Source organism: Mesoplodon bidens, assembly GCF_964165515.1.
Source record: "Mesoplodon bidens genome assembly, chromosome: 5".
Taxonomy (NCBI): domain Eukaryota; kingdom Metazoa; phylum Chordata; class Mammalia; order Artiodactyla; family Ziphiidae; genus Mesoplodon; species Mesoplodon bidens.
Window position 1 is genome coordinate 3,384,292 of NC_138161.1, and position 282,775 is coordinate 3,667,066.

At 51.1% G+C, this 282,775-nt stretch overlaps 6 protein-coding genes and 1 long non-coding RNA gene across 15 annotated transcripts; 4 read left to right on the forward strand and 3 right to left on the reverse strand.

Annotated features, from left to right (window-relative positions):
- Window positions 1–9,678: 9,678 nt before the first annotated feature.
- Window positions 9,679–12,283, reverse strand: CRYAA (crystallin alpha A; the record flags this gene model as incomplete). 2 transcript variants are annotated; one of them, XM_081235155.1, is made up of 3 exons in its annotated part: window positions 9,679–9,888; window positions 10,780–10,902; window positions 12,080–12,283. In XM_081235155.1, 3 exons carry the CDS (start codon window positions 12,266–12,268, stop codon window positions 9,679–9,681), a joined length of 522 nt encoding a protein of 173 aa, XP_081091281.1. The 2 variants fall into 2 exon arrangements, with proteins under 2 accessions (XP_081091281.1, XP_081091282.1); XM_081235156.1 differs by having other exon boundaries at window positions 10,780–10,968; window positions 12,080–12,268.
- Window positions 12,284–44,038: 31,755 nt separating this feature from the next.
- On the forward strand, window positions 44,039–56,909 carry U2AF1 (U2 small nuclear RNA auxiliary factor 1). Of its 3 annotated transcripts, none has more exons than XM_081234245.1 (8): window positions 44,039–44,153; window positions 47,604–47,691; window positions 50,131–50,197; window positions 54,446–54,495; window positions 54,648–54,746; window positions 55,292–55,425; window positions 55,503–55,595; window positions 56,628–56,909. In XM_081234245.1, exons 1-8 carry the CDS (start codon window positions 44,110–44,112, stop codon window positions 56,764–56,766), a joined length of 714 nt encoding a protein of 237 aa, XP_081090371.1. In that variant the 5' UTR covers window positions 44,039–44,109; the 3' UTR covers window positions 56,767–56,909. The 3 variants fall into 3 exon arrangements, with proteins under 3 accessions (XP_081090371.1, XP_081090370.1, XP_081090372.1); XM_081234244.1 differs by lacking the exon at window positions 50,131–50,197 and adding an exon at window positions 51,014–51,080; XM_081234246.1 differs by lacking the exons at window positions 50,131–50,197; window positions 56,628–56,909 and adding exons at window positions 51,014–51,080; window positions 55,737–56,612.
- Window positions 56,910–76,129: 19,220 nt separating this feature from the next.
- On the forward strand, window positions 76,130–107,530 carry CBS (cystathionine beta-synthase). The gene is made up of 16 exons (XM_081234752.1): window positions 76,130–76,246; window positions 79,918–80,125; window positions 83,337–83,443; window positions 85,384–85,518; window positions 86,890–86,969; window positions 87,050–87,184; window positions 87,724–87,793; window positions 89,057–89,148; window positions 89,910–90,035; window positions 90,662–90,746; window positions 91,044–91,149; window positions 99,399–99,476; window positions 99,655–99,789; window positions 100,498–100,606; window positions 104,862–104,946; window positions 106,665–107,530. The coding sequence occupies exons 2-16, from the start codon at window positions 79,926–79,928 to the stop codon at window positions 106,808–106,810; spliced, it is 1,689 nt and encodes a 562-aa protein (XP_081090878.1). The 5' UTR covers window positions 76,130–76,246; window positions 79,918–79,925; the 3' UTR covers window positions 106,811–107,530.
- A 15,059-nt stretch (window positions 107,531–122,589) lies between these two features.
- On the reverse strand, window positions 122,590–168,536 carry PKNOX1 (PBX/knotted 1 homeobox 1). Of its 3 annotated transcripts, XM_081234918.1 has the most exons (12): window positions 168,422–168,536; window positions 151,627–151,695; window positions 150,566–150,672; window positions 147,045–147,172; window positions 144,855–145,026; window positions 142,873–143,043; window positions 138,462–138,561; window positions 137,472–137,569; window positions 131,814–131,942; window positions 128,028–128,104; window positions 125,682–125,854; window positions 122,590–123,344 (listed from the first exon to the last, which is right to left on the reverse strand). In XM_081234918.1, exons 3-12 carry the CDS (start codon window positions 150,614–150,616, stop codon window positions 123,133–123,135), a joined length of 1,311 nt encoding a protein of 436 aa, XP_081091044.1. In that variant the 5' UTR covers window positions 150,617–150,672; window positions 151,627–151,695; window positions 168,422–168,536; the 3' UTR covers window positions 122,590–123,132. The 3 variants fall into 3 exon arrangements, with proteins under 3 accessions (XP_081091044.1, XP_081091045.1, XP_081091043.1); XM_081234919.1 differs by lacking the exon at window positions 151,627–151,695 and having other exon boundaries at window positions 138,462–138,558; XM_081234917.1 differs by lacking the exon at window positions 151,627–151,695.
- Window positions 168,537–183,977: 15,441 nt separating this feature from the next.
- Window positions 183,978–187,076, forward strand: LOC308618081. Its single transcript, XR_014015965.1, has 3 exons — window positions 183,978–184,062; window positions 184,273–184,401; window positions 186,248–187,076. It is a non-coding gene; the product is annotated as an uncharacterized lncRNA (long non-coding RNA).
- Window positions 187,077–198,016: 10,940 nt separating this feature from the next.
- Window positions 198,017–209,741, reverse strand: NDUFV3 (NADH:ubiquinone oxidoreductase subunit V3). 3 transcript variants are annotated; one of them, XM_081234247.1, is made up of 4 exons: window positions 209,606–209,741; window positions 208,251–208,371; window positions 201,285–202,382; window positions 198,017–198,996 (listed from the first exon to the last, which is right to left on the reverse strand). In XM_081234247.1, exons 1-4 carry the CDS (start codon window positions 209,657–209,659, stop codon window positions 198,833–198,835), a joined length of 1,437 nt encoding a protein of 478 aa, XP_081090373.1. In that variant the 5' UTR covers window positions 209,660–209,741; the 3' UTR covers window positions 198,017–198,832. The 3 variants fall into 3 exon arrangements, with proteins under 3 accessions (XP_081090373.1, XP_081090374.1, XP_081090375.1); XM_081234248.1 differs by lacking the exon at window positions 209,606–209,741 and adding an exon at window positions 206,218–206,318 and having other exon boundaries at window positions 208,251–208,274; XM_081234249.1 differs by lacking the exon at window positions 201,285–202,382.
- A 9,089-nt stretch (window positions 209,742–218,830) lies between these two features.
- Window positions 218,831–242,905, forward strand: WDR4 (WDR4 tRNA N7-guanosine methyltransferase non-catalytic subunit). 2 transcript variants are annotated; one of them, XM_081234148.1, is made up of 11 exons: window positions 218,831–218,983; window positions 220,601–220,666; window positions 221,882–222,025; window positions 228,722–228,878; window positions 229,453–229,565; window positions 231,933–231,993; window positions 237,644–237,742; window positions 239,166–239,230; window positions 239,988–240,171; window positions 240,867–240,936; window positions 241,815–242,903. In XM_081234148.1, exons 1-11 carry the CDS (start codon window positions 218,895–218,897, stop codon window positions 242,009–242,011), a joined length of 1,245 nt encoding a protein of 414 aa, XP_081090274.1. In that variant the 5' UTR covers window positions 218,831–218,894; the 3' UTR covers window positions 242,012–242,903. The 2 variants fall into 2 exon arrangements, with proteins under 2 accessions (XP_081090274.1, XP_081090275.1); XM_081234149.1 differs by lacking the exon at window positions 221,882–222,025 and having other exon boundaries at window positions 241,815–242,905.
- Window positions 242,906–282,775: the final 39,870 nt, after the last annotated feature.

A 282,775-nucleotide genomic window follows, 5' to 3' on the forward strand; every position in this document is an offset into this window, starting at 1 on the left:
TGAGGCAGGAGAAGCCGCGAGGCCACGGGCGCAGCGCCCTCAGCAGCCGTCACCCCCGGGCACGTGGGCTCTGCACGAGGGCTTCCACGGGACTGGCCCCCAGGCGGGGAGGCCCAGATGCACCATCTCCTGTCATGGCTTGCCCTGTGGAGCCTTGGCCCCAGCACTCGCTGTCCTGTGGGCCTCTCGGGATGGCAGAGCCCCTCCTGTGTGGCCTCTGGTCCAAGCCGAGCTCAAGGAATGTGACACCAAGACAGGCACAGGAAGCAGCCACGGGGTCGTGGGGACACAGTGGACGTGAGGCTGCCTCAGCCATTCACAGCCAGCAATCCTGCCCGCAGGTGGTGGGCGGGGCTCAGGACAGGTGAGCGGCTCCTGCAGGCCACCTGGGCCCCAGCTGTTCTCTCACACCACCTCGGCGCCTGGCTCTCCCATGCCCTCCCTGCGGGACCCCCAGGAGGAGGGGCCCATGTCCCTGCTCCACCCTGGTGGGGGCAGCCCCAGGGGCAGGGCAGCTGCACCCCTGGTCGGGGGGCTCCCCATCTCTCACTCCCACTGTTGTGCAGGCAAGTTCCCGCCAGACCCAAGGGACTGATGCTCACCTTCCCCGCCGCCCACCTGCCTGGGAATGGGCTGCGGAGAAGGCCGGCTTTGGGTGAGGATTTGCATCTCCTTGTTTTCCAAAACGGAAATCCTCCGGCGCACTGCGTCCAGGGGGCCTGAGTTTATCCGTTAGCCCTGAGTTGCGTTAATTAGCCAGAGGAGAGGGAGTTGTGGAAGGCGCCCAGCGTGGGCAGAGGAAGGGGGCCTGGCCTGGAGCTCAGGGAGTCCGGTGGGTGTCCAGGTGACCTGGGGAAGAAGACCCGCAATGCCCGGGGTGGGCAGGGGCTCTCATGAGAAGGTCTGGTGCGGTGGGGGGCTGGGACCTGGTGCCCCCAGCTCCCCCAGGTTCAGCGCAGGAGAGAAGTCACCAGCCACACGGGGACTCGCCTGGGGGCTCCCACAGCTCCCCTCCCCCAACCCCACCCCGACTCCATCACCCACTAAACCCCGGGCTCAGGGGTGGCGACAGGTGCAGCCAGGGGCAGGAAGTGCTGAGGTGGGCTGAGCCGGGGGGCCTTGGAGCAGAGGGAGAGCCGCCCAGCAGGACCGGGGGAGAGCAGGGGGTAGCCCCAACCCCTCCCCAAAAGGGGGGCTCTGGGTGCCCCACTTCCCATCCTTTTCACCCCAACTGCAGGGCTGCCTCTGCTGTCCTCCAGGACCTCCCTAGTCACGGCCCGGCCAACACACCATAGGGTCCCCGTGGCCGTCAGGCAGGGTGCGGGCTCCTGGGACTGGCTGATGTGGCCCAGGCCAAAGGCCCGGACGGCGCTTCCCCACCTGCGTGAGGCGCGCTATGGAATGTTCTCTGCCACCCTGCAGCAGGTCTCGGCCCGTTTCCGGAGACCCACATTCCCCCCGCCAGGCACATCCAGCCCTGAAACACCCAAGTCCTCAGGACACTGGAGGAAGCGGTGTCTGAGGGGCACTGAGTTTATCACGTGGGCCCTTCCCCATCTCCCCTTGACGTCAGGCCCCATATACGCACACAGACACACACAGAAGCCACACGCCACTGCCTCTCCTCCGTTCTCACCAGAAGTGGGGGGCAGGGCTCGAGCCCCCATCACCCAAGGCCTGGTTCTCCTCTCTGGGCAGACAGGCCGAGGGTGGAGGTGCGTCAGGAAGCCCCCTGGGAGTGCCCGCCCCAGGGTTAGTGGCGACCCGGAGTCCCCTGGGCCTATCCCGGCCACCTGGGCCCCAGGCCTTCCCTCACCCTGCCCCCTCCCCGGTGCCCAGGGCCCAGCCAGGCCTCCTTTGCACTTGGCCTTGGGGGCAACATCCCTGGGCAAGGTTCCAGACCAGGTCCAGGACCGTCTTGCTGGCAGGACGGGGATGTTCCCTGAGTGGCGCCCGCCGGTCACCTGGTTCCGGGCAGGAATGTTTGGGGCCCCGTGGGCGGCTGCCCCACAGGTCTGTTAATAGGTGAATCATTGACAGACACAGGACATTGGGTCATCCATGGCTGGGCAACAGAGGGTTGCCATAGCAATGCCTAAAACAGAACCCCAGGCCGCTGAGTGTTAGGATGCAGGCTGGGCTCTGGGGTAGCCAGGGTGGGGGGCACCTCAGACGTACGCATCCAAACCCAGCTCTTAAAGCAGAGGCGCGGCTGCTGAGATAGAGGCCACGGGGCAGCCTGGCCTGCAGGGGGCTGGGGAGGGGTCACCAAGTGCATCGCAGACCCCTCACTTTCCTTTATTAAGAAATCAAGGCATCACAGCATTTCCTCACAAAGGGACCTCAGGAGACTGCTCTTCACTTCACAGCTACATCAACTGAGGTTAACCGGGCCAGTGGCCACGCCGGGGCTCCCCCGACCCCCAGGCCTCCTGCTCCCTGGCTCTACGTTTCTGAGCCTCAGTCTCTTCTTCTTTAAAATGGGCTGGTGTCAGTCCTGCCAACCTCAGAGACTCCCTTCCTGGACCAAGAGGAATGGTGCACCTGAAGAGTCCCAGCAGGTGAGGGCTGTGTGACTTGGGGCGGGGGGGGGGGTCAGTCCTGGCCGTGGGCAGAACAGTGACCCCTAAAGAGCTGTCTCAGTTCTAAACCCCAGAACCCGCAAACGCAGCCTTATTTGGAAAAAGAGTCTTTACAGATGTAATTAAGGTAAAGATCGAGATGAGATCATTCTGCATTACCCGAGTAGACCTTACACTCAATGACTGGTGTCCTTAAAAGGAGAACAGAGACACAGACGCAGGAAGAAGGCCACATGACCTTGAAGGAGACAGAGACGGGAGGGATGAGGCCACAAGCCGAGGATGCTGGCAGCACCGGGAGCTGGAGGAGGCCCAAGGACCCCGCCCGCGAGCCCCCTGCGGCAGCCATGACCTGCCCACACCTCGATTTCACACTCTGGCCTCCAAATAAATTTCTGTAGCTTGAAGCCGCCCAGTCTGTGGTGATCTGTTACGGCAGCCCCAGGAAACCAGCACAGCCCTGCGGCACGTGAGCTGCCCACCAGGGGAAGCAAGCTCTACACTGGCTGCAAGACAGGCAGTGGAGAGAGTCAGGACCGGGCTCAGGAAGAGACAGCTGGGGTTCACCTCCCTGCACCCCCTCGGAGGCCAGGTGTCCTCAGACCCTTCCTTTAACTCGGTTTTTCACAGGAAACCAGAAGCAGCAGCAACAGCCCCTGGTAAGTCCCCACAAGTGACCCAGGGGTGAGCTCTCAGCACAGACCAGCACAAGAAAACCCCAAACAGTGCTGTTAGCAGCCGTCGGGAGGAAATTGGCCCCCAGCCCCGCCAGGAACCGTTCCCTTCCGTCATCAGCCAAACGCTACCAGGCCAGCATGGGGCCTCCCAGCTCCCACCTCCCACCTCGGTCCCCCAGGTCTGATCAGTGTCCTTGGCCGGTGCCCAGTGTCCCACCCCCCAACTTAGCAAAACTCTGCAAACCCACCCTTGCGTGCAGTGAGGCTCCGTCTGAAAAGTCTTCGGAAAGCTGCGTCTTGGAGCCAGATCTTTTTGTTTTCATTTTGTTTTCATTCCGGCTCCCGGCAGGTGGGGTGGGAGTGGGAGTGGGGGGAGTGCAGGAACGTGCTCACGGGGCCCCGAGTAACTGATGGCTCCAGGGAAGGAGCAGCCGCCCCACCCTTCACGCAGCTTCCCTGTGACCTTGGGGTGTCCTTGAGCACACCACCCCACCTTCTCTCTTGCTAACCTCTAGCAGCAGAAGGTCATCAGGTATCTCAAGCCACACAAAGAATGTCGGCTCTCCCTAAAAGCACCTGGATGTGAATGATCTGCTGACCAGAGCACACAGGAGGTTTCTCCTCGAGGTGGAAAAACAAGCAGGAAATGTCTTTGTGTGATTGTGTCTTCAAGTACAAATCAGACACAGAGGGAAGCCAGTGAGATGTAGGAAGTAGAGCCTAGAGCCTGCTCGTGTCTGTTGCAGGCACGTGGGGGTGGGGGTGGGTGTCCTCTGTGTGCACATGTGTGTACATGTATGTGCAGGTGTTGTGCGTGTGTGTGTGCGTGCCTGTGTGTGCATGTGCATGTGACTTGCTGTGTGTATTTGTGTGTGTGTACGTGTGACTTGCTCTGTATGTATTTGTGTGTGTGTGCAGGTGCGTGTGCGTGTGACTTGCTCTGTGTGTATTTGTGTGTGTGTGTGCATGTGCGTGTGACTTGCCCTGTGTGTATTTGTGTGTGTGTGCGCATGTGCGTGTGACTTGCTCTGTGTATATTTGTGTGTGTGTGTGCACGTGACTTGCCCTGTGTGTATTTGTGTGTGTGCGCGTGTGCATGTGACTTGCTCTGTGTGTGTGTGTGCACGCGTGTGTGTGTCCTCTATTCGGGTCTGTCTTCCTGACAGCAGCCTCTGCACACACAGGGGTAGGGCCGGCTCCCCTCCCCTGACCCTGCAAACTCAACCCTCCACCCGGGATCGTGGGGTAACCCCGCAGCCTGGCAAGCCCAGCATCAGAGAGCTGACCCCGATGTGGGCCACGTAGGGATTGCAGCCTTCTCCAGGCCACCCTCATCTGGCCCTGGCCTGAGTGGGAATCCACTTCCCGCACCTCCACTCCCGTCCTGAAGGCCGAGGCAGGTACTGGAAGCAGCCACCGGCCCCTGAAAACAGGTGCAGGCCTCCTCCTTCAGGTCCCATCCTTCGGGCCCCCTTTCAAACTGAGGTCTGACACGTATGCACAAGCCTCTGGGTCTCAGCCTGCCTCCAGGCAGCCACATGCAGAATCTGGCTAGCAGGACCTCTGACCCCATGATCTGGCCGCCTGTGTCAGGCTCTGGGGCTGCCTGCCAAGCCAAGTCCCTTCCTGGGACGTGGCAGGACCAAGGCTGCTCTGAGAGTCTTCCCAGCAGAGGCCGCGGGGGCCCGGGAGGCCAGTGGCCTGGGAGGGCTGACATACCATGTCATTCTGTGTGGGAAGAGATCCCGCCAGAGCCGCAGGGACCCCCCAGCACAGTGCTGGCCTGCCAGGCAGAGATTGCCTCTTTTTCAGATGATTTTGCAAACGAGAAAATGAAACCAAAACTGCTTATTATAAAGAAATACCACGGGCTCCCTTCGGGGTTTTTTGTGTCTGTTTCAGTGTCCTCTGCTGGACACTGGCTTCCTGGGTCACGATGGGGTCTCCCAGAGCTCTGCGTGGCCAGCCCAGCCCACTCGAGCGAGGCCCTCTGCGGATGTGTGCTGCGGCTGCTTCCCGAAGGCTGGACCCTTGAAGGTGACCTTTGAGACTAGATCCGCGCCTCCTTCCGGCGAGGTCTTGGCGGCCAAGGCAAAGCCTCTGCTGCCATCTGGTGGTGAGTTTTGGAATCACAGGTGGTCATCTGGGAACTGGACACCCCTGGGAGACTCTGTTTCACCGCCCTCGCGAACCGGTAAGGACAGGAATCTGATACTCAGAAGGCTTGATAAATCTGCCTGTGTTCACGCAGCGAGTCGCCTGCAGAACAACCAGCCTGGCTTCCTCAGTGCCTCCTGACTTACTGGTTAGGGGTGAGGCTGTATAATACCCATCAGGTAGGGGTTCCGAGTCCCGCCCTTGAGGTCAGACAAAGGCGTGGGTCCTGGCCAGGCCCTCACCGATGGGGAACGCCCAGTAAGGGACTCAACCTCCAAGCCTGGGTTTCCTCCCTAACAGTGGAGCCTGTTACAGGCGGCTGGGCTGCTTGAGGGCTGCCAGCTGCCAGGGCGGTTGGCACAGTGCCTGGCACACAGTAGGTGCTCAGTAAATGCTCTTGCTGCTGATGATGAGGAGGAGGAGGAGGACATTATGACGATGGTGCCGATCTTGCTGCTCAGGATGAAAATGAGGCCCCAGGAGGGGACAAGGATCGTTCCGGCTCCAGAAGCACGTAGCCACATCCAAGCATCCTGTTGGCTGGGATGAGCAGCTGCCCCCTCCCCCTCCCAGAGATCTGCAATGCGACCTGAGCCCTGGGATGGGGGAGGCGACCTCCAGCGAGACTGCTCTGCCCGCACTCGCCCCACCCACGGAGGCAACCGCTCTGGCATGTCCCGGATTAGCCTGGTCATAGGTGTCTCTTGGAGAATTATGGGACACACAGACTCCTGGACTCCAGCCCCGCACGGTCCGATTTGCTGGGTCTGGGACAGGGGCAGGAGTCTGTATTTGTGCAGCACTCTGGGTGGGTCCCAAAGGCCGACAGGTTTGGGGGATGCTGACCCATCCCGCCTTCATGGTTCTGGTAGAGGGGACAGACACGTGTCCTAGAGCGGGCAGGGCCAGGCTCTGGTGGCCCAGGACTGTCTGGGCAGTGCCCCCCGCCCCGAGGAGAGATGTGACCAGAGGTAGACCCTTGCCACCTAACCTGGGTGAGGAAGGGCCGGCAGGCAGAGGCACAGCAGCAGGCGGTGGGGGCCTGGCACCTGCACAGGTGATGAGCTCCAGGCCCTGCATCAGTAGCCGGACACGAGCTTGGGAGGAGCTTGAAGGGAGGGGGAGCAGACGGTCCTCTGGGTTCAGAAGTTTCTCCTGCAACAGCCTGAGGGACTGATACCAGTGGGAGCACCACAGTCAGGGATCTGGTGGCCGTCAGATCCCAGAGCGCGGCCGGGCAGCCACAGCCCAAGCTGTGCTCCCTGCTTGCATCAGGGAGGCCTCCGGTCCGGCAAGCGTCAGGCAGACTCGCCCTCAGCTCTGCAGAAGACGGTGGTCAGCTGAGTGCCTGCGCAGAGTCCATGTAACTTAGCTGACAGCAACCATGGTGGGTGGGCCGTGCGGAGAGACTGTTCCAGAACAGACCCTAAGACAAGGAAGCTCAGACGCCAGCTGACATGGCAGCACCAGACGGGCGAAGGCCACCGGGATGCAGGCTGGGCCTCCTGGGCCCAGGAGGGGCCGACCCTGGCCCTCTGTCAGTGGCCTCAGGAGCTGGTCGTGCCCCAGAGTCCCGGGCATCTCCGAACGTGCAGAGCAGCTGTGGGCCAGCCCTTGGGCCCCTTCGCTTGAGAAACACCCAGGCAGGGAGGAGAGCAGAGAAGGGGCGTGTACCGCCCGGGGGCCCTGGCAGGACAGCGGGCGAGGCTTTGCCTCAGGAGTCCAGGCAAGGTGGGGTCTCCCAGCGTGCTGCCATCAGGGGAAGTCCTCTCAGCTCCCTGCCTGGGCTGGCCCCAGTGCTCCCTGCAAATCCCCAAGGAGCTCCATCCCGGATTCCCTGAGCCTGCTGCGTGACCTCACACCCCTCCCCAGAGGGCCAAAGTCTGCATACTCAGGCCTGTATTAGTCAGCTTGAGCTGCCATGAGGAATGCCATAGACAGGGAGGCTTAAACGACAGAAGTTCATTTTCTCACGGTCCTGGAGGCTGGAAATCTGAGATCAAGGTGTCACAGGCGTGTTTCCTCTGGGCTGTCCCCTCCCTGTGTCCCGGCATGGTCATCCCTCCGTGTGTGTCTGGGTCCTAACCTCCTCTCCTTGTAAGGACACCAGCCCTATGGGATTAGGAGCCACCCTCATGACCTCATTTTAACGTATTCACCCCTTTAGAGACCTTCATCTTCAAAATAGTCACATTCTGAAATGCTGGGGGTGAGGACTTACATATGGATTTGGGGATCACAGCTCAGGCTGTTACCAGGCCTGGGCGAGAGCCACAGTGAACTCAAGACCGGTGGCATCTAATGACAGCTCAGTTCTGGCTGCGGCCAGACCGACAGGACCCCTCAGGCCCCCAGACCCGGTGCAGTGATAGGCCAGGCTGTACAAAATGGAATGTGCCCTCTGGGGGGACCCGGGAGGAACAGGAGCCTCAGAGACTCTGAGTTTCCAAACTACCTGCCCAGCCCCCAAGTGCAGTGGCCATTTATGCCGCCCGCCCAGGGTATGCCCTTCTCCACGGGTGTGGATGAAAAGGCAGGGCGGCGGCAGGGGGGCTTCCAGTCGGAAGGAGCCTCGGGGGGCGGGTGGAAAGGAGTCTGGAGAAGCTCCCACGGGGTGAGGACCCTTCCCTAGATGGGGCCAAACCCAGAGTGACCCCAAGCTACAAGGGCGCAAGTGTGTATGTGTGTGTGTGTGTGTGTGTGTGTGTGTGTGTTCTCACGAATGTCCTGCTTTCCACTTAACTCCACGTGACAGCAACGGTTTCCCTGTGTGTTAAGCAGGGCTCACTTTTGGAAATTCTCCCATGCGCCCTCCCCGCTTGCTGTCCAGTTTCTCCCAGGAGGAGAAGCCTGAGCACCAGCACAAGGAACATCCCGCTGGGCCCCATCAGGGCGCCCAGGGCCCCTGGGCTCCGCTCCCCGGGAGAGGGCCCTCCACATGGCCTGGCAACACCAGCAGTGCCCAGCACTTGCTTCCCACTCCCGGAAGCCACATCCGGCTGCCCACTGCCCTCTGCGTGGTCACCGTGCAGCTGGCAGCCCCTGGCTGATCCGCCCACCCCCTGCCGGCTCCCCCAGGAGGCTGCTATAGCCTCCTTGTCTCCTCCCGTAGCCGGGGAGTCTGGGCAGACAGCATGAAGGCCGCCCCTCTGGGTGGGGGACACTCAGACCTGGTCGCCAGAAACCCCCGAGGACCCCGTGCCTGTCCCAGGAAGGGGGAGCCAGAGTGAGGGGGGCCCCCAGGGCGAGGTACCTAACAGGGACGGACACTTCTGACTTCCAGGGAGCAAAACCCCAAGGGAGCTGGGACAGAAGTCCCCAGGGGGAGGCCAGCGGTCAGGAAATCCCCACCTGGCTCCCCAGTTCCCACACAGGGTTACAGAAGGGAGCCCAGATCCTCTCCCTCCCAAGTCCCCCGCGCCCTCCCCTCCTCCCTCCATCCCTCAGGGCTCTTGGAGGAACCCCCTCCTTCCTGCACAGCTGCCCTCGAGGAAGCACCGGGTCTGGGATCCAGGAGGCGACCCGGTCACTTAGAGGCAGCCAGGGCTGAACAGGGACAGGCGGACCAGGCTCCCCCGCCCCTCCGTCCCTCGCATCCCCACTACGGGTCCCCTCGCGCCTTCTCCATTGCTCTCCAAGCCCTGCCCCCCGAAAACAGCACGGCCAGCACACGGCAAGTTGCTTGTGTCACCTGCTCTTTATTCACTGCCACGGGCTGCCTTCTCATGGGTGACCAGATGCCCCAAGAGCGCCATTACATACAGGAGGGTTGGAGGGGAGGGGGTGTGAGAAGGGCAGCCTGCAGAGAGCCCAGGCGCACGGGAGCCCTGCCAGATGGACCTCACGGCACCCGGCTCAGCCCCGGTGCTGGCGCCTGCCACCGAGGGCTGAGACGCACCTGGCTGGCCCTGGAGACCAGAGGCCACCCAGAGATTGCTCAGCGAGGGGTGTTCTCTGACCTCCTGGCCAGCCTGGACGGCCCGCAAGCCCGGGAGGACGCGGGTGCCGTCTGAGAAGCTGGGATGGCGGTCACTTCCGCCAACTGGCTGGTGTTGGAATCCGGGTCACTCTGAGGTCTCAGCACCTCAGGCCAAGACCCCGAGCTCTGCAGGCTACTCTCTCAAACCCTCATGCCCTCGGAGAAGAGGAAAAGGAAACGGAAAAGGGGGAGGCGGGGGAGACAGACGCCCCACTTTCTAGGGCTCCCCCGGAGGGATGGGGGCGGGGGCCGCAGCGGGTGGCAGCCAAGGCCGAGGCCGAGCTTAGGAGGAGGGGGCGGAGCTGGGCTTCTCCTCCCGCGACACGGGGATGGCCCGCTCGCTGTGGCCGGCATCCATGCCAGATGGGACCTTGGGGCCAGAGAAGGTCAGCATGCCATCCGCGGACAGCGAGCAGGAGAGTGCCGACTGGTCCACGTTGGAAGGCAGGCGGTAGCGGCGGTGGAACTCGCGGGAGATGTAGCCGTGGTCATCCTGGGGGGCCGGGGGAGGGCACGGTCAGAGACGCCACCGCGGCGGGTGGCGGCTGCCCCGCACAGAGGAGGCCCTCTTGGACCGCATGAGGGTCAAACCCACGATACCCTCACAGGGCGGGGGCTGGACCGTGTCCAGGGCCCTAGGACCGCCCTGCATCCCTGCATACGGTCTGGGCCTGCCTGGGGCCCCTGGCTCTTCACAATAATGTCACCCCAACGTCGTGTGAGTGGTCCTGCCCCTGGCCCTGCCCTTGGGTTCAGCTATCCCTGCACCTCTGGCCTCACAGACCGCTTGGGCTCAGGTCCCTGCCATCCAGCTAGCTGGGTCAGAAAGCCACGCCTCGATGTTCCCTTCCCCTGACGCCCTGGACCCAGCTTAGCCCCTGGCCCGACTCCTTCCCCTCCAGGTGGAAAGACCCAGAGCCTCAGCGTAGTGTCCGGGCATCTCCAGGGGCCCAGGAGTGCAGAGCAGCAGATGCAGTGGGGTCTCTCCCCCGCCTCCAGCTTCCCCACTACTGGACAAAGCCCTGATCTCCGAGCTGTCCTGGCTGGGCCCCTGCCCCCTCGAGATGACGGGCTCCGGGCACTCGGGCTCTGACACGAGTCAGCTGTGCCGTCCTCCCGAGAGAAGCTGGTGTGAAAACCTACGTGGCTTGGAGCTCGCTCCCTTGGCGCTGGTGTCTCCTGGGGTCTTTCCTAATCCCACCCCATCACCCAGGGGATTTGGACAGAGCCCGGGATGCCGAGTAGCTCCTGAGTGGGGTTCCCCACAGGCCCCCGCTGGCCATTCACCCGCCGCCCAGGCCTGCTGCGGGCCCGGGGCGGCCTCCTGTCACCAAGACGGGGCCTTGCTCGGGGGTGCAGCCCCTCCCTGCGGGCCCGGGCTCACCTGCCGCTCGTTGTGCTTCCCGTGGATTTCCACGAAGTCCTCCTGCACCTTCACCGTCAGGTCCTCGGGAGAGAAGTGCTTCACATCCAGGAAGATGACAAACTTGTCCCGGTCGGATCGGACCTGAAACGAAGTGTCCGTGTGGGTCTCCACAGGGCTGCGGCTCAGGGAGGGGGCTGGCCGGAGCAGCTGGGGTGGGGTGGCCGGGGCTCAGTCCCCAGTTATCAGAACAGAACCTGCGGTCAAGACTCTAAGCTCTCCCTCCACGTGTCCGGGGCACAGAGGGACCTGGGACTCAGGACACTGTGGCCGCTCGGCTGGCAGCCAGAGCCCCGGGGCTCTGTGGCCGCCTGGCGGGTGAGGGGCTGCCTGGCTGAGTGGTGTGGGCTGCGGGGCCGTTACAGACTGGTCGGCTGGCTGCTTATGCGTTGTTTGGCTGGTCGGTGGGACTGAGCACTTGGAACGAGGTCGCCGCCCTGGGCCTCCGCCCGCCTCTCCGTGAACCGCCTGGGGCCTCGTCTCTGCACACGGACGTGCATGTGACGTGCCGGCAGAGCCTACGCAGGCTGCCCAGCTACTCGCACAGAAACTGCTTTCAGCCGCCTCCCCTCCCTCTCCCCTCGCTGGGGACGCTCCTTTGGGCTCTGTCGGCCCCGGAATGGTCGGCGTTTCACCAGCCCCGAGCAGGCCTCTGTGTTTTAGGCAGTGGTGACCCCTGGCACCCCCAGAACACTGGACCCTGGGAGGGAAGGCCGGTGGGCCGCCTTGCCTGCCCTCGGGGCCTGGCCTTGGACGCCCGGGCAAACTCGGGAAGAGCCCACACACTGCAGCTCCGTGGCCGCAGAGGGCTTCAGACAGCAGGCCTCCTGCCAGACCTCGCTGCTGGAGGGAAAGTGCAGCCCCAGGCTGCACAGAGCTCCGTCCACCAGCGCCCGTGCCCTGGGCTGTTCTGGGGGCTCCCAGCACATGGAGGAACAGCACCAACCACATACGGGCCATGAGCTGATGACAGGAGGAACAGGCAGCAGGCGGGCTCTTCCTCCCGGCACCCCGGAGGCACGGGAGGCTCTGCTGCGGGGTGGTGTGCCTGGCCTCTGTGCGTCCAGGACGGACGAGGTGGGCTGAGGCGGGAAAGCGGCCCTGCGGCGGTCACCAGCCGCTCCACGAAGCGGGGCGGGAGCACGCAGCGCAGGGGTGCCGCGTGTGCCCCAGGGCCGGCCTCACCAAGCCCCGCTTCTCGCCCGGCCACAGCCCGGCCCCCTTGCCGCCGCAGGAGGAAGCAGCGCGCAGCGGGTCTTACCTCGGAGATGCCGGAGTCCAGCACGCTGCGGAAGAGGGACTGGCGGTAGTAGGGGCTGATGGTGGAGGACAGGAAAGGCAGCAAGTCGTACTCGAAGAGCCCCTCGCCGAAGAACTGGTCGAACAGCCGGCTGGGGTAGAAGGGGCCCAGGGCACGTTTGAACCAGGGGTGCTGGATGGCGATGTCCATGGTGGGCGCTGACTCTGCAGGGACCGGGGCTGGCGGGGAGTCAGGGCAGGGGCCTCTGGGCAGCGCACTGAGGACCCGGGGCGCACGCCCTCCCTATATACGGCCAGACAGAATGGAGGCATCAGGGGGATTTGTCTGGAAGGCGTGAGCTCAGGAGGGAGGCCGCCCAGTCAGCAGAAACGTGGGCTGGGCTGAGCGCGCACCTCTCCCAGCCCCGGGCTGCAGCGCTGACCAGCCCAGAGCTCTGGGCGCCAGGGGAACGGCGTCCCCAGGGAGCTTCTCTGTACGTGGCTCTGTGCCCCCCACACTCAGCCGGTGCTGCAGCGAAGGCTCGCGTCTCCCCTTTCCTGGGTGGGGGTGCTGTGTGCCAGGTAGCATGCCCGTGTCTGTGTATGTGGTCCCCTGTGACCTCACGGCCACCTTACAAGAGGGAGCTCGTACCCCTGGTTCACAGAGGAAGAGAGTGAGGCCCAGAGGCTAGACAGGGGGTCCCCGAGTCCCAGCGCTACGAGGCAAGGCTGCATTGTGTTTTACAACAGAATGACCTGTATTACTTCTTCCTGATTACAAACATCATACATACTTGTAAAACATCTCAACAAAGACAGAAAATGCAGAGAAGAAACTAAAAAGCGCCCATAATTCCAGCACCGGGGAGCCCTGCTGTGGGGTCTGTGTGCATCCAGAGGGGAGGCAGGTTTGGTTTTACAAACATGGAAACCCTGCATCCTGGGGTCTCCTCTGGACACCATCCCTGAGAACCTCGAGGCCTGGGAACAGACAGAGCCAGTGTCCTTAGAGCAGGTGCCCTGTCCCCGTTACTGGCCTGGTGACTGGTTTGCTCCTGTCTCTGTGGCCCACCCAGCTATGGCCCAGGATGCGTTCCGGGGGGACCTGCCACAGTTGGGGCACTCCTGGCTTTAAGGCTTTCATACTTTTCAGTAGCTTGGCCTCTGGGAGCCTTATACTAACTCACCACCCGCTCCACACCCACAGCACAGGAGCGTGCCGGACCCACGCCCTACCCGAGCCAGCTTTTTCATGCACAGTCCAGACGGTGAGACGCTTCTAATTCACCCTGCACCTCCCCAGGTCCTCGTGCAGCTTCTGACCAGCGTCCACCTCCTGTTTGTGGGGTCAGTGCATCTTCAAAGCACTCAGGATCTTTGCAAATTTACCTCCAAGCCCTGGGCTTACTGGGTCAGGAAAGAGCACTCCCCCTGTACCTAAGTAGGATGTTGTCTCACACACCTAAGAAGCAACTGGTGTCAAAAGTGGGAATTTCGGCGCCTCCCTAACTAGCGGTGCACTGTATCAAAGCCCACCTCCCTGCCTTTCTGAGCGCCTGTGATGTGCATCCAGCCAGTGGTAAAGGGCCCAGAAAAAACTGGAAATGCCAACCTTTGCCCTGCAAGTCTACAATTTCGTCAGGTAATTCCCTTAGGGTGTCAGACAACAAGGGCCAAATTAGGGGCCAGATAATCAATACTCTGAGGGGTGGAGGGCACTCTCCCTGCCCCAGGCCTGCCTGAGCCCACACTGATGGTGACCCCATGGTTCCTTGCAGCCACCCTAAATGGCATGTAGGTCCCAAATCTCCCCACTTCATAGACAGGGACAGTGTCTATGAAGTGTTTAACCTTGCAGCCACAAGGTCAAAACAAAAGAAAGGTTAAACAGGTCACTTAGCATGGAGGAAGGGGAGGGGGCTTTGGTGCAGGCTGCCCACCCAGGCTGGGAGTCACCGGGGAATGGGCAGGGCTGTGGGCGACCCCACACAGCATGGACTGCCTCCCCCTGGGCATGGGACAGGGGGAGGAAGGGGCACAGGCATCCAGCTGGCTGCTGAGGGGAGGGTCCAGCTGGGCCAGGCACATGGTCAGTGCGGGCCAGAGCCACACTGAAGCTGAAGACAGAAAGCAAAGTCAGCAGTAAGGATCCTGTCTTTATGTACAATTTGATATTTTGTTCATCATGGATTTTTTGCACCCATTTTTATTTGTTTAAACATCACATTAAGATGTGATATATCCTGATGACTGCGTTTGGTCCCCCTGACTCTTGGTACGTTCTCACCCTGTACCTGGCTGTCCATGTGGTCCTTCAGACAGGCTGGGTCTGCAGGCAGGGACGGGGTGCAAGCTCGGCCCATGGGATGCACAGCCCAGTGTAGCTGAGGGTCCTCCAAGGTCCTTCAGACACATAGGGATGCCCAGGCACTCACCCATGCCCCTGACCCATGGGCTGCAGCCAGCGGGAGCCCAGAGCTGGCCTTCAGAGTAAGCCAGCACCAAGGTGGCAAACCCAACCATGCAGGCCCCAGACAGGGGGCCCAGGATGGCCGCAGAGTCCTTGGGGACCTTTCCAACCCAAGATGACGGTGCTGTATCAGTTTCCTGCAGCTGCTGTAACAAAAGACCACAAACTTGGTGGCTGAAAACAGCACAAATGTATTATCTTGTAGTTTGGAAGTCAGAAGTCCCAATGGGTCTCACTGGGCTCAAATCAAGGTGTCGGCAGGGCTGGTCCCTCCCGCAGGCTCCAGGGGAGACTCCATTTCTTGCCTTTTCCAGCTTCCAGCGGCTGCCCATCCCTTGACCCACATTCCTTTCCTCTGTCTTCCAAGGCAGCCGGCACATCACATCCCTCTGGCTGTCCCCCTCTGCCTCCCTCTAGTAAGGACCCTGTGATTATGGAGCCCACCCGGGGAATCCAGGGTCACCCCCCAGTCCTACAGTCTGCTCTTTAAAGAACCTTATTCCCCACCCCCTTGCCATGTAAGGTGACACCTTCACTGGTTCTGGAATCAGGGTGGGGAGGCCATTAACCACCTGCTGCAGGGAGGGAAGCTCTGTGATGACAGGCGCCCTCCCTCTGGGCAGCTGGAGGGACCCTCAGCTCAGGAAATGCCCCCCAGTAACGGCCAATACGAACTCACATCACTCAGAGCCACCACCTCGTTCAGGTCAACTTACATCTCCGTCAGGTGTCTGAGCCCTTCCAACTTCCTCTCCGGTTTGCTGACCTCGCCTATCGGCCCAACCTGTGGCTCACATGTGCCATGGCAGGCAGTCCAGAGCTCCGCAAAGTGGCCACAGGGATGGGAGGTGATGCGGGATGGAGTGATGGGCGACCAGCTGTTTCCAGCTCACCTGAGCGAACTCACACTGCGTCACACCTGACCTCACACAGCCCAGACCCTCCCACCCTGGATTCTTGGAAAACAAGACCCTTTTTCTCTGGGCCTGGGTTCCTCCTTGAATTCACGGCCATGTGCTAAGGGGTGCGCTGTCTGCATCTGCGGAGACTTAAAACAATAACAAACCACCCAAAAGTCCGTTCTAATCATGCAGGTGTAAAATACGCCTCCGCTTCTGTTAGTCTGAGGTCTGAGCAATCTATACATAATAATACAGTCCGTTTTCCTTATTGGAGGGAGTGAAGTCCTATAAAGTTGCCGTGAACAGTGAACTGGTAACTACTGAGCCACTTCTCCCAGGGAAACACAGGGTCAGGTCCTACCAGCCTCTGGTCACAACATTTTCACCAGTCACTACGTGGGCAACATCTTCACTGGTCAATACGTGAGCTTCTTTGGTGTGTGTTTCTGTACAAACACAGCTAATTTCATACGTGTTGTTGATTCATTGACACTGAACCCATGCCAGCAGCCCCATAACTCACTCCTGTAGCGAAGCTCACCTGACACATGTGTTTTCTCCGGGGTGGCACGTCCCAGCCCTCCTGCACTTGGGACACTAAACAGCCCTTCCCACTGTGCTTGGGACCATGTAAACAGTGGAGCCACAAAACGCAGGAAAATGTGGGAAACGGGATACTAAACAAACCCTGGAAAGGACTCTGGTTTGCAGCACGAGCTGAAACAAGCAGGCGGAGTCACCCTGTCACCCTCGGCTGGGGACGTGCACGTCCGGCCACGCAGATTTTTCACCTCTGCCGCTCTGCTCAGTGAATGACTGTGAAAAGGGCCATGAGCATGGATTTGAGGTCACATTTCAGAGAGCAGATATTATGGACTGAATTGTGTCCCCCCAAATTCTTATGTTGAGGTCCCAACCCTCAGTACTTAGAATGTGAACTTACCTGCAGAGGGGTCTTTTAAAGAGGTGATCAAGCTAAAATCAAGCTGCTAGGGTGGGTCCTGGTCGAATGTGCTGGTGTCCTTATGAAAAGAGGACATGAGGACACAGCCACACACGGGGGAGGACCTTATACAGGAGGGCTGGTGTCCTTACAAGGGGGAGAGACACCAGGGGTCCCCAAACACATGAAACACCATGTGAGGACACAGGAGAAGACAGCTTCTACATGCCAATGGGGAGAGGCCTCAGGGGTTCCAGCCCTGCCCACACCTGGATCATGGCTTCCAGAGTCCAGACTGAGAAGTAATTTCTGTTGTTTAAGCCCCTCGTGTGTGGTTCTGTGGTGTGGCGGCCTGGGCACCTAACACAGGAGACATCCTCAAACCCAGGATCCACAAACACAAGGAGGGCCTGCATGTGTGTAATCTTCAAATAAGCAGGGTTTTCTTTCTTCTCCTTCTCTAGACATGTGCTAAGTGGAGATCACCCGGAGAACTCACGGCGACACGGCCAGCCCGAGGCTGGCCCACCCGGCTCCATGCGTTTGCTCTGGAGCCCGTTTCCAAGGTCGGGAACTGCTCAGGCTCCCAGGCCCCTTCTCACCTCCAGCCTCTGACTTCTGTGCTTAAACATGGGGCTTCAGATTGGCAAGTGGCAGCCCACGTGAAGACTCAGCACCAGAGTTATCCCAGTTCTGTCATGCTGTGTGACTTCTTGGCACTTTTATCGCGTGTTTAAAATATAAAACTGTGAAACAGAGGACAGGCTGTGAGGTGTGATGTTTCCGTGCAAACGATTGTTCTCAATGGAATATTTCACTGATTTGGGGGAATATCTTTAAGATTGAAATATATTCTATTCTATTGTTAATTGTTTGTTTTAAAGAACAAATCAGGAAACTCATGATTCTTCATGATTATTCCCTGATTACACTGGAAATAACTGTCTCGTGTGGAGGAGGAGGGTCCCAGAGTGACCTGCTCTGGGTGTCACATGCACCAGGCACACCAGTTCACATGCACCAGGCACACCAGTGGCCTCGAGCTCTCTGCTGGCATCCCAGGAGCATCTTGCAGATCTGCAACAGTGACGTGGGCCCCGCAGCTCTCCAGGGCAGACCTGAAGCCCACCGTACTCGCCCCGCTGCCTGCAGCTCTCAAAAAGGTCTTGGGTGGACACACACACGGAGCCCTTCGGCCAGGACCTCAGCTCTGCCCCTGTGAGCCCCAGGCTGCAACCCGCTTGGTCACCAGCAGCCTTGGGACCCCCCGGGCGGAGAGGATGCACGAGGAGCTCACACCAGCATGTCACAAGAGTGAGGTGCCACCCTTCCCTTGCCTCTCGGTGGGAGGACCACCTGGTAAACCAACCTGGGGCAACAGCTCCGGGGCCACAGCCCTTAATGGTCAGACTTGAGCTCTGAGGACCACACAGCCCCATGGATGTCCCCGGGTGCCCGAGGCCCCTCTGCACTGTCCTTTCTATCATTCCTGTACACAAAAGCAGACTGTTGACCAGGAGATGCTTTCTCGAGAAGGTCTTTGTGTACTAAGTTTTTAGAAGAGGATCGATGAGCCCTGTGAAGTTCATTCTATTTCAAATAACATTGCTATTATAAAAGTGATCCATTGTCATTCAGAATTTGGATAAATCCAATAAACCTAAAAGTGGGGGGAATACCCATAAGCCTACCAAACCCTGAGTATTTATTACAGGCTGTCTCAGAGGAGGTGGCGGGTCTTCCCCATTTTGGTTGTTGGGCTATTTATCAGGGTCTTGGGAGCCGACCAAAAAGTTGTGCCCGAGGGAAGCCGGAGCCACAAAATCCCAACAACGTGCTCCTGAGACGTGGAGGGGCCAGCGGCTGAGGACGCCCTAAGGGGAGGGGTTCTAGGGGCCTGACCACCCATCCTCTCTGTGACAAAGACGCTCCCCTCGTGTCTGTGCAGGGTCCCCCACTGCCCTCGCGCTGACCCCTGAGCCAGGGTCCCCCGGGCGGCACCCTGCCTTGTGCAAATCCCTAGTGACCAGGACAGCTGTGCTCCAGTGCTCCCATCCCTCCAGCCTGTCCTGGAGACGCCAACAGAGGGCTTCCCACCCGGCCCCGCCATGGCATCTGGAAGGCCACAGAGCTGACCCCAAGGCCACCTGCAGTGCAGGCGACGGAGCAGAGGGAGTGCACAGGTGTGTGTCTGACCTGGGCCAGGTCTGTGCAGGGACGGCCCCGGAGCTCCGGCCTGGAGAGGGAGGACCAGGTCCACGGGGGCCACAGCGGGGGGCGGGGGCCGGGACCCTCAGCTCCCGAGTGCGTGGCTCTGTGTGTGTGTGTCTGTGTGTATAGAAGGGGTGCACTGTGTGCCTGTATGTGTATGTATGTCTGTGTGTGTGTTTCTGTATGGGGGGTGCATGTGTGGTATGCCTGTGTATCTATGTGTGTGTTTGTATGTACGTCTGTGTGTGTGTGTGTCTATATGGGGGGTGCGTGTGTGTGACTGTATGAGTATTACGTCTCTGTGTGTGTGTGTCTGTAAGGGGGGGATGCACATGTGGTATGTGTGTGTGTGTGTCTGTATGGGGGGTACGCATGTGTGTCTGTGTGTCCGTGGGTGCTTGTGTGTGTGTCTGTGTGTGTGTCTATATATCGGGGTGCACATGTGGTGTGTGTGTGTGTCTGTGCAGTGTGTGCACTTGGGGGAGCGAGAGCCCCAGTCCCCGAGACCATCTTTCTCTAACATCTAAACGGATCGGGACCTGTCGGGAGTTTGGTGCAGGACGCTCGCAAAGCCCTGTGCCGGCAGGAAGTGAGGCCTGGAGGGTGACCGCCGGAGACGCGCCGGCCCCTCTCGCATTGTTTCCGTGGCGGGTTAAGCCTGCTCTCAGCAGTTTTGCATCCCACTGCACACCAGCTGAATGCCAGCCCTTCTCACACAAAGGCTGGTATTTGCTTTATCTACAGGATTCCCGGACGTCAGCAGTCTGCAGGCGCAGTCACAAAGCCCCGGCACCCCGATTTTCCACTCCAGGGCCCAGCAGGGCTCACCCACAAATCTGCCCAACGCAGGCCAACAGGCATTGTTGTGGGTCAGCGGGCTGAGCCCTCGCTCGCCCCCGACCCTCCATGAGGCCGGCAGGCTGGACAGACAGTCCCCTGCCCACACCCACTGCGGCCCCAGGGAGGGACGGGAGGGGCAGCCATCCTCCTCCAGCCCCTGGCAGACCCCCCAGAGGCCCCCCAAACACCCCCTGAAGGGGAAACGAGCAAAGCTGGGGAATTGAGACAGTTCTGTTTCAAACACACCAGGTCGTGTTTGACCCAGTGGGTCACCCACTTCTGCCCACGACACTTGGCATTTTCAATAATTTTTGTCATGAGAGTAAAGTACTATTTCATTGAGGTTTTTTTTGTTACAAAATTTTTCATACATCTAAAAAGTAGAAAAAGTGGTACAATGAGCCCCCATATACTCATTAGCCAGATTCAACAATTGCGAGGATTTTGCCCCATTTGCTTCATCTTCTTTTTCTTTCCTAAAATATTTTATTTTATTTCTTTAATTTTTATTTTATATTGGAATGTAGTTGATTTACAATGTCATATTAGTTTCAGGTGTACAGCAAAGTGACTTAGTTATGCATATACATGTATCTATTATTTTTCAGATTCTTTTCCCATATAGGTTATTACAAAATATCGAGTAGAGTTCCCTGTGCTGTAAAACAGGTCCCTGTTGATTATTTTATATATATATTAGTGTGTGTATGTTAATCCCAAACTCCTAATTTAAAGCAAAGCCCAGACTTCCTGTCATTTCACCCCTACATACTTCAGCAACTTCTCTTAAAAGATGAACATTTCCTTGTATCAGCACACATTCCATTTCATATTTGATAGTCATCATTTCTTGGTATCATCTAACACCTGGTCCCTAATCAAACATCCTGATCATCTCAAACATGCTATTTTACAATTGATTTCTTTAAATCAAGACCCAAACCAAATCCACTCCCTTCTTTGGTTGTTAGGGAGGTATCTTTTTTCCAAAGCTTTTTCTGCATTATGGAGAAGGTCTCATGTGTTTTCCTCTTTTGATCTGTTAAATGGTGAACCATATGGATTCATTGTCTACTGTTAACCAATCTTCCAAGGCTGGAATCAACCCAGTTGAGTTGTCTTAACCCAGGCTTCCCAGAAAACCAAGCAGGGGCAAAGCATGAGTATTAATACTTCACTGGGAGGTGCAATCCCAGGGAAGCAAAAGTGGGGAAAAGGAAAGTGGGGAATGAAGGGATGCAAAGAGAGTGTGATATGGTACATGGTATAGAATAGAATAGAATAGAACAGAACAGAACACAGTACACGGTGGTGCTCTCTGGGGCTGGCAGCAGCCCTCACAAGAGCACAGCTGGTAGAGCCTCAGAACAGAATTTAACTGCCGGTCGCTTCCCATGCCATCGCTCTCATGGGCCAAATCTGCTCCAAAGGGCACTAACTCCCTGAATTTCTGACCTGTCTTCCCTGGGCCCCTCTGGGCAGCCTCTGGAGAGCCCAGCCCCTGATCAGGGAAGTCGGCCTGAGGGCCAGAGCTCCCGCAGCCCCACTGTGTGGAGATGGGGGCGCAGGCCCAGCCTTGCCCCCAGGGCTCTTAGGAGACGGCCAGTGGGTTTATAAGTTTGCTTAGTATGTTTATGATTTTGCATCTATGCTCCGAATGCAATTGGCCCATAATCTTTCTCTTACTCTCCTTATCTGGTTTTGATAAAAAGGTTATGATTCATAATAAAATGGGGGGCAGGGTCATGTTTTCTATTTTTCTTTTCTCTGGAAGAGTTTCCTTAAATGTTGGCAAACTCACCTGTAAACATCTGGGCCTGATGTTTTCTATTTTGGGGACATTTTTTCTACCTATTCAATTTTTGTAATGGTTACAGTGGACTTCTGGTTTTCTTTTTTTTTTTTTTCCTGAGTCAGTTATTGCAACTCGTGGTTTCCCTTCTCTTTACACACAGTTTTGTGCAGGTTCCAGAATCACCGGCATGAGGAGCTCCTGCTGGGCTCTGACTGCCCCTCCTCTGGGCCCCATGAGCACGACGCGGGGCCAGTTCCCCTTTTCATTCCTACTGCTGTTTACTTAGGTCCGCTTGCTTTTTTCCCTTGTTCATCTGGAGAGGTCTGTCAATTTTGTTTGATTTTTTCAAGAAGCAGTTTTTGGCTTTGTGGTTTTCTGTTGCATCCATTCCTGCCCCTATTATCATATTCTTCCTTCTGTGTTTTCCGGATTTATGTTGCTATTAATTTCCTTAAGGTTACACGGTTACTTAGGTATTTGGTTCTTCCCTTTTCTTCGTCTCTCATGTGGGATCTCAGCGTCCCCATCCCCTCAGCTGCATCTCACAGGAGTCGGCAGGAGAGTCAGGCCGCATGTGGCGGCAGCCTCCCTACCCGGGAGCCCAGCACACCGCCCAGCTCATGACACTTCAAACGAAGCACGGAGCAGGCCAACCAGAGGAGTCTGCATGAGACCCCTTGGCTTGACTGGATGCCCACTTGCATGTTTACCTTGATTCCACGCTGACCCCAAAATGCTTAGAGGCAGGTAATGAGGACTCAAGTCCTGGCATCTGCTCTGTTCAGAGGAACTAGGAATTCTGGGGGAAATGCTGAGATGAAGGGAGAGGCCTTAGGAAAAGCCCCCGTGACAGTGAACTTAGCCACCCTTCCATCGGGGTAAGTTTCGTATTTGAAGAGCATGTGTGCACGTGTGAATAGCAAACGTTTCTGAGCGTTGTCCCCATGCCTGGGGTGGACTCAGTGCTGGCATGAATGACACTGCAGTCCCCATCCACAGGGCGGGGGCCGAGGCACGTGGATACCAGGAGGCCCATGGGACCCACAAGCTGGCTGTGTCTCGTGGTCCCAGCGTAAAACACTCTGGATCAGTTACGCCTCTCTGACAGTCATCACAGTCGGATAGCCAGAGCCCACGCCGCCCAAACCTTCACTTGACCTGCCCAGACTTTTCAGTGGACAATCTCATCGTTACCTCCACCTGGATGGGAGCGATCGGGCGGCCAGCAAGAAGCGACGTGAGTGGCTATCAGCCTGGCCGTGACCAAGGGGCTGCGCGCGGCTGTGGACACACGTGGGTGCTGGTGCTCAGGGATGAGAGGAAGTGGGCACAGGGACTGGGCAGCAGTGTCCCAGGGTCAGCATCCGGGGAGGGAGGACAAGGCCGGGCGGTCAGCCTTTGTTTCCTGAGCCACAGACACAACTTCCCTAACCAGAGACTCTACCCCGCTGACTTCACACGGCAGCCAGATGCAAAACGGGAGAGGAGTGTCTGCAGCTCTGTGTCTGCTTAGAAAAAGGAGGTGGTCAGCCGTACACAGCATCTCCCAGCCTGGACGCTGCACCCAGAGAGCGGCCCTGACCTCTCCGTCTCCATTGACGCTGTCACGGAGAAGCAGTGACACAGGAGGGGGTCTCTGCCTGGCCCCCCAAGAGCAGACCCTGAGGGAAGGTGCAGGTGCTGGTCCCTTAGCTAGGGGTGTCGGGGTGGGGGTGGGGGACCCAGGAAGCAGAAGTGACGCAGGGCAGTGAGACAGGAAAGGAGGGAAGCCAGTAAAGTGGCCCCTGATGAGAGGGTCGCTAAGGTGGGGGGCTGGGGCTCAGGCCCCAGGGAATCATGTAGGATACACATCAGGATCTCCCCCCGACTGACGGACAGAGCTGGGACATTTATCCTGACACAGCCCCTCCTGGTTGAAGGTTGCTCCTGAGGACGTTGACTCTGGGAGTTTCAAATGGGCTGAGCAGATGCGGGGGCCCTGAGAACAGAGAATCAGGGGGACCACGCCCCCCCAAAATGGTCCCTTAGCTGCGGTGGGTTCACAGGCTGCCCGGGGCTCTGGGCAGGGCAGCAACAGGATCTACCAATGGTGTGAACGGTCAAGGAGTTAAAGACCATGAAAGAAACCAAACCAGGTGTGTGAGTCAGGGCTTTCCAGGGAAACAGAACCAATAGGATAGATGGATGATGGATGGATAGATGGATAGATTAGGAAACTAATACACCTCCCATACCTGACTTTTCAACAAATCTTGTCACTTCCCCCTGCAAAGAATATCGAGAATTCACCTACGACTCACCAGCCCACAGCCCCCCATCTGAGACACTACCACCTCTTGCCTGCTTTTTCGCCGTCACATCCTCCCTGGGCTCCCCAGTTCTGTGCTTGTCCCCCCAGAAGCTATTCACCCCGCGGCCAGGGTGGTCCCTTAAAGTCACATAGGCCACTCCTGTGCTCCAAACCTTGCTGACTTCCCGTCTCCCCCGAGCAAAAGCCCAGGTCGGTACCATGACGGGCGATGACTCCCAGGTCTGGCCTCGCCTTCCCCTCGTTCCTGGGGCTCCAGCCACTCTGGCCCCTCGTCGCTCAGATGTGCCGCTGCCTCAGGGCCTTTGCACCTCCTGCCCCCTCTGCACAGAAAGCACTTCCTTCAGTTACTGCATGGCTGGTTTACACACTTCCTGGAGGTCTTTACCCAAAAGCCACCTTGTCAGGGACAGCTTCCTCTGTGACGTTGTCATGGTCCACTGCAGGCAGAGCTCACTTCCCCACTCCTCTGACTTGCTGCTTGGCATTGTGACTCTCTCTGGGTAATGAAGTGTGAGTAGACATAACGTTGGCCACATCCACCTGGAGGCTTTTCATGTGCTTGTGTGGTTTGACCCTGCATCATGAGAAGAGGATGTCCAGTGGCCACTGCTCCCTCAGCCTGAACCCCAGCAGAGAAACACCTGGAGCAGACCTAAACCCAACCTGAGGCCTGAAGCAGAACCCAGCTAAACCACAGGCTCACAAGCAAGAAATAAATGTCTGTGGTTGTAAGTTTGGGGTGTTTGTTACGCTGCATCACCACAGCAGTAGCTGATGGGTACACACGGGCTTCCCCCTCCCAGTTCAATTGTTTCTCAACACGCATTATTCTCTAATGTGCCTTATATGCACCTTACTTATCTTCATTGTCTGCCTTCCCGACGAGAACGTAAGCTCCATGAGAACAGGAATTTTCACCTGTTTCATTCACCACTGGATCCCCAGCACTCAACAGGAGGCACTGGGCAAATATCACTGAATGAGTGAATGAATATGATGGGTCTAACACTAGAGCTAAGTCCTGGGAGCATATAAGGGGACCTGTAACCCAGCCCTGGAGATCAGGGCAGTCCTCACAGAGGAAGCAACAGAAACCCTAGGTGGCCAGGTTGACCTACCAGATGAAGAGTTCCTGGAGATTACTCCTGTCCCCAAAGTGAATAAAACCACTGGGAATAGGTAGGGGAGGGTGACATTAACAAGGAGAGAGGGAAAACCTAAGATTCTGTGTGCATTATCAAAGGGCACTCATCGGGCCATCCATGCAGCCAGGAGCAGCTCTCTCCCATGTGTCTACTTCTTTGTGAACACTGTGAAGTCAGAAGGTAACTACACTTTAATGAAGCACCTACTATGTGCCACACCAGTTGAACACAACTATGAAAAGGACAGTCCCTGCCCTCAGAGAGTTTAGAGTCCCATGGGAGAGACAGACATGCAGATGGACTATCAGTCCTGGAGAAACAGAACCAACGGGAGAGAGAGGTGGGTGGCAAGTCCAAAGTCTGCAGGGCAGGCTGGTCAGCTAGAAACCCGGGCAGGAGCTGATGTTGCAGGCTTGAGGCAGAATTTTTTCTTCCCCAGGAAAACCTCCATTTTGTTCCTAAGGCCACTCAGCTGATCGAATGAGGCCCATGCAGATTCTCTGGAATAATCCCCTTTACTCAAAGTCCACTGCGGGTAGATGTTACCCACATCTACAGAATACCTTCCCGGCACCACCTGGGTTACTGATGACTGAATCTCTGGGGTCTACAGTTCTGGCCAAGCTGACGCACAAAACTGACTGTCACGTGCTGGTGACAGTCACACTACAAGGTGAATGTACTTAATGCCACAGACCTATACACTTAAAAAAATTCTTTTAATCACTAAATTGTTTTTATCTATCTTTAAATTTAAATTTTTAAAAATTATTTTTAAACGACTAAATATTATTATATATTTCATTAAAAAAAAAAAAAAACCTGACCATCACAGGCTCTGATCAGGGTGAATGCTGACGCCTGGAGGCCACCCAGGAGGTGTGACAAACTTCACCGGGAGCCCCAGAAGATGCCCCCGAGCCCTGCCAGTGATGGCTATGGCCAAAGGAAGCTTCAATCAGCAAACAGCAGCGGCTGAGCTGTTCATTGGGCTGAGCCTCGGCCCTGTGTGCACAGTGACCTGTGCCGCGTCGCTCCTGCTCGGCCCCCAGCGTGTCCCTGCCTCTCCCTCACCAGCCAAGCAGCAGGTGCCACTTGGCTGCAGAAGCTGAAAGAATCGTACTGAGCTCATGGCTATCTCTCCTTCCCAGTTGTTTTTGCTTAGCCATTGTGGTCGGCAAAATAACACCTCCTCCAAGATGTTGGGTCTTAATCCCCAGAACCTGTAACTGCGCTGTCCTGTCTGGCAAAGCAGGTGTGATCACATTAAGTGGCTTGAGCTGGGGAGGTCACCCTGGGCGATCCGGAGGGGCCCAGTGTCAGCACAGGGGAAGGGGGAGGAGGTGTGACGAGGGAAACAGGTAGGAGTGACGCCGGGGCCGTGAGATAAGGCATGTGGGTGGCCCTCAGGCGCGGGAGAACATGAGGACTCTCCCGGAGAGCCTTGAAAGGAAGGCAGCCCTGTAAACACCTTGATTTCAGTCCAGCGACACCCATTTTGGCCACCTCACCACTCCTGTAAGACACCACAGTCGTGCTGTTTTAAGCCACTAAGTTCGTGGTCATTTGCCGCAGCCGTCACGGGACCCAGGTGTCGCTGTGCATGAGACACACTCCGGCTCCGTCTGCGAAGACTTGCAAAACATAACAAGCACATTCAAGGTGTAGATCCTGATTCCAGTAAACTCGCTGTAAAAAGACAGTTGTGAGGCAATTGGGGAGATTTGGACACAGGCTATCGCGTGTCATTGAGAAGTTATTGCTGATTTTGTTCAGTCTGTCGGTGGTATCACGGCTCCGCACGTGGGGGAATATTCCACAGCAGGGAAGGAGCAGGATGGCATGATGTCTGGACTTAGTTTGAAATACTTGAGGGGCGGGAGGAGTCAGAAAATGGGGTAGATGAAGGGAATATAGGCATTGTGATGACTACGGAATTGCGTGATGTCCCAGGGGCTTTTCCAAACCCTTCTGAGAGCCTACAAATGTGTCTCAGAGAAACAGCGGCCTGAAATTTCCACAAAATTACCGTTTCTATATCCCCAAGTGTAGCAGCTGGCTCTTTGGAGCCAATGACTGTCTACACCGACAGCTCACTCATGCCTGACACCTGACAGTTCGCGAGCCCCTGTACGGAGTTGAATCATGTCCTCCCAAAGTCTATGTTCACATCCCAACCTCCAGAGTCTGTGAATGGGCCCTTATTTGGAAATACGGTCTTTGTATTGCAATGTGGTCAAGTTAAGATGAGGTCAGACTGGGCTCGAGTGGACCCTAAATCCAATGACCGGTGTCCCAGTAAAAAAAGAGAAATCACACACAGAGACACACACAGAGGGAAGAAGCCATGTGAGGACAGGGGCAGAGATTGGGGTGAGGATGTTGCCACAAGCCAGGGGATTCCGGGGTTTGTTGCCACCACCAGAAGCTGGAAGAGGCACGGAGGGTGTTCCCCTGGACTCTTTAGAGGCACCAGCCCTGCCCACACCTCGAATTCGGACTTCAGCCTCTAGACTGGGAGAGAGTGAACGTCTTGTTTTAAGCCACCCCATTGTGGTACTTTGTTATGGCGGCCCCAGGACCCTCACACACGCCCCTTTCACTTTCCCCTGCAGGGTGTCATCGACCCCGTCCTCCCCGAGGCCCTAAGAGCTGGATCTAGCACGGTGAAGGGAGAGCTCTGCCAGGATGGCCAAGTCCACACCCCGGGGGCTCCCGCTCACAGCTGGCTGGCCTGGGCAGGCTCCATCTCCGTTTCTGGGTCTCCGTTTCCTCTCCATAAAGCAGGGGGCTGGACCACCGCCGGGAGGTCCCTTCCATTCCAGCGACCCCAGTTCTGAGTGGGTCCTACACCTCTGTGCGCTCCAAACGCAGCATCCGTCCCCCCACTTCCCGATGAGGAGCAAGGATGCGTGTCCTGCCCAGAGACGCCTGCAGGGAGGCACAGCTTAGACAGAGAGCCCGGCGCCAGGGCTGCCCCAGCACCTCGGGTGGCTTCCAGATGGGGCGAGGTGGGAGCCGCAGGCAGGGTGGCAGGGTGGGTGGGGTGACGCCGCAGCCAGGGTGGGTTGGCTGCGTTCCCCTGGGGCAGAGCTGCTGTGCAGTATGGGGCGCACAGCACGGCAGTCGGGCCAGTGCCCAACACAGGGTGACGGGGACCGGGGGCCATCAGGCAGGCAGGCCTATTTGACAGAGTGACCTTGCTGCAGCGGGTGGGGGCAGGCGGAGCCGCGGCATCGCCACCAAGTGCAAACCTGCTGAAAGACAGATGGTTCCGGCCACAGGGGCTGGGGCTCTGGTTCACATGGACCGTCAAGACCTCGTCCTGGGAAGGAGGAGAGAAGCCCGCTCTAGCTAGAGGGAGAGGGTCGTCAGAGGGGCAGGTTTCCAGCCGGGATGCTGACGGCCTGAGACCCACACGCGCAGCGGTACGGCGGGTGGGGGAACTGGCCGGTGAGGCCTGGGCCAGGGCACTGAGGAAGGCCTCCCTCTGAGCACAGCCCGGGGGCCCTGCCAGCCTCCACGCAACCCCCAGCCAGCCTTTCCCTACCCCACGCCCCACCCTGGAGACAGCACAGCTCTGTACCAGCCTCTCTCCCACTGGCAGCTCCCCAGTCCCTCTTGGCTCCTTCAGACACCCTGAAACCTAGGATCCCTGGACACCTGGCATGGGACGGTGGCCCCTGCATGTGTGTTGGCAGGCGGCGGAGGGGAAGCTGCACAGGCAGTGAATCCCCCGCCACTGACCCCCACTAACATCCAGGAGGGAAGGACCTGGTGCCGCCCCTCCTGTAGCCCCCATCCCCACCCCCAAAGGCTGTGGCCCACAGCAGGCACCCCACCGGGAGTTCTGACCCAGAAGCCACCTGCCTGCGGTGAGGCGGGGCCATATGGCCCATCCTGGTCAACAGCCAAAAGGAGGTGAGCTGTGCCCTGCCACTGAAGGCCAGGCCACTGGATAAATTAGACAATAAAGAAATACACCATTATCTGTTTAAAAGGATTGCTTGTAGCAACCTTGGGCCCTGTTTCCGACGGGGCCTAGGGCACGATGCCCAGGGAGAGGCAATGGCTGGAGAGCCCACGCTGGGCTGCGGCTGGGACAGAATCACAGGAATCTTTCTGTCCCCCAAGTCGGTTTCCACCTTCAATACTTCTCCTCTACCCAAAACCCGAACAACCAGTCCTGTGCAGCATCTCTTTAGGAAACACCGTGATTTTTTCCCACTCGAGTCCTAAATAATCACCTGCACAGCTACAGAAGCAGAGATTGGGCTGAGCCTTCTCGCTGCCTAAACGCAGGAGAATAGCACCCCCTTGTGTCCATTGCCGCAGCAAGTGGACAGTTTCCGCTTCCTGGTGTCAAAGGTGCAGCGCCCACTGAGGCAAAAGTCTGAATTTTGTATGAAAAAGTCTGTCCATGACTGCTGCCTGGTAAATACTCCCACGACCGTCACGCCATCACCCATGAGATTTGGTGCATCTGAAACCAGCTTCCAACAGCTGCCAAATGGAAAAAGTTCAAAGGCACAGGTTTACAGAATTACAGAACTCCCACATGATGCAGCAATTTCACCTGCAGGAATGCATCCTACAGCATAGAGTCGCACAGGTTCGCAGCAGCCCGTGCACGAGGTCACTTGATGCAGCTGTGTTTGTGACAGCAAAAGCGGACAGTAGCTAAAGGCACATCAGTAGAGGGTAGGTGCACTAAATTCCACTGCAAGGAATATTCTGCCACCATCTAAAAAACCAAGGAAATCTGCACACCCATGCCCACAGCAGCATATTCACAAAGAAAAAAGGTGGAAACAACCCAAACATCCATCAGCAGACGAATGGATAAACAGGATGTGGTCTGTTTATATTTCTCAGCCTCAAAAAAGAAGGGCATTCCGACACCTACTACAACATGGATGAACCTTGAGGACATTAGGCTCAGTGACATAAGCCAGTCACAAAAGGATAAATACTGCATGATCCACTTACTTGAGGTCCCTGAAGGAGTCAGATTCATAGAGACAGAAAGTGGAATGATGGGTGCCAGGGACAGGGGTTGGGGATGGGGAGAGTGTTTAAGGGGGACGGAGTTTCTGTTGGGAAGGATGGAAAATTCTGGAGATGGATAGTTGCACAACAGTGTAAATGAGCCTAATGCTGTAACCAAGCAGGAACCTATGGGGTCTTCCTGGGGCTGACCACCCCCCATGTCCTCCGCCTGCCTCTTGTCTGTAGAAAAACTTTAGCCTCCTAGTCCTTCCCCTGAGTTCCGAAGAATGTATTTAATCAGAGAAGTGAGAAAATGTAGAAAATTCAGTCAAGCAAGACAAAGTAATAATAGTTTAGCCGTTAAACAAAGTCAAGGACCTTTAGTTCCTCCTCAAGGGCTATAGATAATATTCTGAGTCATGTCCTTTGAGCTGTTTTGCAGACACGGAAACCCCCACAAAGTGGAAGAAGTTCACTGCGTGCTGCCCACCAGCACGGAGACCCCAGACCGGCTGGAACCAGAAGGTTGATGATGCCGACTCCCGATGACCTCACCACCAACCAATCAGAAGAACGTCCACGAGCTGATCACACAGCCCACGTCCCCCCTCCCTCACCCTGTCTTTAAAAACCTTTCCCTGAAAGCCATCAGGGAGTTTGGGCCTTTTGAGGCCTTTTGCCTGGACTCCTCACTTGGCGTCTGCTACAAATGCTGCACTTTCCTTCACCACAACCTGGTGTCAGTAGATTGGCTTTACTGTGCACAGGTGAGCAGACCAAAGTTTAGGTCGATAACAAGGCCTCTGAACTGTGCACTTAAACATGGTTAAGGTGGTAAATTTTATGTTACGTATATTTTACCACAATAAAAAAGTGAGACAATTCTTTTACGTTGTGATATGGAAATATTTCCAAGTTATTACCCAGAAAATACGGTCGAGAACAATGTGTATTGTGCGCTAACATTTACGTCAAGGAAACACACGTGCAGCCACTGCATAGACTATCTCTAGGACCCACTGGAGTGGGTGATGGGGCTGCCCTCGGTGAGGGGGATGCAGGGGGTCTCACTTCTGAATTTTCTACCATGACAACAGCACCCACACATAAAGTCATTAACTAAGTACAAATGCAAAGAATGGAGATGTAGGGCACACCACAGAAAACCATGGGGGTGGGGGGAGGCTGTGTGTGTGACGGGGGAGTGGTGGGCGTGTGTGGTGTGGTGTGTATGTGTTGACCATCTTTACTCTGCCAGAAATACTGGTGTCCCAGAGGCCCAGGTGCAGACCTGAAGACTTCTTTTTTTTCTGTTTTTTCCCTTAAAAATTTTTTTTTATTGAGGTATAGTTGATATACAATATTATAAGATTTCAGATGTACAACACCCGAAAGCCTTCTTAAGGGTCCAACTACACGGTCTGGTCTATTACACATGCTTATAAAAGAAAACACAAACGTGCTTCTTTTGCTGAGACCAGGTGAACTGATTCCCCCGGAGGGACTTGGAGTAACCCGTGTCACCCGTTCAGGAGCTGGTGGAAATGAAGTTCTCGCCATCCCACGCCCCGCTCTCAGAGGCCCTGCTTTGCTTCAGGGCCTCCAGGGAGATGGACTCTACCCCCTTAAACATGACTGGGGGCTGAGGTTTCATGGCTTTCCTCGGACCAGGGAGGACAGCTATGTTCCATGTCACAAAAGCACTGAAGGAGGCTTTGAGAGGAGACCTCAAAAATCCAGCCCCATTAGACAGACCAACAAACCAAGGCCCAGGGGAAGGAAGCAACTTTTCAGAGCCTCCCAGCTGGAAATGCCCCGCCCCACCCCCACCCCCCGCCCTCCGCTCTCACCAGGCCTGTGCTCAGCCTCCACCCGCCTTTTTGCATCTAACCTAACCACAGCCTCGGAGGAGGAAACGTCATCCCCATCTTACACGTGGGGAAACTCACCTGAGAAATGGACTCCTTCCACAGCGGAGCCAGGATTCAGTCTGGTCTGAGGCTGGGGGCTGTGCAGACACAAGGCCCCAGGACATTGTCAGGCCTGATTCTTCGCACAGGTGCCCACCCGCCTGCCTGCGTGAGACGCGCAGGCCAAAAACCTCTTCCTTTCACACCCTCACCCTCCACGTCCAACCCATTAGCCGAGCCCAGCACCCCAGCCCCGACATGCTTCCTGACGCCATCTGCTTCACCCCCCCTCCCTGCCCCCACCCTGGGCCAAACCTGGTCACCCTCTTGGGATCAGCGCCTTAACCAGTCTCCCCGCTGCCCTACCCCCAACACTCCAAGCTCTACTTTTTAAAGAAACAGTTTTCCTAAGATATAATTCACATATCACAAAGTTCACGCTTCTACAGTGTACAATTAAGTGATGTTTAGAGTATTCACAGAACTGCACATCATCACCACTGGCAAATTCCAGAACATTTGCTTTACCCCAAAAAGAAATCCCATGCCCATTAGCAGTCACTCCCTATTCTCCCCTCCTCCACCCCAGCCCTAGGGAACCACTAATCTACTTCCTGTCTCTACAGATTTGCCTACTTTGGACCTTTCACATAAATGGAATCTTACAATATGTGGTCCTTTTGTCTGGCTGGCTTATTTTACTTAAAGCCATGTTTTCAATATTCATCCATGTGGTGGCATGTATCAGAATTCCTTTCCTCTTCATGGCTGAATACTATTCCACTGTGTGGACAGAGCTCATTGTGTTTATCCATCATCTGCTGATGGACATTGGGTTGTTCTCACTGTCAACTAAAAACAGAACAAAACAACAACAACAAAAAACGCACAACCGGGGCTTCCCTGGTGGCACAGTGGTTGAGAGTCCGCCTGCTGATGCAGGGGACACGGGTTCATGCCCCGGTCTGGGAAGATCCCACATGCCGCGGAGCGGCTGGGCCCGTGAGCCATGGCCGCTGAGCCTGTGCGTCCGGAGCCTGTGCTCCACAACGGGAGAGGCCACAACAGTGAGAGGCCCGCGTACCGCAAAAAACAAAAAAACCCCGCACAACCTAAAAGCTGAGAATTACGTTTTATTCAGGGACTTTACTGAGCACTACAGTCTGGGAAGGCAGCCTCTCAGCTCTGAGGAACTGCTCCAAAGAGGTAGGGGATGAACCACGATGTGCAGGAGTTATTGCTGAAATAAAAGCCGTGTATTTGAACATGAAAAGATTACTGCAAATCACAAAAACCAGACATCTCAAGTTAATGATCTTAGTGCTTTTCTCTGTATGGGAAGACGCCGGAGTCCGGGCTCACTGAAATCATTCCTTTGATGTGCACCTCAGCTCTCTGGGGCCAGCGTCCTGTGCCTTCTCATCCTGAGTCTCCGCAAGGTGCATTGCTGTGGGGATGGGCGGTGAGCTGCTGCGGCCAACGGCTTGACGGCAGGCACCTGCCTCCACCCCGACTTCTGGCTGCTACATCCTTTGTTTACTGATATGGCAGGCAATATTTTTCATTCGCAGCAGGCAATGTTTTTCTGTGCACATCACCTACGGCTACTGTGAATAACGCTGCTGTGCACATTCAGGTACAAGTTTGTGTGAGACTAGATGCCATTCTAAAATCAATAGGTGCCACTGGGGAGTTTGAATGATGTACTCCACCCTTGAGGCTTTTAAAAACATGAATCGGGTCTCAGTTCTCCTCCTTCACCCTCCCCAGTGACACCTATCGATTTCACAACGACATCCAGTCTCGGGGTTCCGGCCACCTGGCCTGGCCCGAGCACCTCTCCAAACTCAGCCAGCCTCGCCTTTCCCTCCGCTCCCTCCCCAGGTCTAGGGACACTGGTTGTCCGCTGAGCACCCCCCTCACCAAGCTCCCTCCCTCCCCGGGTCTCTGCGGTCATGGTTTCCTCTGATGCTCATTTCCAACTCTCCACACCTGTCAGGTCTCAGCTAAAATATCAGGACCTCAGAGGCCGCCCTGGCCCGCTCAGCTGCCGGGGTCCTCCTCCCAGGCTGGGGCCTCCAACTGCTCACTCACTGTGAACTCCCTTCACAGCTCTTGGCGTGGTCTAAAGTTAGCTCGTGCTTTTTCTTGCTTGTCTTCTCTCTTCCCCTGAATGAGGGCTCCCTGACATTTTTTTTGAAAAGCAGCAACAGGCCCCAAATGGAGCCATTGGCACACCCCCGACGCCCCACCCCACCCCCAGAGAAAGGAACCAAGACTTAATTGCAGTTTCAACCCTTCCCAGGAAAGTGACCATTAAACAGGTAATCTGAAATTTCCGGATCAGCAAGAGTGAGGCAGTCCTCAGGGTACAGACCCTGCTGTTCCCTCCCCCAAAGAAGGTGGGGGGCTTTTCTCCTGCTAATACCTTCTTGCCCCGCCCTTCCTCTGTGTATCAAAACCCCCCATTTCCTACAACCCTCTCGGGCCCTTCTGTTTACTAGATGGGATATTGCTGGACCAGGAGTAGTTGAATAAAGCCAATTAGCCCTTCAAATCTGCTCAAGTGAACTTTGTTTTTTAACCCTGAGGACAGGACCTGCTCTCATATGTCCTGGTGTCCCCAGTGCCTCCAGCAATGAATGTGTGGTCCTAGAGGTGCCAGAAAAACATGGGACTTTGATGAAGAAATGAAAAATAGAAGGACTGGAAGCTCCTGCAGTCCTAGCCCCGCGGAGCTGCTTTGACCTTTACCAAAGCCCGCTGTCCACTTCCTACCCCGCCTGGTGTGTTTGTATGTGGTTTTGCTTGCTGGTTCGTTGGTGATTTTGATTTGGGGGCTTTCTCCTGTGTCATGAGAGCACATCCGTCCTTCCCTGCAGAAAAATAAACTCTCCTCCGTCAGGCCTGTGTGACTTGTAATGCAGTAGGATACGGGTGCTACCAGCATGTGCACGCAGAGTTTTCTTCTCCGTTAAACATAAAATGAGAAAGATCAGGCACACGGCTTTGGGATGGAAATGACTGCCCAGCAGAAACTGCAAAGGCACAAAGCAGCCTGTCGGTTCTGCCAGGAGGTCATTCCCACCCAGGGGAGAGAAAGTTTGGCTGATGTGTTCAAACCCCATCCCCCTGGCAGCTGTGGACGGCAGCGTCCGGTCAACCTCTGCTGCATCAGCTCCTGATGTGTCTGCCATCACGGCCAACACACACTGTGTTATTGTTTCCTCAACAGTCACAGAGATGGGTGTCAGTGGTCAGGTCAAGCGGACACCAGTCCCTGGGTAGACCTATCATTACCATGATGGAACTAGGGTCTAATTCCATTTGAAAGGCCACATGTGGCCAAGAGCCTGTATCAGCTATCTTCTGCCACAATCAACGCTGTGTAACAAACCACCCCAAACCAACAGTGCTTTTATTAGCTCATGATTCTGGGGATCAACTACTGAAGCTGGTCCACCAGGGCTGTCCACTGGCAGCTGGGCACCCTCGCACATCTGCCATTGGTGCAAGTGGGCATGGCTGGCCTGGACTCCGGGCTCCAATAGGGTGGCCCCCATGCTGGCAGTCCCTAGAGCGTACGTGTGAAGTCCTCCAGAGGACTTGCCAGGCTGGGAACCACACCGCACCCCTTCCACCACGTTCTACCGCATAGAGCAATTCTCCTGGACGTGCCTCACTCGCGGAGAGGGGACACAAGACGCCACGGCTTGATATGAGGAGTCGTGGAGTCACATCTCTAAGCGACAGAGTCTGCACACAGTCTTGCCACGGCAGAGCACAGAACCAGCCTGAGATAAAACCCTCCTAAGGAAGAAAGAGGCCTGAGGATCTCGTTTCCTCGTCTAAAATGACCCAAGGCCTTCGGTTTACTGTCCCAGCCCCACTGCGGCCATCTGGTGGGGCTGCCGGGGTGTCCTCGGTTGGGCCAGACGGAATCCACGTGGGTGGAGCCGACATGAAAGAGGCGTCGTCTGTCCACGCTGCAGTGAGAATCACGTGACTTCTCCAGCCCCCCCCCCCTTAGGAACTGAGTGGGGTGTCTGAGTCTCTAAAAGAAAACTCTGTGTCACCAGATTGTGACCTGTAACCTGAGTAGGACATCCCTAGTAAAATCGGAAAACAAACCTTCTGGGGAGTTTTTGCAACAAGTGTGGGCTTGAAATGCTCCCGTTAATCCAGACCCTGGAGGGGTCAACTCAAAGGCCAACACACCGGGCAGCTCCAAGGAGAGGCTGCTCAAAACATAGATTCAGAGGCCCCAGCATGGAGATATCAACTGAAGCTGAAGGACACCAGGGGCTCTCCCAGGGTCTCTATGGGCCCTGCTATTCCCCCAACTCTGCCTTACTGGAATGAGACCAGAACCTGGGTCTCAGGGCCCCCTCCCAGCCACAGTGAGAGGCAGGGACCTCCCCAGAGAAAGGCCAGGAGAGCCCAGAGGGGTTGAGGACCATCCCTGAGGATAGCCCACGAGGCCCTGGAGCCCCCAGACTCCTCCACTGACCAGATCAGGCCTCCTTCCAAGACCTTCTGGCTGACGAGGGACCCAGGCAGTGGCTGCCCTTAATCCACTGGTCCCGGTCTCCTGCTAGAGATCTGTAGGGTGTCAGCACCGACTGGTGACAGGTTTTAAGGTTGTCAAAAGAAGAAAGTCCCTCAGAGGCCCCCTGTCCCCTAGTCTAGTCACACCAATCTGGATTTGTTTTTTCTCCTGCTTGAAATTGTTGGGGAGGAAAAATTTCCCCCGTTACCCCTCTTGGGTTCTTATGGATGGACTGATAGTAAAATTGACACAGACAGATTAGCAGGAGAGAAAGAAACTAATTTTAATTCATGCACATGGAGGTCTCTTAGAAATGGAACTTAAGAAGTGGGCAAAGCAAGCAGCTTTTGTATTTTTTAGACAAAGAAATGGTAAATTTGTGAGGAATTGAAAGGACAAAGAAACTTGCGTTTGGGTGCCCAATTAGTGAAGAATCTAAACAGTTTGGGCTTGGGGCAGCCAATGAAAGAAGGCACGGGGTTTTTTATACAGGCTTCTCAGCCCCTAGTTCCCTTTCTCTGGTGATAAGGTGTCCTTCGACCTCCAGGTGCAGGGGCGCACCCTTCACATGGGAGATTTCTTTCCTGCTCTCAGGGACACAGAAAGGTCAGAGCGTCCCTCTTGCACTGGTCATTTCTTAAGCAACTTTAATTCAAAACAATATGCCATCGAGGCACATTTGGGGGTGGCCTGCTGTGGGCCCCATGATCCTGAACCACTGGAGTCTGCACAGGAGCTGCCTCCTCTGATGCGCTGGGACACGGTGTGCGCCTGTAGGCTCCCATTACGGTAACCCAAAGTTCCCAAGCCCGCCTCCTGGGGAAAAATCTCGCATCACGTTCTCTGTATCTCTTTACCGCCAGCCCCAGGCCAGCCCAGCTTCCCGCCCTAAACCCAGGAGAACTGGCTCCCCCGTTTTCCTTCAGCCAGGGGGCTGGTCGGTGGTAGCGAGGCTGTCCCATGAACACCACTTCTCAGGAGGTAGACAGTGGCCTAAGGAGCCCTGGGGAGGCCTTTGGGTGGCATTGGGTGTTGGCAGCCCTATTCCCATCAGAAAGAATCAGGCCAACAATCAAAACAGAGTCCCCTCCTGAAACACAGAGGCAGCCTGGGTTCAGAGTGGAAACAGAAGTCTAAAGAGGCTTCACACCTGGCCAGCAGGGTCCAATCAGGAGACAGAAACCATAGGGTGATTTGAAAGGGAAAGTTTATTACAAAGAATTATGACAAGGGCATTGGAGTAACAGAGAATTGGCAGCAACAGGTACAGAGAACACTGAAGAGTACAGGAAGAGCAAAACACAGGGAGCAGCCCTCAGGCTGACATGGGCACCCAAGGGACACCCCACCCCAGGCCTCGCTGGAGCAGGCACGGCGTGGCCCAGTGTGGCCAGCAGCGTGGGGCAGGCACGGGGCTCGCTGGCTGGTGCAGAAGTCATGTGGGGACTCACCAGCGGGGTTGCTGAAGGCTTGTCCTCTGGGATGCCAGGGGGTGCCGTGCCCCAGAGCTCTTTACCAAGCCACCCCAGGCGATGCAGGGGAGGCTGCTCTTGGGACCTGCCTTGCCAGGTCACTCCAGTGCAGAGACCCTGGGAGAAGGGCCAGGGGAGGTGCTGGCCACTGTGCACTGCAGAGCCTGAACACTGGAACAGCAAGAGAGACCCCCCCTCTGGTGTCCCCCCACGGTTCTGTACTGACGAGGCTCCTCACGGCTCTGGCCCCAAAGCAGAACCATTTACAAAGCCCAGAGCAGGCAAAGAAGGGAGGATCTGAAGCTGAGAGGGAACAGACCGAGAGCTGACACAAGCCCACGCGCCGGCGAAGTCCACCCCTACAGTCAGCCATTCCCCCCATGTCCACCGCGTGCATCTCGAGGCAGCCCTGAGCTAGGGGACTGTCTACAAAGGTGACTGAGGCCCTCGCGAGGGCGCCCGATTTAGTACATAAAAGTGCGGGACAAAGCTCAGATAAATGAGATAATTTGTTAGTATAGATCCCATGCAATATTTGGGACATACTTATACTAAAAAATTATTCATCCTTTATCTGAAATTCAGATTTAGCTGGGCATCCTGTGTTTGTTTCTAATTGAAGTAGTTGATTTACAATGTTGTAATAGCTTCAGGTGTACAGCAAAGTGATTCAGTTTTATTTTTTTCTCAGATTCTTTTACACTAGAGGTTATTACAAGATACTGAATATAGTTCCCTGTGCTATACAGTAAACCCTTATTGTTTATCTATTTTACGTATAGTAGTTTATATCTGTTCATCCCAAACTCCTAATTTATCCCTCCCTTCCCTTTCACCTTTGGTAAACATAAGTTTGTTTTCTGTCTGTGAGTCTGTTTCTCTTTTGTAAATAAGTTCATTTGTACTATTTTTTAGATTCTGTCTATAAGTGGTATCATATATTTGTCTTTCCCTGTCTATTTCACTTAGTATGATAATCTCTAGGTCCATCCATGTTGCTGCAAATGACAGTATTTCATTCTTTTTTATGGCTGAGTAATATTCTATTTTTTTATATACACACACACGTATACCACATCTTCTTAAACTAATTGAATGTTAGATACTTAGGATGCTTCCATGTCCTGGCTATCATAAATAGTGCTGCTATGAACATTGGGTTGCATGCCTCATTTTGAATTAGAGTTTTCATCTTTTTTCCGGGTATTTGGGCATCCTGTGTTTTACCTGACACTCTGACCCCGGCACTGCCCTCAGGGACAGAGTCTGATAGACACGGTAAGTCCCATCAAGGCCTTTACTTCGGCATCTTCTGTTCACAAGAGCATCGGTCAAGTACAGAGACTGGCTGAACTGGCTTATTCCCTATGCCCCTACCTGCTCCTCCCCAGGGGCTGGTCTGGGCCATGGCTCCTTCCATGAGAGTGTCTGTCACACCCCACAGTGATCCCCCCCTCACTACGCTTCATTCGCTCACAAATATTTCCTGGGATGCTTTTCCCAAGCTCCAGGTCTGAGTCTTCCAGCTGGGCTTTGGAGTTCAAAGCATTCAGAGCCAAAATAATAATAATAAGAAGAGGACATACAACATATTACATAACCTCTATCAGGGCTGGGGCAGGACCGCCAACATGAAATACACTAACACTTCTGCAGCCAAATCTGTCCCACTAAATGGGATAAATACCCTATAAACAGTATTACACCTTGCTTCCTGCTGATTTATATAGTAATAAAGTGGCTCGTGAGATGCTGAGATAACTACAGACAATTCTCTAGTACTTCTTACTCCCAAGGAAAATGTTCTAAAGCGTCAAGCTTACGCCAGTTCAAGCTGGCTGCCCCAGCTCTGCGAGGAGGCCCAGCAGCGCTGCACAGCCTCAGTCACCAGGCTGGAGGTGGGCATTGGAGAATGGGCTGGAGAATGGTCATCTCGAGCCACGATGCAGCCCCAGAAAGACGGTGCCTCCCAGCACGTCTCTGCGTGTCACCAGCTCAGAACTAAGCCATCTCTTTGGCTCGGTGATTGCCTGCTTGCTGATAAATGTCTTCGAAGCCAGTGATTGGCAGGTCACACATCATGACTGCACAGTCCCCGGGGGCCTCCTCAGCATTCACAGCGCCTCACCATCTTCTCCCCTCCTTGTCCTCATCTGTATTTAACCCAGTCCAGCGATGTCTCCATCCCTGAAAGGAGGCAGGAGACCTGCTCCATTTCCATGCCCAGCATCTCTTCCATGTCCCTTTCCCCTGACTTAAGCCCTGGTTTATGTCAACTGCAGGAAGCATTCACTTACCCACCCCCTACTGCACCTCAAAAAAAAGTTTTTACATTCACTCTTCATGGGGTGTAAAACTCCTGTCACAAATCGGGGGAAAGTGAATGTCAGAAATCTTACTTTTCAAAAAACATTCAGGAAGGCACCGTGTACAGGAATAATAAAATATCCGTTTTCTCCCAGTCTGGGGTTCTCTCAGTGAATTCATGCTGCTGATTGAAAGGGATTATCAAGCCAGGCAGAAAACACTTCTTGGGTTACCAGTACACGTTCGTTCGCATAAGAGGGCACACACAGGGACGCATTCGCCCGCCACCTGTGGCTTTTTCCAATCACAGCCAGCTTCATCCTGAGTCGGCCTGTGCTTTTCATCCTGCAACCTTGCCTGCACCCTCCTCAACCATCCTAATGCTTTTCTAGAAATGGAGCACAGGACCCAGCTGCTTCCTCAGCTCTGAAAACTAGTGCAGACTGAGGTTTTTTGCTTTTTTTTTTTGCGGTACGCGGGCCTTTCACTGTTGTGGCCTCTCCCGCTGCGGAGCACAGGCTCCGGACGTGCAGGCTTAGCGGCCATGGCTCACGGGCCCAGCCGCTCCGCGGCATGTGGGATCCTCCCGGACCGGGGCACGAACCCGTGTCCCCTGCATCGGCAGGCGGACTCTCAACCACTGTGCCACCAGGGAAGCCCCCAGACTGAGGTTTTAACCCGAAGCAATCTTAGCAAATCCACCACGATGATTTTCAGATGGTTCCTGAAGAGAAGTTTTTCTACCACAGACGTTCGGATTGTTTTACATCACTGCCTAAATTTCCACAGCCAACCTTCTGAATATTCATGCTCACCTTTAAAAATCAGTTCTTCCTGTGCTACCCAAGCTGTTCCATGAGCAGCAAATGCCGTTGGGCATACGCTGGCGTCCTCCTTGCCAGCCCCACCATCCTCTTTGTCAGCACCCCTGGCCCCCCGTGCAGTGGTTTCCGTGTCTCACTGGGTCTCGGTCATCACCCATCCTGCAGAACTTCAACTGCCCACCCTTTGATTTCCAAAGTCATATGTCATGGTGGGTCCCAACATCACTGGCTTCCTGATATCACCAAGGACAGTGTTATCTGTGTCCCCAGCAAGCAGTGGGGTATCTTTAACGCTTTTTTCATGCATGAATAGTTACAACTGAACACAAAGTCACAAAAGGAAAAATAAATGTTAAAATTTAAAACACACACAGCATCAGCAACTGATAGAGGCGCCTGCACCCCTGGGAGCATTGGAGTGCTAGAGTCAGGTCAGGTCAGATTTTGCAGCAAAGCGAATCTTGGCACCAAACTTATGGGAAAAAAACTTCTGTGTCCAGAGCTTTCTGCATTTTGGAATTGCAGATAAGGGACTGTAGGTCTGTTCTACCGGGGATTCAAGGAAAAGACAGAAACAGCGTCTTCGAGGAGCTCCCAGTCCAACAAGGGAGAGCTGTCTGCAAACAGAGCACAGTTCAGTGGTGAAAGCTGCTGTTCGGCGATGTCGGGGAGGAAGACCTTACCTTCTACCCTTCTAGGGTTTTCCAGCTGCTCTAAGAATTAAATTGACCTGAGACGGATTAATAGGAGAACATCAAACACAAGTTTAGTAAGACGTATACATGGGAGAGGCAGTGGAGAAATGAGTACCTCACCAAAATGGCTGAAGCCCTCACCTTAAACACCATCTTCAGCTGAAGACAAGAGAGCACGCTGAGGGTAGTGGTTTGGGACTTCAAAGGGGTGGAAGGCAATCCACAGAGATGGAAAAGCAGATGTGTGGTAAGCAAACGTTCGTAAGCCTTGCAGAGACAGTGGGACACAGAGTGGACTCTGACCTCTAGGCTTTCCCACCACATTGGGCCACGTTCTTGGTAGACAGCTGTGGCGACGGCTCTATTCCAGGAATAGGCCCTTTATCTAAATGCTTTAGGCAGCTAAGGGGGAGGTAAAAAGAAACACTTTCTGAGTCTTCTTTCTTAAAAACAATCAGCCTAAATTAATCCTCATGCCAGAGACACATTTTGGGGTGGCACACTTTGCTCACCTAGAGTGAGCACCTACGAAGTTCTCCCTCCAAGGCAAGCATTGCTGATCCCATTAACAAATGGAAACTGAGTCCAGAGAAGTTCATAACCAAGTGCTATAAAGACTTACATCTCCCCACCTCAACACATTTAAATTCTAACCTCCAATGGGGTGAGGGCCTTCGGATCACAATCAGGCCATGAGGGCAGAGCTCTCACATATAGAATTAATGCCCCTATAAAAGGACCCCAGAGAGCTCTCCCTCCCCCCACGCGAGGACCGTTGGGGCCCAGGACAGGCCATCTCAAAATGTGCCTTAATGGCATATTGATTATTTTGAATTAAAGTACTTAAGAAACGGCCAATGCAAAGGGACACTCTGACCCTCCTTTCTGTCTCCCTGAAAGCAGGACATAAATCTTTTCTGTGAAAGGTTCATCCCCTGCATCTAGAGGCAAGACACCCTTATCCCCAAAGATGGGGAATTGGGGGCCGAGAAGCACAAACAAACCTCATTCTTTCACTGGCACCCCAAACCTAAGTTTCTTTGTCCTGTCGAGTCCTCACAAATTTATTGTCTGTCTAAAAAGTATAAAAGTTTCCTGCTTTGGCCACTTCTTAGGTCCCATTTCTATGGGGCCTCCATGCACACGAATTAGAATTAGTTTCTTTTTCTCCTGTTAATCTGTCTTGTGCCAACTGTACTATCAGTCCAGCCACAAGACCCCAAGAGGGGTTGAGGGGAAGTTTCCCGCTCCCCAAGAGCACAGATAGGATCATAGCCCCGGCTATGACACTCACCAACCAAAAAAGTGGTTCTCAGACTGTGTACAAAGGAAACCAAGAGGCCTCAGATCTGCTGTGAGAGCTACACAAGGACCTGAGTATCTTTTTTTTACCCTTCACCTGCAACCCATTCTCAAATGCGTTCTATACCAAATTTTAACACACTAGAGACGGCCAAAATATTAAACATTTCTGCCAGGATAACTCACTTCTGTATAGGCCTCCCCCGAGGATAAAACTTTGTTGCATTCTCTTGTTTAGTTATGAACACCCGAGACTGCAGAGCTTGGTTGGCAAACACACCAGGTGTGCATTTGCCCCAAGTACAAAAAGATGCCTGCGGGAGGCCACCTGTTGCAGGACTGCTAGTGGAGACGAGACTGGATCAGCCCATGGGCCCATCAACAGGGGACGGGTTGACCACACAGTGGAGCTCTGCACAGCTACAAAAGCTGTCAGGACCTTGACCACGGATCCCAATGGAGCCTCCTCAAAGATGGACGGTTACATGAAAAAAGGCGAGGAGGAGGAAACAGTGGATAGAAAGGAGGGTCCTCCAAAAAACGGAATAAACTAAGAAAACCGGAGGTCGGTAGCTCTGGGGGAAGGACCTGGCGTCCCCGTAGGTCTGTAACCTCTGCTCGGCTCCCGACCGGCCCCCTTCCCGCAGCGGCCCCCGCGCTCCAGCTTTTCCGCGGTCTTTAGGGTTTACGCGCTGGGCGCTGCGGACCAGTCAGCCCGGCCCGAAGACGTGCGGCCGGCCTTCTGGGCAGCGGAGGCTCTCCGAACCCGCCGGGCTTTCCCGGGACCGGGCCCAGGCGGCGCACCTCCCGGACCGGGAGCGGCTGGGCGCCCAGATTTTGCTCCCCGCCTACGAGGGTGCTGGAGGAGGGATCTTCCCGGAGGAAGGGTTCGAAAGGCGGTGGGGGTCCCACAGGGAAAGTGCGGGGAGAGGGCGCCTGCCCCGCTGAGAACCCGCGGAACCCGCCCGCGCGGGACAGGCGCGCCCCGGGCCCAGCCCCAGGGACAGCGTGGAGAAGCTGTCCGCCGCCTCCTCCTCCTTGACCGCCGTTTGCGCGCTCGGCTTCTCTGGGCACCGGGGGACGCCGACGGGGGTCGCGGGGCCTCGGCCGTGGCGCGAGGAGCGCGGGAGAAGGACCGGAGAGCACAGGGAGCGCCGGGAGAGGGCGCAGGGCGGGGAGGCGCGCGGGCTCCTGGGCCGCGAGGGCGGTGCCTCCCGCGCGCGTCAAGCCCCTCCCACGCGCAGGCAGCGTCTCTTCCGATTGGGCAGCGTCGCCAGGCCGCCGGGGTGGGGCGAGAGTCGTCGCGTCCGGGTGACGTCTCCCGAGGGCGTCGGGAGGGGTCGTCGGCGTCCGCAGCACTGTCGGCGGCCGCGGCGGCGGGTGGGAAATGGCGGAGTATTTGGCCTCCATCTTCGGCACCGAGAAAGACAAGTGAGTGAGAGCCGGCCGCCGGGGTCCCGGGCCAGAGGGGCGGGCGGCGTGCGGCGGGGCTCGGCGGCGGGGCCCGGGAGTCGGCGGGAGGCCCGGCGGGCCGGCGGGGGGAGGGGCGGGCGGCTCTTCCGGCCTCGGGAGTCGAGCGCCGCCGCCTCGTGCGCCCGGGCGGGCGGGCGATGGGCCGGGCGGGTGGCGGGCTTCCGCTCAGGCGGCGCGGCCTCTCCCGCCGGGGTCTCCTCGGCGGCCCACCTACAGGCGACCCTGGCCCCCGCGCCCCCGGCACTCGGAAGCCGCCTCGAGTTGTGCTGAAGTTGTCAACATTAACGATTCCCCCAACTTTCATCTTTTAATGTCGAGTCGGGCAAGCGGTAGTACAAGCTTCGCCCGCGTTAAATCGTTAGATAACTTAGGGTCCTAACTGTTAGGGTTTTATCCGCTTCACGAGCCTCTTGTGTGAGTTAAGTGGTGATCGGGCTGATCATAAGGACAGTTGATGTGAAAAAGTATTTTGGAGATTACGGGTTTAACTAACCATAAAAGACATAATTTGATTTTAAAATACTTTAAGATGTAATTCCAATATAAGAGTAAGATGGGTGTTTTTTCTTTTATTAGGTTGTATATCTTTCGTAATCAATTGTTAGATTAAAAGTAAAACATATAATTTTGACTTTGCCACGTATTAATTTCCAGTTTATTCACTGAAGTTTAGACTAAAGGGAATGTTTCCAGACATTTTGGAGGATAATTCTTATTTGAAAACCCCAAGACTAAGCTTAATCTATTCTTTGAATAAATGGTTAACATCTTGGGTTTCTTTAGGGCTGTACAGGGCTTACGTGAATATGTTTTTAATGATAAACTCCTAAGTGTACTATAGATAATGTTTTAATACCACTTGATCAAACACTTTAAATTGTTTCTGTTTTCCAGGATGCAGTCTATCTTGTAAAATGTCTTCTTTTACACATTCTAGAATTTCCTGTGTTGTTTGGAAGAGGGGGTTATATTTTTTCCTAGCAAAACTCACAAGACAAAAGCATCAGTCATACTCACTCCAGAAACATTAATTGAGTGTCAACTCCAGGCCAATCTCTGGGGACTCAAAGATGGGTAAAATTTGGATCTTGTTCTCAAGGAACTCAAGGAGTGAGGGGGTACTTACCACGTAAAGGATAACTAAAGTAAAACGCATTAAAATGTATTAAGTGCTATGGAAGAGGTGTGTGCTCCGAAGGCTGTGGCTCCAGAGGCGGCAGCTTGGGGAACATGATCTTGAATGGATTGGCCAGCTCTGCTGGAAAAAGAGGCTTCTCGGAGTTTGCTGAAGAGCGTGCAGTGTTAATTTCACTCTTGAGCTTACGTTAGTGTGGGCCATGACTTATGTCCCATGCAGTTTTTTTCCATTGTTCTGGTAAAAAGCTGCATAAGGTGATGTCTTCGCTCTTGCTCTATGAAACTCTTAGTTCAGAGGTTCATTTCAATGTTTTTTATATTCGTTCTATAAATAACCACATTTCAGTCTGTTGGTGCTGTATTGTAAAAATCATGGCTATAATTCAGGAAACTTGATTATTTAATCTAGGTTTCTCATTTCAGGGAGACTTGTGGGGTTTTAGTTTCCAGGAAACATCTCGACTCCTAAAAAATGAAAATGATGATTCCCGCTAACCTTTTTTCTTTTCTTTTCTTTTTCTTTTTTTTTCAATTTAAGCTGGAAGTAAAATGTAGGTCTATACCAATTAAAAACATTAAGCTAATTACACGTGAGGTTATGGACATTTTCTAAATCTAAGCATAGGTTAGCCTTTCTAATATCTTCTCTGTGATAGTAAATCACGTGTTTTACATCTTTTCATTTTATTTCAGTAGTTTAATGAGCACACTAGAAAAGTTTTGACTGATAGACTAAATTCAGTAATTAACTGGGCATCATGAAAAGAGAGTCATCTCTGGAAGTACAGGACCAAGGATTGTTTTAATTATATGGTATAGTTGGGTATTAATTGTTGAGATGGGTTTTGTCTATTCTGGGATATTCTTAAAATAAGCTCTTTATTTTCGAGTGACTTCCTGAAGATGTAATGTTATATACTCAAGTGAAATAATCTGAAGCAAGACCTATAAGTTTGCAAGTACATGTAGTAATCATTTTCCTCTCCTGATAAATTTAGACTTTTCCACTTTTATTGCTATCTAATAATAAATCAATGGCTAGTTGACCTTCATGGTCCATCAGATTTCACTGAGGCCCTTTGACCTTAACTCTGGATGGCCCTTGCTAAAACCTTGAATCTACAGGGTAACTTTCCCACCTCTGCAAGTCTAAATTTGAATGGGGCCCACTAGTAAGAGTTCATAATTCGTCATAGATGGATTATGCTGAGCCACCTCGCATTGCTGTCAATGCTGGCTGGAGTGCTAGTTTTGATCTTATCCGGATGGCCCAAGTATTGGAGCATTTTAAGGGAGGGCTTTGCGATATGGGAACAGAAGGTGGCCTTGTGTAGTTCCTGCAGACGGGGGGCGGGGGGAATTCCCCAATAGCTTGTTTTCAGTGTATTGAAACCAGGAGGAATGGTTTACTTCAGGCCTCTTTTTGGAAATTTCCTATTGGTCTGGTGTCTTGGGTGAGGGAACCTGGACTTTGTGATTATTTAGATAATAGCAACTACATGTAATGAGCACACAGACGGTACATCTGATTCTGGTTCTCGGTCCGGTGCCATGTTGGCATTTTCCTCAGTTTACAGATGGCTCCTGAGACCCGGACAGGGGCGGGCTACTGGCCCAAGTCCAGGCAGCTAGTAGCCGACTCAGGATCTTGACCCCTCGCTACACCGTGTTGATGTCCTCAAGAGAGAATTTCATCGTGGAAGACTAGAGAACAGATAGGTTTTAAGTTAAATACAGTTTTAGATTAACTTAACGTACAGTCTCAGAGGAACCGATGCAGCAGTACAGTTGGCCTTTGAACCACGTGGAGGTTGGCGTGCTGACCCTCTGCACAGTCCGTAATCCAGTCTGAGGTTAACTTACAGTCAGCCCATGTCTGCTGTTCCGAATCCTACGATCCACCCAACCATGGGTCGTGTAGTACCGTAGGATTTAATGACTAAAAAACCTGAATATAAGTGGACCTGCATAGCTCAAGCCCGTGCTGTTCAAGGGTTAACTGTAGTTGAAAGTGGAGGGGATTCCAATGCAGAGGAACCAGGTTGGAATTAGACTGTTCTTCATTGAAAGAGTACCATGTTTTTAGAGGGGCAGATTGAAGCTGAGTAGTTCTAAAACATGGGAAGGTACCTATTACCAGTAGAAACAATGTGCCTATGCTTCTGTGAAGTAAAAGAAACGTAGTTTGATAGCATTTATCATGTTGATGACATATTTCCATCTATTTGTTATCTTCCCAGCAAAATAATCAGTTCTTATTTTCCCTTACAGAGTCAACTGTTCATTTTATTTCAAAATTGGAGCATGTCGTCATGGAGACAGATGCTCTCGGTTGCACAATAAACCGACCTTTAGCCAGGTTTGTTTGTTTTTCCTTTTTTTTTTTCCGTTTTCATGTAAATGATCAAAACTTCATGTACTTTACAGAGGCAGTTAATTTCCATGTGTTCATAAGCAGGGGGGGTTTTTCTATAGTTTTATTTTCCATTTGTGTTCATCAGTGTGTTTGTTTAAATGAGAATGAGGCAGGTGAACCACCCCTAGCGGAAGGTCTGAGAGCACCATTCCCTGTTTTTATCCTTAGAAAAACGTGTTGGCCGTGCCTGGCTTTCACTGCCTTACCACCCTCCCTGCCTCTCACAGGCGTGGGCTGGGAGGGGCAGCCGGGCCTGCGCTGCCTTCCCCTCTGCTCGCTGGTAGATGCAGAGCTGGCTTCCTGCTTGTTACTCTCCAGGCAGTAGAGGTGGGTGGAGCCACCTTAGAGGAGATGCGGGCGCGGTTGTCAGCAGAGCCGTCACACTGTGCACGCAGGGGCTCTCCAGTACCCCTGGGTGTGTCCCCTCTGAGACCCCAGCCAAGGACCCAGCAAGTTGTACCATGTCATTAGAAACATGAACAATGAAAGGTAACGTTAGAAGACAGGCATTTACTTTCAGTTATTCATGGCCAGTCTGTTCAGTTCATTGAGAGATGCCTGTTTCCTTGGGCTTGGCTATGTTGTGAGTTCAGATCAGTCAAAAATGGTGATTTTTGATAGTTTATTTTTGGCTAATTGAAGAAAAGGCAAGGGTTTACACCCTGCAACAGATCCAGTGAATTAAAGGGAGAAAGCACCTCTGCGAGGAACAGAAAACTTCATTCCGTGTTTACCTGAATGTTTGGATTTGAAAAGAATCTATACTTCAGTCTTTCCAGACTGAGGGCTCTTGAGCTCCTTCAAGCCGCCCGTGCAGCCTCAGAACCACTGTGTATAAGTATTTAGGAAAGTCAATCAGTTGTTGTAAGAAAGAGACGGTATTTTCTAATTTAATAGCTTTGAACATGTCCCTTTTGAAATTCAGAATATTGGAGAATTCGCTTTACGTTTTCTGTTTGTTGTAATTTTTTTTTAAGTGCTTCCATTTATGAACTCAATCTCCCTCACTAGGCCAGTGGCCATGATCCCGTTAAAGTTTGATGGGGTCAGGTGTATGTGTTAACTTGCACATCTTGTCTTGATTCGTTTGGTTGGCTTTAGGTAGTCCTGACCACCTGTGATTTTAATGGAACTGAATTACTCCCTTCAAGTGAAGTTTCTTTTATTATTAAACAGCTACTGCCAAATGACCTGAGTGAGAGCTAAAAGGAATTCCCTGTTGGATCACTGAGCTCAGTATAGCTTTCCATCAGAGCTGTCACACACTGGTGATTGCAGTTAAAAAAACCAAGTGCGGTTGGCTTTGGGAACATCGGAGTCCTGAAGTGGTTGACTCGGGGTGGTATCAGTGGCTTGCAGAGAGGCCAGGCCCCGGGGGTGGGTCTGTGTGGTGACCGCTGTGCTGTGTGGCTGGCGGGCATCCTCCCAGGTGGGTTTCCCAGAGCAGACGTGCGGCTGAGGGACCCGCACGACCATTCCCCTTGACCACGCAGCTAGAAGCGGAGCCTGCCGGTTCTGTGAAACCACTTACAAAACTGCTTTGGATACACGTTGAGACTGAATATTTATTTTCTTAAATCACGCGGTTTATTGGTTCAGCTTGTAAATCTCTAGCATAATTCAGTGTGGGTTTCTTTTTAAGCTTCTTACAGTGATGTGGACATTAAGATTCATGTGATGCTAGCCTACTAACTTAAACATGGTTTGTTTTTTCAGACAACTTGAGTTTAAGAAGAACGGTACAATGTAAGGTTTCAAGTCTGCCTGATCCAGTTTAAAGCACAAGGGCTAAAAGGATTTTTTTCCCTTAAAAGAAGGATTGGAAAAGAGCAAATGTTTTAAGCTATTGTATTATGTAAACAGAGATCCCACCAAGAAAATGTAAATATGATAGTTGTCCATGAGAGTTAGGAAACCCATTCGGTGTGCCTGTTTCCTACGAGATCAAGAGAGCTTGATGGACTACATATACTTGGGTTGTGCATTTGGTTTAAAAATTTTTTTTTCATATGGGGAATATGATTATAATGTGAATTTTTCAACATCATAGTGTCTGCTAGCTTGAAGTATGAGGAAATGTTAGTGTTCTGTTATTTACCTTGTCTTAAAACACTTCAGTGACGTGGGACTACTCAAAATAACAATTACAGTTTCTTCTTGGTTGCTGGCTGACTTGACCTAAGTCACTTGACCTAAGTCACCGCTCAAACTCTGTTTTCATAATATGATGGTTTGGGTGTACTCTTCAGAAGACAAGTGTCTGACTTGCAGGAAACAAACAGCAGGCGTTGAGCCATTTGCAAACAAGTTGTCTCTTTGCAATTGTCTGATATATGCACAGCAGCCAGTAGAATTCCCCTTTTTATTTTTTTTTCCCCGCAGACCATCTTGATTCAAAACATCTATCGTAATCCCCAAAACAGTGCACAGACGGCTGACGGCTCACACTGTAAGTCCCACAGTTGGAGAAATTTTTTTAAAACAATGGTGTTAAAGAGCCCACTCTTAATTGAGACAAATAGTGTTGGCTTCTGCGCTGCTGACATAGAGCTGTTGCAAACAGGACACGGTGCCGGAGGTCCTTGGCGCACACAGCAAGAACTTGATACTTGGCCGCGTTCAGCAGGCTGGCCGGGAGGTCACTGGCCGGACCTCTTCCCACAGTGGACGTTTGTTAACGAGAGGGGTCCGGCCCTGTGACACCCAGGCGTCACCAGCCAGTCACTGGTCTTCACAGTGACTGAACCCCTGGCAATTATTAAGTTCTTTCTGTGAAATCAAAAACCTTAGGAATATTTAGGATTTAATAAGGTAAGTTGCCCAATAAGTGTGGGTTTTATTTCACCATTATAATTTTTCCTCTAGGAAGTAGAGATTTCATGATACGTAATTATTGTATTTCTCTAATCCGTTTATACAGGCACTCTTTCTCATTTGTTCATTAAAAGTTTCCTGTAACAGGAATATTTTGGTAGTAGCCTGCCAAGTTGTTTGCATTCTTAACTGGATTGGAACTTTGAAATGGAGAATTTTTACAGTCTGTGACAGAAATACAATATGAGCATGTCATGGGATCTCTGTTGCATTGCAGTGTCAGGGTGCTCCAAGACAGCCATCAACTAAGAGAAAACATCTCTGCTTCGAAAGAAAATAACTTGCTCTTTTTTCAGCACTGAGTCTTGACTGAAGTGATCGCCACAGGAAACCGGTTAAGTGTTTACATTTAATTTTCCATGATATAAAGTTGTTGCGTTTTGTATTTCAGACCATTGCCCTCTTGAACATTTACCGTAACCCTCAAAACTCTTCCCAGTCTGCTGACGGTTTGCGCTGTAAGTTCATACAAGTTCCTTCCCTGGTTCCCTGGGCTTGCGTGTCAGAGCTCAGCGTCAACTCCATCTGGTCTGCCGCTGTAGTGTCAAGGACCACCTTTCACTAGAGGTGTCGAGAGCTTGTGTCCCACTGACCCCGTGGAAACCTCTGTTTGAGACTGGAACTCGTGCCCACTTATTTAGGAAGGAAAAAGTGACTGGAGAGGGTGCCCTTGACAAGAGCGCGGAGCTGCTGCTCTCCCCTCCGGCCCCTTGGCCGCCATCCGGGGGGGGGTGTGTGTGTTCACGCTCTTCCCGCTAACAGGGAAAGTTTCTCTGACTTAAAAAAAAAAATTGTTCTGAAATTGTTTTTCAGATTTTATTTCTTATTAGACTTTTTTCCCCTTAAACTCCATTTTGGAGATCATGCTTTTAACTGTGAGAGCCCTGTTCCGAGAATGTTTCCCAAGTAGGGTCCTCCAAATTGCCCTGACCCCGAGTGCAACACCAGTCCTGTGTGGACTCCTGTCTTCATCAGATACTTTATGTAGGTATTTCCAACTTCAGGAGTTAGTTTATTACATTTGGGAAATAAAGGATACTTGGTAGGGAATAGCTCTAGACTGGGCATTCAGTAGACATTACTGGTTTCTTCAGGTAATGGGAAATGCTGAATTTAAGTTATGGATGTGGTATTTACTGAGGGGTATCTTTTAGGGAACAGGAGAAATACTATCTGGAAAGTTAAACTACAGTTTAAGTTTTAACAGCTGTTGAACCGTAGAGTGAATTTAGTCATCTGAGGATAAACTGAAACGAACATCCTGGACTCGTATTAAAATCAAGGGGTCCAGACCAAAGGGTAGATGCTTCTCATTCACCAGTTTGTTTTGAAGCTGTAAAAAATAGATCACAGAATAATACCACGAGGTACCTTTGGATAGCCACAAACCTGGATCAAATACACCCTTGGCCCAGAGCCCCTCAGTTTATAGGGTGACCTACAGTGGGTGAAATGGTCCCAGCAGCCACCACCTCCTCAAGCTGGCCCCAGACTGGGAGGCCTTCCAGTTCCGTGTGTGTGCGTGCACGGCGCCTGTGTCTGCAGGGGAGGGACTGGTACATTTTTCCTGCCGAGACACTAAATGTTTTTCGACGCTAATGCTGACCTGATAGAGAATTAATTTCTTTCCCTGAATCTGATGGTAGCAGGATTTACTTGGTAGCCCTTGATTTAAAATACCTGGTTTTCTGTTTTTTAAAGAAATAAGATCAATGGGTGGAAGAAACTGTTTCTCTATGGACTGATTAAATAATTTTGTAACAGCCCTACCCTGGGGTAGAAATGAATGAGAAGTAGATGACTGAGTTATGACAGTTAATCACTCTTTGCCCTGCTTGTTTTTTCGGGGATGCGTATGCTTTATTGACAGAAGAATGTTGGATTAGTTCTCTGTGTCTATATTTGCGATTCACAGGACTCTTGTTTTGCATATGCTACAAAATAAAAGTTTAGCTGTACTAAAGACTACAATTCTGGGGTCCAGATTGTACAAATTAAACACAATTCTGATTCTGCAATTTAGCTAGGTTCATCAGTTTCCTAAAATTACTGGCTTTTTTTAACGTACCCTTTTATCTGTAGAAAAATAAGCTGTCTCTGCTCTGATTAAGCTTAAAAATGAACCCCAGTTGAAGAGCGTTTCTCTAAGAAAACTGGATACTTACTTAAAATAATATTGAGTCGTGTAAATACGTTTTTAATTGAACAGTTTTTTAATCACTCATCTCTGCCTTTTAGGTCATTTTGATTGACTCAAAAATTTTAACCAGAGTATAGGAGATAAGATATGCCCGCTATCAAGCATTTTAAAATATGAACTTTACATACATTTTTAAAATACGATATTCTGTTATATAGTAACAGAATAGAAATTCTAAGAATATAGCCAGTATTTTAACAGCCACCAAAATTTGATTCTCAGTATTGCTAAAACTTTTTGAGTGTGTAAATATTTTCTGTCTTCTCATTTTTTCTAATGTGGAGAAGGAAATTTTAAACATTAAACTCTGCCCTTGGAGTGGGCTTCCCTTGACTAGCTTTTCTGTTGTTTAGAACCTGATTTCTGGTCAGGGAAGAAGGCACGTTCACGGTAGCTTTTAACTCGACACGAGCTGTCGAGTAGCCATTGTTGCCTAACGCACTCAGTAAGTTCTGTGTTCTAACGCGAGCTGGATTCCTAGAAATCCAAAAGTAACTAAAATGCAGGGACACCCCCTCGCCCAGCTCCAGTGGCAAGAAAGTGAACTTAAATCATTGTCAGAATCAAACACTGAAGTTAGTTCTTATCCTTGAGGTAAAAAGTTTTCCAGAGAGCTCGGGAACTGCTCGCAGGCAGCGCAGTGTGGCTAGAGCCCATGGCCACAGCCCAGCGCCCTTAGCGGGTGCCCAGAGGGGGCCGCCAGTCCAGGAGGTGGCCTCTGGAAGGTGACAGTTAAAGACAGGCTGTCCCAGCCTCAAAGCCACTCCCTGGTCTGGCTGTTTGGAACGTCAGTTTACTGACACACCAGCTTTGTGCTTTCTCAGATCTAGGTTCAGAGGACGTTAGAGTTTGATGGTGAGATTTGGTAGGAGGATGATGAGGATAGAAGGTAAATTTGCACAATCTATCCACACAGCTGACTTGATTTCACTTAGTGCATGTGACTTATGAAGGATAAACTGGATGAAAATAGTTTGAAATATAAAATAATGCTTTCTTCAACGAAGCATTGTAACTTTCCCTTTATGCGAAAGAGGGCGTTCAAAATACTGTAATTGAACTTGGTAATTATCCTACTGAGTCTTTATTTTCGGTCAATTGGGTTTTAATCGCATCAGAAAGAATTTTAATAACATTCTGTGTGGCTGCTAATTGGTGAAAGAAGCTAGTCAGGAACATAAGCTTTTAATCATTTACCCTGATTTCAGCTTTCATTTTAACCTAATAAAGGAAAGGAAAAAAAATCAGTGTGATTACTTGGCCTGTATCTTAAATCTAAAAAGGAAGAAAATTTTCACTTAAAAGTTTCTTAATTTGAGAGTCAACCTTTTCCTCACACTTTGTGAAAATGTTGGCCCTTTGATGCTGATTAAAACTTGTTGTGATTTTAACATTTGAATAGCCAGAATTGAGATTGTCATAAGGGGCATTTAAAACTCTCACCACACTTTAAAATTTTAACAAGTGGCTGTGTAATGCAGTGTCTTCAGTCTCCAGTAGAACGCAGCTCTCGTTTTCTCTCTAGACAATCTGATGTGTGTTATGTAGCAGTTTGAGTTTAAGCACAGAGCTGTCTCAGTCACGGTTCCCCGCTCTAACCAGCAAGATGTCTGTTGTTCTCAGGTGCTGTGAGCGATGTCGAGATGCAGGAACACTATGATGAGTTCTTTGAGGTGAGCTGTTGGCTGAAACCCACTGACCTGTTGTTCACCCTCTGTATCTGGAATTAGGACTTGTCTCCATTAATAAAAATGCCTAAACGTGAGTTATGTTCAGTTGCTCTTTTATTTCTGTTGTGATCCTCAAACCACTGTCCTTCCTTCAGGAGGTTTTCACGGAAATGGAGGAGAAGTACGGGGAGGTGGAGGAGATGAACGTCTGCGACAACCTTGGAGACCACCTTGTTGGGAACGTGTATGTCAAGGTAGGAGTGAGACGGCAGGTGGGGCTGAGGAAGGGTTAGTGCTCTTAGCCGCTAACCTCGAAGTTCCACGTGCTCGGCCCTGTCCATGTCCATGAATTCGATGCGCTGACCGGCCCTCGTTGGCTGCGGCTTGGGTCCGGTGGCCGGCCTGCGGGTGCTGGGAAGACGCAGGGAGGGCCCCGGTCGGCGGGTGTCTTCGGCTGTTGGTTAGCGGCTGTTGGACTGGGGAGAAGAAGCTGGTTTATATGTTTGGTTTCTTCTCCCCCCGCCCCTTTTTTTAATAAAACTTCAATTGCCTGCATAAATCATGACGTGTTCTTTTAACCAGCTGAATTTGAAAACCATGGCAACATACATGGCATGAGCTTGGACCGTAGCAAAGTTCACTCATTGTAAAAAAAGGGTGGCCTGGTTCTTAAATTGCTCTCCGACATTATCCCACCCGAATTACTTTACCTGTGAGCGGGTGACGCATAGTTGAGTCAGTAGTTGAAGACATTTGTCATTGAAGTGTGCGCGGCAACGCTTTTGCCTTGCCTTTTCAGTTTCGCCGTGAAGAAGATGCGGAAAAGGCCGTGATTGACCTGAACAACCGCTGGTTTAATGGCCAGCCGATCCACGCCGAGCTCTCCCCTGTGACCGACTTCAGAGAAGCCTGCTGCCGCCAGTACGAGATGGGGTAGGTGTGTGCAGGCCCCGGGGCGCCCTGGGCGGGTGGGGGGCACGCACCGCATGACCCCGTCTGTTCTCCCGCAGGGAGTGCACGCGGGGAGGCTTCTGCAACTTCATGCACCTGAAGCCCATCTCTCGGGAGCTGCGACGGGAGTTGTACGGGCGCCGCCGTAAGAAGTGAGTACTCGAGTGAACCGTGACTGTTGCTTAACCAAAATACTGTTTTCAAGTAAAGCTTGGCTTTCATGTCATTTCTCTTTAAAAGGCACTGCTTAGAATGTAGTGCATATTTTAAAATGTAACATGTACTCTTTGAAGGACATTTTCCACGGCACGCACGGCTTCCTCCTCGTCAGGTCGAGATCAAACCTTAGTAACTGAGGAAACCGTTAAGCTGGTGACCACTAAAATTAGGTTTGTTTACACGGTGCTTATTCTCTGATATCTGGACTTCCTTTACGTGCTGCCTATTTCCACTGGGGTTTCTTGGTTTTTATTGGCTTGGGCAGGTTTCTTTGGCTGGGGGCGGGGGCACCGCCCTGTGGACCACCAACAGTTGGGCACCGTTACGTGTCTGGTCCTGTTGCTTAAGTGCAGGTGGTCGTGTCACCAAGCAGAGAAAAGGCCAAGGTGTCAGTGTGACGAGTCTCCTCTCCTACTCAGATCACTGAGTTCTGACCCCAGAGGGGTTCTCGTCCCTCTCCTGTCAAACAGATATTTGGAAATGCAGACCTTATTGGTGATTGTTTCATTGTCAACAAAAAGAAGTGTAGGAGAAAAAGAACCCTGGCCTCCCCTCACCCACGGTGGGCCCGACGGACACCGTCGCTGAGCTGCGTACATGGCGGGGCGGCGGCTTGGCTGGGGCGGGACCTGAAATGGGTCAGATGTGGGGTGAGGGGTGTGTACGTCCCGTTCACTCTGGAGTAGGGTTCCCCTGGCCGTTTGAGCTGGCGCCACAGGAGGATGTAATAGAGAAGGTGTCGCAGCTCTTCAGTCTGCAGGTGCCCCTTTTTATCCCTGACACTTTAACGTCTGAGACGAGGGCACATCTTACAGCTCCAGTTGTGGCTTAATTGGCAGCGTTTTTCTCCTTTGTTGGCCTCATCGGCGCGATGAGCTGCAGTGTTCAGACGTGTCAGTCCCCGTCCTGTGTGTTGCGTGCTGCGGTGTGGGTGCCACGGTGTCCTTTCCTGTCCTTGATTGCAGGCATAGATCGCGGTCCCGCTCTCGGGAGCGTCGCTCTCGGTCTAGAGACCGTGGCCGCGGCGGCGGCGGTGGTGGCGGCGGGGGACGGGAACGCGACAGGAGGCGGTCGAGGGACCGAGAGAGGTCTGGGCGATTCTGAGCCGTGCTGTTCTTGCCGCGTGTCTGCTGGGAAGTGTCGTCCGTCGTTGGTTGACCGAGCCAGTTCATAATGGGAGTTTTTTTAAAAAAAACAACAAAAAAAACAAAGATGGGTTTCTGAATAAAATTTGTAGTGATACAGAATTCCTGTGTGACTGATTTCTTGTGCCAAGTCTTTGTTTCCAGTCTCTTCCTTTACAGACCTGCACATACATCATCAGCCCTCGAGGTGAAGGTAGTACATCAGTCACTTCGCGTATAAATGACACGCCTACCGGTTAAGGGAAAATTCATATGCGAAAAAGGCCTGTTTCCTGTGATCCGCATGTTAACAGGTAATCCAGTGTTTCTCTTCTGAAGCTGTTAGTGGACTGGAGTGGAAGCCCCGCAGACTGCACTGGCGTCTGCAGGAAAGTTGATCTCTCGACCAAGCGCAGTCCGTGGAGCCTGCAGTGTTGGGTTCTTGTCCGTGAGCTTCTGGTTTTGCTCCAAGGGCTGCCTTGTGTCCTGAGACACGGGTGGCACGTAACACGGGGATGCGCTCAGGCCCTCGCGTTTCTGTTTCACCGACTCAGGGCTGCGTCGTAAACCACTGAGGGACAGGAGCACAAGCCCTGTGATCACATCTGCCTCGGCAGAACCTTCCTGTCTGGTGTTACCTTCCCAAACCATCTTCGTCATGGCACCGCAGGGCAGTGTGACTCGGGGCAGCCGTGGAGTTGTGTTCCGGTTCCTGCCGTGGAGTTGTGTCCCAGTTCCTGCCGTGGCTGCGCCTCGGCTGAGACCACAGAGATTCTCTTAAGAGAAAGTCTTACCCAAAGGCAAACCGAAACACGGTTCCAGGTGACCAGCACACGGCACTGCGTGGCATCCCCGTCTTTCCTCACGACAGCCCCAAGCACAGTCGCCCGCAGGCGTCCGACCCTCTTACCCATTCCTGGGAGGTGTGCCTGCTGAGTGGGGGGAGACACACTACTTCCCTGACCAGTTTGTTTCCTGGAAGTCAGCTTTTATCTGATAAATTATAAAAAATGATTTAGTGGTTACGTTAGTTTTGTTCAGGTTTGCTGTCTTGAAATTTTGGGTTTTTTTTTTTTTTTTTTTTTTGCAGTAGTAGGCAGATGATTTTGGATAGAGTGGCACTTTGAGTCGGTGGTCTAGGAAGTTATCTTTAAACCAGTTTTCATACTCCCAAAAGAGTACCAGTACTTCAGATTTGCAATCTAAGTTTCGTCAGAGTTGTGGAAATTACTGAGTCATTTCCACTGCATCTGAAGGACACAACGTGACAGAATTTTTAATTTGTATTTCTTAACTTTGATTAGAGTCACCTTTTCCTGTGAAAGTCTCTAGTTTCAAAAGTAAATGAAGATCCCTGGTGGTCCAGTGGTTAAGAATCCGCCTTCCAACGCAGGGGACTCAGGTTCGAGCCCTGCTCGGGGAACTAAGATCCCACATGCCACGGGGCAACTAAGCCCGTGCGCCACAACTACTGAGCTCACGTGCCTCAACGAGAGAGCCCGTGTGCCACAACTACAGAACCCACATTGCTGCAGTGAAAGATCCCGCGTGTGGCAACTAAGACCTGTTGCAGCCAAAAATAAGTAGACTTTTTTTTTTTTTTGAAGTGTCATGAAAACTTTGTCACTGAAGTCAGAAAGAGGAACTTACAAAGTAAAGGGAGAGGAACGCTGCCGCCCCGCCCTCCACACCCTAATGCAGGTCTGGAGTGAAAGGCCGTTGAGGGCAGTTTGGTCCTGAAGCTGCCCCGTGTTGCCACTGGTTTGGGCATGCTTGGACCTACGCACGTCAGCAAGGAGCGGAGCGGCTCAGTAGAGAAGCCCAAGTAAAGGCGGCAGCACCCAGGTCCAAGGGGGGTTTAGTTTAGAAAGGCGGGGGGAGCTTCCCTGGTGGCGCAGTGGTTCAGACTCTGCCTGCCAATGCAGGGGACACGGGTTCGAGCCCTGGTCCGGGAAGATTCCACATGCCGTGGAGCAGCTAAGCCCGTGCGCCACGGCTACTGAGCCTGCGCTCTGGAGCCCATGAGCCACAACTGCTGAAGCCCACACTCCTAGAACCTGTGCTCTGCAACAAGAGAAGCCACCGCAATCGGAAGCCCGCGCACCACAACGAAGCGTAGCCCCCACTCGCCACAACTAGAGAAAGCCTGCGCGCAGCAACAAAGACCCAACGCGGCCAAAAATAAGTAAATCAATAAATAATTTTTTTTAAAAAAGCCACTTGAAATAATTGATTTGTAATGAGGACGGGCCCAAATATTACTGCAAACGTTTCTTGTCCTGAATATTAACACGATGTATATTAAGACTGAAACCAAATAGAGAATAGCTGCTGAAACAAACTCTTAAATACAGTATCAACACATTTAATTCAACGGTTGTGTTGAATTACTTCAATTAACTTCTACAGCCTTTGTTTTTTTTTTTTTTTTTTTTTTGCTTGCTGTTTTGACACAGGTATAGCAAGCTTACCCTATGCATGTGTGTATATATAATAGTTGAAAATCTTTTTCTTTTTTTTTTTTTTTTTTTTTTTTGTGGTACGCGGGCCTCTCACTGTTGTGGCCTCTCCCGTTGCGGAGCACAGGCTCTGGACGCGCAGGCTCAGTGGCCATGGCTCACGGGCCCAGCCGCTCCGCGGCATGTGCGATCTTCCCGGACCGGGACACGAACCCGTGTCCCCTGCATCGGCAGGCAGACTCTCAACCACTGCGCCACCAGGGAAGCCCACACCACCACTATTGATTGGAGAAAATTCACTTCCTTTGAACAAGATAGTATTGGAGAAAGGGTTGCTGGTGTAGTCACTGCAGTATCACTTTTTCTCTTCTCAGTTCAGGAGTCCTTATTTACCAAAAGGGGATGAAACAGCAAATGATTTCCTTTTTTAAAAAAAAAAGTATTCAAAACACAGAAAACACTGGTATTAGAAATGTACTTCTAGAGCCTTTGTAATGGAAAGTCACGCTGGGGTCTTGGCAGTCAGAGTGTCACATGGGACTCAGCGTGGCTGACCCTAGTGAGGTTGGCTTTGTTTAGTCCAGTGGTTCCCAGTCTTGGGGGTTTTCAGACCATTTAGAATTTCCCAAAGAAACAACATAGGATTGTGGTCAATATAAGATTCTCAACTTCTGGTTTGCAAGTGAGACTTTTTAAATTGCTCTCATCAAATTTCACCCATCATTTCCTGCAAGAGCATTTCAGTTTTTTATAATGAAGGTTTTTTAAACATACTCAAAACTAGAGAAATTGTGGTGAAGCCCCAGATACTTAAACCTTGTGAACGTAAAATGTTTGACGTTTCCATGCTGCCACCTCAGGAAAGCACAGCCCGGCATAAGCTTGGCTCCACCCACCATGGTACCTTGCCTTGCCTTTTGTACCTCCTAGGGTTGGGGTGTAGCAGCACCGCCCATCAGGGTGTTGTGGCCTCTGTGTGTGTGTGTGTGTGTGAGCACGCACGCTTGTGCACCAGCCAAAAGTGAGCAAGATGGAATAAATGCCTTGTTGGCACTTGGCATTTTTGGCTGGCATTTCAGGGCAAAAATTAGGCAAAGCTCTACACTTGAGAAAAGGATGCTCAACCAAAAGAGGCGCTTCAGAAGACCAGGTGCTCCGAGAACTCTTGGGTCCAGCCCAGCAACTTGAGAAGAGGGCTGGGGTCTGTCTAGGGGTGCGGGGATTAGGTTCTCTGAGGGCTTTGGAAGTGGCAACAGGAACTAGCCCTGGAGGTTCAATTCCTGTCCCTGTCAATCCAGACACAGGCAGCATGGAACAAAGCAGGAAGAGAAGGCACCTTGTTGGATCAGGCTTTTTATTCCAGTTGATCTACATAACCTTTTGAGAGAGAGGAGGGAACAGCTCTAGAAATCAGGTAAATTGAGCAGGTTGTCCCAGTGCAAGTAACAGCAGATACAGTGAGCTAGTTCCATCAACAAAAATAAAGGATGTATTGGCTGTGTTGACCCAAAACACATAGACTGCCAGTTATTTCTCCAGCAAAGATGGGCTTTTTCAGGATAAGCAGAGAATCCAACTGGGGTCTGTAGCCGTGAGGAGCCGTGTGCAAGTCCCGGCACCGCTCCAGCTGTAGTTCTCTGCCTGCCCCACCCCGTAGGGGTTTGCATCGCCTCAGTTTCTCCAGGCTTCACGTTCCAGAGCAAGGACACCTTCCCCCAGGACACCCAGCACCTGGCGTCTCATGGACCCAAATTGGTGCTGCTTATAGCTTCCAAATTCTTCATATGAAATGAGTACGGTACTGATAAAATCTCCAAAAAATGGGACACACACACACAGAAAACTGCAGGAGAGTCTCAGTTCTGAATATGGATGCAAAAGTCCTAAATACGGGCAAACGCAATCTAGCAGCATATTAAATATGCCACAGTTAAGTGGGATTTATTCTAGGAATTAAGGATGAATGATAAATATTTAATTTGTTCTATTTAAGTTTTCTTACGAGACTCCCAGTCACATTTGTCTTGTATCTCTTAGCCGGCTCCATAATTGTCATTTTTTTTTTTTTTTTTTTTTTTTATAGTGTTTACTTTTTTTTTTTTTTTTTTTTTTTCTTTTTTTTTCTTTTTGCGGTATGTGGGCCTCTCACTGTTGCGGCCTCTCCCGTTGCGGAGCACAGGCTCCGGATGCGCAGGCCCAGCGGCCATGGCTCACGGGCCCAGCCGCTCCGCGGCATATGGGATCCTCCCAGACCGGGGCACGAACCCGTATCCCCTGCATCGGCAGGCGGACTCTGAACAACTGCGCCACCAGGGAAGCCCTATAGTGTTTACTTTTACTTGTTGACAGTTTGCTTTATTTATTTATTTATTTTTGGCTGTGGTGGGTCTTCGTTTCCGTGCGAGGGCTTTCTCTCATTGTGGCAAGCGGGGGCCGCTCTTCATCGCGGTGCGCGGGCCTCTCACTGTCGCGGCCTCTCTTGTTGCGGAGCACAGGCTCCGGACGCACAGGCTCAGTAATTGTGGCTCACGGGCCCAGTTGCTCCGCGGCATGTGGGATCTTCCCAGACCAGGGCTCGAACCCGTGTCCCCTGCATCGGCAGGCAGATTCTCAACCACTGCGCCACCAGGGAAGCCCCAATTGTCATATTTTTAATGTGCTGTGTGATGCCTACCGCACAATACTTAGAGAACTGTTATGAGGTGAACCCCCTAGTAGGTCCTGCCCAGTCAAGAAGCCGCTGCACCAGCCAACGCCCAGACCAGCCTCCCAGCCACAAAGCACCTCCCTCCTCAAGAAAACGACCATCTCAACATGTGTGGCCATCGTCTTGTTTCGTTTTGGTTTTATTATCTTAAACACTCTACATAGATAGACCTAGAGATCATACAAAGTGAAGTTAAGTCAGACAGAGAAAGACAGATACCATAGGATATCACCTATGTGTGGAGCCTAAGAAACCGACACAAATGAACTTATTTACAAAACAGAAACAGACTCACAGACACAGAAAACACACTATGGTTACCAAAGAGGAAAAGGGTGGGGAGTGGATACGTTGGGAGTTTGGGATTAGCAGATACAAAATACTGTATATAAAATAGATAATCAGTCAGACTTCCTGGTGGCGCAGTGGGGAAGAATCCTCCTGCCAATGCAGGGGACATGGGTTTGAGCCCTGGTCCAGGAAGATCCCACATGCCACGGAGCAGCTAAGTCTGTGCGCCACAACTGCTGAGCCTGCGCTCTAGAGCCCGTGAGCCACAACTGCTGAGCCCTTGTGCCACAACTACTGAAGCCTACGTACCTAGAGCCCGTGCTCCGAAACAAGAGAAGCCACTGCAATGAGAAGCCCACACACCACAATGAAGAGTAGCCCCTGCTTGCTGCAACTAGAGAAAGCCCGCATACAGCAGTGAAGACCCAACGCAGGCAAAAATAAAAATTTTTTTAAATCAAAAAAATAAAGTAGATAACCAACAGAGACTTACTGTATAGCACAGGGAACTGTATTCGATATAATAACCTATGATGGAAAAGAATCTGAAAAAATACATACATGTATAACTGAATCACTTTGCTGTATACCTGAAACATTGCAAATCAACTATACTTCAATAAAAACAAAACTAAAAATCTAGGGGTTGGGAGGATTTGGGAGATTGGGATTGACATATATACGATATTGATTCTATGTATAAAATAAATAACTAATGAGAACATACTGCATAGCACAGGGAACTCTACTTAATGCACTGTGGTGACCTGAATGAGAAGGAAATCCAAAAGAGAGGGGATATATGTATGCGTATAGCTGATTCAATTTGCTGTGCAGTAGAAACTAACACAATATTGTAAAGCAACTATACTCCAATAATAATAAAAACAAATCTACATAGGCTTCACCAAACATTACAGTTTTGCCTGTTTCTGAATTTTATATAAATGGAATCCTTGCGTATCGCCTTGCCTTGCTTTGACTCAGCTTGTCTGCAACGTTCAGTATGTTTTTGGACGCCGCTGACTTGAAGTTGCAGCTCGAGGCATATGAATCGAGTAGTTAATACCTGTTACTGGCACAGCTGACCAGCTGGAGGAACAGAAGGAGGAAGAGGAGCGGGGGGCCAGTGGGGACGCGTCCCCTGAGGCAGGAGTGAGCTTGGACGTGCCTGGATCAGGAAAGACTGGCGCTAGGCTGTGCTGTGGAAGCACGGGGCCCTCATCCCCCCTCACCCCATGTGTCGGCCGAGGGCCAGCTGCTCTGACTCCCAGCACCGTCATCTTCCCTGGGGTGGCTGGTGGGGCAGCCCCACCTGGATGGAGCGTGGCCAGCCTGCGGGCGCAGAAAGGGAGGAAAACCCCTTGCCAGTTCTTCACCTCTGATCAGAGAGACGCATGAACTTCCTTCCACACTTGATGGGTCAAAGCAAGTCACAAGGCCACTCAGCACTGCAGTGGGCGGGGCGCCAGAGGGAGGGGTCCTGGGATGCTGGGTGGACAGCAGGACCTCCAAAGTGCATTCAAGGCACAGCACACGGGAAAGAGAGGGCGACGTTGTACAGGGCGTCGCGAGCTTGGGAAGGACCTGGAGCTCGTTCTGAGTGGTGGGAAGGGTTCGAGCAGGAGGATGATACATTCTGATTCATGTTTCTGAAGTAGTGTCTCACCGCAGGGTGTTGGAAGGGGACCAGAGTGGAAGCTACTGCTGTGGTCCAGGCAGGCGGGGAGCGCAGCTCGGACGGTGGCAGGTGTTGGGGGCCATTGAGTCCGGGACAGACGGTCTCCGTCCCCTTTGTCTTCTGGCTCTTCCAGTGGCTGCAGTGGCAGGTTGGCAGGTCCCTGGCTTCACCTGGCACGTCCCCAATGGACGGATGAGGTTGGTGCCTTTTTGTGCCATTGGCCATTTGCATGTCTCTCTGAAGCACCGGCTCAAGTCTCTGCCCATTTTACAATCAAGTCGTTTGTCTTTTTCCTGTGTATTTCTAGGAGTTCTTTACACAGTCTGAGTCCTTTGTTGAAGGTTGCAAATATCTATCCCGGTCTAGGGCTTCCTTTTCCCTCTCAGTGGTGGGATGAACGCATGTCTTCCCATGTAACTAGTCCAGTTCAGCAATATTTCTTCTGTGGACAGTGCTTTCTGGGTCCTGTTTAACACATCTTCGCTCGCGAGTTCCTGCTGATACTCTGCCTTCGCCATAAGCTTACTGTCTCAGCGTGCATGCTTAGGGTACACGCAGGATTGCTCTCTGATCGTTTTGTGTGTATGGTGTAGGGGTGCTTGTTTTTCTACAGGGTTAGCCCAACGCTCCAGCAACTTTTATTGTGGAAAGAGCCACAACCTTCCCTGCAGAGCTGAGGGGGCCTCTGTTGAATCAGGTGACCACACGCGTAGATGGGTCCGTTTCCAGCTTCTCCAGTCCCGTGTACCTCCTGTGCCTCACATATAGTCAGAATGAAGGGGAGCCCATAGGACCTGCTGGTGGTCAGATGTGGTCAGAGAGAAGGTTCCAGGTTGCCTCCATGGGCTTTAACCTCAGCAGATTTTTTTTTTCTTTATCAATTTCATGACTGATAAAGCTGATGGGAGAACATGAATGTGGGTTTTAAGGCCCGTAGAACTCGTACTACCATCTCCATCCATGGTTTGACCTTGCGACAGCCCACCTGAGGGACAGCCTGTGTCTGCAGGACATGCACAGTCTGCAGGATGCTGCCAATGCCAACCTGGGGCGGGGACAGGAGAGTTGGTCCCCAGGGTTCGCACCTTTTAAACTGATCAGTGTCCTGCAGTCGGGAGAGAATGGATGAGTCAAGGGCCTCCGCCGAGCAGACCGCTAGTCTCCTCTCCTGGGAAGGAGGGGGCATGGGAGGAGAGGGGAGGAGGCGGCACTGTGATGGCTGCTGCTCCCTTCTGGAAACACAGTCCTGAGCTAAAGGGGCGTCACTCCCCACCCCAGGATTCCTCAGTGCTCTCTCCCAGCTCCCTGGGCGGAGGCGGGTGGGGTCCAGAGTGGTCTGGAGAGGACTCATCCCTCAAGGCTGCCCTCCGTCACGCACAGGCCACGTCCCCAGTACCCCTACCCGTCCTGTTCCACGGATGGGCGGTTGGCTTCATCCCAAGAAAGTTTCAAACAGGTGAGAACCGTGCAGTAATCAACTCAAGGGCCACCCTGAGGTGAAGGCTGAAACTTCACTCCCTGAGCATCTGTCTCCCCTGAGCCTCCAACCCACTGTCCAAAGAGGCTCCCTAGCACCTGTGCAGGAGACCAAGTGAGAACAAAGCCAGCAATCTGAAACTTCCGGAATTGAGAAAGTGTAACCCTCCTCCCACATCAAATCCCTAAGCGAGGGTAGTCCAAAGCCGAAATCACCTTCCGCCATAAAGTTCAAAGACATTGAAGCCCAAGGTCTCTTCCTCCTATGGCATCTTATGTAATGGAAGCTTCTCAACCAAACAGTCCTGAGGCCACCAGGTGGCTGCCTTCCCTTGCACCTGTTCCAGGAGCAGCAGGACGGGCCTGAAAACACAGCCCTGCAAGTCCACGTGGCCCATCAGGAGAACTCCCTGCCCGGCACGTAAGAGCTGCACCCGTCCCTGGTGGCGGCTTCCTGGTGGCCGGATGACTCACGTGGATGGCACAGTATGGGTCTCGGGGAGACCTACCATGCCTCCCACCCCCGCTTGGGACTTACTGTTAGAGTGAGCTCAGGAGCTCTCACCTCCGAAATGGGGCCCCCATCTCAGGACAGACTGTGGTCTTTTGCTCAGAAGATGCCAGGTGCATCCAGGTGAACTTGGCTCACTCCCAGCTGGAGCTTCCTTGGTGAGCGTGTTCAAACCTTACACAGCAGAGCCTTAAACTCAGAAAATCCCCACCTGAATCTGGTGAACAAACATTCAGGCACCTGCTTCAAATCCCAGGTCTTTTTTTTTCTTTTTTAACAAGTTGAATCAAATGAAATTGCCATTTTTTTGTAGGTTAAAAATGGTCAAACATCAGCAGTTTCATGTAGGTCAACCTAACATATCCCAAAGTTGGGTTGATTGCCATTGCAAGACGGGCAAGAGAAGCAGAGATGCAGGCTTCCGACTGCCTGGGTCGAATCCTGGTTCTGCTCCCCTTTAGCTGCAGACCTTGGGCAAGTCACCCAACCTCTCCTCCTAGGATAGTTACGAAAATTCCGTTAGTTAAAATTAGGTAAAGTTCCTCGAACAGTGAGTGGCACATACATAGTAAGTGCTCAAGCAGGGTTAGTTGTTTTTATTGGTAACACTATTAGTAGCTGAAGGTAGGACATGGTGGTATGGAGAAGGACAAGCAGAGGAATCACCAGGAACCCTAATAGGCTTGTTTGACAAGCTGAGGACTTGACAGGTGGTGTAAGAAGTTACTGAGCACAGGCCTATATGGGAAAAGAATCTAAAAGAGAGTGGACATATGTATATGTATAACTGATTCACTTTGCTGTACATATGAAACTAACACAACAATGTAAATCAACTGTACTCCAATAAAATTTTTTAAAAAATAAAAATTTTCAAAAAGCAGTTACTAAGTACAAAACACTCTGAAATTGACAAAACATTGTTGGGAAAACTAGAGTAAAGCTAAATAAATAGACCTCCCATGTTCATTCATGGGCTAGAAAATTTATTCCCCAAATCAAAAAGAATAAAATACTGAGGAATAAATTTAATCAAGGAAGCGCCAGATTTGCACACCCTAAATTACCAAAAAATTGCAAAGAAATGAAAGAAAAACGAAATAAGTGGAAAGTTATCCTTTGTTCACAGATCGGAAGGTTTAACGTGGTTAAGATGGCAGTACTCCCCCAAAACAATCTACAGATTCAGTTCAGTCCCTCTCACAATCCTAACAGCCTCTTTGTGCAAATGGAAAAGCTGATCCTAAAATTTTATGGAACTGCAAGGAAATCCAAATAGCCAAGGCAATCTTGAAAAAGAAGAACAAAGTTAGAAGACTTGCACTTCCTGATCTTAGTACAAAGTTACGGTAATGAAAATGGTGTGGTACTGGCCTAAGGATTGATGTATAAGATCAACGAAGTATTTAGAATTGAGGGTCCATGAGGAAACCCTAACATCTGTGGTCAATCGCTTTTGACAAGAGTGTCAAGACCAGTCAATGGGGAAAGAATGATCTCTTTAACAAATGGTGCTGGGACAACCAGTTATCCACATGCAAAAGAATGAAGTTGGATTCTTACCTCACACCATATGCAAACAATTAACTCAAAGTAGATCAGAACTCTAAATATAAACCCATAAAACTCAACATGGTAAATCTTCACGAGCTTGGATTAGGCAGTGGTTTCTTAGGTATGACAGCAAAAGTGCAAGTCACAAAAGAAGAAAAAATAGATAAACTAGAGTTCATCAAAGCTGAACACTTTTGTGCATTGAAAGGCACTATCAAGAAAGTGAAAAATATGCCTCACAGAATGAGAGAAAATATCTGCAAATCCTATATCTGATAAAAAGTCCAGTATCCAGAATATAAAAAGAGTTCTCACAACTCAACAACAATAAGACAACCCAAATAAGAATGGGCAAAGGATCTGAATAGACATTTTTCCAAAGAAGATATACAAATGACCCACAAGCACATGAAAAATGCTCAATGTCACTTGTTCTTAGGGAAATGCAAATCAAAACCACCATCAGATAGCACTTCACACCCCCTAGGATGGCTAGGATCAAAACAAGGAATGATGGGAAGTGTTGGTGAGTGGGTGAACAAATTGGAACCCTCCTACATTGCAGGTGGGAGTGTAACATGGTGCAGCTGTGTGGAAAACAGTTGGGCAATTTCTCAACAGGTTAAACATAGAATTATCATATGACTGAGCAACTCTGTTTTTAGGTATATATCCAAGAGAAATGAAAACATATATCCATACAAAAAGTTGTACACGAGTATTCATAGAAACATTAATCATAATAACTAAAAGGTGGAAACAATATAAATGTCCATCAACTGATGAATAGATAAATAAAACATTGTATAGCCATACAACAGCATTTTACTGGACAATAAAAAGAAAAGTACTGTTACATGTGACAACATGGATGAACCTTGAAAAGCATGCTACGTGAAGGAAGCCAGTCACAAGTGACCACAAGCTATATGATTTCATGTATATGAAATGTCCAGAGTAGGCAAATCTAGAGAGAGAGAAAGTAGATTAGTAGTGGCCAGGGACAAACGCTGTGTGGGGGGCTATGGAAGGATTGGTGTGGGGGTGATGGCTAAGGGGTTGGGGTTTCTCTCTATGGTGATGAGAATGCTCTAAAATTGAGTGTGTGGTGATGGCTGCACACCTCTGTGAATACACGAAAAGCCACTGAATTGTACACTTTAAATGGGTGAATTGTATGGTATGCAAATTGTATCAATAAAACTGTTGCAAATATAAAAACTTATTGGCATAAGAAAGAGCATTTATTTTTATTGTTAAAATAGATATGGCCTAAAGTTCATAAATCAAGAAAAAGAAATACAGGATATCGTCTACATTATGGTGATGAATAATACCATTTTAAAAATGGCCAGGGCTTCCCTGGTGGCATAGTGGTTAAGAATCTGCCTACCAATGCAGGGGACTTGGGTTCATGCCCTGATCCAGGAAGATCCCACATGCCGTGGAGCAACTAAGCCTGCGCCTGTGCTCTAGAGCCCATGAGCTACAACAGCTGAGCCCGTGTGCCACAACTACTGAAGCCCACGCACCTAGAGCCCGTGCTCCACAACAAGAGAAGCCACTGCAATGAGAAGCCCGCGCGCCGCAACGAAGAGTAGCCCCCGCTCGCCACAACTAGAGAAAGCCCACACACAGCAACAAAGATGCCATGCAGCCAAAAATAAATAAATAAATAAATAAAATGAAAATGGCCAAATAAATTGTCTCTGAGACCTGGAACTGGGGGTGGAAAGAGACTCCAGTTTTATTGGAGTATAGTTGATTTACATTGTTGTGTAATGCTTCTACGATTAGCTCTTCTCCTGCGTTTGCTTTGTCACCCGGTGGATGAGAACCGTTTCCTCCTGCTGCCCTGTAACTGGAGGGGCCAGCCAGCCATCTGCCACCCAGACACGCCTCCCCAGGAGAGTTCACACGCCCCTCCCTCATCTGCCTCAATCTCCTGCCTCTTCCTGAGCTGCAAGCCCTTTTGCTGGCCCCTAGGGACCTTGGGTGCAGGGACAGCAAACTCCTCCACAGCAGACATTTATTTTTTCACAGTTCTGGAAGTCCAAGATCAGGTTGTCACAGGATTGGTTTCTCTCTCCTTGGTTTGTAGATGACCGCTTTCTCCCCGTGTCCTCACGTGGTCTCCCCTCTGTGTGGGTGCATCCCTGGTACCTATTCCCCATCTTAAAAGGACACCAGTCAGATTGGGCTCCAGCCTGCTGTGGACTGAATATTTGTGCCTCCGTCCCCCAACCAACAAAACCCCAAGGTGACGGTATTTGGAGGTGGGGCCTTTGGGAGGTGATGAGGTCGTGAAGGTGGATCCCTTGTGATGGAGTTAGTGCCCTTCTAAGAAGAGACACGAGTGAGCTTGTCCCCTGCTCCTTCCCCCAACGTCTACAAGCCAGGAAGAGAGGCCTCACCAAGCTGGTGCCTTGAACTTGGCTTCTAGCCTCCAGACGATGAGAAATAAGTGTTTGTTGTTTAAGCCAAGCCACTACTCTTATTAAAGAAAATTATTCTGACACTTGTTATTAAAAGGGTAAAGAAGATGTTATTTGAGACTATTGCAATAGGAGAGAGAGATGGGGCTCAACTCCAAGTACAAGGAGGAAGCTGGGAATTTGCAGCCGAGCAGCAGAGTGAGGGCTCAGTGGATGGAAAACTACTAGGAGACACCAAGGCAGGGAGATTCTTCTTTTTTTTTTAATTTATTTTTGGCTGTGTTGGGTCTTCATTGCTGCGCACAGCCTTTCTCTAGTTGCGGCGAGCGGGGGTTACTCTTCATTGCAGTGTGCGGGCTTCTTATTGCAGTAGCTTCTCTTGTTGCAGAGCATGGGCTCTAGGCACACAGGCTTCAGTAGTTGCAGCACGCAGCCTCAGTAGTTGTGGCACGTGGGCTTAGTTGCTCCGCGGCATGTGGGATCTTCCAGGACCAGGGATTGAACCCGTGTTCCCTGCACTGGCAGGCGGATTCTTAACCACTGCGCCACCAGGGAAGCCCCTAAGGCGGGGAGATTCTTGATAAACAGACCTTGTAGAGTTCTTGCTAAAGGCAGGCCAGGGACTTCTACATCAAAGGAGGGGGGACCTTGATCGGATGTCAAGGGTGATCAGATAGGGGGTGGGGCAGTCTCTCTAAACTGACTTAGTAGGATTCCTGCTAAAACCGGCCTAGGTGGGTCCAAGACAAGGTGTGTTTTGGGGGGATGCTAGTGGAGAAGGGGGCTCGGGAGCCTGACCAAGGTTTGGTCAAGGAGTCTTAGTTACCCTAAAGGCCTCTTTTTCACTTAATCACCTCTTCAAAGACTTTATCCACAAATATAGTTACATTCTTAAGTGTGTGTTGGGGGGTGGCACTTGACATATGAATTTGGGGAGGTCACAGTTCAGCCCATAACAAGGACCCATTATGCAAGCAGATAGGGTAGGGGGTCCCCGGAGAAAGAGAACCAGGCATGGCCTTCTCAACACAAGAGAAGCCATTTTTGGCCTAAGCCACTTTGTTTTTTTCTGTTTCTTTGTTTTTGTTTTAAACTTATATTTTATTTATTTATTTTTTGGCTGCGTTGGGTCTTCATTGCTGCGCATGGGCTTTCTCTAGTTGTGGCGAGCGGGGGCTACTCTTCATTGCGGTGCGCAGGCTTCTCATTGTGGTGGCTTCTCTTGTTGTGGAATGCGGGCTCTAGGTGCTCGGGCTTCAGTAGTTGCGGCACATGGGCTCGGTAGTTGCAGCATGCAGGCTCTACGGCACACGGGCTTCAGTAGTTGTGGCATACAGGCTCAGTAGTTGTGGCTCGCAGGCTCTAGAGTGCAGATTCAGTAGTTGTGGCTCACAGGCTCTAGAGTGCAGGCTCAGTAGTTGTGGAGCACAGGCTTAGTTGCTCCATGGCACATGGAATCTTCCTGGACCAGGGATCGAACCCGTGTCCCCTGCATTAGCAGGCAGATTCTCAACCACTGTGCCACCCGGGAAGTCCCCTAAGCCACTTTGTGATCTAAGCTTGGCCACAGTGCTTGCCCTTAAACAGGTCTCAGTAATTAATGATCTTTGGGGAAGTGAGGGAATGCAGGAACACAGGAAAAGCAGTAAAGAAACAGTAGTTCAGGACTTCCCTGGTGGCACGGTGTTTAAGAATCCACCTGCCAGTGCAGGGGATGTGGGTTCGAGCCCTGGTCTGGGAAGATCCCACATGCTGCAGAGCAGCTAAGCCCGTGCGCCACAACTACTGACACTGCGCTCTAGAGCCTGCAAGCCGCAACTACTGAAGCCTGTGTGCCTAGAGCCCATGCTCCGCAACAAGAGAAGCCACCGCGATGAGAAGCTCACGCACCGCAGCGAAGAGTAGCCCCTGCTCACTGCAACTAGAGAAAGCCCACGCGAAGCAACGAAGACCCAATGCAGCCAAAAATAGATTGATTAATTAATTAATTATTTTTTTTAAAAAAGAAAGAAACAGTAGTTCATTGGTAAAATTGAATCCTAGTTCCTCCTCAAGGAATGTACATCACAATCTGATACAGTCTTTGAGTTCTGCAGGAACTGAGACCCCCACCAGGTACAGGATGGGATAATGATGTTGACCCTCCTGGCTTCAATCAACTAAAGATTGGATTCTGTCGACCTTGGCCCCAATTCTATGCTGAATTCTCCTCTGCCCAGGCCCCCTCATGAACATGCATACACCACCCAAGCCCCTCATGAATATGCATGTACCCTTAGCTTAAAACTTCCCCAGTTTTGCTGCTCGGGGATACAGTGCTTTGGAAAGGATCCCAGGTGTTCTCCTTACTTGCTGCAAATAATACATCCTTCCTTCTCCCACTCTTTGGCTTGGTTGTGTCTTTTGGCTTGACACCCACCAAGAGGCGAACCCTATTTTCAGGTAACAACAGGACAGCTTGATTCTTGATCTGGGACTATTTTCCATCAAAAAATGCTAGCGAAAGATTATAACCTATATAGTATGGCTAGAATCCATGAATTTACCTTATATAAATAAAAACATAAAGTAGTGATTTACCTATGGCTGCTGCATTGATGGGGGTATGGCTGCTAATGGGTGCAGGGTTTCTTTTTTTTTTTTTTTTTTCAGGGTTTCTTTTTGGAGTGACACAAATGTTAAAATTGTGTGATGGTTGCACAACTCTGTGAATACTAAATATTAGTGCTTGTGTGCAAAAACCCATTGGTCTGTTCACTTTCAATGGTAAAACGTATGGTTTTTTTTTTTTTTTTTTTGCGGTACGCAGGCCTCTCACTGCTGTGGCCTCTCCCGTTGCAGAGCACAGGCTCCAGACGCGCAGGCCCAGAGGCCATAGCTCACGGGACCAGCCGCTCCGTGGCATGTGGGATCTTCCCGGACCGGGGCACGAACCCGTGTCCCCTGCATCAGCAGGCGGACTCTCAACCACTGCGCCACCAGGGAAGCCCAGCCGTATGGTTTTTTAAAAACAGGAATCTATGAATCCACACTGGTGTAAATAAACGAATGAATGCATGAGTGGGGGAGAAGAAAAACTCTTATAGTGGAATGCCAAATAATAAATGTAGAAGGACTGATAGAATTAGAAAACCACCCCTGGGCAACCATTTTAATCGAAATTGACTCAGACAGAAATCATCAATGGAAGCTATAATTAGAGGATGAGATTTGACAAGTCACAGGGTACTTACATAGTTTCAAAGCCTCTCCCCATAAGATGCTTACGAATTACAAGAGTGAAAATGGTAACTTTACAGTGGAGCAAGCAAGTGGGCAAGGTTAACCTTGCCAGTGATGGGACACGCAGACAGCAGGTGCCCTTGTCAGATCACAGACTCTGACTCAGCACCACTCCTGTGGTCTCCATCCAGAGTGCATCCCCTGGGTGGAATTAGACCAAACTAAGGACATTCTACAATATCCCTGGTTGGTACACTTCAAAAATGTCAGTGTCCTGGGGATTCCCTGGCAGTCCAGTAGTTAGGACTCCACGCTTTCACTGTGCAATCCCTGGTCAGGGAACTAAGATCCCACAAGCCGCACAGCGCAGCCAAAAAAAAAAAAAAAAAAAAGGAGGGAGGAAGGAAGGAAGGAAAGAAGAAAGAAAAAATGTCCATGTCTTAATACAAAGAATAGCTAAAGAGACTCAGCCACTGAATGTGGCATATGGTCAGGGACTGGCTATGCAGGACACTGTTGGAATGACTGACAAACTGAGTGAGGTCTGTTGGTTAGATCATAGTTTTGTATCAACGTTAACTTTTTGTTTGTTTTTTAAAGTCTTTATTTATTTTTTTAAAAGCAGTTTTAGCTTCTTGATTTTGACCGTTGAATTATGGTTATAGGAAACAATTCTTTGTTTCTGGGAAATACACACTGAAGTCGCTGGGGGGTAAAGGGACATTGTATCTCCAACTTACTCTCAACCATTTCAGAAAAACCAGATAGATGGTAGATAAATTGATGACAGAGACTTAGATACATATTTTATATGTAAGAATCTAAGAGAGACAGACACAGAGAGAGAAGTGTAAAGCAAACATAATAAAAATTTAGCATTTGGAAAATCTGCATGAAGGGCACCTGGAAATTCTTTATACTATTTTTGCCACTTTTCTGACATTCTGAAATTACATCAAAAATTTTAAAAAAAATTTTATGCTTGCCTTTTAAAACAACACAAATTCATTGTCTCTCACAGCTCTGGAGGCCAGAAGTCCAAGATCACGGTGTTGCAGGGCCTTGCTCCCTCTGAGGCTCTGGCGGGGGGTCATTCCTGCCTCTCCACCTCCTGTTGCTCGCGTGTTCTTGTCTTGTGCCTGGATGTCTCCAGTCTCTACCTCTGTCTTCACACGGCCATCTCCCCTCTGTGGGTCTGTGTCCAAAGTTCCCTCTTATAAGGACACCAGTCATACTGGATTTAGAGCTCCCCTCTTTATTCTCTATGACCTCATCTTAAGTTGATTATATCCTCAAAGACCCTATTTCCAAGTAAGATCACACTCAAAGATTCAGGGGTTAGTAAAAGTTTAACATGTGGGAATCTTTGAGTATCTGGGAATTCTTATACTCTTCCTGCCACTTTTGTGGCAGTCTGAAATTATGCCAAGGTAAAATAAGTCAGAGCATAATCAGAAACTCCCCACTGGAAACCCTCCCAAGCGCCCCAGGTCTTTGAGGCTAAAGTCCAGATCGTGGCCTGGGCTCCGCCTCCCCTCCCACCTCTGACCGCACCTGCTTCCACTCCGGCCACAGTGACCTTCCCTGCTTCCCCGGACACCCTGCCTTCTTCCTGCCCCAGACCTTTGCACTGGCTAACTTCAGCCGGGGACATCCTTCTCCAGGACAAGATGTGGTTCCTAAGCTCTCTGCTCAAGGGTCACCTGTCCACAGAGACTTCTGACCACCTGATCTAGGACTCTCCCACTCCTGTCTTTCTCCATTCCCCGCTGTATCATTCTTTATTATCAGTCCCATTAGTGGAAGTTTTTTTATGAAGTGCTGTCTGTTGAGCCCCCTCCCCTAGAACAGCAACCCCGCAGGCGCAGAGGCCATTTGTCTGAGCTTGCTCTGTTTCCCATGCAGTGCTGGGAGCAATGCGGGCCCGTGGCCAGCGCACTGAACAGTTGGGTGCTGGGCCAAGTAACTGCATCCTGTATATCTGCCCAAGCCTGGCGGCTCCGCCTTTCACTTAGTCACTACAGTGCAGGAGAAACTCAGGGGTCAGGGATTCTCCATTCAGCTCGGGAACCTCAAGAGGCAGGCAGGCTCTTTAAAAATCGAGAGCACCCAGTCTGGAATATTGTTATTAGCGGTGGCCTTCCCAGCGACCAGGGCCATCCTGGCCTTCAGCCTTTGGCGCCCGTGACTGGTGAGAGCCTGCCGGCAGCCCGGCTGGCAGCGGCTTTGTGGCTTCTGGCCATGGCCACGTGCGCTCAGGTTCCCTCCCTGATGGGAGCGGTTACCGGGCTGGGCAGACAGCGGGGCTCGGCCGGCGAAGCACTGTGTATGCTGGGCCCTTGGACCGTGAGGGGCAGGAAATAAGTCGGGACAAACCCGCCGTGGTGGATCCCAAGCCCAGGTGCAGAGCACCTACTGTCTGCGCGCTGGGTCCGCCCGCAGCTTTCAGCCCCCTGGGGTCCCGCGACCAGACAGAACCGTGTCCGGTGGTCGCGGGACCGGGGCCTGCGTGAGGGGACTCAGCAGGCGGGATGCGTGCTGAGGCTCGTCCTCAGGGCCTTCCAAGGCCTTCCTCTCTCCAGACCGCACGTTTTTAACTCATCAGTCGATATTTATTTATTACACTCCCGCAGAGCAAGGATTTACCCAAGTAAAACAGCATCGGGACATTGGGTGCAGAGTGTTCGCACACCCCTGGATGCGCGTTTCTGGTTGGGGTCCCGGGGCGGGGAGTGGGGAGAGGGTAGGGGTAGGCGGAGCGTGCGGGGGTCCCGGGAGTGAGGGGAGAAGAGGGGACAGAGGCCACCGGCCCACGGCTGCGTCAAGAGAGAGTAGGTGATGGGGGTGGGGTCTTGACCCAAGGTGCGGCGGTGGGGGAGGGACGGGGGCGTGGCGGGGTGGGCGTGGCGAGAGGCGGGTACGAGAGAGGCGGTGGCCCCGCGATACGCAACTCGGGATTGGCCGGAAGCCGGCCCCCGCCCCCTCCTCTCAGCCAATCGCCTTCCTTCCACTCTGGCCGCCCGGTCCCCGGGGTGCCACCCAGCCCCGGGGTCGCACTTTCCGGGTCACCGTTCGCCGCTCCCGGACGCGCCCAGCCCGCCGCTTCTTCCCGGTCTCGGTTCAGGTGAGCACTTGCCGGACCGTGACTCGCCCCACCCCTAGGCGGAGGGATCTGGCCGGGGTCTGGGACGGGGTCCCCGCCTCGGCAACCGCTGGGCCGGCGTTGCATCATCTACATCTGCCAGCCGCGGAGCTGGCCCCGCGCCCCCCGCGTCCCGAACCCTCCCCTTATCGCGAGTCCAGCCTGTCCTGAAGCTGGGGGTTCCGCGCCCACGTGGCCCAGGGCCTCCACTCCAACTCCTGCGGCTGCGGAGGGGACGGCAGGGGGCGCGAGCCGGGGGCGTCGAGCTGAGACTTTCGGAAGATGCGCTCTAATGGTGCCATCATTGATTTTTCGCTGCATTTTGGATGGGAAATGGTTGTCTCGAAAATTGCTCTCTTCTGCCAGTTCTGTGGAGTGGGTGGGGGCGGGGTGTAAAATATTGATGTAGTTGCGTAGGCTGCACGGGAGGTGGCTGCCCGCGGTGGGAGGGAGCGCAGGGTGCGCAGGGCAAACAGGGCCCTGCCTCCAGCACGTACTAAGGGGGTGGGGGAGGGTGCCCTGAGACCCCCCACTTCGAGCCCTAGGCAAGGCGGATGGCTGAGCTGGAGAATGGGGAGGGGTAGTGGGGAAGGAGCGGGAGCGCAAAACTTAGCCTCCCAAGAGTTACCTGGGGGTGTTTATCCCAAACCGTATCCCCAAAAGCCCCTCCCAAAGGCCGGGTGACCGGACGGTCTCCAGATCCTCTGTAGGGTCTCAATTTCCCGCCTGAAAAGTCTCCCTTTGAAACAGGAGTTTACTACCTTCCGCACCCTTGGCCCTAACTGGCCCTCTTGGGCCGACTGGTGCGCGCGTGCAGGGCGCTGGGGGGCGCGGGGGCCGTGACCCCAGGAGGGTCTTGTGGTTTGGGGTGCGGCAGGAGCCAGCAGCACCGCGCCAGGGGAGCCCGCCTTCCCAGCACGCACGTGCGTCGGCGCGCAGGGCGCTGTGCCCGCGCGGAGCTGTGCCCGCCGGGAGCCGAGACGGGCTGCGCTGAACTGGATCCGCGAGTTCCAACCCGGTCGCCCAGCGAGGGTCCCGCCGAGTGCCTGTGGGTTCTACGGAGGTTCTGTCGGTCTCGATTTGAGTTCCCAGCAGCCCCTTACCTTTCGGGAGGTCTCTACAGGCGAGGCAAGTCGCCACATAGGAGGCGCAGGGCAGCCTGCGTCTGCCGGGCCGGTCTGCGGGGTGTCCTGGCCAGGGGGCTGCCGCCCTGTCGGCCTCTGATGGGGAAAGAGGTCTAGGACAGGGGCGCTTCTGCACGACGGAAGAACCACCTACCCACGGGCGCACCGCGGAGCGAAGGCAGTGTTCCGCTTACCTCGGGGGCTTTTTGAATGGTGGAAGAAGGACGCGTGGTTTCACGAGGGGAACTGAACGCCTGAAAAACTACTTGCTGATCCAAAGACTTGAAGGAACCCCTGCTCTAGGCACGTTTGGGGGCAGATCGGCTGGGAGGCTGGTTTCTCCCGGAAAGCCGTGCGCCGCGGGCCTCGTGGATTTGAAACAGATGTGATTGCCAAGGGTGGGGGTCTCCGCTTCCCCTGCGCGCAGGCTCCGGCCTGGGCATCTGGGGCGACCTGCTGGGCGCTAGTCTGCACCTGGCCCTGCGCTGGGAGACAGGGAACCAGCTGGGGCGGCTTCTGCCCTTGCTGATGGCGGCGGTACCCGGATGGGGCCGCTCCCGAGGAGAAGTCCAGCGGGTCCACGAGCCTCCATGTGCACCTCCAAGTGAGGGGCCCTTTTCAGCTTCAGCCCAGTTCCGCCTGGGCCACCCGACCTTTCCACAGCAAACTGCCTGCCAAAACGTCCTGGGGAGCAGGGGGACTGGGGTCCCTCCAGCTTCGCGGAGGAGTGGTGAGGGCTGCGCTCAGAGGTCACCCCGAGCCCCATCCCCTACCTTGAGCTCCTCGCAGGGACCTTCCAAACCCACGGGGCTCCAGAGACTTGGGGTGGGGGGAGCTTTAGATTTACAGAAAAGTTGAGAAGAGAGCAGAATTCTCACGTTCCTCCCCCCTCACACTCACGGTTCCCCCCATTATTACCATCTTACGATTTTTACAATTAATGAACATTATGGTTAACTACAGTCCCTACTTATTCAGATTTCCTTAGTTTCCCCTAGTACCCTTTTCTGTTCTGGGATTCCATCCAAGAGACCTCATTCCATTTAGTTTTCACTGCTCCTTACGGAGTTGGAGCCGTGGTGAGTGTCCGGTCATCAGCCTGGGGAGGGATGGCTCCGCGCCGGCCTGGACCGGTCCTCTGTTCAGTGTGGGAAATCCCAGGGAGGCAGCGGAGCTGCTGATCTCAGTCCTGGTTTCTGAAGGTGAGAGGTGGGCGTTTGCTCATTGTCACCAGAAGGAGCCGGGCAGGGCTGCAGTCTCTTCTTTGAGAGCCCATTCTCTTTCCTTTCTTTCTTTCTTTCTTTTTTTTTGTCATCTATTTTAAGGTTCCATGAGATTTTTAAAATTTGATAAAATACACGTAATATACTGTTTAACTCTTCATACGTGTGAAATTCAGTAGCAGTACACACATTCACAGTGTTGTGTAACCATCACTATTATCTGTACCCCAAACTTTTTCATCATAACTCTGTACCCATTAAACAGTGGCTCCCCTCCGCCTGCCCCTGGGAATCTCCATTCCGCTTCATGTCTCTCTGATTTGCCTATTCTAGGTACCTCATATAGGTAGAGTCATGCGATATTTTTCTTTGTCTGGCTTATTTGACTTAGCAGAATGTTTCATTCCTTTTTTTTTTAGGGTAAAAATATATTTATTACCATCTTCATCTTCCTCTTGTTATTTCCATCATATAAATGTAGTCTTTTAAAATGTATATATTTATTTATTTGGCTGCTCCGGGTCTTAGTTTCAGCGTGCAGGATCTTCACTGTGGCATGCGGGCTCTAGTTCCCTGACCAGGTATTGAACCTGGGCCCCCTGCATTGGAAGCGCAGAGTCTTAACCCCTGGACCACCAGGGGAGTCCCTAAATGTAGTCTTTTTCAAACAACTTTATTGAGATATCTTTGATATATAAAAGTCATATATATATTTAAGGTGTACAACTTGATGTTTTGATTTATGTATACATTATGAAAAGACACCACAATCAAGCTATCAAGATGAATAACATTCATCACCTCTACATAGTTGCTGTGTGTGTGTGTGTCTGTGTGTGTGTGCATGCGCTCACATGTTGAGAAGATTTTAAAACTTCATTCTTTTTTCATGGCCAAACACTCTTCCACTGTCTGGGTAAACCACATTTTGTTTATACATTCATCTGCTGACAGACACTTGGTTTGTTTCCAGGTTTTTGCGATTGTGAATAGTGCTGTTATGAATGCGGTGGGCAAATACTGTATGTTTCCATTCTTTTTGGCTATATGCGTAGGGGTGGAATTGCTGGGTCACACCGTAGTTGTATGCTTAACCCTTTGAGAAACTGTCCAGCTGTTGTCTACAGCAGCTGGTGCCTGCGTAGTTATGCCTTTTCCTGCCGAGCTACTTGAGTGAACAGAGCTCCACGCCCAGAGGGGGCTGGGCGAGCAGGATTCCCAGGACAGGCAACAGAGAAGCAGGCTCTTCTGCAGGTGTTTGGAAACGGCCCGAACTGACGGCCTCTCTTCCCCTTGCCTTTGACAGATCCCACCATGCCGTCTGAGACACCCCAAGCAGAAGAGAGGTCTGCAGGGTGCCCCCACCTCTCAGGGGCACACCTGGGGAAAGAGAGCCTGGAAAAGGAGCCTCCGGGAGACAAGGAGGTCCTGTGGATCCGTCCCGATGCCCCGAGCAGGTGCTCCTGGCAGCTGGGCAGGCCTGCCACCAACTCTCCACATCACCACACTACTCTGTGAGTCCCCTTTATGATCATAAGATGGAGGGAAGAGTTTGTTACCTGAAGCCAGATAGCCACAGGGACCTGGGGTGTGAACGACCACCCCACCACCCCCGTCCCTTGCAGTCACTCTGCTTGGATGGTGAGCTGGAGCGGGAGGTATTTTATAGCTGAGTCCCCCAAGGCTCAGAGAGGCCAAGGCTCGTTTGTGCTGTAACGCAGCACCTAGTTCAGTGCCTCCCAAGAGCAGATGCTCAATAAATAAAGGGATGTGCCCAGGTCGCACGCTCTGAGTGACAGGCAGGGGGGAGGTTTCTGATCCAGATCCGTCCGGTTGCACACTCTTGTCATTAGGACCATGCCTGCCCTTCTCTGCTTAACTCCAGGCCGTGAAGTATTTTTCTGTAGTGGGGTCTTTGTGGTTGGACCGAGACTGTTGGATGAATAAACCACGACTTTAAGCCCTCTCTTGGGTATTCATGTGTCTGCAATGATCTCATTATGAATAACTGCAGTGGAAAATGCAATTCATTTAGTCACAGCACCTACTATATGTGTGCCCTGTTCTAGGTGCAGGAGATCAATCAGTGGGAAAGGAAAAAAAAAAAAAAAAAGGCAGAAAATCCCTGATCCATCATGAAACTCAAACTAAGTTCACTAAATCTTAGGATTATCTTTATTTCCTTAGTGTTACCTCCCAGAAGTACAACAAATGAGTCAGAAGAACATGCCTTTTGGATGTTTGGTTCTTATTCTTCATACACTGCTATACCAACGTTTATGATTATTGATTTTTGATTCAGAACTGGGGAGGGGCAGGGGATGCTCACCTCACTGGGGCCAGTGGACCGAAGTAACATTTACAAACCCAGAAGCTCCCAGCGTTAAACATACCTCGATTCTGGGAGCTCAGGAGGCCAAGTTGGCCGCCGGCCATAGGACATGAGCCCCTGCTTCCAGAACAAAGCAGAGCATGGGGTGAAATGGCTCCGTGAGCTTCTCACTGGGCCTGGGGTGGCTGGGACACCATCCTATCCAGGCTGCAACCTAGCATCACACCTGCACTTCACGTGGTGACCTAACCTTCCTGAAACGCCCTGGCGGGGTTGCTGTCCCATTCTGAAACTGCTTGTCCCAGTTCAGCTTATGAGGAGCTGGGCTCGGGCCTGAGGCTCTGGGGCTCACCCGCTGTCAGGACGCTGGACCCGGGTCCCTGGACGAGGCAGCCTAGGCGATCCCGGTGGTGAGAGCACAGGGGTGATGAGACAAGTGACGTGGCCGGGCGGCCTGGGGAGACCTCAGAGCCAGTACCTGGATGGGCAGGAGGTGCCAGCTCTGTGGGTATCTGGGGAAGGGGTTCCAGATGGTTCCCAGGTAGGGTGGGCTTAGAACGAGGAACAGAGTGGGAGCAGCAGAGGGAGGGGAGGGGCTGCGGAGGGGAAACAGAGCCAGGCGCCCTGCCAGGTGAGGGGTTTCGGGTTATTCCAGGGGGCTGTAGGGCTCTGCCCCTGGAAGCCTCCTGGGCTGTCACAGGGAAAGCAGCTGAGATAAGGTGTTAAATTCCCTCCCCAGGCCCCGCCCGATCACCTCAGGCAAGCTTCCCAGGTGACTTTCTGGCCCCCCAGAGCCTGGTGCTGAGTCAGGAACCCTGAGTCCTCTGCAGGGGCGGGACGGGGCGGGCTGGGCCTCCCCCTTCTCAGGCCGCTACAACCTCTGCTGGGGGTGGATGACTCAGCCACCCTCCAGTCCTTCCCAGGTGTTTACCCCTCCTGCCTTGGCTTTAGTTAATAAGTCAACCCGGAGGTCACCCCTACAGCTTGGTCTCCCTCCAAGTCTGGGGTCAGGAGCCTTTTGCCCCCGCCCCGGCTCTCCCCTCACCCCGACTTCTGCACCTCTCTTGGCCAAGCCTGCCTCTGGGGGGCTCGGGGCATCCGTGCCACCTTGGAGGGTGCAGCTGGGCTCTAGCCAGGCCGTGTTGCTGCCTGTCTGGGCCCCGGGGCGGAAGGCAGCATTCCTGGGGAGCTGGATCACCACCTTGGGAGCGGGGGAGGAAGCTACATGGTTAATGGGTCCCTGCAGTGGGGACCGCAGCTCACGCAAGCGTGAGAGCGTGGGGATGGCACCTGAGACATCCAGGGTGTAGGAAGCCATTGAGTTTCTTGGAACTCACGTCAGTTTTGCATATTCCGGGATGAATGGTCGGTCCCTGAGGATGAAGATGGAGGCAACGTCGTGGGGGCCACTCGGGAAACGCAGGTCTCACGGCATGCACACAGCTGAGCAGCGGCTGGGCCGTCCCACACCTTCCTGTCACCTGTCACCGGCTGCTCAGCTGGAAGAACCCCTGGGGGGGACAGTCACTCGAATGTGAAGGGGGACAGCTGGTCCACGAGAAGCGAATCCCGTTCGGGGCCTGGAGGCCCACCTGGGAATTCGCCTGACCTTAGCCCCAAGGGCAAGAGATGACCCGCCAGAGGCCTTGGTTCTCTGGTCTGAGTATCAGGCTTCCTGCCACCTGTGCCAGACACTCTGAGTGATGCCAGGTGCCTGGGCGGGTTCTTTGCAGTCACTGTCACTGCCCGGTGGCCAGACCGTCTGAGGGCGTCTCTGTCCAGGGGTCCCCACCAGTTTTTTCATCAAAGAAAAGGAAGGGAGGTATCCCAGGAGGCAGGTGCTGAGAGAGGAGATAAATTGAAGATCAAAAACCTAAAAAGATCGGGACTTCCCTGGTGGTCCAGTGGCTATGACTCCGCTTTCCAATGCAGGGGGTGCGGGTTTGATCCCATATGCCAAAAAAAAAAAAAAAAAAAAACCTAAAAAGGTGGACCAGGGTGTGATGTTGTTTTGAAGTCAGTGTTTGTTTGTTTTAACTTTTTTATTTGGAAATAACATTCAAATGAAGTTGCAGAAATCATACAGAGAGGTCGTGGGGACGTTCGCCCAGCTGCCCACTGATACCGTCTGTTACCACAGTGCGTTTTCAAGCCCCGGAAACGTTGGTGCAGCTGTTCACTAAATTGCATTCGTTTTCGTAGGTTTTGAGGTGTACTCGCCCGTGCATGTGTGTGTGACCTGTTACGGAATGTAGATTTGTGTACTTGCCACCCCGATCCTCATGAAAGGCAACTCTTTGATTTACGTCTTGATTTATTTAAAAGAATGTGCTGGCCTGCCAAGGCTGGTACCACTTTGTTTTTCTGAGTAATCGTGGACTCCTCTGTTGTAGGGAAAAATCTCCCAAAATCTTGCCGGACATCCTGAAGAAAATCGGGGACACCCCGATGGTGAGGATCAACAAGATCGGGAGGGGCTTCGGCCTGAAGTGTGAGCTCCGTGAGTGCCGGTTCCCGCACACGGCTCGCGGGCCGGGGGCGCGAGGGGCCCCTCAAACCCCGCGGGAGGGGTGTCTGACCACATCGGGTGAGGGTGGGCTGCTGGAGGGTGAGCGAGCCCTCTCCGGAGTCGGTGTAAGGGAGGCCGTGGCCTGTGAGCCGAGGCCTGAATTGTGGAGGGAAGCGTGTCCGGGCAGAAGTCGGGGGCAGAACCCGAGCTGGGAAGGCGGTGCTCTAAACCGACAACTTCGGCGCCCTTTCGTCTCGGACTCTCGTAGGGAGGGGTAGCCATGCCGTGGGTGGGGTGGGGTGGGCTGGCCTGAGAGCTGGGGCGGTTTTTGTGATGAGGGTCCCAGCCATCAGCCGGGCAGGAACTGGCTGCCCCGGTGCTCAGACAGACAGTTCGCGTTTCACTTAGGAGACACGGAGTGGGGATTTGGGAGCTGTGTCTGGTACACATGGGGATCACCTGAGAGTCTTATCCAAGTCCTATGGAGAAGGGCCTTCTTTGCAGGAGGCTGTTTCCAGGAACACAAGAGGGTGGGGGGCTTTCTTCCCCTCCACTGTTCTCCCGGGCTCGGAGCCCAGGTAGATGTCAGCCGTGTCCCAGAGGAGGCCCTGGGGGGGGACCAGGCCCGGTGCTGTGGGACAGAGAGAGCTGGGGCGGGGAGAGCACGGCGATCCTTGGGGGTCCACACCTCCTAGGCGGGGGGCCGAGGCCACGTGGTCGACTCACCCCGGAGGCGTCACCATCAGAGGCTTCCCGCGCACGCCCCTGGTGCAGAGTTCTCTCATAAGCAACAAGCAGTACACGCTCCCAGGCACTGCTGGGGGTGTATCAGAACAGCCCAGGAGAGCCATCGTCTGCTCTGTGCTCCTCCGTCAGATAACAGAGACCAGTAACTAGTACCCCGTAGGCATGGGCCTGCTGCGTGCGCTTCAACTTGGCAGGAGCCCCTGAAGTAGGTTTTACTGTGCCCATTTTACAGATGGAAAAACCGAGCCTCCGGTTGGTTACTTGGCTTGCCCACGGCTGATCAGCTTGAATCCCTGCGTCTCTGTTGGCTTTCCCATGGGCTCATTAGAATTTTCTAACAAGTAATTCAAGTGTGTGACCTACAAGAGCCTGGGGTGCAGGGCTCCTCAGCGGTCAGACATTCAAGACCCCCTCCTTCACTGTCCCGGCAGGGCCCTCTCTGGGTCTTAGGGGGGAAAGCCTGTCTATGGTTGTGGATTTCAGAAACCAGGACAAAGCAGGAGGAGCTTGTTTTGTGGGTGCTGCAGGCCGGCCTGGTCCTCCAATCACAGTTGGTGCCATCTCTCCCCCTTTTACGAACACTGCATATTTTTGAGAGGTGGGAGGGAGTCCTCCCCCAAGGAAGGAAGAGCAGAAGCAGAGGCTTAGGCGCAGGAGAGGAAGTCATCTCTGCCAGGTGGGGAAGACGGCGGGAGGCGGGTGTGGAAGGCGTGTGGGTCCTGGTCTGGGGGTGTGACGGGCGAGCCGTGGCTTCAGGACATCAGGTCGTCTGTCATGGTCCGCTGGGTACGGCGGGGCTGTCTGCTCTGACTTAAGCCTGGGCTCCAGTCGGGCGCCCCCTGCTCGCCCAGCAAGTCTCTTCGGGACTGTACTGCCTCACGGGGGTGACCCTGCTCTATCCATCCAGCTGGGGGGGGGCTCCTTAGGCTCCTGTGTCTCGTACACTTGGAGTTGCCACGTGGTCCATGGGGGTTGGGACGGGCAGGTGGCAGGAGCTCCCGTGGGCGAGCACCCTCACCCACGTCAGGTGTGGGAGGTGGCAATGGAAAGGCGATGATTTTCAGGACCACTGAGGCTTGTCCCTGCCTCCTGGGCGTGTCGGGTGCTGGGGAGGGAACGGCACGGCAGGCATCCCTTAGCGGTCGGGGGCCTCTTCCTCTCTCATGATGCGTCTCCGGCTCCAGTGGCCAAGTGTGAGTTCTTCAACGCGGGCGGGAGCGTGAAGGACCGCATCAGCCTGCGAATGATTGAGGATGCTGAGCGCGAGGGGACCCTGAAGCCTGGGGACACCATCATCGAGCCGACGTCGGGGAACACAGGTGGGCGCTGCCACGGGCCAGAGCTCCCGGCCCGGGTGACCCATGGCTGCACACGCTGGTCTGTCCGGCTGGCCTTTCCCTTCCCTCCACACTCTTTGCTCGGCACCTGATGCCTGTGTGCAGGTGTGTGACTGAGCCCAGCTTTCTCTGCTGTCTTGCCATCCCAGCTGCACTGGTGATGTTGGAGTCTGTTATGTGGGCAACTACACCTTGTAGTAAAAATCTGTCCGAGTTTCCTATGGCTGCGGTAATAAATCCCACAGCCTGGGCGGCTTAATCAGCAGACGTTTATTATCTCACAGTCTGGAGGCTGGACAGCTGACATCAGGTGTCAGCAGGGCTGGCTCCTCCTGAGGCCTCTCTCCTGGGCATCTTCTCCCTGTGTCCTCACATGCGTCCCTCTGTGGGTGTCTGTGTCTTGATCTCCTCTTCTTAAGAGGACAGCAGACACACGGCGTTAGGGCCCCACCCGTATGACCTCGTTTAACCTCAGTCTCCTCTTCAAAGACCCATCTCCAGTTAGAGTCACATTCTGAGGGCGGTGCAGGGTGGGACTTCAACAGATGAAGTTTGGAGGAACACAGTTCAGCCCATAACACTCCACCCTCTGTGGCCCCCAGAATTCATGTCCTTCTCGAATGCAAAGTATATTCACCCCCATCCCAACAGCCCTCCAAGGTCCGAACCCATTCTAGCACCGACGTTAAGTCTCATCTAAGGATCCCCTCAATCAGAGGTGGATGAGACCTGAGGCTCGATTCCTCCGGAAGCAAAATTCCTCTCCGGCTGTGAACCTTCAAACCGGACAAGTTATGTGTTTCCAAAGCACAGTGGCAGGCCAGGCACAGGACAGACGTTCCCAGCCAAACCCAGAAAGGGGTCGTGGGTCCCAAGCAGGTCCGAAGCCGAGTGGGGCAAACTCCGGGAGATCTTGAGGCTCCAGAACCCTCCTCTCTGGCTCCATGTTCTGTCTTCAGACTAACTGGGGTGGCCCCTCCCCTCAGCCCTGGGCAGCGGCCCTGACCCCTTTGGAACCAGGGAGGAGGCGTCCGGCCCGGGCCTGTGCCCCGGGCCCGTGGTGGGGCTGGGGACGGGAACAGGTGGGCTCCACGACGTCTGCTGCTATTGTCACCTCCCAGGTGCCCAGCAAGAGCTGGAGGAACTGGGGTTCGTGGTGGGCACCCTGCTTTTTTCTCTGGGCACACTTGCCTTTTTATCTCTGCCTGCACATTGTCCTCTTATCCCCTCCTTTGAGGGCAGAAGGGGATGACGTAGGGCATTTTCGCAGCGCCCTCTCCCCTGGGCCTTTGGGGCTGGAAGCGGGGTCTCGGGGGCACCGTGGCCCCCTCTCACTCCACGTGCTGTCCCCAGGGATCGGGCTGGCCCTGGCCGCCGCAGTGAAGGGCTACCACTGCATCATCGTGATGCCAGAGAAGATGAGCACTGAGAAGGTAGGCGGGCATGTCCCCAGCCCCCTGCCCTTGCGCTACAGGCCCGGCGGGGAGGTGAAGGCCACCACGTACCTCTGCAGGTGGACGTCCTGCGTGCCCTGGGGGCTGAGATCGTGAGGACGCCCACCAACGCCAGATTCGACTCCCCTGAGTCACACGTGGGCGTGGCCTGGAGGCTGAGGAACGAGATCCCCAACTCCCACATCCTGGACCAGGTGAGGGCCGGGCCCTGGGGGCCAGTGTGTGTCCAGAGGCTTGGGACCAAGCGGGGCCTTCCCTGGGGGATGTCTGTCAAGGGCTTGGGGGTGGTGTCACATCTGCAGCAGGAGCAGAGGCTGCAGAGGGACCGACGCACTGGGACGCGGTCACTGGCTTCTCCCAGCCCAGGGGGTGGCCAGCAGGGTCGGCCAAACCTTTGGCGCTGCTGTCTGTGTGCCGGCTTCGAGGGCCCAGCTCAGTGCGCCGGAACGCCCTTTGCAGAGGACCCTGGAAGCTCTCTACAGGCATAAAATACATGCAGACCTTTTGACTGGAAGCTCTTCTTTGTCACTCACTCCACGCCTGGGTTAATTCAGAAATTGCATCTTCTGGAGAGCTGGTTTTCATGCTTGGTGTCTGTTGAGGTGCCCGGGCTGTTCCCTGAGCTGCCGGGATCCTCTCTGGCTTGCACTGAGCTGTTTGCCTGGTGCCCTGTGGCCGCTGCCAGTTCTGTGCCTTGACTTCAACACGACTCCTTTGCTCTCTTTCCTTGCAGTACCGCAATGCCAGCAACCCTCTGGCTCACTACGACATCACGGCCGAGGAGATCCTGCAGCAGTGTGATGGTGTATACTTCTAACCCTGCTGTCCATCTTGCCTGGGAGCGTACAAGTCACTTACCCGCTCCTTCGTAAACTCCTATTAATCCTTCAAAACCCAGCTCAAATATCCCCTCTCCGTGAAGTGCTTTTTAGAGCATTTCTCTAGAGTGGTTTCCTCCCTCTGTTGTGCCCTCTTGGACTTTGCCCGTGCCTCTCCTATAGCACCAAACATATCATGTGGTTGTATTTGTTTACCTAGCAGTCTTTCCTCCAGACCTGTAAGAGCTCTTGAGTGCAGGGAACAGGGGTGTCCCAGGCTGGTGCTGGGCTTACAGCTGGGGCTTCACGTTGCTGAACGGCACTTGGCCTCAAGCCCCAGCCTGGGCACTGAATTCAACATTGGGGTTTTCTCATCTGCAGAACTGGGGTGGTGACATCTGCAAGTAGCTTACTCTGTACAGACATGAGGCTGCTTGGAAGCTCTCCACACAGTTGGTGCCAAGGCCAAGGGGGTTGTGATGTTTTCTGACGGGCTGCTTCCCTAAGAGGTCTTCGGGAAGCGTTGCCAGGGGCTTGGCACCCCTGGCTTCCTGTTTGGAGCCTAGCATTGGCTTAAGTGCCCTCGTTCCGTGCCCAGGAGCCAGGCAGCAAAGTCCAGGAATTTGCTCACCCAGGTTTTATGTGTGAGAATCCTCTCATTCGGTAAAAACAGCCTTTCTGCCTCAGCACGGGTGCCCGCGCTGACTTGTCTGCAGGTGCCTGAGCTGGCCACCGGGCACTGAGAGAGGCCAGACGTCTGAGCCAAGCTGAGCGGTTTATTCTGGTTCCTTTGATAATTCAGTTCACTTATCCACGTCGTCTGAATCAAACAGCTTAAGAAAGTGTGAAGAGCCTCCCTGGGCTCAGCCCTCAGCCACCTGGGGCCCACCTCCTGCAGGATGTCACCTCATTCACGATTCACGACAAATAGGGATTTCAGGGACTGGCTGCCGTTTAGCCTTAAATGGGACTCCCTGGGGCCCTGTTACTGTGACTGCATCTTAAAGATGAAGGACTGTGATGAGAGGCCTTACATTTGAGAATAGGTTTGCTTTTGCCCTTTCTGATAACTTGCCTTCGTTGCGGTTGAGGACCTTCTTGCTTCTTATTAAGAGTGGAGGGCTGAGCAGAAACTAACACACCATTGTAAAGCAATTATACTCCAATAACGATGCTTAAAAAAAAAAAGTGGGGGTTGGCCACTCCTGCCTGGGGATGTTCTCCCTGACATGCCTTCTCCCCTGTCAGGGAGGCTGGACATGCTGGTGGCGTCGGCGGGCACGGGGGGCACCATCACGGGCATCGCCAGGAAGCTGAAGGAGAAGTGCCCTGGATGCAAGGTGAGGGGCTGCGAGGGCACCACCCTGCCCCGCCCAGGAGAGGTGGGCCTCGACGTGTGCGCGTTTCCCACCTGCGGCCTGAACTGCAGCTGGAGGCTTAACTGTCGGGCTCCTTGGCCTTGGGCCCACAGAGTGGCCTCTGCTTTAGAGCTGGAAGTTGCCATTTCTGACACTTTTGTATAGACGGCCTTGCATCTTATATGGGGGGGGGGGTGTACCTGTGCCTGCCTGGGAGATAAAGGACCCAGCAACCTGGACGCCCAGATGAGTTGGGGGTGGGAGAGTCCATTTGGGTGGCCTCCAAGGGTCATTCCAGAAGCCGAGAGCTCTCAGGTTCAGGTCCTACCGCTGCCCTACCGGGGCTCTGAGAGTAGGGGAGGGGCACCTGAGCCTGGAGAGGGGCTCAGAGAGACCCCCACTGGAGGCGCACCCTTCCTCTCTGCCCATTTCTCCGCCATCCAGGAGAGGTCAGTCCTAGCAGCCCCCTTGCCCCAGGCTCCCGCTGTCCCGGGGCGTCTCTTGGGGCTGTCCTGGGGCATCCGCGCAGGAGGAGCTTTCCAGGATGCCGCTTCCCCCAGCCTCGTGCTGCCCCCTTGAGTTCCCTGAGCTGGACATTTATTTACCTTGCGATCTCCCAGCGCCCGGGCCTGGGTTTGTGGGTTTCGAGCCTCGTACCCGAAGTCCGGGAACAGGGCCCACGCCCCGATGGCAGCCGGGTGCGTCCAGGTGAGACTTGAGCCCTAAGGCTGCCCACTCTGCAGATCATTGGGGTGGACCCCGAAGGCTCCATCCTTGCAGAGCCCGAGGAGCTGAACCAGACGGAGCAGACGGCCTACGAGGTGGAAGGGATCGGCTACGACTTCATCCCCACCGTGCTGGACCGGACGGTAGGCGGGGCGGCAGTGACAAGCCCAGGCCTCAGGCCACAGCCTTGCCTGGCTGAGCGGGAAGAGAGACGCGAGCTCCGTGCTGCACAGGGGGCAGTAGTCTCGGGGGTCATGACATGGTGACTGCGGTACTTTACCTGACGAGCGTGTGCCACGGCCCTGTTGGGCAGACACAGAGGCCGCTGGGGGGTGGCGGGTGGCGGGTGGCGGGTGGCGCAGACCACCCCGGCAGAGGGAGGGAGCCGGGTGGCTGGAGCGGGTAAGCAGGCCGACGGGGGAGAGCTAAGGACCCCAGAGAAGGCTCCTTTTAAGGACCCTAAAGGATGCTTCGGTCAGGGACCTAGACTAGAAGTGTGGCCCTACAGCGGGGCTGGTGGGCGGTTTTACTGGCCACGTGCACAGTGTGCTGGACCCGGGGGGAGGGGGTGGGGTGCGACCTAGGTCTGCAGATGTGAGCCCTGGATCCCAGGCGAGGGGCTGCGCCGCATCCCTGGAGGGTCACGGCCTCCTGGACCGAGGTCCTCTGTGAGGTTGCAACCTGGGCGGTGGTCCCCACGCCCACCACAGCCCCGCTGCCCGGCGCCCGGCGCCGCCCGGCCTGACCGCCTGCCCTCGGCGTCCCGCAGGTGGTGGACAAGTGGTTCAAGAGCGACGACGAAGCCGCCTTCGCCTTCGCGCGCATGCTGATCGCGCAGGAGGGGCTGCTGTGCGGTGAGTGGGGCGCCAGATGCTGGGGCAGCGCCTGAAGGACCCCCTCGCTCTGGGGCTGCCCGGCCCACCTGCACGCCGTCTGCTGCAGGGCTCGGAGGTTCTGTGTGAGGAGGGTTTGGTCGTGACACTCGGTGGTGACGAGGCGAATTTGGGTGGACAGTGAGAAGCGGGGGTCCCCTCAGCACCCCGAACCCGGCCCCTCCCCCGAGCACCCCTCCAGAGCGCGGTGCGGCGTGCACACGCACACGCACTCGCACGCACACGCGCCCTGCGGTCTGACCCCGCCCCTCCCGGCAGGCGGCAGCGCCGGCAGCGCCATGTCGGTGGCCGTGAAGGCCGCCCAGGAGCTCACTGAGGGGCAGCGCTGCGTGGTGATCCTGCCGGACTCTGTGCGGAACTACATGTAAGGAGCGCGCCCTCCGGCCCCTCGGCTGCCCGCGCTCCGCGCTCCGCCCCCCGGGCGCCTGTGCCGCCTTTGCTGCCCGCCAGGCCCCACCCCCCCAGACCCAGCAGCAGCGGGGAGGGAGCGGGGGGGTGCTGTGGGGCCGCGGGGGACGGGGTGGCGGACGCAGCCGCCCTAAGAACGCCTCCCACCCCCCGCTGCAGGGAGCACCGGCTCTGCTGCTTCACTCACACTCCAGCCCCAACCTGGCGAGACCCAGGCTGGGGTCGGCGGCCCCGGGGACGGGCTATGCGAGGTCTGCCTGGTGGCCGCCGTGGCCGCTTCCAGTCCGGGGGTGCTGAGTGTCTGCACACCTGCCCAGGCGGCAGCTTGCAGCCTCCTGCCTCCAATTCCCGTCCTCTGGGCTGACGGCCCCCGCTTGGGGCCACCGGCTGAAAGAGCCAAGGTTGCTGTGCAGGAGCAAGGGCACGGGGGACTAGAGACCTCCCCCACGGGCCCGCAGGCTTCCTGCCTGGCCCAGGAGTGGCAGGTTACATACGTCGGGTGAGCTCCGCTGCCCCTGGTGGGCGCCCGTTCCAGCAGGGCTGAGGGACGTCTGGGTGTCCACTGCCAGGTTGCCCTGAGCATGGCTGGCCGCTCACACCACACAGTGCGTGAGAACGGCCATCTCCCCGTGTGCTGGGCCGGACTGCCGTGGGTGCACACGCCTGCCTGTGTGTGGGAGAGAGAAATGGCGAGAGTGTGACTGAATGATCATGTCTCGGGCACACACGTCTAGGCTGGGGGGCTGTGGATCCTCTCTGCTCCCCACTTCGTTGGTCCTTGTCTGCCTTTTTTTTTTTGTTTTTTAACATCTTTATTGGAGTATAATTGCTTCACAATGGTGTGTTAGTTTCTGCTGTATACCAAAGTGAATCAGCTATACGTATAGATTTATCCCCATATCCCCTCCCTCTTGCGTCTCCCTCCCACCCTCCCTATCCCTCCCCTCTAGGTGGTCACAAAGCACCGAGCTGATCTCCCTGTGCTATGCAGCTGCTTCCCACTAGCTATTTATTTTACATTTGGTAGTGTATATATGTCCATGCCAGTCTCTCACTTCGTCCCAGCTTACCCTTCCCCCTCCCCGTGTCCTCAAGTCCATTCTCTAAGTCTGTGTCTTTATTCCTGTCCTGCACCTAGGTTCTTCAGAAACTTTTTTTTTTTTTAGATTCCATATATATGTGTTAGCATACAGTATTTGTTTCTCTCTTTCTGACTTACTTCACTCTGTATGACAGACTCTAGGTCCATCCACCTCACTACAAATAACTCAATTTCGTTTCTTTTTATGGCTGAGTAATATTCCATGGTATAGATGTGCCACATCTTCTTTATCCATTCATCTGTCAGTGGACGCTTAGGTTGCTTCCATGTCCTGGCTATTGTAACTAGTGCTGCAGTGAACACTGTGGTACGTGAATCTTTTTGAATTATGGTTTTCTCAGGTTATATGCCCAGTAGTGGGATTGCTGGGTCATATGGTAGTTCTATTTTTAGTTTTTTAAGGAACCTTCATACTGTTCTCCATAGTGGCTGTATCAATCTACATTCCCACCAACAGTGCAAGAGGGTTCCCTTTTCTCCACACCCTCTCCAGCATTTATTGTTTGTAGATTTTTTGATGATGGCCATTCTGACCAGTGTGAGGTGATACTTAATTGTAGTTCTGATTTGCATTTCTCTAATGGTTAGTGATGTTGAGCCTCCTTTCATGTGTTTGTTGGCAATCTGTATATCTTCTTTGGAGAAATGTCTGTTTAGGTCTTCTGCCTATTTTTGGTTTGGGTTGTTTGTTTTTTTGATATTGAGCTGCATGAGCTGCTTGTGTATTTTGGAGATTAATCCTTTGTCAGTTGCTTCGTTTGCAAACATTTTCTCCCATTCTGAGGGTTGTCTTTTCATCTTGTTTTTGATTTCCTTTGCTGTGCAAAAGCTTTTAAGTTTCATTAGGTCCCATTTGTTTGTTTTTGTTTTTATTTCCATTTCTCTAGGAGGTGGATCAAAAAGGATCTTGCTGTGATTTATGTCATAGAGTGTTCTGCCTAGGTTTTCCTCTAAGAGTTATATAGTGTCTGGCCTTACATTTAGGTCTTTAATCCATTTTGACTTTATTTTTTTATATGGTGTTAGGGAGTGTTCTAATTTCATTCTTTCACATGTAGCTGTCCAGTTTTCCCAGCACGACTTATTGAAGAGGCTGTCTTTTTTCCATTATATATTCTTGCCTCCTTTATCAAAGATAAGGTGACCGTGTGTGGGGGGGTTTACCTCTGGGCTTTCTGTCCTGTTCCATTAATCTATATTTCTGTTTTTGTGCCAGTACCATACTGTCTTGATTACTGTAGCTTTGTAATATAGTCTGAAATCAGGGAGCCTGATTCCTCCAACTCCGTTTTTCTTTCTCAAGATTGCTTTGGCTATTCGTGGTCTTTTGTGTTTCCATACAAATTGTGAAATTTTTTTGTTCTAGTTCTGTGAAAAATGCCATTGGTAGTTTGATAGGGATTGCATTGAATCTGTAGATTGCTTTGGGTAGTATAGTCATTTTCACAATGTTCATTCTTCCAATCCAAGAATATGGTATATCTCCCCCTCTGTTTTATCTTTAATTTCTTTCATCAGTGTCTTATAGTTTTCTGCATACAGGTCTTTTGTCCCTTAGGTAGGTTTATTCCTGGGTATTTTATTCTTTTTGTTGCAGTGGTAAATGGGAGTGTTTCCTTAGTTTCTCTTTCAGATTTTTCATTATTAGTGTATAGGAATGAAAGAGATTTCTGTGCATTAATTTTGTATCCTGCTACTTTACCAGATTCATTGATTAGCGCTGTAATTTTCTGGTAGCATCTTTAGGATTCTCTATGTATAGTATCATGTCATCTGTAAACAGTGACAGTTTTACTTCTTCTTATCTGATTTGGATTCCTTTTCTTTCTTTTTCGTCTCTGATGGCTGTGGCTAAAACTTCCAAAACTCTGTTGAATAATAGTAGTGAGAGTGGGGCAACCTTGTCTTCTTCCTGATCTTAGTGGAAATGGTTTCAGTTTTTCACCATTGAGAATGATGTTGGCTGTGGGTTTGTCATATATGGCCTTTATTATGTTGAGGTAAGTTCCCTCTGTGCCTACTTTCTGGAGGGTTTTTATCATATATGGGTGTTGAATTTTGTCGAAAGCTTTTTCTGCATCTGTTGAGATTTTCATATGGTTTTTATCCTTCAATTTGTTAATATGGTGTATCACGTGGTTTGATTTGCGTATATTGAAGAATCCTTGCATTCCTGGGATAAACCCCACTTGATCATGGTGTATGATCTTTTTAATGTGCTGTTGGATTCTGTTTGCTAGTATTTTGTTGAGGATTTTTGCATCTATGTTCATCAGTGATCTTGGCCTGTAGTTTTCTTTCTTTGTGACATTTTTGTCTGGTTTTGGTATCAGGGTGATGGTGGCCTCGTAGAATGAGTTTGGGAGTGTTCCTCCCTCTGCTATATTTTGGAAGAGTTTGAGAAGGATAGGTGTTAGCTCTTCTCTAAATGTTTGATAGAATTCGCCTGTGAAGCCATCTGGTCCTGGGCTTTTGTTTGTTGGAAGATTTTTTTTTTTTTTTGCGGTACATGGGCCTCTCCGTGCTGTGGCCTCTCCCGTTGCGGAGCACAGGCTCCGGACGCGCAGGCTCAGCAGCCACGGCTCACGGGCCTAGCCGCTCCGAGGCATGTGGGATCTTCCCGGACCGGGACACGAACCTGTGTCCCCTGCATCAGCAGGCGGACTCTCAACCACTGCGCCACCCGGGAAGCCCCATTGTTGGAAGATTTTTAATCACAGTTTCAATTTCAGTGCTTGTGATTGGTCTGTTTATATTCTCTGTTTCTTCCTACTTCAGTCTCGGAAGGTTGTGCTTTTCTAAGAATTTGTCCATTTCTTCCAGGCTGTCCATTTTATTGGCATATAGTTGCTTGTAGTAATCTCTCATGATCCTTTGTATTTCTGCAGTGTCAGTTGTTACTTCTCTTTTTTCATTTCTAATTCTATTGATTTGAGTCTTCTCCCTTTTTTTCTTGATGAGTCTGGCTAATGGTTTATCAATTTTGTTTATCTTCTCAAAGAACCAGCTTTTAGTTTTATTGATCTTTGCTTTCATTTCCTTCATTTCTTTTTCATTTATTTCTGATCTGATCTTTATGATTTCTTTCCTTCTGCTAACTTAGGGGTTTTTTTGTCTTCCTTCTCTAATTGCTTTAGGTATATGGTTAGGTTGTTTACTTGAGATTTTTCTTGTTTCTTGAGGTAGGATTGTATCGCTATATACTTCCCTCTTAGAACTGCTTTTGCTGCATCCCATAGGTTTTGGGTCATTGTGTTTTCATTGTCATTTGTTTCTAGGTATTTTTGATTTCCTCTTTGATTTCTTCAGTGATTTCTTGGTTATTAAGTAGTGTATTGTTTAGCCTCCATGTGTTTGTATTTTTTTTTAATTATTTATTTTTGCTGTGTTGGGTCTTCGTTTCTGTGCGAGGGCTTTCTCTAGTTGTGGCAAGTGGGGGCCACTCTTCATCGCGGTGCGCGGGCCTCTCACTTTCGCGGCCTGTCTCGTTGCGGAGCACAGGCTCCAGACACGCAGGCTCAGCAGCTGTGGCTCACGGGCCTAGTTGCTCCGCGGCATGTGGGATCCTCCCAGACCAGGGCTCGAACCCGTGTCCCCTGCATTAGCAGGCGGACTCTCAACCACTGCGCCACCAGGGAAGCCCCTGTTTGTATTTTTTTACAGTGTTTTTCCTGTAATTGATATCTAGTCTTCATAGTGTTGTGGTCAGAAAAGATACGCGATACGATTTCAATTTTCTTAAATTTACCAAGGCTTGATTTGTGACCCAAGATATGATCTATCCTGGAGAATGTTCCATGAGCACTCGAGAAGAAAGTGCATTCTGTTGTTTTTGGATGGAATGTCCTATAAATGTCAATTAAGCCTATCTTGTTTAATGTATCATTTAAAGCTTGTGTTTCCTTATTTATTTTAATTTTGGATGATCTGTCCATTGGTGAAAATGGGGTGTTAAGTCCCCTACTATGATTGTGTTACTGTCGATTTCCCCTTTTATGGCTGTTAACATTTGCCTTATGTATTGAGGTGCTCCTGTGTTGGGTGCCTAAATATTTACAATTGTTATATCTTCTTCTTGGATTGATCCCTTGATCATTATGTAGTGTCCTTGTCTCTTGTAATAGTCTTTAGTTTAAAGTCTATTTTGTCTGATATGAGACTTGCTACTGCAGCTTTCTTTTGATTTCCATTTTCATGGAATATCTTTTTCCATCCCCTCACTTTCAGTCTGTATGTGTCCCTGGGTCTGAAGTGGGTCTCTTGTAGACAGCCTATATACGGGTCTTGTTTTTGTATCCATTCAGCCAGTCTGTGTCTTTTGGTTGGAGCATTTAATCCATTTACATTTAAGGTAATTATTGATATGTATGTTCCTATTACCATTTTCTTATTTGTTTTGGGTTTGTTATTGTAGGTCTTTTCCTTCTCTTGTGTTTCCTGCCTAAATAAGCTCCTTTAGCATTTGTTGTAAAGCTGGTTTGGTGGTGCTGAATTCTCTTAGCTTTTGCTTGTCTGTGAAGGTTTTAATGTCTCCGTTGAATCTGAATGAGATCCTTGCTGGGTAGAGTAATCTTGGTTGTAGGTTTTTCCCTTTCATCACTTTAAATATGTCCTGCCACTCCCTTCTGGCTTGCAGAGTTTCTGCTGAAAGATCAGCTCTTAACCTTATGGGGATTCCCTTGTATGTTATTTGTTGTTTTTCCCTTGCTGCTTTCAATATTTTTTCTTTGTATTTAATTTTTGATAGTTTGATTCATATGTGTCTTGGCATGTTTCTCTTTGGATTTATCCTGTATGGGACTCTCTGCACTTCCTGGACTTGATTGATCATTTCCTTTCCCATATTAAGGAAGTTTTCAACTATAATCTCTTCAAATATTTTCTCAGTCCCTTTCTTTTTGTCTTCTTCTGGGACCCCTATAATTCGAATGTTGGTGCGTTTAATGTTTTCTCAGAAGTCTCTGAGGCTGTCCTCCATTCTTTTCTTTTTTTTTTTTTTTTTTTTTTTTTTTGCGTTACGCGGGCCTCTCACTGTTGTGGCCTCTCCTGTTGCGGAGCACAGGCTCCGGACGCGCAGGCTCAGCGGCCATGGCTCACGGGCCCAGCCGCTCCGCGGCATGTGGGATCCTCCCGGACTGGGGCACGAACCCGTGTCCCCTGCATCGGCAGGCGGACTCTCAACCACTGCGCCACCAGGGAAGCACCATTCTTTTTCTTTGTTCTGCTCTGCAGTAGTTATTTCCACTCTTTTATCTTCCAGGTCACTTATCTGTTCTTCTGCCTCAGTTATTCTGCTATTGATCCCTTCTAGAGAAATTTTGATTTCATTTATTGTGTTGTTCATCAGTGTTTGTTTGCTCTTTAGTTCTTCTAGGTCCTTATTAATCATTTCTTGTATTTTCTCCATTCTATTTCCAAGATTTTGGATCATCTTTACCATCATTACTCTGAATTCTTTTTCAGGTAGACTCCCTATTTCCTCTTCATTTGTTTGGTCTGGTGGGTTTTTACCTTGTTCCTTCACCTGCTGCGTATTTCTCTATCTTCTAATTTTGCTTAACTTACTGTGTTTGGGGTCTCCTTTTCACAGGCTGCAGGTTCGTAGTTCCCGTTGTTTTTGGTGTCTGCCCCCAGAGGGTAAGGTTGGTTCAGTGGGTTGTGTAGGCTTCCTGGTGGAGGGGACTGGTGCCTGTGTTCTGGAGGATGAGGCTGGATCTTGTCTTTCTGGTGGGCAGGACTGCCTCTGGTGGTGTGTTTTGGGGTGTCTGTTAACTTATGATTTTAGGCAGCCTCTCTGCTAATGGGTGGGGTTGTGTTCCTGTGTTGCTAGTTGTTTGGCAAGGGGTGTCCAGCACTGGAGCTTGCTGGCTGTTGAGTGGAGCTGGGTCTTAGTGTGAGGCGGAGATCTCTGGGAGACCTCTTGCCGATTGATATTATGAGGGGCCGGGAGGTCTCTGGTGGATCACTGCTGTGAACTTGGTTCTCCCACCTCAGAGGCTCAGGCCTGACACCTGGCCGGAGCACCAAGACCCTGTCAGCCACATGGCTGGTGTGGGTCAACAAGTCTGCTTTGCCCTCTGGGCTTCAGTTTCCTCACCCATAAACTGAAGTCACTCTGGGCTTTCAACGGGTCTTCCCTCCAAACCTGCCCCTCTAGCTCTAGGCCTAAGCTGCTGTTTGTCAGGTGCTTTCTCATCTGCCTTTTTAGGGCAGGTCTCTGGCAGACCCCAAGGCCTGGTCTGGTGTCCTCTGACCCCAGGTGGGATGGGGTCCCTCATCCCCCTCTGCCAGAGCAGACATGAGGACAGCCAGGGAAGAGGCCACCCAGGAGCCCCGAGGGGACATGATGGCACAGGATCCGGGACAGAACTGTTAACCCACCTGGGTTCTTGGACTCTTTAATCAATAGAAATTAATAAGAGGCCAGACAAGAGATTCAGGCAAGGCTTTATTGGGACTCATTCTGCAGCAGGCGGGAGTGAAAACAAGTAACAGCTTCCCTTGCTCTCTCGCTGAGGAGTGGGTGAGCTGGTCCCTTAAGTGGAGTGAGGGTAGGGGTGGGTCCAGGGGTCAGGGCTGGAGGGGTGGCTTAGGTGGTCTGCCCACCCCTTTGTGGTGCTGTGGACATCAGGCATTTGCAGGACCCTGCTTTTGCTCCCAGCAACTCAGAAGTGGCAGTTGGTTTTTTGGTCTTTTTGTATCTTGTTTTGTCCTGAATTTGCCCCAGCTGTGCTGTGCATGCAGTTATTTTTAGTCCCTCATAGTTTCTTTGTATCTGTTGCTTGAGAAGTTGTTTGTCCAGGTGCAGGCACTGCAGCAAAGGGTCCCAGGTCCCAGGTCCCAGCGTACCACAGAACCTTCTGCTGTGCTCTGAGCTCAGTCAGCCCTGGTTGACCAGATGCCCCCGTTGACCACAGTTCCCTAGGGGGTCTTTCTGGAATCTGGCTCTCAGGCCTCTTCGTGGAGCCTCCAGCCAGCCCCTTTGGGGTCTCTGCTGGACCGTGGGGTCTGGGGAGGGATGCTGGGCTTTCTCTCTCTGAGGACCTCCGCCCTCAGTGTGGGCAGAGGTGGTGGTGAGACCCTGGTGACTTCTGGTGCCGCAGGTCCAAGTTCCTGAGTGACAAGTGGATGCTGCAGAAGGGCTTCATGAAGGAGGAGGACCTCTTGGTGAAGAAGCCATGGTGAGGACGCCTCTGAGCAGAGATCTCTCCCCGACCACACGCGTGTGGCTTGGGACTTGCATTCCTGGTACCCAGGGCACATGTGCTGTCCTGCACCTGGCTGGGTGCCCCTGCGGTCTCCCTGTCCTGGACTCAGCCTCCTGGTTCACGGCCTCCCTGCCCCACCCTCTTCCTGCAGGTGGTGGCACCTCCGAGTTCAGGAGCTGAGCCTGTCGGCCCCGCTGACGGTGCTGCCCACGGTCACCTGTGAGCACACCATCGAGATCCTCCGGGAGAAGGGCTTCGACCAGGCACCCGTGGTGGACGAGTCGGGGTCAGTCTCAGCCTCCATCCAGAGCTCTGCCCTCTGGGCCCTGCTGGGTGCCTCCAGCCTGTGCTCCATGCTGCTCTGTGTCAGCAGTGCTGGACGCGGCAGCCCAGTGGACCGCACAGCTGGTCGGCTGACCTTGGTCACTTTGCACTCAGATGCTCAGAGCGTTGGACGGCTGGTCCCTGAGCACCGGCCAGGATGGGGGCTGCTCATATTAACCCTTTGGGCTTTAATGCCTTGGTCCCAGCCCACTGCACCCAGCATGTGCACAGGAGGCTGGCGTACGGTCCTGCCCTGGCTCTGGGCATGTGCCTGACAGTGGAAGGCTGTGACAGACGTGCCCTGGTGACAGTGACCCACCATCAGGGCTCTCCCGGGACTGCCCCAATTCTAGCACCAAAAGTCCCATTCCCAGGACACTGGCCAGCTGGTCACCCTTGACACCTGTCAGAATGGAGATGCCCAGAGGACTCACTGGTTTACCGTTCCCTGCACTGGACGGTCAGCTCCAAGGGCAGGGTGTTTGGTCACTGCTGGGCTTCTGCCACACAGAGACCCTGGGCAGATAGTGGTTGATTCTAAGAGGAGTTCTGGGTTTGACCCTGAGGGTGGCTGTGCTGGACTCTGCTGTCTTGGCGGGGGGTGGGGTGGGGTGTGGAGAGTGCAGGAGAGGCACCAGTGCTGACTCCTGCCCCGTCCCCGCTTCCCCAGGGTGATCCTGGGGATGGTGACCCTGGGGAACATGCTCTCGTCCCTGCTCGCGGGGAAGGTTCAGCCATCGGACCAAGTTCGAAAAGTCATCTACAAGCAGTTCAAGCAGGTATGAGCCCCGCGAGGCCTGAGCAGGCGGTGCTGAGACCAGCTCTGTCCCAGGAGGCGGGGCCACGCGTCCCTCGCCCCTGACCCTTGACACCACCCCAGACCCCATCAGACCCCTAAATCTGACAATTCGCCCCGGCTTCACAAAGCGAGAAGCCCCAGGTGGGGAAAGGCCAGCATTGGTGAGGGCTCACCCACGCCCGTACTTTGGCAATGCCTGTGGTCACTGGCAAGCCCAGGGACCGTCATCCCAGCCGAGCCGGGCATCTGCCAGCGTGACCATTCCCAGAGCACCAGGCCTTGATTTTGTCCTGTGCACACATCATTTAAGATCACCTGGCATGCCTAATTATTTAATAAGAACTAGAACGTTCTGGGGGCTGAGCCAGGGCTGGTCAGACCCCGTGGTCATCCTGAGATGATGGCCACCCTGTGATGGGCCAGGGCAGAGCCGACTCCGTGTCCCCGAGGGTGCCTGGGGTCAGGGCAGCCCCTCTCCCTGGTCTCCGGACATTCCACAACCCCTTTCTCCTCGGACCCCCAGTGAGTGGGAGTGGTGGGTCGCTGGCTGTCTCACGCTTGAAAGGCTGGCAGGTGGAGCCCAAATCTAGGAATGGATTTGATTTTCCTTTCTCCCCATCCCACACATAGCTGAAATGTCACCAGAATCTGAGTGTTTCTCCCCATATCCACCCCCCGCCATCGCCTCTAGCGTGGTCCCTGCACGGCCCCTCACTCCTGGCCCTACCTCTCTGCGGCTGGAGAGACCACAGGAGGTGTGGGTGGGGTCTTGCCCCTCCCTGCCAAGCCCAACCCCGGCTGCCTCCACTCCTGCCGTCCACCTGCCCTGGTTCTCAGACAGGCCGGTCCCTTCCTGCTGCCTTGGCAGCGGCTGTCTCTGCTCTCCTGCCCTCCCCCCCCGTCCCCTCCTCTCGGCCTCTCTGACCCCCAGGCCCCGAGCACCTAGCACACGGGGTGTGTTCTTGGAGCACTTACTGCCCCCCAGTCCAGCGGAAGCTCCAAGAGGCTACCCTGGCCCCCGGGGGCCCTGAGTGGGAAGCACAGGGCCCGGCGTCACATGCATGTGGGTGGCCAGCCAGGCTGAGCAGGGGCAGCCTTTCCGCCCATGCCATTGCCCACCAGCATTCCTGGAAGTTTCTGACCCTCCTTCTCTTCCCTGCGTTGAGCTGAACATAACATGTCCCATTTGATGATTTTGAAATGAACACACCCGCGAAACAACAGTCGAGAGTGAGCGTATCCATCCCCTTCCCCACTTCTACCCAGGCTTCCTCTCCCCTCCCCGCACGCCTATCCTGTCCCGGCTCGTGCGCATACGCAGCCCCACCGTGTGTACCTTTGTCTGGCTTCTTTCATGCAGCAGAGTGGTTTGGTTTTTTTCTATATAAATTTATTTATTTCATTTTTGGCTGCGTTGGGTCCTCGTTGCTGCCCGCGGGCTTTCTCTAGTTGCCGCGAGTGGGGGCTACTCTTTGTTGCGGTGCGAGGGCTTCTCATTGCGGTGGCTTCTCTTGTTGCCGAGCACGGGCTCTAGGCACGAGGGCTTCAGTAGTTGTGGCACACGGGCTCAGTAGTTGTGGCTCGTGGGCTCTAGAGCGCAGGCTCAGTAGTTGTGGCGCACAGGCTTAGTTGCTCTGCGGCATGTGGGATCTTCCTGGACCAGGGCTCGAACCCCTGTCTCCTACTTTGGCAGGCGGATTCTTAACCACTGCGCCACCAGGGAAGCCCAGCAGTGTTTTGAGGTCCCTCCGAGGTGTGGTGTGCATGCTCTCCACCCCGTCCCGTGCCTGAGTCCAGTTCTGTTGTGTCTCTGGCCTTTCCTGCTGATTCTCTGCTGTGTGTGCCCTTCCCTCCCCCAGGGAAGAGCTGAGCGCTCTAATGTTACTGAGTCCGGGCTTGCCCTGCTCGCCGCACGACAGGCCAGTAAATCGGGAGACAAGGCCTTGAGGCTAGGAATACGGCTTTATTTGGAAAGCCAGCAGGCGGAGAAGATGGCAGACTGATGTCTCAAAGAACCATCTTCCCGCGGTCTGGATGCCGGTTTCTTTCACAGAACAGAGAGGGGGAGGAGGTGAGGAAGTAAAGTGAAAAGGCCATACAGTTTGCAAATGTCCCCTGGAATGGCCAGCCTCGGGGAGGGGATGTGTTAATGTCTTCTTTCTTGCAGCCATACACAGGGTCAGGATGTTTCCCTGAGCAAAGGCACTTGGGTTTAACATTCAGGCAGAGGGGCGGGGCTCCCCGAGGCAGGCTGTTCTTTTAGAGAACAAAAGCAACGGGAAGCAAAGGTTAAAGTAAAAGAAACAGATCCAGCCGGTAGTCAGGACTGGCTCTCCCCTGTTCCACCAGGTCACCCCCCTTAGTGGCCGAGGCTGGCCTCCAGCCACAGCCTTCCCCCGGGGTGTAGCCGAGCCCCAGTTCCCTGGGCTCTAGTGCCATCCAGGCCCTCGGGGGTCTCGACGCCCCGCCACCGAGATGTTGGGTGGGGCCGTGTGTGCCTGCCCTGCTCCAGGCACCAAGCGGTGGGTGTAAGCAGACACAGGACGTCCTTCAGCAGGGTCCCCGGCATCCCTGGTCCAGACAGTGTCCCGAGGAGAATGCGGCCCCGAGGAAACCTGGTGGGTCCTGTCTCCTGGGTACACCCTCCGCATCCAGGGCTGCCCCTTCCTGCCGCCACGGGGGTCTGGCCGCCGGCAGTGAGCAGCACGGGGAGGTCCCCATGGAGCTGTGGCGCCCCCTTTCCGCCCTATTCTCCCAGCGGAGAGGAGATATCCTGACCCCCGTGGTCTACTGACCACGCCCAGCGTCTGACCTCGTAAAGGCAAGCATCGGGGCCACTGTGTTGTGTACGGCTCAGCATGCACTAGTGCTTGGCAGGCAGCTGGTGCCCAACCCGCCTTACACAGGTTAAGGCACTGCTGGCGCTTTTCCACCCGCCCCGGAGCTTGCGTCCTCTCACAGGGAACTTGCCTCCATTGCCAGAGCCGAACTAGAAAGGGTTCCAGTGGGGCTAACAGCTTTGGAGATCACCTTGGGGTTTGAAAGATGGACCTAAGTGTCCTTTTTTTCTTTTTCTTGGAAGCTCTCATCATATGTCTACTGAGCAGATGGCCCAGAGCGGGCGCTCATGTTCCCCGATCCCTAACCACGCCCTGTACCCCGCCCCTCACCACGCCCTGTACCCCGCCCTCACCACGCCCTGTACCCCCGCCCCTCCCCTCACCACGCCCTGTACCCCTCCCCTCACCACGCCCTGTACCCCGCCCCTCCCCTCGCCACGCCCTGTACCCCGCCCCTCACCACGCCCTGTACCCCGCCCCTCCCCTCGCCACGCCCTGTACCCCGCCCCTCCCCTCACCACGCCCTGTACCCCGCCCCTCCCCTCACCACGCCCTGTACCCCGCCCCTCACCACGCCCTGTACCCCGCCCCTCCCCTCGCCACGCCCTGTACCCCGCCCCTCACCACGCCCTGTACCCGCCCCTCCCCTCGCCACGCCCTGTACCCCGCCCCTCACCACGCCCTGTACCCCGCCCCTCCCCTCACCACGCCCTGTACCCCGCCCCTCCCCTCGCCACGCCCCGTACCCCGCCCCTCACCACGCCCTGTACCCCGCCCCTCCCCTCGCCACGCCCTGTACCCCGCCCCTCCCCTCGCCACGCCCTGTACCCCGCCCCTCACCACGCCCTGTTCCCCGCCCCTCCCCTCGCCACGCCCTGTACTGTCGCATCTTGCACTGATGTAGGATTTGTTCCGACGGATGGCGAATATTACGCTGTTCGTAACTAAAGTCACTAGTTTACTGAGGGTTCAGTCTTTGGGTTCTACAGCTCTGTGGGTTTTGGCAAATGTACAGTGACCTGTACCCATTACAGCATCGCACACAGTAGTGTATGTGCCCTGCGTGCCCTGGGTCCCTGCGCCCATTCCCCACTGCCTGAACCCTGCAACCGCCGATCTGACTAGCTTTGCCTTTTCCGGAAATTCATAGCGGTGGAATCATACTGTGGGAAGCCGTCCTAATGGCTCTTTGCAGAGTGATACGTACGGACTCTTCCCTGTCATCCAAGTGTCCTTTCACGTGTGTCAAGCCTCGTTCAGTTTCTAAGTCAGCAAGAGGCTCCAGAAGAACCTCCTGGAGGGACGCCGGCCCCTCCTGCTGCCTTGTGCTCCTTTCCTCGGGCTCCGGCCAAGCTGGGCTGCCCTGGCGAGCGCTGACCACGGCTTCCCTTCCAGATCCACCTGACGGACCCTCTGGGCCAGCTCTCGCACATCCTGGAGACGGACCACTTCGCCCTGGTGGTCCACGAGCAGATCCAGTGTAAGTGGGGCCCTCTGTGGGCTGGGAGCGGGGGCGGGAGCCCTGTGGGGTGCTGGCCGCCGGGCCCCCAGCCCAGGCTTGTGTGTGCGCTTTCCTGCCGTGAGCGCACAGGGCGTCTGGGAGCTGGAGATGCTGATCCCCAGCCTTGGGTCCAGATCTCAGAGGGACCCCGCTGTGGGCCAACCTGGGTACCGGCTCGCGGTGAGATCACAGGGCTTTATAGACTGCTCACAAAGCCCTTCCCGGGCCTCCTGGCCGCATCTCCGGAGGCCGGGGATGTCGTTCTGGTGCCGGGCGAGGACGAGGGTTATAGAAATCCCGAGAATTGGTGGTGCGGGGGGGCTTGGAGCCCGCCCTCCCGCCTGCCGAGGGCTGGTCCCGGGGCCTGGGTGCCCCCACCTAACCCTCTCCTGTCCTCGGTTCCTTGGCGCGGGACCTGGCCTTGGGGGTGGGGGGGACCTGCAGGTGTGTATGCCCCGCGCACCCCTCGAGCTGGGGAGCGGCGCTGTGATCAGCTTTGCAGCCTCCGAGTACCAGGGAGGGCGTCCAGGTCCCGGACCCCGAGCTTGGGTGGGAGGCTCCCCTGCTTGTGTCACACACTCGTGTTTGAACATCTACACACCCTGACGTGGGATCCGGTTTCAGGGTCTGTAAGGAAAGTTTCCTTTGACACCGCCCTGTCAAAAAGAACGGTCAGCGGCCGCTTTCGCGCTGTGTGGGCGGAGCTGAGGGGTCACAACAGAGACTGTACCGCCCTTTACAGAAAGTTTGCCGACCCGGCTCTGGCCAGTGTCTCCTGGGGGACCTGGAGACCGCTCCGACTGCCCGCCCCTATGGGGCTCAGTGCTTCTCCAAAGCTGCCCCTTTGCCTAGAAGCCCTTCATCTCTTCTGGGTGCCCGTTGCTTTTTCCTGAGGTGCTCCGAGCCGGCCAGTAGGGTGCCTGGCTTCTCTGTGTCTCCAGCAGCCCACCCTGTGTGACCTCTGCCCTCAAAGGCGTGAGGGACAGACAGGGAAGCGGGGTCTGGTGGAATGGGGTGCGACCTGGGCATTTACCACCGGCCACCGACTCGTGGTGAGTCAGCCCTTTTGTTCTATTCGGGCCTTAAACTGTCTGGATGAGGCCCAGCCACACTGGGGAGTGCAATCTGCTTTACTAGGTCCATCCAATCAAGAGTTGATCTCATCGAAAGACACCCAGAATGAGGTTTGCCCAGTTCTGGGGCACTCCATGGCCCAGTCGAGTTGAAATGTAAAAGTTACCATCTCCATCACCCTCTCTGCCCTTGGGTGGCAGGGCAGGGGGCCAGCGGCCTGCATTCATTCTAAGCCTGAGAGAAAGGCGTGGGTTTGAACACGGAACTGTAGGCCAGAGATGTGAGCCGGTGGTGTTAGGTGTGAGTAGGATTGGAATTTCATGCCACAACTCGGGCCTTGGGCACCAGGGGTGACCACCGGCTGTTCTGAATGAATGCGACCCTTGGGCGTCCCCGGTGGGCGCGGCTCAGAGGGCTCAGGGCCCTGCTGTCTGCAGCTTCGCCCAAGTGGCTTGTGTTGGGAGGGGATGGCGCTTGTGCTTGGGCTGCCAGGACCCACAGGTGCCCGTGGACACGGGGCATCCTCCCCACACACCCCCGCCACCCTGTGCCTGGGGACGTGGCTGCCTCAGATACGCTCTGTGTGGAGGCCCCTCTGAGCCTGCGGCCTTGTCCCCCCTCAGACCACAGCCACGGGGAGTCCAGTAAGAGGCAGATGGTGTTCGGAGTTGTCACTGCCATCGACTTGCTGAACTTCGTGGCCGCCCGCGAGCGGAACCAGAAGACAAAGTCAGGAAGTGAAGGTGCCGGGGCCGCAGCCCAGCTCTGACTACCCCCCGAGGTTGTGTGGCTGTTCTCTTTTGCTTTCATAAACACTAAACAAACAAACACGTGATTTTTAGCCACCTGGCACTGGGCATCACTCTGTCACAATGGGTAGCAAGGATGCTTACTGCTTAGCCCGGGCCCGGCAGAGATGTTATAGTTCCCCGTCATTAACACTTGGCCACCTAAATGAATCTATTTATGATTTATTCGATTAGATGTGTTTTTCTTTAACTAACTTTCTCTTAAGATGTTTCAGCAAGCAAATCTTTTAAAAGAGAACTCAGCCAGGCCAGGCGGATGAACCCCTGCCATGACTGGGGTAGGGGGCCTGAAGGCAGAGGCCAGTACCTTTCCCAGGAGTCCAGAGGGAGGAGCAGGAGAATGGGGCCCAGGAAGCGCGGGTCGGTGCCGTGGCCCTTCTCCCAGCAGCGTGGTCCACTTGGGGGGGATGGGTTGGTTGGAGTGGCTTGAGTGTTTGGGGTTTTTTAATTGAGGTGAAATCCACTTAACCTAAAATGATCAATTTTTAAATGTGTAATTCAGTAGCGTTTATTAGAGGTCGTCCAGCCACCACCTCTGTCGAGTTCCAGAACATTTCATCCCCCCATTAAGCAGTCACTCCCCTCTCCCCTCCTCTCTTGGCACCCACTACTCTGCTTTCCATCCCTATGGATTTACCTGTTTTGGATATTTCATATAAAAAGAATCATACAATCTGTGACCTTTCGTGTCTGGCTTATTTCACTTTGCCTGATGGTACTGAGATTCATTCACACTGTCGTATGAATCAGTAGTTCCTTTTTGTGGCTGAACAGTATTCCTTCTACGGATAGACCACAGTTTGTTTCTCCATCCTCAGCTGATGGACATTTGGGTTGTTTCCACTCTTGGGCTGTTGTGACTAGTACTGCTCTGCACTGTCGTGTACAGGTGTTTGTTTGAACACCTGTCTTCAGTTCTTTGGGTTATATACCCAGGACTGGAATTGCTGGGCCACATGATAATTCTATGATTAATTTTTTGGGAGCTACCAGATTGTGTTCCACGGTCGCACCATTTTACATCCCCACCAGCAGTGCATGAAGGTTCCAGTTGCTGCACATCCTCACCAACACTTATTTTCTGGGTTTTGTTTTTTATAGCCATGATAGTGGGTGTAAAGTGTTATCTCACTGCGGTTTTGATTTGTATTTCCTTAATGACTAATGATATTGAGCATCTTTTTATGTGCCTGTTTGGTCATTTGTATATCTTCTTTGGAGAAATGTCTATTCAAGTCCTTTGCCCATTTTAAAATTGAGTTGTTTGCCTTTTGTTGTTCAGTTGTAGAAGTTCTTTATATATTCTGGATACTAGAGCCTTATCAGACATGTGATTTGCAAATATTTTCTCCCATTCTGTGGGGTAGCTTTCCTCTTTCTTGATAATGACCTTTGGTGTACAACAGTGTTTTGTTTTTGATGATGTTCAGTTTATTTGTTTTTTCTTTTGTTTCGTTTTTGGTATTATGCCCTTGCCAATCCAAGGTCATGTTTTCTTCTAAGAGTTTTATAGTTTTAGCTTTTACGTTTAGTTCATTGATCCATTTTGAGTTAATTTTTGTACATGGTGTGGGGCAGGGGTCCAAATTCATTCTTTTGTATATGGCTATCCATTTGGGGAACAGACATTCTTTCTCCATTGAATGGTCTTGGCACTCCTGTGGAAAATCAGTTGGCCGTAGATGTATGGGTTTATTTCTGAACTTTTGCTTCTGTTCCATTGGTCTATATGTCTGTCCTTATGCCAGTACCACACTGTTTTAATTACTGTAGCTTTGTAGTAAGTTTTGAAATCAAGAAGTATGAGTCCTCTGGCTTTGTTTATGTTCAGTATTGTTTTGGAAATTGTGATGTATCTTTCTTCATGTTTCTTGTGCTTGGAATTATTTGAGCTTCTTGGGTTCCAACATCTGGTTTGTAGGAGTTCCAGAAAAGAGGAAACAAGAGAGAAGGAAATCACCAGTGAAATAATTCAAGAAACTGTCTCAGACTGAAAGACACGAGTTTGTAGATTGAAAGGTTCCACCTAGTACCCAGCGTAACGGATGGAGAAAGACCCACACAGGGAACGTCACCGTAAAATGTTAGATCACTTGGGACAAGAAGATCAGAGAAAGTTTCCACTTAGGGGTGGGGAAACCCAGCTCACAGAGAGAGTCTAGGGAATGAGAAAGGGATCCAGCTTCTCCATCTCTAGCATGTGGAGGCTGGGAGACAAGGGAGCGAAGCCTCAAAACATCTGAAAGAAGGGACGTGGGCCAGAATCCTGGATGCAAGCACGCTCTCCCTTAATCCTGGAGGGAGGATGTAGACGTTTCCCCCAAGGCAGGTGGCCTCTGGGCCCAGGGGAGCACTGGAAGATGCACTCCACCAAAATGAAGGGGGAAAACAAGGGCCCTAGCAGGCCATCAAGATGGGTACCCCTAGAGTGATGGGGAATGGGGCCGGGCAGCCATAGATATTTTGATAGATGGACACAGCATGCAGGACATGGTGAAGACGCAGCCCTGAGGGCCCACTCTCGTTTCCTACACGCCGGAGACGGCCCCTTCCAAGGCCTCAGACCACGTGGGCAGGACGAAGATTCGACGGGAGAGGCCACCGTCCCTCGGGAGCTTTCTGGAGGGGCTGGGCTGTGTGGAGGGGTTGCTCACAGCTGCCTGACCCTGTCCCGGCCACCGTGCTCCATCCATCTTCTGGGAAAGGCCTTCTGTCGTGGACGCGGCTTCACTCCTCTGTAAAGAGCCCCAGGAACAGCTGGGTGTGCCTTTTGGGAACGGCCAGTTCCTTAGTCGTCAGCTATTTGTCTCTTAAGACCGAGGCTCCTCCCAGGTGTCCTGCAGCCCTGGGCCCCCAGCAGCCACGAGCAGGCCACACGCCGCTGTCCCCCGGGGTCTGTGCGGGAAGCCATCCCGGTCCCCACAGACAACCCGGCAGGCGGAGGCCTTCCCCACCAGGTCCGAGGAGGGCCTGGGACTGCACAGAGCTGGCGGGAGATGTGCTCTGACCTCAGGGGGGCTCATTTGATGATTTGACTGAGGATGGGGAAGTTTTTTCAAAAAAATATTTTTCAGTAAAACTGTGGTAGGACAAATAAGAAATATCAGGTCCTAATCCCTGGAACCTGAGAATGTTCCCCTCTTTGGAAGTGTCTGCAGGTGTGATGAAGGTAAGGCTTTCGAGATGGGGCGATTATCCTGGGTCATCCAGGTAGGCCTAAAGGCCCTCAAGTGTGCGTCAACAAGGGTCCGTCTAGGGGAGAGGCGAGGCAAGACCTGAGACATATGGACAAGAGGAGGAGGATGTGGCCGTGGAGACAGAGACGGGAGGGATGCGGCCGCAAGCCAGGGATGCCTGGAGCCCCAGAAGCTGGAAGAGCCGGAAGGACCCGCCCCCAGAGCCTCCAGAGGGAGCACGGCCCTGGGACACCCTGATCTCAGACTCCTGGCTTCCAGACTGGGAGGGAATGAAGGTCTGTTGCCTTAAGCCCCCTGTGGTCCTTTGTTTGTTTCCAGTGCTTTACTGTGACACGTGATGCGGCCATAAACGTCTCTGAACACAGTGGCTAAACCTTACAGATCACTATTATGAACTGGCCATTGTTCTAAGCATTTCATGTGTATTCACTCCGTTTAAGTCCCGTGATTTAACCTCTAGACTTCTATGAGAGAGAAAGACACTCATTCCTCTGTTGCATAAGCCACTGTTACTTTGGGTCTGTGCTACTTACAGCTGGGCCCGACCCTCACTGGGATGCTTAGGCAGGAGGAGGGGGGCTGCTAGGAGTGATGGTGTCTTCAGTTTTTCCAGAAGTAGACGGCCACCTGCCCCCCACCCTGCATTAGCTAGAGCTGCCACCTGCCCCCCACCCCGCATTAGCTAGAGCTGGTGTAACAAAGTACCCCAAACTGGGCGGCTTAAACAACACAAATTAATCCTCGCACAGTTCTGGAGGAAAGAGGGCCAAGATCCAGGTGTGGGCAGCGTTGGTTCCGTCTGGAGGCTTTCCTAACTTCTGGGGGTTTGCTGGCAACTCTTGGGCTTCCCTGGGGTGTAGAAGCATCACCTTGACCTCTGCCTCCATCTTCACATGGCGTCCTCCCTCTGCATGTGTCTCTGTTTCCAAATCACCCCTTTTTATAAGAACCCCAGTCATCAGGTTAGGGCCACCCTAATGACCTCATCTTAATTAACTGCATTGATAACTACCTCATTCCAAACAAGGTCCCATCCAGAGGTGCTGGGTTAGGACTTGAACCTATGAATTTGGAGGGGACTCAGTCAGCCCCTGACACCCCCGACATAACCTGCCCTCTTCCCTTTGTCAGTACTTCTGAAGTCATACACGACACTTCCACGTGGATCCTATCGGCTGATCCAGCTGCCAGCACACAGGGTACCTTTGGGGGAGTTTGAAAAAGGCAATCCCTCTACTAGATGCAGCCTTGAGGGTACACAGCTTGGTAAGGCTACAGTGCCTTTGTGCAAATTGGAAAAATGGTGAATTAGTCCATCACTGCCATTTCTCCAGGCAGACTCGGGATGCAGGCCTGTGCTGGGGACCCTCTAGTGTGAGCAGAGGTCAGCCTGGAGTCAGCTAGCCTCACCCTCTCTGCTCCACACCCTCGCTCTGGCCACAGCAGTATTAGCACAGGAGGCTGCCCTACCCACTGGCCTGAATGTGGGAACGTGTCCCACCTTAGCTGCAAGGGAGGCTGGGCAGTGGAACATTTATTCTGTGGCCACAGGCTCAGCTTAAAATGGGGGGGGGTGTGTCTAAGGAAGCCCTAAGGAAGAAGAAAAAGTAAAAGTTGGGTGCCAGTTTCAATCTCTGCCATACCCTCACCCCTTCCCAAGGTGCCCTTTTTAATGAAAACCCAAATGACAGAGATAGCTGGCTCAGGACACTGGTGTCCCAGAGAGCAAGCAAACTGATGGAGCCCCTTGGGCCCAAAGCCATGGTCAGCCCATGTGGCTTTCTCTAGTTGCGGTGAGTGGGGGCTACTCCTCATGGCGGTGCATGGGCTTCTCATTGCGGTGGCTTCTCTTGTTGCAGAGCGTGGGCTCTAGCCGCGCAGGCTTCAGTGGTTGTGTCGCGTGGGCTCTAGAGTGCAGGCTCAGTAATTGTGTCTCACAGGCTCAGTAGTTGTGGCTCATAGACTCAGTAGTTGTGGCACACAGGCTCAGTAGTTGTGACTTGCGGGCTCTAGAGCATGGGCTTGGTAGTTGTGGCTCGTGGGCTCAGTAGTTGTGGCACATGGGCTCAGGAGTTGTAGCTCACAGACTCAGTAGTTGTGGCTTGTGGGCTCTACAGCTTGGGCTCGGTAGTTGCGGCTTGCGGGCTCAGTTGTGGCATGTGAGCTCAGTAGTTGTGGCTTGCAGGCTCTAGAGCGCGAGCTCAGTAGTTTTGGCTTGCAGGCTCTAGAGCGCAGGCTCAGTAGTTGTGGCTCACGGGCTCTAGAGCGCAGGCTCAATAGTTGTGGCTCGTGGGCTCTAGAGCACGGGCTCAGTAGTTGTGGCTCGCAGGCTGTAGAGCACGGGCTCAGTAGTTGTGGCTCGCGGGCTCAGTAGCTGTGGCATGTGGGCTCAGTAGTTGTGGCTTGCAGGCTCTAGAGCACAGGCTCAGTAGTTGTGGCACACGGGCTCAGTAGTTGTGGCATGCGGGCTCAGTAGTTGTGGCTCACGGGCTCTAGAGCATGGGCTCGGTAGTTGTGGCTCGTGAGCTCAGGAGTTGTGGCTCACGGGCTCTGGAGCACAGGCTCAGTAGTTGTGGCTCGTTGGCTCTAGAGCACGGGCTTGGTGGTTGTAGCTTGCAGGCTCTGGAGCGCGGGCTCAGTAGCTGTGGCACGTGGGCTCAGTAGTTGTGGCACGCAGGCTCAGTAGTTGTGGCTCGCGGGCTCGAGTGCAGGCTCAGTAGTTGTGGCTCATGGGCTCAGCAATTGTGGCACGCGGGCTCAGTAGTTGTGGCTCGCGGGCTCGAGTGCAGGCTCAGTAGTTGTGGCTCACGGGCTCAGCAGTTGTGGCACGCGGGCTCAGTAGTTGTGGCTTATGGGCTCTAGAGCACAGGCGCAGCAGTTGTGGCGCACAGGCTCAGCTGCTCCGCGGCATGTGGGATCTTCCCAGACCAGGGCTTGAAGCCCTGTCCCCTGCGTTGGCAGGCGGACTCTTCACCACTGCGCCACCAGGGAGGTCCTCACCGCAATTTTTAAAAGAAAGAAAAAGCAAGCAAAGGGTTGGATCTCTGGGAGGCAGAGTGGCCGCGTTTCCCAACAGACTGGCGGGGCTGCCCGGTGGACAGCAAGGGAAGAGCCCAGCGAGCTGAAGGTACGGAAGGTGCACAGGCCCTGGGGCAGGAGATGCTCTCCAGGTCAGGGGACGGGCCGGGGACCAGATGCGCAGCGGGAGCAGGGTCGGAGCCGAGTCAGAGGGCAGCCCCGCCACTGAGGTGGCCCGTCGCTTCTGGCTCGGTGCTGTTTCCTGCAGGAGCACGTCTGCCCTGCTCTGAGCCGTGCACCCACCAGAGGCTGGCTTTGGTGGAGTTCACATCGGCTCTGTGAACGGAAGCCCCGTGTGGCATGTGTGTGCCGGTGCTCTGGACAGGGCAAGTCCACGGTGTGCAGAGGTCTTGCCGAGCATCTCCTGATGCTGTTCTTACAGCAGAGGCCACCAGAGGAGGGCGGCGGGCGTCGTCAGAGCATCATCGCCAGCTCCTCCTTAATCCTTTACCACAGGGGTCCCCAACCCCTGGGCCGCGGACCAGTACCGGTCTGCGGCCTGTTAGGAACCGGGCCGCACAGCAGGAGGTGAGCGGCGGGCATGAGAGCGAAGCTTCACTGCCGCTCCCCATTGCTCCCCGCCGCTGGCATCACCACCTGGACCATCCCCCACCCCACATCAGTGGGAAAACTGTCTTCCACGAAACCGGTCCCTGGTGCCAAAAAGGTTGGGGACCGCTGCTTTACCAGAATGGCCGGGAGGACAGCAGGGGAGCAGAGAGGGAGGCCGGGCCGTCAGCAAGGCCAGGCAGGGAGAGACAGCCCGGCGTCTGGGCGCTGGGGAGAGCCAGTGGGCGTGATGGGGTCGGTTCTGTAGGAAGGTTGGCCCTGCCGCAGAGATTGGTACACCCCCCCCCCCGGGGTCCCTAAAAGCTGGCCGTGGAACTGGAGCTTTGCTCAGATGGCTCAGTGTGCCCCCCAGGGTCTCCTGGGCAGGACGCTTGCGTGGGCTCTGCCAGTGGACACGCCTCCCTCGAGTCCAGGAGCCCCACCCTTGAGTCACGAAGACCAGCACCGTGGGCAAGGTGGGCGGGCGGCGTGCGTTTGTGAGTCGATCTCCTCAGAACTTCTTAAGTTCTCTAATTTTTTTGAAACTTAAAATTAAGTTAGAATTTCAGTATTGTGTAATAATAACAAATACATGTCAGCTATTTTTAACTGGGTGGGTAAAATTGAAGAGTGCAGTTTTTTGGAACACGTATTTACTTGAAGGTTTACAACTTGAAAGAAAGGGAGAGATGGACGAACCACGTGTGCCACTGGAAGACCACCAGAACCGTCAAAGGCCCATTGATGAGCCCCGAGGGGACGAACACACCCCGAAGGGGAGCAGCTGGGGAGGAGACGAGGAAGCGCTGCGGGACCATCACATCTACGTCCTCCACGCATGATGCCGCAGCGAGGGGAACACGACGCAGGGTGGGCCCCCGCGGAGGCACCGCGTCTCCTTGCTTCCTGGCCGGGGTCGTGCGGGAGCCTCCAAGGCAGGACAGGAGGAGGAAGCCGGGGTCCTGGACGCTGCTGAGGAGCTCTCCCAGCCCCCAGCCCCTCCCTACAGCCATGACATTGGGGATGGGGGCAGCAGTGACTCCCCCACCCGGGGAGGGGCCTTGGCTCAGCCAAGCCCTCGGTGCCTGCGTCCCCGGCCGGGCACGTGACCTCGCGGGACGGGCAGCCCACAGCCCCGGTCGCTGCGGCCGCCACTGCAGCACGCGGAGCCTCCTGGGCAAGGCAGGCACTGGGGGGTCCGTGGAGGGCGGCCACGTGCGCATTTGTGCAGCCGTCGGCTGTTCGAGAACACGCATCATCGCTTCAGAGACGCGGCGGCACTTAATCGCCAGGACGCACAGGCTGCTCGTTACAGACGGGCCGTTATTTAAACAAGGCCCTAAAGCCTTCATCCTAGAGACACCTGATTTGCCACTGGCCCGTTTCTTGTGCGTTTTAGCGACAGGACTGGTCTCTCTCTGAGGTCTAGGGCTCAGCCTTCTCATGGACGCTTCCGGCTTCCGTGGTCTAGCCCAGCCATGTCCCCCGGTGGGACCGGGCCCGCCCACGTGGGGATCGCCACATCCACCTCCTCCGTCAGGTCAGGAGTGTCCCAGGCAGGGCGGGCCTCCTGCAGCCCCAGCGCAGGCCGTGGCCAGGAGGCTCTCAGCAGGCAGGGTTGAGTTACAAGCGCACCGGTCGGGAGGGAGCGGGTGGGAAGCAGAGCCCCTCGCCGCACAGCCCGGATGCCTGTCCTCGCCGAAGACACCACCACAGGGCCAAACGTGAGCTCCGCACCCTGGACGAGGCAGGTGACTGGCTGGAGGGCGGCGTCCCTGGCAACATGGGCCCTTCGAGCCCCTCTCAATGCCTCTTCCTGGGCCCAGTATCAAAGTGGGGGGAAGGTTAGTGACTGGATCCAGACCGGCACCAAAATCGACGTGGCTCACTGTCTTCTCCTGGGTCCACAGTGCCTGACGTGAAGGAGAAGGGGCCCCGCAAAGGCAGGGCACCAAGGCTGCCCAGGTAGGCACGCCCAGCAGCGTCGGGCAACGACGACATCTATCTGCTCACACTCCCCACGTCGAGCAGCTGCCCCACCTCACAGCGCAGCTCCCAGCGTCTGCGAGGCCACCCGCCTGTGCGTGGCAGGAGGCTGAAGCCGTGGCTGGGACCTCTGCACGTGGCCTGGGCTTCCTTACAAGGGCACGCGTCCCGAGTGGTACAGCGCCAACAGGACGCTGTCCACTTTGGTTCTACCCTCAGTCACCAGCGTCACAGACACGCATCCTGCCTGACGTCAAGGCGGAACCAGACCTCACCCAGTTTCTAGAGAAGGGGACTTGCTCGATGGAGAAAGTTCTGGAAGAGCACATGGGCCTGGAAAGACGGCTGTGGCCACCATGGGGAAATTAACCTGTGGAAACCCCAAGGCGTGCCGTGAACAAACATTGCCGGGCAAAGAGTCAGGATGGGAACGGCTTCAGGTGGCTCAACAGTCAAGTGGGAGGCGACCAAACAGCCCCTTAAATTCCCAATAAAAACAGTCTCTAGGCACAGTGCTTCCCACCCCCGATTCCCAGTTTTAATTCCTGACCTGCGGTGCAGAGAGTTCGTTGTGCACTCCGACCCCGTCTGGACAAGGCCCCACCTCATCTGAGACGGGCTCATCCTCAGGACCCACCCCTAACGCCTGCCCTCCCCCCTCCCTCCCAGGCAGCCTCCCTGGGACCTTTGGAAAGATACGTATCCTTGAAAAACAGCGTTTTGTACATTTCCCATGTGCCTAAATGGTGAAATAGGTCTGGTTCCACTTCCTTTTTCTCCACTCACACCGATCGTAAAATCTTGTTTTCAGTAATCATTTTGGGGCCCCAGTTCCATTTTGGATGTAGAGGCCATGAGAACACTTACCAGCCTATCAAGGAGAAAAAGTGGATAATCTACAACACGTTTAATTCTGCTTGAGCTCAGAGAGCTGCGGTTGCAAGGCGAACACGTGACTGAATCCGAAAGAGGGACAAGCCCCCCAAGGCGGGAGGCGGGGTTGCAGACTGGTTCCCCTTTGGCATAGCTGGCAGCCCAGCTGCGAAGGGCACCGCCTCGGCCGGCGAGCGTTCTCTCCCCCGTGTGCTGGGGAGCAGGGCAGGGGCTGGAGACCTCCCCCCGCCCCAGCCCGGTGCCCCAGGAAGCAGGCGTGAAACACCGCCCACCACCCTGACCTTCCCCTCCTTCGAAGCAAAGCCTTAATCCAGCGGGGGAGGGACAACCCCCCGACCCCACCCAGGGGAAGGCTGCTGCTTCTGGGGAGGGGCAGGGAGCCTCTCAGCCCCAGGGACACGCCCCCAAACCCCGAACCCCACCCAGACACGAGGCAGGGGCTGCGGCAGAGGCGGGAGGGGGCAGGACGGCTGGAAAGGCTGACCCCTGGGCCCCAGGACCTGCCTGCGACCGAGCCTGGACCAGGAGAACACCTGCCTCCACCTGGGGGGGCGGGACGGGGTGGAGGGGACAGAGCAGAGAGACACGCCTCCCCCCCACCCCGCCCCGCTCCAGGGCCGGCAGAAAGCCGGAGGCCGGGCAGGAACACGGACGGAGACCCTCTGGCAGGAGGAGTCTGAAGGCCACGAAAGCAGCGACAAAACTAAACCCCAAACCCAGCACGAGGGCCCAGCAGACGGACTCAGCCCCGCACCCCGAGCCGGCCGCTGGCTGCGCCCACTTCCGCGCGCGAGGCCTCTTGGCTTTGGTCTCAGCTGTTCTCCACAAAGTGTCCAGCATTCGGTCGGTCACGTATCGTGAGACGCGCGGCAAAGAGGAGACAACCCCTCGTCCTCAGAACCATCCCCGAGTGTCTACATGCCGCCTGTCGCCGTCCGAGCCTGGACCGCACGGCCGCTGTACTCGGCAGGGACCCCCAGGGCGCTTCCCTGACTCCTGCTGCCGCGCCGCGGGCACCTCTGCAGGTCCTCGCGTGACCCTGCAGAGGAATTCTGGCAGAGCCTGTAGGACCAGAGCCCAGCTCCATCTCCCTGGGGACCGCTAGGGCTCCACGACGGCCGTCCCAGTGATGCTCCCACACTCGGTGCCACCTTCCCAACTTTTGCCGGGTAAGGGGCAGTCTCATCGTGGTCTTGATTTAGTCTCTGGTGGTGGTGAGGCCCAGAACGTTTTCACGTGCTTGTTCACTGCACGGGTTTTCCTTTCAGTGAACTGACTAAAGATCCTCTGCCATTTTCTTTTGATTTCCAAGAATTCTCCCTTTACCCTCAATACGAACTCCTTGTCAGCTTTAAATGTTAGCAAAGAAAGCGAGGGAGAAGCGTTTCTCCCCAAGTGTCGCCTGTCGGTGGTCCAGGCTGTCGCCCTTTTGATTTGGCCGCGTCCACCAGGGCACGTCCTCTGACTCACGCATTCGGCCTCGTAGGTCCTCCTCGCCCGGTGGTAATGACGGTGAGCTCCTCCATCAGCTTCCGCTGGCTTCGTGGCCACTGGCCCTGGGAGCCTGGCCGCCCGGTTCGGCCTGGGCCCCGCGTCCCTGAGGCTGCTCTCATCGAAGCGCCAGGGGCGCCGTCCCACATCCCCACACTCCGCTCCTCCTGGGAACACCCCTTCCTTGGCTTCTCCGGCTCGATGCCGGGGAGCGTTTCCTGCAGCTGCAGGGCTGTCCTCCTGCAACAGAACTCTCTGGCTGGAAAACTCAGGTCTACACTCAGAGCATAAACTACGAAGGGCTTCACCACTTACTTGGATTGACTGTGGTGTTAATATCAAAAAAAAAAAAAAAACCAAAAAACCTGAGTTAACATGAAGCAAAATATTTTTAAAATATACCTGATTTTTTTCTACCAACCATTTTCTAAAAATGTATAAGCAACTAGAGCCATCAACATCACTAAAATGTTCCTTTTGAAAGACACTGGGATAAAAGAATTCCTGATTTAGCCCTGTATATTAAAGCCATTATTGGCTTTTATAGGCTGCACTCTTGGCTTCGGTTAAACAGTGATATAAAAAAAATGGAAACATCTGTGCGAGAAATGCCTTCTCAATACTATCTGTATGTAAAATACTTACCAAATTATTTCATTAAGCAACACTAACTAGTCCTTTAGAGACTAACAGGGAAGAGCTGGGAGAGATCTTGCTGAGATGGCCCTGGACCCTCCCCTGCGGAGGCCGGGCCTGGGCTGGGGGTCAGTGTGATGAGCAGAGCAGGCTCCCGGCCGTGGGCGGAGGTGCCCGCCCCCTAGGCCAGCATTCATTAAGTGATTACGCTATAGCTCTACCGTTCTGCAAATTTTAGTTTCAAAATGGTACGGAGACCTTAGGTCTTAGTGAAAATAAGAGGATCTGTTTGTAAAAGGGCAAAACTAACTTGTGCTAAGAATTTCTTCTTAAGAGTGTATATAACACAGCACGTGGGCTAAACATAATACATACATTATTTAGGACATCTCATAATGCAACAAAATGCAAAACACTGGATATTTGGTCCAAATTCAGCTCTTTCTTTCCCAACTTGCTAGCTCATTACTTATTCACTCAAGCTCTCTCTAGACAGAATTTTATTCATCACGTATTACTCTGAGCTAGACCAAATCTTATAAACCAACTTCTTCCTTTTATAAACCAACTTCTTCCCATTTACAAATGAAGCACGTGAAGCCTAGAGGGGCCCAGGGCTGAGCCAAGGTCTCACCTGGTGAAATTTCACGCCTACCCTCTCACCTCTGACCTGAAAGAGTTGGAGAGAGAAGAGGGTGACTCCCTTTTTCTGTCAGATGGATCCGAACCATGTCCTGGAGCAACACATTTCAGAGCTGTCCCTCGTCATTCCAGCCAAGTTCACGATTTCAGATGCACTTTAAAAAATTACTTAAGTCTGGGCTTCCCTGGTGGCGCGGTGGTTGAGAGTCCGCCTGCCGATGCAGGGGACACGGGTTCGTGCCCCGGTCCGGGAAGATCCCACATGCCGCGGAGCGGCTGGGCCCGTGAGCCATGGCCGCTGGGCCTGCGCGTCCGGAGCCTGTGCTCCGCAACGTGAGAGGCCACAACAGTGGGAGGCCCGCGTACCGCAAAAAAAAAAAAAAAAAAAAAAAAAATTACTTAAGTCTGCTGAGTTTAGCTTGTAAGTACAAACGGTTTGGGAGTTAAACCTCTCGGACAGTGTTTCAATGGACGGCCCCCCTCAGTATGTCTGGAAACCGCTCTGGCGGGTAACGTGACAGCGTGAACTGCTGAAGGCAATTCCTTGCTAATGAATCATTTTCTCATTACTATCAAGATAATTAGATTTGTGGTGAACTACAGTAAAAAACAAATAAAAACTTCCCAATTTTTCTCCTGGAAAACCAATGACAACCTGAAGAAACTTAGAAAAGAGTCTTGAAAATGTAAATGGGCCTGAATGCGCCAGGGCAGTGCAATCCTAATTTTAAGAATGTGCGGGGGTCACAACGGACCCCAAGTGCCACCAGCAAACATGTCAACATCTGAATGTTCTTAAAATGGAAAAGCAGCTGCGGTGACACGAGCTTTAGAAAATAAAACGTCCATGAAGCATGTTTCTGTTTTTAATTTTTTTGCTTTGATAAATCAGTTGCTTCACAAAAATCCCTTTCAAAGACAACAATCCAAGAAAACAATTGTTACAGTATTCACATCTAAAGATTGTCAGTTCATAGACCAAACAGAACTAAAACGGGAGGATGGCAGAGTTATTTCTGTCCCTAACTGCCAGAGGTGGGCCGTACTCACCTTCCGGGGATGTCTGAGCTTGTCTAAAAGAAAAAGCGCTCCAACACTTTCTCGCCCAGGTAAGAGTCGGGTCACGGGCAGGTTATGCAGAGAGGACCCCCGGAACCCTCGGGGCTGAGGTTCCAGCATCAGGGCTCTGTGGTCTGTGAGCGAGCTGGGGCCGGGGCCCATCTCACTTTGCACACTGGATAAATGCTTACACTGTCTTATTTCTGGAACCAAAATACGGAAAGCTCCATTAGCGCAGCAGCTGGAGCGTGGCCGGGGCACGGCCCAGCCATCCGCTACCGGCTCACAAGCTAAGCAGCAGGTAACACACCGCGCTTAACCTGGGTCTCAAACCACCGTCAAAAGCATCCTTCACAGGGAAAGAATTTAACAGAAGCAAAGTCAAGGTCGAATTTGTTCATTTAAAATGAAAGCTCGACGGGGTCGTGCTCTCACAGATGCTCTCAAAAATCCGAGGGCTGGAAAACGGGTATTTATTAGGCACCAACTGACCACCAATACGCCGGGCGGCGGTTAGCAGTCTGCCTGTCGGGTTGTTTAAAATCCCCTTGGTTACTCATGGGAAGAGCTTAAAGGAACCTCAGGCTGTGTCCAGGGCGCCTTCTCTCGAATGACCTTCATCCTTGTCCTCTGAATGTGGCGAGCAGCACGCAGACTTCGGCTGGAGGGAGTGTGGCAGAGACCCCGGGCACCGACGGCTGGACCCCCATGCGGCCCCGCGTAAGCGCTGCCGTGGCCTGTGCAGCACGCACCCTGGGACAGGATTTCTGCTGCAGGGAAACGCGGACCTGGAGCAACCACCTGCCGCGGTCACTGATCTGAGCCCAAGGGCTGAGGGATGGGGGGCGGGGGGGAGGAGGCGAGGGAGGGAGGAGGGAGGGAGGGGCTGGCCAGCTTCCACAGGGCCTCGTCTTAAATTCTAACTTCGTTGGACTTCAAATGATCTTTTAAACTGGTGTAGACTTGACTTAAAATATTTGAAATTGTTTACAAATGAGGAACGCAATAGCTGCTTTAAAATGTTATTTTCTCCCCCAAAAGAGTCGAGAATCAAGTTTCTCTTCTAAATCTCCTGAAATATTTTAAAAGAAATTTCTGTGTGTTTCTTGCTTCCTTCTGAGTTACCTAGGAAGTGCTCTCCTATGAGTAACTTTAATTATTAATAATTTCGGGGGGGGAAGTCAGTTCCAGAAAACAATCTGCACCAGCTCAAAATACCCGCCATGTAGCCTTGGTCCACAACCCGTTACTGTCACTGCTTCTCAGGAACTGACGACCTTCCCGACCGTAAGACTGTCCTTGAGAAGTGCGCTGAGCTTGACGGTTACACAAAGATTTCCTCCGTGAAACCAGGGCCTCTGTTTCCTCTCTGAGAAAAAGCCCCACTTGAAAGCAAACCAACAGAAACAAATGAAAACCCAAGGAAACAAACCCAGTCTGCTCTTGTGGTTCGTCTGGTCACCAGGAACCGAAGTCCCAACACTACTCCAGATCTGATGTGATCAAGTCAGAGGGAAGAACCACGTGCAGGAGAGAACGCCGACCCCAGGACCAGTGTGAGACACGGCAGCAGGGCCACCGTCACCCCATCCTCCAGGCCCCGCTCATTCCCGTCCCACAGTGGATGTCTGTTAATCGTGTAACAAAGCCGAGGGTCCCGGCTCTGAGCCAGCGGGATAGAGGACACTTTATATTAGTTTATCATAAACATTCTACACGTAACAGATGGCTGACTAAAAAATTCTAAAACAACACCCAGCTAACATGGTACACCAACCATTTAACTGTGGTCCAATTTAAATTAGACTGAAATATGTCAGTAAGAGCTTTTAACAGACCACTGGCTACCATTTCTTAACTTACCTAAGCTCTGCTTAGCAAGTACCTTTAGATGTATGTTTAAGATAAGTGTAGGATGCAATCTGAGCATTTACATATAGACTAAAATTTGAAGATATCAAAACTTCATTAAGTAGGTATTTCTTTTATAGGAGTAAATGTAAATTGCTGCCCTGGGATAGCAGAGAGCCATGGAATGCGAGCTAACTTTGGGCAGGTTCGTCAAATTTGGTCAATTCAGAACATTCCGAATTGACACAGTAAAGCACGTACTGTTTCTCCTCTAGAAATTTCATCCTCGATATAGTCATCATCCAATTCATAGCGAATTTATAAAAATAGCTTTTTATCCAATAATTCCAGCAAGGTAAAAATAGGAGTTTCTTTTCACATACAGCAAATGACACAGGCTCACGGAACACGAGCGAACAGAACCACGTTTAACTCGCCATACATTCGCCACCAGGTCACACGCGGTTTATTGCTGTGTGTTGTCATCCGCCTCACACTGGCAGTTTTCAGGGGCAGAAGCTTCCTAATCCACGGGCTCCACGAATAAACCAGCCCACTGAGACCTGCTTTTACCACAGAACTAAATTAAAACTGCATAATTTTTTAGAAAATGGCAACACTGTTCCTTAATCTAGTCAGGGGTTCAGGGGGCGGGGAAGGGGATCCATCATTTGTCATACTTTTAGCGTTAAACCTTGAAAGAATTTCATTAAAAACACACACGCACACACACATACACACACACACCTTGAAAGAAATCGCTGCACCAGCAAAGACGCCCTGGAAGCTTACTAGGAAATACAAAAGTGCACTCTTCTATAACTACATATAAAACATATTAGAAAGAAAACTGTGTAAAATGTTTGCTGTGCCAACTATAAAACGCAGGGCGGGCGGCCCTACTGCAGGGAGTCGCTGTTCTCCAGCACCAGCCCGCCCAGGTGGCCGGGCGCCAGCGCCGCCCCGCCGTCCCCCGTGCTGTCCACCGAGTCGTCCTCGCTCTGCTCGGCCATCATCACCTGCTGTACCGCCAGCGTGGCCCCGTCCGACGACAGGGATTGCAGGCTGTCCACGTTCATGCTCACGGGCGCGGTGATGGTCACGACGGCTCCTGTGGCACAAGGCGGCTGTCACCATGCCATCGGTGCTCGGATGCAAACCATTACCCCTCGACCCGTGGGGCCGGGCTGCCCGACCTCCCGCAAAGCCCCCTACACGATCCTGGGACCATCCGCAGGGAGTTAAAGACCCGTGTCTCCAGGATGGGCCCCAGACCCTGTGCGGCTAAGCTCTCAGTCTACAGAGGGTCCGAGGGTTGGGACGGTAAAGGGCACAAACGGCCGGGGCGCAAAGCGAGTGCCACACGGAGGACAAGAGACCCAGGACACGGGAGAGGCCATGAGACAACAAGGCGGGGAGACGGGGTGGGAGGACTGGGTCAGAGGAAGGCAGGCCGGTCTGAGAGGGAGAATGAGAACCTGCGACACGCGTTCCTGCTCCCCCGGCCAACAGCGGAGTGGGGAGACCACCAAGGGCCCGCGAGCGGGACGCCGATGAGACGCACTGGGCCGAGGACGGCGCTGCGCTAGGGACCCCCACACGGCGGGTCACACGTGCCCGTCCATAAAAATCTCCAAAGCACCAGCGGGTGAAGAAAGCAAGAGGATGTCATCTGTGGTATACATAATTCATATAGTATAACATGTTCAGGAAACTTTTAAAAACGATTCATTCATGCATTCATTCTTGTCTGTGCACAGACCACGGCATCAGACACGCACTGGGAGCCTCCACGGGAAACTGGTGCTAAGGGTTGTCTCTGGAGAAGATTAGAAGCCAGGGTGGAGGAAAGGCTACTTCTCACTGGATATCCCTGCCTGAACTTCTTGCCCAGTAGATAGGTATTGCCTTTTCCAGGAGCGGGGCAAGGGAGGAGGAGAGAGAGAGGAAAAAAACCTTTCTAACTAATCCTTGAATTAAAAAGGAAAACAAAAACGGAAAATACAAATGATTTAAGTATGAAGGTAAAACGACTGCCTATCAAAACCCAAATAAAGAAGCCAAAGCTTTAAACGCACATACCATGAGGGCCCCATTCCAAGCCCAGGGCCAGCCCAGCTCTGGGACACCCTGAGCATTGTCAGAGGACAGATGAGTGCATGTGTGCAGGAAACAACTGAGACCTGGAAAAGAATCAGCCCCAAAGATCACAGAGCACAGTGTCCAGAGCTGGCAGAGCTGGACTGGACACACCCTGAAGCACAGGCCCTGGGCCGGGCACTGACAGGTCTTGCCTCTGTCTGTTGAGGGGGAAAAGCAGGCCAGGACCCAGCACTGCCGGGACCACCAGGCAAGAACCAATTGCAAAAGCAAAGCACAAGAGGATCAGAGAGTGCCGAGCAACCTAACTGCTAGAACATAGCTCAGGAAGACCTGGAGCCACACGGAAGCACCCATCCCCCAATACGGTAACACCCACAGTGTCTGGCGTCTAGTCAAAGACTACCAGGCATGCAAACAGGCAGGAAAACAACCCGTAATGAGAATTCAGTGGACAGAAACCAGCCCAGAGCTGACAGATGTTACAATTAGCAGAGGAGGTCATCAAAACAGTTACTGGCCGCCGTGTGCTGTTTGTTCCAAACTTCAGTAGACCGTGAAAGATCCAAAATCTCACATGGAGCTTCTAGACAATGTCCAACATGAAAAACACAGGGATGGGATTAGCGGAAGATTAAACATCACAGAACACAAGACTGGGGAAGCTTAGGAATAGAAACAGAGAAACCATCCAGGATGAAACAGAGAAAAAGAATCCAAAATCCCGGAAAAAGCAGCCATAGCTGTGTGAGTTACAATGCCCTATCATATGGGCAACTGGAGCCCCTGGGGGAGGGGAGGTCAGAAAATATATTTGAAGAAATGGCCCCAAACTTTCCCAACTGAATAACAGTAAACTGCTGAGCGGAAAAAGTAAGAGGAGAACGAGAAGATAAGAATGCGATAATAACACAACTTATTACATTTAAAAATACACACAACCATCTGAAGTGTGAGGAACTCACGCACACAGAAGATGCTTGTCAACTAAACACAGAAACAGTGGCCCGTGATGAGGGGACGCGGGTCAAAGGGAAGAGGAAAAGCCGGATGAGGGCGGCAGGGACATAAAGGGTGAAGCACCAGGCGGTGAGCGCACAACACGCCCACTCCCTGCACCGAAGCAGGAGGGACAGAAACAGACGGGAGGGACCTCGGGGGACTGGCCTTGGACCCGGCTCTCCCGGGCACACTTGCACCCCTAACAAGCAGCAGGACCAGCGCTCTCTCATGGTCAGATGCAGAAAGACCACTGCCTGCCCTTGGTTCACAGCCTCACACGCCCCCAGCCCCCAGCACGGCGGCCGCCCACCGGCTGCGAGGGCACAGGCCCAGGCCCGGTCCCCACCTTCGGACACGGTCAGCTCGCTGGCGGTTGGCTGTGCGGCTCCGGAAGCGATGGAATCGGGCCAAAACCTCTGGACGGGTCTGTTCTGAGCAGTTTTCTTCTTTGTTTTTGGAGTTTCTGAGCAACTAGAATCCAGCATCGGCTGCAGGATTCGTCTTCTTGCATTGATGAACCTGCGCGCAGGAAACAGGTCAAAACGGCCTTTCCGAGGCCGCCCAAGGCAGTAACAGGCCCACCTGACAAACCACACGAGCGGCAACATGTATTCCCTGTTAGAAGAAGCACTCAGAGTAACGACACGCATATTATCTAAATGTCCACAGAACGGGGTTGTTTTTAAAGTAATTCATTTGAATAAAGACCAACTCTTCCACGGTGCCTTTCTTCCACTTTAACTGATTATTCCCTGTTTGTGAAATTGATATTCATAATGACACTGATGATACCGTCAAAGCTGTGAATGTGGCATGATTTTCTCTGAGGAAGAGAAAGGTCAACGCAGCAAAACTACATACCCTGCAGTCTCGTGACGCCCGAGGCCTTGCAGGCTGTGCGTCTCTTATCTGAGGGTCCCACCCAGCCGAGCCCTGAGTGTGGACAGATGTCCGGCTCTGAGGTTGCCTAACTTCAAAGTCCCGAGATTCAAAAACATCTACAGTTGCACTAGGACATATTCTAATAATACAAATGACCGGGCTGGCGCCTCAGAGCTTCGTTCAGCGTCGATCTCTGGTCCCAGCAGCTGCGCGTGAGCTGGACTGGGAGGGTCACGACCGCCCCAGAAGCTCACCACCGACCCCAGCGCCCCCTGGGAAGGGACACCCGCTGCTACCTTTCAAACTGTCTCTTTATCCATCTTTGTCAAAGCTGCTACGAGGCAGAGGCATAAGCTAATGGTGAGTGTTGTCCAATCTCGCTCCAAGATATAATTTTTGCAAATATAAAAGGAAACAAAGTCACAAAAGGTAAAAATAGCTCCCAATATTAACTAAAAGACTTTAGAAAGTTGAGAATTTATAAAAGCCATGTTTTAAACTGTGATGAATTTCAAAATTAAAAGTTGAGGTCAAACCTTCTAGATAAGACAATTCTCTTAAGACGGCAGAGGAGCGACTTCGGGAAGGCCAGGGAGCCCACACGTGAGGAATAAACAGCGAGGAGAAGGCTGACCGGCGGCAAACACATCCGGACATCCAGAGACGCACCTCTGCGTCTCTCATCCCTCAGTCCACCCATCACTAAACCAGACACAGTCTCTACATGGGACCTCATGAAAATAACGGAGAACATGCTAAGACGTTCCAAAACTCACAGCCACACGGCACTTGAAACCTTTGAACTCTTGTTAACACTCTATCTAAAAGATCTAACAGGAGATAATTCAAAGAGTATGGTCTATTATGGCTACCTAAGTAAAAAATACTGGCCAAAATGCAAGACACTAGAAATACTTGATGCAATGCCAAAGCATACCTCCTGCATACACAACTGCCCAAAATGGAAGATTTTATCATTTATATTGGAACTCACCTGACCTTCAAGTTTAAATTTAACAGTTAAAATGAAAAGAGAACAACATTTACAAGTGGTAGAATCTGTATTTCCTTTTCTTTTACGCAAGCCAATTTCATTAACCTGAAATCAATTCCTACATCTGAATAATAAGTAAATAAAAATGAGGCAAATGACCGCCAAGCAGAATGCAAGCGCACACCTAGACCTCAACGCCACTTTGTGACGTGAATGCCTCTTATTTAAGGGAAAAACCATCACGGTCAGGGTCCAAGTGTCCACACTGACAGGTGACACAAGAACCAGAACAGGGTGTTTCATAAAGAAACGCTTCCCTCCCAGGACCCTGAGGCCTGCTGTGGGGCAGGACCACCGCGCGGCCGGCCAGCCGTGGGACTCCCTCCCCCAGTCACTGCTGAACAAGTGACACAGGTTTCAAAAGGTGGGAGGGGTGCGGAGGGGCCACCAGGGCTGAGGGGAACACACCTCGGCTGTCCACCGCCCAGAGGAGCTCGTCCACGGAAACATCGTGTTTCTGAGTGGAGGTTGGGGTGAGGGGCGCTGGTTAATGCCCTGGAGAAACCCATTTCTAATCGAGGGAGGAGGATGTCGGCAAAAGGTCCTTAGTGGGGTATCGAGCATTGAAAATTTAAGGTGAAAGTGTGTGTGATTTATGCTTACCTGGCTGCCACCAATTCCAGACTCTGATAACACAGGAATGCTAGCTAAAAGAACTCATATACTTCAACTAAAATTTACTACTTGTTGGTGTCAGGACTGCCAGGTGCTCTGTTATGCGGAATGGCACAATTTCAGAAAGCGGGCAACACTTACCAGTTGTTAACTTGGAGTAGTGTCAAATTTGTCTGAGCAGCAATCTGTTTTTTCTCATCTTCTGTCGGGTAGGGATGCTGGAAGTAAAAAGAAGGGTCACCGTGAACTTCAGTTTTTAAAAAGGAACTCAAGATCATCCTGGTAAAACAGAAGCACACAAATAATCGTTAGTAAAAACTGGTGTCAAGGGTGCTTGTAGCTAAAACCTAACTTCAGTCTCATCATTTTTTCCAGAAATGCCTAAAACAAATGAAGCCTTTCTCCCAGCTGCCCAAGAACACAAACAGGTGTTGCAGCAGCTAGTGAAAGCCCAGGCAGAGGTGTGACGCAGACAGGAGTCCACACGCTCAAAAGCCACGGCGTAGGGAAGAGTGTGGGGCATGCAGAGGGGCTCCTGGGCTGCACCAGGTGCTGCTCTAAGCACCCGATACGATCTATGGCTTTTGTATCAACGTTACAGGTGTAGTTCAAGGACCATAAACTGCATCCATTTAAAGCAGATAAATGGCTTAGTTTTGACCCACAGCAAGACAGAGCGCACAGATCACCCCTGTACATCCTACAGAGATTCACTGATTCCTCATGGTCACAGAGCTGTCGCCACCTTGATTTTACAAAGAGGAAGCTGAGCAGGGCAGTGCACACCCTCCCCGCATCCTGGGCCGGCTGAACAGGAGGAGGCAGGGAGCGGACGGGGCTGCTCCAGGCCATCACATTCAGGCGACACGTTTCTGTCACGAGAAGCGCAAGCATGAGCTGACACTGGGATGCATGGGTGTCACCTACGGCGTCGCTAGACTCGCGTGTGTGGCTGGCAGAGTACTGAACTGAGGGCTGGGGACGGAGTGTCTGCTATTTACTCTTTATTTCACGTATGACTGAAATATTTCACTCAGAAAAAGCCAGAAGTATAATAAGTACAGACACACCTAGGAAATACTGCAGGTTCAGTTCCAGACCACCTCAGTAAAGCGAATACTGCGATAAAGCGAGTCACGAGTTTTTGTGTTTCCAAAAATGTTATATAAAAGTTATGTTTATGCTCTACTGTAGTCCACGAAGTGTGCAGTAACATTACATCTAATAGAACAATGTACGTCCCTTAATTTACAAATACTTTATTGCTAAAAAATGCTAACCATCATCTGAGCCTTCAGCTATAATCTTCTTGCAAAAGTCACATGAAAGATGACTGAGCACAGATTGTCATATCAAATATAATAATAATGGAAAAGTTTGAAATATTGAGAGAATTACCAAAACGTGACTGAGATATGAAGGAAGCAAACGCTGTTGGCAACACTGGCACCGATAGATGGGATCCACGCAGGGTCGCCACAGACCTTCAGCTTGTGAAAAACAAACATCTGAGAAGCGCAACAAAGTGCAGTATGCTTGGACCAAAATTCACAGACGTACCAGAGGAAGACAATTTCTATCTACAGTAATAAACAACTTCTCCAAGGTCGGTTTCCATCTGGCTGTAGAAACCAGTACGACATTCACTCTAAAATTTGCACGCACTGAAGGCCCTTATTTTGCACCGAGCAGGACCCCAGGGAGTGACTGGCACCAACAAAGTAAGGAGGTGGGGGTCTCTTTTGGTTTTTAAGCAAACACTCAGTGTGTCCGGAAGGGCCCTGTGCATTCTGGGATAACCGCATTTGTCTCAACAGCAGTGAAGCCACTCCTCACACTAACCGACAGTGATTCACTTCCATTCTACAGATGAGCATCTGGCCCCAAGGGAGTTTATGGAAACAGAAATATTGTTCTTGTCCTTTAGAAAGCTCGTAAAATAGGGGTTTCCCTGGTGGCGCAGTGGTTGAGAGTCCACCTGCCGATGCAGGGGACACGGGTTCGTGCCCTGGTCCGGGAAGATCCCACATGTCACGGAGCGGCTGGGCCTGTGAACCATGGCTGCTGGGCCTGCGCGTCCGGAGCCTGTGCTCCACAGCGGGAGAGGCCACGACAGTGAGAGGCCCGCGTACCGCAAAAAAAAAAAAAAAAAAAAAAAAAAAGCTCGTATAATAAAAAGGGGGCAGGAAGCAAGTACACAAACCAGAAAACAAAACAAAACAAAACAAAAAACCCACCAAAACAGTAATGAGTGCTGCCTAGAGTGTCAGGAAAACTACAAGGAGAGGACGGTATTTCAGAGAAATGGGGTCGAGAAGAAGACACAGGAAATGCTTCATAGGAAAAAAAAAAAAAAGGCATTTTAATTGAACCTCTGAGCAGGGTCTATTTTAGAAATGATTAAAACATTAAAGGAAACTTAACAGGAAAAGAGCCGATCCCATCACTTACTTGTGTTGTAGTCCGATCTCTACATTACAGGCACGTGTACCGGTCGTAACACTCACAGTGTATTTACAAACACGTACGTTCTACTTTGTCCCTTACGTCCACGTACCTACAGCTTCCTAGTGCTTTTGGCCCTCGCTTATCGTGTTAACTAACGCGCTGTACCACCTTCCGTCAAGCTGACAGGCCCTACCTCACACACCAGCCCATCTCGCGTTATCGCAGCGAACAGCACTGTAACTTTCTGTCCCTAAACTTCTCCGCTGCTCGTGACCCTCGCCAGGACCAGCTTCTAGGTGGGCTCGCACCGCCGCTGACGACCGCGTTCTCCCGCGGCACGTGAGCCGCCCCCTCCGGGCCGAGGCACAGCCCGCAGAGCCCAGCTCCGGGCGGAGGAAGGGGGCTCAGCAGCGACCACGGCCAAACCCCAGGGGGACCGGAGGCAACAGCCGGGTGAGGACGGAGGTGGGCGCCCAGGCACGGACGCGGCCGCAGCCCGGGCGGGGGGCGCCCCCGGGGGCGAAGGGGCGCTGCGGAGACCCGAGGGCAGCACGGCGCACGGGGTGGAGGCGAGGAGGCCGGGCAGTGAGGACGCGGCCGCAGCGGGTGCCGGCGGCGCCGACGCCCAGGCGCAGGTCCGGGCCGACCAGCTCAGCTCTCAGGAGCGGCCGGGCCGGGGCTGCGGATGGACAGGTCCGCGGAGAGGGGCTTCTCCCTCCCGGCCCTCCCGACCCTCCGGCCCTCCGCACCCGCCCGCACGCCCCCCGGGCCCCTCCCTCTGCCTGCACAGGCCGTAACCCGGCAGTGCGCCCACCTTCCCACCGCGACCCCCGGGGCCAGCCTGGTCCTTCCCAACCCGGCAGCAGCGAGAAGGCTGTCACTCCCGGAAGCAGCTCGCGGTCACACCCTCCCCCGAGGTCGGGGGCGTGGGGACTACGGCTCAGGCGGGTAACCAGCCAGCCTTCCCCAGAAATCGGTGGGCAAGCGTGCACCCCGAGACAGGACGGCTTCGGGGGGACATGCCGAGGTCCAGGTGAGGACGGGGGCCACGCAGACTAAGGCACGCCAAGCTCCCCCTCACGGTCACAGGCCCACGTGCCAACCCCTCCGTCCACAAGCTCAACTCCTCATCTCCCTCCCAAATGCAACGTACCAAACATCGCTATTTTCCCAGGTTTTGCCCCAGAGCACCTCTTCTCTGCCCACTTCTCTAATTAACCTCCCCTCCCCGCAGGCGCCCTCCACGGGCAGTTTCTCTCGCGGGCGTGTACCATTAACATCAGCTGCACTTATTCGCTGTCACCAGTTTTTGGGTAACCCTCCCTTCTGTCCGGTGCTCGACCCATCAGGGACAGTCAACAGAACACCGATTCTTAAACCCAGGCCTACCAGCCCACACAAGTCCATTTTTTCTAGAAAATAAGCCAGAAAGAAAGCATCACGGAGGTCTGGCTAATTGTGGAGCACGCGCGTCCTCACCCCGATGTGCTGGAAGAGCCAGGACCTCATCACATTGGTGGCGTGCTTCGGCAGGACCCCCCTCTTGTTCTTAGATGAGCCGTCATCTTGATGCAAGATGCTGAGATCCTGGTTTAACTGTAACTGAAGCTTTTAAACAATTGAAAAACAACGTTAGAAAGCATAGAAAAGGATGACATATCCAAGTAGCTTACGAGTGCAGGTGGAGAGAATAACCAAGGATCTTACGGCTAAATGTCTTATTTACAGGAAAGGCATAAACACTGGGACCCTGTAGGGCTGATTTTCCGAGGACGTGGCCCCTCGCGTTGTAACCCTTTACCCTCGCGTCTCAGCCGCGCAGGGGCCCCCCGTCTGGCGACGCGGGTGGGACGGGCACCGAGAAGCCCCGAGTGTCCCACTCTGCCCGCAGCCGGGCCCCGCCCTCACGCACACTTGTCCTCAGCTTGACTCCTCTAGCGACAGATGCAACAACAGCCCATTTCCTGGCCTGGAGCAGAATTCAAGCAACCGACAAGGATGGACGGGGAAGCTGGAAGGGCCACTAACTAGAGGAGCCCGGCCAGGAGGAGAGAAAGAAACACACAAAGTGCGGACGGAGCGACCACAGCACAGAGGGGCCGAGGCGACGACCTCTGCCCAGACGGCTCCACGGCCACTCGAGACACTGCCCCCCTCACCCTGAGAAGAGCCTGAGATACAGCCTGTTCACTCTGTCTCGGAAGGAGAGGACACGTGTGTAAGTCCCCTTAGATGAGCGTCCATCCACTCACACAGACACGAGGAGAGAGCATCAGGCCCCACGCGTCCAGCCAGGGGCGGCACCTCACGCCCAGAGGCTGCAGAGACAGTGCCCGTGTCATTCACCCCCCAGACCAGGGAGAAAACCAACGCCCCGCGCTGGGGCCTCCACACAGACACATCGGGACCTCTCCTCTGTGATCCACGCTTTACCTTAGAACTGCTGTGTGACCACCTAGAGGGTGGGACAGGGAGGGTGGGAGGGAGGCTCAAGATGGAGGAGATGTGGGGGTACATGTATGCATATGGCTGATTCACTCTGTTGTACGACAGAAACTAACAGCATTGTGAAGCAACTGCATTCCAATAAAGATGTACTAAAAAAAAAAAGTAAAAATCAATAAATAAGCATCCACTTCTGTAGGTCAGTTTCAGTATAATATAGTCATAAACATAATTTACAGGATTTGTAAGTTTATTTTGGAGAGGTTTCTATTATTTGTACTTCCTCTGGATTTACATCATTTTGGATAATTCTTTAAAAGACTGAACACCAACATCTAAACAAACAGAATTTATGACTTAAAGGAGACATTACCACCACTAACTATACCTAAAATTTCTTAAAACCTAAGATTATCACTAAGGGCATAACTGTTTTTCTGGAATGCATGTGTTTGTTCATTAAAGGACTGAACAGTATTTTTTTTTTTAAAGATTGATTGATTATTTTTTGGTTGCATCGGGTCTTAGTTGAGGCACGAGGGATCTTTCGTTGCAGCGCTCGGGCTTCTCTCTAGTTGTGGCGTGCGGGTTTTCTCTCTAGTTGTGGCGCGCAGGCTCCAGGGCGCGTAGGCTCTGTAGTTTGTGGTACATAGCCTCTCTCATTGAAGCACGCGAGCTCAGTTGTTGCGGCGCGCGGGCTTAGTTGCCCCACGGCATGTGGGATCTTAGTTCCCCGACCAGGGATCGAACCCGCGTCCCCTGCACTGGAAGGTGGATTCTCTACCACTGGACCACCAGGGAAGTCCCAAGGACTGAACAGTATTAAGCACTGCCTGTATGCTCACGTTTGTGTGCACAGGAAAAAGAATGAAAAATGGGCTTTTAAAACTAGTTCCACTAAGGCCAGAATGGAACCTGTCTGCTGTGTTTGCCTCAATATAATACATGAGCTTCTTCATGCAATGTGACATATATTTCAGTTTCAGTGTTGCTTTTTTTGTGCAGGGTTAAAACAAACGTGGACTCATGAACAGGGAAAGTGACAGCTGGCCATACGACTCGACCTCACAGATGCCACCAAGGGGGCCTGGGGAGGCCAACGAAGCCGAGGGCCTGCGGGGGGACCGGCCAACTGGCCCACCGCCCTCCAGCAAAGCCTGAGCCTGCGCGTGGCAGGGGGATTTAAAAGCCTAGGAAACTGGGTGAAAACCCATTTAAGAAGCAGTGGGGCCCCCAGAGCACTCCCCATCGTTCTCTGTGGGTGACGGATCTGCCCCCAGCCCTGCAGAGACTCGGGGTCTCTTTCCCAAAGAAACAGACCAGAGGCTGAAGACTGAGCACAGCTGGAGGGTGGGAAGAGGGGCAAGGCTAGAAGGAGGGTGGAAGATCTGCACACAAGGTGGGAGACCCCGCCCACTCCTGCTCCTGCAACTATGCTTCCGCCCCAAGCAAGAGATCAGAGTCCTGCTCTGGGGACACGGAAGGAAGAAAAGGCTGAGGGAGGGCAGAATTTGGAGGCGAGGCCACAGGTGAGCCGGCCTGCCAAAGCCCAGCAGCTGACAAGCACCAAAGAGCACTCTAGTGCCTCATGTTTACATTTAGAAGGACAGCCGACTGCCCCCAAACACCTGAACGCCTCCGTCACAAAAAGCCAACAGCAAAGCAAATGAATGGTGTGACGTGGGGGAGACAGGGAAAGTGCAGAAAGCAAAGCACACGTCAACCACCCGTGAACCAAGAGTAGGAGAGCGCAGTGGGTAAAGAAGTCTCAGAAATGACAACTACACTTGAAATGTAAAACGTAACAGATGGGCTGGAAGACAAAAGGCAAGTTCTGGGAAAGTAGACAATGGGAATACAAATATAAAAATACAGAAAAATCAAGCGACTCGGTTCAGAAGGCCTAGTGTCCGATCAGTAAGGGCTCTGGAAGGAGAGAATGTGCAGGTTGGGGGCGGGGGCAGGGCTGTCACAGAGAGTTCAGGAAAATGTCCCAGCCTCAAGGACACGAGGTCCCCGGCAGTGCCCAGCGCAGCCGACAAACAGGACCCGCGCCGAAAACTCAGGGAAAACGCGTCTGACAGAGGAGAAAACACAGAAGACAGGAAAGCGGAGCTCACTCTGACCTTCTCGAAGGCAGCGCGGCTGCCAGAACACGCTGACAGCGCCCGGGGAGCCCCTTCCCAACCTGGAATTGTACGTGCAAACCAACTGCGTGTCAAGGATGAGACCAAGACTAAGTCACTTCTAGGTTTGCTAAGTCCCAACACGAGGCACCTCCCACACACGTTTTCTCCGCAAGTTCTCCAAGGGGGAGTGAAGCCTAGAGAGTAGAGGACGTGGGCCTGTGGAGAAGGGGCTCATCAGGGTGACGTGCCGGATGCCCGACGCGCGACGCCCGGCCGAGGTGGAGACCAGGAAGCTGAGAGCCCCGAGGCCACGCGGCCCCGACCAGCTACCTGACAGGGACGCCGAAAGCACGCTGGGGGATCCGTGAGGATTCAGCCACCGATGCCATGGAAACTGTGCGGCGGGGAGGAGACCCAGCTGCTAACTTGGGCAGCGTGATCACGGTCACACACGCAGCTCAGCAGCAACCAGCATTTACACGCTCGTGAGGATGTTCACAATGAAAACGCATCAGCCGCACTGTGTCTACATGAATGGCAGCCTGGCCGGGGAGGAGACGGGAAAGAGCACAGCCCCCAGCAGGACAGAAAGCCCAAGCTACAGGTTGTACGGGTGAGTTAGGAGAGGGGATTCTATTTCAAACACGGAGGGAATGGCAGAAGCAATGGCCAGGAGGCCTGAAAGCGGTCGCCCAAGGGGAGCAAGGTCTGATCCAGGCCTCTCAACAACGCGGGCGCAGGGCGACCTGATACCAGAGAGTCAAGCATCGCTGTAAATCGCAAAAAGGAGGCGAAAACTTGTCACGCGTCAGACAACAGCACAACCCCGAACCATACGAATAACGGTTTTGTACACATAAGACTGTCCCGGGAAAGGGGAGCAGGGTGGGGCGAGGAGAAATCGGTGGAATCTCACTGCCCTGCCTACTTCTTATTTTCTCGGAAAAAAGTGCTTTTAAATGAGTATGTACTACGAGCACAACGGGGGCTCTTCTGTAGAGATGGCCCAGCCCAGGAAGAGCGTCCGGCTCCTCCGTGTGACCGACGCCAGGTCAGAAAATGCCCCCGTGGCCAATGCGCCCGGCGCGGGGAGGGGCCGGCCACCACCGTGCGCCGTCAGAGACAGCCACGCGCTTTCCTGACCTCCAGTTTCTGGAACACAGAAGCCGTCACTGCTGAGGGAGACTCACCCTAACTACCTGCAGCCCAGCAAGGACCCAGACGTCGGCCAAATGAGAAGGAACAACGCCCGGAGTGGCCACAACAGCTCTGCAGGATCACGTACCTACACGCGAGGGCTCCCTGGTCACGGAACGCCCCAGCCGGGCCCCAGCCGGTCTATTTACTCTTCCGTGAACCCCCCCGCCGGCCCTGCGCCGGGCTTGTCTCTCCGGTTCCCCAGCCCTGCCGCCCTGCCAGGGACACACGCCGGGGCTGTGACGGGGAGGGGACAAGTGCAGGGTGGGCTGCGGGGTCACCGAGGACCAGAGCAGAGGCGGCTCCTGGCCAGCAGCCTCAGGGAGCAGGGGCTCCGCAGACGTGACCCAAACTCTGCACGTCTGCTATGTAAACTCGGTCAAACTCTTCCTTAAACAGCAGAACGAATGAGCCTCCACTGTACAAGTAAGCACTGGACTTCACGGTGTTTCCTTCCTCTAAAAACAGTTCACTGTGAGGCCAGGAAACGCTCTGAAGACCAGCTTTCTGTTCCCAGCCGCTGTGAATGGAAAACTTCAGGGCTGGCGGGCTGGCTGGGGATGGCGGGCCGGCGCTGGGGGCGCCTACCCTCACTCCCCGTGGCTGGGCCTGGGGGCCACCTCGTGTCCTGGCCCCGGGTGTGCCCAGGCGGCCCCTGCCCCAGGCCCTCTCACACCTGCTTCTGATTTAAGAAAACACTGACATCCCCAAGGCCGGGCCTCAAAGTGGCTAACAAGGATGTACAAAGCATCTGTGCAGGCCGAAGACAAAGAACTAACATAAAGAATGAATCAATGGTCTTAAATAAGAACTGATGGCGAAAACACTGCTTCCAATTTAAACCTAGCTAAGTGTAAAAACTTAAAAAAATGTGTGTATATCCCTAGAACGTAGAGGGGACTGGTCTCACGTTACCACAAAGGCACAGAGGGGGTAAGACGACCCCCAGGTTGGGGCACATCCCGGCACTGCCAGCGCTGGCACTTCTACCGGCCCAAGCCCACCCCCTCAGCTGGAGGCCTGGGTCAGGGTGAACTTCCGGGGGTCCAGGCAGGGTGCGTCTACACAGCCTCCGCCCTCCTGAAGTGGAGACAACCACACAGCCCCACGTTAGACGGGACAGCAGTGGCCCCTCGCGGGGAGGGATCCTGGGGGACCTTCTCCTCCTTCCTTAGGCTTCTCTGAACTCTGTCTGCAACAATGCAGAAGATGAACCGTGAAGAAGACGCACGACACCGACATTCAGGTTAACTGGAGACCGCCCGAATGGCCTTCACGCCGAGGGGACGGCTGGAGCCCGGGCCGCCTGTGCCCCCACACCTGTGCTAACACGCCCCCAAGCACCCCGCGGGGCCAGCTCACGCACCTGGGAGTTCTGGATCCGGATGGTGCCGGGCGACAGCGCCTGTGTCACTACCTGGCCTTGGGGAGTGACGACGGTGACCGGCTGATAGACTGTGCCGCCTAGAAAGGGACCCGAAAAGCTGAGTCACTCTCCAGTCCCAACGATTATACCCGCTCTTCTCGGTGTGCTCACCGAAAGAACAAAATCTGTAGCTTGTGAGCTTTGAAAATCATTTTGAACGGTCAACAGCACTTTGCTAGTTGACTTTTCACTTGGGCGGTGGGGCGGGGCGCGCAGCCAAGGCTTCTCATGAGACAACACAGGGCGGGGTGGCTGGGGGGCAGTCTGTGAGCCCCCTCCTTTGTTCGCCTCCATTTCCTGGCACGTATTAAAGGACTTGGCCAAAGGCGTTAGATAACAAATATTTTTATTCTAGTTATTTTTTTCATCCAACGTGCTTTCATCTTCCTGCGGAGGTTTCCCTTTGTGTGATTATGTGGAGGGTTTTAGTTCAATTTCTCCCCCTCCTTCTGGGCCCATTCCATTTTCATGAGGGTTCTGTATGCGCAACGTATAAGAAAAACCATCACAGGAAGAGGACAGATTCTAGAGCTCCCGGGTGCATCCATAACAAGTAATACTGACACTAAGGCTGCACTTTCATTTGCTTATCATCGATTAATGACGCTACTTAAGGTTCTCCAGGTGCTGCTAAGAGCACAATTAAAAACTATGTTATTTGAAAATTTCTGTTGGTTTTTGCTATATATTTTCAACTCCCATATAAAACCTTTCCTGCCAATATTTTTTGAGAGGGAAACCCAATTTGTATAAAATATTTGTTACTGAGAATGAACAAGAGCCAGGCATTCAAAGAGCTCTAGACGTTGACACTCCTGTATCGGGAACTGGCATTAATTAGAAACCATGTTTATGCACTTCTTCATTCTAATATAAAGGACTTCTTTCTGCAAAAGCTCAAGGAAAGTGTCCTTTTCTCTGTCGTCATACCTGCCACGGTTGCCATGGTGACATTCCCCTGTTGCAGAGCGGATGCTGGCACCACGATTCCTTGGGGGCTGAGAGTTCCTGTGATGGCGCTTTGAATCTGCTGTAAGTCATAAACACACAGCGAATGGGTTATGTTATCAGAAAACAGAAAACCCATGTTTAAAACTCCAAAACACGTGGCATAATGGCATCGTCAGTAAAGGAAAGATGCTTGAGGCAAAGAGCATCATCGGAGGACAAGCCTTCGTAAGGCATGCGTTACAGACATATCTGGAAGCAAGAGATGCCAAACTGACTGAACGTTAAATATGATATGATCAATACTGAGATATTAGTTTCAATTTAGCTTCCAAAAGATTATCTTTCACCTCATCAGCATATTAAACACACCCTACAGCCCTGGAGATATAACTAGGAAGACTAAAATTACCTGATCGAGTCACACACCTTCTCCATTCAACTTGGCTCAGAGTTTTCCAAGAACCAAAGCCTCCTGGACAGGATGAGCTATTCAAAAGATGATGCCACAGGCTGGGGAGTCACCCCCGGGGGCAAAGCCTGTACCTGCCCTTCCCACAGCACAGGGCACACTGGAGCCCCCAGTGTCCACGTCTGTGGGGTGCTGGGTCTGGGCCTGGCCTACTGCAGGCTCCATGCAAATGTCCGTAAATACCATGTCGGAGAATCTACCCATCTGAAGTCAGATCCAAATGGGCCAATTTATCCATTTCCTGTGATGGCTGGACTGGGAGTTGGCGAGGGACGGATCTCTGCACCTGGCATCCAGCACAGGGTCTGGCACACAGCAGGCACCCAGATATGTGAGCGGTTAAATAGCCTAAGTAGATATCCTTCAACGACAATTACTCTGTGGGTATCACATCCATTTGAACGTATAAGCTTTGGTAGGTCTATATAAAGTTTGCTATATAAACTTGGTCAGAATAAAAATTAAGCAATCCAGGGCTTCCCTGGTGGCGCAGTGGTTGAGAGTCCGCCTGCCGATGCAGGGGACACGGGTTCGTGCCCCGGTCCGGGGAGATCCCACATGCCGCACAGCGGCTGGGCCCATGAGCCATGGCCGCTGAGCCTGCGCGTCCAGAGCCTGTGCTCCGCAACGGGAGAGGCCATGGCAGTGAGAGGCCCACATACCGCAAAAAATAAATAAATAAATAAAATAAAATTAAGCAATCCAAATCAGTATTCTAAGTTCCCACATCAAGAAGCTAGAGGGCTTCTCTGGTGGCGCAGTGGTTAAGAATCCGCCTGCCAATGCAGGGGACACGGGTTCGAGCCCTGGTCCGGGAAGATCCCACATGCTGCGGAGCAGCTAAGCCCGTGGGCCACAACTACTCAGCCTGTGAGCCACAACTACTGAGCTCGTGTGCCACAACTACTGAAGCCCGCGTACCGCAGGAAGAGAAACCACTGCGATGAGAAGCCCGCGCAACTCAACGGAGACCCAGTGCAGCCAAAAATAAATAAAATTAAAAAAAAAAAAAAAAAAAAAGAAGCTAGAAAAAGAGGAGCAAAATGAAACCAGAGCAAGCAGAAGGAAGGAAATAATAAAGATTAAAGCAGAAATCAATGAAATTGAAAATAGAAAAACAAAAATCAATGAAATAAGAGCTGGTTCTTTGCAAAGATCAATACAGTGACAAACCTCTAGTAAGACGGACAGAGTAAAAAAAGAGAAAAAAACAAATTACCGGTATCAGGAATGAAACAGGGGAGATGACTACAGACCCTGAAGATATCAAAAGATGAAAAAGGAATACTACTGTAAATAACTCGACACACTTAAATTTGACAGCTTAGACAAAATCCAACATGAAACAGATAATCTGAATAGCCCTATAACTAATAAGGAAACTGAATTAGTAATTTTAAAACTTCCAAAAAAGAAATCTCCAGGTCTAGGTAGTGTCACTGGAGAATTCTATCAAGCATTTAAAGAAGAATTAACACAATTAACCAATTCTACATATTTCTTCCAGAAAACAGAAGAGGAGGGAACATTCTCCAATTCATTTTATGAAGCTTATACTATCCTGATACCAAACCTAGCCAAAGACTGTACTGAAAAAGATAACTACAGATGAATATCCCTCAATATAGACACAAAAATGCTTAACAAAATATTAGTAAACAGAATTCAGGAATCTATACAAAAAGAATTATGTGCCAGGGCCAAGTGGAGTTTATTTCAGGAATGCAAAGCTTGCTCAATATTCAAAAAACATCAAGTAATGTAAATCTACCATATTAATAGATGAAAGAAGAAAAATCACGTATCAATCTATGCAGGAAAGCATTTATCAAAATTCAGCATAATAAAAACTCTCAGAAAAATAGGAATAGAAGGGAACTTCCTCAACCTGATAAAGAGCATCTAGAAAAAAAACAAACCTACCACTATTCCCCGAGACTGGGAAGAAGGCAAAGATGTCCCCTCAATCCCATTCAAGGTAGTACTGGATGTTCCAGCCAGAGCAATAAGGCAAGAAAAGGAAACAGAAAGTATATATATCAGAAGGGAAAAAAATAGAACTGTCCCTATTTGCAGATGCCAAGACTAAACAGGTAGAAAATCCTAAAGAATCTACAAAAAGGATCTCCTAGGACTAATAAGGAAGTTCAGCCAGGTCCCAGGATACAAGACAAGGATACAAAAATCAACTGGATTTCTACATATTGGCATGGACTCTGAAGTTAAAAATATAATACAATTTACGATTGTGCAAAAGAGTGAAATACTTAGGTATAATTCTAAAACCACGTGTGCAGGAATTTCATGTCAAAAGCGAGAAAACACTAATGAAAGAAATCACAGAAGAGTAAATTAGTGGAGAGAGCGCCGCGACTGTGGGCTGGGAGAGTCGACACGGTAAAGGTGTCAACTCTCCCCAAGATGACACACAGGTTTAACGCAACTCCTGTCAAAACCTCAGTAACATTTTTTTGCAGATATAGACAAGATTATTCTAAAATTCATGTGGAAAGACTAAGGAACTAGAATAACTAAAATAATCTTGAAAAATAATAAAGTAGGAGGAATCCATCTACCCAATTTTGAGACTTATATAGCCACAGGAATCAAGACTCTACGGTCTAGATACACAGATCAATGGGACAGAACAGAGAACATAGCAACAGGGCCTACAAATATGCCCAACTAGTTTTTGACAATAGTGCAAAGGCAATTCCATGGAGGAAGGACAGCCCTTTCAACAAATGGTGCTGGAGCAAATGGACGAACATAGGCAAGAAAAACCAAACCTGAAAATGGGCCATGGATTTAAATGTAAAATATAAAACGTTTAGGAAAAAAATAAGAGAAAAATCTTTGGGACCTAGGGCTAGGCCAAGAGTTCTTAGACTTGACACTGAAAGTATGACTCATAAAAAGAAATTTGATAAGTGGGATTTTATCAAAATGAAAAAGGTTTGCTCTACAAAAGACCCTGTTAAGAAGATGGAAAGATATGCTAGAGACTTGGAGAAAGTATTGGCAAACCATATATCCAATGGAGGACTTGCATCTAGAATACTCTCCAAGGTCAACCATTTTTTAAAAATCCAATTAGAAAATGGACAAAAGACACGAGCAGACATTCTACCAAAGAGGATATACAGATGGGAAGTAAGCACATGAAAAGATGGTCAACATCACTGGCCATCAGGGAAATGCGAATTACAACCACAATGAAATGTCACTACACCCCTTCAGAATGGCTAAATATTACAGTGCTTCAACATGGATGAACTTGAGGACATTATGCTAAGTAAAATAAGACAAACACAAAAGGACAAACATGGTATAACTGCCCTTACATAAGGTACCTAGAGGAGTCAAGGTCACAGAGACAGAAAGCAGGATAGTGGGGGCCAGGGGCTGGGGGGGGGAGGGGGAGGGAGAGGGAGGAGTCAGTGTTTCAGTGGAACAGGGTCTCAGGTTGGGAAGGTGAGAACGTTCTGGAAAGGACAGTGGTGATGGTTGCACAACAATGTGAACGTGCTTAATGCCACTGAGCTGTGCACTTTAAAATGGTTAAAATGGTAAGTTTTGTGTTATGTGTATTTTACCACAATCTTAAAAATTCATTAAAAAAAAAAAGAATTAGAAAGAAATGACTGCTACTCTGGCCTCCAGAAACATGGGCTCCAGGGTCCAGGACACAGAGTGAAGCCTCCCTTTTTCACGGCACGAAGCCCAGGTGGGCTCTCTCTCTGGCCCGAGGGAACACATTCCCAGCACAGGCCACGTTCAGAGACCTAGAGGATCCTCAGGGCAGAAGAGCAGAGGGCAGCCCCACAATCCTGAAAGGGCTGGTGGCCTCAGACATCAGCACGTTTCACCCTTGCAGACGCTGCAGGGAGCGAGCAGGAGCACAGGGCCCGCCGTAAATACCTGGGACTGGACAGGGGAGTACGGGCTGCCAGGTTCCCCACTCAGGAGAGTTTCACTGTTCATTTTCGTTTTTAGACAAGCAATATAGCGACTGCAGAAATCTTTGCAGAGTTCATTAACCTTTTCCAGCTCAAGAAGATGAATACGCAGAACCTGGATTGCTTTTACCATCTAGAAGCAAGAAAATGAAGACTTTCAGACCAGAAAAAGGGAGCATGACGGTAAGTTATCATTATCACCACACAACTCTCCTTGGTTATAAGCTTGGTTATGACTCAGCTTGGTTATGAGCCAGCCGAGGAGTCCTGTACCGCCAGTAACAGGAGGAGCAAGACACCAGATACTATGCAGAACCACCACGCACTCCAGCCCCACTGACCTGGGGCTTGTTGTTTCGGCTCCACCTGGCGTGCCGGGACAGAGGCGGTCACAGCTCCGGGAGCCAGCCGGGCCTCGACCTTGGCCTCGCCCAGCGACTCACCCTCGCCCTGCTACTGCTCCTTCATCTGTAAATGGGGATGAATCCGTATGCGCCTCCCGGGTGGTTCTTAATTTTGAAGAAGTTCAACTTACCAACTCCGCTTTTAATGGATTCTGCTTTTGGCATCAAGTCTAAGAACTCTGCCTACCCCTAGATTAGCCCCAGATCCTAAAGATTTTCTCTTACAATTTTTCTAAAAGTTCTTCGGTTTTATACAAAGTCACTACATTTGGGGGTAACTCGTCTTCCAGCGGTAGATGACTGACACTAGCGATGAACCATTAGCATAGACACCACTTCCTGTGAACGAACAGCCTAAAACTCAGCTCCTTCCCCGTGACCTTGGTGGGGACAGTTCACACGTCTCTGTGGAGTGAACCCGTCAGCCAGTCAGTAGTGAGAATGACCAAGCATCAAGCTCTGCTAGGCCCCGTGCTAGGGCACCAGGCAGGAGAGCCCTGGTCCCTGCCGGCCTGGCCCATGCTGGCTACCCCCGTGCCCTCCTCGCTGCTGGCCGCATAGCAGAGATGCAGAGGCAGAGGGAGCATCTGGTCCTCGTCCCCAAAAGGCAGGCACTGTTGGTCCCATTTCGAAGAAGAGGAGACAGACTCGAAGTCAGACACCTCACCTGTAAGATCTCCTTGGCTGTAAGGGTTGAATATTAATGAAAAATTAAAAACAATAGCACCTAAGACCAAGGCCATTTATTCAGGGAAAAGTTTTCCAAAGACCCTTTCCTGCTGATGAGGGGCCTAAGGTTCTGGTCTGGGAACTGGCCAACTCTAGTGGGAATCCAGCCCCAGACACAGGCTGCCAGGGCTGCCCGGTGCTTAAGGATGCCGCTCCCCTTGGGCACAGCAGTGATGTCAGCCCAAGGAACTCTCCATTGCTTTCGGGAAGCACAGAGAACCCAGGGTTTTGGAGCACTGGACCTGGGAGGGGGGCACCTGCGTGAGCCAGGCTGGCTTCAGACTGAAAGCCTAAGGGAGGCCGTGAGGGGTGTCGGACCCCTGATAGGTCCGTCCCTGCTCCACACTCACGTCCCTGCTCTGTGCTCACAGGCCGCTCCGAGTCGTCACACAGCCTGTCACCCACCACCAGTGCCAGCCTCCAGACAGAGCTGTCCTGGAGAACAAAGTTGTGGTCCACGATCAGGGAAGAGCCAACACCTGAAGCTGGGCCCAGACACGTTCCCAGGAAGCAAGACACAGGGCACGCCGATCCCAGTGGACCTTCCTGAACATACGGGAGGGACTGAACCCCCAGCCCACTCAGGATGCAGGCTCAAGCCATCCTGTTGGATTATTACAGGAAGGGGTCAACAGAGAAGGCTGGAGACCTGGCGACATTCAAGTCACACACGGAAAACTATCTCATGAATTGTACAGTTCTCCCCTTTGGTAGAGTCACAAACAATCTGAAGTTCTAATTAGAAATTTAAAATTTATCGAACAGATTAAATTTAGAAGAAATAAAAATTAGAAACATGTATTTTACTTACTAAATTGTCAGTTTCTGGATCTTCACAAAAGAAGGGCTTTCCTTCCTTCTCTTGCTTCCTTACAAAGTTCTCAATGTCCACATCAAAACTGGCAGAAGTTGTGCCTTCCGAGCCCTGTGTAGATTGTTCACATTTTTCAAACAACAAAGCTAATAATGGAAATAGTGGATGCCTGGGGGGAAAAATTTTAAAATATGTGTTCTACACTTTCATGAAAATGTTTTAGTATGTACATATGCAATGTTTTATATAACAGCTTTGCTGAGATATAATTCACACACCACATAATTCATCTGTTTACAGTTTATAATGCAACAGATTTCAGTATAGTTACAGAGTTGTGCAACCATCACCACAGTCGATTTTATAGTATTTTCATCCCCCAAAGAAACCCTGTAACTATTAGCAGTCACTCTCCATTTTCCACCAAACCCCAGCCCCAGGCTACCACTCATCTACTTTCTGTCTCTACAGATTTGCCAATTCTAGACATTTCATATAAATGGAGTCATATACTATGTGACCTTTGGTGTCTGGCTTCTTTCACTTAGCATGATGTTTCCTAGTCTCATCAGTGTTGTAACATGTAACAGTACTTCATTCTTTTTTATGGCTGCATAATATTTCACTGTATGGTTAACACCAGTTGGACAGTTTTAAATTTTACTTTTAGATCCATACTCCATTTTGAGTAGATTTTTGTAAAGGATGTGAGATTAGGTCAAGGATCTTCTCTCTGCAAGTTGATGTCCAATTGTTCCAACTTGGACAATTTGTTGGAAACTCCACCTTTTCTCCACTGAGAAAATCAGGTAGACTGATTCTTCCAACTTTATTCTTCTTTTCAAAATTGTTTTAGCTGGTCTAGTTCTTTTGACTTCCATATAAAATTTAGAAATAACTTGTCTATATGTACAGAAATATCCTGCTACAACTTCAATTATAATTGCTATAGAGCAATTTTAGGAGAAATGACGTCATTACTATGTTGAGTCTTCCAATCCATGAACATCGTATGCCCTTTATTTAGGTTTCCTTTGACTGCTTCCATTGGCATTTTATAGTTTTCAACATAAAGGTTTTGTATGTGCTTTATTAGAGTTATACCTACATTTTTTTGGAGCTCTCGAAAGTGGTATTTTCTCTTTAATTTCAGTTTCTAATTGTACATTACTGGTAGAGAAATAGGATTGGTTTCTGTGTGTTGCCCTTGCAACCTGTGACCTAATTAAACTCACTTATTTAGTTCTGGAAGTTCTTTGGTACACTCTTTGGGATTTTCTATATGTGGACAATCATGTCAGTTGTGCACAAAGCCAGCTTTATTTCTTCCTTTCTAACCTGATATACCTTTTCTTTCTTTGTCTTGCCTCAGTGAACTGGCTAAACGTCCATTACAGAGCTGAACAGGAGTCAGGGTGGACACCTCTGCCTTATCCCCAAACATGGGGGAAAACATTCCATCTTCCGCCATTAAGTATGATGCGAGCTGCAGGGTTCTTTCGTAGTTTCCCTACATCAGGCTAAGAAAGTTCCCCTCTATTGCTGCTTCACTGACAGTTTTTAATCATAACTGGCTGTTGACTTCTGTCAAATGCTTTTCTGCATCACTTGATATGATCACGTTGTGGGTCTCACTGGTTGATCTCTGAATGGTGAACCAGTCTCATATTCCTGGAATAAGCTCCATTTGGTCACTAAATATTCTTCTCTCTACATGTTACTGGATTTTATTTGTTAATATTTTATGAATGCTTTTTATGCCAAAGTTCATGAGGCATACTAGTCTTTAGTTTTTTCTTTTTTTATATTGTCTCTGTCTGGCTTTAGTATCAGAGTGATGTTCAATTCATAAAATGAGTTCAGAAACATTCCCTCTTCTTCTATTTTCTGGAAAAGACTGTGTCGACTTACTGCTTTTCCTTCTTTTTGGTAGAATTCTCCAGTACAACTAACTATCTGGGCCTGAAGATTGCGTTTTGTAAGGTTGACTAAAATGTAGATTTATATTCCAAAACTTTTTAAAAAAGATATTAGGAATAACATTGTAATCTGAGAAAACTTTCACCCCAGTAGTTATCACATCATGCCTCACTGCTCTGCCTGGCTAATAGCTCACGTTCCACTTAACCAGATTTTCCGTTCTCTTTACTCCTCTGAACACCCACACGCTTCACATCTCATTGCTACCTATAAATGGCCTGCTTGTCTGCGTCCATCGGGGTCTGGGACCCCACAGGGGGAGGGCTCACTCCTTCCACATCCGGTTCAGAGCAGGTGGGGTCTTGCTCCGTTTTTAACTCTGTTACTACTTGCATCTGTGAAAGGAGGAAGAGGACTTTAGTTACTAAAAAGAAAATAAGCTGCTACCAAGTACAGTAAGTCCCCTATGTACGAACCTTCAAGTTGTGAACTTTCAAAGATGCGAACGGATTATAAACCTATTACACTACAGTACTATATAGCCAATTGTGTTAGTTGGATACCTAGGCTAACTTTGTTGGACTTATGAACAAATTGGACACGAACTTGCTGTTGGAAAGGAACACGTTCGTATGCAGGGGACTTACTGTATTCTATTCTCAAACAGAAATGCAGTGGAATGGTAAGCTGCCAGACAGTTACATGACAGGCAATAATACGTAAAGAATACTACCAACAAACTCCTTTGAATTTAATGTGCTTCTAAGTGGCTAAAACAAAGGTCAAATTTCCAAAACATTTAAAAGTTGAGAGGACCGATATCTGTGAAATGCTTATGATTTTCAGAACCGTAATAACTCTACATCCCTGAAGGGAACTGGTACACGTGTAGTCTTTCTCGTCTGCCTCTCCTTGTTCTCTGTCCTCACACTGAGTAACGTGGCAGGAAGAGAAGAACAAACAAATAATCCAAGCTTTCTTATCCTGTCACAAAAACAACTCAAACCCAAGATGCTCCATATTTGTGACAGGGCTGAAATTCTCCCTTACCTATCCTTAAACTCAGGAATACACAAGCTATAAAAATGTTACAGGGACTTCCCTGGTGATGCAGTGGTTAAGAATTTGCCTGCCAATGCAGGGGACACGGGTTCGAGCCCTGGTCCGGGAAGATCCCACATGCTGCGGAGCAACTAAGCCTGTGTGCCACAACTACTGAGCCCACGAGCCACAACTTCTGAGCCCATGTGCCACAACTACTGAAGCCCACGCACCCTAGAGCCCGCGAGCCACAACTACTGAAGCCTGCGCACTCTAGGGCCCGCGTGCTGCAACTACTGAAGCCTGCGCGCCTAGAGCCCGTGCTCCGCAACAAGAGAAGCCACCGCAATGAGATGCCCACACACCACAACGAAGACCCAACACAACCGAAAATAATAAATAAAAAAATTTTTTTAATGTTAAGGAAAGCTACTGCATCCAGAAAGCAAAGACCAGCGGTGTTTAAAGAAAGTGTTAAACGTAAGAGGAAGCCTTAAAGATATTACCACTGAAATTGCTTTAAACTGGCTGTTGTTTGTAACTTAGGGGAAAAGGATTTAAATCCTTCAACATAAAGAATTCAGTTTACAAATAAAACAAAATCGCTACAGTAAACTTCTTGTTATCCCTGAGCAGATCACCACCCTCCTCGGCTTCTTCAGGACTGGGGTATCTGGGATCCACCTGCCCCGCCCACAACTGCCACCCCCATCCCTCAAGGAAGCAGCCTGTTGGGGAACCTGTGGTGGGGTGGGGGGGTGGGGGGAAGCTCATCCACGGAGATGGGAGAGCCTGCATCCTGCCAGGAACCCAGCCTGGTGCTCGGGGCTGCAGCCGAGAGAGCAGCCCTTCAGGTCCGGGCTCAGGCCCTGTTCTCAACTCTCCAACAGGCCAGAGTGAGCAGGTTACTTCCATTCTGCTGCCTTTAGATGGAACAGTATACTTGGGAATTGCTTCTCTCTTAAAAAAATAAACCTGTGCGCCACAACTACTGAGTGGGACTTCCCTGGTGGCGCAGTGGTTAGGAATCGCCTGCCAATGCAGGGGACATGGGTTCGAGTCCTGGTCTGGGAAGATCCCACATGCCGTGGAGCAACTAAGCCCGTGCGCCACAACTACTAAGCCTGCGCTCTAGAGCCCGCAAGCCACAACTACTGAAGCCCGCGCGCCTAGAGCCCACGTGCCGCAACTACTGAAGCCTGTGCACCTAGAGCCCATGCTCCGCGACAGGAGAAGCCACCGCGATGAGAAGCCCGTGCACCGCAACGAAGAGTAGACCCTGCTTGCCCCAGACCCAATGCAGACAAAAAACAAAAAACAAAAGCCAAAAGCGACTGACTAAAGCCCAATCAAACACAGTCCTTCTGGAGAGAAGTCTGACAGTACTATAAAAAAAAGCCTTAAAGGATTTATTTCAGGATTTTAAAAAAATGATCGTGAAAAAAGAGGCATCTAAATGTTCAACCAGAGGACCGGCTAAGTAAATGCGGTCTGTCTGTACTGTAGAAGATCAAATGCTTACTGAAAGGAATGCTCACAAGCGGTTCTCCACGTCACGGGAAGTGCTGAGCTGTTACAAGCGAGGCCTTTCCCCGCTGCGCCCAGCCCTGCCCTGGACTCCCTGCATCAGGGCAGGGACCAGCTGGAGGGAGACGGACACGTAACAGGGTGTGTCGGAAGGTGATCACTGCCACGGATGGAGAACAAAGATCAGAGGAAGGGACCGGGAAGCGGGTGGCAGGTGGGGAGCGGGCCGTGGGGGTAACCAGGGCCAGTGGGGGGTCCTCGCAGAAAGCGGGGTGAAGCAAAGACCTGCAGGACAGAGCGAAGCAGAGCCCAGGGGCAACCAGAGCCAGGGCCCCGGGGCAGGCAGAGGTGAGAGCCTGTGAAGTCGTAGGGCCCTCCGGGCAGGGAGTCCACGAGGAGCCACCGCAGGGCCCAGGGAAAGCAGGGACATCGTTAGATGTGCATCTGAGAAGCAAAATCTCTTGGAAATATCAGAGGACTTCCTGGTGAAGAGAGCAGCCTGAAATACAATTCCCTACCTCTAAGAAGCAAAAACACTTAAAACATTTTTTTAAATCAACAAAACCAAAATCACTGCAACAGGAAACATCCCAGGAATGGAACAAAACTGTCCATCAAGGGAAGACCCGACTTGGGAAGGGGACAGGGTTGCAGCTCAGGTCCTACACACCCCCTGAGTCACACCGAGTGGGGAGTGACAGGTGGGCAAGGCGCCCCAGGTTTGGGGGGGCGGTCCCTAAACCCTTGAGCAGGGAGCCGAGCGTCATGACCGTCTCCTGCAGGGGCAGGAGACGTAGAGACAACACCGCAGCTGCACCCCACGTGCCATCGGATGGTCCCCTCTGCCACCCACATGCCGGGGAACGAAACCGCACAGCTCCCGCGCAGGCCAGCAACTGGGCACCACGGGAGTCCATGATAATCACCACAACCTTTAAGAGCAACGATACTTACTAACACTGACGTGAGAAAGGTCAATTCCCAAGAAACTATGACTGAGGGGACTCAGAATTACTGGCAATCTCGGTGTCATTTAGGAAATTATTTGAACAATTCTACAGCTCATCTTTCTGAGCACCAAGATATAATAAATGCACCAAACGTTCAACACTGAAGCTGCACCCTCACGGAAACTAGCTTGTGACACACAAGGTACTCTTCGCGTTTCAGTACTAGGTCGGCTGACTACTTAGGACGTGGAACAGGGCGCCAGCGCTCACTTGTTGCCCATCTTGATAGCTGTCTATGCTCAACGTCTGTGTAGCCATCATGGTGAGTGAGTTCTTTATAAAACATCAAATCATCTTGAGTCAAAAGCAAACGGTGTCTGGGAAGACAAAAGCAGAGAAGCATCGGTTAATAACTCAGAGCATTTCTTGTCCCCTTATTCCACAGCACCCGTATACCTTTTTAAATACACATCTTCACCTGGAGAGTGAAAACCATCCTTCACACTGCGGTATAAGCCAAATCCTACTCAGCAGCCCCGCACCTGCCTGGCGACTGCGTGTCTGTACTTGCCCCGGGCCTGGACGCGTTATCACGTCTCCAGGCATTTGGGTTTTATTCCTTCACTCACCCAGCAAATGCCTAGTAATGTCTACACGTGAGGGACACTGTCCTGGGCCCTGGCGCTTTCCCGGGGCCACAAATAAGAGGAAGGCCAGGCAGCACACGGAGGGGCAGGGGCGCTCGGGCGGGGTGACACGACAGAGGGTGAGCGCGCAGCTGGCGGGCCACATGGCTGCGTGACGGGGCAGGCGCACTGACACTGAGCCCGGGGAGGCCGACCTCAGGCAGGAAGGACACAGGTGAGCTCAGGGAGGCTGCGCCGGGCATCAGCTCACATCTGCACGCGATGCAAAGGTGGGAACGCTGTCATTCACCTGTCACCACGCACACAGGTAAATGAGACGAGAGAAACCAGGTGGGGATGCCACCTGTGCCCCCCGCAGACAGGAGGGCAGCAGAGCCATGTGCAGAGGGACAGCAGAGTTGGGGGGCAGTGGGGGACACGGGAGCAGGTCACACCCACTCATGGGCCACGTGAAGACTGTGCACCTTCTTGGGGCGGGGGAGGGAAGCCCCAGGAAGGTCTGACCAGAAGGGCCCTGAGGCTCCCGGCTCAGGACGGTCCCTCTGACGGCGTGCAGGGCAGGTGAGGGACTGTAGGGCCAAGGAGGGTGGAGGCCGTGTGGACGGGGGCTGACGGGAGCACAGGGCGTGCAGATGGCCTGGGATGGGTAGGGGGGCGGGTCCAGGGAGGGTCGACAGTTCCCACCTGAGCCACTGGCAGAGCAGAGCCGCATGTCCCGAGGTGGAGCCAATGGTGGGGAGCGGGTTCTGCGGCCTGGGAGGAGAAAGCAAGAGACGGGACGCTGAAGGTCTGAGACGCTTCTCAATACCCACGGGGGAATTCTGAACGAGCAAGTCTGGGCCACCAGTACAAGACCGGTAATCGTCAGGGCGTGGCCAGCACGTGCAGAGGTGTAAACGTGTCCTCCAAGATAGCCCAGGTCCTAACCCCCAGGCCCTGCAAGTGGGGCCTTACTTAGAAACAGGGTCTTTACAGGGGTAATCACGTTAGGGGTCTCGAGAGGCGCGTCCGGCCGAGAGGCGGAGGGGAGGCTCTGAGAGGCGCCGAGGGGGGGCGAGGGGATGGCCACGTGAACCTGTGTGAATCCGAAGCAGACTGGAGTGGTGCTGAGCCAGGCCGAGGACACCCAGAGCCAGCCGGTCCTGAGCCCAGCGCCGGGAGGGGCCCGAGCTGCTCACCTACGGGCGTCCACCTGACAGCGGCTTCCCAGCAGCTGACCTGAACAAAATGCACAGCAGAGGCCCTGGAAGGGCCTAGACCAAGAAGGCAGAGCCACAGCCAAGTGGGTCTCGGCTGGGGGCCAGTTCTCCACGTTACTTTCCAGCCTCCGCCGGCCCGCCCCACAAGATGACAGCGCGGCCGAGCCCCCAGCTGCCGGACCTAGGCAGTGGCGGGTCACTCTTCCAACTCTGGGCGCTTTCAAAATGCCCATAATAAATACTGGGGACAAGTCAACGTTTCATTTTAAAAACATATAGATGTGCAGTCCTTCTCTCTACCCACCTGGTTAAAACGTCAATATCTGACATAACTTGGTACAGCTGTCCTAAAGGAAAAATTTTGAAGTTTGCGTCCAAAGCTTTGAAGATACATGCTCTCTCTACAATGGAACACCACGCAAGGAAGTGGGGGAAAAAAAGGCAACTCCATATGACTAACACTTTGTTGAGTAAAAAGATGGGGACAGAGTGCCCTGGTCTCACTCCCGCAGGACACCGAAGGCGCCTGGAAGAAGCTGCCAGCAGATGGCGCTGTCCGCCTGAAAGGGTGGTCCAGGCCTGCCGGCAGCCATCTATCTGCAAAGCCCGCAGGCGAGGCTCCATTCCAGGCTGCAGCAAAATGATCCTCCATGTTGGGGCAGAAACACTGCCTGGCACCTGCAAGCGGGCAGGCAAACAGCCCCCAGCGGAATTCACAAGGTCATCCCGCAGAGCTGCTTGGGCTTGGGAGGAAGCGTGTGCCCTGGTCCAGGCCTCTGGCAACCTCAGCAATTCAGCTACAGGCCCTCCCATCCCTGGCCAAGGCAGGCCCAAGACAGAATCTGAGTGACTAAGGGAAACCTACCATTAACTGGGAAATAAAGCATCCAACCCAAGGATGAAAGGTCAGCAGGCTCATCTTTGTTTAGCAAAAACTCTTCTTTTAGGTATTATATGAAAACCAAGGTTAACTTGAGATTTCTAAACAATCAATTAATCCCTAATTCTCTCCCCCATTACATAGAAAAGTAAGCTTCTATTATATTCAAACTCAACAACAGTGTCCTCACTCCTTTTTTTAAAGGTTATATACTCCATTTATAATTATTAAAAAATATTGGCTATATTCCCTGTGCTGTAAAATATATCCTTGTATCTTGTTTATTTTATACCTAGTAGTTTATGTCTCATAATCCCCTACCCCTACCTGCCCTTTCCCTCTCCCCACTGGTAACCACTAGTTTGTTCTCTACATCTCTGAGTCTGTTTCTGTTTTGTTATAGGTACTAGTTTATTTCTTAGATTCCACATATAAGGGCAACATACAGTATTTGCCTTTCTCTGACTTATTTCACTTACATAACACCCCCAGTCCCTCCATGTTGTTGCAAATGGCAGGGTTTCACTCTTTTTTATGGCGGAGTCGTTCTCCATTGTGTACATATACACCACTTCTTTATCCATTCATGTACTGATGGCCACCTCGGTTGCTTCCATATCTTTGCTACTGGAAACTGTGCTGCTGTGAACATTTGAATCAGTGTTTTCATTTTCTCCGGATATACGCCCAGGAGTGGGATTGCAGGATCATATGGTGGCTCTATATTTAGCTTTTGGAGGACCCTCCATACTGTTCTCCATAGTGGCTGCACCACTTTACATCCCCACCAACAGTGCACATGGGTTCCCTTTCCTCCAACTGTCTTCACTTCTTAACGTCACGCGAGGCTCTAAAATCCAAGTCAAAGAACTGCCAACCCAACAGACTTACAATACCATGGTCTTTAAGGGTGAGACACGGTTTTTGTCCATTTTATTTCTACAAGTTTCATCCAGTTAAAAAAGAACACATTTATGGAAATTGTCACTTTGGTACCCTTTCAAGAGTTCCAGCCAGATTAACACAAATGAAGAAAACACAACTTTCCAATTTTCATGTACAGAAACGTTAAAACTAAAAGTAATTAAAGAAATACAAAATTTAAAACTATACATCCTTTCTCAGCTAGCAATTATTAACTTTAAAACAACAGTGCACCACTTTGCTAGCAAAGATGAAGTGAAACCCAGCACCCTGAAGGAATCCTAGGTCTCAAAAACCGTGTAACTGGTTTGGAAGGCAATTTGACCATATGTACAGTTACCCATAAAAAAAAGTTACACTCTTCTCAAACTCAGCTAAGAAGATAGCGTTAGTGTTGTGACCTGAAAGGCAGACAAAAAAATGAAATGTGAGCCAAATCTAACAGGCAGGCATTTTAATATTTCTAAGCATTCTAGTCCAGGACAAGTGACAAATCAGGGAAGAACCAGAGGTAGACAGACTGGCTGAGTCCCACCAGGTGGAGAAGGCCTTCCTGCTCAGAGCAGATGGTGAGTCCGGGAAGGTCCAGGTTGGCTCAGTCCGCAGAGACAGGAAGAGGAGGTGCAGCATGCGGGTCAGACGGTGGAGGGGGCCCCAGGTCAGCAGCACCCCAGCTTCCCTCATCCCAGCCCACGTGGTCCCCCAGATGAGAAGCCCGACTCGCCTGAGATGACTTCCTTACTGCCTTAGTGGTGTCTCTAAGCCCTGTGGGAGATTTAGATTTTAATATTTTTGTGTTTAGCTCCAGAATAATCTATGTATTTGACATTTAAGTTGTTTGCAGTACGCAAGAAAATTTGGCAAATTAATCTTAGGTTTTAGCCTTGATTCCAATTTAAAAGTATAACTGAGTTACTGATTTTACACATTTCTTTTTTAGTGAAAAGGCACAAGAAATTTACTAAGATTGTAAACATTTCTTCATTTATGCAAGTTTACTGACTGCCAGGGACTATTCTAGGTCCTGAGGGTGCAGCAGTGAACAAAACCAAGTTCCTCATCCAACGAACGTCACTTCCTGGTAGAAGGTTTGGAAAGTTTGAGAACTTGAGATTCACTACATGTGTAATTTTAAGTTACTAGATCTACTGAGAAGGTTTCATTTATTTGGTCAGATATTTAAGGTGCTTAAAACGAAAAGTGTATCTACTAAACTTAAAACTAGGGTTCAAAATGCATAAGGAGATTTAAGTTGTATATGGGACTGATCATTAAAAATGGTACATGTAGTCTGATCATCTTGAGTTGATCAAAGGCTTTCTTATGGGTGAAAGATCAAAATTTACTAAACTTATAAAGAGAAAAATGAAATCTATAAATCCTAACAAAAAATCATAGAGAGAAAAACAGGCCTGTAGCTTTGTAGCCTTAACAAATGTTGATTTAAAAATAACCTCAAGGGCTTCCCTGGTGGCGCAGTGGTTGAGAGTCCACCTGACGATGCAGGGGACACGGGTTCGTGCCCCGGTCTGGGAAGATCCCACATGCCGCGGAGCGGCTGGGCCCGTGAGCCATGGCCACTGAGCCTGTGCGTCCGGAGCCTGTGCTCCGCAACGGGAGAGACCAAAACAGTGAGAGGTCCACATACCGCAAAAAAAAATAATAATAAAAAATAACCTCAAATAATCTCTTCTCAAAAGAGAAGAGCTCAAAAGCCTCATTTCAAAGGGCATTAAAAACTCACGGCAAGCGGAACAACTAAGCCCGTGCACCACAGCTACTGAGCCTGCACTCTAGAGCCCGCGAGCCACAACTACTGAATCCTGCGAGCCACAACTACTGAGCCCACACACCTAGAGCCTGTGTTCCTCAACAAGAGAAGCCACCGCAATGAGAAGCCCGCGCACCACAACCAAGAGTAGCCCCTGCTCGCCGCAACTAGAAAAAGCCTGCGTGCAACGAAGGCCCAACGCAGCCAAAAATAAAAAATAAATTTATTTAAAAAAAAAAAAGTTTGATGGTTTTTGTGGAGGTCTTCTGTAGCCCTGGTTAATTAATCCTGAAACACTTCATGGTTTTTCTTGCTACTGTCAAAAGTATCTCATTGTCACTATACTTTCTGGTGGACTGCTGGGTAAGAAATGCCCCCAGTCTGTGCAGGCTAACCTTGTACCCGCCAACATTTCTAACAGCTTATGGAGAGTCTACTGGTTTTTCTCAGCACACACAGATGCAATCCCAATCAAGATTCCTGCTGTTTTTGAAAAACTCAAAAAATTTCAAAATATCCTACAAGGCCACGAGTAACAACTAAGAAGTGGGTAGGGCTTCCCTGGTGGCGCAGTGGTTGGGAGTCCGCCTGCCGATGCAGGGGACACGGGTTCGTGCCCCGGTTCGGGAAGATCCCACATGCTGTGGAGCGGCTGGGCCCGTGAGCCATGGCCGCTGAGCCTGGCGTCCGGAGCCTGTGCTCCGCAGGGGGAGAGGCCACAACAGTGAGAGGCCCACATACAGCCAAAAAAAAAAAAAAAAAAAAAAAAAAAAAGAAGTGGGTAACAGCACAGGAACAGGTAAACAGGCCAATATAACAGCAGAAATGAGACACTGGACTCGTCAGGGCTGGAAGGAAAAGTACCAAAGGTGCAAAAAGCTTTGGAATTGTGATGCTTTTACAAACACCTCTCTGAACTCAATCAATTGCTGCGAAGTGCTGGTGAACCCGGGGTTCTGGTGCTGCTCCCCACACACACTGTATGTGGTCAACCACATGCCCCCGCTTAGCCACGGGCACGCGGACTCTCGGCGACCTGGGCGGGCCAAGCAGAAGCTCCCGCAAGATCAGAGCTCCGCGTCAGGGTCCTGTTTACGCGGCCCACACTAACGCAGAGACGCACAGAGAACTGGTCCAGGAGGGTCCATCTTCATTTTGCACTGCCAGCGTCACAGCGGGGCTTAGTGAGGGCAGGAAGGAAAACGAGGGAGGAGATGTCTTCCCAGGGTCTATATATGTCCAGACCTAAGTGAGGCACTTTTAGAGCACATTCCCAAACCCTGACACGACTCCCGAGATGGGGGTCTTTGTCCCCTCCTCTTCAACGTGGCCTACACTCTGCTACTTGCTGGGAAGCAGGAGAGCGCATCCGGAGCAACGCTGTGTGACTCCAGGGCTGCGGAAGCTCCCGCCGCCGTGTTCACCAGGACACTCGCTCCTGGAGCCCCCAGAAGTAAGAAGTCTGACTAAACAGGGTGCCCCCTGCGCTCACTGTGAGGAAGCCCAGGCTACAGCGAGAGTCCACGCAGAGGTGCTTTGGTCAGCGGCCCAGCTCGTGTCCCAGCTAACAGGCAGCATCGACTTCCAGATTTGAGAAAACCCCTCCGAAAGACTCCAGCCCTCAGCCACCCAGCCATCCTAGCTGAGGACCCCAGCCTTGTGGGGCAGAGACGGGCCGTTCCCACCGCAGCCCTTGCAAACTCCTGGCCACCAGACCCATGAGCAGAGCGAGGTGGGCGGCCTCCTGTGCCCCCGCCAGCAGGGACCGGAGCGCTGGGCAGTCTCTGGAGCCCTGCTGATGAGCAGATAGGTACAAAGAGGCGGAGCGCCTTTGAGAGGCCCATCTGTCTGGCTCCCAGGCCCTGCCGTTCCTTCTATGTGCTATTTCAGAGAACACAGCAGAACTGTCTTGTACAAATTAATAAACAGAACCCTTAATTAAATAGAGTTGGGAGGCCAGCAGGCGCACTCCCACGCCCCGACAGTAGGGCCGCCCGACAGAAAGTGCACAGACCCCTCTTCCCGCCTGGCAAGGCCTCAGCCAAGGAGACACTGCCCCGCCCCACCCAGCAGTGAAAAGCCACCGGACGGTCCCCATTCCTCCAGCAGACTCTCGACTCCAGAGCCCTCCTCTTCTGGCCACGCAGGGCCTTGCACGAGCTCCCCTTGGTTGCAGACCCCAGATGTCAATTCTTCGTTGGTCCCGAATAAACCCAGTTTTGCTGGAGAAGTAACCAGCAGTCTATCTGTTTTATGGCAACCGTTTCTAAGATAACTGTAGAACTCACAAGGAAGTCAGGCGAAGGTTTGACAGTCTGACAACTTTCATGCCTACAAATGTCAATTACATCAATTCAATCTATGAATTATAGTGTCATTCAAAACGCGAAACACTAAGAGAATGGATGAAGAAGGTGAACCACCAGGTACACACCACAAATGACCTTCAGTCATGTAACGTTCAACGCTGCACACACGGGTAACTCTGCTTTGCAAACATTAACGAGTCTAAAGAAAATGACGGCCTGGTGGTAAGAAGTGTACAAGTGGCATCTCCCAGTAACAGCCAAGGTTTGCAAGTCAGACATCTCCAAAATATCCTAACAATTACTGAAAAGGAAAGGAACTCCTCCTTCCTGACCGATCAACATGTATGAGAAATACATGATGCAGCCGCCGTATGTTGCCAGCACATGGTAACGATACTACCTGTGAGCATGTAAGAGTTGAAATGCTGGGCGATGAAGACCCCAACTGCAACCGTAAAGTTTATTTTCCAGAATTTCACTTTGGAGAACAGCCACCTGGTGTTGATTCAACAACTAAGCTTTTAGAAACAATCACGGACCATCACACCTCCACTCCCTGAGCTCCCCGTAATATGCCTCCGGGCCTCTCTCCCATGGCCACTCTTCCCAACCCCACCCATCCCCCAAGTCCATTCTCCACACTGCAGCCCCAGTGATGGGATTTCTTAAGGCTTGCTGCTTTCCCTCTGGTATCAATTTTCAGAGTAACGTGCTGGTTCCCTAGCGTTCCCGAACAGTGACCAGTGAGGCTGTGATCCACGGGTTTAAACATGTAAAAAATAAGTACAGCTTTTTTATATATGTATATATTTTCTGATGTTCCAAATTATCCCATCTTTTTCCAATGTAAGCCCCTTCAGTTACCTCCTACAGCTTTTAACACACTAGTAATCCTTGATAGCTTTCTTGCTTTCAGGTAAAATGAGATACTCCAGGCTCATATTGTTTATTTTCTGTGTCAAACCCAGACTTTGCCATTGATCCAAGGGGCTTTGATTCCAATGGGAAATGATATGTAGAAACCACTATCTAGGTGCTGTGTGCTCATTGCTACTGGTTGGTCACTGTTTCTAGCCTTTCCAATGGACAGGGATAAGAAATGTTTTCTCATAAAAATTTTTTTAAAACAAATTAACACTGATACCTCCAATTCAAATTTGGGATTACAGGGTATTTACTTTACTTCAAATTAATATTTGTATATCTCTTTTCTTACCCCGAAAATAATTTCCAAATGACAGTAACATAATAACTTATCATTTTATATATGTGTGTGTATGTGTGTATATGTATATATATATATAGTTTCAAAATAATATGAATATTACTACTAACAATACAAGTACTAAAAATTGTTTAAGATTTCTTTGTAGTTCCTTTGCCTTCAGGATTTATCCTACTAGGATAGATGTACAATCCAATTTGTTTTGAAGTCACTGGAAATAATAATTCTCTGTGCACTTAAGCCACCAATTCAATTCCTAGTTAGGTTCTTGGTTTTTTTTTTTTTGGCTGTGCTGGGTCTCTGTTGCTATGCGTGGGCTTTCTCTAGTTGCGGCGAGCAGGGGCTACTCTTCGTTCGTTGTGGTTCGTGTGCTTCTCATTGTGGTGGCTTCCCTTGCTGCAGAGCACGGGGTCTAGGTGCAGAGGTTTCAGTAGTTGTAGCCCACAGGCTTAGCTGCTCCGGGACATGTGGGGTCTTCCCGGACCAGAGATAGAACCCGTGTCCCCCTGCACTGGCACACAGATTCTTAACCACTGGACCACCAGGGAAGTCCTCTTTTCTTTTCTTTTTTTTTAAGTATAATTTCCATGTTATTGTGTTTTCAGAGAAGAGTATTTCTTCAGTCTTTAAGGACTTAGTTCCTTACTTGGGCTTTGGTGGAGGCCATGGGGCAGCACCCGCCGGTCTAAGTCAGGGTGAGAGGGTTCCAACCTTCCGGCTTCCCGAGAACCATTCGTGACTACCATGCTGTGCTCACACAGTAACGTACTTTCACATATAGCTTGGGAAGCACACAGGTGTCGAAAACACTTGCTTTGGAAAAGTCCCTGATGGCTTCGGCCTCTACTATGTTCCAAATGACGAACTTCTTAATGGGCTTATTCTTGGGCATGCATTGGGCACAGCTGGCTCGGCCCCTTTTGGCGTGACCATTTTTCCTTCTTGGTCATCTTGGAAGCAAGGAGGCAAGGGAGCCCTAGTTAGATTCTTTTGATTCATTTTGCTTTAATTTTTAGGTAGTCCTCCCCCCTCCTTTTAATTTAATTTTACTATAGAAGATACGTTTAGAAACCTAATCTATAACCCTGTCCCCTCTCCCATTTTAACTAGTCTGGGGTTTAAGCTTTTTTATCATAAGCAAATATTTATACACCTCTCTCAGATAAAAGTGCATGCTCTTCTCAGCTCTGGGCCTTCCTTTTCTCACTTACCGTATCCTAAAGATGCTTCACAGTAGGTTGTCATCACCTTCACTCCTGTTTACAGCTGCAGACTGAGTACTACAAGTGTAGCAGACTCAGTGCAGTTACTTAACCAGCCCCTCTGTGGACATGGGTGTGTTTCCAAGTCTTCAAAGGGATCTTCTGGAAACCCAAATCTGATCAAGACACACCCACTTAAAACCCTTCAGAGGATTCCTACGGCCTACAAGATACAGATCATAACTTGTAACGCAGCACGACTGTTCAGCGTGACTGGGTCCTTACTGCGCTCCTCCCTCCCTGCCCCCCATCACCCCACTCCCCACACCGCCAGCACACCAGGCCCTTCCAGGCTCTTCAGAGCCCTGGGCTTCCCTCAACCCCCAAAGCCTCTGAGCACAGTCCCCACCCCCATCTAGACTGGTCATCCTAATCCTCGGCCCCTCGCCCACTCCTGCTCCCTTGGACCATTCACATCAGTCATCCCCATCTTAGAAGAGCTGCCCCTGACCTCTGACCCACATCTCAGAGCAAAACATGCCTTCCTTTTACAGTCCTTCCTACAGCTGTAATCTTACATTATTCGGATGGGCCTTGCATTAACTTGTGCCTTTACTACTTCCTGGCAGGAAGGAGCCGTGTCTGTTTTTGTTCACCATTATACTCCCCACCACCAATGCAATGTCTGGTACACAGCAGGTGCACAGTAATTTTGTTAGTGAATGGTTGTTACATTTAACACAGTAAGTATCTGTTCCATGAAAGTCTGATCTAACTCACGCCAGTGCCTTTTCTTTTTTTTTTTTCTTTTCAGTGCCTTTTAAAAATGATAGATCTTGGGACTTCCCTGGTGGCACAGTGGTTAGGAATACACCTGCCAACGCAAGGGACACGGGTTCGAGTCCCGGTCCGGGAAGATCCCATATGCCACAGAGCAACTAAGCCCATGCGCCACAACTACCAAGCCTGCGCTCTAGAGCCCACGAGCCACAACTACTGAGCCTGCATGCCACAACTACTGAAGCCTGCACATCTACAGCCCGTGCTCCACAACAAGAGAAGCCATTGCAATGAGAAGCCTGTGCACCACAACGAAGAGTAGCCCCCGCTCGCCACAACTAGAGAAAGCCTGTGCACAGCAACGAAGACCCAACACAGCCATAAATAAATAAAATTTTTTAAAAAAAGAATTACTAAAAAAATTTTTAAAAGATAAATCTTGACTACCTTCTCCATTTCATCTAAAGTTGCTGGTCTGTACAAGTTTTCTACCTCCAAGTTCAATTCTTATTTATTTATTTAGTTGCACCGGGTCTTAGTTGCGGCAGGCGGACTCCTTAGCTGCGGCATGCAAACTCTCAGTTGCGGCATGCATGTGGGATCTAGTTCCCTAACCAGGGATCAAACATGGGCCCCCTGCATTGGGAGCTCGGGGTCTTATCCACTGCGTAACCATGTAAGTCCCTCCAAGGTCAATTCTGATCATTTATTTCTTCTTCATAAACTATCCACAGCTTTTCAAGTTTACTGCCATCAAATTGTAAATGGATGTTCTTACTTGTAAAATTTTCATATCTGTAGTCATATCCCTTTTTATTTATTTTATTTATTTATTTATTTATTTTTGGCTGCGTTGGGTCTTCATTGCTGCGCGCGGGCTTTCTCTAGTTGCTGCGAGCAGGGGCTATTCTTCATTGCGGTTCACGGGCTTCTCATTGCGGAGCACAGGCTCTAGGCACGCAGGCTCAGTAGTTGTGGTGCACGGGCTGAGTTGCTCCGTGGCATATGGGATCTTCCCGGACCAGGGCTCGAACCCATGTACCCTGCATTGGCAGGCGGATTCTTAACCACTGCACCACCAGGGAAGTCCCCATCTTCTTTTTCCTCTAAAATGTACTATGTATGGCTCTAGGGCTGTACAAAAACAGGCCGCAGTGGGACGTGGCCCATAGGCCTGTAGTTTGCCAACCCCAGGCCTAAAGTTTAGCTGTCCCAAGAGACATGTTATACTTGACAAATATAACCCCAGCTACAGTGCACTCTCTGACTCAGCTTTGGTGATGTCAAGTCTCTTGCACTTTTCACTTAATCCACATACACGCTGGTGCGGCCAGGCAGCTCCCTCCCTCCCAGGCTGCCACGCCCACCCAGCTAGGCTTCAGTTTCCCAGCAGGGCACCTCCCCAGCTGCTCTCAGAAGCTGCTCTAAGAGGTCCACCAATTCCACTAACCGAGAAACGCAAGAAATTCTGGGGTAATTTCAGTCTTAGTGGCTGTGAGAGCCGGTTATGGAGCCAGAAAAGGGCTGGGAGACAATACACACTATATCTCTGGATTTTAGGGGGCAGTTACTTATCTTTCCCAAAACATTTAATTGATGATCCTTTTCTAAACCAAACCTGTGTATTAATAAAGCTAAGAAAGCTGTCAAGGAACCCAAGACTCTCAAAATTCTATATTCAAAAAAACAGATCCTTTCCAAGACACCTTGCAGGACACCAGTTGTACGTCACTACAGTGCAATCAATTTTCATTCTGTGTGTGGGAGGGTTGAGGTGACTGCCACTCGAGAACACCAGTCAAATGTCCCCTGCCTTCTATCCTGGCTCCATGTCCCATCCCAGGGAGGTGTTCAGTCAAGAACTCATTCTGAGGAAAACGTTTATCAAGATATCACTTTATTTTTCAAGCAAGGTTTTGGGAGGTACCACTTGAAGCTTAATCTTCAAATAAAATCAGATGTTAAATCCTGTTAAAATCTATCCCCCCAAAATATTTCCAAGCCAACCACCTATGTCCACAAGAGACACAGCAAAATTCTAACAACAAAGGTGTTTAATGGTTTCAGAATCCATTTCAGTAAATTCTGAGCTGAATGGCCTTTCACAGCTGACAGAAGTTAAATTCACACCACAGCTTTGTTTTTAGGACCGTGACTATCACTGGCATCATTAAAAACTGGTATTTAAAACTTTCATGATATACTTGCTGTTAACGGTCAATGAATACGTTATAGGAAAAACAGGAACCCCAACCCTTCAAGGCAAGGGCTCTTTCATGGGACAATCTTTCTCCCTAGGGCACTGCTGAGCTCAGGGACAGACCACCATGGACGTAGGCCTGGCAGCACCATCCCTACCCTGATCGGGCTGGCGCTCAGCTTGGCAGCCCAGAGAATGATCAAATAAACGTGGGAAACAACAAGACCTAAATGCTTGAAAGGCTTCACGTTGGGCATGGCCAGAAGATAAAAGAGATTTAGGCAAATATTTAAAATGAGAAATGTGTCAATTTTGTAAATACATGAAAACATATGTAACAACACTGACTAAAAACACAACTCAAAGGAGCTGAACTGATGAATTTGTAAAAATTTATGCCTATCCCATTAAACTCGGGTTCCACACAAGGCATTTTGGGAAATGCCGTTCTAGGTCAGTACCTCTCGACCAGGGGGGATTTTTGTCCCCCAGGGAACACTTGGCGATATCTGAATACATTTCTGGTCGTCACAACTGAGGGTGGGGGTCCCTCTGGTGTCTGCTAAAATCCCACAATGCACAGGACACGAAGTACCCAGCCCCAAATGTCAGTGGGGCCCCAGCTTTGAACGCCTGCCGTAGAGGATCACAGGGGTGTTTCACTTAGGCTGCAATAAATTGTGCTGAAATAAATATTTGTTTTATAGGGTTCTTTTTTTTTAATTAATTTATTTATTTATTTTTGGCCGTGTTGGGTCTTCGTTGCTGCGCGCGGGCTTTCACCAGTTGCGGCGAGCAGGGGCTACTCTTCGTTGTGGTGCACGGGCTTCTCATTTCTCATTGTGGTGGCTTCTCTTGTTGCGGAGCACGGGCTCTAGGCGTGCGGGCTTCAGTAGTTGTGGCACGTGGGCTCAGTAGTTGTGGCTCGCAGGCTCCAGAGCACAGGCTCAGTAGTTGTGGCGCACAGGCTTAGTTGCTCTGCGGCATGTGGGATCTTCCCGGACCAGGGCTTGAACCCATGTTCCCTGCATTGGCAGGTGGATTCTTAACCACTGAGCCACCAGGGAAGCCCAAATATTTGTTTTAAAAAAAACTGTGTACAAACACATAACTGAACTTAGACTATCGCAAAGTTAAATTCCTGATTTTTAATGCAAAAAAAAAAATACAAACTTTGTTAAAATGTCTCAAACAACGTGTGACATATAGTGAGGGCTTGCCAAACTCTCGTGAAGGCGTTCTCTCTGAAAGTCCGATCAGACTGTTCAGGAAGCTGCGATCACAATTCCTACCATCCACAGTCCCTTCCGAGTGACCCCGCCCACCACTGCAGATCCTGCTGAAAGGAGCCCACCCCTCCCTGGGGAGAGCTCGGGTACCAGGAGCCCCTGGCGCCCAGGTCGGCACCTGGGGGACACGGTGGAAGGCGAGAGAGCTGTCACCCTGTCTCCAGGATGTGCGCTGGGAAACAGGAAGAGGATGAGGTGGGCAGAGCTGGGAAACGGAGAACCTGCAGGAGACAGCGTGCAGAAGCAGACAGTGTGCAGAAGCAGCCAGCGGTTAAGAGCAACAGTGGAAGCGAACGGGGAAGGTCAAGACCAGGGTGGCAGCCGGATCCCGCCAGGGCCCAAGCCGCAGTTCCATCAGCCCCGAGGCCCAGCACTACCCTGGGTCCCTAGATTCCTTTTTTCCTTTTTCCTGTGTGACCCTAAACCCCTGGACTTTAAGTCGGCCCGCTTCCTGCCGTCCTGGGGCCTGTCTACAACAGCCAGGCGTCCGTCAAACACAGACGCAAACGCTAAAAGCATTTCCCACCACGTGCCCTGCAGCCTGCCACCAACAAGGCTCTGCTAGGCCAGAGGTTACACCAAATGACACACACCGTTTGGGTGGCAGGGTCGCCCTGAACAGAAATAATCCCCCAGACAGGAGCACATCACCCCATACTGAGCAGCTCACCCTGAGGGGAGGGATGACAAAGCCTGCTGCTGGACCCGTCAGGACGAGCACACGCCAACACTGAAGGGAAGACTCAGGACAAAGGGCATCTGAAAGGTTCGCTGACTCACTGGCCCTCAATCCTGCCACGTGACTGACCAGTACTTTTCAAGACTCTGACGAAGCCGTAGGACCCTTTCCCCAGGGAATCCTAGACGGAGCGAAGCAGCCGCTCTGTCCCCTCCCCAGGTCCCCCAGACGCGTCCTCAGAGCCACAGTGCCTCTGCATCAGGAGTCTGAAACCACCTTGTCAGACGGCAGGTCTGCTGGGTCAGTACCAGGCCCTCTGTGAGTGAGACTCCCAGAAACAGTGACTAGACCAGTGGGGCTGACACACCGACACCAGGCACGGCTGCTGGCGAGGGCACCCAGCAGCTAGGCACCCTGTCCACTCGCTGGAGGGCAGACAACACGGCCGGAGGGGCCTCATTTGATGGGGGCCTTTGCAGCCAGGCCTTTCCGACCAAACAACCATGCCTCCCGGCCCCTGAATGTTTATTCTAACAATTTCCACACTGAACCTTTTCTACACTGTATTTCACTTTCCACATCTTCTTAAACAGATCGTACAAGACAGAACAGTAACCTATCACAGTTGTGAGTCATCACAACTGGTGTCAGGCAGTAAACCCACGTGGCCTCACCCCACTATGACCCCATACTGTGAAGCTCTGGGTTCCCTCGGCTGCACTGTTTTTACTTCATCACCCTTACCATCAGTATAAGCATTTGAGGAAGGAAAAAGGAGGCACATACATATTCCTACTAAGGGATGGGCTGAGAGTAAATAGCCTTCCAGTGCACAGGTTCTTAACTTGGTCTCTGTGAACCTGAATGAGAAAAAAAATCACATCTTTATTTGCAATAACATCTGGCTGAAATTTAACACTCATTCAATTCCACCGGTAGACATGAAATCCTGAAGAGCACCTGTGACTTCTTCATCACCCGAAACCACAGGTATTTTCACAAACCATTAGCATCATACACTCAAAAAGAAATTATTAGAGCCAGTGTTCAATCTGTTACTAAGTGAGCTACTAAAAAGCATGTAAAGAAATGTATCACCAGTTTGGTTCAGTATTTTGATAACTGTACTTCAGTGTAATAGGTTCTCTTCTTGATCCTCTCATTTTTTCTAAACGTTTGTAGGAGGAGTCTGGAGGCCAGCAGAGCGCCAGGAAAGGTCCCCTGAGGCGCATGATTTGCATCAGTCCAGAAGTTTCAAGGTTTTCTTCTAAACAGTTTCAATTAGTTTGAAACAAAAGCGAAAGTTATAACCAGAATGTTACCTTTCACTAATCCTAAGTAATACTTTCCTAAAGTTACAACACACTGATACGGAAATGTAAATGTAGTACACTAGAGGACAGCTGTTTACACCCAGTTCCATTAGTGCTGACACTTAAATCCTCAGCATAGAACGTTCATCTTCTGAGTCATACTTCACCTACCATAGTTCAATTCCCACTTGTAAATCTCCGAAGCAGGAAGAGTCCTTCCACTGCTGCCTTCCGAAAGCCCTGTGTCAGTCAATATCACACAACCGTGCATCGCTGATTCAACCAAATGCTGTAACTAAACGATCTACATACCACTCTCCACGCTCAGTAAATTAAGAAAAAAAATGATGCAAGGCAGATTTGAGTCAGTGAACCATCTTCCAAATGCATGTACAACTAGATTTGAGAGTATCACCAATAACTGTACTGGAAAAATTTTTACATTTCACTTCGATTCTTCCATACAATATTCAAAATACATTATATAAAATTATGTATTATATAAATACATAAATCCCTTTTCAATATGTCAGGAAAAATCATACAAGTATACCCAACGAAAGCTGAGGGTTTCATTTACCATAAAGTAGAAAGCACTCCCTTCCTAAGGAAAAACCAGTAGTTTCTATTAAAAACTAAGTCTTGGGATCAAGATTAATTTCAACCCCCTTACGAATGGCACATCTATCCTGGATGGTTGCAGGTATGCGATCAAATTTAATAAATGCATATTCGCGCATGTATAGGTATCCCCCCCGCAAGGATCTGTCTTCTGCCCTTACCCGCCCCCCCCGTCCGCCCCGCCCCCCTCCCCGGGACTCCGACCCCAGCAGCACGCACTGAGACGCATTCTAGGAGTCAAACTTCACGAAGGAGAACCTGGCTGGCCGAGGCTCGGAACCGCTAACAAAACAGCGTTTCAACAGCCCCGACGATGATATAAAGCAGACTAACGCTCCCTGCCTTTTCTGAAATGACTCACGATCTCTTTCTAAAGGAATGTGGAATTCCAGCGAGTGGCCAGACCGTGCTCGACGCGCCCAGGCCTCTACTTCACATCGGCCGTTTATTACTCGCGACGCATTTGTCACTCATTCCAGACACCGAGCACTAGGCTCCCACCCAGTCTCGGACTCGGCGGCAGCCACCGCACGGCCTCGGGGGACCCCCGAAGCACCCCAGCCGCCGCCGCCCCCACCCCCACGACGCCGGCCCCGCCCGCGCGCGCGCGCCCGCTCCCGGCCCCGCCCCCGCGCGCCTCCTCAGCCTGGGACCCGCCCCCGCCGCGCGCCCCCGCGCCCCCCGCCCCTCCCGCGCAGGGGCGCGCGCCGCGCTCCGAGAGGGACGGTTAGGAGCGCGCGCCTAACCACGGGCCCCGCGCGGCGGCGGCGGCGGCGGCGGCGGCGGAGCCTTCCAGAAATTTCCGCGTCCCTAAACCCACACCGAAAAACAAGCGGAGCGCGCCCTCGCGCCGGCCCGGCGGACAGCGCCCCTCCCCGCGGCCGCGGTTCCCCTCCCCCACCCGCGCCCCCTCCCCGCCCCCTGCCCCGGGCGGCGGGTCTGGCGCGGCCCTCCCGGGCGGCGGCAACCCGCGGAGACTCGGGCGGCGGCGGCGGGGCGGCGGCCGCGGCGCCTGCAGGCCGGCGTGATTGATAGTGACGGGGCGGCGGAGCGGCGGCGGCGGCAGAGCGGTTGAGTGACAGCTTACCTGGGTGCCAATCTTCATCACACTGACAAGCGGCTGCAGCAATCGGGACCCGCAGTGCCGCGCCCGCGTCCAACCGTCACGCCGACGCTGGGCCACGCGACACAGCCTCGCTCAATGGGAGGAGGGCGACGCCGACGCGCGCCTCATCAATATTCACATAGGGGGCGGGGCCTTCCGGGCCCGGGCCCCGCCCCGGCCCGGCGCCGCGACGGCCGGGGGCGGGGCCTGGCGCCGGGGGTGGAGAGTGAGCCGGGGGCTGGCGGCGGCCGGCCCCACCCCCGCCTCGCTCCCCAGTCGAGCCCCGCCCACGACCGCCGCGCCGCGGAGCGAGGAGAGGCCCACCCCGCTGGCCGCGAGCCCCGCCTCACTACTACGCAGCTGGGGGCGTGGCCTGATAGCGCCACGCCCCCTCCGCTCGCTCCTCAGCGGCCGGGGGAGGTGTGTGCTGGGGCTCCGGTGGGCGAGACCATCCGCGATGGTCCGGCAGGGAGGGCGGGCTGTACCATCCGCGGTAGGAGCCTCGGGTCCTCTTCGCGCGCCCGGGCGCCGTGGAGCCCGGGCAGCCCCGGGCTGCCCTCGGAGGCCGGGCCGTGCGGGCGTTTGGCGCCCAGCGTCCTACTCTGCGCAGCGCCCTCTTTGTGTACAGGTCCGCGGCAGCCCCTCGCTTTCTTCCCCGCGATGCGCACGTGCGTCCCGAGCGCGGCGGCTGTGCCCAGAGACCCGCCTGACCCCGGGCGCCCTTAGCCCTGGTCCGGGCTCCAGCCACCGCAGCACGCTCGTCTCTGGTCTCGCGCTCTGCCCTCAGGCACCTGTCCCCCGGTGATCCACGCAAGGCCCCGTCTGCAGGTGAAGTGGCCTCCCTTAGAGCGACCCGGAAAGTGTGGTCCGTATTTCAAGGTGGACTTTCAAAGGCGGTGCTGCCTTGCGCCCGCGGGCCCCGCCGGTGGCCGTGCGCTCCAAGACGTTAAGGGAAGGGCAGGCCTTCCCTAGTGCAGAGGAACGGGGCTTGGCCGACTGTCCATTTTTGCAGAAACCTTCCTCCTGTGTGGGATCGCTGTCTAGAGAAGGGCTCCCGCGCTGCTCCGGGAAGAAGCAGACCCAGGACGGGAACACGTGGCTGGAAGGTGCCTGGGGTGGGTTCAGTTGTGAACAGCTCGTCAGGACATCCCTCCTCTTAAGTCTTCAGCGTTCCACCAACACCAGGAAGCCACAGACAGTCTGTGTGGCCCTGCAGAACGGCTCTGTTTTCCAGAGAGTAGGTTGTAGCAGCGCTTGGGCTCAGGGGAGGCCAGTGAGCCACTGACCAGTGGAAAGTTGGAGGGAGGGGACCCCAGAATCTCAGTGATGCAGACCGGCTACCGATATGTGCAGGGCCCAGTGCAACATGGAAATGCACGTCCCTTGTTCAAAAGGTGTTAAGAATTTTAAGGCAGGGACAGCAGAGCATTATACGAAGCTCGGGCCCAGCCGTCTGCACTGGTCACAGGCGCGGTGCAGCAGCCGTGGCCTCACTGGCATCATTCTGGTGCTGGCCCAGGGCTGAAGCTTTCACCTGGTTCCCATCAAGTGTGTGGGCAGCAGCGTTCTCGGACCAGGAAGACCTGGGGGTCAGCCCCCTGATAGCCAGGTACACGTTACCGGGCAGGTGAGGCCCAGGCCCTGCGCCCCAGCCTGGCCTCTGCGCCTGGTCTCCTCTTCCCGTGGCCCCCATGATCCGCCCGCTCTTTCTTTTCTCTTCTCTACAGGGCCATCTCCGGAAAAGAGGAAGAGCTGCAAGTGCCGTCAGTGATCCCCTCCAGGTTTGCGGCTCTAAGGCTCACACAGTTGGGGGCCCTAGTATTGGCACCCGGGTGGTTTACTAACAGAAAAGGAACGTTTGTGCACAAGCAGCTCTTCTGAGTACTTTCCTTCCAATTTCTTTTTTATAACGATTTGCTACTATTTTCCCAAGGACCACGTCTAGGTGTGTGACATGAAAAGCCTCATATAATTGTTTATAGAACTGTCCAGAAGACAGCAGATGCTGTGAGGCCAGGAGGGGAGAGCATAATAGGTGGGCACAGGCAGGGAGGCGGGGGAACGCTTTGAGGGACCCACAGGAAAGGCAGAAAGAACTCTGCCAAGGCGCCGGCCAGCCTGACAGAGCCCCGCTCTGTGCAGCCCTGTCTCAAGCTGGAGCGGGTTGGGGAGAATGTAGGAGAAAGGCGAGCCTTGGACCCTGCCTGGCGGAGCTTATGAGCCAGTGCACAAAGCCTGTGGTAGCCTAGATGGGGTGCAGGGAGCTTCACTGTGTGGGGGACATTACGGGGTGAAGGCTGGAGGAGGTGACGGGGGCAGGCAGGGCTTGGGCCATCCTCAGAGGATGGCTGGGATCTGGGGCTTTGGTAAGAAAAACGAGTGAGAAAAACACCTAAAAATAAGGGCATGTCTCTTGGCTTGTTATGGCGGCCAGTGTGGCTGATGTGTAAGCTGCTTCAGTTTGCATAGGTGAGCAGGAAGTCACCAGCGATGAGTAGGGGATGATCCTTTTGAAAATATGTCAGACCTCATCACTGCTGTGCTCAACCCCTCTGAGTGTTACCCATCTCATTCAGAGCAAAAACAAAGTCTATGCAGAGCCCCTGAGGGTCTCCCGGATCTCTCTCCCCTCTGCACTTCTGACCTCAGCTCCCACCACCCTTCCCCTCACCCACTCTGTTCCAGTCTGCCACCTTGCGGCTCCTTGCTCTCTGCAAGCATGATTCAGCCTCAGGGCCTTTGCACTGCCTATTCCCTGTGCTTGAAGCACTCTTCCCAAAGATATCTGCATGGCTTTCTCCCTCCCTCCCTGAAATCTTTCTCAACATCACTTTCTCAGAAGAGGTTTAAAATTGCAAACTCCCAACCCATTCCCTATCCTCCTCACCCTGCTTCCTCCTCTGTGGTACTTGTGTAGATACATGTAACATATGATGTGACCGTATAACCACGTAACTTGTTTATTATGTCTATCATCCCACACTCCCACCCCCAACACACACACACATAAACACTAGAATCTACTCTCCAGGAGAACAAGAATTTTACTCTGTTTTGTTCACTGATGTATACCGAGCCCCTGTACTAGTGCCTGGCAAGTAAATATTTGTTGAATGCCTGAACGAGTGCTTCTGAGGCATGGTGTATTGGTTATCTATTGCTTCATAACAAATTATCCCAAACTTAGTGTCTGAAAACAACATACATTATCTCAAATATCTGTGGGTCAGGAATCCAGGTGTGTCTTGACTGGGTCCTCTGCCTCAGGGCCTGTCACAAGTGGCCTTCACGGCTGGGGTCTCATTTGAAGGCTTGACTGGGGAAGGATCCATTTCCAAGCGCACATCGTTGTGGGCAGATGGACTGAGGGCCTCAGGTCCTTGCTGGCTCTTGGCTGGAGGCCCCTTCAGTTTCTTGCCACATGGACCTGTTCAGAGAGGAAAACAGCAGCTTGCTTCATCCAAGCCAGCAAGGAATAGAGTCTGCTAGGCAGACAGAAGTTACACTGTTATGTAAAGTAATCCCAGAAGCATCTTCCCATCACCCTTGTCTATTCTATTGGTTAGAAGCAAGTCTCAGGTCCTGCCCACACACAAGGGGAGGGGGTCACAGGAAGACACAAACACCAGGAAGAGAGGATCCCCCAGGACCATCTTAGGGCCCACCCAAGTGGTATTTCTTTTTCTGTGTAAAAGAGAGCACTGTGGTGTAGTCAGAAGAGCCCTGGGCTTGCAGTCCGCAGTGCTGGGGGTGGAGTCTGGCTTTGCCACTTGCCGTGTGAATGTGGATGAGGGCACTTGACCTCCCTGAGATCCAGCTCCCTGCCTTCAGTGGGGACTGTCGTACATCTCTCAGGGGATTCTGCAGAGGAGGCAGTGAGCTGCGTGTGGAAGGCTCCCAGCACACAGTGCGTGCCCAGGGCCGAGACTGGAGGACCCGCGGGTCATCATGCCTGAGCCCCGTTTTTCTTAATTGTGTAACTTTTTTATTATGAAACATTATCTATCTGCAAGGAAGCAGATAGCATATACGTACATTTATATAATAATAAAAGGAATATAAATACTATTTCCCAATCTTGGGAGATAGAACAATGCTATTACCTTTCAAACCCACTGTCCCCTTTCTTAAATGCTTTTCTTTTTCTCTAACCAGAAATAAACATATCCTGACTTCTGTTTTTTGTTTTGTAATTCCTTTGCCCTTCCTTATAGTTTTACCATCTAGGTTTGAAATCTCAAATAATATATATATTTTACTTTTCACTGTTTTAAAACAATATTTGAATTTTATTGAGTCTTGTTCTTTTAACCTAATCTTTGGTTTGAGACATCCATTTATGAGTCTGCACAGTACTGAGGTTCACTCGTTTTTAGGGCTGTACACTATTCCATCTGTATAACCACTGTTTATCCAATCTACTCTTTTTTTTTTGACATCTTTATTGGCGTATAATTACAATGTTGTATTAGTTTCTGCTGTATAACAAAGTGAATCAGCTATATGTATACATATATCCCATATCCCCTCTCTCTTGCATCTCCCTCCCACCCTCCCTATCCCACCCCTCTAGGTGGTCACAAGGCACTGAGCTGATCTCCCTGTGCTATGCGGCCGCTTCCAACTAGCTATTTTACATTTGGTAGTGTATATGTGTCCATGCCACTCTCTCACTTCTCCCAGCTTACCTTTCCCCCTCCCCGTGTCCTCAAGTCCATTCTGTAGTAGGTCTGTGTCTTTATTCCTGTCCTGCCCTTAGGTTCTTCATGACCTTTTTTTTTTTAGATTCCATATATATGTGTTAGCATACAGTATTTGTTTTTCTCTTTCTGACTTACTTCACTCTGTATGACAGACTTTAGGTCCTTCCACCTCACTACAAATAACTCAATTTCGTTTCTTTTTATGGCTGAGTAATATTCCATTGTATATATGTGCCACATCTTCTTTATCCATTCATCTGTCGATGGACACTTAGGTTGCTTCCATGTCCTGGCTATTGTAAACAGTGCTGCAAGGAACATTGTGGTACATGACTCTTTTTGAATTATGATTTTCTCAGGGTATATGCCCAGTAGTGGGATTGCTGGGTCATATGGCAGTTCTGTTTTTAGTTTTTTAAGGAACCTCCATACTGGCTGTACAAATTTACATTCCCACCGGCAGTGCAAGAGGGTTCCCTTTTCTCTACACCCTCTCCAGCATCTTATCCCATCTACTCTTAATGAGATTTGGACTGTTCTTTCTTTGCAAGGATTATAGACATGATATTAATATTCTTTTGCATGTCTCCTGGGGTACACTGCAAGAATTTCTCAGGGGTGTGCATCTAATTAAGAATTGTTGGATCGTAAGATATAATGAGTGGCTAAAGCAACTCCCAGATGAAGTTGCCATTAAATAACGTGGGGAAGGCTCTGGCAGAGATGGTATTTGGGGGAAATTCAAAAGTTCAGTTTTGTGCATGCTGATTTTGAGGTATTTTCAAAATGACTTCTGAGAATAACAAGTGAGTGTTTTGTAAACAATTTGGAGTTTGTGAGAGAGGTTATAGGTAGAGATACAAATTTGGGACTTGTATCAATCAGGAAGATTTCAAGAGCAGTTTAATAAAAGTACTATTTTAGGGCTTCCCTGGTGGCGCAGTGGTTGAGAGTCCGCCTGCCGAGGCAGGGGATACGGGTTCGTGCCCCGGTCCGGGGAGATCCCACATGCTGTGGAGCGGCTGGACCCGTGAGCCATGGCCGCTGAGCCTGCGCGTCCGGAGCCTGTGCTCCACAACGGGAGAGGCCACAACAGTGAGAGGCCCGCGTACCGCAAAAAAAAAAAAAAAAAAAAAAAGTACTATTTTAAAAAGATACTTAAGTGTCCAGGGGGAGCAGTTTAGTAAAAGTACTATTTTAAAAAGATACTTAAGAATCCAGGGGACTAATTAACAACAGACCACTGTGAACTCCTAGGCTGAAGGGAAAGGGAGTGGGACCAGTCACTAGGACGCTGGAGGAAGATGTGCTTTCCTACCTTTCTATCTATCTACTTTCTCTCTCTCTGTGTCTCTATTTCATGGCTCGTGGTTTTGTTTTTATTTAATGTTATTTTAAAATTTTTTTTAAAAAATTAATAATAATTTTATTTGTTTACTTTCACCTGTGTCAGCAATTTGGGGTTTTTTTGTTTTGTTTTTGGGGGAGTTTTTTGCCACAGCTTATTTTATTTATTTATTTACTCTGTACAGCAGATTCTTATCAGTTATCTATTTCATACATATTAGTCGTGTACATGTCAATCCCAGTCTCCCAGTTCATCCCACCACCCCCCCCCCCGGAGCCCTGGTTTTCTAAAGAGGACAGTTCGAACAATTAAGTCTCTAAAAGGTCAGGGTGGGAGACACTGCCCCTAGCTGGGACAGTTCCTCCTCAAGGATCCCAGCACAACGCAACAGGGAAATGGCAGCCATGGCCAATGTTAAAAAATAATGTTGACCAAAGAAAGAATTGTGACTCTCAGGCAGACATGCAATCAGCAGGTGGCAAACAGCTTCCTGAGCTTGTTAACTGAGTGAGGGAACTGGTAAGACGTTGCAGCCAGTTCAAAGGAAAATGCAAAGAACAGACACCTATATAGGCAGGAATATTGGCGTGAACTTGCAAATTGTGCAAATCTGGCTCTGGGTGGGAGGATTTGGGGACCATGGGGTGAGGGTTGTCCCTCCATCACAGAGTCCATAGACAAAAATAATTTGCATCGTTACCCGTTCTCTACAACTGTAAGATAGGTCAAAGGCAAGGAAAAGCTAGAATCAGATAACCCAGAAGGGTGAGCTCTAAAGAATGCATAGTTGCCCACTGGAGACACCCAGCCAACGTTTTTGTTTATTCCAGGTGTCCTTACACCAGGTGTATTACTTTGCTAGGGTGACCATAACAAAGTGCCACAGACTGAGTGGTTTAAACAACAGAGTTATTCTCTCTCAGTCTGGAGGCCAGAAGTCCAAGATCAAGGTGTCAGCAGGGTTGGTTCCTTCTGAGGGCTGTGAGGGAGAATCTGTCCCAGGCTCTCCCCTAGCTTCTGGTAGCTTGCTGGCAAGCTTTGGCATCCCTTGGCTTGTAGACATACCACCCTGATTTCTGCCTTCGTGGTGTTCTCCCTGTGTGCCTTTGTGTGCCCAGTTTCCCCCCCCCTTTTTAAGGGTATCAGTCAGATTAGATTAGGGCCTACCCCAGTGACCTCACTGTAACTTGGTAAAGACCCTGTATCTCCAAATACAGTCACAGTCTGAGGTCCTGGGGGTTAGGACTCACCATATGAATTTTGCGGGGACACAATGCAACCCTCACACCAGGAAATCCTACCCTGGAAACACAGCTGGCCAGGCAGAATTGTGAGGTGGACTAGGGCCTGAGCTCTGGTCACAGCATCAAATCGCACCAGGTGCGTGCTGTGTGGGTCCCTTCGCCACCCATAGGTCGGCGTGGTCCCGTGGCCATTTTATGATTGGTCACCACACCTCCAAACCAAGGCCTCTCCTGGCCAGTGGGCTCCAGCCCTGGCACCAGAATGGCTCGGCTTACTTGGGGTGACTCTCTGTCCCTAACTGAAAATCTCCTCATCAGGAAAATGTTGATTGAGGCCTTCTGGGGGCGGGGGCGCTGCAGTGGCCCTTGTCTCCCAGGCTTGCCTCCTGGCCAGGCATGCTCCCCTGAGATGAAGCCAAGGATACCAAACACCAGTCAAAAGAAGCAAACAAACAGCAGATGCTACAGTGAAAAGCCAACTTCCTCTTGGTTTTATCCTGACCTTTTATTAACCAAGGTTTTGAACTAAGTCTTATTTACATAAACACGTTCCCTGATGCAATCTTATGTTTTTAGGCCGTGAAACCAATTTTCTCTTTATCATTTTCAGGCACCCAGAGCCTTAACTGAAATACCGGATCGTTCCGTAGATTTTTCCTACATTAAACTATATTGTCCAGTTAAAAAAAAAGAGTATGAAACACCGTGCTAGAGGACAACGATTCCTGGCTCTCCCCTGACTGCACAGCCTTTGGACAACTTTGCCAGTGAAAGAGCTTTGTTCCAACCACCTGCCCCAGTGCAGCTGTGTCGATGGCACGAAGCTTCGTCCCGCAGCTCCTATTTCACAGCGGTCCCCTCTCCCTGGTCTCTTTGCGGGTCACACCATGATGGCTGCCCACCCCTCAGATGGACCACAGGTTCTAGAGTTGGCTGCTCCCGAGGAGAGCCGGGTGGCGACTTTTTTGAGCGGGCCCAGAACAGACCCCCTCGGGCCACGCAGCTGCAAGCGGCACAGTGACCCAGCTGCTCGCTTGCAACCAGCGACTTTCCCAAACCAGCTGCTGCTTCAGCTTCCTTTGTGATCGGGCCAGTTTCTAAATTGGGTAACGGTCAAGAGGCATGGTCTGTGATGTCATGTATGTAAAAATCTGTTTCTCGTTGAAGTTACAAAAGTAATGACAACACGAGCTTTCACTTTGTTCTGATCGCTGCCACCGGCGTAGGGGGTCCAGGGTGGTGGGTGGATGAAGCCCACCTCTGCCCGAAGAATCCAGCCAGGCTGTGCATCCACTTCCTGGTCTGAGAAACGGAACTAATAAGCAGAATACAACGTCTCTTTATTGTTTGCTATGAAGAGTGATCTGATTTAAACATGACTCGAAGGCCCCTGCTTATTTTACCAAGCACGATGTCCTCAGCGTTCCTCCACGTTGTAGCAGGCGACAGGACTTCCTACTCTTTTAAGGTTGAATAATATTCCATAGTCTGGATAGACCACATCTTGTTCATCCATTGACCTTTCAGTGGACACTTGGGTTGTTTCCACCCCTTGGCTAGTGTGAGTAATGCTGCTCTGAACACGGATGTACAAATACCTGAGTTCCCGCTTTTAGTTCTTTTGGGTCTATACCCTCGTGGGTGTGCGGCAGTATCAGTGATTTGTAAGACTCCTTTGCTTCCCAATTTCTTTAGCTGACTTTCTCTCCCCTCCTACATTATGAAATACTTAAGAGGTTAAATGTATAAGATAAAGAAATTCCTAAAAATGAGGAATTAGGAAGTTTAGACTTATATTTCCCAGAGGGATTGGAATGAGCCCCTTTTTTTAATTTTTATTTTTTTTGCGGGACGCGGGCCTCTCACTGCTGTGGCCTCTCCCATTGCGAAGCACAGGCTCCAGACACGCAGGCTCAGCGGCCATGGCTCACGGGCCCAGCCTCTCCGCGGCATGTGGGATCTTCCCGGACCGGGGCACGAACCCGTATCCCCTGCATCGGCAGGCGGACTCTCAACCACTGCGCCACCAGGGAAGCCCAGAATGAGTCCCTTTTTACCACCCTGAATTCTCCCAGTCAGAGCCTGCCCTGTCCCACTTCTCAGCTGGCTTTGGGTTCATGAAAACATATACAGTATTAGAAATTAAGACTAAAAGATTGTTTTTAAAAGATTTTTATTCATTCATTTAAACTTACAATAAGAAACCGATTCCATGTTACTCAACAATAAATAACTTTATGAAAAATCATTATTTTCAAAAAATGATTAGTGAGAACAAGGGATTTGTTTCATATTTTTGCAGATCTCTTTAATGTCTGGCTTGATAAAAGACAGCTGGATTCTCATAGCTGCTTCTGTGTTCAGTCTCTTGTAATATATTGTTTTAGTTGATGTCTGTGAAGAAAATTTGACCTCCCAGGCATGTGTAGCAGGAAAATGGAGGAGCGTTTATATAGGTTCTCCACCAAAACTGACACGTGAATGTTCCTTACAGGTTCATTGCAACGTGGACTCCAGCAGCACTGCAATGTACCTTTCCTGCTGTTAGAGTAAAACCCACTGGGCTCTCTGGCACTTTGGATGGATCTATTACCCACACATGATTTTATAACATGGCCATTTGGTCATTTGGAAAATATTAATTCACTGAATTGTGCAGTTATTCCAAATGTTGACCCATTTCACTAGACAATATTAAAAATCACATTTGTGCGGGATGTAAATTGGAGCAGCTAGTATGGAAAACAGTAAGGAGACTCCTCAAAAAATTAAGACTAGAACTACCATATATGATCCAGCTATTCCATATCTGAGTATTTATCCAAGGAATACAAAAACACTAATTTGAAAAGATAGATGCACCTCAATGTTCATAGCAGCAGAATTTACGATAGCCAAGATACGAAAACAACCTAGGTATCCATCAACAGACGAATGGATAAAGATGGTGATATATATATGTACCATTATGTCCCCGTGAAAAGGCAAGGACCATCTTAGTATTATTAGAACAGTAGGTTTTTTTAAATATCAGTTATCTTTTAATTGAAGTATAGCTGATTTACACTGTTGTGTTAGTTTTTTTTGTTTTTGTTTTTGTGTTTTTTTTGCGGTACACGGGCCTCTCCCGTTGCGGAGCACAGGCTCAGCGGCCATGGCTCATGGGCCCAGCCGCTCCGCGGCATGTGGGATCTTCCCAGACCGGGGCACGAACCCGTGTCCCCTTCTTTGACAGGCGGATTCTTAACCACCACGCCACCAGGTAAGCCCAACTGTGCTTCCTTTTAAAAGAGAGAGACAACGCACTCAGGCCAGAGGAAGACAGAGGCAAGAGCTGTGAGATGACCCAGTGTGTGCAGCTGGCACTGGGCATGGGCTCAGCTGCATTGGGTCAGGACAGGATTTCCTGGGCTTCGGCACCTGGGATGGTTAGTTTCCTGTGTCAGCGTGGCTGTGCTGGGGTGCCCAGTTGTGTGGTCAAATACCCGTCTAGATATTGCTATGAAGGTATTTTTCAGATGTGATTAACGTTTGAATCAGCTGACTTGGAGTAAAGCCGAGCACCCTCGTAATGCGGTGGGCCTCATCCGACCAGTTGAAGGCCTTTAGAGAGAAGACGGAGCTTCCCTGTGGAGGAAGGAATTCTCCCAGCCGACTGTTTACCAGAATTTCCAGCTGCCAACCTGCCTGAAGACTTCAGGCTTGCCACTACCCACGTGGCATGAGCCACTTCCTTAAAATCAATCTCTCTCTGTCTCTATGTCTGTCTCTCTCTATGTGTGTGTCTGTATCTATCTATCTCTCTCTCTCTCTCTCTCTCTCCCTCCATCCTATTGGTTCTGATTCTCTGGAGACCCCTGTTTCTGTCTCTAGTTAGGCCCTTAGAATGGCACGTTGAGGCCACCACGAGAACAGGCAGCCTCCACTTACTTGCTGCACCATCTCGTCCTTCCCTACTGCGGATGGCAAGGCGGCCATGGGAGGACCCTGGAAGCCTCAGGTCCAGGTCCTTCCTACAGGGATGATACAGCTGAGGCTCAGCCTCAGAAGACGTGCTTTCAAGTCCTGCTTCCTCTCTGCCCACAGCCATCAGTGTCCTTGGGAAGGGTGCCCTCCTGCCTGGAGGGGCTCTGGCTGCCCACCTGGCTGAGGAGGAGTGGGGGGTGGGTGGGTAGAGAGGATGAGGAGGGACAGAGAGATGGTGGCCTGGCTGCGGGCCCCTCTCCCACCCCTGCCCGCCGGCCGGCCGGCTGCACTGGACTTTGCAGGGCCTGGGGTCTCTGTGGCTCATCGGGGAGGCTGATGATGGAGGCCCAAGGGGAGAGGGAGGCGGAGCTGGCACGCTGTCCTCCTGCCCCCGGGACGGCTCGAAATTAGCACAGAAAGGAGCATTAAAATGAAAAAACCCCCTCATTCTTGGCTCTTTTCCTGATCTTGCTGAAATGAATGTTTACCATCTCTTGACACAGAGAACAGAGCTGCTGCTTCTACAACATATTTTCAATGAGAAGAAAAGAAAGAACCAAGCCTGGCTGGGTGGTGGGCTGTGCCACCCTCTCGCTGCCCGTCGGGCTGGGTGGCCTCTTGTTTGGCTGCATCACCATGTATGACATTATCTAAATGCACTTTTATTTTTTTTTACTTTATGTTTTTAACATCTTTGTTGGAGTATAATTGCTTTACAATGGTGTGTTAGTTTCTGCTGTATACCAAAGTGAATCAGCTATACATATACATATATCTCCATATCTCCTCCCTCTTGCGTCTCCCTCCCACCCTCCCTATCCCACCCCCTAGGTGGTCACAAAGCACCGAGCTGATCTCCCTGTGCTACGTAAATGCACTTTTAGATCATGCAAATCAATGCACTTCTCTTACGTGCAAATTTTAGTCAGGATCAGTGGAAAGATTAAAGAATAGATTTGTTACCCGAAAACAGAAAGTGCTCATGTAATTAGAGACCTGGAAGGAAACCCTGGGTCCTTTTATGGGAAGTTAAAAATGTCTGGACAAGTTGAGGGCTCTCAGCAGCCCCGAAGGGCCATGAAGCTGGGGCCGGGCCCTCATCCCGGCCAGTGCTCTTCACGGCTTAACTAACTGGGCGACCTCTTTTACTGCCTTCAGAGTGAACAAAGAACACAAACGCTTCCCTAGTAAAGATTCAGAAGGCTTGTAACAATGGGGTGGAATCACGTAAAATTAGCTAAGCTTTTGCCAATTGTATGTAAAAGTTTTCAAAGCCTTTAATAAAGCATTTCTTACTTATTCTGATTCCGCTATAAGCTTATCTACAGCATCTTATTATCTCACGGCCAAAAGGTTTGCTAACTAAGATAAGCTTCCACTCCTGCCTTGTTCCAATCCTCAGCCATCCTGCATTCCCAAAGAGACGTTAGCCTTTTTTAAAAATTAGGGGGCTTCCCTGGTGGCGCAGTGGTTGAGAGTCCGCCTGCTGGTGCAGGGAACACGGGTTCGTGCCCCGATCCGGGAAGATTCCACATGCTGCGGAGCGGCTGGGCCCGTGAGCCATGGCCGCTGAGCCTGCGCGTCCAGAGCCTGTGCTCCGCAACGGGAGGGGCCACGGCAGTGAGAGGCCCGCGTACCGCAAAAAAAAAAAAAAAAAAAAATTAGGGAGGCCTTGAGTTACAGAGTAATTTGGGGTACATTTTTGGCTCATTTTCAGCAAAAGCCACGTCACCTTTCTCCACGATTATCATTTCTCAAAACAGCTGTGGGTCCCTGTCACCCAGGCCTGGAAGAATAAACTGCTTCCCCCTGCATCAGCCAGTTCGGCAGCTCACACAGACTAACGCACACCCTGACCTGGGAGGGGTGCTCTTGATAGAACCGTGAGGCGTTCTTTTCCCTTCAGGGTTTTTTTTCTTGCACCAATCTTTAGCTGATGATCTGTCTCCTATCACAGAAAGCTCAGGGGTTTGTAGGAAGCCAACGACATCTTCTCAAACATGCATCTTTCCAAGCAGGGGCAGGTTGGTTGATCTGCAAGGACGTGCCTTCCTCTGCTGCACGCACACCGATGCTCTGTGTGTGGCCGGCCACGCTTGGTAGCCTTGGTGTTGTGATGAGCATGGTTTCCTGGATGTATTGGCCTCTCCCGCAGGCTCATGAATCCCCACCGTGAGTCAGGCTGGTGGGAATTAACCAGCTGCTGCAGCTTGTTTTTATTCTGTGTGCTCATCTGCCTCTGGGAACCAGTGATTTATAAATAAACATTTATTATTTATCATTTTCAAGATCGGAAATGTTACATTTATGGAACTCCAGAAATAAACTGTCAGCGACCAGGAAACATATTTTTGATGTATTGCAAATGTACTTCCCACGTCAACGATTTGCCCAGATGGCCCTCCAGTTTGTCAGTTGAAGATGAGCTCTTCCCTCGTAGCATCCGATGCTTTGAAAGTTTTATCTTCCTCTTTCATGGCCATGCTTCCCATAGGGTCTAATCTATTTTTTGTCTCCTTGTCAACAATACCTCAAGGTGTGATGCAATAATTTGAGGGCCACAGAGTAGTAACTCGGTCTTGTATTTATGAGGCATCCTTCTCCAAGGGAAGCAAGGTGATCTAAGGACAGCTCATGTGCGGTACACAGGGGCAGGTATTACTGTTATCTTTTTAACCTTTTCATTTTGGAAATTTTCACAAAATTGTTGGCATGCACAAAAGTAGAGGGAAGAGTATCATGAACCTGTGTGGACTCATCATTCAGCTGTAAGATTATCAACATTTTGCCAATCTTTTTTTACGACTTTCTTTTTTTTCCCCCGAACACACAACTCTTTATTGCAGGTTTTTTTCTTTTCTTTTTTTCTGGCCGCTCTATGCAGCTTGCAGGATCTTAGTTCCCCAACCAGGGATCGAACCCATGGCCCCTGTAGTGGAAGCATGGAGGGTTAACCACTGGACCGACCACCAGAGAATTCCCTGAAGTATAGTTGATTTACAATGTTGTGTTAGTTTCTGGTGTACAACAAAGTGAGTCAGTTATACATATATATATATGTTCTCTTTCAGATTCTTTTCCATTATGGTTTATCACAGGTTATTGAATATAGTTCCCTGTGCTGTACAGCAGGTCCTTGTTGTTTATCTATTTTATATATAGTGTGTGTATATGTTAATCCCAGCCTCCTAATTTATCCCTTCCCCACCCTTTCCCCTTTGGTAACCATAAGTTTGTTTTCTATGTCTGTGAGTCTATTTCTGTTTTGTAAATAAGTTCACTTGTATCATTTTTTTAGATTCCACGTATAAGTGATAGCATATGGTATTTGTCCTTCTTTTTCTGACTTACTTCACTTAGTATGATAATCTCTAGGTTCATCCATGTTGCTGCAAATGGCATTATTTCATTCTTTTTTATGGCTGAGTAGTATTCCATTAAATATATATATACACCACATCTTCTTTATTCATTCATCTGTCAATATTTTGCCAATCTTGTTTCACCTATTTCCCATCCCTTTTTCCCCTTACATAGTTTAAAGCAAATCCCAGACATCATGCTATTTCACTGCAGTAGGATGCAAGTGTTAATAATTCCACTTTATGGGAAAATAGAAGCACTGAGAAGTATCACCCAGAATGATACACTGAGTCTGTGGGGGAAGGTAGGTACCAGAAGCCAACTTCCCCCCGTCCTAACTGTGCTCCTGCAAACTGACGCAGCCATCCCACACACAGATTGACTCGGGCATGTAGAGAGCATGTCACCCACGACACAGTGTCAGCTGGGACAGAGGTCTTCAATCAGGTCCGTCCCATGGATAGATTTGTCTCAGCCCACAACTATTTAAATAAATTAAGAGCTTACTTCCCGAAAGTAAAAATCAGGGTCCCTCTAATGAATAACTAGGAAGCTAAAAGCCCCAAATTACATTTACTCAGAAGAATGTTATTTAAAATCCAAACATATGGAGTCATAAAGAATAAATGTGTGGCCTTTTGTTTAACTGCAACCCTAAAAATGCTTATTTTTGTTGTTGCACTGACAACTCCAACGTTCCTGCGAGGAGAATGACAGCAAACACCATCTCCCGCCAAGACGTCTCGAGTGTCTGGGGTTTCCTGTTGAGCTTTGGATGCCGGGGCATCGAGGAAACATTGCCAGACGCGTCACCCCCTCCGGCCTCCCCACAGGGGTGGGGCTTCCGGGGCAGCTCCCAGAGGCGAGAAGGCCAGTTCAGGACTTTCCTTGCCGCCTCGAGGCACCCCCTGGGCAGCTGTTGTACAACAAGAATTTGGCCGTCTTTGTCTCCGGTTCAGGCTCCACCTCTCAGACCACACCTGAGTTTATGCTAATGAGGTGACTAACCTTGGGCCCTTGAGAGCTTCAGGTTGGGGGGGCCCATCATGCCAGAAAGACATGGGTTTAGAGGGTGGGGACCTGGTGTTGAGTGACATCAGCCTGACCTCTGACCTCCAGGGAGGGCGGGGAGCGGGTGCTGGAAACTGGATTCGATCACAAGATCAGTGGTTCAGTCATGCGTATGTAACAAACCCCTAATAACTCCAGGCGCTGGAAACTCAGCTGCGCATCTGGATCGGCGGCTCACGTTGCTGTGCGGACGGACGGGCAGAGGGCGCACCCAAGGGCCCTCCCGGACCTCACCTGTAGTCCTCGGGACCTGCTCTCCTGAGTTCTGTGAGTCATTCTGGCGAACGATGGAACTGGAGGGGGTGCCGGGAACCCCCAAATTTGTAGCCAGTTGGTCAGAAGCATGAGGGCCCTGGAACCCCCGAAGTGCAGCTGGTGTCCGGAGTGAGGACGGTCTTGCGGGGGGCCGTGTCCTCAACCGGCAGGGCCTGCACTGACCCCAGAGTTGGTGTCAGAGTCGTACCGCTCACCCCAGCGCACTCGCCTTGGGCCCAGGTGCCTGGTCCAGATCAGTCCGGCGACCACCCCCAGGTCTCCACGTGGCACCCCGGGGGCCTGGGGGCCACCCCCTAAGAGGAGGCAGTACCTCCAGCCTCACCGCAAGCGCGGGGATGGGTCAGGGGTGGGCCAGCTGCCCTAACGTTTCCCCCTGTCGCCGCTTCGTGTACCTTTAGGGAACGGACCAGTTGTAGTAGATTTTGTTATCGAATAACACACGTCGTTGGAAGCTCAAATATAGAAGCAAACAAAAATATAGACGCCGATAAATGAAAATACCCCCAGTGTCCCCATGGGCTCTCGCCGTGCCCTGGAGGAGGTGCCCGTTTCAGGGGAGGAGGAAGGCCGCCCGGTTCGCGCAGGGAAGGCAGGGATGCTGCACCCGCCCCCCACCCTCCCCCAGCCCCCTCCGGCTCTGTGCCCTGAGGGACCATCGCACTGGCTGCCCCCAGGATCCTCCTCTGGCTCCCGGGTGGGCTGGCCGATGTGGGCACCTTCAGAAGGCACAGGGTCGGCGGAAAGCGAGGGTCATGCCTGGGTCACCGTGGGTGCAGGGTCCTCGCCCGCTGTCACAGCCCCAGGCATCCGCCTGCCTCCCCGGTTCTGGGACCGCCCCTCCCCTGCCCTCCCTCTGGGGGCTCTCAGCTCTCGACAACCAACCCCATGTGAGGAACCAGCGGTGCCTCGTCCCTTGGCCCCGGCTCGCAGCCAGTGCCCACAGGAGGTGTCCTCAGATGACGGGGACCGTGTCCCGCCGGGAACGGGGAGGGGCACCAGAAAGCAGCCTACGCCCCGTGGGAGCAGCCGCCAGCCGCCCAGCACTGAGGGTCACGGTGGGGAAGCCCGGGTGGTTCTGGTCCGACGAGGTTGGGGTGAGAGGGGACAGGCCCGCAAAGGTCACTGAGGGCAGAGGGCAGAGGGCAGGTACCCGAGGCCGGCAGACCCTCTGCGCGGCGGGGACGGGGAGGCCCCTCCTCCATCGTTGTCCTGGGGTCTCCCCAGTGTCAGATGTGGGAGACCCGCCTCATGGGCCGACAGCAGCAAACGCTGGAGAGGCCGCGATACCTGCACCGCGGTGTCTCAGGTTATCACAGGACCAGGAGATGGCGAAGGTGTTACCAGGGCAACACGGGCCCTCTCGCCTCTCTCAGAGATGCTCCAGAGCGGAGTTTCTCAACGTCTGGTCCAGTCCCACCTGCCTCTCAGTCACTGAGCATTTGTCTCAAGTGCGGATTATTGGTGCTGAGCCCCAGGAAACCCCCTTGCCCCCCACGACTTAGATAAGTCCGCGCTTCCTCACGACCCCCGCAGGACTCGCAGAAGATGCCCCTTTTTTTTTTTTTTTTTTCCCCAGAAGATGCCCTTTTACACATAGGCCCTCCAATGTCCCGTTCTTTGTCTTGTGAAGGGTGAACTGAGATTAGAATTGCCCCGTGAAACCAGCTGGACACAGAGACAAACATTTCCGTCCGGCGAACTGAGCCGTCTCTCGATGGCCCTGCCTGTAAAGCCCAAGGCAGGCCCCCTCCGCTGAGACGCTCTGATCTTGGGCATCCCCTTACCTGAGCAGCCTGAATAAAATCAATCTCCACTCTCCTTTGTTTTGTCCCCGCAGCTCCCACCCTGGGCCCAGGAGTCACCGGCGCCCTTGGGCGATTCCTACGGGGTCAAGTGTGAGCAGCTCGGCCCTAGAGCCAGCAGCACCAGGGCATCTCGAGGGCTGCACGGCCCGACCTCAGACAGACACTGCGCACAGCCAGGTGCGGGGCACGCGGGCGTCGGGCTGGGGGATCCGCTCTCCAAAGGCAGGTCTGTCCTCGGACTCGTGTTCACAGGCCTCTCTGATCTGCTCCAGGGAGCAAAAATTAGACTTCGTAAATAGAAACGGATTTAAGGAAATCAACGGTAAGCACTTTGGGGTCAAAACAGCCTCTTCACACCCCAGGGACCCAGACTTCTATCCTCACCAGGTCCTCCCCACACAGCCTTTTATTGGTTTGTCATCACCCCTGCTGACAATGAGTGATCTTCCTGGGAGTATCCCAAGAACTGTGGTGGCTGCCAGGTGCTTTGGCACAGAATTCCTCTCTGAGTCAGAGCCCGAGGCCGTTAGCATGGGGGAACAGCTGCGAGGGCCACACCTCCTCGAGTCATTTGAAAATTTTATGATGAATAAAAACGATCCATGACACAGACTTTTATGCATTATATATTAACCTAATACCTCTACAGTTACAGCACCAACAGTCTTTTGTTGCACACATATTTTCCTAAGGACACGCCAACTCGAATAGTAAAATGTTGACTATCCAGTGACACTACATAACACTTCCTCCTTCCGTGTTGTCAAATCCTTAGTAACAATAACAAGTCTAGGGCTTCCCCGGTGGCGCAGTGGTTGAGAGTCCGTCTGCCGATGCAGGGGACACGGGTTCATGCCCCGGTCCAGGAGGATCCCACATGCTGCGGAGCGGCTGGGCCCGTGAGCTATGGCCGCTGAGCCTGCGCGTCTGGAGCCTGTGCTCCGCAATGGGAGAGGCCGCAACAGTGAGAGGCCCGCGTACGGCAAAAAAAAAAACAAAACAAAACAAGTCTAACATTCAGTGAAAGGAGGAGAGCGAGGTGGAAACCCCAGGAATGGTAAAAGTGTGGAAAAGAGAATTATGCGTTTTAGATTAAATAACCAAAAGACTGAGCAGAAATACAGGGTCAAAAGGTGCTGAAAAATAAACCTTAAATATGGTTCAAGCACCACAAGGTCTTTAAGCTGTCCCCTGCGTGCAGGTGACCTTCGTTTGCAACAGTACACCTGGTGATGCCATCACGATGCTTTAAAGGACCCGGTGGCACAGTGAGAGCCGGGAAGGTGGGAACTGAAAGCCATGAGCCAGAAAAGGACTTGCTTAACTATTACATTTCAAATGGATAAACAACAAGGTCCTACTGTAGAGCATAGGGAACTATATCCAGTCTCCTGGGATAAACCATCATGGAAAAGAATATGAAAAAGGATGTGTATATAAGTGTAACTGAGTCACTTTGGTGTACAGCAGAAATTACCACAACATTGTAAATCAACTATACTTCAATAAAATAAATTTTTTTAAAAAAGAAAGAAAAGGATCTGCTTGGAGGACCATGCTGGAGCTCGTCCTGCCCACAAACCTTGCTGTGCAGTGTTCACATGTTAACTCTATCCAGATCCATCTCCTTCCCTTCCCGGTCTCCATCTCACGTAGGACAGTCAGGTCCCCAGCACCCACGTGAGGTTTCAGCAATGCCTTTCCCCGTTTCTGTTTTTCATCAACTCTATCATTTAACAATTCGCTCTGAAGGGCTTCCCTGGTAGCGCAGTGGTTAAGAATCTGCGTGCCAATGCAGGGGACACAGGTTCGAGCCCTGGTCCAGGAAGATCCCACCTGCCACGGAGCAACTAAGCCCATGAGCCGCAACTACTGAGCCTGCGCTCTAGAGCCCGTGAGCCACAACAAGCGAAGCCACTGCAATGAGAGGCCCGTGCGCCGCAATGAAGAGTAGCCCCTGCTCGCCGCAACTAGAGAAAGCCCACGCGGAGCAATGAAGACCCAGTGTAGACAAAAATAAATAAATTTAAAAAAAAAGAAATCTCAGCTTAAAAAAAAAATTCTCTCTGAAAACAGCATTTGGTGGCATGAAGCTTTGTCTATTTCCATGCAATAAACCCACATTTTAATTTCATGCCAGAGCATCCTTTCTTTTCTGATTTCTCCCTATTCCGGCAGCAGCGACTTGCCATATGTTCCGAGGGAGATGGTGTTTTCCTTTGGCTTCCCCCAGCTGGCTCAGAGCAGAGGATGAGGTATTTTAAGCCCCACACTTTAAAAACCTTGGCAAGGCTTCTGATGAACTAAAAGCATCAAGATATACTTGTAACCTGGGCTCTGATTAGTTTGGATTTCGTAAGGTTTTAACACCAGTGCTTAAAAGAGAGAAAAAAGGACTGGGGGAGCCCAGGTGACAGGTCGGACTCCATCCCTCGAGGGCTGGTCCCTCTCTGGGGCAGGGCTGGCATCCCAGGACAGAGCGTGGTGGTCCAGAAAGCCGCTCCGTGGCCCTCAGAGCCTGGAGGCAGCTCTTGCCAAGGGTATGCAGGTGGTCAGTTGGCCTCGACCACCTAAGAAAGCACAAAGAAGCTTCTCTCCAGGCTGCCCAAGTTTGCGCCTTTAATGTGTTTGCCTGGTTGCCTGTTTTAGATGTTAGACTGGCACGGCTGTGCCTGGCCATATTCTGTCCCTGATTTGTTCCACCCGTTACATCCCTGCTCAGCTGGGGATTCAGCAGGCGGGGTCAACAGAGGAAATAGCTTCAACCTCATTTGGTAAAAAGAGTTGCTTCTTTCTTTCTTTAAAAATTTTTTTCCAAAGATTTAAAATTTTATTTTTGAGTAAGTAATACATTCACATACTTCAAAAATCCAAATGGGTAAAAGGAACATACGTGGAGAATTTGTGTTCCAACCCACATCTCCGTCTGTCACAGGCATAATTCTAACATGGACCTAATCACTCATGCTGCCCTGGTATCTGTTTTGTGGAAGGTCCTCTCCTTGCGTGTGGGTAGACCTTGCTTAACCAGGTCCCGAGCAGCCCACTTTCTGGGACACCCATTTCCGTCTCCACCCTCCGCCCGGCCGAGGTACCCCACCACCCAGCCCCGCAGTGGCCGAGGAGCTGATTCAGTTTTACTCTTTCATTCCCAATATTACTTAGGTTAATACTTGATTTGTAAGTGTTGAACCCGGTATAAATGGAAGCTATTTTAATATGCGCTGGGCAGCAGGAACTGCTCGGGGCACAGGGCACGGGTGGTTTGGAGGGCAGAGTCTGCACCCCTCACCTTCCCCTGGGTCTTCTTGTGCCCTGATGTCTGGAGAAGCCTGTGGTGGGTGCCTGCCCTGTCCATCTCCCCTTTTACCAGCACCCTGTTCCCCCCACAGAAGAAAGGCTGGCTTCTCACTCATCTGGGAGACTGCTCGGATACATCATCCCAGGGATGTTAAAAAAAAAAAAGAGGGCTTCCCTGGTGGCGCAGTGGTTGAGAGTCCGCCTGCCGATGCAGGGGACACGGGTTCGTGCCCCGGTCCGGGAGGATCCCACATGCCGCGGAGCGGCTGGGCCCGTGAGCCATGGCCGCTGGGCCTGTGCGTCCGGAGCCTGTGCTCCGCAACGGGAGAGGCCACAACAGTGAGAGGCCCACATACCGCAAAAAAAAAAAAAAAAAAAAAAGAAATCTCCGGGGCACCCCGCAAAGAAACAACTTGCAATGTTGGAGGACACCCCACTAATCAAGGCCCTAGGACTGCACAGTGGGGCTCCCATCTCCCCTGGGCTTATATGTGTATTTCTGTTATGAACAAAATGTAGCATTAGACACAGACATTTTGGCCTGTGTCATGATGTCGGGTATTTGGGGGGTGGGGTGGGCTTGAGAACAGTGGTCCCATGTAGCTGTGCCCCTTCCACCTCCGATTAGGGAAGAGGGACGAGGGTCCTCAGACAGCAGAGCAGACTCAAAGTCAGACCCCCTCCCCTGGCTCGAGGGTACGACTCCCGGCTTCATCCAGGCGACAACCTTTGGCTGGTCGGAGATCCCATCTAGCTGTGTGTCCGTCATGGAGCTGGGATCCTCAGTATTTGCAGGATGCAGGGGCACCTGCTGCACGTTTCCCACAAGGAAGTGTGTGGTGGGTGCTCTCACTAACTGGGGCTCAGCTGCACAGTTTTCATGATTTCAAGGAGGCGGGGAGAAGTCCTCACTTCTGACAGATCAAGGTAACATCCTCAAGTAAAAGAAACAGATACTGGAGAAAATGGAATGTTTCATGTGTTCTCCAGACTTGGGAAAACAGTCACTGATTTTTGCCAAAAGATAATTGGTTACTATAAATCCATACTCTTTTTTTTTTTTTCTTTTTGACATGGGGCAATCCTGCCCGCTCTCACTCACTCCCGCCCGCACATATGTGTTATATTTAAATGACCTTAATGGGAAGTGCTGAGGCTTTTGTGTGAAGATGCACTCAGCCATCATCATGGCACGTGTGCAAGCTGGACGCTGACCCCAGCCCAGGGGCGGCTCCACCATGGCTAAAGAGACAAGCCTCAGGCCCCTCCCGGGAGCAGTGGAGGGGCCAACCAAGGCTTCACACAGTCAGGTGGCGTCAGACTTGCAAAAGGAGGGTATTTGACCACAATCACTTAAGACCACAGTCTCTTGGGACCTCCCTGGAGGTCCAGTGGTTAGGGCTCTGCGCTCACCCTGCAGGGGGCACGGGTTCGATCCCTGATCAGGGAACTAAGATCCCATGTGCCAAAAAAACAAAACCAAACCACAGCCTCTTTCCACTCCAGGGTCCTCCATCACTTTCCCCTCCTGGCCGGCTTGGAGTGGCTGGCGGGGCACACTTTGTCTGGGTTTAGAGACATGTCTATGGGTTCATACCGACTTCCTGTGTGGCCGAGCTACTGAGAGCTGTCTGCCGTGGGCACGACCTCCGGGGACGCTCCTGCTTCCCACTGAGCCAATCCGCCAGGCACGCGGATGTGAAGGTGGTGACCAGAGGGGAGATTGCAGTATGAGCATCACGGACACGTGCTATGACCGTGTCCCGTGACCGTGAACATGTAGCATGCTTACAAACATGTGAAGTGAACGTGAGCTGTGACCACGTCCTGAGAGGTTGGGCAGCAGCAGTAGGTGGGGAAGGAGGAGAAGCAAGTTTTTGTTTTTGTCTTTTTTTTTGCGGTATGCGGGCCTCTCACTGTTGCGGCCTCTCCCGTCGCGGAGCACAGGCTCCGGACGCGCAGGCTCAGCGGCCATGGCTCACGGGCCCAGCCGCTCCGCGGCACGTGGGATCTTCCCGGACCGGGGCACGAACCCGTGTCCCCTGCATCGGCAGGCGGACTCTCAACCACTGCGCCACCAGGGAAGCCCGATTTTTTTTTTTTTTTTTTAGCGGTACACAGGCCTCTTACTGTTGTGGCCTCTCCCGTTGCGGAGCACAAGCTCCGGACGCACAGGCTCAGTGGCCATGCCTCACGGGCCTAGCCACTCCGCGGCATGTGGGATCTTCCCAGACCGGGGCACGAACCCGTGTCCCCTGCATCGGCAGGCGGACTCTCAACCACTGCACCACCAGGGAAACCCTTGTCTTTTTTCATGTTTATTTATTTATTTATTTATTTTGGGCTGCATCGGGTCTTAGTTGCGGCACACATGATCTTTCCTTGTGGCGCACAGGCTTCTCTCCAGTTGTGGCCCGTGGGCTCCAGAGCACGTGGGCTCAGAAATTGCAGCGCACTGGTTAGTTGCCCCGCGGGCATGGGGGATCCTAGCTCCTGGATCAGGGATTGAACCCGAGTCCCCTGCTTTGGAAGGCAGAGCCTCAACCACTGGACCACCAGGGAAGTTCTGAGAAGCAAATTTTGAAATGCAGGGAGCCAGAAACTGGTCATGGAAAATTCTTTAAATCATGAAATATGGTATCAGATTTGATACCCCTCCATACCTAGATGAACAGAACTTCTCTCCATGGGGAACAAACTCCATGATACAGTACATGCAATTAAACATAGGCCTTGCTTTCTCTTTCTTGATGGGAATCATGTGAAATTATATTTATCAGAATTCCTGTGCTTGAAACAGTACTACAAACAGCAAGGATGTCTGTGTGCGGTCACAATTTTTATGTATCCAGACTATCAAAAAACAAATTTTGATCAACCCTGCAGGTGGAAAGACTGAATTATCTTTCTATTCTATCAAAATAGTGCTATAAAAATGCCACGCGAAGAAGCAATCAAAAAGTATGCAACCGGGCTTCCCTGGTGGCGCAGTGGTTGGGGGTCCGCCTGCTGATGCAGGGGACGCGGGTTCGTGCCCTGGTCTAGGAGGATCCCGCGTGCCGCAGAGCGGCTAGGCCCGTGAGCCATGGCTGCTGAGCCTGCGCGTCCGGAGCCTGTGCTCCGCGGCGGGAGAGGCCATGGCAGTGAGAGGCCCGCGTACCGCAAAAAAAAAAAAAAAAAAAAAAAAAGTATGCAACCAAAAATTATTTTTTTATTAACTGCTTGACACATAAAGAGGTATGTCAAGCCATTAATCAAAATATCATGTTATTTTTCTGGATTTTGCGAGGTTTATGGCACCTACCAAATTTTAAAATTTGTAAGCTATTTTTTCTCATTCTAAATATCACTTTCATACCAATTTTGAATTCATAATTGTGCATCATTTTTATTTAAGAGCTCTCCATATTCTGTCAGATTCAGGCCCCACAAAACCTGAATCAATCCTCAAGAGTGCACTATACTTTCTCGGTCTTTTTTTTTTTTTTTTTCCGTTAATTTTCATTGAACCTCTTCTAGCCTTAAGTACTAGTGATTCATGGATATAGGAACTAATTGAAAAAATAGTTTCAATACAAATCACTAAGAAATACGTATCCAGTAAAAACTTACTTTATAAGTTTAGAAGTGTTTGTTAAAATTGGACTTTATAAATAGGTTACTGAGACTTGTAAAAAAATGCTTTAAGAAAAATTAGGTTTTTATTGAGTACTGTATTTAAAAAATTGTTTAAATTTTAAAATATATATTTTTTAAATTTAATATTAATTTAAAAAGTCTCTTCTGTACAAGAATCTGTCAGACATAAAAGAACTCATCTGACACTTTCAAAAATAAAAAGCATTAAATCATCAAATTTTAACAGATGGAAAGAAATTGAAGTAAAAAAGGAGTTCCTAAACGTCAGAAACACATTTTTTTTCAAGACACACTGGTTCCTAAAAATCCCACTGAATCAAGAAACAGCCCGTGCGAGCCCTGCAGAGCCCGGTGGCTGTTCTCCCGAGTTTCTGCTCTAGGCCCCGGCTAACTTGCTCTAAAGGTCCAGCTGAGTCACCCTCTCAGGCTTCCCCCCGACCCCCCTGCCTCCTCCAGACCCCTTGGCTTGTTTGATTCTTCCTTAGTCGGGGTTCGTGACAGTTCCGTTGTCTTGCCACCCTGACCCCGTGCTCTGTCCTAGCTCCGTGCAGAGGGACTGTGTGGTCAGCCCGGCCCCCTCCGTGCTCTCCAATCCCTGGGTCGGAAACGAGCTCATTCATCTCCGAGCAGCTGGATTTCATTGCCTGTTTTTTTTCCCACCAAGGGCGCAGGGTGATATACTCTCTGGAGAAAGGAGTTAGATGGTAGATGTGGGGACAGACAGAAATGCTATCACCGAAGGCTAGATGTCCAAACACATGGAAAAGAAAGAGAAAAGGAAATGTATTTATTTATTTATTTTTGAGGTATGCGGGCCTCTCACTGTTGTGGCCTCTCCCGTTGCGGAGCACAGGCTCCGGACGCGCAGACTCAGCAGCCATGGCTCACGGGCCTAGCCGCTCCGCGGCACGCGGGATCCTCCCGGACCGGGGCACGAACCCGTGTCCCCTGCATCGGCAGGCGGACTCTCAACCACTGCGCCATCAGGGAAGATCTATTTATTTTTTAATAAATCTATTTATTTATCTGTGGCTGTGTTGGGTCTTCATTGCTGCACGCGGGCTTTTCTCTATTTGCGGTGAGCAGGGGCTACTCTTCGTTGCAGTGCGCGGGCTTCTCATTGTGGTGGCTTCTCTTGTTGTGGAGCATGGGCTCTAGCGCGAGGGCTTCAGTAGTTGTGGCGCATGGGCTTAGTTGCTCCATGGCATCTGGGATCTTCCCGGACCAGGGATCGAACCCATGTCCCCTGCCTTGGCAGGCAGATTCTTAACCACTGTGCCACCAGGGAAACCCTGTAGAAGTCTTTTTATTATGAAAGTTCCCAAGGACTTAATAAGTTGCAGAGAACAGAATCGTCAACTACCATGTGCCCATCACCCAGGCTCAGCAATTTTCCCATTCTTTTATCATCTCTGCAGCTCAGCCCTTCCCATACTTTTTGTCAGAATATTTCAAATTACCAGTTAAAAAAAAATAAAACCAGACAGTGAAATTCTTCTCCTACAGGACAGAACCTGTTGTGGACTGAATGTTTGTGTCCCCCTCAAATTCATATGTTGAAGCCCTAACCCCCGATGTGATGGGAGGAATTAGGGCTAGAGAGGCCAGGAGGGTGGGGGCCCAACATGGGATTAGTGCCCTTATAAAAAGAGACGCCAGAAATCTTGCTCTCTGACTCTGCCATGTGAGGACACAGGGAGAAGGCAGACACGTGCAAGCCAGGAGGAGGGCTCTCACCAGACGTTGAATCAGCCGGCACCTTGACCTTGGACGTCCAGCCTCCAGAACTGTGACACAGTAAATGGGTATGGTTTAGCCACTGAACCTGCTGCATTTTGCCGTGGCAGGCGGAGCCCTGGCTGCATGGTTCAGCGCCAGTACTTAACCACATTAGCAATGCCAAAGGATTTACAGCTTCCCGAAAACACAACGCTCTTCCAGCATCCAGGCCCGTGCACCACACCCCCCATCCCCCGTGCCTCGGAGACCGACCTTCAGGGCTCCCTCCACCAGCTACACCTGCACCGGTGAGTCCCTGGCCCCCTTCCAGCGTTCAGGTGAGACATCACGCCCCACAGAGCCTCCTCTGATGCACACCCACCCTCACCTCTTCTCCAGACAGACTCATGTCGTGAGACTCGGCACGTGGCCTGCAATGTGGCTCACATGCCTCCTTTCTTTGTCAGGCTGTGAACTCAGGAGAGGCCAGCGGCCTTTACCATCTGTGAACCCAAGGCCCAAACCCAATCCCAGCGTGGAGCAGACATTTAGACTGATGTTGATTCCAGGCCTGCAAGAGTGAAAACTACTCCAAAAGGAGCATCACTTTGGTGGTTAATATTTTATATCTTAGTCTTTGTTTCAGACCCCTTCTAGAATAAAGGCCAGAGGAGGGCGGAGGGAAGGAGGGCAGGGGAGAGGGCAGTAGAGCTGGGGCGCTGAGCACCTGGAGCACACCACCTAGCTGGCCTTTCACGGAATCAAATGATCTGTGGCCATCGCCTAACACTGGGGTATCAACACTTAAAACTGTGGCCCTCAGTCAAACCCTGCTCTCTGCCTCTTTCTGTAAGGCCCACAGCAAGAATGGTTTTTAACATCTTTAAAGGGTTGGAAAAAAAGAATGACTGAGCTGCACTGACTGTACGTGTCAAAGCCAAAAGTATTTACCATCCGGCCCATTTCTGGAAAAGCATGCCACCCGCTGCTTGAACAGACTGAATCGGTGTGCTTCGTTTCTATTTCACGGAGCCTCCCTGCAGGGTGGGGCACATCGTGCTGTTGGCGAACTCATCTTACAAACCTTTGCCTGCATCCTACACGCAAGGTACGGGGCCATGGACACACAGCGCTGGGGGTAAGCGAGGAAGCCACCGAGCACTTTCTTGGGTTGGGAGACAAGTAGGACGTACAAACTATCAGAACACAAACCTCGGGCCTGGAAGCAGCATCAGAAAAGCCACACGAGAACCTGCTGAGTTTCAGGTTAAGCAGCGGCCAGTAAGCATTAGAACCAGGGTCCACAATAAGCAGGGCCTGGACTTAGGGTCTCTGTACAGCCTCCTGCAGTCCCAGGGTATGTGCTGTAACAGGTGTAAGAGAACCAACATCTAGGAAGATGTCAGAGTTCAGGTGACGTGATGGGAAAAATATAAAAGGAGGTAGAATCTTTACCTTATTGAACTCAAAAACATATTAAGCCGGTTTAAAAATCTCACAGAAATGAGAGCAATACGTGTGTTCATGAATCACTTATGATTCATCAGCTCAGCTTCTGGAAATTCATCTTCAAGAAACAATACAAAATACAAAATGAGTTACATTCACAAAGATGTTTCTGGTGGCACTCTTTAAAGGAGAACATGGGAAATTACACAAATCCAAAAAGCTGCACTTGGCGGGTAACCACGGTGTTGCCCCCAGATGGAGGATCAGGGGGTCTGAAGGCAGAGCCATGCCCGGTGCTGTTTGCCGTGGCCGCAGGAAGCCTTTTCAGGGGGAGGGGCAGAGGGAACCAAACTCCCAGAGAGACTGAAAGATGAGCCCAACAGCACTGGTTCCAAGGGAAATCTTCATGCAACTTAAAATATATTTGGGGGGCTTCCCTGGTGGCGCAGTGGTTGAGAGTCCGCCTGCCGATGCAGGGGACACGGGTTCGTGCCCCGGTCTGGGAGGATCCTACATGCCGTGGAGCGGCTGGGCCCGTGAGCCATGGCCGCTGAGCCTATGCGTCCGGAACCTGTGCTCTGCAATGGGAGAGGCCACAATAGTGAGAGGCCCTAGTACCGCGAAAAAAAAAAAAAAAAAAAAAAAAAAAAATAATAAAATATATTTGGACTGGTTTTTATGTAAAAAGAACTTCAACTCTCCGTGGCGTTAACAGCCCAGGGAGACACACTCCGTGGCATCAGAGTCCATGGCCCCCCCACACCACCACAGAGCACAGGGGTTCTGTGGGCCAGTGTGAGAAGCAAGCTATCGAATGAAAAACAACCCCAGAAGGATAGAAAACTGTACCTACATTATATGGTCGTATCTAAACAAAACCACCACCACCACCAGGAAAGCCTGTTCAGTGTTAATAATGGTTGGGTTAGCAGAAGGGATTTTAGGTAATCTTAGTATTTTCCGTTTTCTTTCTTTTGGTAATGGGGTTTTAGTGCTATTATAATAAAAAATGTGATTAGAAGAATCTTGCAGAGTTGCTAAGCCTCTGGGGTGGTAACAAAATCTGAGACATATGATCACAATATTAGTTTTCAACACCATGTTTTCAGTCCTGGTATCCTTACTTGGACTCATTTTAAGAAATGCAGGATTACAGAAATGTGAGTCAGAAGTTATAATACACTGTACTGTTTGCTATAAACTGACTAGAGGCCAAGAACCAGAATTGAAATGAAATAAGGCCCACGAGTTTGGGCACACAAACATGAGGGAAGTGTGAGGACAGGCAAACCAGGAAACGTCCCTGGTGTGCAGACGGACCTTCTGCTTCGGGGGGGACGCGAGGCCCCAGCAGATGGGTGCGGTCTCTCACCCCAGCAACACCTCATCTGGATTTACTTCTCAGAGCGGACTGTTTATTCCGGCCTCACAGGGGCCTGGTGCAGGCACCGAGTGACACACGGGAGCCTGCTCGCACAGCGCACGTCCCCAAGCCTGGGTAATGTTCCCGCAAATGACGGAGTTATTCGGCCAACCCAGAAACCCTCTGTGGCTAAATAAGCTGTCTGCCGGGCCACCTGGGACCCCAGCTGCTGCCGGACCCTGTACAACCTTCACCTGTGTGTGACGCCAGCGCTCGAAACTTCACTGCGTTTACATCCCATGCCTAATTCAAGTGAGCAGAAGAATTCTGATCCTTTTGATAATAAAATGCCATAATTTAATTTCTTTGCAATGCAGCAGTTAAAATGTGTAAAACTCCTGTTTCCAATTCATCAAGCACTAGGTCTACCAAATCAGAAGGCCCTGCTGCCCTTATCAACACCTTGCTGGTGAACCAGAAAACGCTAAACTGACCAGGGGCCCAGCATAGCAGAATCACACTGAGGGAAAACACCTACCATTCTCTAATTGTGCGGATTTGTCCAGTGACCCATACTTTATAATTAAGGAAAAATTCCCGGACTTCTCTGGTGGCACAGCGGTTAAGAATCTGCCTGCCAATGCAGGGGACACAGGTTCAAACCCTGGTCCAGGAAGATTCCCACATGCCACGGAGTAACTAAGCCCGTGCACCACAACTACTGGGCCTGAGCTCTAGAGCCCACGAGCCACAACTACTGAAGCCCGCGCGCCTAGAGCCCGTGCTCCGCAACAAGAGAAGCCACTGCAGTGAGAAGCCCGCGCACCACAACAAAGAGTAGCCCCTGCTCGCCGCAACTAGAGAAAGCCCGCACGCAGCAACGAAGACCCAACACGGCCAGAAATAAAGAAATTATTAAAAAAATTTTTTTTAATTAAAAAGAAAAGAAAAATTCCCTGCACATGGATGCATCTAAACACATGGGGAATAAACCATCAGCAGGGCTGTTGCCAATTCACAACTCACTATGAAAGGTGTGGAAGGGAAAGCAATCCTACACACCAGGCCTCATGACCACTGAGCGGATTTTATTTTCGCACGCAAGAATGCAGAAGGACACCGAAAGGTTAATCTTTAAACTGAGCTCTCAGTGGCGAGGTGACTCTCGTCCTGAAGAGGGCTGAGGCATCCTGAACTTCAAGAGCTCCAGGTTTAGGTCCAAGAAGGTGTACGTGCTATAGTCATGATGCTGGAGATTCTTGTAGGTGGTGTTGTCAAATGGCTCAGCAGAGGTGGCGGCCGGCGGGGACCCTGCGGGGGAAACACAGCACCGGTGAGGACCTCCGACAGGGAGGGAGCTTCTGAGTGAGTCCGCACACACCCTCACACACACACACACTCACACTCACATACCAAGCATTCTACATGAACCCTTCCTGAATGCGCTGTCTACTTAGAAAAGCCCATAAAGCAAGTGTCTTCAAAAGCAAAATAATTAGCTGAAAATTTATACTAGAACATATAGCCTCAATAATGTAAGAAATGGAATAGTTTTTACAACGTGTCTTAACATCTTAACTTTGTGTACCTCTAGACTTGAAAATGCCGAGAACAGTTATGGAGGGACTTTCAGGTCATTCAAAAGATGCAGAAAAAAAGCAGATCTATTAAAAATCTGTCTCTAATAGAAATAAACCATTCACAGAAGAGAAATTTAAAAGCAGAAACTAAGTGAGCCTTTTAAGTCTCTGAACGCAAGAAAATTAGATAAAGCCCAGTGGTTTTAATAATGCCACAGTTAAGGGGAACTGGAAATGAGACGTGTAGTTTCTGTTGTTTAACTTTTTTTGAAGAAGTTGTTGGTATACTTCAGATTCACAGACTAAGAAATACTTAGCCTTATTTCTCTAAGTGGAAAAAAGAATGGAAATCCACACACCTACACAACTGGTGATCGTAAAACTAAGAGCGTGGAGGAAGCAAGACACCCGGCTCTCCTGCAATGTGACCCGCGACACGATGGAGGCACAGCGAAGCTGCGTGGGGTGACAGCTCAGGCTGGTTAAGCTCTTACTGATCCTAAACCACTGCCGTCAGGACTCTCGCCACTCCTACTCGTGCAGCACAAAAAATAACTACAGTTTTCCACTATTTGGATTCATACCAAAAGTTGTGGTTTTCATTTTTTTGGTTGTTTTAAAATAAATGATGTCTTATTTATAGAAGTGACATCTTTCCAATCTCAATAAGCAGAGTATCTTCGATGCGGTGCAGGGACATCCCAAGCAGATGCACTCTTACAGCCCAGGTGGGGAAGGTGTTGACAGCAGGGAACGAGGGTTTGGAGAACTCTTGTCCGACACCAATCCCCCTGGCGGGCGAGGAGCCAGGCAGCTGGGCTGGGAGAGCTACCAAGTCGGCCCCCCTGTAGACGCTGCCCCTGCAAGTGAGCTGCACTCCTGGGCAGTGTCTTTAGCCTCTGAAGGGCAAAGAGGATATTGGAAAAATAACACAACCATGAAAAAGGAGGGTCAAATTGTTTTCAAAGAGATTGCAGTCTGAAAACCCCCAATTCTCTGTTATCATCCTGAAGGTTTTACAAATTTACAGCAGAATGACTAACAGAGCAGCATCAGGAAAGTGGTTCTTGACGTCTGGAGAAGTCTGGCAGGCGCTGGCACTTCGCATATTTAAGAAAGAGGGAGAAGATGGAGAGGGAAGAAAACACATAAATCCTGTCAACATAGTGCAACCAGTAAGTATAATTACAGGTAATGTAAATTGGGCAAGGGGGAGGCTTTAAAAAGAAGAGAGCAGACAGGAGGGAGCGGGGTTTGTCAGTGATGAGTTTTCAAGAGCCACAGATCTGAAAACGGGAGAACTGCTTCACTGTTTTGCCATGATCCACCTAAAGCACACTGCATTTTATGAAGTTCAAAGCGCAAGAAAATGGTAAAATAATAGGAATAAAGTTTCCCTTTAAAAACTTAGGGTAGCAAAAAAGCCCTTCATAAAAATTCAGAATAGAAAAGCAAAGCAGCCCATTGCGCTTTTTAGGAGCAGGAACCGTCTCGTGTAAATTAAGACTCGTGCATTTCACGGCTGCCTTCATGTCACGGCTTTACTCCCTCAAATGCACTTTTCCCTTAGGCATAAAGATGCTGAAAGCAACAGCCTGTCTGGCTCACCTGAAGACCATCACTACAAGTGTAACTATCGCCCCTCACCTGTGCGAGTTTAATAGGACAGCCCCCCTCCACTCGGTGACATGCTCTGCAGGTTCAAGAAAGGAACACTTAAACACCCTCAAAAGTTAAGGATGATGATGTTAAATTGCCTATTTGCACAAGGTATACTGGTTAAGGGACAGCCCAAGAGTGCCAAGGGCATACTCTTCCACTGTGACATAAACTTTAAATGTTTCAGGAATTTTTATCCATAATTAACATATAACCCTCAGCTTATCCGAGACAGTGCTATAGGCCATATTCCTATTACAGAATGTGATCAAGCGTAAGGCCTCTTCAGATCACACAGCTCTTCAGTCTCGCCCACCAGCCCAGGACAAGAAGAGCTCTCAGCCACACGTCAAGGTGTACCCTGTGTGCCGTCCTGGCCTTCCACCGGAGTTGCTGAGTCTTCGATGATTCCGCGCTTTTCCTCAAGCTTCAGAACTCCTGTCTTTTCATCCAAAACGTCTTCGTTGTGAACAGGGACTGGCTTCAAAGTTTTCACTGGTAGCTGATCTTCCGAAATCTCTTCCTTAGCCTTCAAGATTCCTTCTGCTACTTGCTTTCCCAGATTTTCTTTTTTGAACAGGGAAAGAGCCGCCTCCCCATCAGGCTCTGGTACTTGTTTCTCCGAAAGCCTTTCTTTAAAGGTCTCAGGAGTCGCTGGCAGCCGTCTTCCTACTCTGGTTTCTGCAGACTGAGTGGGCGCTGGGCCGCCATTCGGTCGCGTGGATAATCCTGATTTCGTACGGTTGGATACGGTTTTTTTAACTACTAGTGGCTTCTGGCTTTCTTTATCTATTTCATTTGATGTAGATACTTTCTGCCATTGGTTTTCCTTTACATCTTGCTCCATACACTTTTCACCTGCGTGTGACTTGGGTGCTGTGGTTTTTGGTTTGGGGTCTTTTCTGTCCTCTGATGGTTGACTGGAGGCCCCTTTCTTTTTTGCCTGGTGGGGCCTCTGTGCAGAGACGAGGTCCGGATGCGGCCGCTGTGATACACTCTTCTCTTGTGCAGGTATTTCAATTGGGGGGGCCCCATCTGCAGAGGAATGGGAGGCCTCTGCTACGGGAAACCCTCCTCTGCGTTTGCTCGTTGCCTGAGGACCCGCTTCTGAGCTGTCACCCTCGTCGTCAGACTCGGAATCAGAGGAGCTGGACGAAGATGAAGACGAAGATGAATCATCCGTCCCTTTCCTGCTCTGCTGGGCTCCTTCTGAATCAGAACCCTGTTTACTGAATGGAGGTGCAACCTTCTGAGGAAACTCTACCAAAGTCTTTCTTGGCAAAAGCTTCAGAACCCCTTGGTCTGTGGGCGGCATGCTGGCATCGGGGTTAGGGCCAGCTAGCACCCTGCCTTGGTTCACAACTGGTGGGGAAGAAGTGGGTGAAGGTACGTTTTTAGACAATTCATCTGCTGTTGGGGTGGCTAGCTGCTGGCCCCTCTCCTTTGGTTCCACTACATCTAGGAAATGGCATAAAGAGGAAGATTATTTTTAATATTTAGTAAAACAGTGAAAATTCACCAAGGCCACAGACATTTCATTACATATCACCTTGTTATTGACAATATCTTCAACGTAATCATCTTATGAACTGTTCCGTCAAAACCCACTCTTAAGTGAAAGGCAAGCCACACAAGTCAGAGAACAGTAAAAAACATAGATGTTTTTCTTGGTAGCTGAAACTTTTTAAGATGGGATTTTTTACCAATAGAAGTAACAATCTTGTCTCCATTTTTCGCAGCGAGAGCTTCTGGATGGTAATTATTTTTTAAGCTACCATTTCATCTAAATTTAAGACAAACTATAGTTTCAGATGATGAAGTTTTAGAAATGTATCATTTCTTAAATCCCTAAAAAAATGGGTGCACCTCAAATATTTTAAAAAAATTACCCGTATTGTATGAACTTGAACTTTCTGAACAAAACAGCAAAGCAGAAGTAGAGACAGTAGCCTGGTTTGGGTCTGGGGTGAGCATATGCATGAGTTTAAGAGTGGGAGATCAGACGGAGGGGATAAGGTGATTCAAATGCAGGTGCCCTGAGAGGAAGAGAAGTCCTGCAAAATCACATCATTTGGGGATTTCTTCTGCCAAGGAAAAGTATTACAAGACCAGAAAAGTCTAAAATAATTTAGTATCATATATATCATTGGAAACAATGAGTTTTAAGCTGTTACAAAAAGGTGCTGATATAAAAGTCTTAGACTTTGTACAGTCAGTTACAAAAGCAAATGAAAGCCCACCACAGTACATTCATGAGAGCTCATTTCATTCAATTTTCTCAAGTGCTAAATCTTTTTTAACCATACAGATTAGAAGAAAAATACAGGACAAGTTTTTATAAATTAAAATTACTTTTCAAATCTCTTAAGTGCATTCCTTACTTTCAAGTCTCAGAGTCTACTTTATACTAAAAAGTATACTACTTCTTTAAAGCGGAAAAAAATGTATTTCTAACTTTACCATCTTACTGGTACCCAAAAAAGTTTCTAATTGTTTTCTGAGCTCAGGAACTCTCTCTCTATATATACAAAACAGAATGACAGAAAATGGTCAAAGAAAACTGAGGAATAACCAGAAATAATCGGAAATGGGCCAGAGAGAGGTTAATGGGCAGTGTAAGAGGATATGACTGAACAGCTGGAGCAGTGGGTCACTGTTTAAAAAACCATCACCACGTCACCTCCACCCCCCCCACCCCCTCTGCCACGCCCTGTCTGATTCTGTGGCTGTGTGCCACCCCAGAATCTGCATTCTGACTGCAGGAGCAGAACAGAGCGCCAGGATCGTGTTAAACATAAAACCATGGCAAAGGCATGTGTGTGCACTTGAACTCTCTCTCTCTGTCTTTCTAAACCATACCTGATACAGCCCCAAAATTCCTATAAGCAACGGGTAACACAGGCTGGTCTCCAAACCCTGCTAGCCTGCTCACCTGCATCATTAATCCACTTTTATGCTGAGCGTGTACTTTCCAAGTGTGAAAAATTAACTTAAAATAAGGCTTATTTTAAATAGGCTGCTATCTAATCACTATGCCTCAGTCTTCTAAAATTTATTGTGGAGATTTTAAAAAATGTAAATAAGTTATTAAAACGTTAGAGTTTATCACCTATTGAAAACAGAAAGAAAATTTCAAATGATATAGTTTATTTTGTTTGAAAAAGGAAACTTATTTAATGTTATAAGAACATGAATTAATATTCTTATTAACATTAACATATAATGTTAATAAGAACATTAGTGTTTTAAAATATCTTTGATTCAGGCTTAGTTATTGGGACAATTCCATGGAAAGGCTAATAGAATAAACCACAGTAGCATAGTTGCTTTTTATTAAGAGCCAATCTCTGACCTGCTGCAGCACAGGCCCAGCGTCCTCTGTGACTCAGCAGGAAGCCTGCCACGATGATCTGTAGCTGCCACCAGTGACCTCTGGGCCAAAGTGCCAGTGTGGACACCACGCCTGCATTCACAGTGCAGGATGTCACCTGGAGACACAACCATCGGGTACAGGAACAATGGCTCTCACTCTGAATGTAAGTATGACTTTACCTGTTTGTTTTCATGAAACCTCTTGCGTTTCTAAAGGCGGGATGCCTGCATACTCTGAAAACGTTTTAGTTTCAGTGTGACTTTCCTTGAAAGATAAATATACGAAAACACAAAGCTACTTAAATAAGACTAGCCACGGAGACACCCCTCCCAGCACAAGAGGGGGGCTTTCGGGGATGGTTTCGAACCCTCAGAGATCATCACAACCCACGTAAATAAAGGTCTACAAACACTAGTGACAGCGCAGAGACACGAGTTCTCTTATTGCTTCTCTATGTCCCCTCAATTTGAATTTCCTGAATTTCTTTCCTGCTCATTGAAAAGCAAGGGAGGGCATGATCTTCAACTTTTTAGTAGTCCCCTACTGAAAGTAAAAATGACTTCGGTGTTCGAAACAGATCAGCAGCCTTGCAATACCGCCACATCTTGTCAGTAGGTCACAAAACTAATTTCAGAAACAAAGGTGCATTTCAACAAGATGTGAAAGAATACAGTTATTCAAATTCTATATGGTAACTAAAACCTCTTTTTACATTTGTTACTATTAAAAAGAGTATTTTTGGGCCTCCCTGGTGGCGCAGTGGTTGAGAGTCCGCCTGCCGATGCAGGGGACACGGGTTCGTGCCCCGGTCTGGGAGGATCCCACATGCCGCGGAGCGGCTGGGCCCGTGAGCCATGGCCGCTGAGCCTGAGCGTCCGGAGCCTGTGCTCCGCAACGGGAGAGGCCACAACAGTGAGAGGCCCGCGTACCGCAAAAAAAAAAAAAAAAGAGTATTTTTTGGTTTTGGTTTTGGTTTTGGTTTTGTTTTTGTTTTATGGTAGGCGGGCCTCTCACTGTTGTGGCCTGTTCCGTTGCGGAGCACAGGCTCCGGACGCACAGGCTCAGCGGCCATGGCTCACGGGCCCAGCCGCTCCGCGGCATGTGGGATCTTCCAGGACCAGGGCACGAACCCGCGTCCCCTGCATCGGCAGGCGGACTCAACCATTGCGCCACCAGGGAAGCCCCTTGGTTTTGGTTTTAATGAACATGCGAGAACTGACTTTTTTCAGAGGCAAGACAGCACATTGCTTATAAATATGGGCTGTGGGGCCTTACTGCCTGGGCTCCACTACCGACATCTGTGTGACCTTGGGCAGCTCAGGAGTCCCCCGTCCACTTTCTCAAATATAACCCAGGGATACTAATGGTACCTTCTCACAGGGTGTGGAGGGGAGATACGGAGTGCTTGAAACAGTGCCTAGCAACGCCGGTTAGAATTAAATACATCAAACCTCTATTTCCGGAGAGTCCTCATTTCTCAAACTAGAATAGGGACTTGAAGTAGATAACTAACTTTGGCTTCTTGACAGAGTCTTTAACAAGCGACATAGGACTTATCCAGTCCATGGTTTATTACTGATTATTGCAAACTTCAACCTAGTGATGGAATTCACCAGAACATCAAAGCTGGCAAGCCAGGCAGCTGTGCAGGGGAGGCGCCCACTTGGAGACCCGGATCCTGATGTGTGTGCTCACCGTCTGGCAGCTCCCCTCAGGAAGGACGTGTGGGCTACGATGAGCTGGCGCCCCGGGGGGAACAATGGAGAGCCCAGATGCAGATCCCCGGACTAGATGGGAACCCAAGGGTGAGCGCCCAGCGCCCCGTGTGCATGCAGGCAACTTTCCCTAGAGCTTCCAAAACCACCCACAGTGGCAATGCGCCACTGGCGGGCCAAAGCCATTTCTGTATCTCCCACTCACCAATCACTGACACTTCGGGAGAAATACTGAGGCCTGCACACGCTGACTTAGAAGCATCATTGCTTCTTCTTCACGGAGGGATTGTAATTATGTTTTAAATTCTGAGATACACTCGGGCTTCCCTGGTGGCGCAGTGGTTGAGAGTCCGCCTGCCGATACAGGGGACGCGGGTTCGTGCCCCGGTCCGGGAAGATCCCACATGCCGCGGAGCGGCTGGGCCCGTGAGTGATGGCCGCTGAGCCTGCGCGTCCGGAGCCTGTGCTCCGCGACGGGAGAGGCCACAGCAGCGAGAGGCCTGCGTACCGCCAAAAAAAAAAAAAAAAAAAATTCTGAGATACAAACATGATGTGCATTAAAGACGGTGTAGCTAAAAACTGTCCTCCCATCTGACAGCACATACACGTGACACGCGGGTCATCAGTCTCACATCGACCAGGCCAAGACGGGCGCGCCGAGCCGCTCAACGCGGAGGAACCCCGAGGGCGGCAGGGCCCGCCACGCCCAGAGGCAGAAGGTACATGAGCCCAAGGCCAACTCCCAGCTCAGTGTTCCCTTCTCGTAACTGCACCCCAAACTGCCACAGGATGAAGTATTCCATTTCTACTCATACACAGAAGCACGTTTGTAAAAAGGGGGATCTTTGGGAAAAAGGAGAGTCCTTATGTTTAAGAAACCTCTTTAAAAACGTACAGATTAAAAAGAAAACAGAATACTGGCTTTAAAAACACCGCAGGTACAGGACAGAAAACAACGTTCCTGTTGAATTCGGACGGGGGCGCGGAGACACCACAGGCAGGGTACACCTCCTCAGCGTGGATGGATGGCGCGTGAAAGGCAGCGGGTGGCTGGCTCTCTCAACAGCGCGCGGACGTTTTATAGGCTGCCCATGTCTCCGTGGGCAGAGGAAGGGGGACTAAACAGAAGTGTCCACACACTTTTCAAGCATTCAAACTGAGGAAATGATATTTTGATGAAAATAAGACAAACTCAAGTTATCATTCTAAACCCCATACAGTCAAAGATTTATAAAGAGACTATATATATCATATGTATATATTAAGAGTTAACTAGGGTTTCGTCAGTTAAAACTGAACGCAATGGACCTGGATTATAATCAGGTTTTTTTTTTTTTTTTGATTAATTTATACCCTTTATTCTTTTTTTCATATTGTTTTTTTTTTTTTTTTTTGCGGTACGCAGGCCTCTCACTGTTGTGGCCTCTCCCGTTGCGGAGCACAGGCTCCGGACGCGCAGGCTCAGCGGCCATGGCTCACGGGCCCAGCCGCTCCGCGGCATGTGGGATCTTCCCGGACCGGGGCACGAACCCGTGTCCCCTGCATCGGCAGGCGGACTCTCAACCAGTGCGCCACCAGGGAAGCCCCTATAATCAGGTTTATACTGCTGCATTTCCTGCTTTCCTCCTATGAGGACATACTACATTGGATTCAGGGGAAGAAGTCAAAACTGGTGATAAAAGTCAAAATGACTGTGGAAAGAGCTGGAAGCAGGTAAGAATCATGCTTCACCAAAGTGAGTCATAATGGAAAACGGTGCCTGCTCCTAACTCTCTCTCCACAGTCGTAAAAGGATGCCTGCAATCCTGGGCTATGACCAAGCAAAGCCTGGGAGACTATGGATAAGTCCCAGAGACAATGAAAAGTCACAATCGGGGAAGAAAAAAAAGGTGGGGTTCACAGCTACTTCACGGGAGTATGGGAATCGGTATTAGGGCCACGTAGATGCCACAGAGCCAGCATACTCTGCATTCTGTTGCTATCCGTGGAGTCTGGCATTTAGAAAATACAGAGAGAACAGTTCAGGGCTAATCGCTGAGTTCAGCCTTAACAGAGTTAACTGTTATGTTACTGATGTGTTTGGTCTAAAGCCTGTTACAGATCCTATGTCTGATTATAACCTGGACACTGCTAGAAACGAAGAGCCCAGTTATGTAGCGAGTAAACTCCTCTTCCTGCTTGGGAAGCTGACTGATTTACTCTGTATTGTCTCCCTTATGACGACCACTAAAATCTTACTTTTTGGTGGACTTTGCTTCTTGGGATTCGGTGGCAATCCCTTTTCATTCTTTCCTGATTGTGCAGAGAGAGAAACTGTAGAAGCAAGTCCTCGAAACACTCCTGCTTCTAGGAGCACAGTCTGACAAAAGAATGGCACAAATACGAATATTTTAGAGTAATACCCTTTTTAACAGCTATTACGACATAAATACTATGTATTATTATGACATATAAATGCTTTGCATACATATGGCATATTTCTAACAGTTATTACAATTCTCTTAATCTATGTGTATTATGGAAATTTGGGAAAACACAACAAAAGCTGCAAGAAAAAAACACCTGAGTTCAAGGACAGTCACTATTAACATTTGGGTATTTCTCCAACCAGACTTTCTCCTGAGCGTACTGTTTTGTACTCTCCAATTACCTATCAACCTACAAAATACCGATTCTTTTCATAAAATGTTTTCCTGTACTTAGAATATAAAGTAGAAGCACTATCTAGCCATGGAAAATAATGTAGATGAATAATAGTTGCTTCAAAACTGCCTACCATATATCATAAGTGGAAAGCATTTTATAGAGCGTTAATTCACTCAGCATACACTTACTAAGGCCTGCTATGTGCTGGGCACTGTTCCAGATGCTGGACACATTACAGAGGTGCCTACAGTCCACATATGAGAATGAAACATTTGCTTCTTATGGTTATGACGTCAGCACGTGTGCATATGTATACATGAAAGCTAAAAAAAAAAATGAACTGGGACCAGATATGCAGAGGTAAATAGTGGCCTGACAACAGATCTCCCCTCCAACCACCTGTACTTCATTTTGCCACGAACAGTTCTTGCTTTTGTAATAACAGCCCCTTTTCATTTTAAAGATAGTGAAGAGGACTTCGCTTTTCCTGTATGGAGAAAAAAAGCCCTTCTTTCTTCCTTTTTTTTCACAGATAAGGTAACGTAAGCTGGCTTCACATGGCTGCCTCGTAAGTTACCGGGTCAACCAGGTGCCTGAAAGTGTCCTCACTTCCTCGCGGGTTAAATAAGCAGTAGAGACACTGTCCTCAAGAGTTCGGACAGGGCTCGGCGCGGGGCACCAGCGGCCCCCACGCCTGTCGGAGGCCCGGACCGCACACCGGAGGTTCCCGGTGATCCAGGACCAGAGGGAGCGGTGGCCGGGGTCGCCGGGACCCTCGCCGCTCCCCAGGCCCGGCCCGGCCCGGCCCCCGACCCGGCGTCCTCTCCTCGGCCCGGGAAGTGGGGTCAGCGGCGTCCCCGGACGTCTGGAGGTGACCGTCAGGACCGCAGCCCTCGCCCCGCCCTCCGCGGGCTCCCGGGCGCCGGCCCCGCCCGGCCCCCCTTTACCTTCAGCCCCCCGGCTAGTCCTTGCCGCAGCAGAAGCGACGCGGCGGTGGCCATGACGGGGCCGCTGGCCGGGGGAACAGGCCGGGCGGGAAAAGGTCACACCTAACAGACGCGGCCGCAGCGCGCCCTCTGCCACCTGAGAGCCCGCCCCCTAGGATGAAGGCGCCAATCACAGGCAGGGACGGGGCAGGGCGGGGCTCCGGCTGCTGCGCGCGCACCACCGCCGAGGTTCTGCGCGCGCATCCTGGCGGCCTCCAGGTTCCCCGCGCTGCGCCTCGAGGCCACGCCCCCGGGAAGAGCCACCAATCACTGGAGGTTGGGGCCCGCGGACCCGGACGGCGCGGCGGCCTGGGCGCTGCGTCACCGAAGTGGTCTTTGTGGGTGTCATTTCCTGTCCTCCGACCGGAGTGGTTACCTGTGGCCACCCTGCAGGGCAGCCTCAGGTGGGACCGTGGACGCTCTTTTGGCCTGTGACCGCACTAGTCCCGGAGCCAAGCAGATCAAAAGTGCAAGCTTTAGTTTACTTGAGTGTTTATAACTTGCGGTGCAGACTCCCCCAAGTTAGGCATAGACATGGAGTAGGTGTAGTTAGTTACTGGCTTCCTTCTCCCCCATTGATCGCGCCTTCACTCCCCACTCCTGCCTATGCCCGGTGCCGGGAAGCATTCCAACCAAGAGGAGCATACCCACACCTCACCTCCACCCGGGAGAGGCCCTCCACCTTGGCTAAGGCTGGAGACTCATACAAGTGCCAGATAAATGGGCAGAACAGATACCCCGTGAAACCGTGCCCCGTAGGGTTAAAAGGAAAAGCATCCCCATAGGATTAACAGAAACTGGTGACTGACAGAAATACCTGAGCTTGTCTGACAGAATAGCAGCTAAAGGAACAACAGCTCGCTAAAAACTCTGCTTTTAACCTGCCTTCACTGACCCAGCTCACCTTAATTACTTTTGACTCCTTAGTCACCCCTATAGATAACACCTCTGACCTATGGGTCACTGTAGTAATGGAGGCTTTAGTGGTTTTTCAGGAACTTGGGGTGGGCTCCTGTCCAGTTCAAGCCGTCTAAGACTGGTTGGTCACCAACCCTAAAACTGGGCCCGTGCCAGGTGTCGGACGAATGACCTCTTGAGATCAGAGGGTGGAAAACTCCACCCTCAGGTCATGCTAATCAGGAGGGACAGATGTCACCGTGAGGGATTTTAGTGCTTTTCTAGATATTTGCCTCATAACATCTTCTCCTGAAAAGCTCTAACTATCTGAAGGCCTGTTCTGCCAGTTTTTCCCAGAGCACAGAGGGCCTCATTCCTGATCTCCACCCTGAGCTCCTTTCAGGGGGTGTTGAAGGTGAGCAGTTGCAGTGGTGGGTGACCTCATCTTTGTAGAGGCAGATGGCAAGTGGCAATTTGTAGCTGGCACCAGCACCTAAGCCTGGGGTGAGCAGGACCTCCTTGGAAGCTGCTGCAGTCAGGTGGGGAGGTTAAGGCAGGCGTACAGGACATTTGGCCAAACGGAACAGAAGCAACAGGGCCAAGTGCAAGAGGCAAATAGGAAATAGAAAAATCAAGCAGAGGCCAGAGAAAGGGCCCGTGGCTTCACAAGTATTTGTGGAGAGGGGATTATATCTTATTTCACAGTCAGCTGGAGAAGTGTCGGCTAGATTTTGCTGCCAGTGGGGGTTGTTCCTCAGTTGTTAATTCTCTGCCCTAGTCGTGCTGCAGGCACCATCACCTCTGCCTGAAGTTCTAGCAAGTGCTGATCCAGCGTTTTTAGGCAAAGCCTCAAAAACTTGTGTTTGTCTATATTCCTTAATGAATCACATAAAATTCTATCTAAACTATTAGGAATCCACCACCCACCCAAACAAGGGTGAATTAAACTTCTTTTTAAGGTAACTAGATAACTTGGGCATCACTTGGACCCAGTGATGGGTCCTGAACTCAAAGGTGTTTGGGTCAAAGAGGAAAATTAACATACTCAGCTATCACACCTTCCATACGCATGACCTCGCTCTGCATCCTGGACTCATATGTACATACTTTGTAAGCCCCGAAGGAAATGTATTATGGCATTATCCTACGTAAATAAGTATGATTTAATTATGTCTTAAATTAAGATTTATTTAAAACAAACTTTCAATAACAGTGTAGTTTTTTTTTTTTTTTTTTTTTTTTTTTTTTGGCTGTATGCGGGCCTCTCACTGTTGTGGCCTCTCCCGTTGCGGAGCACAGGCTCCGGACGCGCAGGCTCAGCAGCCATGGCTCACGGGCCCAGCCGCTCCACGGCATGTGGGATCCTCCCGGACCGGGGCACGAACCCGCGTCCCCTGCATCGGCAGGCGGACTCCCAACCACTTGCGCCACCAGGGAAGCCCGAGTTTTAAAATTTATTTTTATTGGAGTATAGTTGATTTACAATGTTGTGTTAGTTTCAGGTGTACAGCAAAGTGATTCAGTTACATATATATTTTTTTTTCAGAGTCTTTTCCCATGTAGATTATTACAAAATACTGAGTATAGTTCCCTGTGCTATACAGTAGGTTCTTGTTGTTTATTTTATATATAGTAGTGTGTATATAATAACAGTGTAGTTTAAAACTATTGTTTAGAATGACCATACATAGTATGCCTTACTAAGTTAGTAAGATAATTTTCTTTTTAATAATAGAATTAAAAAAACAGGTTGCTCAGCAAACAGGAAAAGTAAATTTAAAAGCTTTTATATAAAGAAAAAATAAGAAAATAAAGTTGAAGTTATACTGGATGTACCTAAAACTGTGTTTTAAAACATATGTAATGACTTCTATTTCTGGCAGTATGTGGCCACGAGATGTAATGAAAAGCCCTCGGGTTACAAAACATGTAGCAATGCTGGGAACAATATTACAAGCATAATTTCAAACGACCAGTTCCGTTCTCACGCCAGTTCTGTTTTCCATGGTCTCTGCTGGTTCCTATTCATGACTGCTGGGCAGTGATGTACTGGAAGCTCGTGTTTCTGGGCTCTTCTCTGTGGGAATTCCCAAGTTCCGGGTTGAATGTGCATTCCTCCCGAGTGGATTTGGGTTTTGCAATACCTTTCTTAGTGCTGGTTGTCTTGGTCTAGTGTGATCATGTTTTTCACAGTCTGGAGTGTCCTGGACCACAGGAAGTGTGTGTCTCCAGGGGCTCCAAAACAGAAGCCAGAAACTACAAGAAGCCAGCACTGCCCTGGGAGCATTTGCTGATCTCAGTAAGCCAAAGCGTTGGTTTAACTGACATCAGAAGAGGAGACAAGACTTTGGCCCTGAGGACACTTGGGAGTGGGCTGGAGAGCACCAGAGGAAGCCCTTGCAGAGCTCCCCTTGGTGACAGGGTGAACCTGGGCAAAGCCACCCGCTAGCAAAAAATCTGCAAAGAAAGTCCACAGGAAATGTGTCTATCTCAGGTGGGGATAAATATCTCAAGGCCTATTCTTCTCTTGAGTCTGGGGTTAAAACATACACATGCCTCCCATGGTCCAGGACATGCCAAGCCCTAAAATTAAAATTTCTCTTTAGCAAAAGATATTATAAAAATTGAAATGACAGGGCTTCCCTGGTGGCGCTGTGGTTGAGAGTCCGCCTGCCGATGCAGGGGACATGGGTTCGTGCCCCGGTCCGGGAGGATCCCACATGCCGCGGAGCGGCTGGGCCCGTGAGCCATGGCTGCTGAGCCTGCGCGTCCGGAGCCTGTGCTCCACAACGGGAGAGGCCACAACAGTGAGAGGCCCGCGTACCGCAAAAAAAAAAAAAAAAAAAAAAGTGAAATGACAAGCCACAAACCGGGAAGTCATCTAACTCGTGAGGAATTGGTATCCAAAATACATAAAGTGTTTCCTACTTATTAACAAGGGGGACAAGCCACCCAAACAAATCCGATAGGGGCGACCTCTGGAGGGGATGTGGGAGACTGGAGTGAGGCCTACATGGAAGGGAGACTTGGGGCTTCACTTCTATTTGTAATGGTTAGTTCTTTTTTTTTTTGGTGGTTTAAAACAAATTTATTTTCTCACAGTTCCGGAGGTTAGAAGTCCAGTAATGGTTAGTTCTTAAGGTGTATTGGGGGTACATGAGTGTTTGTTCTCTTATGTGCATGGTTTTGATTTGTAAGAAATATTTCATAACGCATTTTGATGAGTTAAAAAAAAACCCACAAATGTTTGGTTTCATTTGGTGCTTCAAAGTTATATGATTGTTTTCTTTCCTTTTTTCTTTTTTTACTTTTTGGCCATGCCATGAATCATGTGGGATCTTGGTTCCCGAATCAGGGATCCAACCTGTGCCCCCTGCCGTGGAAGCACAGAGTCTTAACCACTGGACCACCAGGGAAGTCCTGATATGATCGTTTCAGATGCCCACTGTTTCATGGAAAAGATGTAGATTCCAATGATACTACTAGAAAGTCTGTCTTCTTGTACACTGACATGATGACTAGGATTATCCAGCAAGGTCCTGTGTATATGAATCCCGCATATATAACCATGCTCTAACTCATTCTAGATGGACCAACTGGGATAAAACTTGCATCCAGCTCGGAAGATCTGCTTTCACGTTTCTCCCACCTCACCAAGTGGCTGTTACCAGAGACTTTCCAAGCCTCTGATGGACAAAGGTCGCTACCAACCAAGCGAGAAGCTGAGCGCTGCTACTAAGAACTTAGTTGTCATAATACCAGTGTCCTCAAGATGAAAATATGTGTCGTAGTAGCCTGCGAGGGCTGCTGTAACAAAGGACCACAAACTGGGTGGCTTAAAACAACAGAAATGTATTGTCTCACAGTTTTTCCTGGAGGTTGGAGTCCTAAATCGAGGTGTCAGCAGGGCCACACACCCCCTGAGATCCTGGGTAGAATCTTTTCTTGCCTCTTCCTAGCTGTGGTGGCCAGCAGTCCTTGCTGTCCCTAGGTTTCTGCTGCATCAGTCCAGTCTCTGCCTCTGTCTTCACAAGGCGTACTCCTTGTGTGTCTTCACTGAGTCTTCCTTCTATGCATGTCTGTGTATCTAAATTCCCCGCTATTATAAGGACACCGGTCATATTGGATTAGAGCCCACCCTAATGACCTCATTATAACTTGATTACCTCTGTAAAGACCCTCTCTCCAAATAGGGTCATAGTCTGAGGTCCTGGGGGTTAGGGCTTCCATATATCTTCAGTATATCTGGGGGAAACACAATTCAACCCATAACATATGTCAAAACCATGCCAAATGGGAGATTTTGAGTGACTTTATTTTTTTTTTTAGTGGAAAAAAATTTTAAGCTTTATTGAGATATAATTGACAAAACATTGTGTAAGTTTAAGGTGAATAATGTAATGATTTGACATATGTACAGTTGACCTTTGAACAACAGGGTTTGAACTGCATGGGTCCACTTCTACCTGTATTTTTTTTCAATAAATATAGTACCTGTATTTTCCTTTTACAGATCTTTACGTTAACTAAGCGTAGGGAAAAGTTTGTGTTCAATTAGCAATCACAATATGTGGAATCAAAAGAACTGGGGTGTGAGTCCTGATTCGGAACAAATTGCGTCCGCTTCCTGCCCTTTGAGGCAGAGATAGCAGTACATGCATTTCGACTGCACAGGGGGTTGGCGCCCCAACCCCTGAGTTGGTCAAGGGTCAAGTGTATATATTGCAAATTATTACCACAGTAAGGTTAGTTACCACTCCCCTCGCCTCACATAGGTATAATTTTTGTGTGTATGGTGAGAACTTTTAAGATCTACTCTATTAAATTTCCAGTATACAATCCAATATTCCTAACTATGGTCACCATGTTGTACATTACATGCCCAGTATTTATTCATCTTATAACTGGAGGTTTGTAGCCTTTGACCACCTTCATCCATTTTCCCCTGATTCCCCACTGCAACCCCTGCCCCTGCCAACTGCCAATCTGCTCTGTTTCTATGAGTTTGGTTTTTTTATTCCACATATAAATAAGATTATACAGTATTCATCTTTTTCTGTCTGTCTTACTTCACACAGAATCATGCCCTCTAGTTTCATCCATGTTGTTGCAATGGTGCAGTAGCAGGATTTACTTCTTTTTTATGGCTGAATTATATATACATATATATATATATATATGTATATATATATATGTAGCATTTTCTTTTTTCTTCTCTTTTGCATACAATTTTTATTTTATTTTTTATTGAGATATAGTTGACATATAACATTGTATTAGTTCCAGGTGTACAGCATAATGATTCAGTATTTGTGTACATTGTGAAATGAGGACCACGGTAAGTCTAGGTAACATTCCTCACCACACATAGTTGCAAACTTTTTTTTCTTGTGATGAGGACTTTCAAGATCTATTCTCTTGACTTTTTAAAAAATTAATTAATTGATTGATTGATTTTTGGCTGCATTGGGTCTTTGCTGCCGCGCGTGGGCTTTCTCTAGTTGCCACGAGCGGGGGCTACTCTTCGTTGCGGTGCGCGGGCTTCTCATTGCGGGGGCTTCTCTTTTTGTGGAGCACGGCGTCTAGGTGTGTGGGCTCAGTGGTTGTGGCTCTCGGGCTTAGCTGCTCTGCAGCAGGTGGGATCTTCCCGGACCAGGGCTCGAACCCGTGTACCCTGTATTGGCAGGTGGATTCTTAACCCCTGCGCCACCAGGGAAGCCCCTTCAATTTGATTTGATTAAAATTAAAAAGGTAGATGTTATCATGAAATTTGATGAAAAAATCTTGAGGAAAATAAGTCTTGTTGGCACAAGTACTATAAGAATTCAAAGTATGAGGCAAGTGATTTATCAACTCAAGAAGTTCAAAATGCTTAAGTTTTGTTTACATCTGATGGTCAAGTACAGATCTTTAAGTTTTCATTTACACCTGCTCTGTGTCTTTTGATACAATGCAGGATTCCTCTTAAGTCTTTATTATTTTTCCTCCAAATAACAAATAATAAAGACTTAAGAGGAATAGTGCAACTCCAAAAGAATTGTAGTTATTTCTCGAGGTTGTAACCTATAGCATGAAAGTAGTGAAGCTTCAAGGTCAGTTTAAATACGCACATTACAGTTAATTGTATCTGTTAGAGTGTGTGTTACAGAACATTTAAAACCATGTAAACCACGATTGTAAAGAAAGTTAAATTTGCCGGCAAGCCTGCTGATGACTGGCTGCCCCTTTCTAGGATCTCTGTGGTCTTGATATTGTTATCCCACCCAGAAGAGAAACTGTAAATTCACCTGCAGGCTTGAAAAATACCCCAGACCATGAGTATGGACTTTCACTGTACCGGCTAGGTTAGCTGAATAGAAATGATGTTTATAGCCGATTCACCTCCAGAAACACTGTGGAGCCTCCTGCTTCCTCTGGTTTCTGCCCAGCGTCAATCCCTCCTTGGAAGCTCCCTTGCAATGATCTCATGTGAGTCTCCGGCTTAGCTCCTGCCCCTTCTCCCCACCCCCAACCCCCCAACACCCCGCCCCCAGCCCTCTGCGTTCTCTGTTCTGTGATACAGACTCTCTTCCATCTTCTGCCTCCATGAAAGCCCCTTTTACCTCATTGCCTTAAAGGAAGCCCAGCTTTTCCCAAGCATTCTGCTTTTTTTTTTTTTTAATATTTATTTCATTTTTGGCTGCGGGTCTTAGCTGCGGCATGCGGGTTCTTCGTTGGGATCTTTGTTGCGGCACGGGGGATCCTCCATTGCGGCATGTTGGATCCTCCACTGCAGCGTGTGGGCTCCTCATTGTGGCGTGTGGGCTCGGTAGCTGTGGCACGCAGGCTTAGTTGCTCCACGGCACGTGGGATCTTAGTTTCCCGACCAGGGATTGAACCTGAGTCCCCTGCATTGGAAGGCTGATTCTTAACCACTGGACCACCAGGGAAGTCTCCCAAGCATTCTGCTTTAAGTCTGGGTGTAAATTCATCCTTGAATCAAACTGGAGGTGGGGTTTGGGTCAGGCAGTTTCCATGCCTCATGCCTATCACAATTCCTCTTATGCAAATATAGCTGATATTTTAAGACCGCCAATTAGTTGTTCCATTTATTTACTTAGCAAATATTGAGCACTGACTTCATGCCAGGTTTTGTGGTGCAAGCTGGGGCATCGATCGGTGACTTGCCAATTTAGTAGGCATCAGTCCCTGCCTTCATGGCACTTGTAGTCTGGAGACAGACATTAAACAAGTTATCACGGTGCTGTGGATGCAAATAATGGAAAGTCAGGAGAGGCTTCCCTGATTAAGTGATGACTCCACTGTGATGAAACTGGGTGACTGGAATTAACTAGGGACATAGACAGGGTGTGGGGAGAACATTTCAGGCGGAAAGAATAGCACGCGCTAAGGTCCTGTGGTTAGTAGGACCATTGTTCCAGTGAAAGGAAGGGTAGTCGCGGCTAGAGCACTGAGACTGAAGCGGGCCTGGTAGGGAAGGAGGCTGCAGAGTCGTTAGGAGGCAGACCACGCTTGGTCTCATAGTGGAAGATTAGGATTTGGTTTCTGTACTGAGAACAGTGAGAAGCCACTTGTTGATTTTAAGCAGGGAATTGGAACTGTGTTCTGAAAAGGTCTCTCTGGCTTTAGTGTGGAAACTGCATGGGGGGGGGGTGGCGGGGAGACAAGGGCGGATGTGACACCAGTGAGCAGCGGGACTCCTGTGGGCTGTGTCGTGGCGGAGGCCACGGAGATGGAGAGAAGGGGCGTCCAGGAGGATTTATGAGATTAGATGAACAGTGTGGAATATGGGGGCGGAGAGTCCCGAGAAATCACCCCGCATAACTGGTGCCTGGTGACCTACTCCATGAGCATAAGAACACAGGAAAAGAGCCCTATCTTGGGTTGAAAAATAGCAGTTCAGAGGCTTTGCGTTTCGGGCGCGTCTGGCTTATCCTCCCTCAGCTCTGAGCCCACCTCAGACACCGCGTCCTCGACCTGGAGGCAAACTCGGACCTTCTCACTTTTTGAAGGACCAAGTAGGTACCAGGCCGGCCAAGTCGCCCAGCCACAGCGTGAGAAAGATCCAGAACTGGCCCTATGCAGTCTGGAGGAAGAAACGAACAGTAAACAAGCAAGTGTATTCCAACAGGACAAACGCGATCGGCAACCGACCCCAAGCCACCAGAGGCGCGAAGGCCAGCTTGCGAGTTGAAGGGATAATGCACCTTCTGCGCATGCCCGGGGCTGGCGCGTTCGCGGGGCCAGCCCGGATGACGTCTCCTCGCGGCGTCTACGTCTGACGTCACTTTTCGGCGCTGGCAGGAAGAGGCGCTAGGCGGCGCACGTGGGTGGCTGCGCGGCGGGCGGGCACATGGCGGGTTCTGCAGGGTTGTCGCTGTGCGGGCATGAGCTGGTGGTGCGGGGCGGCAGCCGGTTGCTGGCCACCTCCACTTCGAGCAGGTGAGGGGTCTGGGCCTGGAGCAGGATCCAAGGCTGCGGTCGCGCGTCGGGGCCTTGAGACCCCGGCTCTCCCGCACAGCCGGGGCTGCACCCACCTTGGGGTGACCCCGGGGAGCCCCGCTACTATCTGTGAGCTCTCCGTTGCCACCTGGGCCCGGCCGCGTGCCTGCGCCGCAGAATGTCCGCTCTCCGCGTCTTTCTCCCAAGACCCGCCCAGGGGTCCCCTAGCCGCCTGCCCAGGGCCCCGCGCCCTCCGCGGTGGGTCTGCGGCGCTCTTTGAGGGTTCGGCGCGGGACACTTCCGGGCTCTGCGGGGTCCGGGGGACGCTGGTCAGACCCTCTCTGGAGAGAGGGGTGGAAGGCAGCCCTTGGAGAGGGGGCTTTACTCCCGGGGACCAAGTTCGGAAGTTCGGCGCACTCCCTCTCTCCCCTCCCTCTTCCTGCGTAGGTGCCTGTTTCCTCCTCCCAGCCCACATCCCTCGACCCCGCCCTACTTGCCCTTCGGGGCTGGAGGGTTTTATCTGACACCTGCTCGCTCGGGGGGTACTCGAGAGCCACTGCGCGCACCTCCCTAGTGGCCCATTACAAGGTCCTGCTTTTGCTTTCCCTAATTTCACGCCCCTTCCTGATCGTTCCCGGGATTTTTAAAAAAGTAAATGTTTGTTGATCGAACAGTCTTGACCCAGGGGCCTCTTGGATATTAGTAGTGGTCAGTTTCGGCCCCTGTTTTCTTTCCCAGGGTAGTTTTGATTCTTCCATACTTGAAACAATGTGTCTCTCAAATGTAAAGATACTCTCTGTGTTCTTTGTTCAGTGTTTGGTTTCAGAGATCCAATAAGATGTTAAGTTTAGATTTCACAGATTTATTCACAAACCTGTTGTCTGTCCCAGGTTATTTTGTTTTAGAGCCTCGGGGTATCTAACACATGCCACAGTGAGAGATGGCTAAATTAGACTGCATCTGGTTGCTTCATTCCATGCCTTTTGAGGAAATCTAGTGGCTGGCTGGCACAGTTTCTGGCTTGGAGGACTTTCTCTTCCTGCACTGCAGTGTTCCATGTGAAAAGAGTTTGGCTGCAGTCACTTTAAAGGCTATACATTTGCACGATGTTTTCTCTGTGCCAGGCACTGGAGGGGGAGCTCAGGGTCTGATAGGGAAGGTGGGTGGCTTCTATACTGGTAAATGCTTGGCAGCCATGGGAGCTTTTCTGGGGCAGATGAGACATTTTTCTAAACAAGTAATGGCGGTTTTAAACTTGGGTGCAAAAAACGCTCTGAAAACTCAATAACATCAGAATATAACTTCTTACATAGCCGTCTTGCACTGATGTTCTGGTTATCAAAGAACGGTATATTACTTCCTGTTGAGTGTTTGTCCTCCTTTATTTCACTTAACTGACTTTTATGGACAGACCATATCAGTTATGTATGGCAAATATAAATAGGTTAAGCAAATAAAGCTCCTTAACTGTTCCCTGAAATATCTTACAGAGACAGTTTCTTGTGGATAAGACCCTTAGTGAGTATGCAAATATTTTTTTGATGCAGGTCAAAAAAAATGAGCATTATAATTAACGAAGTGCTTCCTTTAAAATGTTTCTGTTATTTTTTTCTTTAGTGATGATGACAGCCTCTTCATATATGATTGCAGTGCTGCGGAAAAGGAGACACAAGAGCATAAAGGGTGAGATGGTAGGGGAGCCTCTTCAGGGCTGGTGCATGGTTTGAATAATGGGACCGTTTAGTCTAAGGAATAAGCTGTTGTCTTATTTGCTTAATTTTTCATTTCTGTTACCCGGCTGTGTGGATAAACCACGGACCACCTCAGGAGAGAAATGTGGAACTACCTTTCAAATTCAGCATTAAGAATATTAGCACTTTAAAAAATACTTTAAATTCGTTTTTGTCAGTAATTAACTATTTTATTGGCACTTTGAAATAACAGGACAATTTTAAATGCATTGAAAGCAGGTATATGAAATTAACTTTAGCTAATTGAAAGATAAAAGTAGAGTATGGTTTTTTAAAAAATTTTTATTGTAGTTGATTTACAATGTTGTGTTAGTTTCAGGTGTATAGCAAAGTGAATCAGCTGTACATCTATATATATATCCACTCTTTTTTTTTTTTTTTTGCGGTACGTGGGCCTCTCACTGTTGCGGCCTCTCCCGTTGCGGAGCACAGGCTCCGGACGCGCAGGCTCAGCAGCCATTGCTCACAGGCGCAGCCGCTCCGCGGCATGTGGGATCTTCCCGGACCGGGGCACGAACCCGCGTCCCCTGCATTGGCAGGCAGACTCTCAACCACTGTGCCACCAGGGAAGCCCTATATCCACTCTTTTTTAGATTCTTTTCCCATATAGGTCATTACAGAGTATTGAGTAGAGTTCCCTGTGCTATACAGTAGGTCCTTATTAAGTTACGTATCTTATATCTAGTGGTGTGTATATGTCAATCCCAATCTCTCAATTTATCCCTCTCCACCTTTCCCCCCGGTAACCATAGGTTTGTTTTCAGAGTATGGTCATTCTGTATGGTGGTTTTCTTTAGAAGAATCGGGCTTGGGGACCACTTTATTTTTCTTAATATGATTTGATCCCTGCCTCTAGTTGTAGATCAGTTCATGTCCTTGAGGGAGTGGGCCTCTGAGGGTCTTTGCAGCTCAGCCCTTGGGATTCTGGTGTGTATGCCGAGAGACTTTTCTGTTTAATGAGCTTTACTCCTTAAAAATTAGAGTGGTCTTTAACCTCTCCATGTCCCCTTAATATGTTTTATATTCTGGTTACATGAACCTCATCACATTTTCTACGTCCGGTCGCATTATAAACACACAGGGCTGGCCTGGAGGGCACAGCCTCACTTGCTGAGGTAAGGCCTGACCTGTCCCCTCTCTTTCTCAGGGAGGACGGACAGCCCATGGATAAGGGGAGTGACACGATTCTGGCGTCCACCTTCTCTACGTCTGGCAGCTATTTTGCTTTAACTGATGACAGTAAGCGTCTGATTCTTTTCCGTACAAAACCATGGCAATGTCTGAGTGTCAGGTATGAAATGCTAACATTGACTCATTACGATGTTGAACGCACGGCTTACACTTGCATGCCAATAACAATAGTGACCGTAGCAATAGTGTAAGAAGCTAACACAGGGCACCAGTTCTGTGACAGGAGCTGTTTCGAGTGCTGTACTTGTGTTAACTGATGTAATTCTCATAACAGGCCCACGAGTGGGGCGGGGCGGGGCAGTGTTCTCACCCACACCGCTGCTCAGGAGACTTTGAAGCAGTTCCAGTTACTCAGCTCAGCTGGGCCCTGTCCTGGTCACTGGCTACAGAGTCTGTGCCCCTGGCCACTGTGCCGTCGTGCTTCTGACGTGCTTCCCAAACAGTGTTCCTCCAGTCTTGTGCTGGCAGAAATAGAGAATGCCAGCATGCCCCCTGGGAGTGTGTCGGGGGCTTCGTGTAAGTTAAGGCACCTGGGCCACGGTTTTTTTTTTTTTTTTTTTTGCGGTACGTGGGCTTCTCACTGTTGTGGCCTCTCCCATTGCGGAGCACAGGCTCCAGACGTGCAGGCTCAGTGGCCATGGCTCACGGGCCCAGCCGCTCCGTGGCATGTGGGATCTTCCCGGACTGGGGCACGAACCCGTGTCCCCTGCATTGGCAGGCGGACTCTCAACCACTGCGCCACCAGGGAAGCCCTGGGCCACGATTTTAACTTGGTGAGTTTTTAAGTCGGTGCACTTACTTGAGTATCTCAAGGGCTGGGGGCTCAGCACTGATGGGAGATGATGTCAGTAACTCAGCAAGAACATAGCTGTCACCGGGCCTGGGTGTTTCCTCTTACCCAGCAAAGTCCTGTGCATGCTCTTCCGACTTTTTATTCTTCTCCTGCATCTCTCTCCACCATTTCCTCAACGGGAGGGGGCACTGCGGTTTTCTGAGCGCGCTCGCTTCCCGAGAGCTTCCTTGTCTTTGGAGAGGAGGTGGGTGATGCTGACAGTCGGCTGCGGGCAGATGTAAATTTCCTTTGGCTTTGATACTCTCTTAACTTGCACCTTCTCTGTTTCCTTAGGAGGGTGCAGGCTGGCTTTATTCTGATTGTTCTCTGACACTGGTGGAAGCACCCACATGGAACAGAGCCAGCCCTTCCCCTCCGCCTCGCCTCCCTGCGGCTGCAGGGTTTAACTGGCCTTTCATAATCAGAGATAAACCCGTGCTGTTATAACGTTCTAACTACTGAAGGGCCAAGGTGAAGGAGTTTCCTGTTGTAGCCGACTCACACCTGTACTGGGACAGCTACACTTCTAAGATTTTTATCTCATCTTATTTGCTAAGAGAAGGATAAAAAGCCAGATTCCAGGTGGCATCAAAAGCAAGGAGTACCCACTCTGCCCTCGATTCCAGTCAGGTTAAAAATAAAGTCCAGTAACATTACTTCGTTTTTACCTTATACGTGTTTTTGTGTATTAGATGGGCAATAGATGCTCATGTTTTAAAAGCTTAAAACAAAAAATTAAAAGGATGTACAGGGAATCTCCCTGCACCTGCGCCTTCCAGCTACCGCCCACAGTCAGTTAGAGTGTCCAGCCCCAAAATGACGTTTAAATGTGTGTTGCCGTGTAGCCACAGGATAATTGATGATGAACTGCTCCTTCCTGCCGAGGTGAATTCACATCACCCTTAACCGGACAGGCCTGTGAGGCAGCGTCTTCCTGCCAACATAGCCGGAACGTTGGCGGGTCACTTAGAGCACAGACGATGTCATGTATTTTCGGGGTTCAGGGTTGAACATCGCCGGGAACGTTGGGGTTTCTGACCCTGAGCTCCCCCACAGGGATCCTTGCAGGTAGCCTTGGTTTTGCTTCCACAACCTGTAGGGAGCGGGGAGGGCGGGCCCGCGACAGTGATGGCAGGTGATGGTAGCTGATGAGGCAGCCAGGGCTGCCGTAATGAACGCCACAGCTTAAACAGCAGGTATTTAGTCCTCACAGTTCTGGGGGCTGAGGTCCAAGATCAAGGTGTCAGCAGGATTGGTTTCTCCTGGGCGTGGCTTGTAGATGGCTGCCCTCTTGCTGTCTCTTCACATGGTCATCCCTCTGTGGGCTGTTTTCCTCTAGTAAGGATGCCCGTCACACTGGATTGGGGTCCACCTGAACAGCCAGACTGCACCTGAATCACCTCTCTAAAGGCTGTCTTTCCAAATACAGCCACATTCTGAGGTCTGGGGCGGGGGGCGGTTTAGATTCCAACATGAATTTGGTGGGGGAGACACAGTTCAGCCCATAACAGTAGTTAATCTCCGTTCTTGACCCTGACTGCTGACTTTTGTCTGTGGAGTCTCCATACCTTACATCAGATTCTCAAAAAGGGAGCTTTGCCCCAAAAGATGAAAATCAAACCATCTAAAGGAATCTGGCAGTAATTCTTTTGCTAAAATAAAGGCTGTCTGGCCTGCTTCTGGTACGCCCACCGGGGTACCTTGAGGACCTGCAGACCGATTCTGTCTGCAGCGCGATGTATTAGAGCTCTGATCGCCCTCCAAGGACATCCGTAAATCTGTGTCTGACCCCCAGGTTGACGAGGGGACCTGGGCAATGATCAGAGGACCCAGGGGATCAGGCCTGGGTCAGAGGAGACTTGGGGTCTTTAGGACTCCAGGGCGTGTTGGAGGTACGCCCGATGGAGCCACTGGCAGAGATGTCTATGCCGGTCAGTGCTTTGTGAAGAGTAGCAACTGCATGCAGTCCCGTTGTTTTCTTGACCTTCCCTCCTCATGGACATTTCTTACCTGCATTTCACTTGTTCTGCTCCTTCACAAAGTGCTTCAGTGAATTATCATATACAGACGTAATTTTTCTCATTTTTCTGTAAAAGTTGCCTAAACTGAATTGCCAAGTCTGAAGATGTGTATTTGTAAATGATGTCGATCACAAATTGCCTTCCCAAGGGGTTTTCCCTTTACCCCCCAGAGCGCAGGAGCAGCACCACCCAGCCCAGCACTGAGTAGCGTCTAACCTTGGACCTGGGGCCGCGTGAGAGAAGAGTGGGACCTTGCGTGCTTGCCGCGTTAGGAGTGCGGAGAGCAGCCGTACCCTGAAGAACTGCTTGTATCTTGCGAGCTGTCTTTTCACGCCCTTTGCTTTCCCACGGGGTGGTGGTTCCTTTTCCCTTTGATTCTCTGTTGGGGAACTTGGGTTTTTCCCATTTGTGTTAAACGAGTCCATCTGCTGCGGCTGCCCTGTCACCCGGCCGACCCAATATAGTGTCGCGTGCTGAGCGAGACACTACGGGTGAGCCTCGGCCGACCGGCTCCCCCAGGCCGCCGTCCAGAGCTGCCACGGGCATGCTTGTGTGCAGACCTGCCCCTGTGGGGTCTGCGGGAGGGCAGCTGAGGGCAGGTTCGTAGGCATCCTGTCTGGTCCCTGGAGCAGTGTGGTTTCCTACCACAGCAATTTTTTCCATTCTCCCCCTTGAGTTTTTTTGGTTCATGTAAAAATTTGGGAACCTCAGAGAGGGCCAAAGTGGGAACAAAAACCCATCACCCTGAATCTCATCATCCAGAGATCCCTAGCGAGAGACACCGCGTGGCCCTCCAACTCGGCGTTTGCCTCCCCGGCACCTGCCTTTCCCCTGCGACGGTTTCTTCGTGGGATCTGTTTCTGCCCCTGGAGACCTGTTCTGTCCTCCTAGAGATCACCTCCTCCCAGGCCGTGAGGCCATGGGCCCGACCTCTCTCTGGATGAGGGTGATTCTTCACCGAGGGCGTGTGCCCACTGTCAGGGCTCTTGACCCCTGGGTCCCTCGCAGTCACACTGACCACTTCTTTGAAGCGTGGGTGTGCCCGCAGGGCCTGCTGGTGGTGGGGAGAGTTGGCGGCCAGCTTGCTCTTGCTCTGGACTTGCTGGAAGGCAGACATGCGGGTGAACTGCCACTTGTGTGTGTGTTCCGCGGGTGGGTAGGGATTTCACTTTAGACGTGGGCACGGGGGTGTCCACGCAGCCTGCCGCACTCCTGGGTCCTGGTTCCGGAGCTCCTACCCTTCTGCCGGGGTGGCACGGCAAGCGCCCAGGGCTCCTGAGGGGCTCTGGCTGTTCTAGAAGGGTCCTGGCTCGTGCAGGGTCTGAGGAGGGAGCAGGGGGTCTGCGTGGCGTCGGGCTTCTTAGTGAGAGAGTTTAGGTGAGGCCTCCTCCGGCGCAGGGCAGGGCGGGTGTTCAGGCGCCTGGTCCCCGTGACCGTGCCTGGGTCCTCCTACCCCGAGGCCTGTGGGTGTGGACTGAATGGAAGGTGCCGTGTTGTTTTGTCTCTGGAAGGTCATGTGTCGGGGTTTCTTTCCACGTGAGACCCAATAACACTCGGGGCTGTAGACCTTAGCGGTCTCGGTGCTGGGCGTTTTCCCTTTAGTCGTTCTCTCTTGGCTTTTAAGTTGATATCAACAGAATAACTTTGTGTAGGAAATGCTTGCGTTAGGTGGTGTGGAAGGCATGATGTGATTGGATGAAATTAAGGAACCAGATTACAACTGCAGGACCTCCCTCGTGTTGCAGCCTTTGGATAATGGGGCCAAGGGGCTGGGCCGGGGTGAGCTCAGGGCAGGGGTCGTGTGTCTCCCGTTGCCTTTTCCTGTGCGTTTACCCTGAGCTCAGCGCCTTTCCTCTCTGATTACGCTTTTGCAGGAGAGCAGGGTGAGTTGAAGTCTCCGGGGCGACGACATGCAGTGGGCGGTCCCCCCCATGCTGGTCTAGTGGACGTCACCCTGGAGGGGGTGCAGCAGCTCTTCACCTTTGGGGCACAGACTCCTTTGGGATCTGATGGGCCCCCTCAGAACAGCATCCACCCTCGGTACATCTGACGTCCAGTTCATCCACATTTGACCTGCCGGGGCCCCGAGCGGCTGTGGAACCTGCCCACGGCTCAGAGCTCGCTCTAGCGGCCCCTTCCTCTGTCCCTGGCAGCGAGGAGGGGGCCACACCCACCCTGGGGGGGGCCTGGGCCCTGAACCCAGTGACTCTGTGGAGCGAGGGAAAGCACTGAGGCCTCAGACCCTGGGGCTCGTTCTGCTGGGGCGGCATGGCCAGCCACCGACGGTCCTGTCTGCCACCTGTGTCCTGATGCCCACGGGTCCCAATTCCTACACCCGTCCTGCACAGCTGAGCCACGTCCTGCAATTGTTGCCAGGACGGGTTTAGCCTGAGAAGCTGGAAGCCCCCAGCTGGCAGAGAACAAAGGGGCGAGATGCGGAGTGGGAATGGGGGGGCTGCGGTGGGGAGGGGGCCGGCTCTGGAGGGCTCACTTCCTCCTGGGGTGGGCGAGCTCGTTGGGATGCAAGCCTGTTGCTTCCCGAGGACTGTCCTAGGCCAGTGCCCCCTAGGAGGTCGTGCCCCCTAGGAGGTCGTGCCTCCCCCTCCGCCCCCCCAGGCCGCGGCCGCGCTCCGCGCACATGCTCAGTGGGCCCGTTAGGCTGCGCAGCTGGGTTGCTGGTGCCGCACAGGCCGTTTGTTTAAATGCCGGGCGCGCCGCGAGTTCTGATCAGCCTCGCCCTGGGGTCTGATTCCCTTTCCTTGTTGCTGTTCCCCACGTTCATGGCATCACGCTTCCTTGCTGGGCTGCACCGGACCGAGGAGTGGGGGCCGTCCAGCAGCTGCCGAGCCCCGTGGCGGCGCTTGGAACCCAGCGGGGCCCCCCACCCGCTCCTCTGTCCTCTCGCCCCTCCCTCCGGAGAGGCGGGCAGGGCTCTGATGGGCCCCGCGTCGGGGGCGTAATGTTCAGTTTCCGTTTCAGGCTGACGTCTGGAGTCCCGGCTGCTGTGAGCTGGGTGTCGTCTGCACGGACGTTAGCTCTTTATGGGGACAGTGGGTCCCCTTCCAGCTCTCGGGTGACGGCAAAGCTGAGACCGGCCCTTCTGTGAAGAGGCCACGCGTGCAGATAAACGGAAGGTGTTTGTGTGTAAAGCAGCGTTAGGGCTTGTCTCTAGCGTAGAATGGAAAACACGGGTACCCTGTCGCGGAGAGCCTGTTTTGCTTCCTGGAAGACGTCCCAGTAGAAACAAAATGAAAAATGGTAGCAGGAGGCACCGGCATGACCCCGACTGGGGTGAGCGGGCGGCGGTGGCGCCTGTGTCACCACTTGTGGTTTTGCTCCTCGTGGCTGACGTCGTTACTGAACCAGCTCGCAGACGTGACAGGTCTTGTGGCCCTGGATCAAGGACTTGGATTTGTGATGTGCCCCCAGCTCTCGGCATCGCGGCCCTCCCGTGTGCGCACGCACACCAGCAGCGCGTGCAGGATCCCGGTCCGGGCGGCAGAGCCGGCGGTGGGTGGGCGGCGCGGAGGGCGGGGTCCTGGATGGGAAGCCGCAGGGGCAGGAGGGCCCTCCGCAGCTGTGGTCGCGGCCCGGAGCGCGTTGGCGTTTAGGAAGCTGGCTGCTGTCGTCCCCCCGACGCCCGGGGAGGCCGGGGAGCCCCGCCCCCAGCACTCTATCACGACAGCCTTCAAACACACTGTCAAGCTGAGCGGGTCTCACGTTGGCCATGTAGATACCCACCGCCCAGATTCTGCCATTAGCACATTTTTAAAAGAAAAAGTATCGCGAAAGTAAGTTTTGTCCGAGGCATTGGCTCTGTTTCCATCCTTTATGTTTTTGGCACCATCTTCGGTAACTGCCACGTGGCGGGAGCCTTGAGGGTCAGCGGGCTGCCCTGGCGCCGACCCGTATAGGCCGACCGTGGGCGTCTCTGGCCTTGTAGGACTGTGGTGAGGAGGTGCACAGCCCTGACCTTCACGGCCTCTGAGGAGAAGGTTCTGGTAGCAGACAAGTCTGGGGACGTTTATTCCTTTTCGGTGCTGGAGCCGCACGGGAGCGGCAAGCTTGAACTGGGACACCTGTCGATGCTGCTGGATGTGGTACGTGGGCGACGTGCTTCGTTGGCTGCGGTCCGGCTCAGGGGGCGAGGAGGGGGCGGCCTGTGTGCCAGGTGGGCGGGTTGGGGCTCTGCTGTGGGCAGGGCCCCGATCTCAGAGGTGAAGCTGGCAGCAGGCTGGAGGAGGACGGTCAAGCTAGGGGCAGCTGGGTGGTCTAGACGTGGGGGAGGCCCAGGTCGGGGAGACGAGGGGGAGGGGTGTGGAAAGAGCAGGCGTCCTCCGAGCCCCCGAGCCACGAGCTGCCCCCCACAGAGGCCCCGAGAGGCCCACGAGGGCCGGGCTGCGGCTAGGGGCGGCGGGGCGGGGTGGGGCCCTGCAGGGGCACACAGGAACCGGGGGGTTGTGAAGGACAGATCACCAGGACTCAGTGACGGGCTGGACATGGGGACACGTGAAAGGAAGGCGACCAGGTGCTGGAGACGGGAGTGGGCGTGGCTGGGCTGGGGCGGGAGCAGGTGTGGGGCAGCTGTGGCCCTCGGGGGACACCTGAGCTGAGGCCTGGGGTGGCGGGGGGAGCCGGCCATGCTGACCCGCCCCTTCTAACCCTCGTGCACAGGCCGTGAGTCCCGACGACCGCTATGTCCTCACCGCCGACCGGGACGAGAAAATCCGGGTGAGCTGGGCCGCGGCTCCGCACAACATCGAGTCCTTCTGCCTTGGGCACACCGAGTGAGTGTCCCCCGTCCCCGTCCCTGCACCGAGTGAGTGTCCCCCGTCCCTGCACTGAGTGTCCCCCGTCCCGTCGCCCCACCTAGGGAGTGTCCCCTATCCCCCGACCGAGTGAGTGTTCCCCCTCCCTGTCCCCCGACCGAGTGAGTGACCCCCGTCCCCGCACCGTGTCCCCTGTCCCTGTCGCCCCAACTAGTGAGTGTCCCCCGTCCCCGCCCCCCCACCGAGTGAGTCCCTCACCCTCCACAGAGGGAGGCTCAGGTTTGAAATGCAGGCGGACCCTTCAGCTGGGGAAGCTGGTGGCGAAGCGAGAGATGCCTGCTGGGAGGAGGGGACCAGCCTGGATGGCCTGGCCTGCATCGGTTTGCTTCCTCGTGAGGCCCCGGTCTAGCTCAGCCCTGGTCCCAGGGCTTCAGAGGCTTCAGAACCTCCTTCCCTGTTCAGAATCCATTTCCCAGAGGTTTTCTTGGTGGCACCGAGGTCTCCATCCCCAGTTCGTGGTCACCACAGGCCAGCATAGATGCCCGTCAGCGCCTGGCAGTAGTCAGCGGTCGGGGGGGTGGTGTCGGGGGACGAGGAACATGCTTCAGTCATTTAAATCGTCCAGGCGGGCGTTGTTGCTCTGTGATCTGTCTTCTGGCAAGTGAGCGCTCGTTTAGTAAGTGAAGTTTGACGTTATGTGAGGGTGGCGTTTCTGAAGAATGTCGCTCTTCTGAGGTAAAAGGCCGATTACAGTGTGCAGGAAGGAAAAGCACTTAGTTTAACTGGCTGAAGTGTTTCAAACTACGTTATTTGAGGCAGGGGAAGAATTGGACGGGTTTAATTCAGTTCTGAGATTGCTCCTGTTTCCTAGTTTTTGAATGGAATGTAAACGTTGACCTTAAAGGTCGATGGTTGCTGGGTCTGTACATCATGATAGCGTTGTTTTAGCTTTTATTCAGTTGTCTAGTAATCCTGCGAGCAGAGTTCCTGTGACCTGTCAGCCCCCTGCCCCGTTGCCGTCTCTCGGGGGCCTTTGCTCTTCCCCTCCGCACTGGGCACACTGTGCCTCGGGGCCTTTGCATATGCCATTTTCTCCACGGGGCAAGCTCTTGCCCATGCTGCTCAGCGCCCTCCTTCACTCAGCTTTCTGCCCGATGCCACCTGCCCTCTCAGGAAGCACCCCTCCCCCCGGCCCCTCCTTGCTGGGCTTCTCAGCCTGTGCCGGCCAGTTCAGAGCCATGAGCCACCAGGTCTCAAGTGAGATATGCCAGTAGTTAGTGTAAAACACCTGATTCCAGAGACGGTGTGAAACAACAACGTAAAAATAGCTCATTATTAATTTGTTATATGGATTGCGGGTTGAGATGATAACATATGGGTATATTGAGTTAAGTCAAAACATAGTATTAACATTAGTCTCGCCTGAGTCTGTTTACCTTTGTAGCGTGGTCACCAGGAACTGTAAAATGCCCTGGTGACTCACATCATGGCTGGGGCCGTGTTTCTGTTGGATGGGCCGTTCTGAGCCTCCCCTGACACCCTGGGTCTCCTATGGCCCGTCTCCCGCCGAGTCCTAGACTTGCGGGGGGTCTTTGTCAGGGTTGCTCACTGCTGTCTGCAGCCCTCAGCACAGCGCCTGGCACGCAGTAGGTGCTCAGTGGACATTTCGGCGAATAAATGACCAGTCATTGCTCCTTAAGAGTCTTGGTGAAGGCCCTGGAGACTGGGGTTTCCACTCCTTTCCTGTAGAGACATCGAGGTGGCGCGTACCCGCTGTCGTGGACGTGCCATTGCAGGGAACACAGGCTGCATTCATCCTGCAACATGTCCTTGTTCCTTTTTGAGGGCCTTCGGGGAAGGCTGTCCTGGGGAGGGAGGGTGGCTGCAGCCAGGACGGGGCCCAGGCCGGGCTGAAGCTCCAGACGGCGGGGATGGGAACCAGTGGAGGCGAGGGAGCCACGGAGGCCCCCCTCGCAGGGGTCCCCAGGCGCCCGTGAGCTAGTGATCGCGTTAGAGATGCTGGTGCACGCCTGCAGCCCCGAGGCTGCTTTCTGCGGGGAGCTGGGTTGCTCGGGTGAGGCTCAGTGGGTGTGACTCCGGCTGCAGTCAGTGGTGCTGCTCCCCTAACACCTGGCCCTGCTCGCAGGTCGCCCTGGTGTCACAGACCCTGTTGAGATGCGTGCTTGGGCAGCTCCCGAGCAGGGCAGACCCCCTGGGGCCTTCCTGGCAGGCGCGGCCGGGGAGTGCCTCTGGGCCCGAGTGACAGGGCGTGCTCCCCACGCAGTCACGCTACTCCTCGGCTTCTGTTGGGGTCAGGGTCTGAGGTGACACGGCGGGGCAGAGTCACAGCAGCCTGGCTCACCCTCTGCTTCTCTCCACCTGTAGGTTTGTGAGTCGCATCTTCGTGGTGCCCGACCACCCCGAGCTGCTCTTGTCCTCCTCCGGGGTAAGTGTTCTGCTCCCCACGGGCACCCCGGCCTCCCTTGGGGGGGATGCAGCCTGGAGCCTCGCTTGGGGGAGGACCCGTCAGCGAGCAGCCTGTCTTCGGTTCCCAGCGTGGTTGGGAGGTCAGCGCGTGCCTTTCCTGGGTGGCCGTCCACTAGGTGGTGCTTGTGGTCCGTGGGGTAGAGCCGGCCGGCTCGCTCCCTGCTCCAGGGCTGTGCGTGTGAGTGCGTGTGCAGGCGCTGAGCCAGAACCGGTGTGCAAGGGACTCCGGTCTGAGGGGTCCTGACAGCACCATGACCTCGTCAAAACGGCTGGTAGACGACCCTTTCCGAATCCCAGAGGGACCTGGTTCCCTCCCGCCCTGCCGCTCTCAGCCCTTCTCCCTGACCCGTCCCTGTGCGAGTGCGTGGAGAGGGGCCAGGCACTTGGCCTTGGTGGAAGTTTGATCAGTAAGTACAGCACCTCTGTCCCAGGAGCCGGAAGCCTGAACAGCTGAGTGATTGGTGGCCCCTTTCTCTAGGGAATACTCCTTAGAAGGATCATCAGGCAGTACTTCTGCTGAAGTGCAGGCTTCGAGTTCCTAATTGGCTCTGATTCTTCTTTTCTTTTCAGAAGCTCTGCCCACAGCGCTTTATCTTTCCACCCTTGAGCCTTTTATGCAACTCAGGGGCCTGGGGTGGGCTGGGGGCCTCATGGACTCCTGACAGGCAGGCCTTCCAGGCGGTGGCCACGTCCCATTTCCTTCATCACGTGTGGTTTCTCACAGGTTTTTACTTTTCCCTTCTCTTGTCCTGTTCTTGAAAGTGACTTGTGAAAGTAAAGAGAAGAAAATAAACGTGCGGGAGTTCCCAGAGATAGCTAGTTTCTGTGAATTTTGCTGTAAGCTTCTTTTACAATAAAAAAAAATACTCAGCCGCACAGGAAAGCGTAGTGGCCACCTTTGGTCTTACCACTGAGCTTTGTCAAGTCCAGCGTTTCGCTTCTCCTTCTTACAGAAGTGCAGTAGGGCTGGCGCTGGCCGTCCTGGGTGCCCATCCCATCGCCATCCTACCTCCTCACGGGCCACCCGGCCCGGGCGTGGTGTGCTGCGTGCCCTGCACGCTGTGAAGTGCAGATTGTCTGTTTGTTTAAAGAGTCAGATGCTGCTGTAAGGCTTAGAGTGGAAACTAGCACCCCCACCCGCCGTGGCCTCCAAGGCAGGCCCTGGGAGCCTTCAGTGTCCTCTTGATGGCCGTGTTTCAAGCACGAGCAGTTTCCCTGTGTCAGGTGCTGCCACCTGCATGGGAATCAGCAGTGTCCTGCCTGCACCCCCTCCCTCTTTGCTGGTGGGCTCCTTGTCTCCTGAAGGTGGCCCCGGACCTTGTTTGGGGCGCACATCATGGGGCAGCTTTCTGAAGGTGCAGGGAGGGTGGTTAGGAGCCTGCCTTTCGGGAGGTGCCCATCGCCCGCCCCTAGCACTCGGTTATCAGGCAGGTGTACGATGAACAGTCAGACGTTTCCTTGCAGATTGTCAAGCGGTTGCTCCAGGCTCTTCTCTGGTTTTTAGTTCGCTTGGTTTTCTGCCCGCTTTTTCTTTTGAGATGTCTGAGGCCACTGAGTCTGGGTCCTCTATGTGGGGTCTGATCGCCTTCTCTCTGGCCGTTTTTTGGGGGCCTTCTCACCCCGTGCTCTGAAGAATGGTGGAGCAGGGCGGGGGTGTCACGGGGGCCCTGAAATTAGCTGCACAGTCAGTGGCTCTTTCCATTCTGAGTCTTCAGGGCCACAGACCTGGGGTTTTTTTCAGGTTCCCTCCCTCTGGAGCCGTCCCCGCCTCACTCTTCTGGGATCTGTGCAGTTGGATGTTGGACCCGCTGACTCTTGATTCTTTCCTTTCATATTTTTTCTCTCATGTTCCTGCTCCCTCTTCTGCTTTGGGGGAGATTTTCTCAACTTTATTTTCCAGCCTTCTGTGGGAATGTTAATTTCTGCTGTGATTTCTACTTTTCAAGGCTCTTTCTCGTCCTTGGAATGTTCTTTCTTCATAGCCCCCGTTCTTGCATCCTGAATGCAGACTTAGGATCTCCTTGAGGTGGTGTGACGTGTGGTTTTTTTTTTAGGGATTTTCCTGTGTGTGTTTCCTTTCCTCCCTGTGTGTCGCACACCTTTCCAGTTGGAGGTTTTCCTCGATGTCTGGTGGTCCGTCTGTCCGCTTATGGCATTGGGGCTGGGTTTGCGAGCCTGGGTGTCAGACTCGGGCACCCGGCTGCATCCTTGTGGGAGCCCTCCTGGGTCAGTCAGTCCTCCTTTTCTCATGGGAGTGGGGTTCGGTTTCCTGTCCTCACCGTTTGTGGGGAGGGGCCCCGTGTCTCTTCTCTACATGTGTCCCAGCGTCCCCGAGACCAAGGCCTCTTGTTCCCATCATCTGTCCCCAGCAGCTGGGTTCTGTCTGCATCTACCTGTGATTGGCTTTGTCCTGTAGGGCTCTGCTCTAAAACACCCCTTGTCGCCTGGGGGGACTAGGGGTGAGTGGGGACACCTGTAGACGTGCGTTCGTCTCCCTGTTTATCAGCCATATTCACGGCAAGACATTCATACTCACATCCCAGCACCCGGAGATTCCTGCCTTAACCATTCGGGGGAAGTTAATTTTCCTCTTTCTCTCTTGGTCATTTAAATCACGCAGAGGTTCTTCTCATCAGACTTCGTATTTGCTCCACAGGTGGACGTGGCCTGTGCATGTCTAGTTTTAGTCAAGGGATCCCACTCACAGGAGGGGTTTTTCTGAGGCGGGTGCCGGCGTGGACCCTGCTCCGTTTCACTCATTGTCTGGTCCTTCTCCTTAGACGTGTGGTTCTATTTCCTGGCGTCTTAATGAGCGTTGTAACAAATGTTTCTTAATATAACCCTCTCCTTTCTGTATTACGGAGGTAACGTTGGTTTATAACGTGTAAGTTTCACGTGGACAACATTGCATTTTGATTTCTTCATACATTACAGTGCGCTCACCACCAAAAGTTTAGTCTCCACGCGTCACAATACAGTACAGTTGACCCGCTTCACTCATCTTGCCCTCCCCCCACCCCTTCCCCTCTGGTAACCACTACTCTGTTCTTTGTATCTGCATGTTTGTTTTTGTTTTGTTTGTTTACTTTTTATATTCCACGTATGAGTGGAATCATATGGTATTTATCTTTCTCCATCTGACTTATTTCACTGAGCGTAATACCCTCCAGGTCCATCCATGTTGCTGCAAATGGCGAGATTTCATTCTTTGTTATGGCTCAGTAATGCATTGTGTGTGTGTGTGTGTGTGTGTGTGTACCACATTTTTCTGTTGATGGGCACTTCGGTTGCTTCCAGATCTTGGCTATTGAAAATAATGTGGCAGTGAACAGAAGGGTGTGTATATCTTTTCAAATTAGTGTTTTTTGTTTTCTTCTCAGGGGTGGAATTGCTGGATCATATGGTAGCTCTATTTTTATTTTTTCTTTATTATTATTATTTTTTGCGGTACACGGGCCTCTCACTGTTGTGGCCTCTCCCGTGGCGGAGCACAGGCTCCAGACGCGCAGGCTCAGTAGCCATGGCTCATGGGCCCAGCCGCTTTGCGGCATGTGGGATCTTCCCAGACCGGGGCACGAACCCGTGTCCCCTGCATCGGCAGGTGGACTCTCAACCACTGTGCCACCAGGGAAGCCCTATTTTTAATTTTTTGAGGAACCTCCATACTGTTCTCCACAGTGGCTGCACCAGTTTACATTCCCAACGACAGTGGACGGGGGTTCCCTTTTCTCTACATCCTCGCCAACATTTGTCATTTGTTGTCTTTTTGGTAGTAGCCATTCTGGCAGATGTGAGGTGATATCTCATTGTGGTTTTGATTTGCATTTCCCTGGTGATTAGTGATGTTGAGCACCTTTTCATGTGCGTGTTGGCCATCTGTATGTCTTTAGAAAAATGTCTATTCATAGTCTCTGCCCATTATTTTTTTTCTCTGCCCATTTTTAAAGGTTTTTTGTTGTCGAGTTGTAGGAGTTCCTTATCTGTTTTGGTTATTAACCACTTACCAGATATATGATTTGGAAATATCTTCTCCCATTCGGTTGGTTGTCCTTTTGTTGATCATTTCTCTTGCTGTGTAGAAGCTTTTTAGATTGAAATAGTTCCATTTGTTTATTTTTGTTTTTATTTCCTTTGCCTGAGGAGATATATTCAGAAAGATATTGCTAAGACCAGCGTCAAACAGCATACTGCCTGTATTTTCTTCTAGGAGTCTTATGGTTTCAGGTCTCACATGTAAGTCTTTAATCCATTTTAAGTTCATTTTTGTGTATGGTTTGAGATTGTGGTCCAGTTTTATTTTTTTGCATATGGCTGTTCAGTTTACCCCACACCATTTATTGAAGAGACTGTCCATTCTCTGTTGTATGTTCTTTACTCCTTTGTTGTAAATTGTCCATATGTGCATGGGTTTATTTCTGGGCTCTCAATTCTGTTCCATTGATCTGTGTGTGTGTTTTTCTGCCAATACCATGCCATTTTGATTGTTGTAGTTTTGCAGTATAGTTTGAAATCAGGGAGCGTGATACATTCTAGCTTTGTTATTCTTTCTCAAGATTGCTTTGGCTATTCTGGGTCTTCTGTGGTTTCATATAAATTTTAGGATTTTTTTGTCTTATGTTTGAAACATGTTGTTGGGATTTTGATAGTGATTGGACTGAGTCTTCAATTGTTTTAGTTAATAATGTACATTTTAACAATGTTAATTCTTCTAATCCATGAGCAGGAATATCTTTCCATTTGTTTGTGTTTTCAGTTTCTTTCTACAATGTCTTATACTTTTCTGAGTACAGGTCTTTCATCTCCTTGGTTAGATTTATTCCTAAATAAATTGTAAGTGGGGTTGCTTTCTTAATTTTTCTTTCTTTTAGTCTGTTGTTAGTGTGTAGAAGCACAACAGATTTTTCTACATTGATTGTGTACCCTGCAACTTTATTCTATTCATTTATTATTTCTAGTAGTCTTTTGGTGGAGTCTTTTCTATATATAAAATCACATCATGTGCAAACAGTAACAGTTTTACTTCTTTTCCAATTTGGATTCCTTTTCTTTTTCTTGACTGATTGCTGTGGCTAGGACTGCCATTACTGTGTTGAATAAAAGTGGCCAAAGTGGGCATCCTTGTCTTGTTCCTGATAAACACTCCTTTTTTTGCATTTTTGTTATTTTTGGAGCACACATCAAGGCCATGCCAGTTGACACTCTCATGGGTAACAAACGGATGTCCTCTTTTCACCCATTCTTAAACAGTGATGTGTGGACAGTTGTCACATGCTCACTAACTCCATGTGTTTCTCCTTGTGCGAATGCATGCTCATTGATGGGTCCGTGTGTGTACGTGCGTGCATGCGTGTGTGTTCACTCCCAGCCCGAGCATAGCAGGTGTTGTCTTTGACCTCCGGCATGTGACAGGGTGTCTTGTGTCCTTGCCCATTTGGCTGTGTGGGGTCACCCATGTTTACTTACTGGTTTGTGCGACTCTTTGCACAGTTGTTACTAAGCAAAGAGCCTTTAGCTGGGAGAGAGGCGCAGTGGCCATCGCTGAGTTATTCCCACTACCCGGTGAAGCCTGGATGCCTCACTGGGTGCTGACCCGTCCTTGGTGTGTGCAGGACCGCACCCTGAGGCTCTGGCAGTACAGAAGCGGCCGTGAGTTGCATTGTTGTCACCTGCCCAGCCTGCAGGAGCCAACGGAGCCCTGGAGCGACAAGGTAACCTCACGTTTGTCTCTGGTTTATAGGGCGTCTCTCCAGTCATGGATCCTGTGGAAAAAATTCGTTTTACGTTGGAAAAGTGTTTTTACTGTCAATGTACACTTCTTCCAGCTTGAGAGGAATCGTGTATTTCAAATTCTGAAGGCACCTAGTCATGTAAATGGGAAAAAATTTATATCTTACCATGTGTGCATTCAAACCACGGATTTACAGAAAGGCCTCTAATCCTGCTTGGAAGTGGAAAAAATAGTGGTGCCTGGCGGGGAGCTGAGCATGCCCAGGATTCCCTACCTCTGTCCCTCGTGGGTCAACCTCATGCCCCCAGGATGGCGCACTGGCCAGTGCATCCCCAGGTCAGGTCACCTGAGCCTTCAGCTGTCAGGGGATCTGCAGGGGAGAAGGTGTGGGCTGCCTTTCAGGCTCTTGGGGTTCTTCGCTGTGATGCTCCCGGGCAGATGCCCTGTTTGGCTGGGGTCCAGCTGGTCACACGTGGACGGTTCTGGCAGCTTCCAGAGGCCCAGCTGGGCCTGGTGGGGAGGGAGGGTCTGCTCATGCGTTTCCCGGGCCCGCAGAGCTGGCCTGGGGGCTGGGGTCATGACCAGGGTGGCAGCCCGCGGCACAGGGCTTTGCCGCGTGTCTAACGAGACCTGGGCCTGAACTGAAGGGCTCTCCTTCCTCGTCCTTGGCTTCTCGGTTCTCTTATCCACCCCGAGACCTCTCTGTAGCACGTGGGCAGGTCGGCCTGACGTGGGTCAGAGCCCCAGGACCCCAGGGCCGAGGCCACCCAGCCCAGTGGCTGCAGGGCCCCCCGGGTCAGTGGCCTCCACCTGCCCTGGCTGCCCCCGTGCGCACCTCCGCCTCGGGTTTCTGCAGCCACGGTGCCCCCGTTGGAGCTGCGGCAAAGAGAGGCCTGCTCGTTCTGGCTTCTTCCCGTCTGCGCCCTGCTCACCCCTGACGCCCCTGGACGGCGAGGAGAGAGCGTAGAGGGGAGCAGCAGCCGGGCGGCCCCTGAGAGCTGTGCGAGGGCCTGCCGTGTCCCCCGCGCCTCTGCTGGCTCCGAGCCCAGGCTGCTTCCTCTGCCGGAGCGCGCGGACGCTCACGTGCCCGCCTTCCTTTCCTCCCCATGTGCTCTGGTCTCCCTCCTTTTTGAGTAGTTCCCCTGGCCTTGGAGATGCGGCACAGCTCCGGAGGGAGGGCCAGAGCCCCGGAGCGGCCTGTGCCGTCTGCCCCGTGGGTCGGAGCTCCCTGGGAGCTGTGCCCTCACTGGCGTCCAGAGAGCCCTGCAGTGCCTTCTCTTTGCCCGTCGTGGACCACACGTGGGGACCGTCCGTCCTGCAGCGATGCTCGCAGTTTGAGCAGAGCAGCCCGGCGTCGGGTCCTGACAAGCGGACATCCCTGAAGCCGCTGCTTTTCCTTTCAGAGGTTTGCCGCGTCCAGGATCGCTTACTGGAGCCAGGAGGACTGCGTGGCGCTCCTGTGTGACGGGTGAGCCCGCGTGGCCCGTGCGGGAGGGAGCGGCAGGCTGCGTCTCCTGGGTCGGGAGGCTTGGGCGGCGACGTTGGCTTGGCATCTGCCTGCGGTGAACTTCGCCTTACGAGCCCTGCTGCTGCGGGCCGGTGGCTTCCGTTCTGTGCTCTGCATCTTAATCCACTAGGGTGAAGGTAGCGGTGGCCCCCGGCTGGTCTTTTGTGCAGATAGAACCCCAGCGAAGGGTCGGCTGTGGTAGAACCCACCTCAGTCAGCCCCGGTTTGGCACGAGAGACCCGTCGGGGGCGGGCGGGGCTGACGAGGTGGGTGTGGGGAGCACGGGCCGCCCAGCTGTTCCCTCCTGAGCCTTGTCTGCACGCCGGGGAGGGCGTTTGGGGGCCTCCCCCATTGTCACTCGTCCTGACAGCAGGCCTGGGGCGGGCGGCTGGGCTCGTGTTGGAAATGACGACGCAGGATTAGAGGGTAGAAGGCCCGCGGGGGGCGCTGAGCGCCGCCCGGGTCCCGTCCGCTGCCCGGCGGGCAGGGCGGCTGTCTCTGCACGGCTTCGTCTTTGCTGCCTAGTAAGCTGCCCCCGGACTTTGGGACTGAGCGTTTGTTAGCTCACGGTTCCCGGGGTCGGGGGAGCGGGAGTGGCTTGGCTGGGGGCTCCGGGCTCAGGGCGTCCCGAGGCTGCCGCCGAGGTGTTGGCGGGGCTGGCCCGGGGCTGAGCGCCCCCGTGGGCGCTGTCGTGATCGTCCCCTCTCTCCCTGCGAAGGCTGCCCGTGGTCTGCCTCTTCCAGCTGGATGCCCCCCGGCGGCAGCTGGTCTACCAGCAGCAGCTGACTTTCCAGCACAGAGTGTGGGACGCCGCCTTCGAGGAGGCCCGGGGGCTGTGGGTCCTGCAGGACTGCCGGGAGGCCCCCCTCGTGCTCTGCAGGCCTGTGGGCGGCCAGTGGCAGGTGAGATGGGCGGCCCCGCTGTTTCCGTCGACCGCACCCGCGCCAGCGGCTGTGTCCTTGGGGGACAGCGGCCACAGGGCTTGCGGCGTGGGTGCAGGGAGCTGGGTGCCTGGCCGGGTTCTTCAGTGTCACGGTGCCTGCACGGGTGTCTCGGGGGTGAATTGCTGTCATTGGTATGTATTTCCTGTGATTGTTTTGCTGACACGTCTTTTTAGGAGAAAAGCCCACAGTTGGTGAGTCCTGGGTGTGTATGCTTAACATTTGCAGCATCAGCACAGCCTTGCGCTGGGGCAGTGGTCCCGCTGGACAGTGAGGGGACCCCTCCTTACAGGTGGTCTGGGTGAGCCTGTGCGTAAATCAGGGATGTCACCTCCCGCCTGTCCTGTGTCTAAGGTGCCATGGGGAGAAGCAGGTGACACCCGCAGAGCCCGTTGCAAACTTGCACGGCCTTGACGAGTGCTCAGAGCTGCCCGACAGCTCGCTCGGGCGTCTGTATCTGAAAACCAGCAGTGAGCGATGCTGCCAGCCGGTGCCTGCCAGGTTCCAGACGCCTTGGGCGGAGTCCTGCGTGCGAGCCGCGGTCGCTCCCAGGCCTGATGAACCGGGGAGAGCGGCCTTTCCGCCTCCTGTGAGTGCAGGGGTCACCGCTGTCCACTGGCCTCTTTCCAATAAAGGTTTTCCGTTTGTCTTCTCAGTCTCTTCCAGAAAGTGCTGCGTCGAAGAGGGTCTGTGCTCACCTTCGCGAGAACTGGGCCATGTTGGAAGGTAAGGACCCGCCCTGGCCTGCTTTGCAGGGTCACGTTCAGCCGTGGGCGCGGGCGGACGCAGGTTCCAGAGCGCGGAACGTAGCGGGAAGCCGTTCTGTGGGTGAGGGTGCGGGGCCTGTGGTGGGTGCAGTGTGTGTGTCCACGTCCCCGTCAGGACAGCAGAGCTGCTGTGAGCCGGGGCCTGGTTGGCTGCGGGGCCACGGTGGGCCGCGCCCCTGGTTCCCTTAGCGGAGATTCAGGTGCCGAGAGCCCCTCCGTTTGTATTGGCAGAAGGCAGGCTCTTGGGATGCAGCTTCTGGCTGTGTCTGGGGGTGCTTTTAACTCAGCCCTGGAACTCAGGTGCCTTCACTCGAATAAAGCAATGATTGCTCAGAAGACTTCTTGGGAAGACAAACCAGTGTCCGGATAGAGGTCTGGGTCCTCCAAGCTCTGGGGACACAAACGCAGCTTCGGTGTGTATAGACGCTAGAGCGGCCCGCACGTCCCACTGTTTGGGTCCTGCGGGGTCTGCATCCGGGCTACTCGGTGGTTGGCAGATTTCAGGTCCCCTCTGGCTGTTGGCTTGAGGACACCCCAGTCCCCAGCGCAGAGGAGCAGGGGCACGGTGCCGACAGGACGCAGCCACAGCTTCTGCACCTGGCCTCCCGGGGACCCCGGGGCCCCGCATGTCCTGTTAGAAGCGAGTCCTCGGTCTAGCCAGGTGTGGCCACCAGGAGGTGGGCATCCTCGGGGCCATGCCAGAGGAGGCGCCCCAGGTCCACAGAGAGCCGGGTGGTCACTGTCGCAGGAGGGTCCCTCCGGCCCACCACGTCCCCAGCTAGAATCAGAGCCCCTGCGCTCCTGTGGCACGCTGGCACCCATTCTTGTTCCGCACAGGCTCTGCTGGCACGGATGGTGGCTTCAGCAGCCTCTACAAGGCCACCTGTGACAACATGACCACTTACCTGAAGAAGAAGGAGGAACGTCTGCAGCAGCAGCTGGAGAAGAAGCGACGCAGGGGGCCGCCATGCGGGTCCAACGGGCAGACCAAGAAGATGAAGGTGGGGCGCGCACCACGGAGCTGCTCGTCCTAGCTCGGCTCGGGATGCTCGCCGCCTCGGGGCGGCGGGACACTGTGCTCGCCCCTCCTGCCCGCAGCGCCCTGACGAAGGCAAAGGGGGGACCTCATTCCCAACTTGGGCTGGGGGGCGGCGAGGTCCATCCCAACTCAGCGGACACCTGGGGCCATGCCGGGTAGCTGGACGCGGGACCCTGGGCTCTAGAACATTCTGTTGCTGAGCAGAGCCCTCTGGCAGGAGGGAGGCCATGCAGCGTGTTAGCCGCTATGCCTGAGCAGTAAGTGCCTCCAAGCCCCTTCCCTTCACACTGGAGGGCACGTCACCCTGCAGTTGTGGCGCTGTCCTTTCCTGCTCGTCCACGCGGCTTCCTCTAGGGGAGCCTGGAAGCGGACGGACGTCTTTCCAGCAGTGCGGCGCACACTTGCGCTTTTCTCCAGTCCCCTCGCCCTTCTGGATGGTCCACTACGCTGTCCAGCAGGCGGCTGCGCGCCTCGGGGGCCGTAAACCTGAGGGGAGTTAAGTCCTCGGTTCCCTGGGCAGCGCTGGCTCCAGTGCTCAGGCCCCTCGGGGTGCGGAGAGCTCATCGCCGGCGCTGGTGGAGACGGGAGCTTCTCCGCGACGCGTGAGGACAGAGAAGCCCAGCTGCACACTTAACTCCGCAGGGAAGTGACGGGTGACGTTGTGTATGTTTGATTTCGGTTTGAACTTTGTGCACGTGCTGCAGAGCAGGAGGGTCGGCTGAATTCTAATTACTGATCAATAAAGATGAGCTTTTTTGCAGCTTCTAGAAATTTTAGCAGCAACACGTGGAGCTAATCTCAAAATATATTGAGCAGAACCATCTTTGATGAGTGTGCTGTTTCCGACGGAAACATTTGCTTTTTGATTTGAAGAAAAGCATTTCTTTGGTGTGGGTTTCACAGGGTACTTGGACACACATCATGTTGTGTCTCAAAAGCTGGAAGGCTTCAAGCTTTTCCGAAGTGCCTTATTCTACTTTAAACATTGATCTGAAAAACAGTGCCGCTTGTGCACCGCCCGGGGTAACTTCCCACAAGGGACATCAGGACGTCCCCAGACTGGGGGCTGTCTTGGGCAGAGGAGAGCAGAGGGAGCGTGCCTGGGTTGGAATGGGGTCCCCAGGGCAGAGTGGGGTGCCCTGGCCACGGTCCTGGAGTGGGAGCCTGACCTCGTGAGCACTGCATTGGGCACAGGGAGGGTTTTCGTTAATAGTCTGCTCTGAATTCTTGGTCTTGGGAGCAATTTAGGTTTGTTCTTGTTGGTGTCTTGGTCTAAGATAGGGGTCAGCAAACGGGCTTGCAGGCCACATGCTGCCCATTGACCAGTTTTCTGTGGTCTGTGAGCTAAGCATAGTTTTTTTTTTTTTTTTTGCGGTAGGCGGGCCTCTCACTGTTGTGGCCTCTCCCCTTGCGGAGCACAGGCTCCGGACGCACAGGCCCAGCGGCCATGGCTCACGGGCCTAGCCGCTCTGCGGCATGTGGGATCTTCCCAGACCGGGGCACGAACCCGTGTCCCCTGCATCAGCAGGCGGACTCTCAACCACTGCGCCACCAGGGAAGCCCTAGTTTTTACATTTTTAAAGGGTTGAAAAGAGTCAGAAGAGATACGTGAGCGTCCATACATAAAATTTTACTGGGACACGCCCACGCCTGCTCGATTGGGGGTGGTCGGCGTCGGCTTTGGGGCTGCGGCAGCAGAGTGGGGTGGTTGCCACGGAGACCAGATGGCCTGCCCAGTCTACAGCCTTGATCTTCTGGCCCTCTGCAGAGCCTTGTCCATCCCTACCGCACTCTGTCTCAAGTCTGTGCAGTGTTTTAAATGAGCTGGTTAATTTCACCGCGTTCCACGTGCTCCCTGAGGGCAGGTAGGGAGCCCGCCTCTGGAACCCCGGTGTCCCAGCTCCGGGCAGCAGGGGCGGCGCTGAGGGGTGTGCGAGGCTGGCCTCTTGCACCTGATTGGGAGGCTCAGACTTACGATAGCGGTAGTGCCAGGCAGCCTCTCCGGGAGAGCAGGGCACAGGTGAGAGGGGCCACGAAAATCTCCCGCGTTTCCGGGGATCGCTTTAAAGTTACTTGCGTTCTTATCGAAGCTACACACGCACGTGTCAGAGACCAGAGTATACTGATGGGCTGACTGTGACTGTGATCTGGTCTGCTGCTTCTCCCACACAGCCCCGCCCCACTTGGGTGATCCATGCCTCCGTCCCGGGGCTTCGGCCGCTGGGGGCCCGGCAGCAGGTGTGGGGGGTGGAGGGGGAGAGGGGGAGGGAGGCAGCGGCCTTCTCTTCTGCTGCAGTGCCCGTTCCCGTGGGCTGCCTCCCTCTGGGACTGTAGCCTTCTGGGGGCCCTGGCTCCACCCAGCCCCAGGGGTACACGTGGCTTCTTCTTGGTCCCGAAACCCCGTCTGCGTCTCTGGAATTAGTCTCTCCATCAAAGGACCTTAACAAATCTCAGGTGAGTGTGAGCCGAATTCTCGCTGGAGCCCTGACTTAGGGATCGTTCATGCTCATGTGCCCCCAGTTGTCCCGAGGTTTCTTCTACGGTTGGTGGAACCCAGACCCGTGAGGAGCCACCTGTTGGATTTCCTGGGTTTTCGTCTCTTACCTCTTCACCCACAGCAGCAGCATCCCTGCTTCCCTCCGTGGCTTTGCCTTGAGAAGACCGGTCCATCATCATCCAATTAGAAAAGCAGCTTCTTGTGGTTTGTCTGTTGAGCTACGGGGACTGAGGAGTTGAGTTGGCTTTCTTTACCCCTTATCTCTATTTTCCATTCTTTCTCAGTGTCTGTATGTTTTGCATTTGGGGAGATTCCTTGGGCTTTGTTCCAGCTCATTTACTGATTTTTTAAAAACCTGGTTACCACAGTTCTGAATTCTAAGTGGCTTTTGTTCCTTCATTTTCATCCTAGTGTACGGCTGGCAAGTGTGCATGGAATGCACAAACATCACCAACTGCATACACGTGGGTAACAGTCCCAGCCAGAGCCAGGACGCTTAGCAACAGCAGAGTGGTTCCCAGGTGCCTTCCTGGCAGTCACCGCCTACCCCCCACCCCTACCCCGAGGCCAGGCTGACCTGACACGCTGGTTTGCTGTCTTTCGTGCTGTTGTGTACGGTTGTGTTCACTCTCACTGCTCCCTCGTGTGAAAACACCACAGCGCGCTCATCCCGCTGTCACGTGGGCATTTGAGTAGTTCCCACGTTTTGGCTGCGGGGAGCATTCTGGTCAGTGTCCTGGAGCACGCGTGAACACTTCTCTTGGGAGTGCCCTGCTGGCCCACAGTTACCTGGACAGTGCTGCCCACCCTCGTTCATTTCAACCCCTACTGTGAATGGAAAATGTAAAACTCGGTACATTCTCTTGCTCAGCCTTTGAGGTTTAACTTTGCAAAGGGGCGAACTTGGAGTTATGGGCCGCTGTGTGCGGGCCAGTGAAGCGGCCCACTTCGTGTCGAGGCTTAACCTTGACCCTGTTCTCAGCAAAGTCGCCTTAACAAAGCGTGGATCGCCGCTCGGGGGCGATGCCAGCACACGGTCATGGGGACATTCAGGCCTGCAAATAGATCACCGTGGCCGGGAACTGAGGCCTCCTGCCAGCAGCTAGCGACTCACTGTCTTGGGAGAGCTTTCTAGTGTAAATGTAGAGGGAATGCTGTGGATTTTTTTTCCTGCAGCACTGTTATTTGAATTCTGTACATGTTGACACGCATTTTTCTTTTTCTAATTTCCATTGTGATTTCTTTGCTGCATGGGCTGTTTGGAAGTGTGGTTGAATTCCCAAACATTGGATGTTTTTCTTCAGATTTTTAAAATTGATTTCTGGTTTTAATTTTAATTCCATTGTGGTCTCAATATGCTTTGATTCCTTTCTTTTTAGATTTATTGAGCCTTGTTTTATGCTCCACAGTATGGTGACGGTTTCACGCGCCCTTGCAGAGAACATGTCCCACCGTTGCTGGCTGGAGGAGTGTTCTTTAAGTGTCCATCAGGTCAAGTCGGTGATGCTGTTGGTTGTTACCAGTTTCAGGAACACAGCCATCCTCCTAATTTCTGTGTCCCTCTCTCACGTACTGAAAGCAGTACTTAAATGTCTAATTGTGGAACTAATTTTCCATTGTCCTAGTGGTTTTTGATTCTGATATTAGGTGCGTACACACGGAGGAGTAGTGTGTCATCTTGATGAATGATGCCTTATCATTCTGAAACATCCCCCTGTCCCTAGTCCTATTCTTTGTTCTGAAGTGTAGCTTATCCTGTGAATGCAGCCACTCCAAGTAAAAAGTTAGTGTTAGCATGGAATTTCTTTTTTCATCCCTTCTAACCTATGTATGTATTTATATTTAAAGTGTTTTTTTTTTTGTAGACAATCTCTTCTTATCCTCCAAATTTTGGATTTCAGTGGGAATTCAGCTGAGCCACATATGTAATTTAAAGCGTTCAGTAGTCACTTTGAAAAGTTTGAAAAAGCAGATAAAATTTTGAGAATAGGGCTTCCCTGGTAGCGCAGTGGTTGAGAGTCCGCCTGCTGATGCAGGGGACGCGGGTTCGTGCCCCGGTCTGGGAGGATCCCACATTCCGTGGAGCGGCTGGGCCTGTGAGCCATGGCCGCTGAGCCTGTGCGTCCGGAGCCTGTGCTCCGCAACGGGAGAGGCCACAACAGTGAGAGGCCCGCGTACCGAAAAAAATAAAATTTTGAGAATAGTCTGTTTAACCAAATACAGCAAAAATAGTGTTTCAGCATATAATCTATATAAAAGTTATTCATGAGCTATTTTACATTCTATTTTTAATCTTAATTGTCAGAAATACGGTGTGTAGTGTACATAAGGTTCCTCTTTCAGAAAGCCCTGGTAGCCTAGATAAACTGCGTGAATGACCTTGCTTTGCCCTTCCCACAACCTAATTCCCACTCTTAAGCCTGAAAGTAGCCAATAAACAGTGAACCCTTGAAACCCTAGGCACTCCAGCATTGACCCCAATAGAGGCAGCGCCCCAGGCTCATGCGTTTGCACGGTCACTCTCTCCTCGGCCTCGCTGTGTGGCCTTTGGGCATGCTGTGCCCTCTAGGACTGAGTAATAAACCTCATTTCTCAAAGTTCCCTGATGGCTTTTGCTGAAGCGCGTCCTGCAACCGTAAGAACCAGACAGGCTGGTCCAGCCACAACCTTGGCTTTGGCGGGGAAAACGTCTGGGGGCTCGCTCTAAGTAATTCGGGTTGTATGAAGCACACGTGCAGTTTTGTAAGAACGGTCCGTACCATTTTACAGAACGGCTGTGTCAATTTACACTCCTATGGGTGATGCACGTTGACCCAGTTTCTCTGCATCCTCACCGACATTTGGTGTCGTCACTGTTTTATCTTAAGTCAGTTTTGAGAGTTCTTTATTCAAGTTCTTTGCCAGATATGGTTTGCAAACGTCTTCTCCCAGGGCGCAGTTCCCTTTTTCATCCTTTGAACACGGGGTCTTTTGCAAAGCAAACACATGTAATATTGATGGGCTCCAGTTTATCAGTTTTTTCCTTTGATGGATGGTGCCTTTGGTGTCAAGAATCCTTTTCCTAGCCCTAGCCCCTCAGGATTTTCTCCTCTGATATTTCTAGATGTTTCATAGTTTCATGTTTTACATTTAAGTCCATGATCCATCATGAGTTAATTTGTGTGTAAGATGTGAGGTTCTGTTCTTTGACGGTGGACGTCTGCCTGCCCTGGCACCACTTGTTGGAAAGGCTGTCTGTCGTCTGTTGAATTGCTGTTGTGGCCTTCACTGTGGAAGGATATTTTCACTGGATGTAGTTCTTTAATTTTCATTTCATTGGAGATGTTCCTGCTCTGTCTGAGGGCCGCCCTAGTCTCCCCAGTGTCTGTTTTCCTCTGTGCTGGTGGCCTCAGTGTCCATGCACAAAGTCCGTGCCCAGCTTTGTGCCCCTGCAGCCGGACCCGCTGCCTTTTCCTTTGTGGGTTGGCACAGTGGCAGGCATGGTCAGTGGAGGGCGCTGGGCGGGGCTGGGGGGCCACTGCAGGAGGACGGGGCTGCTGCTCCAGGGTCCAGGGTCCTTTCTTCGTGGGCTGTGCTATGCCGGCCAGCAGCACGGGGTGCTCTGTGACACCCCAGCGGGCTCCCAGGGAGCGTGCGCCGCACCCCAGCAGGAGGCGTCCTGGCACGTGCCCTGGCACCACGTCCAGCTCCCAGGGAGTCTGTCTCCTGGTGCCCCAGTGAGTTGCTGGAACCCTGGCAGGAGGCTTTCTGCTCGCCAGCACCACCTGCTGGCACACCACAGTCGCACCCCCTCAAACAAGGTCCAGCCCCTGCCCCAAACCCCCAGTGGGATTCTGCCATCTCCCCGAGGTCCACAGACGCCACGCTTCTGCTGGCTCGTTCGCTCTGCATCAGTCCTGGAGGTGCCGGCTCCTCCCGGACCTCAGATTCCCTTGTTCTTTAAAGTTCTTTAGACTTTACTCAGCAACCCTCTGTTCCTGTTTAACAATTCTTTATATTAGAGTTTTCCTCCTTCAATTATCTGTGTGAGTTCTGTCTCTTGACTGATACACCTTCTTTTCCCCACTGTACATAATGTGTCTTCTTTTCCTGGCTTTTTAAAACGTTTTCCTCTTCATCACTGGTTTTCTATAATTTGATCATGATGTGCTTTGGGGGTATGTGTGTGTGTATCCTGTTCAGCATTTGCTGAGTTTCTTAAATCTGTGGATTTATCGTTTTTATCAAATTTGGGAGTTTCCAAGTATTATTTCTTCAAATATTTTTTTCCTTCCCCCTTCTCTCTGCCTCCTGCAAACTTCAATACTTGTATTTCAGACTGTTTGATGCGGGCACCAAGGTCAACCAGTCTCAGCAATTCCTCTTCGGGCCTTTTTCTGTTTGTGCTTCATTGTGGATAGATTCTTTTTTTTTAATTTATTTTTGGCTGCGTTGGGTCTTCGTTGCTGCGCACGGGCTTTCTCTAGTTGCGGTGAGCAGGGGCTACTCTTCGTTGCGGTGCATGGGCTTCTCATTGGGGTCGCTTCTCTGTCGCGGAGCACGGGCTCTAGGCGCACGCGGGCTTCAGTAGTTGTGGCTCGCGGGCTCAGTAGTTGTGGTGCACGGGCTCTAGAGCGCAGGCTCAGTAGTTGTGGCGCACGGGCTCTAGAGCACAGGCTCAGTAGTTGTGGCGCACGGGCTTAGTTGCTCCGTGGCATGCGGGATCTTCCCGGACCAGGGCTTGAACCCGTGTCCCCTGAATTGGCAGGCGGATTCCTGACCACTGCGCCACCAGGGAATTCCATGGATGGATTCAGTTTCTCATCTTCACGTTCCCTGATCTTTTCTTCTGTGGTGTGTAAGCTGCTGTCAATCTAAGGCTGAGTATTTTCTGAATCAGATATTGTATTTTTCATCTCTGTAATTTCGATTTTGTTCTTTTAAAAATATCTTTCGGGCTTCCCTGGTGGCGCAGTGGTTGAGAGTCCGCCTGCCGATGCAGGGGACACGGGTTCGTGCCCCGGTCTGGGAAGATCCCACATGCCGCGGAGCGGTTGGGCCCGTGAGCCATGGCCGTTGGGCCTGCGCGTCCGGAGCCTGTGCTCCGCAACGGGAGAGGCCGCAACAGTGAGAGGCCCGCATACAGCAAAAAAAAAAAAAAAAAAAAATATATATATATATATATATATATCTTTCATTTTCCTCATCATACTCATTAAAAAAATGTCCTTGACCACATGGTGCATACTTAAAATGATTGTTTTCTTTTACGTTGACTCCATCTTCTCTGTCATTTCTGGTCTGTTTCTGCTGACTGGTTTACCTTCTGTTTATGGCACCTATTTTCCTGCTACTGTGTCCGGGAGGTTTTTTATCGGGTGCCTGATATTGTGACACTTTCACGGTTGAGTGCTCAGCCTTATTGTCTTCCTTTAAAGAATGTTTCACTCTTCCTGGCAGGCTGTTAAGCCCCTGTGGATGAAGTCGATCCTTTTGGGGTCTGTTTTGGAGCTCATCGGGGCAGGTCTGGAGCAGCCTTTAGAGGGATAGTGTACTCTGCTTTCTGAGGCCGGCCCACCTGGCATCCCTGGGGAACACCCTGTATGTTCATGAAGTCTCCCCATGCTGGGCTGGCCGGAGGGGCCTCGGATGACCTCTGGTCTGGGACTTGTCCTGTCCTCAGAAGTCCTTGTGTGAGCCTCGCGGGGTTTCACCACACGTGAGCAGGGTGGTGTTGGAGCCAAGACCCAGGGGGACCCGGGCAGCTCCCTCTTCTCCGGCGCCCTGCCTCCGAGTTCCCTTCCACCTGGACCCGCCCCCACTGTGCTGCGGCCGAAGGATCACTTGAGGCAAAAAGTCCTCAGGCCTGTGTCGCCAGGTTTCCAGTTGGTCCTGGGGGGCGGGGGGTCTGTGTCTGGGCCCGCCGTGTTCCCCATGGTCTGCGCTCGAGTCACATTTGTCCTGTGACGAGTGAGGCCTGGCCTCTCGTCTCTGACCTGCCTGTGACCGTCCTTGGCCCAGTTGGTTGTCAGTGTTTCCTGGGGGGAGAGGGAGCTGATCTGAAGGACATCTTTCTAGCCTTTCCTCGGTTATGTGAAGTGCGCATCTTTCCCAGTTTGACTTTTGGCTTTGCTTTAGATATTTTCTTTTTAATATGGCCTTTTCTGGTAGTCAGATTCATCCATCTTTTTATGATTTTGGGGTATCACACTGTATTTGGGAAGGTTTTCTCCACCCTGCATACCTTGAAACAGCTGGTTTAGGAAGGGGGTCCCAAAGACAGGACCAAAGACAGGACAAGCCCGCCTGACGTGGGGAGGAGCGTGTGGGAAGACTGTGATTCCCACGTCAAGAGCCATTTATTTTTCCCCCCAAGCCTGGCTTTTTATCCGTGAAATGGAGGCAAAGTGGTGCTAAGATTCACAGTGGGATTTGCCAATTTTTGAAGCAGAAAATCAGCAGCCTGACATTTGATGTTATGTTTTGCTGGTTCCAATTCCATGACAAAGAAATGAAAGAAAATAATAAAGCTGTGTTCATGGCTCCTCTGGGTGTTTTGATTTTTGCTGGCCTGATGGGGAGGGGAGGCGTCTGGCGGGGGAAGAGCCTGTGAGCAGCCAGCGCGGCTGAGAGGGCACGGGCGGTAGCCAGGTGGGCAGGGACGGCCACGGAGGAGGTCAGCGTTCCTGGAAGCCTGCACTTCCGGGCCAAGCATCTCTTAGGTCAGTGTTCTTTGAGGTCACTGGCTCAGACAGACCATTACCCAGAGAAATCAAAAGGCTATGAGACATCTGTCACGGCGACCCTGCTCGGAACATCTCCTTTTGTGAACTATCCCGATGACAGTGAATATTCCAGTGAAGTGGCTTATTCTGCACAGCAGGCGGGCAGACAGCGCCCTTGGCTTAGGATCACGTGATGATCTACCTCAACTCTCCAGCTTTCTTAATCTGACCCGAAGAGCAGACAGAGCAGGCCCCCCACTTGCTGGCCCTGCACCCGCGAGTCCTGCCAGGTCCAGTCCGACTGTATAGCACCATGTGGTCAGGGCTACTCTGCAGTTGAGCCCTGCTGGGAAGCTTGCTTTGAACCTTAACAAAGTTCAGTGTTCAAAAGACCCCCGAAGCCACCAGCACAGGTGAGAGCAGGCTTCTCTCTGGTAGGTGCGTGTTGGAAAGCTCTTCGCTGTATGTGGTTAAGTGAGGACGGCAGCATGTTAGAAATAAGTATAAGAAAGTTATTAAGGAACTACCCCAGAAAAACCACAGGCCCAGACGTTCCCAGGGGAATTCTACCAGACTTCAAGGACCAGGTAGTCCCAGAGCACCATACAGTGTTCCAGAGTGTAGGAAAGGAAGGAAAGCAGTTCCTAATTCCTCTTGTGAAGCTAGTATAATATCAGATACTTAAACCAGATAAAGACGGTATAAAGGGAAAAACCTGTATACCAATATCACTCATGAATTACCAGTGCAAAATTACTAAGTATTAGCAGCTGGAATCTGACATAAAAATAATACAATAGCATTACAAAAATAATACATCATGACTGAATGGGATTTATTTTAAGAATGTAAGGTTTGTTCAATATTAGTATCACTTATCACATTAACACATCTAAGAAAAAAATTCATAGTTCTCTCCATGGATACATCTTGTACAAAATTCAGTACCATGATGAAAGAATGGGAATTGAGGGGGAAAAATCGTGGCAAAATATACATACAATATGCCGTTTTAGCCATTTTTAAGTGTACAGTTCAGTGGCATTAAGTACAGTCACACGGTTTACAGCCATCTGACATGATACACCTTAGTCCTAAAGCCAGTACCTTACTTTATGAAGAGGCATTTCCATTAAGATCAGGAAAAAGGCACGAATGCTCGCTACCTTTTCTACTATCCTGCACGTATCAGACAAGAGGAGTCAATTAGAAGCATAACAATTGGTAAAGAAGTAAAACCATCTCTATTTGCAGATGACATAATGGTATATCTGGAAAACCCTTAGGGAATCAATGATTAAAAAAAAAAAGTGAAGTAGCTGGATACAAAGTTAATATTAAAAAGTCGATAGCCTGCCTACATATGAACAATAAGAAACAATACGGAAAAATTCCATTTACAATTGTAACAAACTTTGCTCAGGAATGAATTTCACCAGAAACCTGGGGAAACCTCTACAATTAACATTTTAAAGCAGTCTTGAAAGACACAAAAGTAGACTTGAAGAAATGGAAAGACGTGTCTCCTTTTGGATGGGATGACAGCTTTACAAAGATGCCAGGTCTCCCTAACTTTACAAATTCAGAGCAGTCCCACTAAAAATATTAGCTTTTTTATGGAGTTAGGCAAGTTGATCCTGAAGTTCATATGGAAAAACAAAAATAGCCAGAAAAACATGGAAAAATGATGAGGGGGACCAACCCAACCAGCATTAACACCATCAAGCCTCTATAGTCAAGACTGTTTGGTGCAGGCACATGAATAAATAGAACTCAGAATAAGAAAGAAAATGCAGAAGTAGCCACAAGTATATGTGGAAGCTGAGTGAGTGACAAGGTAGTGTCTCATATCATTGGGTAAAGATGAATTTTTTAGAAAATGTCCTGGGACAATTGGATTGCCATTTGGAAAAAGGTAAAATTAGATCCTTATCTCACTCCATACACAAGAATGAAATCCAAATACATTAGGAAGTAAAAAATGAAATTACACAAGTAATGGAAGAAAATATAGGTGGATTTCTTCTTAACTTTGGTGTAGGGTAGGGAAGGTCTAACTGTGACCCAAAATCCAGGACAATATGAGAAAAGTATGGGTACATTTGACTTCATACAAATAAAAAAAAATTGTATCACAGAAAACACCATAAACCAAATAAAAACTGAACTGATAAACTGAGAGGAAATATATGCAACACAGACCAAAGAGTTGTCTCTTTGTAATATCTCTAACATATAAAGAGTTCTTTAAAAAATTGAGTGACAAAAAGATTAAAAACCGGGGAGAAATGGGAAAAAGACATGCCCAAATAATTTACAAAAATGGTATAAAAGTGACTCTCAAACATGAAAAAAAAAGTTCAGACTCATAACTAGAGAAATGCAAATTAAAACGCCAATGAGATACTGTTTCTCACTTACCAGATTGCCAAAAACTTAAAATAAAATGACACACTCAGTGAGGCTCTGGGGAACAGCCCTCTTGTACATTGCTAGAAGGAATGCAAATCAGCACAACTCTTTTGGAGGGAAATTTGGCAATAACTAGCAAAACCACACATGCACTTATGTTCTTCTCCTCCCACTTCTTGGGATCTACCCTGAGGATACATGTCAACAATATGAAAATACACACCCATAAGGTTATTTATTGAACATGATTTGTCACTGTGAAATGTAGGAACCAGTGCAAATGCCCACATAGGGAGGGTTAAATAAACAGGGCTTACCCACACAGTGGAGCCTGTGCAGCTGTAGTGATGAATGAAGAAGATCTATATGAACAGACACAGTGATTACCAGGACATACTGTTATGTGTAGGACACCATGCACAAGTGTGTCTGTAGCATGATCCCTTCATGTGAGAAAGATGGGGATAGAAGAAAAGACACAGGCACCTGCTTATTTGTGCAGAAGAAATACAGGATAAACCATCAACTAAAGAGGGTGGTTGGTTACCTGTGGGGGTGGGGGGGAGTGGGAGCAAATTTTGTCTAAGGAGACTTTGTTTAGTTTTGTTTTGCCCTCATGGTGTGGCATGTGGGACCTTAGTTCCCCAACCAGGGATTGAACCCATGCCCCCTGCAGTGGAAGCACAGAGTCCTAACCACTGGACTGCCAGGGAACTGGATACTTTTTTTTTTGAAGCTCCCATTCTTAGAACCATAGTAGTGCACCCCCAAATAAATGATGAAAACCAAGCACTATATGGGGAGAAATGAATACAAGCAGTAACAAATGAACCTCACCCTCTTACAGTGAGTGATGAACCCCTGTGAAGGAGGCCAGGAAGGAAAGAACCAACTTGTCACTTTGGAGAACAGTATTTTGACAGGATACCGTTAAGTCTAAAGACAAAAAGAATTGGACAAAATACTGTCCTTTAGATAGTAAATTTGTTTCACACAGGGCTATGGGTTAGTAATCCTGAAACTAATCTGTGTCAGAAAATACCTAGAGACAGGAAAACGAAAACAAATGTACAAATCCTATGGGATGCTGCAAAAGCAGTTCTGAGAGGGGAGTTCAGAGTGATACAGGTATTCCTCCAGAAACAAGAAAAATGTCAAATAAACAACCTAACCTGCCACCTAAAAGAATTAGAAAAAGAAGAACAAACAAAACCCAGAGTCAGCAGAAGAAGAAAATAGTAAATGTCAGAGAGGAAATAGAGATGAAAATAATATAAAAGATCAATAAAACTAAGAGCAGTTTTTTTTTTAAAGTAAACAAAATTGACAAGCCTCTAGCAAGGTTCACCAAGAAGAAAAGAGAGAGGACCCAAATAAAATAAGAAATGAAAGAGGAGAAATAACAATACCACAGAAATACAAAATATCATAAGAGAACACTATAAACAACAAATTGGACAGCGTAGAAGAAATGGACAAGTTTCTAGAAACATACAGCCCACCAAAACTGAGTCAAGAAGAAACAGATAATTTGAACAGATTGATCACTAGAAGTGAAATAGAATCTGTTAAAAACAAAAGAAAACAAACAAAAACCCCTCCAAAACTCCCTGCAAACAAAATCCAGGACCTGATGGTTTCACTGAGGAATTCTACCAAACATACAAAGAAGAATTTATACCTGTCCTTCTAAAACTATTCCAAAAAATTGAAGAGGCGGGAACCACTCCCAAATCAATTCTTTGTGGCCACAGTTACCCTGATACCAAAACCAGACAAAGACACTACGGAAAAAAGAAAATTACATGGGAACAGATGTATATGTATGACTGATTCACTTTGTTATAAAGCAGAAAGTAATAAAAAAAATTTAAAAAAAAATTAAAAAAAAAAGAAAATTACAGGCCAATATCTTTGATGAATATAGAAGCAAAAATCCTCAACAAAATATTAGCAAACTGAATCTAACAACACATAAAAAGGATCGTACACCATGATCAAGTTGGATTCATTCAGGTCACAAGGATGGTTCAATATAAGCAAAAGCAATGAGATACATCACATTAACAAAAGAAAAGACAAAAACCACATGATCATCTCAATAGATGCAGAGAAAGCATTTGACAAAATTCAACATCCATTCATGATAAAAACTCACCAAAGTGGGTATAGAGGGAACATATCTCAACATGATAAAGCCCATTCATGATATACCCACAGGCAACATAATACTCGATGAAAACATTCCTGCTAAATTCAGGAACAAGACAAGGATGCCCACTCTCACCACTTCTATTCAACATAGTATCGGAAGTCTTAGTGACAGCAATCAGACAAGAAAAACAAATAAAAGGTATCCAAGGGACTTCCCTGGTGGTACAGTGGTTAAGAATCCGCCTGCCAATGCAGGGGACACGGGTTTGAGCCCTGGTTCCAGAGGATCCCACATGCTGCAGAGTAACTAATCCCGTGTGCCACAACTAATGAGCCTGTGCTCTAGAGCCCGCAAGCCACAACTACTGAGCCCGCGTGCCACAACTACTGAAGCCCATGAGCCTAGAGCCCATGCTCCACAGCAAGAGAAGCCGCCGCAATGAGAAGCCCGCGCGCTGCAACAAAGGGTAGCCCCCGCTCACCGCAACTAGAGAAAGCCCGCATGCAGCAACAAAGACCCAACGCAGCCGAAGATAAATAAATTAATTTTTAAGAAAGTATCCAAATTGGAAGGGAAGAGGTAAAACTGTCACTATTTGCAGATGACATGATACTCTATATTGAAAACCCTAAAGTCTCCACATAAAACTATTATAACTAATAAATGCATTCAGCAAGGTAGTAGAATACAAGATTAATACACAGAAATCTATTGTGCTTCTTTACACTATTAATGAAATATCAGAAAGAGAAAGTAAAAAAGCAATCCTGTTTAAAATTGCATAAAAAAATACCTAGGAATAAACTTAACCACTGAGGTGAAAGACCTATATGATGAAAACTCTAACACATTGATAAAGGAGTGACTTCCCTGGCGGTCCAGTGGTCAAGACTCCATGCTTCCAATGCACAGGGTGTGGGTTTGACCCCTGGTCAGGGAACTAAGAACCCACATGCCACGTGGCAAAAACAAACAAAAACAACAACAAAAAACACATTGATAAAGGAAATTGAAGATGATTCAAAGAAATGGAAAGATATCCCATGGTCTTGGAATAGGGGAATTAAAATGGTTAAAATGGCCATACTAACCCAAAGCAATCTACAGATTTAATGCAATCCTTATGAAAATACCCATGACATTTTCCACAGAACTAGAAAAAAATAATCCTAAAGTCTATATGGAACCACAAAAGACCCAGAATTGCCGAAGCAATCATGAGGAAAAAGAACAAAGGAGATGTAATCCTTCCAGGCTTCAGACAGTACTACATAGCTACAGTAATCAAAAACAGCCTGGTACTCGCACAAAAACAGACACACACAGATCAGTGGAACAGAATAGAGGGCCCAGAAATAACTCCCCACACATATGGTCAACTAATCTATGACAAAGGAGGCAAGAATATACAATGGAGGAAAGACAGTCTCTTCAGCAAGTGGTGCTGGGAAAACTGGACAGCTACATGTAAATCAATGAAATTAGAACATTTCTTCACATCATATGTAACAATAAACTCAAAATGGTTTAAAGACCTAAAATATAAAACATGACACCATAAAACTCCTAGAAGAGAACATAGGCAAAATATTGTTGAACAAAAATTGTAGCAATATTTTCTTAGATCAGTCTCCCAAGGCAAAAGAAATAAAAGTAAAAATAAACAAATGGGACCTAAGCAAACTTACAAGCTTTTACACAGCAAAGGAAACCATCAACAAAATGAAAAGACAACTTACAGAATGGGAGAAAATATTTGAAAACAGTGCAACTGACAAGGGGTTAATATCCAAAATATACAAACACCTCATACAACTCAATATTGAAAAAACAAATAACCCAATCAAAAAAATGGGCATGAGACCTAGATAGACATTTTTCCCAAAGAAGACATACAGGTGGCCAACAGGAACATGAAAAGATGCTCAACATTGCTAATTATTATAGAAATGCAATCAAACCCACATGAGGTATCGCCTCACACCCGTCAGAATGGCCATCATCAAAATTTCTACAAATAGGGCTTCCCTGGTGGTGCAGTGGTTGAGAGTCCGCCTGCCGATGCAGGGGACACAGGTTCGTGCCCCGATCCGGGAAGATCCCATATGCCACGGAGTGGCTGGGCCCGTGAGCCATGACTGCTGAGCCTGCGCATCCGGAGCCTGTGCTCCACAACAGGAGAGGCCACAACAGTGAGAGGCCCGTGTACTGCAAAAAAAAAAAAAAAAAAAAAAATCTACAAATAATAAAAGCTGGAGAGGGTGTGCAGAAAAGAGGACCCTTGTACACTGTTGGTTGGAATGTAAATTGGTGCAGCCATTATGGAAAACAGTATGGAGTTTCCTTAGGAAACTAAAAAAAGAGCTGTCATATGAGCCAGCAATCCCACTCCTGGGAAAAAGTGAAAACTATTTTGAAAAAGATACAGGCACCCCAATGTTCATAGCATCATTATTTACAATAGCCAAGACATGGAAGCAACTTAAATGTCCATCGACAGATGAATGGATAAAGAAGATGTGGTATATTTATACAATGGAATATTACTGAGCCATAAAAAAGAATGAAATAATGCCATTTGCAGCAACATGGATGGACCTAGAGTATTATGCTTAGTGAAGTAAGTCAGACAGAGAAAGACAAATACTATATGATATCATTTGTATGTGGAATCTAAAAAATAATACAAATAAATGTATGTACAAAACAGAAACAAAATCACATAGAAAACAAATTTATGGTTACCAAAGGGGAGAGGGTGGGGAGAGGGACAAATGAGGAGTATGGGATTAACAAATACAAACTACTATACATAAAATACATAAACAACAAGGATATATTGTATAGCACAGGGAATTATATTTAATATCTTGTAAAAAAATTACTCTGTGTGCACATTAGGACTGAAAAAATAATTAAATACACGGTGGAGAAGGAGGCCAGGATTCTTACTGTTGGAGAAAGACGTTACAAATAAGGAAAGGGGAGAGCTGCAAGGAACCTGGTGGTATTGGATTGTATCTGAGAAATCAGTGTGAATCTATGGTTTTTGATATATGGGTATGTAGACATGTAGACACAGAAATTAAAACAGAGTATGCATATGCTTGGGTTAGCATATATACATATTTTCTAGCTGTTGTTGCTCAAAGACAATGACACCTCAGTCACAATGAGCTCACCTGGCGCCCAAATCTTGGTGTTTAAGCACCATTCTCCAATGTAAGGAACCGAGGATCCTTGGAGAATTGGTTGATTCCAGGACTGTGGTAGGGAAATACAAGCTGAGCCTGAAGCATCTTGTGGAACGAGAAAATAAGGAATTGCTTGAAAAAGAGGGGTATTTGTTGAAAGTACACAGGAACCAACCTGCAGGAGTTCCCAATGGCCAAATCTAGGATAATCTGGGCAACTAAATAAATGGTGATTGAGTTGTATTATAACCCTAGCATAAAGGAGGTATCCACAAACTCATATAAAGTATTGAATAAATAAATAAATGGTGGAGGAGAGACAGTTCTTCATTGCAGAAGAGTTCCAATTAAAATGTAAAAGGAAGGACTGAAATTCAAAATCACCACTAGGCACACGCCACCATGATAATCATTGCCAGCAAAACCCACTGATGGACGCTCAATTCAGAGGGCAAAAGTTTGGGGAGCAACAGGAGAGTCACACAGTTTTAAAGTACCTCCTCCAAGATATTTATTCATTACAAAGGGAAACTATACCTTTACAATGGAAACCCCCAGCAGACACCCCCTAGCCTGGTGATCAAGGTCAGCCTCCCCTGTAATCAGGCTTGTGGACACCACATACCCCCTGACCTGCCTGATGCACTGAGCAGGACCTGACATCATGGCTGTGGAGCTCTGGCCAACATGAGTCACCCATGAGACAATGTCAGAGAAGCCCTCTTGGAGGGACAGTCTCCAGGGCTCACCCTTCCAAGGCGTCATGGCCACGACGGACGGGTGGACTGGGGACAGCCTCAGTGTGGAGGTGAGTGGGGACCCGGCAATCTGGGGGAGTGTGGGAGCCTGGCTTGGATCCTGGAACAGGAAGAGGACGTCAGTGGGACACTTATTAAACACGGGAGGTATCTGGCCTGGTGTGTGTTTATGGGAATGGACTGGCAGAGGCGGGGCAGTTGATAAGGAGGACAGAGGGGAGGGCCGCAGGGGAGTCCACGGGAAGGGGGGCCGGGTGGGACCAGTGGCTGCCTGTCCTGCCTTTGTGGGGTTGGTTGCATTTTGGGGCGGGGGTTAATTTACACATGGAAAGACGGAGAGCTCTGTGATGCTGCTGGGTGGGCACTGACAGGCATGCACACCACACACCATCATTCAAACCAAGCTGAGGGCTTCCATCCCTGGGGACTTTCCTTGGGCCCCTGACCCCAGTACCTCCCCAGGACCACGCTTGGACCAGGGCAAGTGGAACCCCATGCCTCAGGCGTAGGTTGACGGGTTCAGCAAATAAAAGTGGTTTGGGAACTCTCCCGGGGGCCCCACACCTTGGAGTGCCTACCTCTAAATTTTCCAAGTACGTCTCATGCTTGGGAGTGGCCGATCCCCATCCTTCCCTTTTGGGGCACTTCGTGATCCTCTATACTGTACCTCCTGGGATTGACCAGTGCATCCCTCGCTCATGGGCTGCAGCCCTATGTATGTGTGTGTGTACGTCTGTGTGTGTGTGTGTGTGTGTGTGTCTGCATGCCCAACTTCTGCTCACCCTTCCATGTTCCACTGCTCAGGTAAAGCACCCAAGGGCAGCAAGATGGTGGGGGGCCTCCTTTGCCCTGTGTGTCCCCCCTGGCTGTCAGCAGGCAGTCCTGGGTGTGGCCACACCCATCTCCCCGGAGGGCCGTGAGACCCTTGCTCCCATACCTTTATCCTTTCTGGTCTCCGATCCAGGCAATTATGTCAGGCTCACCCTGTGGGAAAAGTCATGGACCTTCCTTGTGCAAATGGGCCATCTCTTCTGGCTCCACCCTGGCCCCTCTCCTGGCCTCCCACTGGTGGCAGTGTGGAGGGCATGGGTGTGGCAACATTGAGAGAGTTCTGGAAGTGTAATGATCACAGCTGGGGAGGCTGGTGGGAGACAAGACTGGAAGACGCCTTGTCCTACATGAAATTTCCAACAGTAAATCCAACATGGCCAGAAAAGGAACTGTCGTTCACATTTGCATTTGCGGTCACCATTGACAACACGTTGGAAAGCCATTGGAAACTGCTACTCAGGGAAGCAAGATGGGTGGTACAGCAACCCAAGTGCTGGGGGAACCAGCATGAAATACGTGGTCTTAGGGAACAGGGCAGCAGGAAGACCTAGATTGTTTCCATGAAAACAGGTTCCCAAGAGCCACTGCACTGTGAGTAATGAGGGCACTGATCCCGTTCACGGGGGCTGCACCCTCATGACCTCATCACCCCAAAGGCCCCACCTCCTAACACCATCACATCAGGCATTAAGATGTCAGTGTATGGGACTTGACTGGTGGCGCAGTGGTTAAGAATCCGCCTGCCAATACGGGGGACACAGGTTTGATCCCTGGTCTGGGAAGATCCCACAGGCCGCAGAGCAACTAAGTCCATGCGCCACAGCTACTGAGCCTGCACTCTAGAGCCCGCGAGTCACAACTGCTGAGCCCACATGCCACAACTATTGAAGCCCGTGCACCTAGAGCCCATGCACCTAGAGCCTGTGCTCCGCAACAAGAGAAGCCACCACAATGAGAAGCCTGCGCACCGCAATGAAGAGTAGCCACTGCTCGCCGCAACTAGAGAAAGCCCGTGCACATCAACAAAGACCCAATGCAGCCAAAAAATAAAGAAATAAATTAATTAATTTATAAGAAGAAAGATGTCAATGTGAATTGTGGGGAGACACAGTTTGTAGCAGAAAAAGCTTAGACGAGAGAACCAACTATGATCGTGGGTGAGATACCTAACTCACCTCTGCCAGTGTCTCATCCATACAGGGAGGGCAAAAGGAATACCCACTTGCTAGAGTCATGAAAATTACATGTAGAAGAAACTACATATATTCATCTGTGTCTTGCTTAGAACAGGGCTTGGCACCTAATAAGCTCTTAATAAATGTTAGCTCATTAGATATAGACTAAGAAATATGTGTGTTGTATATATTGCTATATGTAAAATTGCAGACTGGAGAAAACTATATTAAATCACTGAAAAAATAATCACTGAGCTCCCACTGTGTGCCAGCGCTGAGGATAGAAAGCTGGTCAGTGATACAAGCTTTTGGATCGTTATTGCAATTCTAAGCCCGTTCTTAATCTACATGTATTGAGGGAAGGGAAGTGTAGGTCATGGGAAGTTGTCAAGAGGTGCCACAGACCTGCAGCAATGGAGCCCCATATGGACAGACTGTCCTGCCTCTTTCTCTGACCTTCTCTTACTGAGTGTCCGGCTGGGGAGCCAGGTCGGGGGATGCCCACGTAACCAGAGGTAACCTGCAGTGGGGGAGGGCGGTGATGCAGAGCTCAGATGTCATTTTATTGAGACTGTGCAGCAGTCCGGAATGCATTCTCACGCAAGGGCTGGATGTCTGGTCTACATCTGTTGTAAAGTGTGTCATGCCCATACGATTTGTGTCTGGACCAGCCACCTGAGCCCTCGGGACTTCCCACGTCCGTGCGCCAGCTGCCTGTCCCCTCTAATTGCAGAGCCAGCGGGCATCCACGGATGTCCCTCCCAGACCCCACTGGGGCAGCAAGGTTTGCCCTCAATGCCGCGGCGGGTGTCCACCAGGAGTGCTTTGCTGGGATCTGACACTGCACACTGGGCCAAATGCTCCGCTCTTTGCTTCTGGTCCAGAACAAACAGCCCGTTCCCGTTGAATCCTGCTCCCCAGCCCTTTCTATTTTTATTTTGTAACCTGGAAATGTAAGTTGGCCCGTCTGTTGCGCTTGATTGCTCGTTGTCCAGACCATGTGTAGTCCACTCCCACATCAGGAGACAGGGCGCCAGCAGCAGGAGAAGCCCCTCGCCCCTCGAGTCTTCTTGGGCTCATTCCCCTCCACTCCCCTGTAACCACAACCCTGATTTCTGACATCATATATTGTTTTGTCTTTTTTTGAAATTGATCTGCATGGAATCCTTTATTATGTTTTCCATGGTGTCTGGCTTTTTCATTTTGCATCATGGCGTTGGATTCATCACGTTGTTGGGAGGATGCCCTGCCTTACAGCTGTGCTGGCTGGAGCCTTGGGCCATGGCATCTGAGCTGCTGTGACGGTCCTTGTGTGTGCCCCGCCTGATGCATGCCTGTGCATGTCCCTTCTGGTGTGTGAGTGTGGTCACAGCACAACTGGAGGACTGATTGGATGGATTGATCACATGGATGGATTGGATGGATGGAGACCCGGGATTACATTTTCAGGTTTAAATGTTTTGGAACTCCTATTTAGTTCTGACGTTTTACCTATTGTTGGGCAGGTCTGGCTTGTCCCCTGGCAGGCACAGGGCACACCTATCCATGGGACCACAGCAGGCTGGGGCAATCAGCTGTGAGTGGTCACTCTTGATTTTGAAAATGGTTTCCCCCCTGAGATCTTCAGATTTGGCAGGAGAGCAAGCCTGAGGACTTTGAGGGCTGTTTCCGTGGAGATGGGAAGAAAATGATTGCCTGAGTGCTGACCTGCTGACTTGCTGACCACCACGGGAGGTGCTCTCATGGGCCATTTTGCTGAATTTTCACAGCAGTTACTGTTATCACCCTTTCTGGGTCAGGAGCCTGAGACTTGGGACGTGGCCAGGGTTACACAGCTGCCAGCGCCAGAGCCAGGGGTTGCACTGGTTTTTCTGGCTCCAAAGTCCAACCTCTCCCATGTGCAGCTGTTGTCTCCTGGAGACGAGACACAGTTTCCTTCGTCTTTATGTCCCTGAGCCTCATCTCTCCCCCACGCAGGAGGCACCCAGAGTTGTGTGGGAGGATTCTGGGAAGACAGCAGAGTAGGAAGCGGCAGAATCTGTCTCCCCACCTGGACCATTGCACTGGCAGCATCTGAATGGTGGAACTGTTCTCGAAATCTGGAGTCTGTTGAAGCCTTGCAACTTCAAGGGGGAAGGGCTGGGTTGTAAATTGCGGTTAATTTTGGTAAAATCCAGCTCTTGCACAGCAGTGGCTACTCAACCCCCATCACCAGCCCAGGGCAGGCAGCTGCGCCCTCGCAGCCACCTGCATAGATTGTGGGAGTTAGGGTGGGAAACAGGACTCTGCCCCCAAATACAGGGGACTGTGATCCGACGGCAGGTTGCTGCTTCCGATCCCAGAGGGGCCCACGGAGGGGGGCAGCCATAGTTGTACCTCCCCCATCGCTGCCAGTCCCTCCCCCTCAGGCCGACGTGACTGCCAGAGCACTTAAAGGGCTGGCGTTTTTTTTTTTTTTTAATCGTCCTTCGTTTTTTGCTTTTTCCTCTTTTGGAGCCAGACATTAAAGATTAGAACATCCAAAAACAACTGCATATATGGGGAAAACTAGAAAGTAACTGTATGTACCCAGGGAAAGGCTCAGAAAAGACCTGAGAAGACTAAGTTTACACCTCAGGCACAGCATAGAGACAGCCTACAGCAATTAAACACACACACACACACACACACACACACACAAACAGTGCTTGCTTCGGCAGCACATATACTAAAATTGGAATGGCACAGAGAAGATTAGCATTGCCCCTGAGCAAGGATGACATGCAAATTCGTGAAGCGTTCCATATTTTTAGAGGGGATGTATGTATACGTGTGGCTGATTCACTTTGCTGTACAGCAGAAAGTAACACAACATTGTAAAGAAACTATACTCCAAAACAACGACAACAACAACAACAATAAACAAATCAACAACAAACCCCAGCAAACACTGGGAAAGAGGGCAGAATCTGATTTTCAGAGCTACCACATTATTAGATCCAAATGTCCAGTTTTCAACTTACAAGGCATTCAAAGAAACAGGGACACAGGGTCCATTCAAAGGAAAAACAAAAAACAAAAAAAAACAACAGGAACTGTCTCTGAGAGACCTGAGGGCAGATCTACTAAACAAAGACTTTAAAGCAACTGCCTTAAAGATGGCTCAAAGGACTAGAGGAGGATGTGGAGAGAGTCAAGAAAATGACACGCAAACAACATGGAAATATCAATAAATAGACCTAAATAGAGACCAATAAAGAAAACCTAAAAAGAAGCCAAAAATAAATTCTGGAGCTTACAACTGAAATGAAAAGTTCATTAGATGAATTCAAAAGCAGATTTGAGCAGAAGAAAGAATCAGTGCTATTGTAGATAAGACAGTTGAAATTATCAAGTCTGATGAACAGGAAAAAAAAAGCTTGAAGAAAAGTGAACAGGGCCTGAGGGCCCTGTGAGACACAATGTATAAAGATGTAATTTTTTGTGAAATTGACAAGGAAAAGGAGTGGGGATGGAGCTGTAAGGGAGCAGAATTTTTGTATGTTACTGAAGTTAAGCTGCTACAAATTCAAATTAGAGTGTTATAACTTTAGGATGCTAAGTGTAATCCTCATGGTAATCCCAAAGTAAATAGCTATAGGATATACACCAAAGGAGATGAGAAAGGAATTTAAACATTTCATGACAAGAAATCAACTAAACACAAAATACGACAGTAATGCAGGAAATCAGGGACAAAAAAGCTATAGGGCATATAGAAAACAAATAGCAAAATGACAGAAGTAAGTCCCTCCTTATCAATAATTGCTTTTCTTTTTTTTTTTGCTGTATGCGGGCCTCTCACTGCTGTGGCCTCTCCCGTTGCGCAGCACAGGCTCCGGACGCGCAGGCTCAGCAGCCATGGCTCACGAGCCTAGCCACTCCGCGGCATGTGGGAGCCAGAGGACTCACACTCTCTTATTACAAAGCTACAGGAATCAAAATATTATGGTACAGGCATAAAGACAGACATATGGACTAATGGAATGGAATAACCCAGAAATAAACACTTGCATATATGGTCAAATGATTTTGATAAGGGTGCCAAGACCATTTAATGGGGAAAGAACAGTTTTTTTGAGCAAGTGGATTCGGGAAAACTAGACATCCACACGCAAAAGAACGAAGTTGGACCCTTACCTAAACCATATATAAAAATTAACCCAAGATGAATCAAAGATCTAGATGTCAGACCTAAAATAATTAAACTCTTAGAAGGAATAGGGGTAAAGTTTCATGACTTTAGATTTGGCAGTGATCTCTTGAATATGACACGAGCATTAAGAAAAAAGGCACAGGCAACAAAAGAAAATAGACACACTTGACTTCATGAAAATTTTAAAAATTTGTGCATCAAAAGACACAGAATAAAAAGAGTAAAAAGGCAACAGAGTAAAAAGGCAATTACAGAATGGGAGAAAATATTTACAAAATCATATATCTGATCAGGGATTACTATAAAGCAAACAACATGATTCAAAAATATGTGGACTTGAATAGACAGTTCTCTAAAGATACGTAATGGTTAACAAGCACTTGAAAACATGCTCAACATCGCTAATCATTAAGGAAATGCACATCAAAATTGCAGTAAGATACCACCACACACCCATCAGTATGGCTATCATAAACAAAACAAAATGAACAAACAAAACAAGTGTTGGTGAAGATGTGGAGAAATTTAAATTGTCCCTGATGTGGCCAAAGAGAGAGGCTTCGACCTGGCTCCTGTGTCTTTTTTTTTGGTCACATCCCATCATTCTTTGAGTACTCTCTCACTTTCTGGTACAAAAAGATTTCAGGCTTATCTTGTGCCTTCCCTCCCAAGCCCTAGCATGAGCCATTTCTCCAAGGACCCCTGGTTTCATTTATTGGAGAATGGCACTTAGAAACCAAGATCTGGGCACTGGGTGTGCTCACTGCTCTAGCGGCCTAGGCCCTCTCAGGAGACAGAGAGAGGAAGTAGGGGCATGAATACACACACTTCTACATGGATGTATTTCTACATCAGTCTGTACATATTGCAGACCACGAGCTCACACAGATTCCTCCAGTCCGGTGCCACAGAGTTCATTCTCCTTTCTTCCCTTTCCACGTTTGCGACTCCCTTTTCCAACAGGAAGAAATCTGGCTCCCATTATGCTACGTATATTAACTATTGGATCAGTCCCCTGTCCCTACCGCATCTCCCATGGATGGCACCACCTCCAGCGTGGACACCCTGCTCATCCCACTCCAGCCCTGACACCCCGTGGGCCACCACCATTGCTGTCTCCACCACCGTAAGTAAACCCTCCTCACTCCTGTCGGGGTCTGGAACTCTGCACCAGGCTCCTGCAGGGGCTGGACCCCGTGGCTGCCTCCTTATCTGGCTTGGGCTCCCAAACCCTGTGCCATGTTACTGACACCATGGGCTCACCAGCACAGACCCCTCCTCTCTCTGGCTGGTTCCCAGGCACCCTCCTGCCATCCTGTGCCCCTCCTACAGACTCCTTTACACACTGGGCTGCACCACTGCCTTGCCCAGTCAAATGGCTTTCAGACTTAATTATTAAGGGAAGGAGGGAAGTAGCTGAGGATTTTTTTTTTTTTTTTGATGTGGACCATTTTTAAAGTCCTTACTGAATTTGTTACAATATTGCTTCTGTTTTACATTTTGGGGTTTTGGCAGCAAGACACGTGGGATCTTAGCTCCCTGACCAGGGATCGAACCTGCACCCCTTGCATTGGAAGGTGAAGTCTTAGCCACTGCACCGCCAGGGAAGTCCCTGAGGATTTATTAATTTTGTCCTATATTTTGGCTTTTTACACTTTGAAAACATTTACTTAGTGGCTCGCAAGTTCAAGGTTGGTCTGTCTTTCCTAAGGAATTGTTCTTTTTACTACCAACCAAGGACCTTCATTATCTCCCTAGTAATGCTCTCTGCCACAAAGGCATTTTTACTTGGTATCAACATTACAGCATCAGCTTTCTTTTGGTGAATCCTTTCTTGGTATATTTCCCTCAACCCTTTCCTTAATCCTTTTGCTTCATTATATTTTAGGTAAATCTCGTAAATAGCAGATGGCTGTATGTTTTTCCTACCCTAAGAAGTCTGTCCTGTAACTGACAAGCCTAATATATTCGTAAGAAATGTAATTACTGGTTCCTCTGCACTGAGGTTATCCATCTTGCTTGGTGTTTTCCACTTACTGCATCCTTTTTCATTGCTGCCTCCTCTCACTCTCTTTCCTTTAGCTTGATTGGCTTTTTTTCCCCATCTCCCCCAACCCTGCACACACGCACTTTTGCCCACTCCACTCTTTTGCAAGTCATACATTCTATTTCTCTTCTTTCAGTGCAACAATGTGATAAAACAAAGGATATTCGTTACAGAAGGAAAACTGTGGTGGAATAACTACCTCTTCCTGGCAATGAGTCATCACTCACTCAAAGATGAGGTAGACAGGTGTGGCAGGGCTCAGCCTCGACCAGCCTCTCCCTCCAGGTGTGCCCCCTCCACATGGGCGGGGGCTGGGGAAGTGTTTCTTCTGCTTCCCCTAAAGTCAGCCCTGGAAACTGAGCTGCCGCAGGTGAGATGGGCTTGTCCGGGGAGCCTGAGACAGTGTGTGGGATGTGTACGAACATACAGTACTTGATGATTGTTTCTCTGGCATCACCTCCCTGGGGGAGAAGGAACAAATGGCTCAGGGGGCAAGATCCTGATAAAATGAAGATGGGAATTTGTCATTAAAGAAAAATGGCATTATTTAGTGAGATGAATGCCCAGCAGCATGTAGTAAAATGAATGTTTCTCCTCGGTGATGGAATCCTGATTTAGCTGGACACGTTGCTGCCTAGTCAGAGGACTGCATTTCCCAAAAGTGAGAGGAAGTGTTGTGTCCTATCCTCCCTCCTGGCATGCAGTCATGATGGCTGGTGCTTCAGCAGCTATTCTGGTCCATGAGGCACTGCACCAAGAATGGCGGAGCAGGAAGATGCTTATTTAATAAACATATATAAAAATTACATGTTAGGGGGGCTTCCCTGGTGGCGCAGTGGTTGAGAATCTGCCTGCTAATGCAGGGGACACGGGTTCGAGCCCTGGTCTGGGAGGATCCCACATGCCGTGGAGCAACTAGGCCCGTGCGCCACAACTACTGAGCCTGCGTGTCTGGAGCCTGTGCTCCGCAACAAGAGAGGCTGCAATAGGGAGAGGCCCGTGCACCGCGATGAAGAGTGGCCCCTGCTTACCACAACTAGAGAAAGCCCTCGCACAGAAACGAACACCCAACACAGCCCAAAATAAATAAATTAATCAATTTTAAAAAATTGTATGTTAGGGACTTCCCTAGTGGTCCAGTGGTTAAGACTCTGCACTCCCAATGCAGGGAGCCCCAGTTCGATCCCCAGTCAGGGAGCTAGATCCCACATGCCACAACTAAAAAAGAAGAGCCTGCATGCCAAATGAAGATCCGGCACAGCCAAATAAATAAATAAATAATTTAAAAAATTTGGTTCTTATAAAAAAATTGTATGTCAAGCCTTGCTCTAATGTTTTACAAATATTAGCTTGTTTTGTCCTCCTAGCAACCACACAAGGTCTGCTGTACTCAGGTCCACTTGCCCCAGCTCCAAAGTAGCTCAGCAAGCCACCGATAAGAGGAATGTGACAGGCAGAAGCAATGAAAACTTCACCCCACACCAGCTCTCCGCTCACCATACTGTCTCTTCCCGTACCACCTTCTGCCTTTTTTTCTTCTGCTCCAGCCCATCTTCAGATGTGAAATTTAAGTTCATTTACACCTGTGTTCATCTTTAACGTCTCTTGCCTGATCTCTGCCTCACCCCTCTGTGGCTTTCCCACTTCGCCCATGTACCAATCTTAAAGCACGCCGAGAGAAAAGCTAAATAACCTGGATGGTGATGGACTAACAGCGGACATCTCAACAGCAACGTATAGGGCGAGAACGTAGCAGAACAAAGTGCTGAGAAAAGGAAATAACTGCCAACCTAGGACTGTACACTTGGCTAAATTATCCTTCACAAACTTGCAGGAAATAAAGACATTTTCAAACAAGAGAAAACAAAGGGAGTTTACCATGAAAGGAGCTAGACAGCCAGATACAGAAGTGAGCAGGGGATTTGGTAAATATACACAAGTATTGACTTTGAAAAATAACGATAATGGTCAAAGTCTACTCTGGGCTGTTAAAACACCCAGGTAGACCCCAAAACACTGGGCAAAAATGACACACAAACAAAAGGGGCAATCGGAGTGAAAGATCCTGAGATGTTTGCCTTTTGCAGGAGGGTAGAGCTAGTCACTTTAGATTTCGTTAATCTGAGTATACAGTTAAAAACATAATGGCGCCACTGAAAGACTAGACATAGAGTAAGTACGTAACTCTCAAAGAGTAGAGAGAAAAAAATGGAATAAAAAAATCTTAATCCAGAAAATGAGGAACAACACATATCTGCAAGCAGGTGTCGGGAATGGGGTGAGTCAGGGTGAGGGGGTTATTGCCTGGGAAGCTCTGTGGGCACCTCGGAATGTTCTGTTCTAGGCTAATCTTAGGACCAAGTGATGGGGGAGGTCGGGTCAAGAGGAGGGACGGAGGTTGCAGCTGAGAATGGGCTGGAATTGGTGTTCTTCCCCCTTGCTTCCTGCAGTGACAAACTGTGATGAATCTATGCTTTTTCTTCTCAACTAGATTGAGTCTTGAGAGCAGAGACCACGACTCATTAAAAAAATATATATTCATTAACCATTTGAAAGAGTACAATTCAGTGACATTTAGTGCATTCACAGTGCTGAGCAATCACCACCTCCTCTAGTTCCAAATATTTCATCACCCAAAAGAGACCCTCACACCCCCTACGCAGTCACTCCCCGTCCCCAAACCCCCAGCCCCTGGCAACCACCAGGCTGCTTGCAGTCTCTACGTAAAAGGAAACTTCTGTTTTCAGCTCACTACTCTTTACTCTGATACCGAATGTGTGGGTTTATTCCCCACTCCAACCAGTTCCCCAGCTCTGACACCAGCTGTCCTGTAATTCAACTCAGTCCTGATGCTAAGTATCCAGAGTTAGTGCAGACCTCACAGGCTGAGGGCTCAGCCCCACAAGACGGCCCCCACTGTGGATGCGGACCCCAAGGAGTGGGTCCCCAGGTTCCCACACTTTGTCTGGCTTGGCTACAAACCAGGGGGTCCCGCAACCCCCTTCTTGGTTTGATAATTTGCAAGGACAGTTCACAGAACTCAGGGAAACACTTTACCTACATTTGCCCATTTATCAGAAGGGATGCAGATGAACAGCCAGATGAAGAGGTATCCAGGGCAAGGTCCAGAGGGGCCCTGAGCGCAGGAGCTTCTGTCCCCATGGAGCTGAGGCACATCACCTTCTGGTGTGTGGATGGGTTCAACCTGGAACTCTTTAAACTCCTTCAGTGGGGTTTCATGAACTCTTATTTAATCCTCACGACCAGATGAATGTCATGCTGACCCCTCCTTTAAAGCAGGGCAGCTGAGGCCCCAGAGGTTAGCAATAATCCATCCTGAATTTGGACCTGGCTGCCTGGCTTCCGAGGCAAAGCCCATGGTCCCTGCTGGTCTAGCGGAAATTGCTGCCCCATGGCCGCCTGGGCATTGGAAAGCCTGTGGCTGGTGCCATGGGAGCCCATCTTCGCCACCTTCCATGCAAGCACCCTCCTTATCACCACCCCCGAGGCCCCTCCTCACAGCGAGCCAGCGGTTTCCCAATGAAATCCCCACGGGGGCACTCGAAGAAACGTGCTTTCTAGCCCTTTCCAGGTTGCACAATGGTGGGATCTCTTCCTTCCAAATCCCCCTCTTGTTGAGTGCAGTCAGGTGTGATCAGAGGACTAATCCCCGCTGAAGTGTCAATGATGCATCAACTCATCAACTTTTTTTTTTTTACCCTTAAAAAGCTTCCAATCCATTAATTTCCTATTTTGCCTTCTAAATATTCTTGCTCCCAACCCTTCAATCAAAGCAGGACCAGACAAGACTTTCCTTTTCCCCCTGAGGTTTTCCATTTTCCCTGTTTTCCCAGGATTATAAAGCACTTTAGATTTTTTTCTTTGTAGATTGGAAGTTACCACTTGACACGTCCTCCTGCTTCCCATTTTGCATTTTAATGATGGACACTTCCTTAATGGAAAAAAATACATTTCTGATGGAGGAATTGAAAAAAATTCTTTCTGTGGGAGACTTGGTGGCAGGGGGACCCTGCGTGTTCCCCGAGTCAGGCGGGAAACTGCACCTCACCTGGGAGGGACAGGCTGTGCCGATGGCACTGCAGCTGGGGAAAGTGCAGGGCAAATCACACCGAGCAGAAATGGAAAGCCCCTCCTAGTCCATTCCTAGCAGCGGAGAAAATGGAAAACCCCAGGGAAGGACAGGCACGCGCGGCGTACGTGTGTGTGTGTGCGCGGGCACGTGTACACCTGTGGGTGGGTGCACGCACGCGTGTGTGTGTGTGTATGTGCACGTGGGTATTTGCAGCATCTGGACCCTTCGCAGGGGAGGGAAAGGCACATAAGGGTCGCTCTCGTGTCCTGAGAACTTTGGTTGCATTGGCTGGAAAGCTGCCTTCCCCGGGGAGCCGCAGGGGAGGCTGTGATGCCCCCTGTTTGGCCCATTTCCTCCTGTGACAATGTTCTCCCCAGCGAGGCTTGTCCTGCTTCCCTGGCTGCCAAGGGGCCCTGTCTGAAAAGCACACTCGGTCTCAAATGTGCAAAGGACTCATTTCCTTGCATTTCTTCAGAATTTGATCTCTCTCCCGAACTCAGATTTTTCAGCTTGAATTTCATTTCCTTGCTTCCAGAGGACATAAATTACCCACTTCAGAGGGAGTGATTGCCGCGCAGTGGAGTCAACGTTCCAGCCCTTGGGACCTCCCCTGAGCATGGGGAGGACCCTCCAAGCTGCAGGAAAGCCCCTGGGAGCCTTTGACAGACAACTCCCCCCCCCCCCCCCACCCATCACGATGTGCTCTTCTGCTTGAACTCGCGCTTCGCTCTCCGGCAATCGCTAAAAGCCAATTCTCTTAAGAGCCAATTTCCCGAATAACCAATTCCCTGAATTTATGGTTTCTTTGAACTAATCCATTGTAGTAGAGCAGTTTTCAATGTGTGTTCATATCAGCATATTCAGACTGTTCTTCTTTCTCTGCCTCAGTGCCCTGGGGATGGAGGGATGTAGAAAGGGGCCTTTTGAGAAGGCAAAGGGGAGTATGTTTTAAGGCTGTGACCTTGACTAGGAAGAGTTCTGATCAACCAGCTCTTTATTAACATGAAATAATTGTCATAAAACAAATATTTCATATTGAAAAGTACATTCCAGACTATGCTCAGTGATGTATTTTTCATAAGTATGTTTTTTTAGATGGATTTATTCTTCCATTTTTTCAATCTGAAGGCATAAAAGAGGGTGCCGGTTGCCTGTTCTGTATCCGTTCTCTGTTTTTTTCCTTTAGCACAAGGTCTCCTTTTGGCGGAGCACCCTTATGCCTAGTAAACAATCACATTTCCCTGCCTCCCTGAATGTAGGGAGGACTGGAAAAATCTAAGCAAATGTATTTGGGAGGAACCTCATAACAGAAAGTCCTGCAAGGGGACTCACCTGGGAGGCATACTCTTTGCCCTCCTGCTTACCTTCTTTCTGCCTGGAATGTAGTCACAATGGCTGGATCTACTGTGGCCATATTGGGACTGTGAGGTGACCTTGATGATGAATGCTGAGAGACTAAATGTATAACTGGACAATGGCCAGATCATATATAAAAAAAGAATGCTGACCCACAAACTGTAGGGTCCTGTAGAGGAAACCAAACCTTTATCTTACAGCCAGACTGCTGTAAGTCAGACATGTATGAATTCAGACTGCTGTCTCTAGTAAATGGTTCAGGAAGCCAAATAATAAGCCTTGCAGCAATTGGCCCACAATGTCCAGGACTTGATTAATAACTGACAGCTTCCCTAACTTTTGTTCCTGCTTGCAACCTGGGACCAACCAGAGAAAGCCAAATATGCACCCCTAAGGAATCACATAGGACCCCCACTTCTAGTGAGCCTGCCTACAGCTTCCCACACCAACAGCCTCCATCAGGGCACACCTGGAGCCTTCCTTTTTCTCCGCTGTGAAGCTTTCCCCCACCTCTATCTGCCTGGGAGTTCTGACCCCCTTGCTACAGCCAGCTCTGAATAAATAGCTTTTGCTTTCTCATTTGAGTGGGTTTCATTTATTTCCATGATACCACATATTAAGGATGGTGAAGAAGAAGCACAAAAGGACCTGGAGCTCTGATCAGAGGAGCAGCTGCTCTACTAGCTCAGAACTATGCTGGGGAAGTAGAAAGAAAGACAAAATCTCCTCCCAATCCAGAAACCATCTCCATGCAGGTAGGAGAAAAAGAAAGCGGTTTTATTATTGAACAAGCATTTAGCTACAATGTGATGTGCATCCCAGATAATCTGTTACAGAGACTGCAAAGGCAGGAATCTTTCTCTTGTATGTAGCTAAGTAACTATAACCCATTATATTCACATTTCTAAGATGAAACTGCTCAATTTCTTCTACCTTTATGACTGGAGGTAGGGTTTGTATCATGGAGTCGGGTGCCAGCTGAAGTTTCTCTCCTCCTAGGAAACTGGGAGATGGGGTATTAACCTCCTTGGTGATTGCATTTCAAAGAGACACTCCTGGGTCCTTGAGGAGTTGTGAGCCTGGCAAGAGGCTTATTTCACATTTGACCCACAGCTGCTGATCTCCAGACTTCTTAACATGACAGAAAACCAGCCTCTATCATCTTTAAACCACTCTTATTTATAACTAGCTTGAAACGCAATATCCCACAAAAGCACAGTTTTGTACATTTTTTTCAAGTCTGGAAAATTCTCTTATCTTTGAATATTGCCTCTTCCATGCCTTCTATTCTGTCCTTCTTAGAAAATATCTATTACAGCGTCTCATTCTATCTTCCTTGTCTAAAGTTTTCTTTAATATTTTTCAGACTTTATTTGCTTGTGTTACAGGTCAAGCTTCCAGTTCATTAATTCTCTCTTCAGCTGTTTCTGGTCTACTGTATAATTATTGTGTTAATTTTTTATTTCAATGAATCATAACAAATAGATCTCAAATTTTTGTTTGCTTTTTAAAAAATTCTGCTTTAAAAAATATTCTGTTTCAAGTGTTATTAGTGCTATTCTCTATATGCTGTCTAGAAGAAGCCATTTTAAGTATAAAGACAGATTAAAAGGATGGAAAAAGATATACTGTGCAGACACAGGTGAAAAAAAATGCTGGTGTGTCGATATAAATATCAGACAAAGTCGATTTCAGTACAGGAATTGTTACTAGAGATAAAGACATTACATAAAGATGCAGGGGTCAGACTATCAGGAAAACATCACAGTCCTAACTGTGTATGTCATAATAACAGAGCTTCAAAATACATGAAGAAAAACCTGAAAGAACTGAAATAAACTAACTGCAATTACACCTGGAGATTTCTGCGCTGCTTTCTCAGTAATCAATAGAACAAGTAGACAGAACTTCCTGGGCCAGGAAATCAGTGTAGCACTGAGATAATCATGGCAACAACAAACCCAAACCAGCCAGGCTCCTGACCAGATGGTCCAGTGCCCCACACCAAGGCCTGCAGGAGGTGAGCTACAAAGTAAAGATGTCAGTTCTCCCCAAATTGAAAAACATGTTTAATGCAATTCCTATCAAAATCTGAGCAATATTTTATAGATACAGAAAAGATTATTCTGAAATGTATATGGTAAGGTAAAAAAACTCCTAAATATTTTTGAAGAAATATAAAATGAGAGGGATCAGTCTATCTGATTTTAAGACTTATTATATTGAGACTGTGGTATTGGTGGAGGGACAGACACAGAGATCAGTGGAACAGAAGAGAGAACCCAGAAATAGACCCACACAAATATGCCGAACTGATTTTTGACAGTAGTGCAGAAGCAATTCCATGGAGGAGGACAGCCTTGTCAACAAAGGGTGCTGGGCATCCACAGGGGAGAAAAGTGAACCTCAACCTAAGCCTCACACTTCATATAAAGGTTAACTCAAAATGGACCATGGATTAAAATGTAAAACTATAAGACTCTTAGAGAAAAAACAGAAGAAAACCTTCAGGATTTAGGGCTAGGCAGAGAGTTCCTAGAATTGATGTCAAAAACGAGATTGGCAGAAGGAAATGTTGATAAATTGGACTTCATCAAAATTAAAAATGTTGGGGGCTTCCCTGGCGGCGCAGTGGTTGAGAGTCCGCCTGCCGATGCAGGGGACACGGGTTCATGCCCTGGTCTGGGAAGATCCCACATGCCGCAGAGCGGCTGGGCCCGTGAGCCATGGCCACTGAGCCTGCGCGTCCGGGGCCTGTGCTCCGCAGCGGGAGAGGCCACAACAGTGAGAGGCCCGCGTACCGCAAAAAAAAAAAAAAAAAAAATTAAAAATATTTGCTCTGTGAAAGATGCTGTTAGGATGAAAAGACAAGCAGAAGACTGGGAGAGAATGTTTGTAAACCGCATATCTGACAGGAGACTAGTGTCTAGAATATACAAAGGACTTCCAAAACTCAACACTAAAAACAATCAAACAAGCACAGGGAATGCCACTCAATACTCTGTAATGGCTTATATAGGAAAAGAATCTAAAAAAAAAAAAGGGTGGATATATGTATCAATATTTGTATAACTGATTCACTTTGCTGTACACCTGAAACTAACACAACATTGTAAATCAACTAGACTCCAATAAAAAATAAAACAATGAAACAACAACAATCCCCAAACAGATTTGAAAGTGAGCCAAAGACACAAGCACACATTTTACCAATGAGCATCTATAGAGCACATCTTTTCAGATGTTCAACACCTTAGCCATCATGGACATGCAAATTAGAGCTACAATGGGCTCTCACTAAAGTAAAATAAAACGGTGACAATACCAAATACTAAAGAAAGTGTGGAGAAACTGGATCACTTGGACATTGCTAGTGGGAAAGTATAGGTATAGCCATTCTGGAAAACGGTTTGACTGTTTCTTATAAAAGCAAGCAAACCCTGGCATATGACCTAATAAATACACTCCCGGGCATTCATCCCAGAGAGGTGAAACATCAGACTCATGCAAAACCTGTTGGTGAATGTATGTAGCAGTTTTATTCGTGATAGCCAAAAACTAGAATCAGCCCAGATGCCCTACAAGAGGTGAACAGGTAAACAAACTGTGATCCATGCAACCGTGGAGCACTACTCAGCCATAAAAAGGAACAAATTCCTGAGGCACACAAGGACCTGGATGACCCTCCAGAGAATATGGTGCTGGATTAAATAAGCCAACTCCAAAGGTCACATGCTGTGTGATTCCATTTATAGAACATCCATGAAGTGGCACACTTTTAGAGATGGGGGACAGACCGGTGACTGTCAGGGGTTAAGGAGGGGGTGGGGTGCAAGGAAAGAGGAGGAGGCTATAAAAGGGCAGCAGAAGGCTCCTTGTGTGGATGGAATAGTCCGTGTCTGGACTGCATTAGTCAACAGCTCGGTGGTGATTCGGTACAGAGTTCTGAGAGGTGTTACCATGGCAGGGGGAGTCTGGGTAAGTCCACATGGGATCCCTCTGTGTTCTTTCTTACAACAGCAGGGGAACCTACAATTATCTCAAAATAAAAAGTTCAATTTAAAAAATGATCATTTGGGGAATTCCCTGGTGGTCCAGAGATTAGGACTCGGCGCTTTCACTGCCGAGGGCCCGGGTTCAGTCTCTGGTTGGGGAACTAAGGTTCCACAAGCTGTGTGGCATGGCCAAAAAAAAGAGATCATTTTTCTTGGTTATAACATCAAAGAGAAGCTAATTTCATGGAGCCCACGTGGTTCCTGAGCATCCCGGTGCTGGGAGAACTCTCTTTGTGAGGAAGACCTCTTCTGGATCCCTGTGGCCTCTTCAGACACCTGCTGGTCCAGTCGGGCCCTCAGCAATTCAGGCCGGATCAGCCTGAATCCAGACAAGTCTCCCTGCAGAGAAAACAGTTCACTTGTTGGCTTTGAATGATGCCTCCCGAGATGTGGGAATGGGGTGGGGGTAGGCTGTGGGCTTGGAGGGTGTCCCAGGGTGGGTGCAGGCCCTGAGCTGGAAAGTGTCCTGGGGGTTTGGATGCAGCCTGTGGACTGGTGGGGCATTGAGTGACCCACACCCTGCCCCGCCCCGGCTGTGATGACGAGGGTCTCCTTGTGGGGAATTTAAAGGAACCACAGAAGATCCTGATGGAGGGGCTGGGAGGGGTCCACGCCGTGGAGGCCCCGAGAGCTACGGTGCTGTGTGCACAGCCTCACCTGGACCCAGGAAGGGTCAGACCCAGGTGCCTCGCCTTGAGATGGGGGCTCCCTTCAGCTCCCCAGGAAGCAGCGCTTGTTGGAAGGGACCAACTTCACGGGCAGCACGGATATTGCCCACCCGCCTTGTGGGCACAGCAGGTGATAAACGGTGACTCACAGGCCAGGCTGCGGTCAGCGAGGACGGCACGGCTAATAAATGAAGAATTGCAGGCCTCGTGGGTTAGCGTTCTCGCCCCTCTCCCCGGGGGCTGCCTGACCTCGCGGCCCCTCATTCATAGCAGGCGGGTAACAGCTGTACAAGGGTGGCGGCCTGACTGCCTATAGTGGCGAAGCTGCTTTTGCAGCTTTATAACAGGAGAAGAATACCCTTTATAACAGGAGAAAAAAATACCCTTCATAACAGGAGAACAATCTCCCTTTATAAACAGGAGACAAATACCCTTTTTGGTCTTTCTGCAGTCACGTGCCTTCCTCATGCCCCTTCATTTCTGCACAAAAGAAGACGTATTTTTCCTAAAGACAAACGCTTGGAGAATCTACTTAACTGAAGTGGTGGACAGCGGCTCGTTACAGAGGATGGAGAAAATACCACAAGCTTTTTCCCAGGGGCTTTTGTGAAATCCTATCAGAAATGAGTGGTCTGATCTGTGGGGAGACCCGTGCATTTCCCTTCTCGTTCACTCTTCCAAGCTTCCTTGAAGTCAATTTGAATGCAATGCTAGTAACCCTTTCTGCTGAAAACTTGAGCAGCAGACCCAATGATTCCACTAGGTTAGCGGCATAAACCACATTCCAAGTACCTGCCTTTTAACTGTTCTTCCTTCCTTCACTCACTCATGTGTTCATCAAGCATCCTTGAGTACCTTGCTCGCTAGGCTGGGTACCATCAAGAAGGCAGAGAATGTGCCTCCCTTGCATTTCTGGGCGCCCATCCTCACCCACCCCAGTGCGCTCAGGTGTTTTCTTCAGGTGCCAGTGAGGGCAGCTCACTTGTCGGAGATTAACTTAGCTTATTCATGTGGTGAATGAGAGAGAATGAGAACAAGATTTTAAAAAAAGATTCCTTTATCCATTCATCTGATGATGGACACTTAGGTTGTTTCCACCTCCAGGCTATTGTGAACAGAGCTGCAATGAACATTGTGGTGCATGACTGTTTTTGAATTATGGTTTTCTCAGGGTATATGCCCAGTAGTGGGATTGCTGGGTCATATGGTAGTTCTATTTGTAGTTTTTTAAGCGAGAGAGAGGCATGGACATATATACAGTACCAAACGTAAGGTAGATAGCTAGTAGGAAGCAGCCGCATAGCACAGCTCGGTGCTTTGTGACCACCTAGAGGGGTGGGATAGGAAGGGTGGGAGGGAGGGAGACACAAGAGGGAGGAGATATGGGGATATATGTATATGTATAACTGATTCACTTTGTTATAAAGCAGAAACTAACACTCCATTGTAAAGCAATTATACTCCAATAAAGATGTAAAAAAATGTTTTTTCCTAATGCTTATGGGATTTTTTCGCAATTCTAATGAATGTGCTGACGTGACCTGACCTGGAGGTCCCTGGTGGAACGCGGGGTCTGACACATTTGCTCGTATCAGGCAGGTGCCCTGGAGGCTCGCAAGGTTATGGGCAAGGTTAGATTTCCATGTGCCCAAGAGAATGAAAACATAAGGCAGTTCGTTAATAAGCAAACTCAACCACCATGCTTATTTCCACAAACTCCACACTTCCCTCACTTGGTTCAAGTTGCAAGATTGATTCTGGGTAATTAAACACCTAATTATGCTCCAGCAATTCCCAATCGCATTTAGCCCTGAACACCCACTCCCTAATCACTGTCTCATTCAGGGAGCCCTGAGGGAGCCCCCATGTCTGCAGTCCCAGTGGGGAGCATTAGGACTCCAGAGCCCCCGGGGTCTCCATGGCGGGGCTACCGATGACTCAAGAGGATGGCTGCTTTTATCTTTATGGGGGTAGGGTTTCTCTGACAATAAATATAAAGAAAACCATTATCACCTACTTGGAGGCTTAGAGATGTGTTTGTCAGACCAGCTAGGGTGCTGTGTACAGGGGCTGTGGTCCAATATTCTCAACTTCTCATCTGCCACCCGTCCAGCCTCTGAGCCTCGGTTATTGGTGCCGCTTTTATGGCCAAGCTACCTCGTCAGAATATAATATTGTTCATGGCTATCTGCTGATGAAAAAGTGATACCCGTTCACTATAGGAATTGCGGAAAATGTGCTGGAAAAACATCACTTGTAATTTCACCCAGGAATAACCTGTGAAATACCTGTTAACATTTTTCTTCAACAAAATCAGGATCGTAAAGAACAAACCATTTGTATCCGCCTTGCCCAATCTAACATTATTTAAGGAACACTTTCCAATAAAATTAAAATGCCCTGGAAACACACGGTTGTTGTGGCTGAAGCGTGTCAAATCCTATGGATGTTTCCTGGTTTACGTGAAGTTTCTCCCACTCGTAAGACACTGTTATCTGCCTGCCTTACAGTTGCCTGAAAACACCAAATATTTGAATTTCTCAGAAAATGGAATGACCCTGCCCTCCAAACATTTGAAAGGCCAAATATGACAGTTTCTGTGAGCCCTTAGGGGCTCAGAATAAAACCTTGCACTCATTTTTAAGAATCCCTTAATTACATGCTTCTGCTGCAAGGATAATGTCTAAAAATTCTTTACAATTTAATTAGATGCCTCTGATGACTAGGTACAGTAAATAACCATGTATAAAATCTGGTGAGGCGAAATAATACCAGATGCAGGAAAGTCTTCTTTTGCCTGTTCACAAGGCTTGGCCAGCTGGGTGTGATTCTTACCTGATTCCTGTGGTTGAGACAAGCAGATCCATCAGTACTGGAGGGGCGGGTGCTGATAACAGAGCCCACAGTGGGCCTGCGGCAGTCGCTCCAAGGACCTCGGGGAAGCTTTCAAGAGCTTTATAGGTTGAAGCCCTTCAATAGGCTTTCTAGGATCACAGCACCGGGACGTGAAGATAACTTCTCAGCTGCTCTTCATAGGGTTGGCCTTGTGCCTTCACATTTGAAATCAATTAACTCTTGGGTGGGTTAGAAAAACTAACGAAGTGGGGGGCTTGGAGGTCAGGGAGGAAACGGGCATTGAGAGGGGACTGGAGAACGATGCCAGCTGTGGTTTACACCACGGTCATACCCACTCTCGTAGACAGCAAATGGCCGTACGTTCTTTGCAGCTCTGTCTGTCGTGAAGTGGGGCCTATTTTCCACCCCTTAAATCTAGGCTTGGCCAAGGGACTTGCTGTGGCGGATGGGACACAGTGACTGTGGTACTTGACCAGACTTGAAAAGTGCCTGGGCCCCGGGGGGCTTATGCTTTCTTGCTTCTGGGACCATTTTGCCCCCACATGAATAAACCACATTTTATTAACCTGCCACACGGTGACAGACACACGTGTGGCTGCAACTCCATCTGACACCAGACACTGCCAGATGTGTGGGCGAGGCCATGTAGACCAACCAGCTCCAGCTGAACTGGGCCAGACCAACCATCCTGCCCAGTCAGCCCACGAAGCCCTGAGAAATAATACATGTTGTTGTTTCAAGTCACTGAGTTTTAGGGTGTTTGTTACACAGCAAGAGCTGACTGACACACTCCCCATTCGTACCCAGCTGGTTGAAGGCACCATTTCAGGTTTGACTTGGCCGAGCAGAGGGTCCTCATTTGTTCTCCTGGATTCTTACCTCCAGACCATCCTTCTCCTTCTGTACCATGTCTACCAATTCTCTCTGTTGAGTCACTCTGTGCTCAGTGCCCAGTCCTCTCAAAGAGAGCCCGCTGGCCATTCCTGCCTCTGCATCCGACCTGAGCCTGCTACTCTCTTTTCCTCCAGGTACCTGCCTTTTGCTTTCCTCAGAACCTGGCTCCTTTGAGGAAGCCTGACCAAGAGAAGACAACCCCAAACAACAGAGCTACCTCCCTGCCTAGGGGATGTACATCGCTGATGGCCTCCTGCAGTGATGCCTTAGCTCACAGAGAGATGCAGACAGGCTCCTGAGGGTACCTGATGTTGATGGAGAACTGGGTGCCAGACACTGTGCTGAGCACTCGGCACACGCTAGTGAGTTAATCCTCACAACAAGCCAGAGAGGTGGAAATTGACAGATGGGGAAGCTAAGATGGCGAGCGTGTAGGGGGTGGCATTGTGTCCCACCCCCCAAAGATTGTAACCACTTGTGCCTGAAATGGGCTCTTTGCAGATGTCATAAGTCAAGGTGAGGTCACTGGATTGGGCTGGGCTGTCGTCCAGTGGCTGGCGTGCTCATAAGAAGAAGGAAATTTGGGCCCAGAGATGAGGGGAGAAGGCCATGTAATGTCCCCAAGAGCCAGGGACCACCAGGGATGGCTAGCAGCCGCCAGAGCTGGGAAGAGATGAGGAAGGATTCTCCCCTAGAGTCTACAGAGGGAACTCGGCCCTGACAACACCTTGATTTTGGACTTCTGGCCTCCTGAACCGTGAGAGAATACATTTCTCTTGTTTTAAGCCACCAAGCTTGGGGTACTTTGTCACAGCAGCCCCAGAACACGAGTATAGGAGGTGAGCAGTCCACACCATCAGTGAGAAGAGGATTCCAGAAGGGCTGAAACC

Bases quoted from the DNA above. Each gene is read 5' to 3' on its own strand.
- U2AF1 (XM_081234245.1), top strand. From the start codon at position 44,110: ATGGCGGAGTATTTGGCCTCCATCTTCGGCACCGAGAAAGACAA. The intron at 50,198-54,445 runs GTAAGTCCCACA...TGTTGTTCTCAG, and splicing joins GACGGCTGACGGCTCACACT to GTGCTGTGAGCGATGTCGAG. The intron at 54,747-55,291 runs GTAGGAGTGAGA...TTGCCTTTTCAG, and splicing joins TTGGGAACGTGTATGTCAAG to TTTCGCCGTGAAGAAGATGC.
- CBS (XM_081234752.1), top strand. From the start codon at position 79,926: ATGCCGTCTGAGACACCCCAAGCAGAAGAGAGGTCTGCAGGGTGCCCC. The intron at 80,126-83,336 runs GTGAGTCCCCTT...CCTCTGTTGTAG, and splicing joins CCACATCACCACACTACTCT to GGAAAAATCTCCCAAAATCT. The intron at 99,477-99,654 runs GTGAGGACGCCT...CTCTTCCTGCAG, and splicing joins CTCTTGGTGAAGAAGCCATG to GTGGTGGCACCTCCGAGTTC.
- PKNOX1 (XM_081234917.1), bottom strand. From the start codon at position 150,616: ATGATGGCTACACAGACGTTGAGCATAGACAGCTATCAAGATGGGCAA. The intron at 138,562-142,872 runs GTATTTACGGCG...TATGACTTACAG, and splicing joins ACTCCCCTGTCCAGTCCCAG to CAGATTCAAAGCGCCATCAC. The intron at 137,570-138,461 runs GTATGACGACAG...GTCCCTTTCTAG, and splicing joins CACCATGGCAACCGTGGCAG to GCGGCACAGTCTATCAGCCG.
- NDUFV3 (XM_081234247.1), bottom strand. From the start codon at position 209,659: ATGGCCACCGCCGCGTCGCTTCTGCTGCGGCAAGGACTAGCCGGGGGG. The intron at 202,383-208,250 runs GTAAGATTTTAG...GCCATTTCCTAG, and splicing joins GAAGCAAAGTCCACCAAAAA to ATGTAGTGGAACCAAAGGAG. The intron at 198,997-201,284 runs GTACACCTTGAC...TTTCCCCCGCAG, and splicing joins AGGCCAGGACGGCACACAGG to GGTCCCCGCCGGCCGCCACC.
- WDR4 (XM_081234148.1), top strand. From the start codon at position 218,895: ATGGCGGGTTCTGCAGGGTTGTCGCTGTGCGGGCATGAGCTGGTGGTG. The intron at 218,984-220,600 runs GTGAGGGGTCTG...TTTTTTCTTTAG, and splicing joins GCCACCTCCACTTCGAGCAG to TGATGATGACAGCCTCTTCA. The intron at 240,172-240,866 runs GTGAGATGGGCG...TTGTCTTCTCAG, and splicing joins CTGTGGGCGGCCAGTGGCAG to TCTCTTCCAGAAAGTGCTGC.